Genomic DNA, 288,358 nt, shown 5'->3' with positions numbered 1-288,358 from the left:
TTATAATTTGGTTTCTTTCTGGTCGATGACATTTTGGTATCTTAATTTATAAGCCTGTTTCATACTGTTTCATGTATTTTTTTAAAAAGATCAAAAGCAAGACTGATTTACCCAGTGCACTTAGCACAATAAAAAAACATGTTAGGAAAACAAATACATACCCAGGTACAAATATACATTTTAATCTATTGCTGAGATGATTGAGGTATGTGCAAAGTCAAAGCAAAATCTTCAGTCTGTAAAAAATAGCTACTTTAGAGAAGTAAACCTCTAAACTGAAAGAATAATTAAGGTTTAATGAAGAAACTTTTTTTTTTAATAAAAGTATCTAGTTCTTGTCATAGAATCAGGTTTCCTGGAATAAATAAATACAATAGAAGCAGTCCTCGACTTACAACAGTTCATTTAGTGACCATTTAAACTTACGCAGGAGGGGGAAAGTGACTTATGACCATTTTTCACATTTACGACCTTTGTAGCATCCCCATGATCACATAATCAAAATTCAGACACTTGGCAACCGGTTCATACTTATGACTGTTGCTATGTCCCAAGATCATTAGATCCCCTTTTGTAACCTGATCAGCAAAACCAATGGGAAAGCCAGATTTACTTCACAACCATGTTACTAACTTATCAGTTGCAGAGATTCTCTTAACAACTGTGACAAGAAGGGTCATAAAATGGGGCAAAACTCACTTAATAAATTTCTCACTTAACAGAAATTTTGGGCTCACTTGTAATCATAAGTCAAGGACTACATGTAGTCTATCCTCTCAAGCTGTTTCAAAGCCTCTTGTTTCTCAAGTTTTAATTTCCTTCCTGATTGACTTATTTATTATACTTAGTGTAAGTAGATGAGAATACAGATAGTCCTTAACTTACAACCATTTGTTTAGTGACTGTTCAAAGTTACAAAGGCACTGAAAAAAGTGAATTATGGGCATTTTCAACTTACAACCATTGCAGCATCCCCATGGTCACATCAAAAATTACACACTTGGCAACAGGCATGTATTTATGACGGTTTAATGCCATATTATCTCATGTTTGGAAGTTGGCCTCGAAATCCAGTTAATTAATTAGCTAACCAATTAAATGAATACATGAATATTAGCCTATTCAGAATGCATACAATAGGCTCTGGTTTGTTTGTTTTTTGGTTTAGTCTCAAGTTTTATGCCAAGCTAAGAATTATATCCAGGAATTGGAGCAAACTTTGGAAAATCTGTTGAAGATGAAAGGTACTATATGGAAGTGCTCATTAAATCTTTTTCCTCTGCTATATCCTTGTTTTTTCTTTAAAAAAATAGATTAGTGGCAAAGTTATAGAATCATTATAAGGCTGAAACAAGAGAAGATGAATCTTTTCCATCTCATATTTGTTGGAAGGAAGTTCCAACAACAGAATTATCAGAAGGTGGGGAGGTTGTGCTTAATCTCTAAAAATTTTCATGTAGATTGTAAATTTCCATGTTTGATATTCAGTGAGCATTCATAAAAGTTAGACTCTGACTTGATCTCACTGTGGGGCACTTTACAGACATACCTACTGACTTTTTCTTGTCAGCAATATGAAAGTGATTTGGCACTGCTTTCTTCCAGAAAATACTTCGAATTCCTGATTTAGTTTTCTTAAGACCTCTCTTTGTCATCAGGCCTCGGGGTCTCAGACAGATAAGACCTGAAGGCTGCTCCATTGCTGACTGAATCTCGTTTGTGTGTGTGCTTATATGATTGACATACTTATTATTCTTTTTTCCCCCCACATAGCCATAGTCCTTTCTTGTGACATGGATGGCCATATAAATTAAATAAATTAAATAAATCTATGGTCTTGAGATTTTTTTGGTGGGCTCCTACCCAAGTACTAATTTGAAGAACTCTGCTTAGTCTTTTTTAGATCAACTAAGATTGAATAGGTGCTGAACTTGATATAAATATATATTTACCCAAGCCAAAAAAAAGAAGCACCAAAATATCTCTTCAGAGGAATGGACAATTTTGAAGGGCAATGTCATTCATTCACTCATTCAGCCAGTCAGTCAGTCAATCAGTCAATTTCTATCATAGCATATCTCAATCAATGACTGAGCAGCTTACAATTAAAAAAAAATATTTTACAATTAAAATACTAAAATCTTTTAAAACTATATATTTGTTATTTGTAGCTGTTATCCTATATTTGTTAAAATGTTCCCCATTGTTTAGATCAGACATATGTTTCTCTTCTTTTATATGATTCAAATTCAGACAATATTACAAGGTGGCAAAATTAGCACTATGCTTACCAAGAAAGGAAAGGTGATATAAAAGTTGATCTACAGATTAAGTCCAATTTTGCTCTTCTGTTTTAAATCCTACTTTTTTGTGTGCATTTTGTTATTCGTTGTGTTTGTAATGGTTTCTTTTTATATTCCTAGTTTTGGGCTGAAATAAAATCTCTATTTCTTCCATTCTCAAATATGATTTATTAAATACAACTGTATTTGGATCAAAGAAAACTCTATTCACTTTCTTTTTCCATTATGATATTCAATTCATTGCTCATGTCATCATTTTCCAGCCTATTTTTTGAGTTCTTCAAGCTGCTATTTACGGGTGATTTATTTATTTATTCAAGCATCACATGCTGTGATTGGCTTTTGCATAACCTATTATCAGGTGGCCTTAGCTGAAAATATGAGAAACTGTCACTTCTTCAGAGAACATCTGTGCTCCATCAATGAGCTGTAGCCCCTCCCAAAATATAGCTAGGTCATTATCCATAGAACTTTCTGCTTGTTGCTTATATAATATTTGTTGCCATTATACTGTATTATCTGTTTGTTATATCGGTTGAAATTATAAGTTTGGATTATTTTAGTGACATACTTCATGTATATCATTTGGGCAGCAACACAATATTAATACTAGTAGTGATAAAAGTACAAACAACCAATATTAAAGATAATAGGTCTTTTTTTAAAAAATATTTTCCTACAATACTTTCTTCAAATGCATTTCATTATATTCAAATTTCAGAATATGCCTATTAGTAACAGATGTTCTTTCTGTTGCCAACAGAAGTTTTAAATCTGGAAGATGGCAATCTGTCCAGTTTGGAAGATGTAAAGGAGGAATATGTCAAGATGTATTTCAACAACCATAGGTTACAAAATTTAAACTTTCTGAAAGCATCCCTTTTAAATATCTCAAGCCTGTGAACTTCAGAAAATAATTACATTTCTATCCTATGAAATTTGCATGGACTTACAGTCTTTACTGAGTTGCAGAAACAAGAAGAAGGAAAATTAGAGTGAAATAGAGATTTTGAAAGTGGGATTTTTAACATGATGAATCTCAGTCCCACTTTTTAATGCTTGTTTCTCTTTATTCTCATTGTTTATATTGTTTCCCCATGTGGTTTCTGTAGCCTAGTATATTTCTTGAAAAATAATTAACGCTAGACAAAATTTGTTGACTTCTCAACACATGTTTATGACAAAAAAATGGACTTATGTAACCCCTCCATTTATTTTGTAGCGTCATACATTCTTCAGATGTTTTGAGTCAAAATGGCACCACAGTCTGGTACGTGATTCAAGAACATGAGAAACCAATTGTAGAAGAAGATGTAAGTCAAAGGCTAACACAGTCACCAGCTACCTCTTCTCCTGATCTCATGGAGTTTGAACGGTACATGAAGAAATAAGATATTTCTCCTTTTGAACTGATTCAACAAATAACATTATATAGGGTTAAATTTCTTGAGTTAGTCTATATCTGAATGAATGAAGACATGTAATAGTTTTTAGTAACTGCAGGATAGAAGAAAGTAAGTATGTTACATTTATGTTATAGTATAGCTCAGTGAAAAGATTCGTTTATGTCATGTTATTCAAGAATCCTAGTCAACAAAGTGACATTTGCTTTCTTTTTTTATAAGTTTTATTAAAAGCTTTAATTTAGAATAAAAACAAACAAGAACCAATATTGAAGGGAAAAAGAGAAAAAAAATGAGGGAAGAAAAAAGCAAAGATGCAGAAATAAAAGAAAAGAAAAAAGATGTAACAAAAGCTCCAAATAAGCTGGAAATCCTTATTGATACAAATTGCAAGCCACTACTTAACCTGAACTGCTTCTGAAAAATGTATGCTCTGTTTTTGTTGTTCTTAAATGTGCCTATCACATAGTAGGACCTTGTATACCTATTACATGGCATAATATGTTTTACAGCAAGCCACTTTTTTCTGAGAAATGAAGTGGGGACAGAATAACTATGGAATATGACCAGCAGGTGGTGCAAACATGTTTCAGTTACACAACTTCTTAATTAGCCTATCTATTTTTTCAGAGATGGCAAAAATCAGTACAAGGATTTGTTTCTTAATCCATGACCTATAAAATTATTTTGTGATTTCTTGTCTCATTCCTTCCCTTTTACAGTGATACTTTCAAAGCAATTATGATCACCGTTTTTATAATGCAAATTATTCATATTCTTCAAAATTTTAGTGAATTTGCTTGTATTTATTTTCTAATTCCACAGTTAGTCTCCTAATTAATGTAAGAAATTAATTCCTGGTTTTTTAGGTTACACTTAAAAAACCCAAATGCCATCCTACAAATCATAATTTGTTTAATATAGCAGAAAGCAAAGTAAGAATCGTGACAGAATCATATAAAAGGAATTCCTTCCTCATTTGGTAAAGGTCCATTAACTCAAAGATCTTATCTTCAATTTGCTTGTACTATGATGCATTTATTTTTCCCCCAGCTATCCGCGGTATTTTTGAGTTTTCTCCAATATCAAAAGCACTAATACTTTTATTCTGTGTCAGTACAAATTTGGCATCCATAGAGTGTCACAAGTAAAACTATTGACACTGCAATTCTAATTTTTATAGGTCACAGTAAGTGTAGACATTGGGGAAGTAGGAGCTGATGATCAGGCCTTTGGATATCTTTTCCAGACTTTCATTGTTGCCTTGTGAGGTGCCACTTTGTAATATATTTCTAGTTGTTTTACTGTTAGTAGTCAATCCCAAAAAACAGAAGCTATCCACCACTTCAATTTTATTGTTAGTTCTAATGTTGATAACTCTGCCTGTTGTCATTAGTTTGGTCATTTTTTTTGTATTTAATCTTAGTCTATTATCTTTTGCTTTTGGGCTGGCCAAGTGAGAATTTCAAGGTTTCATCCCAGTGCCTGGAGACTGTTTGTCTTTGGATGGGGAAGAACCATCTCTAAGTCAGGTCTACAAAGACTGAATGGCTGAGGGACGTGTGTGTCTTTGAGCAGCCCAGATCTTGAATATTCTGTCTGTGACCTTGGCTGGATTAGATGTAACTGTATGTGACAGGCAGGGAAAAGAGATGCCTCCTAAGGAACAGACACAAAAGCGAAATACCCCTTCATAACTAGTTAATTAGAGAAAGAAACAAGAAGGACCAACTCTTAAGTGATCAGACTGCAAAATGATTGTGGGAGATTTGTACTTTCAGATTTGCAAGATTCTGTTAGTGTAGCCTTAACAATAAAGCAGAATTAGCCTATGACATCGTGTTTCTGGTTTCCCTGAGAGAACTGATAAATAGTAAGCAATTTGGGGATATTCCTGAACTCACAGCTCCTGTTGGCCTTTTCCTAGATTAGAGCCTCTTCTGACAATCATCCAACCTCACAATTTAACTGCAATGTATTCTACATAGGGATGTCCTTAAAGACCACTCAAAAGTTTCAGTTGGTCCAGAATGCAGTGATGTAGGCAGTGGTAGTCATACCTTGGTATCCCATACAACACATCTGCTTTGTGTGCTGCACTGGTTGCCATTTTACTTTTGTCTGTGATTAATTGTGCTGGTCCCTATCTATAAAACCCTACCTACCATAAGGTCTGATAACTTGAGGGAGTGCCTGCTACCCATAATGTCTGCCCAGTTGATTTGATCTGGCTTGGTTGGCATGCTCAGTTTGGCATGTTTGATTAAACAAGACCATCTGTTGATAGTCAGAAGCATGGCTTCTCCATATCAGTACCTGCCTTCTGGGATGTGATTCCTCTCAAGATCCAAACAGGCCACCCCGTTGATGTTTCAAAGGGCCTTGAAGATGCAACTCTTCTTCCAGGCCCTTAGCAAGGCTGAATGACGCTCTGTTAGATTATGTGGATTTGTTTCTTTTTTGTTCCTGTCTGGTTCTTGTCACATTTACCATTTTTACTTACATTTTTATCTCTTGTCTTTTTCTTGTTTTTAATGTTTCATTTGAATACCCCTCCAAAGCTGCTGGGAATCTAGTGGCATATAAATGTAATAAATAATTATTATCCCCATTGTTGTTCTGTGCTCCTTTATCATCATTACTAAATGTTGAGATCATTGACATTTTCAGCTATCAACTTGAAATACTTTAGAATTTTATGAAGAATAAATAAATACATGCTGGAAGTTGTTCTGGATTTTATTTTGGATATATTCATTTTGTGAGGTCTCATAATTACATTTTATTCTGTATAAATCATGGTTGAAAGGTATGTGTTTAATATTTTGAGTTTGATTTTATGTGGCAAGCTGGTTGTTTCCATGAACAGCAAATATAAGAAATGGCAGTAAAAACTTTGTTTAAAACAGGAACTCCATTTATAGCAAGAGTTATCTTGATTTTCTCCTTCCATGAAATGTTTTAGAAAGCGACCTCTTGAATGTCGATAATGATAAAAGCAGACACTACCATTTTCTTGTCCTTTTATTCCTTTGCTGCAGAACATTAGCAACAGATAATGTTGACATAGAATATTAATTGGTTTAATTAAGGATGCAATTATTGAGTAACAATTTTCTGCAGGATATTGCCTTGTCAGGCACTCTAGATAGAAAATTATTTTTCCAAATTATTTGATAATTCTCATCAGTTTTGTTCTCTTACACTTTATTTTCTGTAGTTAAACCATTAAGCTCTGTGTCCTTGCAATTATTTTAGCGGTGCAGCTAAAGTAGCGATCTTCCTTGTCAGGCCTCTAGTATTTGTGACTTCTGGTATTTTGAGTTGAAACATTGAAGATAATTCATCAACATATAGGAATATTCATTTTGTATTTTTTTTCATTATGTAAGTCATCCAGAATCGTTGCAACAGTGAAATAGGCGGCATATAAATTTAATAAATATCAGAGCAGTCTCTTCAATATAGAGCAGGTTATTTCTTCAGTTTTAAAACTGCACTCATTTTCTAATACAGCTTCTCTCATTATATTTTCAGATAAGGAGATAATATACAGTATAGCCTTATCTTACCTTATTCTTTTGCCAATTAGAGCCAGTCTGTTTCATCATATTCTGTGGCATCATATTTGTGCATAAATTTTGCATGAGGATAGTGATATGTTCTGTTAATCCTGTTTTCTAAAGATATTTAATAGGTTGACAATATTAAAAGTCTTCTATAGTCAATGAATGGTACACTGACATTTGGGTGGTATTTTTTTTTATTCTCATTTTTCCAAAATACATCTGCAATAATATTGCCCTCTTCTAAAACCAATTTGAACAGCTGAATAAGAGTCTAATTTGTGTTGGATGATCCTAAGCATTATTTTGCTTGCATGTCAATTTATTGTGTGGCAGTTTTACAGTCTCTTAAGGATCTTTTCTTTGGTACTGGTATTTAACCTGACATCTTCCTACTGGTTGGCCATTGTGCTCTCCACATTTTCTAGCATAATTCAATTAGAACTTTTACTGATTCGTCTTAATTGCTTGCTATATATTTGAAGATATTCCATCAATTCTTACAGCTTTCCAATTTGATAATAATTAGAGTGTTGATTTAACTTGGTATTCTAGTAAGTATGAATATCTTGGATGTCTTGGATGTTGACATCAGTACTGTACAGAATTTCAATGTACTCCTTCCTTATATGTTTGATTTCTTTGAATCTGTCTGTTGACATCATTAGCAAATCAATTAGATGTTAGACCCTCTTTCTAGTTTAATAAATCTTTTGGAAGACTTTCTTTAGTTTTCCATGTCTGTTTCCATCTTAGATGTCTTTATAGATATTATAATACTATTCCTTCCCTAGGCCATGTAAATTTTTAATTAGAGCCTTCCAGAAAATTTTGTCTTTCTTGGTTTTTGTCTTCTCTTTTCAAAAAGTTTCTACTTTCTGTTTCAAACATCCAGTTCAGTTTCTTCTATTTCTTGATCGTAGACAATCTCTTTTCATACTTTTTATTAACAACTTATTTGATTTCATTCCACAGTGCCACTGGCTCCCATCAATAAAGTTCAGGACTTCAAAGTTTTTCTTGAAAATGGTGGATATATAGTGTTCCATATCATATTGTGGAAACTGGTTTAACCCTGTCTTGGAATTTGCACATGAGTAAAGAGCCCCGTACCGCATCTTTGCTGTTGTAACTGAACTCTTCCATCTGCTTGTGCCAATAATATGGTCAAATGTTTGATCTGGTGGTGTTCCCTAGGCCATATAATCCAACTAAATGTCGTCCTTACTGTGTCCAGCTTTAGAATTCCACTTTTCAATCATAAGCAACATATCATGTATATGTGTTCTGTCAATTTCAGATTGAATTTGACCATAAAATTTGTCAACTTCTTCTGCATCAGTAGTTAGGGCCAAAAATTGAATAATCCTCATATTAAAGAATTGTTCATGAAATCTATTTAACTGCATTGTACCAAAGTGCTGTCTTTGTACATTCTTCATGACAAAAAAACAGTGGCACCCTTTCTTCATTTTTCATTGTCTGAGCAATAAACAATATGATCTTCTGACTGAATGTGCCTGATTCCCATCCATTTCAATTCAGTGATGCCCAAAGTGTAGTCAACTTATTGCTCTATGCCTGTTAGATGCCATCCAGACGATATTGTGAGAGATGTCTCCTTTCCTGTTTCATTCCAGATACTTGTATTTTTACAAGCAGACTGTAGACTTGTTGGTTGATAATGCAGTTGTAAGCCCAGAAGAAGTTATGCTCCCTGTGGTCTCCACAGCTGTTTCCCATCTGTGGCAGGGTCTCCCAGAAGACAGGAAGGACAGTGTTTTGCACTACTGTAGTCAAAGACAGAATTCCATCTCTGAGATCAAGACAGCGTCTCAAGAACCTGCCTGTACTGATGAGAGCAGTGTGAGGGACAGTGGAACCAATAGTCAGGAAGCCAGCGGTTCAGTAGTGTCCACACCGGAGGAGGTGAGAATTGGTGTCTTCTATGATTGTAGTTGAACAGTTAGTTAAATGTATCATTCTAACATTTAAAATTGCTGAGTCTCTATTTCTTCAGTAATAAAAGGGAGGACGGTATAATCATTTCTAAAACACCAGGAAATACTATGGCTAAATTAGCAATAAGTATAGATCTTGACAATAACTCTCAGAAATGGTTCAAAAAACAGCTCAAATTTTTTAAAAAAGATTTCTCTAGAGTAAATAAAATTGTAACCAAAGCAACCTATATCATATAATAATCTTAATTACAGCACAACCACATTTGGTCTTTTCAGAACGTAACCTTACGTCACATCATTGCTTTATTCACCAGTTGGCTCAGTTTGGTAATTAAAGCATATGGTTAGGAACCAGATGAAATATGTGATTGGTAGATTAGGTGGAAAAACTACAAAGCCTCATTTGTCAACTAGTATTTATGTGGGTTTCTCCACTAAATCCATGGGAGATAATAGGCATTGGGGAAGGATATTATTATTTTTAATTAAATAGGTTCCAGAGAAACTAATTCCTGTCATAATGTCTTATGCCCTAAAATGTTTTGACAGTGCCTTTTCCTGTTGCACTTGTTAGCAAAGCAGCACATGTTGGGGTGTCACTATAAACATCAGTTTCAGAAAAAGAATATCTAATAAGGAGGCTGAGAGTAATTTAGTTATTCCTTTACACTGTTGGATTCTTCTTGAGCAATCTTAATTACAACCAAGCTCATTGAGAACATAAAATAGAGATTAATAAACTATAACCTCCTTAATAATTAGAAATTATCCTAAACTATAAACCATAAAATAAATGTTCTTGGGTAAAAGTTATTAACTGTTTTTAAAACTTTGCTGAAAAAATAGTGCATAACAATTATGCGTACCAAACAGTTTCATCTTAGAACGTGCGTACCGTCCCTGTCCCATTGTTTCTTTTTTTTTTCTTATATGTACCCATTTCATGTATTCATAACTATGTATATACTTATACTTATTATCTTGTAAGCAATTGACAAATCAAATTAAGAAATAAAATAAATAGAATAACCAAGTGCTGCACTCCTTACTAATTTAGAAATCATTCGAATAAATGCTAGTCAACAGCAAGAATTTAAAAAGAGTTTTCTTGTATGATGCTTTTGGATGTAATGTCCAGAATGCTTTCTCTTTTAGATCCTCTTTGAAGATGCTTTTGATGTGGCCACTAGTTTTCTTGATAGAAATGAAACACAAGAAATATCCAGTCAAAGGTAATGGTTTTAACTAGATAAATTGCTATGTTGTAATATAAGGCAGACTAAAAGAGAAAGAACAGTAATAAGTTAATCTTCAGGAACAATAATACTATAATAAGTGTCTAAAGAATTTGCCTGTTTACTTATCAGGTTGAAATTCAACACTGTCTAATCAAGTGACCATAAGTGAGAGAATAGCACATAATCTAGGAGATGTGTTTTTATAGAACAGGGATAATGTGAAAGTTATAATTTTATAGAACCAGTTTGGAAATAGTGTGATTAACTAAAAAACGGGGGCAGCCTTTTGCAAAATACTGGTAAGTGTTCACTGACTTTCTCTTAAATGTCATTGTTCAAGTACAAGAATAGATGTTTCTTGTGAGACCAAACTGACAGATAACCCATGATCACCAGTACTACTATGTTTGGTGTGTAAAGGTTCAGTGCTATAGACATGCCATCCAAGTTGAGGATCTTGCAGTGTATACAAGGGGCTCTGATTTGAGAAATATGCATTACTGGGATAGAGATGCCAGGAAGAACTACAGTGGAAAAAGATGCACTAAAGGGAAGAAGATTTGGAATATTCAACTAGTTCAGAATAATTATTTGTTCCTATATGTCTGGGCTATTCATTGCCTTGGTCAATGTTTCTAAAAGATATCGCACTGAGAAGATTATAAGGCCATATCCACATAGTCTCCTGATCCTGCCACAAGCACTTCCTGGTCTCGGTCCACATGTTCTTATACCTTTGCCTGTATTTCAAGGCAGCCTATAGCTGAGTGAGCTGAAAGAGATTTTCTGGTGTTCTAGAAGTTATGCTGTGTAATATTCTGCCTCAAGACTCCACATGCAGACAATATATGTCACATGAATGCTCATGGTCCCACAAGTTTCCTTTAGAATGCAGTATTGCAGGCTGATTCTGCCCACTGCTAGGGGTTCAATCCTGACCAGCTCAAGGTTGACTCAACCTTCCAAGGTCAGTAAAATGAGAACCCAGATTGTTGGGAGCAATATGACGACTCTGTAAACTGCTTAGAGAGGGCTACAAAGCACTTTGAAGTGCAATATAAGTCTAAGTGCTATTGCTAGTGATATTGCTATTTCCTGTGGGACCATGCCCTCTCTGCCCCTCAGCCCTCTTTTTGCTATGAAGGTAATTAATCCTCCAGGTCCAACAGCCATTTTTTAATTTCTTTTAATGGACAAATTGCTTGACCAGTTGCCGTCATCCCCCAAAAGTCATTGGAGTGTGTCAGAGGTTGATGATCAGCTGACAACATATAGAAGTTACACATTTGATTATCCCTATGAAGAGACCAAAAAAACCCTACTGAGCCAGCAACATGTTGACACACTGGCTTTTGTCTGCCATTAATTGTGAACTCTGGCATGGCAGGCTGAAAGGGGCAGTGATGCAGACCTGCTCAGGTGGCACTACATAGGAACACTTTGGGAGCAGCCTAATTTCAGGAGTCACGGTTTTCCATTAGTATTGGCACCGCAAAGCAAAGCTGGACAATTATGTGAATTTCCTTTCAGTCAAACCTGTAATCATACAGGCCTTTATATGCACTTTCTTAAGGTAAAGGCTTGCTTTCTCTTCCACACAATTGATAGGAGGCCTCAGTATAGATTATTTTGTTTGCAGCTCAGCATTCACAGTCTGTGCTTCAGATAGCCAAGAGGATAACCATCGTATCTACTTGCAGATCATCAGCTTCTTGAAAAATCTGTTTTTTGCTAGCACACAACCATCACAGGTAGGATTTTGCAGTGTGCTTGAAACAAGCTTTGTTAGGATCGTTTCTTATGTTGTGGAAGAAGTATAAACTCGGTCAGAAAGACACTGAAGCAGTTGGGAAAAGTTGAAAGGGACTAATGCGCAGTGATGATAAATCACTTTCAGTCTACTTTCAGAGTCCCATACTTACGTCATTTCTCAGCTACTCATGTAACAATTTTCAACTGAAACTGCCCTTGAGTTAGGATTAGCTTTGATAATTACATGTATGTGGCTATGCAATTTTCTTGGCAGTAGTAATTAAATGATTTACTATCACTTTCTGGGATTTTCCTCTTTGCTTTAGCCTACAACCTTGAAATTTCCTGGTGATCGCTCACCCAAGTACTAACAACCATCAAACCTGCCTTTCTTCCAAACCTAAAAAACATCAGCCAAGTTCTGCCACCATCTACAGTTTTCTCTCAGTCATTCATTGAGTTGTAAATTGAGACCCTTGTTAAATCTCTGGAGAACTGCAGCATAATTAAATTGAGCATTTGAGGGGAAAGGGGATTTCCTTATGCTCCATAAGTAGCATAAAAAGTTGAAATTTGCTTGAAGTTATTGAAGATCATGTCAAATATGTATTTCATTGATAAAATACTCAATCCCCTGATCTTTTAAGGCACACTGTTCATGGGAAAACCACAAAGAATGAAGGAAAGCAACATTGTATAAATGAAGGTTACACAAGAGTAAGGGGAAAAAAGTAGAAATGCAATGGTGTGGTTTACAGCAATTGGCACTTGATGCCTAAATATGTGGCCATTTGATTAGGTTTTATGGGCTTCTTGACATACTGGGACTCCTAAGATGACATTATTTAAGGAAGGGACCCTGTATGTCAGGGGTGTCACACACTATTTCATTGAGGGCTGAATCAGGGTTGTGTTTAACCTCGGTGGGCTGCGGGCCTGGCCAGGATGGGCATGGCCAGCTCTATGTCACTCATCGAGGCTCCATTTTCGGCCATGACAGCCTCCTGCAGCCCTCTGCCAGTGAAAATGGAGCCTAGGAGGCCCACACGTGGCCCTCCCGAGCTCCATTTTTGCTGGCAGAGGCACTGCAGGCTGGTCCTTCACTGTTTCCAGGGCGGACCCACCCACCTTGAGTTTGACACCCCTACTGCTTAGAAATAACACTGATTATTTTTTTAGGTAAAAGAGACAAGAAATGAAATAATATTGCTATAACATTTGTTTACTTTATTCAAGTGTGTGGAATGGATAGATATTTTTTGGAAACAGACATCCCACAAATTACCCAATCCTGTGTCCTAAAAAGGCTACATATAAATAATCAGGCACTATGAACTGCAACCAAAACTTATTGGAAATCACGCAACTTATATCTTCCCATGGTGCTGCATTCTAGATTATTTATGACTGTTGGGTGGTCTTCAAAGGCAGCTTCACATAGAGCAGTAATGAGCAATTATTAGCAATAAATGAAGAGTATAGAAACACAAAGTAAACACATTTTTTTTATTTATAAAAAAACAAATGTTATAGCAATATTATTTCATTTCTTGTCTCTTTTACCTAAAAAAATAATCAGTGTTATTTCTAAGCAAATTAATTTAGTCTAAATATGTTTTCTCAATAGTAACTCTGGGTTTCATATCCAATAAGAATGTTTAATATTGCCAGACTCTTACATACTTTAAATATCATTTTGTTCATTAATAATTATCTGAAGTATTTTTATTTTGTACAGCTAAAAGCTAGTTAACCAAGACCAACACCTATTTTCTCTCTTTTAAATGTAATTTATTATCATACGCAAATACATAGCTTTTCTTCTGTCTGTGTCCGATTGCTATCAAACAACTTTTTACCTTCCCATAAGAATTATGTAGGTAGATTTCAAAACAGGGCGGATTACAAAATAGCCACCTATTTAAATCTGTTTGATGAAGTTCTGATAGTAGATAAAAATGTTCTTTAAAGTCTTTTTTTGTTAGATGTAGGGTAAGCACTAATCGGCTTGTGAGATTCTCAGTGTTTCAAGCCTGAAAGATTTGAAGTTATTTGTGCTTAGTTTCAAACTGATTTATGAGGAATGACAATGTGGGTGTTGTGAAAACGCTCATACTGTAAGTATGCATGTTAAAATAATGCCCATAATGGTTTACGTGGAATAAATGATGGATATCAATATAATTTTATATAATTTGATTGTAAAAGAAGGTGAGAGTGTTGAGCAATTTTATTATGGTGGCGTCCCACAAACGGATATATCCTGATACGCTGGCATTGTAGCTCCTCAATTTTCAGTTAGTTTCTAGGAAATAACATCTGCATTATGGAAAAACAATTAAAATTCCTTCCATATCCTAGTATAGAAACATGAATTTAAAGAGAAGAACAGCACCTGAGCAAGTGGAATTGCTTAGGAGAATGATTTTTAAAATCAACTTATAAATTCCCAATGCAGGAAACCTCCAGCCAATGAGCTGCAAGTGCTTCCCATTCTAATTCTTACTATCTCTAGCCCAGTGCAGTTTATGTATAGGTTGCCATATAATTTATAGTTTATGAACCTTAACCAAAATTAATTACCTACAAGTTTTTCTTGATATCAGTGAAATGTAGATGTTTCTGTTGTTTAAAAAAGTATATTGAATCAAAATCAATAGTTCGTTTGAGAGGAGCAGATATATCATACTTTATTTTACACACATAGTTTGCAACTTACCTTATCTTACTCCTCAACTGTTCCTTCTGAATTTGACACCGTTGTGACAACATAAATTAGTTAATCTAAGCTTGATGGATGGCAATAAAAGGGTGTTTATATGTTTCACCATTAATCCCACAAGCTGATCATATAATCAGCCTTAAGTATCTTTTTAAATATTTTTAGAATGCTAATAAATGAGTTTCCCATTAACTGAGTTCTAGAAATCTGAACACTGCAATTAGCAAAAAAAAAAAGCAGAAATTACATCAGATACCAAGAGCCATATTCAAAAGAAAGTGCCTAAGAGAATCAATTCTCTGTAAGTTTGACTGTTTGTGTGTTTGCTTTCTGTCCAGCAAATCAAAACTTCTGCCATTGGGAGAAGTTGTTTTTTTTAAACTAAACAAAAAGCTTGCCTATTTAATAGTACATTCTTTGATTTTCACCTTTTTTAAAAATGCACTTTTGGATTAGAGCCACTGTCTAACGTGAGGTACAGAGTTAGACTGGGATTTTGTTGTTTCAAAGTAGTATTTGGATAATTTTTAAATCACGTTATTATTGTGCGATTTTTTTCTACATCTTGATTTAAATTTAGTAGACTTGACTTGTTTTATTATTGAGCTAGGAGATAGCCAGCCCTCTTGGTAAGGAAACCAGCTGAAAGGATAGCATTCACATCCATAAATCAGCAGACACTGATTAGCATCTGTCACAATGTCATGCTGCATTTATGTAAAAACACAAATAAGCTTAGTATATTTGAGAATCTGGCTGCCAAAAAATTAGACCATTTAAACTTGCTATGGAATGTTTATTCATTAACTCTATTACCCCAAATAGTCCCGCTCCTAACAGAACATTAATTCTTCTTCTCCCTATCTTTATTTTTGGCAGGAAGAAATTCTTCAGTTAGACTACGAGACTGTAATGTTGCGATGCACGGAGACATTTGATGATGATTTGTAACTGAACATGTTTGCATTAAGTGCAGAAATATAGCTGCTGTTTAACATTTCCCCACTTTCCTTAAAAAAGGAAAAAGAAGCATTACCATGGGAGACGTTACTACAGTTTTTCATCATACATCATGTTACAAACAGTTCTGTTTAAGTTGGCTTTGAATTTCTCAGCAGTTACTTTACGTGTATCGAAGGTTAACATTCATAAAGTTATTCTTTAAATATATGTCTTCAGTGTTGCCAAGCGTCAAGTCAGTTTTCTCACATTCTATAGTTAAAGTTAAAAACTAAGGGCAAACTACACATGATACTAATTGTTTCATTAATGAAAACAGCTTTCCCTCAGCCTGGTGCCTTTAGACATGTTTATTTATTTTATTCATTTGATTTGTCAATCAATTACAAGATAATAAGTATAAGTATATACATAGTTATGAATACATGAAATGGGTACATATAAGAAAAATAAAAGAAACAATAGGACAGGGACGGTAGGCACGTTCGTGTGCTTATGCATGCCCCCTACAGACCTCTTAGGAAAGGGGTGAGGTCAATAGTAGACAGTCTAAGGTTAAAGTTTTGGGGGTTTGGGGAAGAAACCACAGAGTCAGGTCATGTATTTCAGACATTGACCACTCTGTTGCTGAAGTGATATTTCCTGCAATTGAGTTTGGTGCGGCTAACCTTGAGTTTGTATCTATTGTGTGCTCTTGTTATGGTTGAAGCTGAAGTATTCATTGACAGTTAAGTCATTGCAATGTATGATTTTATATACCATACTTAGATCAGACCGAAGAAGGCATAATTCAAGGTTTTTTAAGTCTAGAATTTCAAGTCTGGTGGCATAAGGTATTCTACAACGAGTAGAGGAGTGGAGAAATCTTCTTGTGAAATATTTCTGGACTTTCTCAACTGTGCTAATATCAGATACGTAATGTGGGTTCCAGACTGATGAGCATTAGTCGAGTATTAGTCTAGCAAATGTTTTGTATGATCTAGTTAGTAGTGTGATATTACCAGAGAATAAGCTACATAAGATTAGGTTAGCAACTCTTAATGCCTACTTTTTGGCTATTGTAGTTACAGTGGGCTCTAGCACTTAGATCATTAGAGATGAGTATTCCAAGGTCATTTACAGAGCTTGGATCATCAACAAGGTCTTGACTATTCAGCTTGTATTTTATTTTCGGATTTTTTTTGCCAATATGTAAGACAGAGCATTTATTTGTTGAGATTTGAAGTTGCCATTTGTTTGACTATTCTGATACATAGATCTTTTTGAAGGGTAGCAGTATTGTCTGGTATTGAACAGCTTTACATCATCAGCGAAGAGAACCCAGTTGCTCTTAATATGATCACAGAGGTCATTTATGTAGAGTAGGGAGAGAGTTGGTCCTAGAACATTAGAAGACATTCCCAGAATTCCCAGCAAGCAAAGCCCCAGATTAGTGAAAGTCCCTTTAAAATGTATGTATTTGTGGCATCATCTCAAGGAAAACTCACAATAAAACCAGTGTAGTATAATGGTTAAAATACTGGAATAGGGGCAGGGTGATGCAGTACTCTTTATCAACTGCTGTTCCATGCAAAAGTTAAAGCACCTGGTCAAATTGTACCTTTCAATTAACCACTAGGTGGAGAACACAGATACAATCTGTAGAAAACTGAAGCTAAACCAAAACAAGCTAAATGGAGAAGCTTCTTGCATGAGAAGCAAAATATTTTCAAAGAAAAGAAAACAAAGGTTTTTATTTTGGGGAAAAGCACCTTTGGGACAACCATGACCTATTGATTGAGAATCTCCATAGACAAAAAGTTAAAACACTTATTTTTGAACATTTGAAAACATACTTAATGTAAATAGTCTTCAAGAGCCTGAGAAAGAGAATGGTGATTTAACAGATTAACATAGTTGAAAGGGACCTTGTAGGTCATCTAGTCCAATCCCCCACCCAAGCAGGAGACCCTAAACCATTTCTGACAAATGGCAGTCCAATCTCTTGAAAGTTTCAAGTGATGTCGCTTGCACAACTTCCGAGGGCAAGCTGTTCTATGCGTTGATTGTTCTCACTGACAGAAAGTTTCTCCTTATTTCCAGGTTAAATCTCTCCTTGATCAGTTTCCATCCATTATTCCTTGTCTGGCCTACAGGCGCTTTGGAAAATAACTTGACCCCTTCCTCTCTGTGGCAGCCCCTCAAATATTAGAACACTGCTATCACGTCTTTCCTGGTCCTCTTCACTAGACTAGCCATGCCCAGTTCCTGCAAATGTTCATTGTATGTTTTAGCCTCCAGTCCCCTAATCATCCTGGTTGCTCTTTTCCGCACTTTTTCTATTTGAAAAATAATATAAATGCTGAATGTCTGTACATTCTTCCTTTATCAAGAAAAAGGCAAAAACACCACTAATCCATCAATTGGCAAAAGGATCAAGAGCTCTCCAGGTATAAAAAGGTTGACCACCCCTGCTTTAAAGGAATAGCAAGAAATGGAAATGCAAGGAACATCTCTTCAAACTTCCTCCAGATTGGTCAGATCTACAAAACAGAATTTCAGATCCCTGAAATGAAACATTTAATAGAGGAGTTATCAACATCAGAGCTTCCCTTGTACAGCAGTGATCTCCATGGAAGAGTTACTGTAAGGAAAACTTTTCTCTGAACTCACCCCTAAACCATTGTTCAAAGTGTCAACAAGAACACTTCAATAAGCCTGAAACATTTTGCAACAAATATTGAACTGTCTGGTGACAGTTCACACAAGATGCATTTGAAGAAAAGGAAGTGAAACATCTGAAGAAATGGACACCTTGAAGCACAGATGTGTCTTATATGTTGGGGTTAGATGGCAATCAGTGGCATATACAATATTGTACAGGTGGAATGAAGAATGGTTTCAACTATATATCAATATATCTAGAAATTAATGTCAGTAAAGAAACTGAAACAAGGCCACCTATCTTAGCAAGGCAATCTAAACTACCTCCAAATTAATCATGAAGCATGCACAGGAAAATTAGCTAAATGTTCTCCAAAAACTTTAATAGTTTTCATAATTAAACATCAACAATTTATGAGGGGATCTCAAACATACCAAACACACACAGGTCTGAGAATATTTGTGAACTAGAGAAGTTATGCAAGAAAGTGAAGAAAATTTTCAAAAGCAGGAATGGAAAGATTCTTAACTTAGAGGAAATGCTGGGAAGCTATTATTTCTGTGAAAAGTGGAATGAACAAATTACTAATTGAAAACAAAGTATTAAAACTTATCCCATATTCAGTTTCTTTACTTTGAGTCTGTAAAAAGCTGGCAGATTTATTAGGTATGTATTAATGAACTGCAGTGAGTCTTGGACCCTTTATGCATGGCAGGAGAGAAAGTTGAACATCTTTCATATGCACTGTCTGATGTATTGTTAGCATCAACTGGCATGACAAAGTTCCAAATAGCGCAGTCTTGGAACATGCTAGAATTTCTAGCATGTATATACTATTGAGACAGTGATGTCTACGCTGGCTTGGGCATGTTGTGAGGATGGCTGATGGTCGGATTCTGAAAGGCCTCCTGTATGGAGAATTAGTGCAGGGAGAGCACCCTAGAGGGAGACCACAGCTGCAATATAAGGACATCTGCAAGAGGATCTAAAGGCCATGGGAATGGACATTAATAGCTGGGAAAACTTGACCTCTGATCGTTCAGCTTGGAGGCTAAAGACGCATCATGGCTAAAGACGCATCATGGCCTTCTCCGATTCAAAGAGACGCTCATTTGGCAGGCTGAGGCAAAGAGGCAGTCCCAGAACCAGCTAAATCTGGGGTCTGGGCAGGGGACAGACTGTATCTGTCCTCAATGTGGAAGGGATTGCCACTCTCAAATTGGCCTTTTTAGCCACACTAGATACTGTTTTAGGACCTCTTTTCATAGCACAATACCATAGTCTTTGAGACTGAAGCAGGGGTGGCAGGGGAAGGATGACTGTAAAATCTCCAGTCAGAGGTAGTATTTGCCGGTTCTCCAAACTACTCAAAATTTCTGCTACTAGTTCTCCAGAACTGGTCAAAACCTGCTGAATATCACTTTCTGGACTGAAGGATGCCAATTTATTCAGGAATTTGCTTACAAGACCATGTTGTACTAATAGAAGAGAATATTTGTATCTCAAAGATTTGAACTGGGACATCCTTGATGCCTGGGTGGTTTTCTTGCAGGCGATTCATTACCAAACTAGGTAACTTCCACATGTAATGGTCATGTTATCTAGCGATGATGTTACCTAGTTTAGTAATGAAATGTCTGCAAGAAAACTACCAAGATATGTGTTTAACTTTGTAGCATGTAGAGCAGGAGTATCAAATCACGTCGTCACGGAAGCGTCACGTATTGGGACTTTTTTTTCTCCTTTGCTAAACCGGGCATGGGCAGCATGTGATGCATCCAGCCCACAGGCCAGGAGTTTGACAGCCCTGATGTAGAGGCTGTGCCAGCTTCCATTCATATGGCGATTCACCCAAAACCACTATTTAGCTATCGGGTGCCTAAATCTTTTCTTGCACCTGTAAGGAAGTTTGTGCCAGTTGTCATCTCTCTGGATTCTTAAGGGGGAAAATTGGAGACAGAAATGCATATATAGCATCCTGAGCTTCTGGAAGAAAGATAGGATGTAAAGCTAACAAGTAATATTAATACAGCTATCACCATAATTATCTGGGTTAAGAATATGGCACTTTATTAAAAAAAAAATCAGATGTAAAGGATGGACATTTGTAGAATAGGTCGAAAATACAGTAGTCAGGTAGTTCTCTTATATTTATAATACATTTTTATAGCTTCTGTATCTGGAAAAGGATATCTATTACTTACAATCATACAGTAGTGTTATGCTGAAAAGAAAGAAAGCAATTAAGGGCAGTTATTAACAATCTTCCCTTATTCAGCAGTTATCAAATAGAAGTGAGACTAGCATCTGAAACTGTTAAAATATGCATAAATGGTAATTTATTCAGTTATTAATGATATTCAATCCTAACAAGCATATCACCATGTATTAGTTTCTGTTCTATTCTTTGAAGTCATGATATACTTCAAGGTAGTTTACAAAGCTGCCACAATAGAAAAACATGGACATAGCAAAACAGAGCTCATCAATTAAAATATGAAGTTTTAAAATGCATTTCAGTTAAATACTAAGAACAGAATTAAAGGATGCTAATGGAAGTCAACTTGTTTTCAGAGCTCATTTAAAGACTAGTTGCATATAACACACTAGACTACAAACTAGCTACATTTTAATTTAGAATGTTGTGGGGATCATGCAAACAAATTGGATTGATTAGATATGCAAGATAGGTGAAAGGGTAAGGCTATCTTTCTTAAACCTGGTTTCCAGTTTTGGGCCATCATTCAAAAGATTCCAAAGCCAATGGTGGGGGGGGATAGAAAGAAGCAGCTTAGCTGTAAAGTAACAATATTGTGTTGAAAAAAAGAGAAGATACAGATTTGTTTATTGATGCATTTTATCTTTTTAAGAAATGCTTTGATGATGTAGATGATGTGGAAACCTTATATAATGTTTAATATTATTTTTGAATTCACTTTATTATTTTGAATTATCAACTTTATTAGGAGATAGTCCTGCCTACAGTTGTGTTTCAGTAAGCTTAATTATTCAATTGGCTGAGGAGTTTGCAGCCCTCTGCCTAGGATCTATCTTCATTCAGTTCAGCATTAGGAGGATAGAGATAGATAGATAGAGAGAGAGAGAGAGAGAGAGAGAGAGACAGACAGACAGACAGACAGACAGACAGACAGACAGACAGACAGACATGTTAGATTTTAAAAGGCACTTTGGATTCACCCATCCAAAAACATCAATAATAAAATAACATGAGAAAGTCTTAGTGAAAAATTATTAAACCTATTACTTAGCCCTAGATATAAAAAAAGGTTACAATCTCATATACACTGAATGCCATCTCTATTGCTACCCCAGCTACAGAATTATCAGAGAAGCCATAGAGATTGAAAAAAGACCTGAAAGCATGAATAGAAGAGATGATTCCACCAGACTGTCAATTATTTGGAAGCCTGCACTCACAAACAAAAAAATCTCCACACCGCTAGCCAGGCAAACACCTGGGCACAAACAGATCCCCCCTGATACCTCCAGCTCAAACACACCCCAACCAGGCACCCAGATGAAACCTAGCTTCCTAGCAAATGATAGCTGTCCATTTACTCGGAGCCAAGCTGCACTAAAAGCCTCCAATACAGGAACACAATGTTACCAGCCAATCAAGACACACAAAAAAAAGCCACAAAACAGACAGAATATATTAGAAACACCAATCAAGCAGAACACAGCAAACTCCAAGACCAATAAACCCAGACCAAGATTCCCAACCAATCAGGATGAAGAAAAAACCATTCTGGCACAGCAGTAGGCTAGCCCCAAATTTGAAACTGAAACAACTGTAAAAGTCTGACTCACAGAACACAATACAGAAGCTTGATGATGGCAGATGAGATTCTGCCGAAACGTTGCTACAACTTTTGGCTTAGGTGGTGGGTGTGGCTTGGGTGATGTGACTGGGTGGGCATGGCTTGGTGGTCATGTTATTGGCTGGCTGTGGCCAACTCAATATCACTCACATTGAGGCACCCATCTCCTCGCCTGGCCTCTCATGACTGGGGATGCTGCAACAGTCGTAAGTGTGAAAAATGGTCATAAGTCACATGTAGAGAAAGGATGCAATTGCTAAGCTGGGAAGTAGTGTATGTAACAATATTCAGAGTAACAATACTGAAAGTGGAAAAACAGAATTAAATCTGAAATGAAGCCTGAAGAGTGCATATACAGGTGGCATGAAAAAAGGAGATACAACACAGAAATAGAAATAGAATATTTTATTTGTCTGTGTGTGATTAGACATACTTAACCATATTATAGGAAACTGAAATGGGCAGAAAGGACCTGCTTTGGCCTTTCCATAATGCCCTATGGTTAATCACATCCAAATCCCTTTTTTTCAGAATTTTAGAAAATATTGCTTTGCAATGCACACCCTAAGTGGATATGATGCAAACAATCATGAACAAGTCATCAATGCAAATCCTCTCAGAATCAGAACATAGGAAATAACTATCGGCATGAAGTAGGGCTTATTAGTAAACCAAAATGGCCTACCTTCAAGAGAATGATCAAAGGGTTTCCTCATTATATGAACATATATTAATGTGGATATAGTCCTCAACTTATGACTGGTCACTTAGCAAATATTTGAAGTTATAAGGGACCCCTCTCCAAGGGCATATATGACCTTGATTCAAAATTCTGATGGCCACTCCCTCCATCACATGGTTGCATTTTGGATGCCTGGCAACTGGCCCTGATTTATGGCCGTTTGCAGCATCCTGTGGTCATGTGACAATTTACATTTTTGTTGGAAACCAGAGTTTACTATCCTCCAGAGCTTTTATAGACTTAACCATTCTGAAAAAACAGGGGACACCAAAAGTCCAAAGCAGACAAATTTAGGATTTGATCAACTGCATCCAATCAGTTCAGCTGACATAAAGGCTGTATTATTCCTGAAACTTTAGCCCGATGCTTTAGGATTTATTCATCTTCCCAATAATTATTCTCAGATTTTCTGGGCAACAGTTTTCCATCATGGGAAGAAAATTCTTTCCCATGCTACCCACTCCCCACTCCTTAAATAAATGATTTCCTGAAATGATACTATAAAGAAATTGACATTCAGGATTCTCCCAGTCAGGGGTGGGGAAGAGGAAATAATGGAACTGTTTTTTGGACATTAGCCTTGAGCCACAAACAATCAAGGGCCACAAAACACACAAAAAAGAAGATAATTTTTCAGAAGCTTAGGAAACCAGGTCCCCAACCCCACCCCTTCTGATGCAGATTTAAACCTTTGTGTTAATATCATTATCAGAGTTCCTTTCAAAATCAGCTTTGTTGCTCTTCTGTTCCTGTGCACCTCTGGTAGCCATCTGCTTAGGACATATTGGAAGATATTTAAACCAGATAGCAACACAGAACTTGGACCCTATTCCAAATGGAAGATCATAGATGTGCAAGTTATTCACAGCACCATCAGACTCTTCATTATAATCTTTTCTCCAAGCAAGGAGTCCTCGCTCTTCCTGGCTTCCTGCAAAACGGAAGTAAGATGGTGAGTAACAAAGCCTCTCAACTAAGTTATATTATGGTTGGAAAGTTATTTGCTGTTACTGGTAAATGCCAGTATCAGAAATACTAGTATCAGAATGTGTGATTTTGGAAAAGCCCACACAAAAGGTCAGGGGAAGTAGAGAGAAAATGTGTCCATCTATCCAACTCAATTCTGTGGCAGAAGGAATTTTCCTTGTTAGTCTTTCTCCTCAGTACAATAGTTTCTGCTCCCCACTATTCAGCTAATTTAGGATACACATAGTATTGCTTTGATGAAAGAAATAACTTGTACCACTTTTCTCCAACTTGATAGATTATCTGGCACTCTTTCAACTAGCTGACCACATGCTATTACAGTTAGGAAGGGAGCTTCTATGCAACAGTATCTGATTAGGAGGTTCCAATGCTGGGGGTGGGGGGTAGGGAGTAGAGAGAGCGCGCAACACCGAACAGCTGCAAGCCTACCAGTCCTTCAGGATGAAAATATTACAATAAATATTTGCCATAATGTATTTGATCAGCGATAACAAGATTGTAAGTGACAGAAATGTGCCCCACTTTCTTTCTTTCTTTCCAAAAATATGTATCACGGGACATGCACAAGTCCACAAGATTCCACAAATCCACAAATCCAAATAGACATATCCGTGATCCCACTCAACAATACAAGACTCCTGTTTTTCTCAGGTGACAACACCAATATTAAGTGCTTTTACCAAGTGGGTAAGGCCAAATCACATGAAACTTTCCTAAGGAATTGGCATGAATATTCCTGTAGGTGCTGGCTCTGTAGTCAGAGTGTATGCATGGATGTAATTATATAATTTACTTTGCTCCATTAATAGAACCTTCAATAGAACAACAAGCTCTGACGTGGCTAGGTAGCATCTCAATCTTATCTTCAAGGGCAGCAATTAGAAAAGTATAAATTGTGTTTTTTTTTTTTATGTCGCATAGTACTGAACTGCTTATGGGAAATGTTTTGTATTGTTCCTGATAATGGGATCTAGTCGGTTCCAAAACTAAGCATTTATCAGAAACAAAAATTAAATTCTGCATAATTTCTCTTATTTTATTTACAATTAAATAACATTTTCATTCTGTTGTGTTTTAAAGCGAATGGCCATATAAATCTTTTAAATAAAATAAAATAATTAAATTAATATTTGGAGAGTTGATCATTGCTTACTTTTGTATTACTTCTCCCACAGCCATTTAAATATCATAATTTCTTGGCAACTTTTACAAGGGCCCTTGGAGTATCATTGAGGGCTGTCAAGGACCACTAGGCAGCCCTGGAGTAAGAAATTTTGTACCCATAGACAAATTCTCAAAATGCAAGCATATCCTTTACTCTTACTGCTGCACTACAACCATAAACGCTATCATAAAGTCAAGGAAGATGAACCATGATCAAATAATTACCTGGAATAGTGTTATCAAGAAAAAAGCCCAGGAATCCACCAACAAACATGCCAGTAGTTAGCAGGACCTGGATCACTTGGTCTAGCTGTACAGTTCCTAGGAAGAGAATCCAGTGAGTATCAGAACAAAACACGATCTCCCAATCCTTTCCCAAGGGAAGAAAGGCGAGTCATTGAAATGCTCTTTTTTCTTTTAATAATCAGGCCATGGTGTTTACAGTAAAAACATTTGCAGTCCATGTGGAATGTTCATTTTGTTTCTATCTTCTACACAGAAATCCTGATATGAGTACTTCCCATATTACTGCATAGATCATCCATGTACCCCTGTGATAAACAAACAAGGAATATAAGAGCATAGGATTCGGTTTTGCAATTTCACATCAATGAACCATTGACTTTAGCATCATGAATGGGACACTTTCTGAAGGACTCAATTTTCAATAGTCCAATTCCCTAATTAGCTCTCATACAGCAACTGGTACTTTGATTGCTATCCTTCAACCAGTTGAAGTTGCTGATTCAGTCCTTCAATACATCCTTTTTATGCTTTTTAGGCTTCTGATTTGGGCTTCTTCGGTGACAGACCGAAATCACGATCGTCCGCAGTTTTGATCCATGCTCGCAGCTGGAGCCCCCCAAGCCGCCCGGATTCGGGGCTGAAGCCACCCTGTAGAGGTGGTGAAGAAGGGGGAGCCATCAGCCAGGTTGAGGAGAGCCGCATCTCTCCTCAGCTGGCCATTATTCCCTTTCCCAAAGGCGATTGCAGCGGTGGTCAGAAATGACCACCTCAAAGAAGAACCCGACCAGACAAGATTGTGCAGGAGGAAGTTTAAAGGAGAAAGTTTGACAGAACGGGTTGAATGGAGAACATCTATTTAAGGTACCTGGAACCTGAATTTTAAAGACTAATACTATTCCTAAAAAAGATTTTAAGCTGCAAAAGGGAAAGGAAATGGAATTGGCTTATTTTCCTCTAACGTCGACAGTTTTAACTGACTTGGAACATTAAGAAGAAGAGATTCGAATAAGAAATTGATACTAATCCACTTTGACATTAATAGGCTATTTCTGGCTGAAAATAAGGTGTCAAAGGGATAAAGATTCTTGGATAATTTAAAAACTTTCTTTAAAAAAAAGAAAGAAAACAGCGGAGGGAAAAAGGAAAAAAGAGGGTGGAATCTGGAAAATGGAGGAAACCACCTACCTGGAACTTTTAAAAAAAATGATAGTGGAATTTTAACAAGGCTTGCAAAAGATACATTGTAGCTGAAACTTTGTTACAAGAGAACAAAGCCCCTAGAAAGAGAAAGTGAGAAAAGAAGCAAGAAACAGTTTTGGATTATTGGATGATTCCTGGAACTTTGGATGGAGGATCCTAATGAAATAAAATAAAATCAATTGGGGGTTGTTTAAATTTTTTTAAAATGGCATCACTCCTTGAGGAGTTAAAAATGAGACTTAAAGAACAAAAAGAAGAAGCATAAGATGGAAGAGGATCTTTTGGCTTCGTATTTCAATTTTTAGAAATGGAGATCTTGAACTATGAAAAACAACAAGAAACTCTGGCAGAACAAGAAGGGCGAGACAACGAAGAAGCCATCTTTAATGACCAAGCAATTTTAAGCAGGGTAAAAAAGGGAAAGGGGGGAAAGGGAGTTAAAAACTTAAGTACTGAAGCAACAACCAAAAAAGGAGTAATTTGAAAAGTAATCATAATATCAGGAAGAAGCAGAAGGGAGGATCACAGAGGGGAGAATCAGATAGAAAAGGGAATAAAAAGGGGAGGGAGAAGAAGAGAGGGAAGAGGGAAAGGAAAAGCTACAAAAGACAGAAACAAGATATAGAGGTACAGGAAAAATGTACAAGAATTAAAGGTATAAATCTATTTAAAAGACACAGAGACAATGGTTAAAATTTAACTTAAGGAGAGGATTCTGCAAAGGTGCATGGGATAGCATTGTTATATAATATATTAGATGATTAAAGTGATAGGAAAAATTTCTATTGATGTGTAGTGGGATATTTGTTTGTAAAGAGAATAAGGCTCTCAATGATTTAAAAAGAACATTTTAAAAAAAACTGAAAAGAAACATGGAAGATTTTTATCAGTTGATAAGATGAATTTGAATAAGAATAATAACTTTATTGACTACTGTTAATAACTATTGTTTGGTTTTTTTATTTAAAGACAGTAATAAATAAAATATGAAATATAGATGATTAAAGTAAAAGACAACTGATATTACTAGGTAGTGTTTGTTAGAAGAAATAGAAATGTAAAAGGTTGTTATTAATATTAATGGCAGAGCTGTACTTGAATAATTATTCCATTTACTATTGTTATACATATATACACAGATATACGGTATATACATATATACTTTTTTCTTTTAAGAATTTAGTGTGTATTTTAAGGAAATGTACCAAGCAGAATTTGATTGATAATAGGTATGTGTTATAAAATAGAGGTTAGAAAATGAATGTTATAACTGCAAAGATGTAACTTAAATTTTTAAATAAGATTTGAAAAAAGATACAAAGGTGTTACACTCCAGTCTAGTAATTACAGGGGAAAATTTGTTTTATGAGAAAAGATAATATGAAATTGTAAACAGGACAGACAAAAGTATAAAAACATTGATTAGAAAGATTTTAAAAATTAGAAAAAAATATGTAATTGAATTAAGAAAGGAATGAGATAATTTAAAATAAGGCTATAGGGAATAGAGAAAGGGAAAAGCTATTGAAAAAATTGTGAAAATAGTTATAAGATATGGATTAGAATGTATATGTATTGAGTTTATGTCTCTATGGAGAAGTGGTAACCCGGGGCCACGCTGTTCTCAAAAAAAGATATTTTATTTGTATTTGTATGTTTTGTGAAAACTTAAATAAAACTTTTATTAAAAAAATACATCCTTTTTATGCTAATGATCTGCTATATTTATCTAACAGGAAATCATCCAAGTCTGAGCAATGCTTTAGAATCCCGAATTGTATAAGATATGTGCAATAATCTAATTATAATACTCAGTAAATTGCCCAAAATGTTGTCATGAAGGTTCAACTGAAGCTGTAGTTTTGCAACTAGAACTTACTGGAGCCATTTCAGATCTGATACACACTGGCAGCTCAAATATAGATTTGCATGTCTATATTTCCCAAAGAAGGTGGAGTAATGTCATACAATAGAATAAATAAATAGTGAATTAAATCAGAGCTGGAAAACCTTAACCTATGTTAGATGCTGACAGTGTCACTTAATATTCCTCATATTTCATTACACTAGTTGGGATTTAGAGATTAGTAATAGCCTCCTCGCTTCTGAACTAATACACAGCATTTGCAGTCATATTCTTATTATATAAGCCACATGTAACAATATTTTTGCATATTCAAAATATCTTTTAGAATAAATAGAGAAGCATGGTAGAGTATGAAACCTACACTGTAGAAGACTAATATATGATAATACCTCCCCATTTTTGTTGTACTTCTATTTATTGCTCTGACTTAAACCTTATTTCAGATGAAAGGCGACAATCAAAGCTGTGATCCTATGTACCTGTTGTTAGTTTGTCTGTATTATTCTGCACCCAGTGTGGAATGGTCAAGCCAGCAAATATAGAAAATCCAAAGATGAATATGTTTCTTGAAGAATTCATGTCTGTGTACTGACAAAAACGTATAATTGAAAGAAAATATATTAACTTACGCCAATGATTTTACATGTAAACAGATCAGCATTATTATATCACACTATGTACTCTGAGCCTTACCTAGACAAACTTTGATTCTGCCAATATTAATCAGGGTTAGCACTAGAATTAATAGCTGTGGAGAAGAACTGATTCTAATGATGCTTTCTAAGATAACTAAAGAAACAAAATACCCAAGGCAAAAAAGGGATGTGAATACATGTAAATGAATCAGATTGTATATTACAATAAATACTTGTTTCTGTGTCCAATTCAATTCAAGGCTTGCTTCCAGGTCAGTTCAAAGTATTGGTTATTATTTTTAAAGTCCTATATACCATAGGGCCAGGTTACCTGAGGAATCATCTCATCCCCAACACCTCAGCCCTTCCCACCTGGTCAGGTAGAAAAATTACATTACAGACCCATCAATTAAAGAATTCTGACTGGCGGGGTCCAGAAAGAGGGTGTTCTCTGCCATTGTCCTTGTCCTCTGGAGTCCGGAAAACCTTTCCTCCAGAGGTGAAGTAGCAACCCCGCCCCCCACCTGCCTCTTGAAGAAGCCTGAAGACCTGACTGCCAATTCGCTTGGGGCTGAGAGTTGAGGGTTGATAGTCCTATTCCCGCCTTTTAACTTCTAACTTATTTTATTCTTGTTTTATCTGCCTTTTTTACTGATCTATTGTATTTTTATATGGATTTTAAGTCTGTATGTTTTCTAAATGTATACTGCCCAGAATCGTTTTGAGTGAGATGGCTAGTATCTAAATTCAACAAATAAAAAATATTAAATTGGACTAAATTCTTATATGTGGGTAAATTCTCAATACGAGATTCCTACAAGTCAATGTAACTAGAATTAGCATGGTCTTATAAAAGCACATAAAATCATAACAAAAAGAATCAATTGAACATATTAACAAATTAAATATTGGTTGTGATAATCCACGTAAATTGGCGCTTGGAAATACCAAATAATATTCAGCATATCTCAATTTTTAAATCATCCTACAAGAAATTTGCCCATGCCTCTGTCTTATCCATACAAAATTATCCTAGAAAAAAATCCACTTACCTGTAAATTAGAAACCCCCACAGCTGTGATGATACTAAACATCACAAGAAACATTCCTCCAATGATGGGTGTTGGAATACTGGCAAACACAGCCCCAATCTTGCCAAACATGCCAGTCAAAAGCAGAACAAGGCCACCAGCTACAATGACCATTCTACTACCTACCTGTGGAGAGAAAGAGAGAGAGAGAAAGTAATTACAAGAAACAAAAAGAGGAGAAAGCTGATCTATGCCTGACAATTGTCAACTTTAATAGGGTTAGATGTAAAATTTCAAGTTTTTTTTAGCTGAGTCAAATATCCTTTACCCGATAGTAATCCATAGGACTTCGATTTAACAATTATCAAGCTAAAGGTGTCCCCTTACTGTAATTTTGAATAGTTATTTCAAATAATGCTATTTTTATAAAAGAGAAATATACAATGCAATTCTAAAATATAACATAATGGATCATATTATGATACAGTTATCATTGATATGTAAAGATACAATATAACTAGAACTACTGAAATGTTAATGCAATTTATTAAAAAAATGGAAAGTAAACCCTTTAAGTGCTAATATCAATTTAAAGTTCCAACTTGCTCAGAGAATGTCTAAACCCCTTCGCCCAGTGTTTTGTTATTATTTTTAAAATCTGGAAGCTTATCAAACTCTGTGGTGTGCTTTGAATATAGGAAAGCAGAAGGGCATGTTTGCAATTAGTTGCTATTTTTAGAAGGCTAAAGAAGCACCCACTTTCATCCACAACTGTTGTGTGTCAGCCAGGATCACATTCTTGTGAAATAGGTGGCCACATAAATATGACACATACATTTTAGTTAAAACTATACCAAAACAGCGTTAAGTTGCTTTCTGAGTTTATAAAACTCAGGATTTCCTTTGCAGTGATTTTCCTTGCAGCGTGCAAAACCAGAAGAATATTAGGGAATTTAAATCATGGCCTCAAATCAGAGACAAAAATGTCGGTGCCTTATAACTGAAGCATATGCATCCTAAAAATGCCCCCAAGTTATCTCCAAAGCAGAAGATGCACAGGCTTTTCTTCCATTATTCCTAACCGCTCACGGCCACTTTTGGTTTTGAACATTCAGAATCAGACTTACCCGGGTGATCCCCAAAGCTCCAACATTTTCACTGTAAGAAGTGGTACCGTTTCCTGTTCCCCAGGCTCCAGCCAGAAGGCAGCCAATCCCTTCTACTCCGATTCCACGATTGATTGCGTGCTTGGGAGGGGGTGGAGCACCAGACAAACGAGCACAGGCATAGTAATCTCCCACTGACTCCACCATGGAGGAGATCACTCCAGCTATGATGCCGAATACACCAGCCAAACTAATTGTGGGCACTCCCCACTGGCCTAAATAGAAGAAACAAGCATGCTAAAATTGAAGATCTGAAACTGGTAAATTTATCTGCAATTTTTGATTTGCAAAATTCAGGAAAGCTAAAAGCATGTACTGTTAACAACTCCTTGTAAATATCTTGTAAAAGTTTATATCAGTATTGTACCCTAGTCTCATGTATGTTGTTGCATGTAGATAAAAAGATAAGAGATTGTTCTAACAATTTATCTAAATACTTTTTGGAAAACTATACATCATCACAATCCTACTTTTGAACGCCCAAAGCAAAAGCAGATCCAAATGGGAAGCAGAAAGATATTAGAAAAATGAGGGAATCTCTTTTTTATTTGCTTCTGCACTGGGATTTTTCATTGTTCAGGATGCTTACTTAAGCAGTTCTCAAAAATCACTCCCAAGGAATTCAGATATTTTAAAAGGCGAAAGAGCTTGGACATAAGTGATGAAGGAATTGGATAAAATGGGGTGCTCTGAATCTAATGGACCAGAACATAAACACATTTTTGCATAGAAGAAACTGGTAATTTCTTCCTTTTTTTTTGCTATGCTAAACAGGAAAGAGAAACAGCATAAGAATACCTGGGTAAGGAAATCGAAACCAGGGTGCCTTGCTTATGACATCACCTTTGCTGTCAGTCCGAGCTAAATAACCATAAGCTCTTGTATCTGAAGGAAGAACGTTGGTGATGGTCAGTACAAAACATAATAGCCACGTAATTGTGAGAGCAAACAGCACCTATGTAGTTACAAACAACAAGGAATCTTTGTTAGTACAAAACATAATAGCCATATGATTGTGAGAACTAATAAAGGAATCTTTATTTGTTAGCAGGTAACTCAGATTTCAAAGCAGGAAATTCTATGGAAAATACATAAAGACACATATTACACTTCAGGGGTGCATTAAAATGTGTAATTATCACATATAATTATTTTCATTTAGTCCTTTAAGTTATGTCAAATTCATAGTACAGCCATTGAGATAGTCCCAAAGGTGCTTTTTCAAGAGGCAACTGGATTTTCTGGTTTTTCTTTGAAGACATTTCACTTCTCATCCAAGAAGTTTCTTCAGCTCTGAGATGTACTTGATTACTCAAATATCATTAGAGTTTACTCACTGGAAAGATCTGAAAGAGGTTGATCTTGGAGAAATGGCATTTTTTTCTTTTTTGGTAGGATGGTACTGGAACACGTACATTTTTCAGATACTGAGAGAATAAAACTATGAAGAAAATCGTTCTAAAGTGATTTAAAAAAGAGAAAAAAGGTTTCCATTAATAACATTCTGATTCAGAACTTAATGTAACACCTTTACAGTTAATAATTTCATTGCTGATGCTTGCAAATATTAATGTAGTTAATAGTTAACTTAGTTAAAAACAGAATGTCCATTGTCTATACAATGAAATTTCCTTATTTAATTTATGTTTCTTGTAATATGCACAATATGATGAAATATAGTCCAGAGGCACAGGACTGGGGGGCTCTTTCCCAGGGAGTAAAGAGACAACATAGTTTGGAATTGTTGGTATGCAGGAAATCTAAGATAAGTGCTTTAGATCGGCAAGATTTCTGTCTATATGAGAGCAGCAAAAAAAGAAACTATTCTGAAGCAACTGCTCCTCTCAGTCTTAGTTCCTTGGTTCCGTTGATCTTGCCACACTAAAGTATTTATCCGTAATAACTATCTGAACTGGAGACAAATTCCTTGTGTGTTTAATCACACTTGTCCAAATGAAGTACCTGTGAACTGCTGGGGGGGGAGTGGTTCACCTTCACTCTTTTTCGGTAGATGCCGGTAGATTCCAAGCTTTTCTCTACTTACCCGCTGGGGAAAGAGCCCTTTATTTATTTGTTTGTTTGTATGTTTGTTTATTTGTCAAACATGTACAAGATAACAAGTATAAGTATGAACATAAACAAGAACAAAGGAAGTAAATACAGATAAATGGGGACAGTAAGACAGGGACGGTTGGCACGCTGGTATACTTATGCATGCCCTCTTTAAGGACCTCTTAAGAATGGGGTGAGGTCCACTGTAGACAGTTTGAGATTAAAGCTATGAGGGGTTGAGGCTGTAACAAAGGAGTTGAGTAGGGCATTCCAGGCATTGACCACTCTGCTGCTGAAGTCATTGTCAAGCATCCAGAAAGTATCCATGATTTCAATCACTCCGAGATTGATCTGCAATTGAGTTTGGAGCAGTTTACCTGGAATTTATATTGGTTGTTTGCCCATGTATTATTGTGATTGAAGCTGAAGAAGTCATTGACAGGCAAGACGTTATAGCAGACAATTTTGTGAACTATGCTTAGATTGTACCACAGACGGTGCAGGTCCAGATTGTCCAGGTCCAAAATTTCGAGCCTGGAGGCATAGGGAATTCTTGTAACCCTTGTAATTCTGGACTACATTCTACTTCACATTTATTTAGTGCATTACATGTTATGTCTCCTCTTGGAAATTCAAACGAACAAACATAAAGCAGCCGTTTCACAATCAAATCAAACTGAAGGAAGTAACAAGATAACGACTGGCAGAAACTGTTAGGACTCCCCTTCGAAATTCAAACAAACAGAGAGCTCATTGCTGTAACGTCCTCATTCAAAATTGTCATTTTGTTCCTGGTGAAAGGCACCAGCTCAGCTGTGTCCTTTTATACCCATTAAGGCAACGTGCTAATTAACTGGCTTGCCCTTCAGATTAACGTTTCCTGGTTCTGATGTCAATCCACGATCTAACAGTCATCAGAGTCAAAACTCCCAACAGGACCCTTCCTTCCAATCACAACACTATCCCCCACCGCAGGGCCCTTCCCCCGAGTCTGATGATTAACTTGACGATGTTTCGTTGACAACCCCACTCTGTCTCCCACAGCCAATGGAGGCGTCGCTCGTTCCAATTGTCTCAGGTGTCTACACATTGGAGACTTGGAAAAGAAATACCGTTCTGCGACCAAGCCACCAACGGATTGTGCAAACGCAACCAGGACATTCCGAGCACCAAAGGGAGATGAAGGTTCGAGGTGATATTAAAACTTATCGCCTCCTCATGATCCTCAATGATCATACGCACTGGCTGGGTGGCGAAACGAATGGGTCCAGACTTGAGCTCACGCCCATCCACGGTTTCCACCTTAATGGGTGGATGTACAGCAACCAATGGGATCCCATAGTGCGTAGCAAAAGCTCGGTCCATAAAGCTGGTTGTAGCCCCTGAGTCCACCAACGCAACAGCGGGAATTCCCTCCTTCTGTGACTGTAGAAAAATTCGAGTGTCCAAAAGTAAATGCCGAGGAGGGCCAGGATTTACTTCAGCAATTTGAGGTGGGGATGTGAAATGTGTCCGACCTAGGGTTTCCTTGAGGTCAGGTCTACCTTGTTTTCCTGACGAGCCAAGAGTGGTTTCAGGTACGGGTCTGCGGGTCCCTCTCCGTTTGCAGGAATTAACAAAATGTCCCAGACCCCCGCAATAAAGGCACAAGCCTTCCTGGAACCTTCTCGAACGTTCTCGCACCGTTAAGCGAGGGCGGAGTGCGCCTAACTCCATCGGCTCCTCAACATTAACCGTGGGTTGGAAAACTCTCGGTGGTGTGGGTTGTGCACGAGAAAACGAAGATGGTTCCATACCGAGCCGTTTGCGTCCACGTTGCTGTAAACGAGCTTCAATTCGTAAGCACTGAACTATCAATGCATCCAAAGTTAAAGCCCTCTCTGCATGGACCAGCTCATCTTTGATGGCATCAGACAAGCCTTCCTGGAATGCAGCCATATGAGCCGGTTCATTCCAGTTAGAGTCCAAACACAGCAAACGAAATTCTGCAACGTATTCCTGCAGGGAACATTTCCCCTGATTAATGTCCCATAACCGTCTGTCCACAGTTTGTATCTTAATTGGGTTCTCAAACATCACTCTCATTTGTTGAAGAAAACCCTGGAAATCATGCAACAACGGGCTATCTTGAACTAACAAGGGAGTAGCCCAATTAGCAGCCTGCCCAGATAAAAGGCTAAGAATAAATCCTGTCTTAGCCCGATCATTTGGAAAGTTTTCAGGCCTCAAGGACATAAATACTTGACACTGCCCCAGAAATGCCGGAAACATGTCCATTTGTCCTGAAAATTTCTCCGGCATGGATACTGGGCTTTTCCTCTCAGGAGGGGCAGGGGGAACAGCAGCAGGGCTTGGTAAGCTGGAAACATAATTCAGCAATTGTGTTACCTGATTCTGAAGCGTCACACTGCTTTGCAGTAGCTGATTAATTTGTTGTTGTTGCTGCTCTACCAAACGCTGCAGTTGATTTAAATCCATCTTGCTTGAAAGATGGTTTGTTTGGGCCAGGAACAATAATGTTATGTCTCCTCTTGGAAATTCAAGCGAACAAACATAAAGCAGCCGTTTCACAATCAAATCAAACTGAAGGAAATAACAAGATAACGACTGGCAGAAACTGTTAGGACTCCCCTTCGAAATTCAAACAAACAGAGAGCTCATTGTTGTAACGTCCTCATTCAAAATTGTCATTTTGTTCCTGGCGAAAGGCACCAGCTCAGCTGTGTCCTTTTATACCCATTAAGGCAACGTGCTAATTAACTGGCTTGCCCTTCAGATTAACGTTTCCTGGTTCTGACGTCAATCCACGATCTAACAGTCATCAGAGTCAAAACTCCCAACAGGACCGATCCTTCCAATCACAACAATTACATATGTGAACATACAAGAGCTAAGAAGTTTCTTTTTTAATTAATCCATAAAAGAAAAAAGCATTATATTCTCAGTTTACATTATTTTGGTTATTAAAAGAACACAAAACTTACAAGGCTGCTATCCCCCAGTGTTCTCCAGCATCTTTTCCTGCCGAGCTAAAGAGAGGCAGCGCCACTAAAGTTATGGTTGGAGCAATAGTCAGGGGTCCAATGAACCGCATCAAGAATCCAATGAGACCGGAAAAGCCAACAAAAATTTGGAAGCAAGATGCTACCATAATTGCTCCCTGCAACTGAAACAACAAAGGCTGTAAATGCTTTTTATTCTAATGGAAATCCTTGTATTTAAATTGCAAGTGATGATGTATGATTGGCAGTGGTTGGTAGTTGATCAGGTTAATGGAATTGGATGTCATCTTAGTAATCCTAGCAAAGTTGCCGTAATTTTTAGTAGGAAAATTAATTAATTGCTTTTATTAATTTGTTTTCTGAATGATTAACAAATATTGGATGGGAAATATCTTTTTGATGATGTTTCCAATTTGGAAGAAATTAAAGTTAAAGATAGTAAGTGCAAACTGGAAGCAGTAAATCTTTGTATCTCCTTTGTTCATGATCCATAAATATTTCTGTGGGATCATGATAGATTCTCTTAAACTTGAGAGAAGGGCAGCCATCATGTCACTTTTATTTGAGAGGCTGCTGTTCTGGAGGACATTTAACTATCATTCTCAACAATATTTAGGAAACCTAATAATTAATAACAATTAATTCATCCAGAAAGAAAATAAAATCTTCTCTCCCTGTAGTTCAGGGGTCCCCAAACTTGGCAACTTTAAGACTTGTGGACTTCAACTCTCAGAATTCCCCAGCCAGCATGATCAAAAACTATTTGAAAGGCAATATAAAACACCACAAAAACAAAAATTTCCACAAAACAGTACGTTTATACAAATATCCTCAGTGGATTACCTCTCTCATTCGAACCTGCCATAAATCAATGAATTTTGGGGAAGTAGGATCCACCATGCTGGCATTATTGGTCCAAGCTGGGCACTTCCAGGAGGGCAAACTGAGCATGGCCAGTGAAGGAGTTAAAAATGCAAAGGTTCCTCCTTGTAGGATAGGTAGCCTGTAATGAGGAGGGAGAGGGAAATGGAGCAATGCATACAAAATACATCATCTACTTGTATATACTCTAGATGGCACTGCAGTTTACTCACACAATTTAGTATTTGTTTTCCAAAGTCTTGTCTAGAGCAACCAGGTTTTGACAATCTTACCTCTGACAGCAAACTGTTCTGAGGAGGGCATTCCTGTATACAATTACCATTCTGTTTCCACTTCCATCAAACAACTCAATAGGCGTTCAATCAGCAGTCTGCATGAAGTGGGTCGTTATAATCAATTTATATTCAGAAAAGAGAGTTTTGAAGATACCAGGCCTCAAGCCATGTAAGGATTTATAGGCAATAACCAGGACCTTGAAATGCACTTGGAACCAGATAAGCTGATAATGCAACCTCACATTATTGGTGGTATGTGACAGTACTCTCTGTCTTCCTTTATCAGTATATTAGTTTATTGATTTGTTACTTCAACTTATACAACACTCTATTTCCTAAGCTTCCATTTATGCCCCACCATCGCATTCTGTATCCACTGAAGTTTCTAAATGCTCTTCAAGGGCAGCCCTTTCACAGTACATTGCAGTAATCTAAATGAGACACCATGGGAGCATAAGTGATATGACAGGGCCTCTCAATGTAGGAATGGGTGAAATTGAAGCACAAGAAGATGCTTTGCAAAAGCCCTCCTTGCCATGACTGTCACTTATTTTTTGAGCAGGAGCTCTAAAGCCAATCTTGGACAACCTGTCGATTTCACTTCACCCTGTTCCTTTTTCCCAAGTGGGTAGGTTGAAAACTGGATAGAAATTGTCCATAATGGTCAGGTGCAGCAATGGCCTCTTGAGGAAGAATGCATCACTGGACCCTTAAATGATGTCAACATTCAAAATAGCTTAGAGGATATTCTATATTTACAGGAACGTCTACCATTAATTGCTGAAGTTAGGCCAACCTTGATCATTACCAAGACAGAATGCTACAGGAATTGTCAAAATATCTATGAATATATGGGGAGGAACAGAAAAGGGATCAGTAAAGTTTTAAAGGCAGTGTATAAAGGTAAAACCAAGCTATGCCAGCAAATCTGGAGAGTGACCAACAGATTGGAAGAGATCAATCTATATGCCAGCACACACAAAAGGAACACTAACAACATGTATGAACTATGTTTACAATATCCTTAATTTCACATATTAGAAAAACAACGCTTGGGATCACCCAGTGCAAATTAGAGTTCCATGTGGAAAAGGAGAGGTTAGATTTTCAAGCTAGCTTTAGAAAAGAATGATAGAACCATAGGGCTGGACAGGACCTTGGAGTTCTTCTAGTCCAATGCCCTGCCCAAGGCAAAAGTCCTTTCCATCCAGGACCAATGGTTGTCCAATCTTTTCTTGAAAACCTCCAGCAATAGAGCACTCACAACTCCAGGGGGCAAACTCTTCCAATGACTACCGTAATTGTTCTGTCGGGAAAATTCTCCTTAGCTCCAAGTTGAATATCCCTCTGACAAGTTTCCTAGCCATTGCTTCTTGTTCTGCCTTCAGGTTTTCATGCCTAAGTACAGGACCTTACTTTTCTCACCACTGAACTGCATTTTGTTGGATACGGCCCAATATTCAAGTCTATCAAGATCCTTCTGAATCTCAACTCTATCTTCCAAAATTAATATTTTGGATTCTGCCCAGCTTAATGTCATCCGCAAATTGGATGGGCACCATGTCAATTTCCTCCTCTAGATCATTTTAGAAGATATTGAAGAGTATTGGGCTCAAGACAGAACCTTGAGGCATCCCACTGCTGATTCACTCCATTTATTGACTGCCACAAACTTCAACCATAATTCCGGGCTCAATTACAGTTAATGCACCCACCTTCTCCTCTTAGTATTTTTCTCTGAAATAGTTCTTACTAAGGCTAAAACTTTACATCACACAAATGCTTACATTAAAAACCACAAGAGAATAAAGAAACTTTTAAGGATTTTTTTTTCTTTAAAAAGACTAACACGTGAAGAGTTAACCATCCCCTTTCTTCTCTGAAGCACAAGATCTATTTCTTAGGATAGGTTGCAAAAACTTAGCCTTGTAAGAGTTGGTTAAATAATAAGACTAAAGTACACTGTGTATTTGAGTCAAAATTAAACTTGTAAATTAGCTCCACAACACAAACTGCTGCTTTTTTTCTTCCTCCCTAAAAGTCTTTTGATCTTAGTTCTCAAAAAATGTTCTGCAGAAATAAGGACATCATTGGAATGTGGAGGTATATTCAAGAATCTGTTCTTTATGGCCCTGGAGAAACATTGTGCTATCATAAAGTGACAAGAAGAGACCACAGATCTCTCACAGAGGGATATGTAGCCTATGTAATTAAACTGGAATATTGTCATGAACATGTCCAGCAGTCCCACACTGAATGGGCTCACAAAACACACTGATCTGGAGTCTGTAATGCAGTTCCATAGATCCCTGCCCAATACTTTGGATGTTTCGTGGAAACTGCAGCAAAGACATACAAGGGCCCCTAAAGTCTATATGTAAGGAAAAGCTTTTTACATACCAGATCCATATACTAAGGATAAGTGCCTGCCCATGAAGGTTTTTCTAAATGCTCCTTTGTCCCACATTGTTTTCCTGTACTCTTTTTTTTTTTTTTTGGTTCTCCAGCAATGAAATGCTTGAATACATAAGTTCTTTTAACTAAGTTGATTACTTCTCCTTCATAGTTTCAGAATTTACTCGCTTCTTATTACCCATCCCCTCCCACTTGTGATTGTATGATTGTAACTTTGTCCCTGGTATACTTACAATTTATATTGACTGTTTCCTAGTATGATTGATTGCTTATTGTAACCTATGACTATCATTAAGTGTTGTACCTTATGATTCTCGACTCCGGACGAATGTATATTTCTTTTATGTATACTGAGAATATTTACACCAAGACAAATTCCTTGTGTGTCCAATCACACTTGGCCAATAAAGTATTTCTATTCTATTCTATTCTATTCTATTCTATTCTATTCTATTCTATTCTATTCTATTCTACTCTACTCTATTCTATTCTATTCTATTCTATTCTATTCTTTTAAAGGATTGATTAATATAAAACTTTGAACATTTTTTTTTGCTTTTATAAACCGTGACTCAGTCATTCTATTTTAAGAAATGCATTGAATCATATGGCATTTATTAAAATCTTCCAACTCACGGAAAACTAACTTTTTCATTTGTTCTCTTTCAAGTCATAGTACACAATGTTGCTATTTTCTCAGGAGATTGAGAGAACTGTAGAGCAAAATAGCCTTAGCACCACAGAATTCTCCTGTTTTTATTTTATTTATTTATTATTTATTTATTTTGTTAAGCAATTATAAGATAACAGGTATAAGTATAAACATAGTTATGAATACATGAAATGGATACATATAAGAAAAAGAAAAAATAGGACAGGGACGGTAGGCACGTTGGTGTGCTTATGCACGCCCCCTACAGACCACTTAGGAAAGGGGTGAGGTCAATAGTAGACAGTCTAAGGTTAAAGTTTTTGGGGTTTGGGGAAAAACCTCAGAGTCAGGTAGAGTATTCCAGACATTGACCACTGTCTTTATCAGTTTATGTCATAGCTTCATAATCTCCTTTAGATCAACTAAAACTACATTTCACAGTAAAAGCCACAGCTTGGACTTTCACTGATATTAAAAAGAATTCCAATAAGTATTTTACTGATTACCAACCAAAATAAAGGGACTTATACTTCACAACAGAAGTAGCTCATCCAACAGGATTGCTTTTTGCATACTTAATTCCCACTCATACTTTTCCAATGTGTAGGTCACTTATTTGACCAACACATGAAAGAAAATATATTTAAAAGTACAAACATCACCAAGTAAAAATAAAAATGAATTCACAACAGCAATAATTATATCTAGAGAGAAAATCTCTCATTTTACCTCAAGGCTTTAGCACTGTGCTTTAAGTGCAGCAGAAGAATCACTGTTACATATCTGGTGTGTGACCACTGTTCTTGAGTCAGACCCATGATGATCTGGGATAGACCCATTGCTGCTACAATGGTCATGAACTGCTGAGCTGTTTCTGAGGCTGAAGGGATGGCAAGTGGAAGTCCCTGAGAACCATTACGTTGGGGAAATCCACTGCCAGCCCTGAGACAGTCTCCGGGAGTACAGGCAGAGAGGTTGCCATGCAGGAGGGAGGCTGGTACACTAGCAACAGTCCTAGCTGATCCCATAAGCCCAGCTTCAGAAATCAGGCCTCAATATTTTCTTTCTCATATTTCTGCTCCAATGTGCAGACTGAATTAATGGTCGGACCCTGAAGGGTTAATTTCTTTTGGAGATAGAGCCTGAAGGAAATGGCAATAGCAATAGCACTTAGACTTATATACCACTTCATAGTGCTTTACAGCATTCTCTAAGCAATTTACAAAAGTCAGCATATTGCCCCCAACCGTCTGGGTCCTCATTTTACCGACCTGGGAAGTGTGGAAGGCTGAGTCTCACCTTGAGCTGGTGAGAATCCAGCTCCTGGCAGTGAGCTGAATTAGCCTGCAATACTGCAATCTAACCACTGCCCCACTATGCATTGCAAATCTATATCAAGATACATTCTAAAGCAAAATATGAAGGTATATGTTTTAAATCCCATTTACCACTTATCAAAGTTTATCTCAGCTCTCTCTGAGGATATAAGATAAGACAAGAAAAACTTTATTGACATTTTTTTTACTGTCAACACACTGGCACACATTAAAAATATCCCACACCCTTTTATTATTTGGCCATCAGGAAGTTTGTTTTCTTTGTATGACCTGAACGATTGAGAAATTGAATATGAGATACCAGTACTTATATTGATCAAGTTTTAGAAAATGCATTTATTTATTTAAAACATTTTGTAGCTGCCCATTCCATAGCTAAGTCTGAGCGGCTCCTGATCAAAAGTAAAACAACATAAAAATACAGTAGAATTATAAAACTAAACACATTTTAAAATTAAAAACAACAAAAACCTGGCACCAAGGCAATATCTCTTATCTCAGCGACTGCAGAAAAGATCTTCAAAATTGTGAAAGGCTAGGCAGGTAGAGGTCTGCCAAAATTCAGGTGAGAGACTTCCATGGAAAACACATGTTTTCTAGTTCCCATCAAGTGACAATACCTAGGGGAAGGGACTATGAGTGTGCCTATCCTATCTGACCTGGAGATGGGTAGATTCTTTAGAGTGGGGCAGTCCCACAGATAAACTGGTCTTGTGCCATATGCAGCTTTAAAGGTGATGACTAGCACCTTGAATTGTACCCAGAAAGAAAGTAGAGGCTAGTATAGCTTGCACAAACAATTTTTTTTTCACCCCAATCCTGGACAGTCCTATGATCATCTAAGACATGGGTGTCAAACTTTCTGTGTCATGTTGCCGTCATGTGATGTTTTGCGACTTTTCCCCATTCACAGAACTGAGGTGGTTGTGGCCTATGTATGATGCATCCAGCCCACAGGCCATCAGCTTTTAATGTTTTTCTTTTTGAATTTTATTTTTATTTGTCAATTGCTTACAAGATAATAGTATAAGTAAAAATATAGTTATGAATATATGGATACATATAAGAAAAATAAAAAAATATAAAATAAACAATAGGACAGGGATGGTAGGCACATTGGTGCGCTTATGCATGCCCCCTACAGACCTCTTAGGAAAGGGGTGAGGTCAATAGTAGACAGTCTAAGGTTAAAGTTTTGGGGGTTTGGGGAAGAAACCACAGAGTCAGGTCATGTATTTCAGACATTGACCACTCTGTTGCTGAAGTGATATTTCCTGCAATCAAGTTTGGTGTGATTAACCTTGAGTTTGTATCTATTGTTTGCTCTTGTATTGTTATGGTTGAAGCTGAAGTATTCATTGACAGGTAGGACATTGCAATCTATGATTTTACATACTATACTTAGATCGGACCAAAGGCAGTGTAGTTCTAGGTTTTCCAGGTCTAGAATTTCAAGTCTGGTGGCATAAGGAATTCTGCAACGAGTAGAGGAGTAGAGAACTCTTCTTGTGAAATATTTCTGGACTTTCTCAACTGTGTTAATATCAGTTACGTAATGTGGGTTCCAGACTGATGAGCTGTATTTGAGTATTGGTCTAGCAAATGTTTTGTATGCTCTAGTTATTAGTGTAATATTACCAGAGAAAAAGCTATGTAAGATTAGGTTAACAACTCTTAATGTTTTTTTGGCTATGTAGTTACAGTGGACTCTAGCACTTAGGTCATTTGAGATGAGTACTCCAAGATCCTTGACAGAGTTTGGACCATCAACAAGGTCTTGGAGTATACTGTAGGTACCTTGATTCAAAATTGTTGCATTATAAGTTATCATTTGGGATAACTTGAAGATACAAAGAGACAAACAGATAACACAAAAAGAGTTTCAGTAGTATATGAATTGAAAGTCTCTCCTAATTGTTAGGAGGTGTTCACCATCTTTGTTCCTCATTTGATAGCAGAGGCCAAGCCTCTTGGTAAAGTATATTCTTTGCAAATAAGCAAGCTCTTGGCAATGCAGATTTAATTTAGTAGCTATGGATGTGGTTTGCAATTCTTACCAGAATCAAAGGGGTTATTGTAAAATTGAAAATCTCCTGAGAGGGTGAGGAAGGGAAAGGAGTCTTAAATAGATTAGAATTTTGCTTTATTATAAACAAAGGGCATTTGTTGCCCAGTTCTGAAAGTTTTATTGTTGGATAGAGAAAACACTGCTTCAGAAAATTACTCTGCTGTGTTTCCTCTTTTTCACTCTCAAAAAAATAATGATGCATACAGGGCAGTACATGTCCCTTTCAAAAAAAAGTCTAATGACACTCTTTAAAAGTTGTTAAAAGGGAACTTTGAAGCTGCTTCATTTTGGCTAAACCAGGGGTGTCGAACTCAAGGCCCGGGGGCTGGATCCAGCCCGTTGGTTTCTTAGATCTGGCCCACAGGGCCACCCTGGAAACAGCAAAGGACTGGCCTGTGGTGCCTCTGCCAGCAAAAATGGAATGCAGGAGGACTGCGGATAGCCCTCCCGAGCTCCGTTTTCATTGGCAGAGGGTTGCCAGAAGCTGTCGCAGTTAAAAATGGACTTCAGGACCTGTTTTTGGTGGTAAAGCACTTGGGCCACCACAAGCACCCCCGACACGAGTGACGTTGAACTGGTCACGCCCACCCTGGTCACACCCACCAAGGCCCCCCCAAGGTCAAACACAACCCTGATACAGCCCTCAATTAAATCGAGTTTGACGCCCTTTGGCTAAACAGTATGCTCTAATACTACTTGTCAGACTCCTAATATTTCATTTCAATTTTCTTTTCCTCAACAGAGATGTACATTCTTCCTCTACCCGCATGGTTTTTTTTCTCCCAGGAGTGCCAACTATTTTGTTTTTCAATGTAGAATCCTCCAAAGCATTTTATATCAGGACCCTTTATGACTCAGTTCACTGAGATTACATTGATATTTTTGTAGCAGATGCTTGATATGAAACTGATATAAAGAATCTATAGAGTTGAAAATACACATAGTCTTGACTTATGACCAGTCACTTAGTGCCATCTGAAATTACCACCCCAAAAGGTAACTTAGTAACATGATTGCATTTTGGGTGCTCAAATTTATGATCATTTGCCACCTCCCATGGTCATGTGGCCACAATTTAAGACATTTTCTTTGGTGGAAATTAGTGTTTATTTTCAGTTTCCAGCAAAACACTCCCATTGTGGACAATGAATTTGCTTAATGACCACAGTGTTCACTTAATGATTGCCACAAAAAGGTCATAAAATCAGGCCAGTTACATGGATGCCTTAACTCAAGGCCATCATGATGTACAACTGTAATGCTGGGTTTATTGTCATAAATCAAGGACTACCTTTAGCCATTTAGGCCTTTCAATCTGATCCCCATTTTGTACATACTGTATATCCAAATTAAAGTTCTATCTCTAACCTTTTATTTCAATTCAGCTATGTAATTTTCTGATTTGTTGGTTAGAGTCAAGACACTGAGATATGAACTTTTTGCTTCATTTGGCATAGCAAGATTTAGGAAGGTTTCCCTAATAGCATCCAAGTAGAAGTCCAGATTATTTATTTCCAAGTATTCCCTCAAATGAACTGGAAATATCTCCTCAATCTCAAGAGCCTATTCATCTCAGGTATAAATACATAGGTTAGCTAAACTGTTTGTACTGTTTTTGTTTAGAACTATGTGAGTGATTGCTGCCTTCCATTCTTTTCTTGTGATTCTAGTCTCAGTAAATTTGTGATTGTAACTACAGATTTACTTTCATTCATTTTAAAAAGGGAAATTTTCATTAAAAATTTATTTGCAGATTGTCGCCCAGTTGCCCTTATGTTTCTTAAGTTTATTGCTGCCAGCTTTTTGATCGAGGGTCCAAAGTACTTTCCTTTCTATTTTCCTAGGGCTGGACTGAAGGCAAAAACTCATGGTGGAATGACTAAAACCAAATCATCCAGATGGACTAAAATGTATCAGGATTTTCAGCCTGATTTGGACTCTATTTAACTCACTTGATTCGATATATTACTTTGTTGTTGTTGTTGTTGTTTTTAAAAAGTTCAGTTAAATCTGGAAAAAAGGCACTTGGACAGCCCCAGGGCTTTAAACTGGAATAGTTCTTAATCTGGATTATAATCTGGAACAAATTTTCCTGCAGAAAATCTCTCCTTTACTCCCAAATCATTATCTGTACTGTATTGCAAATAAAAATGTGTGTTTGTGGATGTGTGTGATTTTACTGCAAAAAAAATGAAGCTTGGAAAGTTGATCCAAATAAAGCACATGTCTTAGATTAGAGAGCCATAATTTTTCATCCCCCAAAAATAAAACACCAGGCTATGCATGTCCTTTAACACTCACAAGGCAAATATAAGGAAGATTATGTATCAAAGAAGTAGGGTGGATCATTTTGGAGTATAAGTAGCCACTGCATTCTAACAGCACATGTTTAAATTCCCTCCATGATCATATGAATAGATAAATGGTCCTTAAAATTCTTCCCTTCCTCGTAAGGTCATCTATCCCTGCTTTAAAATTCTCAATTATAATTTTGCTTTAAGAACCCTATACAAGTTTTTGTTAATTCCTATTGGAAATAGTGGTTGAAAAGATTCTTTAAATAAGTATTGTTAAAAATATGCCACAGCAGAAATATTTCTTGATACTGTACTGCTCAGACCCACAGCTGGCCCCAAAAGTTACCATGGTCAATGGTATTGAAAGCCACCAAGAAAACAAGGATTGTATACATTATCCTTATCCCTCTTTTGTCAGAGATTATCCACAAATGCAACCAGTGTTGCTGTTTCTGTCCCTGAGAATGTGACTTTGGGTGACATACAAACACAATCACAATTAAAACAATATAACAATCTTAATGTCTATGGAGATTCTCAGTCATCCAGGTCATGGAAATAACTAAAAATGAAAACTTTTAAAAAAAAATCAAGATTGTGGGAGAATAACAATCACCCAACATCATATAACCACCATGCAGGTTCTCAAGCATCCTCAAAGTTTCTGGGAAAAAACAGATTTTAAGGACTTTCTTGAATGGTAATAAAAATGGGGCTAACTTTACCTTGGGGGTGGAGGGGGGCAATGATATTCTGGACAGCAAGAGTTAGAGCAGAAAATACATGACCTCTGGGTCCTGTCAGATATAATTCCTAAGCAGACAGGACCTGTGCATGCCCTTCCTGCTGGACCTGATGGGATGGGTAGATGTAATCAAAAAGAGGCATCAAGCTGTAGATATATATGACTACCTTACTCCAAAGATAACTTGAAGAAGAGTGCAGATCCCTGAGACAAAAAAGATGGTGCTGATCAAGTGACTTTGTGTCAGAGTGTCGTGCTCCAGACAAAGTGATTTGGAAAGGATGAGTGGAATTGCAACGAGACCTCCAAGGGCAGTCAGGTAATGCTAAGAAACAGAGAAGAGGGAAGAAATGCAGTTAAGAGATAAAGAGTCATGCTTACCAACTGTAATGGTGAGTGCATAAAACAATGCTTTTTGTGTAGTGGTGCCTATACTATAGAAGACCATCTTAAAATATTATAAACTCCTCCTCTTTTAAACCTCAGATATGGTACTGCCAAACTTTTGATGTGATCTTTTTTAAATGTCTTCATACTTTAGCCTGTTCTTGTTTTTACGATCAAGTTTAATGTTTAAATGCTTTAGCAAGCCTTAGTGCATTTCACTGAGAAAAATGAAGTTTAAATGCCTACAATTTAAAAAAATAGAAGAGAAATCTTAAACTATCGTAGAACCCAAGGCCACACCGATAGCTAGTATTCATTCTGCCTGACCTTCCTTTTCTGTTCCCTCAATTTGACAAATCCATGGGTTGTTGCAGTCACTGATGACAGTGAAATCAGGAAATGTATGTACCAGAAGTCCTATTTACAGAAAGATCAAAGTTCACATTTTTGTATCTCCATTTCCCATCCAAACTATGCAATGGACTGCATGGCCCATGTCTTTTGGGTGGCATCTGTCTCTTATCTTAGCAAAGAACAGATCTGACCATCTGCCAGAGTCCTCTGACCATATGAAAACTAACTCAAATAAATTTTAGCTAAGAAACTGATACCATAGTTTGGCTCAAATGGCAGAAAGTACTTTGAAGGATGATGGGCTTTCCTTTGTATAAGATTTTGAACCACATGTATATATCCAACTATTAATTATACCGTACAAAATATTCCCTAGACTAGCAAGATACTTTGAATTAGACTAAATTCTGAAGTATCTCCCAACTGGAAGGTAATTTCTTGCAGAAATCTCTACATTGTGAATTTTCCTTTGCTTTTGAGAAGCTCACAAGGAATTAAATTTAAACTAGGCCATACTATGAAACAGTAGGTGTTTTTCTTTTCATGTACACTCCTGCGAATTGCTTCATAAGTTATTTATAGCATTTGAATTAAGTAATCACTTATGGAGTCCTTGGTGGAACCTCTTTGACTTTTTGGAATAGATTTATTTAGTTGAAAGCAAAGTTAATTTAATTTATTTGCTAACTTGAATTGGTTACATTTAATCTATCCAAACAGTTTAGTGTATTTTAGTATGATTCCTTCTCCATAAGTACACATTCTAAACCTGCTTAGGCTGTGATTAGCTATGTGGGTGTTGTCCAGTTTTCTTCCTCCAAAACGAGGAAGCTGTAAAATGGTAGAAACTCTCATCATGAATCCCCTCTGTTCCAATTTCACCCTTGATGTTTAGGATAGTATGAAGAAGTGACTTATAACAGAAAACTGCTTTTTGAAAGAACTGATTAATAATGCTTTTCCAGTATGCCAGATATAATATTTTCTACTTAAACAAGAACAGACAAGTGAAGTATTGTCAAAGACCTCAGGCAATGGAGAGATAGAACATAAATCTCTACGTTCAGTTATGCAAGGCATGGCAGTTGTCACACTTCATTGACTTGGGTAAAACTAGGAACTAGTTTCCCTTCTGGTGAAGATACACTTCACCAAAAAGAAGTGGACAACAATAAATTAGAAGCAGAAGCAGAAATTTTAAAAATGTTTATTTTCTAAAATTTATTCATTAAATTTATATGTTGCCTATCTCACTACTGAAGTGACTGACAGGATTTTGTACTGTTGACAGGAAAATATCTGCTGCTATAAATGTCATACTTTGTAAGGAAAAATAAAAGACTTCTAGATTCTTTTATTTATTTATTATATTTACATATTTGGGGCATGGACTAGAAATCAGGAGACCATGATTTTTAGTCCCATCTCCAGCATGATGCCAACTGGGTGACTTTGAGCCAGTCCCTTTTTCTCAGTCTTAGGAAGAGGGCAATGGCAAGCCACTCCTGAAAATCTGCAGGGAAGATGATAGATAGATTGATTGATAGATAGATAGATAGATAGATAGATAGATAGATAGATAGATAGATAGATGGCAGCAGGCAGACACAGACAATCTGTATGTCTGTCTGTCTGACAGACATCCTTATATTGTGTTAGCTGACTCACATTTTTATTCACCTTTTTGCCCAACATACCCCTACCAAGAATTCCCAGCTAACTTGTTCTTTGAAGATTTACCTGAATTCCCAGGAAGATGCAAAGATGCCATGGAGGTATATCTGTGACAGTGTATGCCAGCTTGTTACCACCTTGCCTGCTGAAGTCTTCTGGGTTTTCTTCATAATCTAGAACTGTAGGATCTTCTTCAGGGATGTTACAATGTTTGCCATCATCAGTCTGCAGAAACAATGAATCTTCTCATATAAACAGAATATATACAGTTCAGGGTTCAACAGACACTAACCAAGTGCTTCATTACCACATTAACAAACTAACCTCCCACAAGAGTAGCTGTATAAAAGCAGTATTAAAATGAACATAAACCCACTATAGCAACCCAGAACATCAGGAAAAGGAAACAGACCACCTATACAACATCTTCCAATAAAATGGATACCCACACAATTTCATCAAAAATGCTTGACCACTTAACCAACTACAAGACAACTCATATAAGCTATAAAAAAGATAACACTACATCAAAAACATTTAAAAAAACAATAACCATTACAATCACGCACACACCACCTAGCACACACACCACCTAAAGACCTCCAAAACATCTTAAAGAAATCAAAGGACTCAAAAAGACCAGGAGTTATCTACAACATAGAGTGTAAAGTCTGTAACAGCCACTATGTAGATAGACAGGCAGAAGGCTAGCAGAGCATATCCATGAATACTAAGTAGCAGTCAGAAGACAAGATGAAAACTCCTCACCCTCTTAATACAGGAGTATAAGCTCAACCACAATTTCAACTAGAAAACTCAGAGTATCCTAGACCAAAACAAATCAAAACTGCTAAGGAATTCCTGGAAACTTGGCATTCCAACAAATCAGCCGTCAACAGACACATAGAAATAAACCACATTGACAGATCATTCAAAAGAAACAACAAACATTTAAGAAGGCAATACAAATGAAAGAAATAATTAAATTCAGAGAACTACAAATTTCAAACTATAACTAAATGGCTATAAATGTAATACATAAATGGCATGTAGGAGTAGGAGTAGGAGTAGAAGAAAGAGAGAAAGAATATGCAAAAGTCTGTAAAGCTGTTTCAAGATTTCTTTTGATGACAAGTGGTATTAAAAAAAACCACCAAACATATAATGTGAAAGCCTGTTTAATTGTAACGTATTTATCACAGTCTGTTCTATTTCAGATAGACTGTGAATAGCAAGAAATAATACATTCTCTTTTTCAAAAAACCGAGAAGGAAATTACAGAGAATGATTCATAGTGGATTAATAACCTGAAAAAATAGGAGGAAGGACACATATTAAAATGAATAGCAGTTCTTTCTCCTACTTTTTTCCAGAATAAAAAAGGGAAATACAAGCAGCAAAAGTTACAGCTTAGATTTGAATGTGCTAAATGCTGTTCTGTTAGATTTCAGGAGGAAATGCAGTTTTTAAAATAAACAGATCAAGTGATTGCATATGACACCAACTATTGCCCACATCATTCTTGCTCTTTCATTTATGTGATTGAAACTCTTTTATACAGATACTTAATTTAAGATGAAAATATAAACTTACAATAAAAGTGGGATTGTCTAATCCATTTGCTTCTTTTTCAGCAAGGGTCAGCTCCATTTCATGGGACGTCCTTGAATAAAGCAGAGAGAAAGCAGAGATGTTTGGCACCCTGAACAACAACGAGTTGCAGGAATCAACAACGAGTTGGAGTAATTCCCGCTTCCCTAGCCTGCTGAAATCATTTACTCATGTTCAGCTCACTTTATATAGCAGCATAAGACTTTGAAAACTTTTTTAAAAAATCATCCTGCTTGAGGAATAATGGATCAGTAACCAAGAAGGGGATTCTTTTTGCCAATATCATGGATTTCCATGCAGATCTATTGAGCATTCTTTGTCTATAAAAAAAAATGTTTCATACTGAATAACGAAATTTGTCTACTTCTTAGACTATATATTATTATTACAAGTAGTCCTCGATTTACAATCATTTTTAGTGACTGTTCAAAATTACAATGGTACTGAAAAAAAGTGACTCACAACCGGTCCTCGCATTACATCCATTGTACCATTCCCATGGTCACATGATCAGTTTGGATGCTTGGCAACAGGGATGTATTAGTGATGGTTATAGCATCTCAGGGTCACGGTATTGCCATTGGAGAACCTCCTAGCCAGCTTCTGACAAGGAAAGTCAATGCAGGAAGCTGATTCACTTAATGACCATGTGATTAGCCTAACAACTACAATGATTCATTTAACAACTGTGGCAAAAAGGTCATAAAAGTAGCCCAACTCATTTGCTTAACAACAGAAATTATGGTCCCAATTGTGGTTGTAATTTGAAGACTACCTATACAACTATATGATTATTACTATTTTAAAAAGCAAATTTCTATAATATTTATAAATAAATAGCTTTTCCTCTGGTAATATTACACTACTAACTAGAGCATACAAAACATTTGCTAGACCAATACTCGAAGAGTTCTCCACTCCTCTACTCGTTGCAGAATACCTTATGCCACCAGACTTGAAATTCTAGACCTAGAAAACCTAGAACTACGCCGCCTTCGGTCCGATCTAAGTATAGTACATAAAATCATACATTGCAATGTCCTACCTGTCAATGAATACTTCAGCTTCAATCATAACAATACAAGAGCAAACAATAGATACAAACTCAAGGTTAATCACTCCAAACTTGATTGCAGGAAATACGACTTCAGCAACAGAGTGGTCCATGTCTGGAATACTCTACCTGACTCTGCGGTTTCTTCCCCAAACTCCAAAAACTTTAACCTTAGACTTTCTACTATTGACCTCACCCCTTTCCTAAAAGATCTGTAGGGGGTGTGCATAAGCGCACCAATGTGCCTACCGTCCCTGTCCTATTGTTTCTTTTATTTTTCTTATATGTATCCATGTATTCATAACTATGTTTTTACTTATACCTATTATCTTGTAAGCAATTGACAAACCAAATAAAATAAAATAAATTTGCTTAAATGAAAAAAGGAAGGAAGTATTAAAATTTGCTTCCTTAATTAAACCCTATCTTTGCTAGAAATAATATTATATTGTCCTATCAGGATAGTAAAGCTTCATTTTTACTGTTGTTGCCTTTTTATTGACATTCTATATGCTTATTAAATACTAATCTCTTTCTTCCTCCATCCCAAAAACCATATAAATCCAACTCTGTTTTGCAAATTAAAAAGTATACCTATGGATATATTGTGTAATGTAGTTGTAATTGTAATGTAATGATTGTCCTGTAAATGTAATTTTAATTCTACTATTTGTTCTGAGGTTTTATTAACAATGCAAATGAATGTTTTATAGATAAATTAGAAGTAATTCCATTAGATGAATGGAAAAATTGTGTTATTTTAATTCATTTATTAAATTTATTTGCACCCCATCTCACCATAGGGCTACTCTGGGCAGCTTGCAACAGTAAAATGTAAATTATAACAATTGAACATATAAAACACAGTAAAAAATGAAACTAAAAACAATGAAAGTACAGCAATATGATTTAAAAGATAGTGGATAGGGAGCAGGATGCATGGGGGTGGGGGGGAATTCAATTTTTTTTTACTACCAGCTCTGTGGACATGGCTTGGTGGGCGTGGCAGGGAAAATCTCCAGTCAAAGGTGGCATTTGCCGGTTCTCCGAACTACTCAAAATTTCCACTACCGGTTCTCCAGAACTGGTCAGAACCTACTGAATACCACCTGTGGGGGCAATGATGTCTGCTATGTCCAATAACTGCTCTCCTTTCTGACCCAACACTGTGTAGATATTTAGGACTAGAATTCCTATCAATAACTATAATGATTAAAATTGTAGCCAAACACATTCATAAGGCACTAGATTGGAAACTCAATACACATTACATTAGTCCTACAAAGATCCCCCCCCCACAACTCTATTAGTTGACTGAAGACTTCCAAAGGTCCAAAAGCTATCTGTAACAACCAAAATCAAGCTATCTGATACCCTCCAGATGCTTTTGTCTTTACCATCTATCAGTCCCCAGTCTGAAAGTACCAAAATAAGCAACTGTCTTTCAGTTTATTAATATATTCTTCTTCTTTTGTTAAATGAGTGTTAAAAGTCCATCTTTTCTTTGGTTTTCCTCTACCTCTCCAGGTTATTTGAATTGGATTGTGGTCAGCCCAGTCATTTGGTAAGATTTCGCTATCTTTGATTTCATTAATCAATTCACCGTTTATCCAAGCCATATCTATTCTTGTCCAAATTTTGTGCGGATTAGAATAATAAGTAAACTGTTCTTTTTTGGGATTTAATTTTCTCCAGATATCTACCAGATTCATTTCATTCAACATATCCTTACATGGCTTAGAAAATTCTCTATTCCCTTTTTGTTCTTACTCCTATTACTATGATCCTTCCGTAGTCAGCAATAGAGTTAAAATCGCCAATCAGAATAATATTACCATTTTCGAATTCTGTTATTTTTTGATGGAGATGTTTAAAAAATTTACCTTGATCATCATTTGGGGCATAGATTACTACCAGTAAGAGTGTAATGCCATTAATCGAGATTTGTACTACCAGTGTTCTTCCTTCAGGGTCCGCCCAGATTAACTCCGCTTTTAAGTCATCTCTCACATAGATTGCGATGCCTTTCTTTTTGTGTTTATCTGCTGGTGCTGTAAATAATTTTCCCAGTTTTGGACACTCTAGGAATTTCTCCTCACTTTTCCTAACGTGTGTTTCTTGTATGCAAATTATATCAACATTTTGTTTTATTAGTTTGGTTAGAGTCCTTTTCCTTTTAGCTCTTGAATTTAGGCCGTTTATATTAATGGAAAGAATTTTCTTTCCTTCGTCCATTTACTTAAGTCTGCCTCGCTTTTTGTCTCGTAACTCTACGGCTCTCTTCTTGTGGTTGATATGGAGTTGTTTCTTCTCTTTCTCGATGTAAGTTGTCTTTCCCTTGAATATGGACAGATCCTTCTTCTTTGTTCCTATGGCGGTTACGATCCTCCTGCATATTTCTTTGGATTTTCTCCCTAGTGAGTTGATCCTCCGTGGTTGTTAGCTGTTCTAGGAAGTTTTGTGCTTGTTCAATTGAGTCTATTTTAATTTTTCTTCCCTTCCATGATATTAGCATCCCTTCTGGGATTAGCCATTTAAATGAGATTTCGTTTTTATTTAAGTAATTAGCTAAAAATTTATATTCTTGCCTCATGGCCCTCACTTTACTTGGAATCTGCTTAAGAATTATAATCTCTTTGCCCTTATATAATATTCTCTCATCTCTGGCCTTTCTATATATTAGGTCTCTCATGCATCTTCTTGAAAAACGGATATGGATCTCCCTTGGGCAATTGTGACGCCTTGCATAGCTGGTATTCACCCTATAGATTTCATCAAATTCCTTGAGTAATTCATCTTTCTCTTTTCTACTAGTTCAGCCAACAAACCTGCCATTAATTGTTCTAATTCTTCATTTTTGGATTCCTCCACATTTTGGAACCTTAAGTATGCAGCTGCTCTGTCCATCTCAAGTTGGACCAAGGAATCTTCCATTTCTTTATTAACATTTTTGAAATCTTCCTCAGTCCTTTCTAGGTTCCTCTCCACTTGTTCCGTCCTGTTCTCTATTTCTTTTATTTTTAATTCAGTTCTTTCCATGACCAATTGCATTGTCCCAACCCTATCTTCAACTCTCTGTATATCTGCTCTCATCTCCTCTTTTAATTTACCCATTTCTTCCTGCAGTTCGCTAATATCTGCTCTGGTCTCATTATGATTCCTAATCATAATCTCCTGCATTCTAGACATCGATTCTTGCATTGATTCTTGCAGGGATAATAATGTCACTTGTAAGTTGGCATTCGTAACAGTCGGTTGTTTTTCTCCTTTCAAGGTCTCTTCTATAGTTTTCTGCGTTGTTGGGGAGGCAGATGCCAGAGTTGTCAACAAGGTCTGATTGTTCTTCCTTCCTGTTTTCAGGGCCGTGGTTGTTGTGGAAGTCATCTCTGCTAAGATTTGTTTTTGCAATTGTACTCTTAGCAGCCAAGATGCCGGACTCGTGGAGGGGAGCCTTAATTTCGCTGATCCCGAAGGAGGACCTAGACCACAGACTTATTAATAATTATAGACCAATTTCACTCCTGAATGCAGATTACAAATTATTCTCTTCTATAATAGCTAATAGATTAAAACAGGTTTTAAACACTTATATCCATGAAGATCAAAATGGATTTCTCCCATTTCGACAAATTAAGAATAATTTAAGAACAGTGATAGACATTTCAGAATACTATGAAGCCCACCCGGAAAAACAATTTGCATTTATGTTCTTGGATGCTGAAAAAGCATTCGACAATTTAAATTGGCATTTCTTAATTCAAAAAATATATAATATGAATCTTGGCACCAGATTTGAAAATGTCATCACAACAATTTACCACACTCAACAGGCAAACATTCTAATAAATGGGGAACAAACTGGCCCAATAAAAATAGAAAAGGGGGTAAGACAGGGTTGCCCTCTCTCCCTCTGCTTTTCATATTCGCCTAGAATCTCTTCTGACGTACATTAGGCAAAATTTGAGAATTAGAGGTCTGAGGATCAAATCAGAAGAATATAAACTACAGGCTTTCGCTGATGATTTGGTTTTTTTCTGGAGGAGCCTATAGAAAAAGGACACAACTTATTAGAAGAACTAGAACGATTTGGAGAAGTCGCGGGATTTAAAATAAACAGGGGAAAAACAAAATTAATGACTAAAAATTTAACAGGAGACCAGAATAAAAAGCTAGAGACAACAATGGGAATACAGGTGACAAAAAAAATTAAATACTTAGGAATTTGGCTAACTCCACAAAGTAAATCGTTAAAAGAAAATAATTATGACAAACTTCTTCAACAATCTAAGAAAGACTTGGATTTCTGGAGCAAGTTACAACTTTCCTTATTGGGCAGGATTGCTTTGATTAAGATGAATATTCTGCCAAAATTTCTATATTTATTCCAGACAATTCCAATCAAACTAAATAAAAAATTTTTATGGAACTAAACAAGATAACATTGAATTTCATTTGGCAGGGGAAAAAGCTAGGATTAACGTAAAAGCCCTACAAGATTTGTGAAAAGCAGAGGAGGGTTAGCCTTGCCAAACTGGGAAATATACCATACGGCAGCCACCTTACTATGGATAAAGGATTGGGTAAACCTAACCAACAAAAGAACACTAGTATTAGAAGGCCACGATATGCAGAAAGGATGGCATGCCTTTCTGTGGGAATCAGGGAAACCCAGGCAATCATATTTCCATAGGCATCTTATTAGGGACGCTTTATTAACTAATTGGAAAAAAGTACGTAAAAAACTTTATCTAAAAATACCGATTTGGCTGTCTCCAATGGAAGCGATAGTACACCCTAATAATTTGGATATAACCAAAATGATTAAGTATGAAAATTTATTAGACCTACAAGGAAAGTTAAAAACACGACAAGAATTACAAGAACGAGGATTTATAATTGATCAGTGGGTGTACCTTCAAATTCATAGTAAATACAAACAAGACATTAAAGAATTTGGAATCTACAATAAATTACAGACTCTAGACAAAATTCTATTAGGACCAAGTAAAAAAATATATCTAAATTTTACAAATATTTATTAGAAACAGAACTGGAACAAGAAATTGTCAAGGGAAATATGATTGCGTGGAGCAGAAATGTGGGTCGGAGCATTACCCTAGCAGAATGGGAAAAGGTCTGGAACAGGAACATTAAGATCACGAAATCAGCAGCTTATAAAGAAAACTTATATAAAATGTTTTATAGATGGCACCTGCCTCCTTCGAGATTGGCCAAGATGCACCCCAACACGAGCCCCAAGTGTTGGAAATGTCAAAACATAGAAGGTACCTTCTTCCACATGTGGTGGTCATGCAAGGAAACCCAGAAGTATTGGCAAAAAAATTAGGCACTGGCTAGAGGAAATAACCATGGAACAGATTGAGTACAAACCGGAGTCCTTCCTTCTAGGAATTTTTGATAAACGAATATCCAAAAAATCAAAGTATATTACAATCCATATCTTAACCGCGGCCAGACTGGCATTTGCCCAGTGCTGGAAACTACCTTCTATCCCCACTGAACTTATGGTCATTCAGAAAATTTTACAATGTGCAGAAATGGACAATCTAACCCAAGCATTAAAAAATAAAGAATCTTCAATTTATTCTAGCAATTGGAATCCTTTGTATATTTGGCTTAATCAAAGATAGTTCACCGCTAAGAAGACTAAGGCCGACGATAGCTTTGAAGAAGAAAAGACCTTACTGACAGTCACAAAATATGGTTTTATTATAATTGTCTTTCCTACCTTTGTTTTCCCCACTTTTCCCCCTTCTCTTCCCTTTCCCTCTTTCCTCTCTCAAACTTTCCTTTCTTTCCCTCTTGGCTTATGCCAAGACCGGTGCGTCTCTTTGTTGTATATAATTTATAGCTGTGTTGTTGTCTTTTTTTTAAAAAAGTAAAATTAATAAAGTTTATTTAAAAAAAAATAAAAAAAAATAAGCAACTGTCATGCTCCAAAACACCTGGATAGCACAAGATTACTGCAACCTAACATAAAGTAATGTTAGATATGTTCAATAATATAAAAAGTCAGAATTCCGCACTTGTTTCAGAACTTGTGTTCTGAAACAAGTTAAACATAATTCTGGCTAATAATGACAAAAATACTAAATCTTATATATCACAATTGAAAGCATATTTAGCTAGTCATTTTTCTGATATTTAACCACAGTTATGAAGACTCTACCTTGTGCATGAATCCATAAGGGCTGAAGATCACTTCTTCCATCTCCAAAGTTAAATATCACTCCTTCCCTGTTTTTACAGGCTTATGGCACAGCTTCAGTATAAATTTTCTTTAAGCGCACTATTTATTAACCATGAATAGTTCACTGTTTGATACTCTGCCTGGAATTACTGTCTTGCCATTTTTCTCCTGCATTAACTCAAGAACTTCTTTTTAGTTACTGTGTTCAGGCATCACATTATTCACGAGTGATTGTAACACAAACAAGCCTAGCTTCCACTACTACTCCAGTATAGCTGCATGTCAAAATGATTTTTTTGCCACTGGTTGTACATTTCATGTACAGTGAGCAAACAAACTGATTACTTGAAAAACAGAGATGTAAAAAATAGAGATGATAAGAACAGAATTAAGTAATGAATGTTGCCTAGAAGCAGAAACCAACAACAGATAAAATAATTTTGCACCTGAAGTCTTAGCCAAGTAATCAATAATCAAACTAGCCAGACAAGTTGTAAGCCCCAGCAGTAGCAATCTCAGAATAAATACTCCACTCAGATATTTATATTATTTAACTACTATTTTCCATTATTTCCGAGAAAAATCATAGAAGTTAAGCAGAAGAAAAAGCAGGGAAAGGAAAGGATGAACAAGAGAATGAATTCAGTGTGAGTGCTTTGAACACATGGCCAAGTCACCCCCAGTTTATTATGAGGAGACAAAAAAGGGCACCCCACGGTTCTAACTTCTAAGGTTCTAAGAAGGTGATAATCACTTAAGACAATATGAGATTCAGTAGTTTCACTTTCAGACCTTTTTAGATCTATTAGACCTGAATTTCATATCTTTCAAAATATGGGCAATTTGAGATATAGATTTCATGCACAGCGTTTTCTAGAGAAAGCAATGCTGTTGAGGGGGTTGAATCCATCATGACTGGAAGTTTAGCAAAAGAAGTGCTAGACAATGACAGTTCATCTCCATAACAGGGCCATTTCTTTTGGAATACTACTGATTTCTCTGACAGATTATGAAAATTACTTTTAGTGATAGTATTACTGGGTAGTTTTAGGAGAAAATACGTCTTAGAAAGAAATGAATAGAATTTAAACAGAATTTTAATTTTCTATTATTTTAAGAATTTGTTAATTTTTGTTTTTATGCTTTATGTGAAACTATCACTTATTGTCAGGCCTTTTGAGTACATTTCTAGAAGTGGTACATTAAGTAATCTTAATGTGAATATAATAATTGATATCCTGGCAGCTACATATTGACAAATATGTATATATAAAATTCTGTGTTCTCTGATAAGCAATGAACCTTGAGCTTTTCAGTTATTTTCCAGTCATTGAGAAAGCAATTACAATACTCAAAAGAAACTGTTACAACATTTCTTTGGGAGGTTAAAGCCACAAATGGCCAATATAATTATAACTGAGTAATTTATTGGGCAAGACCCAGCCTGAGTCCAAAACGTATCAGAAATGTAAAGAGTTACCAACTGATAATTGTTTGGTTATGAACGAAGGTACAGTTAATCTCAACTTGGTTGGCTTACTATTTTCTTATAAAAGGAAAAGAACAAAATAGTCATAATATTGATACAATCAGAAAATTGTGGGTGCAATCTTGAGTGAAGTGACAAAAGGTGTCTAGGGAATATTAGGAAAATTCACAACATAGAAAGCACAAAGGAAGAGAGTGTTATCAAAAATAATAAGTTTCTAATATGACGGGAATGGACACTTTTAACGGCTCTTGGGTATATTAAAATTAGTTTCCTTATCTAAGACTAGCCTGCAGAGTGTCCTCTGATCCAGTAAAATTGCTGATCATAAATATCTTGGCCTTTTACATTTAAGTGAAAACTATTCCCTGATGTAGCAAGTAACAGATAACAGATAATCAGAGTTGGAAAGGACATTGTAGGTTATCTAGTCCAACCCCCCACCAAGTGGGAGACTCTACACCATTTCTGACAAATGGCAGTCCAATCTCTTCTTGAAAGTCTCAACTGATGGCGCTCCCACAACTTCCGAGGGCAAGCTGTTCCATTGGTTGATTGTTTCCACTGTCAGAAAGTTTCTCCTTATTTTCAGGTTAAACCTCTCCTTGTTCAGTTTCCATCCATTCTTTGTCTGGCCTACAGGAGGTTTAGAAAATAGCTTGACCCCTTTCTCTCTGTGGCAGCCCCTCAAATATTGGAAGACTGCTATCATGTCTCCCCTAGTCCTTCTCTTTACTAGACTAGCCAAGCCCAGTTCCTGTAACCATTCTTCATATGTTTTAATCTCCAGTCCCCTAATCATCCTGGTTGCTCTTCTCTGTACTTTTTCTAGAGTCTTAACATCTTTTTTGTAATGTGGATGCGTACAAATCTGGATGCGTACTCTAGGTGTGGTCTTACTAAGGCTTAACAGAGTGGTATTAGTACCTCCCTTGATCTTGATTGTATCCCTCTGTTAATACAATTTAGGATTGCATTAGCTTTTTGGGCTGCTGCTGCACATTGCATTGCATTAGCTTTTTTGGTGGCTGCTGAACTCTGCACCAAAACTCTTTGTTTTTCAAGTAATCAGTAAAATGTACAACCAGTGGCAAACAAATCATTTTGATATTCAGCTAAGCTGGAGTGGTGGTGGAAGCTAGACTAGTTTGTGTTACAATAACTCATGAGTAATGTGATGCCTGAACACAGTAATTCCTAAAAGATTTATTCTTCAGCAATAGAAGGATAAACTATATGGACCTACTCAGAGGTCTACAGAAAACATTAACATCTCACCTTCAAATATAGTTTGACTAAAATAAAATATAATTTATATCTGTTTAACAGCTGCTTTACATGTATTACTTTTACTTTTAGTAAAGTTATGATTCATTAGATTGCCAAACTTATGCATAGCCTCCATCACACTATACTTTGATTTCACACTTATTAAGAACTAATAAATCAATGTTGTTATAGAGATTAATATTCAACATGTCATATTCTGTGAAACATTACAAAAGTGCATTTCAGTGAAAAGGGCCAACAGATCTTTCCACAGAAACCCGAGGTAAATATAACACATATGGTTATCCTTGTAAAACTACAAAACTACATGATTGTAAAACTACATAAATGACTACAGAAACAGCCAAACTAGAATAATCAAAACCAGACACACAGACCTAAAATAATGCTAACTCAGCTGCCTAAACCATCAATCCAATGGTATAACTTACTGATGAGGAGCTTCAGACCTTTGAAAACTCTTCAATTTCTGTATTAAAACTGTTGCTCAGTTCAGGGTTCTTGGTTTTATTTTGGCAGCTGTCTTTCAATAACAATCAGACTGAGGCCTTTTGCTGAAAGGAAGCATATGTGCATATATAATTTGTATTCCACCTTTGGTATAATAACATTTTTACATACATCTATTTTCCCTCAGAATAACAGCCCTTTGAGGTAGGTTGACTAAGAGAGACTGCCCGCCCCAGTCACCCAGTGAATTTCTGTGTGAACTAAAATCTGGGTCTCCTTCTCCTACTAATCTAATTATTAAATTTTATTTGTACTTACATGCACACTCCTTAGAGGAATTTAGCTCACATTTTATCCTCACTACAAGAAATATATAAGATAGTGGAATAAAAGAAAATGATTGTAAAACTACATAAATGACTACAGAAACAGTTAAAGTTTAACCAATTCTACTGATAATTTGTTGCATTCTAATGATTGGGGGGGAGAAATATTATTTTATACAATAAGATTACACGAGAAAATTAATAAAGTTTTTTCTAAAAAAAAAAAGATTACACGAGAAATTACCAATGGTGAAAAGAGAAGATTGTGTAATAATATGAATCAAATTAATAATGTTAACAAGCAAAAATGAACACTAGAATGATAATAGCAATGTGTCAATAATGAGCCAAAATGCAAAGGTTACAACTGAAGAACTAGAGTTACACCTTGGAAGTAATAAGATAATACTTCATTACCAGTCTATGAAAATAAGACTGGCATTGCTTGCTTAATCCTTAATAGACTAGTGATGAAGAGAGACCCCATTCAGAGCCCAACCCAAGGCCACCTGCCCAGTCCTCGAATAGTCTTTAGTAAAACCTGGAGACTGTTTCCAAAGATGTCAAATAGCACCTTTCAAGTAATGGCCAAGGTGCTAGGCAGCAGGGAGAGTTCAGCAGTTATTTATATGTCTGGCCCATTCCTCTGTTTTGTTTATTCTTAACAGTGAATATAAGATGATCCCCAACTCACACATTATTATTTAGAGGGAAAAGACTTTTTGTCCTGCTATTCCTACTTTTTGCAGTGTGGCCAGATGGCATGACGTTGAAAGGTCAAGTAAAGCCTTGGATAGAAATAAATTGCACACCTTTGCTTTAAAGTAGTCTTCAGAATGTTCAACCTTATACTTACTGGCTAAAGCCACAAATCTTGAAAAGTATGTGGTCAACGTATAGAAAACATTACTTAATTTGGAACATCAGAAATTCTTAAGCTTGGTGAGGTCATCATTCATGGGCACTGTTTGGGTCAGCCTACAAAGATTATTAATCTGGATTAAAGTATGACATCGGCCACAGGTGTGAGCTTTGACTGCCTTCACAGAATCATAGTAGTGAAGGGATCCTATAAATCATTAAATCCCTCACTCAGGGCAGAAAATAAATCAATTTCTTATTTATATGTTCATTTTTACTTCTGCTCAATGGGTGAAGTTTATAAACATCCTTCAGTTTCCGTTTGTTGTGGCATTTACCTAATAAAGTAGATAGGATCTTACCTGAGTCTTTTGTTCAAATATTTAGATGAATATAATGTACATTTCTCCGCCTAAACACTAGATGGAGAGTCAACAGAAACTTCCCACCTCATAATTTGTGATTTCAGTTCTGTGTGGCTGTCAGGAATTAAGGTGTAAAGGAAAAGAAACAGGTGAAGTGCAGGACATAAAACTGATGAGAACATTAATTATTTTGTTCTATTCTATTTATGAATGTATTTTTATTCCAGCACCTTTAAAGTGAAATATGCTGCATTTCAGGCAATATTTTGTCTAGCACTAAATAAATCCAGTTGCTTCAAAATAAGCTTTGAAGTCGAGTATTTTAATCCCTTGAACCTAGGAGACAGTGATTATATTCAGCACCTATTCTTACATCTTGAATATGATGCTTTGGGGGGAGCGTAATCAGGACTTTTAACATCAGCATCATCTTCTATCTTCAACCAGTTCTTAGAAAGCAGCAGGAAACCCAGATTCTATATAGTGCATTCATACATCCTATTTGGCAGTTTAAAATTGCCAGCAAACAACTGAATAAGAGTGGCATAATTTCCCATTGATATCCAGATAGAAGCTAATGTTACTTTAAGACTTTGTTAGGAGGGAAAACATGTTTAAAATCCCACTGTTTATCCTTCTGGTGACATTACTGAAGTGACGCAGTAGTTAGAATGCAGTATTGCAGGCTAATTCTGCTGACTGCTGGCTGCCAGCAGTTCAGCAGTTTGAGTCTCACCAGCTCAAGATTGACTCAGCTTTCCATTCTTCCGAGGTCCGTAAAATGAGGACCCAGATTGTTGGGGCGATATGCTGACTCTGAAAACTGTTTAGAGAGGGCTGTAAAGCACAATGAAGCCATATATAAACCTAATGCTATTGATATTGATATTACAGGTAGTCCTCAACTTAAAATATTTCATTAGTGACCATTCAAAATTACAACAGCACTGAAAAAGTGACTTATGACCGTTTTCCACATTTATGACCATTGCAGCATCATGTGATCAAAATACAGATGCTTGGCAACTGGTTCATACTTATGATGGTTGCAGTATCCCAGGGTCGTGTGATCAGCTTTTGCAACCTTTTGACAAGCAATTGGGGAAGCCAGATTCACTTAACAATCATGTTACCAACTTAACAAATCCAATGATTCACTTAACAACTGTGGCAAGAAATATCGTAAAACAGGGCAAACTCACTTAACAATTGTTTCACTTAGGAACAGAAATAATTTTGGGCTCAGTTGTGGTCATAACTCAAGGACTATCTGTATTACACCAAAGGTGCTTTTTCAAGAGGCAATTGTACTTTCTGGTTTTTCTTTGAAAATGTTTCGCTTCTCATCTAAGAAGTTTCTTCAGCTCTGACTGGATGATGGGGAATGGAAGGATTTATACTCCTTGCAGACAGCTGGTCATTTGCATTCTGTTACCCAGTCATTAAGGGTACCTGGAGGTTTTGTTTGTGTTGTGTTCAACAGTTCCAAGAAGGTTCCATACCCAATTGCACTACTCAGGTGACCCTGATGACACAGACAAACTTCCAGGTAACCTTAATGACTCACTTAAAGAATGTAAATGTCTTCCCCACTACAGAGCTGATCTTCAATTTCTCAACTGACTTTCCAAGCCAATGAAATGGCATCAAGCTCTATAAAACCCTTACTTCTTGGCTAACCAGAACAACAACTTATTGCATGAAGTAACAATGTTCCTTGTTTGGCCCGTTTTTTTGTCCATCTTTGCCTCATTATGTAAAAAAGAGAAAACCAGTCCAATCAGTGCCTCTCCTTTATTAGTCAGAGTTTAAAAGGAAGTGTCCATAAGTTTGGGGAAAATCCAGGTTTAATTGAAGTATAGAGGCATGTTCAGAACATTCTGAGTAGAATTTTTCTGAGCTATATTCTTCTAAATAAGTCTTCTAAAAAACAGGATAATTCAATTCAGTTTATTACAGTCATAGACCAGAGACCAGAACAAATAAAAACACTCAGTAAATATACAATTAAAAATTCTAGTATAAAATAATAAATAACAACTAAAATCTATGATAAAATCCAATCTGTCAATTATACATGGTCTAACTAAACTAAAATTACAATCCATAAACTGTCTAATACTAAAAGGGTTTAATACTAAAAGGGAAGGATAAGCAGTGCAATGGGTTTGCCACATTTGTTGTATAAAATAACTATGGTGGATTAGACACATGTTTCTGATGAATCCCCAGTGCGGCTGCATAGAATCTAGCTACCTGAACTCTAGTTATGGACCAGTGGTGGGATTCAAATTTTTTTACGACCGGTTCTGTGAGCGTAGCTTGGTGGGTGTGGATACTGTAAAATCTCCATTCAGAGTTGGTATTTGCCGGTTCTCCAAACTACTCAAAATTTCCACTACTGTTTCTTCAGAACTGGTCAGAACCTGCTGAATACCACCTCTGTTATGGACTGTTTGTCCTTAAGCAGCAATTGGAGATAAGCAGTATTGGAACGGCCAGGATACCTAACAATTATTGATAGAATAAGTTTTTTTTCCTAATCTCTGTATAAAAGGAACATCAAAGTAGTATGTGACCAATGGTCTCCTCCTCTCCTGAGCCACAGAAACAGAATCTTTCTGTCAATGGTATCTTTTTATACTTGGCGTACAGGATGGCCAATGGAAGTGCATGGCACCGTGTGAGTGAAAATGCTTTCTGATGGTTTCAAATGGTAATTTAAAACAATCAATATTCCAGTAATTAATTACTAAAGTTCATTGATCAGTATGATGCTAATCTGGACAAAAATTCTCTTGTCCCTATCTTTTCTCTATCTTCAACAATATTCAAGTTTAATCATTAAAGTAACTATACAAACATACTGAACTATGATTAATAATTTCCTCCAATGTGCATCTTCAGGGAAAATAGTGCATAATCAGAAGGGATAGAAGAGGAGAAGGTAACACAATTTGGAAACTGGGAAAAAAATAAAGCATTTTAGCACAATGTAATTTGAACCAAAAAATTCAAAATAGCCTACAATTCAACTCTGAAGGAATCTAAGAGAAATCTAATAAAAATATGTCTTTCAGATGTATGCCTACTTGCTTTTAAACTTTGCTCCCCCCCCCGAATGTATCGTTTATGTAAATAACTTGGTTGAAGTCTTTAGTATCTGTTGTCTAAAAAGACATTAAACTACTTATAGTACTGCTAAAATCTGTTCTTCCTACTGAATTAGACAGTTACATTTTATTTCTGAAATAATAATGCTTTCAAAACAGTTACGGAAGGCTTAAAAACAGTGTATAAATAGTCACAGTATTTGCCCTATAGCTGAACAATGAAAGTAAATGTCAAGTAAATTTAATTAACTATAATACCACAACATTTTCTTTTTGCTTTGGTACCATAGCTCATTCCATAGAGTATATAATAATGAATTAAAAATCAGCAAATTACTTCATGTGGCTAGCACATATAATTGTCAGATTATTGAGCAAAAAGATAAATATCTTTTAAAGTTAAAAATTGTTGCCTTTGAAGTTTTCCAAAGAATTATAACTATTGTTGGATCAAAAGTGTTTGGTAAAAGATAGGCATGGAGTTTTTGAAAACGTGGTATATAAAAATATCAGGAATAAATCAATTCAAATCCTGCTTGTGCAGTACAAGTTTCTCTATTAAACAAAGCAGTTTATTACTGAATCTATCTATTTATTCCCTTTTATCTTCCTCAGTTCTTGAATTAGCAATTTGTTGCAACTATCTATTTTCAAAGTAATCAACAACATAACCGTATCTCAAATGCCAAAAAAATTAATTCAGAATAAAAATTTAGACATTGCCCAAAAATTTACTATACCAAGCAAAACATAGGGTCCATGCCTTCCAAATTATGTGCATATTAGTTCTTATAGAATTGAATCTTAACAATTGAGGAAGTTCTTCTATAGTTCTATACACAAGACTAAAAGTTCCCAAGATTCAAACCTACTTTTATTTCCTATGTTGATTATATACCAATTCAGTTTTTTAAACATATCTAGCAAGTCATTTTATCATTCACTATAACTAAAGATATGATTTCCTTCCATCTAGATCAGATTGTTAAGTCAGCATTAAGGTAAAAAATATATATTCAGGAAACGTTTTGATATTTGGTTGCAATATAGCAATAATGCATCAGAAACAACCTAACTTTTCTTAGTATAAAATAAGTTTCATTGTTCAGGTTTTATCTATAGTTCTATAGATTTAATTATCACAATGGACACTGTTTCTAAACTATATCTCTGCCTTTTAGGCAATACCTGCAAACACTAAACAAGCATTGATGGTTGTTTGCTTTCACATTTGATCAATTAGATTGCCAATTGTGTAGCAACAGGAGTCTATTTTTCAGAGGGCTTTTTGGTTTCTATTTTTTTTAATATTTAATATTCTATTTAAGGAAGTTAAGAAGTGGTACCTTAGCTCTTCAATCCAACTGTACTTTTGTTCCCAAGACACTGCAGATGTCACAGAGCCAGTTGCTTTCCTTCAGTTTGAACAGCTTCTTAGAGTCACTGAGTGCTGAATAAATTGAAGAGCTTCCAGGATGTCAAAACCAGGTAAGTTGTACGTGGGTGTAGATGGAACCGAGACAATAAAGGAGAGAACTTTAAAATGATGTTAAGTAATTACACATTCCACCTTGTTTATTATTAGAACAGATTGGGGTAAACTTATATATATTCTACCCTGAATAAAATAAATATGCCTTTCCTTATATATCAATGAAACAAAGTTCCCCAAGTTGGTGCTCTGTAGGCATGTAGTATCTACAATTCCTACTCAGCAGAATGAGCATATAGTCCTAAAACATCTGGAAGATGGCAAGGTGTGGGAAGTTACATTAGATGCAGAGTAGAGGATCCCACAAATTTAAAGCAGAGTTGCTACTAAAGCAAAATGGAAGCAACAATCATCATTAATATATTTTGTTGAATTAGATATGACTAATCCATCACATGCTGAATTTTTCATTATTCTAATGCTGACAATAACAAATTTCTATTCTAATTCACAAGTTGGAGACACTACTAACATACCTGGACAAAACTGTGAAATCAAAAGAACGTTGAACTGTACTGCCATTTTGCAATTTTAGACAATCCCTCTTCTTACAATTTACTCAGAAGTTAGTTTAAAAACCTGGTCCGCAATGAATTGATTTAATGTATTAATAACACACTTGCCTATAAGTTCCCAAAATCTACATGCTATTTTCACACCAATATTAGCCAAGTTTTAACCTACATTATAAATTTATTATGTAAATATATCATGTTCTGCAGCAACATCCATGACATAAGACATTTGTCCACGAAAATTTAGTAGAGCTATCACTAAAAATAGAAAGAGCACTTCCAAAGGAGTTTATGGCAGAAGGCCTGGCACATGTCTGGACTTGGTTTATTCATTCAGTACTGTCTGCTTATCTACAATTTTCTCACAGATCCATGCAGAGATCTTTCCTAGACTTGTTGCCCTACAGTATCTTTAACAATAGGTGATAAAAATGGAATCTTGGATCTTTTGTCATACTGTTCTTTCTTTAATTGACATCCAAAGCACAGACATGAATTACTCTTAATTTTTAAACCAACTTTTCAATAATTTTATTGGGGGGGGGATTTGTGTGTAATGTGAAATATTTGCAGTATTTGTGTGTTGTGGGAATGCAAGTATGAAAGGCCAGGATTCTCATCATGCTTATGTTGCCTTTTTGCATCTCTGCAAAATGCCTATTGTTATTACATGAACACAGGCTATCATAGCATAACATGTTCAGGCATGTAATGGTTTTTGTCCCTTATGAATTAATCTAGCTTCTCCTTGTCCCAAAGGTGCTTTTTCAAGAGGCAACTGGACTTTCGGGTTTTTTCTTTGAAGATGTTTTGCGTCTTGGATGAGAAGTGAAACATCTTCAAAGAAAAAACCCAAAAGTCCAGTTGTCTCTTGCAAAAGCACCTTTGGGACAACCATGACCTGGATGATTGAGAATCTCCACAGACATCTAGCCTCTCCTTATTCTCAACTTATTTATTCATACAATTTATATAGCTACCCCATCTCACAATATATTGACACTAGCCAGCAAACAATTAAAACCAAAGCAAAAAAAACACTATCAACCACAGAGAGATACAACAAAACAAACTTAAACATGAGGTTATTGTGAAATTGCTTACTCCACAGTATATTCTTGAAAATGCCTTGACAATAGATATTTTCTTGAAGAGAACAATTAAGCCAACGATCAGAGAAGATTTGTCAACTGTAGTATATAACAGTTGAAATCTATATATTGGTCTATGCTTCAGGATTGAGGTTTTTTCCTTCTGCCTTTCTAAATCAAGGGATAGTTCACTGGGGTTTTTTCAAGGCCATGAAGACAACTGAGATTTCTTGGTATTTAGAAGGTTGAGAATTCAATCCAAGGTAGGCAGATATTTCTCTCCTAGGTCACAAAGAAAAAAAACAACTGCCATGAATCCCATATGGTGTCAGGAAGGGCATCCAGTAAATGCTGACATTCATCCAGTCATCCCAACTCTACCCCAAATTAAGGGATTTAAGGGAATTGTAAAAAGGGAAGATTTTTTAATGATTTGCTTATGTCTGGCAACTCCTTATTTCTGTGCTTTACTCATTTTACAATGTCTTAATTTAACCAGGGTATGGTATGCTTTTAATCAGCAAATCCTTTTCCACAACACTCAATTTCCTTTCCTCTTATCCTTTCTATATTGTTGTTTCCTTTCCCAATACTTGGCAGCTCCCTCACCTTAAGTTATCCCCCCCCCAAACTAAAAACAGTAATAGAAATTTGTGGTCACCTTGTTTTCCATCAAGCCTGAGTATACATGTTTCTTGTCCGTTTGTGATTTCATTTTGGCTACATACATCATATTATATGAACTCTGGAAACCTGAGCTTCTAGAAAGGATATGAGATGTTTTAAATGGAAAGAAAATTATTAGATAAGAATGCTTGGCTCTGCACTCATAGAACTGGATTCAACCCAGGATTGTAATCAGTATTGTTCATCTAGTTTCACTTAATTAGATAAGCTCTTTTTTTCCCTCTGTTTTGCTAGCATGCCAAACTAATTAGGAACTGCCCTAATTCTACCATGCTACCACATTGCCTTACTAAAATTAAAATGAGTGCACCCAACTGGCTATTTCACTTTCCTAAGCAAGTTACATTTTTCCTTTTCTTTCTAAGAAAAATGGTTACGACAACATTATATAAACACTTCTAGTATTGGTATTTCCCTCCCACTGAACTAAATCCAAACATTTTATAATGCTCAAAATGACTAAAACAAGAATCTATGAAAAGTTTGGAAGGTGTAAACTTTCTGGACCTTAATTTTAGAAGAACAAATTCTGTATGTATTTGGTTGCACTGAAAGATTTTAGAAAAAAATGTATAACATAATCCAATCAGCCTTTTAAATCTAAAATCAATAACAATTTGTTTCACTCAGTGTTAGCTATAATAGTGTGATCTGGTGATCTCTGAACATGCGATAGGTCTCAATCCAGGCTGTGTATTGTAATACTGGAAACCATTTTAAAAAATTAAAATTGTTGGTATACATTTGAATAACCTATGAAAACTTTCTGATGCTTTCTGATTATTATAAATGATTTATCTTCAAATAATTCCCCAGTAAAGTATCTATTTCCCAGTCTATATGAACAACAACAGTAATGGCAAAAAAGTAAGTTATGCTTCTAGATAGGTGAAGTGGCTTATGCATAAGTTTCCTTTTTTATACTTTATTTAAGAATTAATTGGCAGAAGATCATTTAACAGAAAAATTGGCAGCCTCTCTTATTGGCAGATTTGTCATTTTAACTCCTCTGAGCTCCTTTAAGTTGTGTAGCCTGATACACAAAATATTGAGTGGATTTGAACAAAGCAGTAACACTTTTAAAGACACAATTTAAAAGACAGTTCTATCTATGACCCTGATTGGATCCATTTACAATAGTAAGATTAATAAACAAAGAGTAGGCACCAATGTGGGGAACACTGACCTAACAACTAAGAATTGCTCAAATCTAAATTTTCAAAGTCAGACAATTTCCTATTGGTACTGTTTTAGGCTGCAAATCTATAAAATTTTAGTTGGGAGCTGAATTTATCTTAAACAGTATAAAGGAAAGAACTGATGTAATTATCCTGGATCCAAAATCTATACTTAGTATTTTAAATCTAGCTTCCAAACACAGAGGGCTGAGGTTGGGGTCTGAATGAATTTGCTAACTGTCCTGTGATCACTGATTTCATGCTTAATTTCCATTGCAATGAATAAAAAAAATCAGTTGCAAGTGATAAAAGAATATTTTCTTATTTCATCTCATGTAGTTCCTTAGACTCTTGATATTTTAGATTTCATAATTGAAATAGAAACATTAGAAGGATTCTTTTTTCCTTCTCTGCTAAGAAGCTTTTAAATTCTTTGCAGGATTAGGTTTTCTTTCTTTACTTTAAAATGGAACTTGGTTGGAGGAAGTAAGTTGGATTAAATTAAATTTATCTTTCTTCACTTCTCACAATTAATGATGGGGTGTCATAGAAGCATACCTATTAAGTTACTTATAATATTACTGAAATTTATGACTTTGACATTCTTCCTTGTAGTTGATGGGAAACAAATGGCTTTTATTTTCCATTGTTTCTCCAAAGGTTTGCAAGGCCTCTCATAACTAGTCTTCTTTATTATATCCCAAGGGAAGACACAATAAAGAAACTTCTTTTATAGGAGGATTATAAGATTAGACAACCAGTTAGATTAGTTAATCCTCCCTTAAGATTTATATTACATTTGGAAGAGTTTCTTGAATCAAACTAGTCAGAAAACAGAGTGCCCATCGTTCTGATAATTTTAGTCAAAGGGAGCTCTGAAAACCAAGAAATAACAATAAGGATATATGCCCCAAAGGACACAGTGTGTGGACATATTTTGCCCACTGCCTCCAAAGTTTTCTAAATTTCTGTTAAATCAAGGATTTTCTTCATCTTGATAAGCCAATTGTTTTGACTTTTGTTTTCTCTTTAGCTGTAATATTCAATGTATCTTACAATGATTCCCCCCCCCCCCTTTAAATATTTGTTGTTAGATTATCTATCACATCCTTTATAAATTAGCAAGCAAATTGCTTAACTAATGCTGCCTCCTGCAGGTCAAAAAATCAAATGGGAAATATTCCCACGAACATGAAAGAACTGATTTCTTGTGACAATACTGGCTAGGAAAAAAATAATTCAAATAATTTATTAATCCAATTTTACATTATGAGACAGTATGCATGTCTAAATTACTTAGGTGAAATGATAAAGTGAAAAGAGATAATGAATGGCCCCATTATTGAAAATGTGGAATGAAAAAGAAAAACTATAGAAATGGCATAAACCAAAGAGCAGGTTACAATACAATTGTCTGCCATAGATCTCCCAAAATAGTTCTATTTAAGAAGCCAGGCTACTTGAGACTGTCATTATAATTTTTAATTATAACTGTTAAGTTGTTGTATCAGTTCTTGTATTTTAGATACTTCCAGCAGTTTATTGAAGAAAATCTATCTGTACCTAAAGGAAAAGCTGAACACTTTTGATGTATCCCATATATTAACAGGATCAACATATGAAGTCAATTAAAAATGTATTTTCATAATATCAGCATATTTTTTAACTTTCTGATAAATGGAAAACCTACTGTCCAGTATAATGTGTAAGATCTTATCTCTCTATGCTCTTAGGGTATCTTAGGGTTTATGCTCAGTTTAAGAACATAAACCCTAAGATAATCCTCTACTTATGACATTCGTTTAACAGCTGTTCAAAGTTATGATGGTGCTGAAAAAAAAGACTTACAACCACTCCTTGTATTTATGATCATCACAGAGTTCCTGCAGTCATGTGATTGTGATTTGGATGCTTGGTATCCAATGATGACATTATTCACTTAATAACTGCAATGAAGTACAATCAAAATTCTTTGCTTAATTGTGGTTGTTACTAGAGGAACATTTCACTGTAGGTTATTCCTTGATTATCCATACATACTACAGGAAGTCTTTGACTTACAACCACAGTTGGGACAGAAATGTCTATCAGTAAGTGATGAGGTTATTGAGTGTGTTGTGTCCAATTTTACGAACTTTTGCAATGGTTGTTCCCCCACTGACTTTGCTCATCAGAAGTCCCATGGGAAAGTTGCAAATGGCAACCAGTATGTTCTTAGACAGTTGCAGCATCCTGATGTCATGTGATTGTTTGTTGGCCATTGACCAGCATATGTACCATTCAAATTGTAAAATTTTGCAACCCTTCCATATGAAACTACTTATGCCTACAGACTGAAAAAAGAATAAAGTTACTAATAATATAGAAATAAGCAATGTAAAACTAAAATCTACAAAGAGTTATAAGATGTTTTAATATTAATCATAGGAACTTTTTAAGTAAGAGGAAAGAACCTTAACAGGCAAAATAAGACCATCTAACCAATGCAAGCTATACAACATAATTTAAGAAAATTATATATCATGTGTAACAAACATATCAAGTGACACATTCAACAAAAGCTGTCTAGATTAAAAATTAAGTCCTTATATTTATTATTTTTTTTCTAGGTACAGAGCTTTTTTTAACTGAATCTAATCTAATAATCACCTCCTGATTTAGAATAGAATAGAATACTTTATTGGCCAAGTGTGATTGGACACACAAGGAATTTGCCTTGGTGTAAATACTCTCAGTATACATAAAAGAAAAGATACATTCATCAGGAGTCGAGAATCATAAGGTACAACACTTAATGATAGTTATAGGGTACAATAAGCAATCAATCATACTAGGAAACAGTCAATATAAATCGTAAGTATACCAGCGACAAAGTTACTGATGTACTAATATCTTTCATAAAACATTTGTTGGTATGATATTACAATCTTAACTAGTAAATTAAGGAGATAGTAATGCATTCTTCTTCTTTTTAAAGTGCATTGAATTCAATTAAATATTTTTTTTAAATGTAGGAATACTACTCCAAACAAAAGGGCAAAGGAGAAAATATTGATTTTTCTAGTATAGGTTGTATTTCATAACTGAAACTGTTTAAAAATATTTTTATTATCTTTGAAAATGTGCAATCAAGTTGTTGACTGGTAATTTGATTCTTCAACTCCTTCTATGTCATAGGGAATTAATATAGAATATTTTAAAATGGACACCTAGAACAAAATTTGGACAATGGACTGTGCTTATGGACTTCTAGGGAATCTATTTGCCTGTTGGCTATTAGATGTGCATTGGATAGATATTAGGGTACTTCCACATTTACCATTGCTATTGGCTATCCTCTTTTTCTTTCTATTTTTCCCTGCATTATAGGTTGTTTGTGAACTGGAACTTTGTATTTTTATTTTGATGCTCCAAGTCAGTCTTGACTCATGGTGATTACTTGGCTAGGTCCCTGCACTTATCTTGGCAAGATTTTCAGAAGTGGTTTGTCACTGCCTTCTTCCTAGAACTCAGTCACCCAACTGGCTTATTTGTTTTTCTGACTATCCAGAGTATTCTCAAGAGCCCTCTCCAACATTAAATCAAAAACTTCAACTTCCAGTGGAGGCAGGGTGAACTAAATATGTCTATGACAGAGAGGAGACAACAACAGCTGTGATGAAGATCAAAGAGTCTCTTTGGATAAATAGTAGTGGTTGATTTTAAAAAGCAGAAGCTATTCACCAGTTTGGTACAGGAAGTCCTCAACTTACAATCATTCATTTAGTGACCAAAGTTACAAAGCACCGAAAAAAGGGAAGTTTTCACACTAATGACTGATGTAGCATCCCCATGGTCATGTGATCAAAATTTTGGCACCTGAAAACTGGCATCTATTTGTGACAGTTGCAATATCCAAGGTCACCTTTTATATAAATTTCACAGCTGGCTTCCAACAAGCAAAGTCAATGGGGAAATTGAGATTCACTTAATAGCTGCATAATTCACTTAACAACTGCAATGATTCACTTAACAATTATGGCAAAAAAGGTAATAGAGTGTGACTCACTTAAAAACTGCCCTGATTAACAACGGGGATTTGGGACTCAATTGTGGCCTACATCAAAAACTATTTGTATCTTCATTGTAAATTTTAAGGCTGGTTTTCTGTACCTGTTTGCGTTAGTTTGGTCTTATTTATATTTAACCTTACTCCCATTTTTCACTGCTATCCTTGACTTGGCTTACTAGAGCGTCCAGATGATTTTCATGTTTAGCTCTGATTACTATTGTCAATATAATGCAGATTATTGTTGTTTCTTTTTCCAGTTTTAAAACCTTACTCATCTTCTTCCATTTCAGCTTCACTCAATGTATATTAAGAATATAGTTTGAATAAATAACGGGATAATATGCAATCTTATCTCACTCCTTTGCAGGTCAGTTTTGCCATGTTCCATCTAGAACATCATGTGACTTCTTGTCTTTGGCTTTCTCATGAGGAAAATGAGATGTTTTGGAATTCTCCTTTTTCTGTGCACATCCCATAGTTTGATAGTTTGAAACAATGAATCACATTGACTTATTTTTGTTATACTTTGGCTTCCTCACTTACCTAGCATGCATCAGCAATAACACCTTTTGCTCCTTGGCTTTTCTAAAGCCAGCTCTGGCATTTTCCTTTCCATGTCGGCATTTTCTAATGATACATTGGATAATCCTAAGCATTATTTTTCTAACATGTGAAATTAAGAACCTTGTGCAATAGTTTGAAGATCCTGTTAAGACTCCATTCTTTGGTATTAATATGTACACTGACCTCTTCCAGTTATATCATTCTCCACATTTCTTAGCACAATTTGCTTAAAATCTTTACTGATTCTTCTTTTGTTGTTTTCATACTTATGTAGCTATTCCAACAATTCTTGCAGAGTTTCAATTGGCAATCACTGATCTAACTTCTAGTATTAAAAGATTTTTATAAATAGAGAATATTTTCCAAGTTATCACTGAATTTGGTATTTCTATTGTACAAAATTTTGATACGCTCCCTCCTTTTTTGCTATCATTTACTGTCTGTCCACAAGTATCCTTTAGCACACCAATACGAATTTCAAAAGTCTTTTTCAATTTGTAGAGTTTTTAGAACATTTTCCTGTTTGTTTCTTATTTTTCTAATCATTTTGTCATAGTAAAATTCCATAAAAACCCACATTCTGGTGTTCAATTTTTTAATGTTTATTTTTGTGGTTTTACAATATATATTTTTGAAACCAGTTTTTTTCCTGTTATGTGGCTTTGTAGTTTTTTCTTCAGCATATGCATTTGTGTGTCCTTGCTCTTAGTTCACATTTCTCATTTAAAAACCACTTTCCAAAAAGTATTAAAATTCTAATCATACTCCACCATTGGGCATATCAATTATAGATAATGTGAAATAGAAAACATCTTGACACATAAACTCAGGAAATGCAAAGTGATAAGTTAACATTAAAGGATAATACATAGTTACCAATTCCTAATGCACATTATTTCAGTTTGTGTAAGATATATGCACCACAAAAATTACTTAGACTTAATTATTTTACATAAAGAAAGGGTTGGCACAAATATTACTAAAACTGATTCCTGGAAATAATATGAATGGTCATAGGACTGATCTACCCTAGTGTACAAATATATTGCAATTACTACTACTAGCAAATCACATGGCACTGGCTTCATGTCTGTCTATGAGACATAGGAAATGCTTTTTTTGCCTTTTCATCGAGCAAAGGTTCAATATATTTTATATAGGCTGCACCTTGCACAAAAGCATTAATGAGTTTCTTATCATCATCCCCAAACTTCACCTGTATTCTTAATGCTTTTAACTCTTTCATATTACTTCCATATTATAATTAGGTAGAGACTGAAGTAAAGTACAGCAATTTGGTTGAAGAGTGAATTAATAACTAATGCCTAGTCTCAGAGGAGCAGATAGCTATTTAAGGTGATATTGTATTTTCTCGATCATTATTGCTGTTTATTTTTGATTTAAGATTTGATTAGATGAAAGATTAACAATAGCAAAATGCCCAAGAAAAACCCCCAACATGGCAGAGGAACTAAGGCATACATGGATGAGTCAAGATGGCTGAGACAACAATTCACTCAATGGACAGATGGTGAAGGCAATTGCCCTTTTGAAAGATGAAAAATCTGATTGCTACCCTTAAAAACCTAAACTAAAGAATAGAGGATCTGGATAAATCAACCACTAAATTGAATGGGCTTGACAAGTATGTTTGAACAAATTAGTAAACAATTAGGCATTGTCTTTTTAAGTGAACTTGCTGTGAAAAATGAGCTTGATATTGGAAAAGTTCAAAAATATATTAATGATGGTAAAATGTATTTGGCTGATCCACAGGACTGGGACAGGATAATTTCAAAGTTAGAGGAATTAGGCAAATACAGCAAATAGCTAATTTATTTCAAAAAGTTTCCGGATTTGAAGATTTGCTCCTAAATTCAACAAAATCCAAAAACCAAGAAATATATTAATAAAAATTTAAATGATCAGGTGAAATAAAAAAATCCACATAAATTTTGTAGACTTAAGAGATAAATTGGGACAGGGATAAATGTTAATTTTCCATGACTTTAGTCTTACCATAGTACAAGCTTCAAATCTCTAATAAAATAATTATTAAAAGGAAGGTTTAAATAAGGGTTTCTTCTCAAGCTAATACTTCAACCCCAAGGAATAGATATTATTTATACATTCCAGAAATGAATAGTTTTCAAATGCCTTCATAGAAAATACAGAATAATCTTTAATGTCTAAGAAACTCTTATAATTCTATAAAAGATTTGACAATTGGGTCTTTTAGCATTTGGACTCATAAAACAATTGCTGGTTATAGTTTGCATGTTTGATATTGTTTCATATTAGTTAGGAAGAAAGACAAAACACCAAGAATTGTTTAAAAGTTGAGGTAAAGACAAGGCCAGCTGGAAAGGGAGGAGATGAAGTTCAACAATTCCCTAACTTAGACTAGTTAGAAGATCTAACAGGCTGGGTAAGCGAGGGCGGGGGGAGTATATAAAGAAGAGAACTAGGGATGCATGATGGAAAACAGTATGGAGCAAAAATAATAATTAGTATGAAAATTCATAATAACTTCACTAATTTAATCATTGCTTAGTAAGGTAGCAAAGGTTTTACTGACAATAAATTCATTTTGTAAGAATAGTAAGCAACACAAGGATAGGTTCTTTAAATGTTGGAGGCTAGGTGATCCAATTAAAGAACTAGAATCAGTTAATATTTAAGATCCTTCAATCTATAAGTTACAGAAAATATGTACATCAGAAAAAAAAATAAAGATTTTAGAACCAAGTCAACAAAGATAATCATCTCATTTTATGCTAATATAGACATTATGTAGAAAAGATTCAAAAACATAAAGGAAAGATTGATTTTTATTAGAGGGAATTTTGATAGTAAAATTATAACTTGGTCTCTACCTACATACTAAGTCAGAATAAATCAAATTTATACAAAAATTCATGAAAGCCTTAAATAAATTTGGCTAGAAGAATTTGGTCCTATGGACTAATTTAAATATTGATGAAGGTGCAACAGTTGATAGACAAATAATCAGGAAAATAGAAGATAGCTTTTAGCATCTAGATTTGCAGAATTTGATATAACTGTATGAACATACGGATATCTCTAACACAAAGCATTCACTCACAAAGAGCTTTACATATTATTCAAAGAGATACCAATCCCATTTGAGGATAGACTATATTTGGGCCTTAATTATTTTTTAATAAATTAGTCTAAACAGAGATAATCCAATATATAAGAAGTGAAAATACAATGTAAATGAGCAGAATAAAAAGATATCAACAAAAATAATGAATGTATTATTTATTTGTATCCTGTCTGTATTATTTTTACAAATAATTCAAGGCAGTGAACATATACAACACACCTTCTTTCTATTATTTTTCCCCACAATCCCGTGAAGATAATGCCTGGCTCAAAGTCATCCAGCTGGCTTTCATGGCAAAGAACTCATGGTTTCCCGCATTCCAGCCTGGTACCCTAATCACTAAATCAAATTGGGTCTTCTGGTATTACCTTCCGAATTATATGGATCAGACTTAATTAATATATACACCTAGGCATTAAGAAAGGGAAAAGGCTTGATATTTAGAAACTGGGATAATTATTAGCTCATTTTTTTTACTTTTAAATTAAAAAATACTATGTATTTAACAATAAAAACTCAAGATTATTGGAAAATAAGCTTTCAAAAGGTAAAGGAAAGTGTTATAAAAAGGCAATAAATAATACTTATGGTGAAATCATCAATACTAAACATCTTATTTAAAACTTTATTTATCAAGCTTGTATGCCACCCAACTCACTGAAGGCAACTCTAGTTTGCTAATACTTCTAAAAACCTTGTGATAGAAAAAGTAAGTACTCAGATAACATAAATTTTCTGGTGCTGTGAATATTTTTACAATTAGAAGTTTATAGCTTTTTTAAAAAAATATTGAAAGTAGAAAATTCCTAGGTTCTAACATGAGCTCTATAGGCATTTAAATATATTATTAAATGAGATTTTTTGTCATTAAGGTAATTTTCTTCTCATGCTAGTGCAATTCCAAAATACCTTTAATTCCTAAATCACACAATGATTCATTAGAATTATCTTCTTCCAGACTTATCTCTCTCCATATTTATTATAAATAATCTACTAGACTACTAGCCAATTTAACATATCAATTTAATTATAGGAGAAATTATGCAGCCTAACCAGATTTCATTCCAAAAAGAAATATATCTAGCCCTACCAGAAAACTGTTAATTATTATTCACTCTTGAAAATTAATTTTCTTTTTTCAGTATGCTCATTAGAGATCGTTAAAGCAATTGACTGTACAGAAAGCACTATTTTTAAAACAAACTTTAAATCTGGCAATTACTTTTTCAACACAATAGATCAGATTTATAATATAATCAATGCCCAATAAATAATACATTACTTATATTACCTATTATAAAGTCTTCTGGAAGAAAAAAAGTAACATTTATTTCTCTCTTTCATATTTTCTAGCAGCACCTATGTCTTGTTGAGTTTTCCATTGTGAAGGAAACAATATATCTGAAATACGTTGCCTTAAAAAAAATTAAAACGGAACTCCTCAGTCTTTACGTGACATTTCTATTCTTAATTTTTCTAGTATTAAACAAAAAAACCCTTAATTTTTCTTTCCCGAGGTGTTAACATTGTATCAAGCACCTATTGAGGGAGTCTGAAATTTTTGAAAAATTAAAGTTTTACCATTTTAACTGCCTCGGATCAACCAAAATGTTTGAATTACACATAAGTCCCCATCTATCCTGGCTAACAGAGCTCCAACTTAATTTTTTAATAAGGCTAAAAATTAGCAATTATTTGCTCTTTCCAACCCAAAAGGAAAATGTCAACAATTGGCGTTTGGAATGTTAGAACTGGAATGTAAGAACTAAAGGTGACACATTGTAAGTTTAAAAAAAGCAATGTAACTAACTCAGTTTTGTTACTTACAAACCTAAGTGCACCAACATAAGCTGTATAGACTCTGTGCAGTAAATACATCAACACGAAACCTATAAAATTGTACCATACACTTGGTTAGGTTTCCCGCAGTGGCACAAAATAGTAAGTCATCTCTTCACCTCTGGGCCAGTCTAAATTTTTATTCTGAGTAATAATAGTTTTCACCTTGAAGGTGTTTTATTGAATAGTCTGATACAGGTAGTCCTCAACCTATATCCACAATTGAGCCCAAAATTTCTATTACTAAATAAGACAGTTGAATTTTGCCCCATTTTATGATCTTTCTTGCCACAGTTGTTAAATGAATCAGTGCAGTTGTTAAGTTAAATGAATCTTTACTTCTCAGGTGGTCTCAAAACGTGATCACTTGAACCCAGGACTCTGCATATATATTTAGTGTTTAGTGACTCTCATATATATATGAGAGTCAGTTGCCAAGTGTCTGGATTTTATAATATTGCAAGGATAGTGTGAAAAATGGTCACAGGTCATATTTTTCAGCACTGCTGTAACTTCAAACTGTCACTAAACAAATCATTGTAAGTCGAGGAGTACTTGTACAGCCAGTACTCTAGGTGCTGCCACATTTTATTAAGTTTCAGAATCAACTCAATAATTTTCTATTGTATTATTGTATGTGGGAAGATCTGGAGGTGATTTGAACTAGGGTTTATTTAGCCTAGGAAGCCCAATCCAGCCTAGGATGAAATTATGTTTCTATAAATGCTATCCTAGTACATCATCGTTTGGTGAAGGGCAATGGCATACCAGAACTAAAAAGTCCCACTAACAGCTTCATGGAGGATTGAAAAAAATTCCACGATTTCTAGCTAACAGCCAGTAACAATAGCTTCCAACCTCTTGCAATGCTCCCAAATTCATATTCTGGCAAATTCTTTAAATCAACATTTGCTGATTCAGATGTCACAGAAAACTGGTTTCAGAAATTGATAGCTTTGTTAAAAGTAGAGTGCATGAAGTACATAGAGCTGTAAAGATAAGATAGTTCAGATACAACTTGTTCCTAGGATGGTATTGCATAGATTTATCAGACTAAAAATATATCTGAGGCAAGCCTTTACGATTCAACTTGTTAATTATCTACAATAAGGAACAGTACATACTGATATGTAGCAGAAAAAAAGGCAAATACTGTCAGGAATTTTGGATGTAAATTTCTTGCTTTCTTTATATTTCTGTGACTTCTGTATTTGTGTGACATTGACAAGAAACACAAATGTAGTTTTCAGCTTGCAAAACTCCTTCCCTGGATAAAATGTTTTCTTAATACACTGAATCATGTTCATTTTTAAAATATGAAATCTGACTAAGATAGTGCAATGTTTCTCAACCTTGATCACTTCAACTCCCAGAATTCTCCATCCAGAGAAACACCAAGTTAGTAAATATGATCTTTAAATATATTAAGTTAAATCATGATGTTTAAAATGGAGCTATAAATTCCAATAAGGTATGACTATTAGGAATACCAGTTATAATCTAATATGTCTGATCTGTTTAAATTAAAAATTCTTGACTTTAAAAGCAGAGGAGAAAGAATTGTCAGGGAGGGTGGCATAACATTTATTTGAGAAAATAAAAATGAGACATGACATAAAAATATAAATAATGGTCTTAGGTAAGGACATCAAATGCTCCATGGGGAATACACAACCTCAATAATTTTTTGGAAATCTTATCACAGAAATTGACACATACATAAAACAGAAAAAAAAGAGAGAGTTCACAAAAGGTTGTCATCAAGTTTTCTGTTTTATTTAAGATTTTAGTTTTAATTCTGAAGAAAGAGGTACATTTCCTTGTTTTTAGTTTTAGCGTCAGGTTATAACCATGTTTAATTTTATGTTTCTTTTTTTTTCCCTGTCTTTCAATACTGCACAAACGTCCAGAAACTACAAGGTTAAGTAAAAGCTGCAGGCAGAGGTCGTCAAAGGTTGCGCTCCTGATGATGAACTTGTGGCCCCAATGCAGTGCTATCTCAGAGTGTCTTAATCAGGTGATTTAAAAAAAGAGAGAGAGACTGACAAGAAGACAGAAAGATTGAAGTGAATATCACTCGTGTTTCAGCTGCTTATAATTATATTATGTATATGCTAGATATTAAATCTGTGATATTTTTAAAACATTTATTTGAAATCTAAAGCCAAAACGTTTAAAAATTCCCTCTGTTAAATCATTTCTTACCAACATGTCAGTTGTTTCTACAGGCAAATTGTCTTTCACCTACTTTATGCCAAAATTTTTCTGACAAAACTGTCCCAACCCTTCAAGAGAAAAAAAGAGGAACAAAAGTATTTCCCTGTATAATCAACTCACAGAATGCAACATGAATGTTAGGCCACTGCTTTTCCCCAATATATTTCTGCACTGGATTCTGAATTTTGTATTATTTTCTTCTATTGTCAACATGACATTTTTCTGCTACGCTAAAATAATTATGTGCAAAAGATTCATGAAAATATTATGCACTTTGATTTCTCTCTTAATGTGTTTAAAGAAATAGTTTTTAAACAGTGTACTTCAAACACCGACTCAGCAAAACTTAAGAAAAAAGATAATAGTTATGACCCTGTGATTGCATTGCATTTGGAAGCTGGTTGGGAAAGATTTTTGATCAGGAACCAGATTCTTCAGAAAGAAATATATGAAAGAGGGGCCATAGGTGAGTACAGGAAGTCTGGAAGGAGCAATTCCTGCATTTCTAATGTTTTTGTACTTTTCCTAATGACGATCCAACGCTGAGCTCTGTAGTAAATCTGTGGGGGGTTTACTGGGGGGTCTGAAAGCTGTCTGAAAGCCTGGAGGAGGAGAGTGGAAACTGGCAGGGTTTGAAGGAGGGGAATAGGGGTTCCAACTGGCTCTGTGCAATGGAATCTGTGTACTGAAAGGGTTACTGTGGGGGGTCTGTGTTGGGGCAGCACTGGGGCCATCCATCTCTGTGAGAGCCTGAAGAGACTTTAACCAATGCGGTGGATTGTCGTCTTGAAGAGAGTCTAAACTGTTTCCAGTGGAGGCTGGGATACCTAGGAAGAAGAGAAACACAGGAGGAGACATAGGTTACTCAAAGCAAGCGTGAACTACATATATGAAATAGGGCAGTGCAATTTAACCAGTAGCAAGATCAGAAAAATAATTATTAGCTTGCAGAAATGAAATGACTATGAATACCGTTTTTCAAACACAATTGAAGCTGAGTTTTTCTGGGGAGCATTTGTCCCTTAAGAAAAGTCCCTTTTCACACTGCCCAGACATTTTTCCACAGTAACATACAATTACTTTCTTTTCTACCTTTTCAAATCATAATTAACCATTACAAGGAAAACAGCCTTATAAAGAGAGCTTTATAAACAGTGGAGTATGTCCCTTTTTAATGAAAAAAATAATCCAGTTAAAATCCGGAAGCATAGGAACTATATTGCACAGAAATGCATGCCATTATGTTGATGTGGAAACCGACAGAAACCTCAGATATGCTAAGAAAGACACCAAGCATGCAAAAGAAAAGACTGTGGGGTATTAATGTTCATTTGCTCTAAGATTTCTGGGCCTCTTGAAAGTTGGTAGATGGAAGCTGGAAGAGACCACCGCATTTTTTTTCCAAAAAACGTGTATTGATTAATTTGTGCCAAATATGCACTTGATCATTGTCAATGGAGCTGAATGAGCGAGAAATTGTTACCTGTGATGATTGCGGGGTCCATCCAGCTCCCAGGGCTGTCCCAATTCAGGCTGTCGGTTGTGGCAGTGTTGGACGTTGGTACACTGTGGTTGGCGTTGGAGGGGGAAGTAGTATTGGGCAGTCCACCAAAGTTGATGTTAATGTTCGGTAGAAGTGCCCTTAGCCCGTCCTGCCATTCCTTCATATTTAAACTCTCTACAGAACTGTTGTTGTCTGGGAGATTTATCAACAAAAAAAGAAAAAAGAAAATGAAAGATAGAAAATAAAAAGCTGAAGTTAGAAACAGATGCTGTTTTTAGTGAAAGATGGTGGCTCTCTAAGCATTTACAATTGTTTTTCTATCAAGAGAATGGGACGATGATAAAGATGAAGCTTCAGTGTTGAGCTGCTGTAGAATATAGAATTATTTAAACATCTAATGGAGAAAAAAAAACTAAATGTTTTCCTACTAAATCTGGGCAGAAACTCAACGGTTAAACAAAAGGTTGAATCTTCCATTACTAGCATGGAAAAAAAAATCACATCTTTTATATGAAAGCAGCCTTACTTATTGATAAATTTGCCTGCTTTGCTGAATGGTAGGTGTATTTAGTAGTTCCCTACACAAAGAAGATACAAGCAAGATTATAGAACCCTCACCAGAATTACAGCTATAAAACCCTTCCAAATCTACCTTTTTTTTAAAAAAAAGTTACTAAATACTAAAAGTGTGAACAGCCTAATTTGTCTAAAAGAATGAAGAGAAAAGGACATTCTAACATTTTAAAGAAAGAATTAACAATCCTAAAGTGGAGGACCAAATGCATTATCATACTACTCTGCAAAACTGCAGCAAGTTTACTTTTTAGGGAAGACAAGTTTAGTGGCTATTTTAATGATAATAGGAAACTTCCAACAATTTGATTTTTAATCTCTGAACTTCTCTCAAATATACAATTTAGAAAACACCCCATCAGATGCAGCAACAATCACTTGATTAGGTAATATTGTATTTAAAATGGATTTGCCATAGTTTTAGGAAAAATACTTTTCAACAGTAATCAAAGTAATGGAATGTCTACATCTTAAGGCAATATGCCTTTTTTCGGGGAAATCCCATAGGTATTCTCAGGGGACTATCAGGAGACAAACCTCAAATATTCAAAAGTCATTTAGCTAGCCAATGACTACCAAAATATTTCATTAATAGAACCTAAACAATGTGCTTTATTGTATCCTTCACAAAACAAAACATCACCCTTCTATTGTGACCATAGATTCTGGGACTGATTCAGTAGGTCTGTGTTCAACATATTCAATATAAACCTGAGTTATATAATTCCGCTCGTTGCATTTCAAAAGTACAGACCAAACAGACTAGAAAAGAAGGAGATCAGATTAGTGCTGCAGAGTGATTTCTGATTCAGTTTACATATCCATGTATAACTTGTCCTTAACATTTCTTCTTTGACAGGATGAAATTGAATTATTTAAGATGTTTTCAATTAAGATTTGTACCAATAAAGCCAAAAACACTGCTGTATCTTTATCACAAATTTACCCAGTGAGAACGAAAACCATATAGTTATACTACATCTAGTATTTTGCAGTAAGTCACTGCTATTAAATATCTGAACACAAAAAATATTGCTGTTACTAATGCATACAAGAATTATTTTTTGATAGTTGAAGCTTCCTCAAGCTGACTAAACCTTCTCAAGAATTATTTAAAAAAATTAAGATATGTTGGTAAAAAGATCCTATAATGCAGATGTCTATTGTTCAATACTAGCTAGATACATTTGCAACAATTCTTTTTTGTACTTTTTTTTTACTTATTATAAATTGGGAGCTGGGGAATAGAATCAGAAATTTCAGTAGGATTAAACTCACTTAAATCCAGAAATTATAACAGATATTTTTAATTATAGTTTATTCAGTTTAATTCTAAATAATTATGATTTATATTACCTAGAATATTTTATTTACTGACATACACAATGTTTAATATGCTTTTGTTTACAAATATTTTGTATTAATATTCCTTTTAATTTTCAGTCATAAAAAGGTATTTAAGTAAAACCCAATTAATTTGAATCAATATTGTTCTTAAAAATTAGTTATTTCAATTGTTGATTTCTCCTTAGCACTTAGAGATTAGAATGAACTCCCTTTAATGCTGCGCTTCAATAGCATTAAAAGGGGAGATTTTTCTGTTGAATCATCATCATTATTTGTAGCCTATGACCAAGCATATAGTTCCCCCCACCAGTAGGTAAAAAAACTGTAATGTTAGGAAGGAGATCTGTATTAAAAGACATTTTATAATTTTCACTGAGCATACACAATATTCAAAGCTTTTTGAGAAAAAAATGCCAGTGGGTCAGAAGTTATTGTGTTTGGATTGTGTGGGACCTTATGTATATTTATTAGGATTGTAATTATTTCTGGAAATTCTAAAGATCTCTTCATAAAAGTATATTCTTGTCTCCAGCTATCAATACAATTATGTAGTAGTTATTTGCTGTATTCACTAATTAAAAAGCTGTTTTTGACTTATAATGGTATATTTAGCATATCCAAAAATAGTAGAAATAATATATGTCTAGTCTTAAATCTTTTTAAAGAAACTGTTAATTGTTAAGACGCTTGAAACAAATAAACAGTGAATCTGACAATAATTGGGCTATTATTACAATACTGGAAACTGAAGGTGTATGTTATATTTACAATTAAATAGCAATATAACATTTTCTTTGTAAATAGAAAAGTAGAGACAAAAAAAGCACTTCAAGGGAAAAACTATTTTTAGTAGGAAGCAAACGAGTAAGGAAAATATAAACATAGCTAACATTTTGCTATATTCTAAACTGAACATGCTACATTTAAATAAGAAATGCATATTTTAAAAATGGAAAAAGTTATCAGTATACTAGAATAAGATTATGAAATAATTTATTAAGTATAAATCCTTGAGTTTATCAAAAACAGTTCTTCTAGAACCTTTTAAGAAATTGGTTTAGTAAATTGATTATCTTTAGTAGAAAAGTTTATATTTATTTTTATAGGAACAACCCTATTTGCTAGAACTGGTTGTCAACATTCTAAGCAATTTGGAGAACCGGTTGTTAGAAGAAATTACTGGCCTAATCCTGTAAGGAAAGCAGGAAGGAAACATTCTGGTGTTGCTTACAGAAGCTGCCTCTCCTTTAACCCTTATTACATTCTTGGCAGGACTAGACTTCCTGTGTCAGGAATGTCTCTGGAGTTTTTTCCCCTTCCTTTGCTGGTACTTTGCTTGTGTGGAGTGACCATTCAAAGTTACAATGGCACTGAAAAAAGTGACTTATGGGCATTTTTCACACTTACAACTATTGCAGCATCCCCACAGTCATGAGAGGCCAGGTGAGGAGATGCGTGCCTCGATGTGAGTGATATTGAGTTGGCCACATCCAGACAATAACATGATCACCAAGTCATGTCCACCCAGTCACATGACCACCAAGCCACACCCACCACCTAAGCCTCACCCACAGAACCGGTTGTTAAAAAATTTGAATCCCACTCCTGGAACAACCTATGCTAATAATTTGACAAACAAGAAGGATTACGTTTTCTTCACATTTCTACAAAAATCTTGCAAACAAACTGCACTGAAATACTAAATCTGCCAAAATTAAATACAACAGAGCTCAATTTTTGACATGCTAGCTAAATCCAAATAAGGCTTTCTTTCGGACATGCTGAGAATGGTAATGTTAATAAAACGATCTATGAATTTACTATGGGAATATTTTCTTACACATTATTAACAAAAGGCTAGTAAAATCAACAAGCAAACTAATTCTTATGACAGATGAATTCATAACAAGTAATGGGTTATTACTTGGGTTTCAGGGTTGTTCTATAAATGTTTTATAAATATTAAAATAAAAGAATTAGACTTTAATACATTTATTCTACATTGTTGAAATTATAAGGTACAGGTGCAATGAAAGGTAGTAAGTCCCCTTAAAGCCCTGATCAAAGAAATCAAGGTAGTCCTTGATTTACAACCACAACAGAGTCCAAAATTTATATTGTTAAGCAAGACAATTGTTATGTGAATTTTGCCCCATTTTATGATCTTTCTTGCCACAGTTGTTAAGTAAATCACTGCAGTTCTAAAGTTAATTGAATCTGGCTTCCCCATTGCTTGTCAGAAAGTCGCAAAAGGTGATCACATGGTATTATGTAATCATTATAAATAAATACATGCCAATTGCCAAGTGTCCAAATTTTGATCATGGGACCATGGGGATGTGGTTGTGGGTGTGAAAAACAGTTTAAGTCACTTTTTCAGTGTCTTTGTAACTTTGAATGTTCACTAAACAAATGGCTGTAAGTCGAGAACTACCTTGAAATCCTTGGAATCAAAAAGAAAAAGAGAAAAAACTAAACATTTCCTAAAAACATTTCTTATTGTGGCATCAGTTTATGCATGACTAAAAAATTGGACAAATTATTCCTTTTTTGGCAACTGAGTAAATACAACATTTAAACATTCAAGCTTTGATACGCTCCTGAAGACTACAAGGGCATAACTGTACAGTTATCACAGCAACAGTATAGAATGTAACAACAATTACATACATTTCACCGAAAGAGGGGGGAGGGGAATAACCATCTATGGTTATGCAAATAGATTTTTATATAAATGTACCAGAAAAGTCATTTTAGTTGAAGCATATTGACTTTAATAATGGAAGCACCAGAGTTGATTAGCTGACATTAAGTATAAATTCATTTAGAGATTATTCTGGGCGTAATTGATTTATTACTTGAAAACTTTTTCTTATTAACCACCTATGATAGAACAAGTATCTTCAAGCTCCTAAGAACCAGTTTAAAGATCTACAAATCTAGAATATGCATGTAGACTCCTAATTCCCCTCCAAACAAGGGAAAATCCTACATAAAACTAGGTGTCAGAGAGAAAAGTCCAGTTTGTATGTGCTATATATAAAATTCTTTCTTCACAAGGAACGTTTTATCATCAAGCATCAAACATTTATGCCAACAATCTAGTGATGTGACCCAAGCATTACTGTAATGATTATATATTATATTAATTATATTACATTACATTGATTATATGTTATACATATATACATACATCAGACATTCAGAATAGCTATTTTTCTTAGCAACATACCGGAACAGTTGGGCAAGATGAGCAAAAACCAATCTCAGCATTGAGTACCTTCAGTGAGGTAATTACTATTTAAATCCCTTCAATGACTTTAATTTACTATCATACAGAAGGTGCCTACACAGAATACAATGGTGAAAATTAAATGGCTAGTCCATTATATACCAAGTGATTCTTTAACGATTATATGTTTCACCATTTTTTTAGTCAAAGGTTGAAGCTAGCAGAAGCATGTTTTTTTTTTCTGCTCAATACATAAGGAGCTTCAAATTATTGTTATAAACAACCAAACTGTTACATAAACTTCCTTCTGTGTCTGAGGGAATATGTTTGCTAAATTCCAATTGAAACCTAAGGTATTTCCTTTTGGCAAGATGAGCAACTATACAAACTTGATTAATAAATATTGAATAAATATTTTAGTATTCTTGACTAGCTAATATATTGCTTTACGGCAGATTGGAAATGTATAATCTGAAACCCTCAGAATAGCTTGCAATTGCCATATCCATGAACTCATACATGAATAAATCATCAGCTCAAATCAGCCCATTATAGGACGGAAATATCATCATGATTATAGACTATAGTTTACCAAGACGGATTAGTGCCATTTGATAACCGGATATTTTTAAAAACTTTCCAGTCTTGACTGAGAACACGCCCCAAATCATGCATCCAACTAGCTTCTGCAATTACAGAAGGACTAGCACCTGAGTCTCCCTGCTCCTAGTCCAGTCACCACTCTGTACTAGTTATTTATATGTGTATTATATTCATATATTTGTGTATACACACATACAACCTTAAATTAGCCCTAAAGAATGCAATATTTTCCCCAGACATAACCTCTCTTCAGCTCCTAGATTGATTTTCTTTTTAACTGCAGACCCTATGATGAAAAAGATTGACCTTATAAATTACAATGGCATACAAAATTTAAAGGTGTAGATTTTTTTGGTAGATATATTTGCCAATGTATAAGATTAGCAAGACTATTTATACATGGTATAAAATTATGTTGTCAGTACTACTATAGTGAAATCTGGGATTAATATTTTTAATTTATTCATGTATATTTGTATGTTGCCATAAACCAATATAATTCTTGGCATATTTTAATATCAAGTTCAAAATTGTTTTCAATAATGTAGTCTGTAGTTCATTTTATGTTCCCTCTTTGTAGCTTTCAGAGTACTATGCAACTATAAATGTACAATTATCAACTCCACCACTCATCTGTAGGTTAGTCAAGCCAACCTCTACAAAAGAGGAAAACACAATCCATCAGTCATGAAAACATTTGGACATTCTCCCTTCTCTTATGAAAACAAGAGTCTCCCAGAAAGTAGAAAAACATTTTCAAGCTATACATGATCTAAGCAAATGATCTGTAATTTTATATTTTTGTAATATTTCATCATTACATGGGGGGAGGGTTTTATAACATAAAATATGTTAATTATTTTCACAATATTTCTTAAAGGACATTTCATAATATAATTTTTACTTTTTGAAACTCTTAATGAAAAACATAAATTAGAAATGCTTTAACATATCTGATTTCTTTACAATCCATTCTGCTAATGAGATGGAATTAAGGTTAAATTAAGAGATATAATAACTAAATCTAATAACTTGGGGGTTCTTCTAGACTCAACTACTACTCAAAGAGCAGATAGCAGTCATAAGCTAATAAGGTGTTCATACAGCTTCATGTTGTGGACCAGTTGCTTCTTGTTCCTAGATCAGGAGGTTCTGCTCAGTCACTTGTGCCCCCAAATGGATTATAGCAATGAGTTTTACATGGGGCTCCCCTTGAAGAACATCCAGAAGCTTCAGCTAGTACAGAATTCAATGACCTAGAAACTTATGTGTGCTCATTGTACGGAATATGTTACATCTTTGCTCTGTGAGCTGCATTTAGTTGCCAGTTCTCTTCCAGGTCCAATTCAAAGTGCTGGTTTTCAACTTTAAAACTCTTAATGGCATGAGGTTTGGTTATTTGAGGGACTACTTCTTCCCAATTACACAATTCCCATCAGATCCGGCAAAGAGGTACACTGCAAGTTCCGTCTACTAAAGAACTACATCTGGTAGGATGCCGGACATGGGCTACTCTTGCATGGCACCTACTTTATGGAACATCATTCCCCTGAGGTTAAACTGGCTTCATCCCTGTTAACTTTTCACAAGTTCCCCAAAATCTAGCTGTGCCATTAGGTTCACTGGCCCCAAGGGAATGGTGAGTTGTTGAGTTGGTCATGCTGTTAATATCTGTGATTCTCTCCTTGACTTTTAAAAATTGTAATAATTATTTTACTGATTGCTTATATATTTTTTATTATGTGACTGTGAGTCACGTTTTGTCAGATGAAAAGCTATATAAATATGATGAATAATTTATTCACTAAAAGAGCAAGGACAAAACAAAAAGGCAATGAACACAATTTTGAAATACTGCTTATTCTCTTGGAATGCATCAAATAACAACAAAAATACCTTCCAATGTTCACTATAATTAAATAAACTGAAGATGGTTCAGCACCTAATGACATCACAGGCTAAATTAATTGAACTGATCTGAAAACATAATTGTTTTCAATTTTATATATTTTCTAAAATGCAGTCTATATCTCTTCCTGAATGCTAAAAAATACAGTATGCATGTGTCATGATAAACAAGAAAAAAGCATTTTTCATACAAATGATGATTCGTGATTAATTTCAACTGAGGCTGCCTGATAACTTGATATAAATACAGTCTACATTCCCTGCCAGTTGGCTGGCCTGCCTATCTAACTAGCTGGCCACCCAATCTTATTAGCCAATCTATCCAGAAGGTCTTTGTGGCATACAAAAGCAAACATAGGAGAAAGAAAAACATAATAAGGACAATAAAACTCTAAACAATATTCAACTGGCAATGTGTTGCTAAAGGACAAAATCATAGATTATGTTGTCCCAGATAAAAGTTTAATTTTTCTGAGTCATAGAGACAGATCTGTCATCTCACAGCACTATCTAGCACACAGTTTGTACTATTAGACCATAAGCAGAGTTTTCTGTACAAGTGAAAAACACATGAACTGGTTTTTACATTCTGGAAAAAATTATGCAGAGACGACAATTTTAAAGTGCTAAGATTTTTTTAAATTAAGCAGAACTGCAATAGAGAAAGGATAGCAAAGGATCAATTAATTATGCTGAATGCAATTCTTTATATTCTTTATTATTTAATGATGTTACCTAGTTGGATAATGAAACATCTGCAAGAAAACAACTAAACTCAGAGTGCACCACTCTGTTATTCTATTCTGTTTTATACACAATTGTCAACATTATAATATTTGTTGAGACCCTAGAAAGAATGCAGAGAAAATCAACAAAGATGATTAAGGGGCCAGAGGCTAAAACATATGAAGAATGGATGCAGGAGTTGGCTGTTTAGTTTAATGAAAAAGGACAAGGGTGACATGATAGCAATTCCAATATTTAAGGGGCTGCCACAAAGAGGTCAACCTATTCTCTAAAGCATCTGAAGTCAGAACAAGAAGTAATAGATGGAAATTAATCAAGGAGACGACCAACCTAGAAACAAGGGGGGATTTTCTGAGTTAGGACAATTAATCAGTGGAATGGCTTGCCTTCAGAAGTTGTGGGTGCTTCATCCTTGAAGATTTTAAAGAAGAAACTCGACAACAATTTTTCTGAAATGGATACATGGTCTCCAGCTTGAGACAAGAGAAAGTCTGCTTGAGACTAGAATGACTATGTCTTGTTACAGATAGCTCTCAACTTAAAATAGTTCATTTAATGACCATCTGAAGTTACAATGGCACTGAAAAAAGTGACTTATCACCATTTTCCACTCTTACAATGGTTGCAGCATCACCTTGGAAATGTGATCAAAATTCAGCGCTTGGCAATTGACTCAGATTTATGATGGTTGCAGTGTCCTAGGGTCATGTAATCATCTTTTGTGATCTTCTGACAAGCAAAGTCAATGAAGAAGCCAGATTCACTTAACAAGAAGTATGCCCAACAATCCACTCTCTGCTAAAGAGAAGTTCCCTGAGGATGAACTCCAGCATGAGTCCAAAAGCTCAGAAGACTAAACCTCTGGTCCCAGTGACCAACCCAGATTGGATCATGCAATTTATTTATCTGCTATATTCCATTTAACAGTGTCACTTCCCAATACATTAATAGAGAGATTCCATGTTAACTCTAATGGAAAATCTTTCAAAAATCATAGTATTGTATATTTGCTTTTATTTAGTTTTAATACGGTTTGGCACAATCATCACCTTTGCATCAGGCATATTTAGAGCTGAAGGAAATGACTTCTTCAAATGACAGAGAAAGGATCAAAATCTATCAATAATACTTGTAATGTCAAGGACATCTGGATTCCATATTTTTAAAAAATATGGAGCTTCAATTATAGCACTCATTTGAACTAATAACTCCCCGTTAGAAGGATTTCATCCTGGAGAGCTGATGAAAATCTTTTTTCACAGTCTTTATTTTTTAGACATAAATAAGTAAAGGGAAAAAAAGCACAGCATTAAGAAAGTTGCTGCCATAAATGCACCAGCAATATAAGGCTAGTAAGTAATTTTTTTCCAAGGAAATCGAAACAATGCTTAGAAGGCCTCCATCTTTCCTGCATTTTGAAAAGGCTTTAAAAAAATATTTTAAGCATTTTTTTAAAAAGTATTAGTATTCCCAATTTACATTCTCATCAGTCGATCACTTACCAAATATAAAATCATGAACAATTTTATCACAGATGTCAGCATCTCAGAATTTCAAGGTATTTTGACATTAAAACATTTTTGCTGTGAACATGCAACAACAAGTGATGGCTCTTTTTGACATTCCTAGTGCATTGATAATTTGCATTCATTTTTCTTCTGAACTGGACACCTAACGAAGAGGTTATTTCCCAGGCAGTCTTTGAATTCTCTATTTGAATAAAGTGATAAGGACCTAAATGGTAAAAGACATCAACATCTAAAATGATCAAGAAAATTGCTGTCTGTATTCTTCTGATGTGGAGTGAGAATTAAGGAGGTCAGTCCAATATATATGAATGGCACCAAAGTTAGCATATGTATGTATTCAAACATATATATTAGTGCTATCTATCTGTATCAACTTTGTGTTTTAAAACCTAGAATGAACCGGAGGGCAAGTATTCCAAGAGCTACAGAAGAAAAAATCATAGAGACTTTTTAAATCAAACTCTCTTTGCAGTAATTCTTACAAGTAGCCTGAACATACCAACACTAATATGAAACTGGAGCTTAATATGGTGAGGAAATGCTTTATCTGTATGAGGCTTAAGTCTAAATGAGGCCTAACTTCAATATTTTTCTTTCCCTCCAGAAGTACTTGCTAATATCAAAGAAAGCAAAGCTGAATATTATGAGGAGTGCTGGGATGAAACATTGGGAGAAACATTATCATATGTTTAATTCTATTGTACATTTTTGTGATAAAAATTTAAGACATTTTGACCTTACTCTAAATTATAAGGACACCACTAAACAAACCTTGGTACTTTCTCTATTAAACTAAATCACACAACTAAAAACAAAAATATTCCTTAAAAATCATCCAAACATCACCAAGACAAGATTCATATATCAGTTAAACTTTATATGAAAATTGGCTTTGTTTAGCAATTCACCCAGCCCAGCTTATATAATCCAATTGTAGGTTCCAACTGTAAGACACTAAAATCAACAATTTTAGTATTTAATACTCTCAAATCCACAATCTGCTAACTCAGGTAAAATGAGTTATTTAATGCAAGCCACATCCATTACAAAGATGTGAGATACCCATGATCTAAAAATAGTTAATGTTTGCTGTAAATGTTTGCTCCCCAGGGCAAGAATGTTGGCTATATCAATAACTAATCCACCTAGCACTAAGTATGAAAAATACAAAGCAGGGTATTCATTAACTGGTGAATAAGGCAGGAGAAAGAAGCACCGGGTATAATTTATAGAGAATATAAGAAACTTCATTCTCATTTGGACAGAGGACAACCAACTGTCAAAAATAAACCGTGTCTTTAATCTAGCGTGCAATAAGAATTCTTAGCAAGCTGTGTCGAATATGAACTAGCTAAAGGAAAGAACCTTGACACAATGTAAGGAATGTGAAATCAAGATTTTGTTTTGTCTATTGTGTCTCCTTGTGGTTTTTGTGTTTCTCCTGATTCAAACTGAGTATGCATTTCATATGCATTTTATTATTTGTAAATTCTAAAGGCTATACTCTGTAGGCAAGTAGGGGCAGGCAGCTTTAGTTGATTCAAAAATAAAAGAAATTAATAATAACATTTAGAGCTTTTGCAGGTACTGGCATTTAACTATGTTGTCAACCTGCTAAATGAACTTTAATATTTCTATTGATATGTAAGTTTTCCAGAGCAATAAGACTTATTAACATTTAGAGTCACATGCATCAATTGGCCACCAAATGATCCAGCAAATAAATACTTGCCCTAAGGATGAATGGTAGAAGATGAGTAAATGTATCTTTGGCTCTTGAACTGGAATTTTGCCTGTATCTGAGCAATATTTGAATGCTAATTTTTGAAATTGTAAAACATTAGTGAAATACTTTAGTGAAAGTAGTGTAGTATAATTTTACATATTTATATAACACATAGTCAAAATCCTCTGCCTAAACAAAATAAGCAGATGAATATGCCAGCCTGATGCTTTACTCTGGCAAGCTTCTTTGTTTAAATGACGACACTACATAATGTTCAGCATTATGTCAATGTAGTATCTAACACACCGCAGGCCCTGAATATCTAATAATCACACTAGGCAACCTATATAGTTGCTTTCTGACATGTTAAACTCCAACAGTTAATATAGTGCCCCTCTTTTAGATTCAGTCATGATAAAGTAGTAACGAATTACATGTTGCCCAATATCTGCTAACATTCAAGCCTGAACATAGCTAATAGCTAAATAGACATATCCCAGGGTCAATGAGAAGTACGAGCTAATGAAATATTGATGATTTCTCCAAATTATATAATTACAGCTGTATTTGAGTTGTTGCTTTTTCTCTCCTACTTACATTTGGTGCAGAAGTCAAACCAAGGTCCAGAATGTCATGGATTCTTGGGCAAGTAAAGGAAGATTTAAAAGAAGACAAGTGTTCCCTTTGGAAAATCCCAGTTGCATAAAATATATTTTCAGGCATTGCTCAAAGTATGGATTAAAAACATCAAGCTACTCCTCAAAAACAAATTACTTATGAGTGAATTTGAAACAGAATTATGTATTAATGATGAACATGTTATTGCTAAAGTTGTATAAACTTTTGTTGAAATATGAGACAAGAAAAACAACTGAAAGAATGCATGATAAAATAGGGTAAAATGTTGGTTATAAGAAACAAATGGACATGTAGAAAAATACGTGATTGAAAGGATTGAGATTTACATTATGTTCTAGTAAAGATAATTTTTTATAAAATTTAGTTTTATAAAATAATTTATCATTGATATCTGTCATCTATAATATATAAAGGTGTTTTGAATAGCTGAAAATCACATGAAGGGACATTCTATCATGTTTGGTGGACATACAAAAAAACCAAAACAAATAATGTGAATTAATTCAGAAGATTCACAAAGATGTTAAATAGTTCAGAAGACTTCAGGATTCAGAATTTGTAGAGATGGCTAAATTCATTGCTTTATCAGAGATCAGAGAGAAAAACAGTAATTTACATTTATAGTTGCCGGGAAACCCTTTGTAGACTTTTCTATGAAACAGGGGAAATATGCACCTATGATTTGTGATTTTAATGATTAGAAAAGAAATTGGATAATACAAAAGTTGAGGTTCTTTTACAATTACAGTGTTAAGAGATACAGCAGCATTGATTTCTAATACGTGTATTGGAAACTTGTGTGAAATATAAGAATGCCACTTTTTAGTTCTGAATATTGTGTGAAGTACAAAACTGCCAGCTTTCAGTTCTGAACATTGCTGAAGGGTCTGTTTGGTTACCATGCAAATAGCCATTGATTATGTCCCATCAATTATCAGGTATGCAGACAGGTTTGGCAATAGTATTAAAACAGAGGGGGGAAATCTGATCTTGCTACACCATTGCAGAAATATTTTGATCATATAGTACTTTGATTTAGCTTTAAAAAATTGTCACAGGACAACTGGAAAGAAAAAAGGCAGGAAAGAAAAAGGAAACCCACAGATGAATTAAGTAAGAGAACAATTGCTCAAAGTCAAAAAGCATACTGTTTATGTAGATTCATTCCTAAGAGTGAAGTATTTGGAACTTTATGGATCAACAAAACCATATACCTAAAGTACATATTACTGAAAGTTAAATCAATAAAACCAAGTTTAATTCACTTACTAAAATTAGTGAAATGTAACTCATGGTAATTAATATGAGTTATTTTTTATTACTTTTCAAAACTGCTTTGAAAACCTTTTAGCTGAGGTATGAATACTATGTAAGAGTAGTAAAGCATGCTAGAAGCTCAAATAGTCTGTAAAAATTTTTTAAAATCCTCTATATTGTGAATCTGTTGTTCCTATAGAAGCTATTTTCAATATAATTAATTTTCCCAGGTAGTAAATGAATTGTTACAAAAGATGAATTGTAGGTCACATGTTCCTTAATATGAACTTGATGAAGCATGTATTAGCAAATGAACATAGCACGTGAAGTTGTCACAGAGTCATGCTAGATATATTATGAAATGTAATATTAGATTTTTATGGTGAACTTGAATTAGAACTAGTGATGCAACTGCCCTTAAAAAGACAAATTAAATAGTCTACTGTCCAATTCATCATAGTTTTACCCTTTCTCGTGGAAATCAGCATAAATCCAAGGAGAATGAATTCCCTGGTGAACAAACACACCTATCTAACCTGGAATAAATGTGGTCAAACACATTAATGTATACTAGATCAGAATGCCACTTTTTCCTCATCTTTTTTTCAAAGAATCAAATCTATTATGGCTAAATCATCACTTTAACTGGAATCTAAGATTGTATAATCTTGACATAAACCTTTAAATCTCTAACATAAAGTTTACATTCTACAAGAAAAATGTAAATGTCTCTTCTTGGTTAAAATGAATAGGAACAGTTCTTAATGAACAATAGTGAAAAAATATTCAATTCTTTGCTTACCTATTTTTTAAAAACCTGCATCTCTAACACTTTGCACTGGGGAATAACAAAGAGATTGAAATACTTTTTAAATGTAAGTGATTTGTATCTAATCACATTTTATTGGTTTTTTTAAAACAATAAAATACAAATTAAGGAATGAATGCACAAATAAAAGAAGTCTGGAGTACTACAGACAGGAGCAAAGAACATCAAATTATTGAAATGCTAGAATACACCCTGATTCAGAAGTGGATACAACTCTAACACCTTCAAGGCTGACAGTCATCTCCCAATTATATCTTAGATAATACAAAACATATAGCACTGCAGAAAACAATTACATGCAGTTTATTGTGAGAAAGATTAAACGTGTGGGAAAATCGCATATATACTGTACTTGTATATTTGGGCAGGTGGCAAATGAAAGTATGGTTGTACAATGGATATAAAAATTCAGTTTTAAAATACAGAGTACATGTAAATTTATGCTGCTAAATTGATTTAGAATTATCCAACCTTCTTAAATATAATAGTTTTATTTTGAGGAATAATGGCCCAATAAATTTTGTAGGTCCAAATGACAATCAATGAATATATAGAATAGTGCCCCATAAGAACACTTTTCTCCTAACTTTGCCTTTAATATTACTGAAGTGAGATACATCCCAGCTCAGGATTGAATATACCACTGGTGACACTGAGAAACAGCCTATTCCAACTCAGCTGGCGTTTATTTTTGGAACAGGCCTTCCTTCTAAATCATATTTCATAAGGACAGGGTTCTCATTAAAATCAGCAATCACTCTGGAACCACGAATCTTTTCTTTTTAATGTTAATACAGACTCTGGATACTGAAATAAAATACAGTAGATATAAAAAGTCTACACAACCCATTAAAATACCATTTAAATGTATTTAAATCGAGATTAAATCACTTCAGAATTTTTTTCCACAATTCAGTTGAAAAACAATCTTTTTTTGGGGGGGGGGGGTGAGACAGTTACAATAATGTGGTTGCAGTAGTTTGCACATCCTCTTATAAGTAGGGATGTGAATGTGTTCTGAATTAAATAATCTTATTAAAATTATATTAAATAGTAATTAGTACATACCTGCCACCAGTTAAAGTGACTGATCAAACCCACATAAAGTTCAGTTGTTCTAGTCATAAGAGTTTTGTGACATTTTCTCAATTACCTCTTATAGTAATAGTTGTGGTCTGCAAAGAGCTTACAAAGCATCAAAGGTTGCTTTGTAAGCTCTTTGTTGGAATACATCAGTCAAGAGAAGGGTACAAAAAATTTCCAAGGCCTGGATGTACCATGGAACACAGTGAAGACAGTCATCGACAAATGGAACAAATATGACATTACCAAGAACTGGATATTTCTCCAAAATTTATGGAAAAAACAAGGAGAACACTGATCTGTCAGACTGCCAAGAAGCCTATAGTAGCATTAAAGGAGTTGCAGGGATTTCTATAAATATTGGTTATATACTACATGCAACAACAATGTCCTGTATTGTTCATATGTCTGAACTGTGGGGTAGGGTGACAAGATGAAGCCTTTTCTTACAAAGAAAAATATCGAAGCTCAGCCATATTTTCCAAAACCTACATGCAGTCTGATAAAAGCATAAAGGAAAATGGGTGATTGTCTGGAGAAACCAAGGTTGAATATTTTGGCCATAATTCCCAAAGGTATATTTGGTCAAAAAACATTGTGCATCACCAAAAATACATCATATCCACAATGAAGCATGGTAGTGGCAACATTATGCTTTGGGCTGCTTTTCTTCAGCTGGAACTGGGGCTTTAATCAAGGTGGAGAGAATCATGAATACTTCCAAGTATCAGTCAATTTTGGTACAAAACATTCAGGCCTCTACTAAAATGCTGAAGGTGGAAGAGGAATTTCATCTTTCAATACAACAATGACCCAACACTTCAAATCAACAAAAGAATGGCTTCACCAGAAGATCAAAGTTCTGGAAGTTTTACCAGCCAGAGCCCAGACCTGAATCCAATAGAACATCTGTGGGATGACCCAAAGAAGGCTCTACACAGGAGACACTCTTGTAATCTGGCAGATTTGCAGCACTTTTTCAAGGATCTTACCCTTTACTTTGGCAAAGATTCTCAAGGCAAGATGTGCCATGCTGATAGGATCTTACCCCAAAAGACTGAATGCTGTCACAAAATCAAAAGGTGCTTCAACAAACTATTAGTTTAAGGATGTGCATCTTTATAAAACCATGTTATTGTAAATTTTTTATTGTTATTTTCTCCCTTAAAATATTTCAGTTTGCTTTTCGATTGAATTGGACAGCTTATATGTTCTATGTTAAATATGGGGGAAAAATCTGAAGTGATTTATTTTGGTGTGGGTTTTTTTTTTTTACATCTCAAAACCCAGGCATTTTAACAGGGATGTGTAGATGTTTTATATGGACTGTAGATTCTGATTTTTAAAAATGCGGTGGGCTAAAAGCTGAAATTAAAGCACCAAAGAACTTGTAGACCAGGGGTGTCAAACTGGATTTCTTTGAGGATCGGGTCAGCATTGTAGGGCCATCCAGAAGGGGGAATACAGAACAGATGCCTCCTGCAGCATTCTGGGGTGCAGGGGATATACACGAGGCGGAACATGTGGTCTCCCGCACCCCGCATTTTGGCTCTAAGAGGCACTGTGGACCAGTCCTTTACTACTTCTAGGCTGGCCCCGCACACCAGATTTAAGAAACCCCGCAGGCCTTGAGTTTGACACCCCTGTTGTACACAAAGCAAGTGAAGACAAAGTTACTGGAAAATTGAAACCTTTGTGAATGTTTCAATTACTAATAAAATGATATCAAGTAAAAATGTTAGTTTTCCTAGTTATTTTAAAGTATTTATACAGAAAGAAAACCAAGACTTTCATGATAAATAGTTTAGAAAAATAAAATGTTATCTCCAAGTCATATTACTCCTAAGTCAGAATGTGATTGCTGTCCACAAAATATCTTTTTAAAAAAGCAATATTATGAATTATGATTTAAATATTCTCAAATTTTGTTCTGAATTCAATAAAATCATGATTTGCCAATCATACTTCGCATATGTAGAAGAATGTGCTCTATTTTCAACATTTTCACTGCAATTTGGAATGTAAAAAATATACAAATAAAAATCTGGATTAAGTTAATTAAGTTGATTTTCTGGTTGAATGTCAAACTGAACAGTACAGTACAGACATCATATACCGCAATTACATTCATAAAGCATTCTGTACCAGTTGTTTCTGCCATCTCAACAAATATTAAATCTCATTGTTCATATGCTGAAAATGTCAATGATATGACTACTTATTTGCTATTATGTTCTCCAGGTATAATTAGTAGGCCAGGTCAAATGTTTAGATGTAGAAATATATCACAAACTATAAATAAAAATCAATTTTACAGCATTACTAAGAAGTCAAAGCAAATTATAAAACTTCCAAAATATTGGACATGGAATACTCCACTTTTCTTATAAAGCTCATAATTAGAAGGCTAAATTCAAATTTAATATTTCTCTGTAAAAAGACATGTTCCCAGTACGCCAGTTATAACACTATTCAGTAACAAACATCAAGTCATGGGCTGGAAGGCAGGCCTTCTCAGTAGTACCCACCGGATTATGGAACATGCTTAGTTAACCCAGCAGTACAGTTAATTCTAAGCCTCCTTGTATTCTGGAAGGTCCTGAAAATCATTTCATTTTAATATGAGTTTCACTTAGAGTGCAATGGCAGGTGACCCTCTGACTGTAATTTTGTGGTTTAATATGTTTTAATAGGCTGGATGAAAAAAATTTTCTCCAAGTTATGCACCACCTAGAATATTTCTAATTAGGGTGGTCTACCAAGTGTAATAAATAAATAAACAAACAAAACAAATAAATAAATTCCCACTCCCAGTTTTTCTTATCCTGGTTTAGAAAAGCTGAAGATATAACTCAAATGTATTGCCTGACTCAAGGCACTTACCTGCTATGGGAATCCCTCCTAGACCTGTGCTGTGTTGAGGTGGGAGATTTAAGTCCAAGAAATTACTATTTGAAGAGGGATTTGCTGTGTGGTTCAAGTGCATGATGTTATTGCGAGGGAAGGCCATCCATGGATAGCGAGTTGCTTGGCCTGGAAAACTGAAGGAATTATAAACTGCACGATGCTGTTGAAATTGTGGGAACCTCTGTGGCAAGACTGAAAATGTGCTATTGAGAGAATTGGCATTTGCGGGTGTAGCAGGATGCAGAAATCCAGATCCTGACCCTTTGGCAGTTGTAGTGTGTGAGGAAGGATTCTGAAGAGATGTTGGTGAAAGAGACGGTTGATCTTGAACTGATAGTTCCTTCTCAATCAGGTCTGCTAAGGCTTTGCGGGTGATATCAAAGGGATCAAATCCCAAGTCATCTTCTTGCTGTTTGGATGAACCAAATCCAAATGCTGCCTGCCAGTCTGTAGAGGAGGATACTGGGATGGTTTCTGAAGAGAAGTGAGGAGGGAGTAGAGGAGAGATAAATGCCTCCTCAATTCACCTATATCAAACTATTTACAAGTTTTTTATTTATTTTCTTACCCTCATCCCTATTGTGCGTGAAAATTTTTAAATTTGGATTCAAACAGTATTTTTTTGTAACTCCCCAAAATGAAGAGAAAGTTGGCATTTTTGTCATTTGCATAACTATAACATATTTAGTATGAAAACATACTTATTAATTTCCATTGACACTAGCAGGACTTAGTTTATGGTATATAGAATTATAGTTGTAACGTATTTAGAAACAAATGCAAGGCTAAACAGAGAGCAGAAAGATGGCTGTACAGGTAGTCATTTAACTACTACTTATTCAGCAACCATTCCAATGACAATGGAACTGTAAAAGGGGGGTTTATGACCGATACAATTTGGGTGGTCAGCAACTGGCTCACTATTACAATGTCACAGAGTCCTATGGTCACAATAATGATTTGTGACTTTCACTGCTGACTTCCAAGAAGCACGGTCAATGGGGAACCTGACAGGAGGGTGCAAATGGTGATAACATAATGTGGGGTGCTACAATAGTGTAGGATTTCTCTAATGATGGCAATTGAGACTGCTAGAATTGCCATCATAAGTTGATGTAGTTGTGTAATGTCATGCTTTATGGACATCACTTATCGATGGTGTTCCTGGTCCAAATGACCATCAATAAGCAAGGATGATTTCTATTTCCTGTCACATACATATAGGATAAATAAACTACTATTTCATGTTATGTATAAGAGATTCTAAAGTAAATTACATAGCACATAAATCACCCTAGTTGTTTCTATTCTGATTAGTTATGAAAATATATATTTAACGAGATTAAAACAAAGAGTCTTTAAAGAATAAACAATTTACTATTATATAAGACACAGTCCACTTAATCAAATGCAACTTGACTATGATCTACCAATGTTTAGATGGTAATAAATTAGTAAGTCTTTATTGTGAAGTGAGACTCTTTATTATTTTCATGATAAAACACAAATATCTTAAATTTGTTAAAATAAATTGTTTTCTTTTAAATTTCAGCCTCTAGTGAAATACTGTATTAGGGGGTGAATTTTCAACAAAGGAACATACCAGCTGAGGTTGTAGATGGTCCTTGACTTACAACAATTGAGCCCAAAAATTTATGTCTAAGCAAGACAGTTAAGTGAATTTTGCTCCATTTTATGACCTTTCTTGCCAGTTAAGTTAGTGACACAGTTTTTAAGTGAATTTTGACTTTGCCTGTCAGAAGGTCACAAAAGGTGATCTTATGAGTCAGATACTGCAACCATCAGTGTCAGTTGCCATGTGACCAAATTTTGCCCACATGACCATAGGGATGCTGCAATGTTGTAAGTATGAAAAAAAGCCACAAGTCACTTTTTTTAGTACCACTGTAACTTTGAACCATGACTAAACAATTGGTTGTAAGTCAAGGGCTACCTGTATCCTGAAATCAATCCTCTACGCTAATAAATGTATGCATGTATTATATCAATTTGTGAATGTTGTTCATATAGAGCAGGGGTGTCAAACTGGCGGCCCGTGGGCCAGATGCAAGCCAGGTCCACCCAGGCTCTGCAAAGGCAAAAAAGTCACGGTATGTCACGATACGCAATCAAGTTTGACACTTGTAATATAGAGGCATGATTCCTCAGAGTTTTATATTTAAATATATTAAAGCCAGGTAACAAGCCTATAATATATAAATTATAGGCAATAATACAAAAGATCACTGCATTGTAATCACTGTTTGTATTGTAAGGAAAATATTCTAACTAATCCTGATGTTAAATTATACTGCATTCATACACAATATATGAAATTTTATTTTAAGAAAGTATTTGTTAATATAAGATACAATGTTCATTTATTAAATCAAGTTTATCATCACCCACACAGATAATCTTTACAAAAGTATTACCATAGCTTAGTATTCATGATTTACTTTAAAAGTGAAAATAAGCCAAACTATTTCAAATTACAATGTGCAAATATTTATTAGTAATTCTTATACTACATAGTATAGTTACTTATTTATCATTTTTAGAAAAAAACCCAATCTCCCTCACAAAGCAATTCTATCTTACCTGATGTGAAGAGACTCTGTGGCTCTGGTGCCATGGGCCAGTCACTGGACGTCTGTGGGGAGCTGGGAAATGGGGGGAGTCCACTTGGAATTGGGTTGGGATGTCGAAAGTTGTCTGAGAAGAGGGACTGTGACTCTGTTATAGCTCCTTCAAATGGAGAACGTGCACTGTGATTGGATGAATTGATTGGGATGACTGAATTGGATTTTGATAAACCGGGAGGTGGTGATGGTGTGTCGCTATTTAATATCTGAGAGGAAAAGGTTAGGCAAAATAAGATTCAGTTTTGTAAACTATGCTACAACTGTAAAATAAAATGTAAAATATTAGAGAGGATAATTTTATCAGCATATTAGATAACCAGCGTGACCTATTGGACCATTTTTTTCAGATATATTACCTAAGCAGAGAAAAGGAATGATCACGGGTGGGCCAAACAAAAACAAAACAAGTGATTTCCCAACTTCCTGCCAGCTTCCTCATTAATTTTTCTTGGGAAACAGGCACTGATGGAAATGCACTGGTGCAGTCACAACTTTGCCAAAGTTCAATACTACAGAAAGATCCTGGATTTTGGATGTATTCTGTAAATTAGTCCATCTGAGGTATATAAATTTAAAAATTGTCTGATGGTGCAGCTTTGCCCAATTAAAGGTTAAAAAACAATCAAACAGACCCAAGAGTTTCAGTAGGATATATTTTAAAATCATTTCTAAAAATTTGACAGCTGAGAAAAAATCTACTGTATTTACTATAAATTTAAATTAAACATATATTTTACGTGTAGGCAAGTCTCTCTTTGTCACATATTAGTTATAATTACAAAAATATGCAGCTACAACATTCAGAAGCACTCTTGTTCGAATCTTACCTGTTGTGAGTTGTCACAATTTCCTATACTGAGAGAATCTGATGGCTTGTCAATAGAGCTAGAGAAAAGAAACAATACTTAAGCAAATGGAAAATGATACAAAAGCAGTTTAATGGAGTAAATTATAGGAAGTAAAATTAAAACCTTTTACTACCTTAAAGAGAACTTTGTATTGTTTATTGCTAACTATTTATATATCTGTTTGCATATTTGCTTTACTTTTGAATTTCATTAATGAGATGAAAATTTCAATTAGAAATATCCTGCAAAAAATTAACAAAATAACAGAGTTGGAAAGGACCTTGGGGGTCTTCTAATTCAACCGCCTGCTCAGGCAGAAATTCCTATAGCATTTCAGACAAATAGTCGTCCAATTTCTTAAAACTTCCAATGCTTTTAACTTGTTTTAAATTGTTCCACTAATTAATTGTTTTAACTGTCAGTAAATTTCTCCTTAGTTCTATGTTGCGTGTCTCCTTGGTTAGCATCCACCAATCATTGTTTCTTGCCCTGCTTAATTTTTTAAACCTTATCTGCAATCAATCCCAGCTGTAATTATTAGAACAGAAATTTATTTGCATTTTTTTAATGTGACCTACAGATTAAATCAGGAACGGAATGACCCAGGTTGTAATCCCCTCTCAATCACATAAAATGCCAGGGATTAGGCTAATAATTGTCTCTCAGCCCAGGCTACCTCAAATTTTGTTTGGGAAAAGTAGTTTTATTATGCTGTCTTGACCTCTTGAATGTAAGGTGAGATATCAGTCCAGTAAATAAATGAATGGAAAAGCTCCCAGTATGACTTTAAGATTGATAAATGAGATAACACCTGATTTCAGACTGATGGTTTATGTGTAATGTTCAAGAGACTCTGGTATTCAGATTAAAAGCATGGTAGTTTGGAAGAGGCAGGAGGAATTGAAATTAATCCAAGTTTCTTTGAATCATTTATTTTAACAGAAAAGCTATATTTTCAACGGGATGTCTCTTTCTAGCAATTCTAGCACCATGCTGGCACAATGGCTAGAATACAACGTTGCAGGCTAACTCTGCCTTATAGCCAGGAGTTCAGTCTTGACAGACTCAAAAGTTGACTCAGCCTCCATCCTTCTGAGATTGGTAAAATAAGGAGCCAGATTGTTCGGAGCAATATGTTGACAGTTCAATTCACTATAAATCACTGTGGAGCAGTATATAAATCTAAGTGCTATTGCTATTTGGAATACTCAAGTAATCTGAGCATTTTAAAACTGCTATTCCCAAATTTACTCCATAGGTAAATTAGCTTGAAAAACCACTGTAATAGAAAGAACAAGGGAAGATCAATACAATACATAAATGATGCTGTAATTCATAAAAAATAGGGAAAGAGTGGCTTGAATGAGTTACAGTCATGTAGGTCAAATGCAGATACTGAATCAAGCACTATAAAGAATCAAGCGAGCAAAAAAGATTAGGTTAGGTACACATGCTGGAATATATGTTTTTAACTGGAATTAAGCCAGCAGTGGGATCCTACCTGTTCCATTACCGGTTTGGTGATCACGTACGTACTTAACATGTGTGTGCAGCTTTCCACATACCAGCTGAGCGCCAATCAGCTGAGAGGAGAAAGAACAGAAAAGCGCAGGGGTGGGTGGGAGGGCTGATCCTGCGCTTTTCTCTCCTATCTCCTCTCAGCTGATCTTTGGATGCTTTTTTGGTGGGGGGCTACTGGTTCAGGTGAATCGGGCTGAACCGGTCACATACCACCACTGAATTAATCTATACATATTTGCCTGTACAGAGCTCTTCCACTAATCCAAATAAATTTATCAGAAAACATTGATAAGAATCCAAGATTTCAACATTCATTGTCATGGCTGTTCAGCAGAAGAATAGTACATAGCCTACTACATTACTGATTTGGTAGAAGCTATAGATAAGAGATATAATACTGAATATCACTGGTTAGACATATTTTATTAAAGTTAATAAATTAACTTATTATCAATTATTAATTAACATGTTAATAAATTAACATTAAAATAAAACTTCAGGTGGTTTTGTGACTTAAAGATGGAATGCATCTCTATCTTGATCACAAAATTGCATAAATGCCTTCAAATATAATTTTGTTCAAAAAATACCTTAGTCAGAAATAGTGATTCTAATATGAGAGATGAATACTGAGGAAAAGGAATTTGGCACCCAAAAATGTACTTGAATTTAACATTTCCAAAAATAGTTAAAGGAATACTTGAATTTGGAAATGCTTGTTTGATAAGGGCAGTGGTACAACAACCTAAATACTAACAGATTTTTAATCCAAACCGAATAAAAGATTTTGAAAACATTATGATAGAACATGTTAAAATAAAAATCTATCCTAGTCTGTAAAGGCCCAATTTGGTGTAAATTCTGTGATTTCTCTCATCTTCTAGGTTCTAAGAAAATTACTTAAGCCTGGTCCTTAACCAAAAAAAATATCTTGGCAATCCTAACAAGTAATATATTATAAGCAATGAAAGCGTATAAACTGGCAAAAGTAACAACTGTCTTCACATTGTAATATCAACTGCAGCAATGATTACTAGAACCTAATTTAAGCCACAAGTACAATTAAAATCACCCAGGTAATTCAGGTAATAGTAAATTTTCCATAAAGTAACAAATTAGTTACTAACAATACAGATTCCCATAAATCTTATTGAGAATAGAACAATGTAATGGGTAATAGTAATAATCTGGAGAAGTTGGTGGAGAACTGCAACCAAAGCAATGGTCAGAAAAATGAAATCTGTGTCTGGGACAGAAAGTAATTTGTGAAAGTGTCTCAAACATAACCTCCCTAGTTATCATAAAGATAAAGGGAAAATGGGAGAAAATGCACTCAGATTTATAAGATTCTATTGCCATAATCTTATAATAAAAGTAGTATTATCATTCATAACTCTGGTGTCCTAGTCTTTATCTGAAGAGCAGACAAAAGAAGTCTTGGAATGTTCTGCTTTAACCATGCATTTGAATATAGTAATGTACTATACTATTCTCTCTTAAACAAACATTTAAATAAACACATTTTAAATGTCCATATTTTTTAAACTGTAACAAAGCTCCCCTCTTTCATCACTTATTTATTCAAACAAGATAGTGATCCAAACACATACTAGTACCAATATAATCCAGAACAAGTTATTTTGTTGCTGAAATAATATTTGTACACAATCCATTGGAGGAAAAGTATTTTTAATATACACAGTCTCTGGAGATTCTCAATTATCCAAATCATGGTTATCATAAAGATGCTTTTCAAAAAGCAACTGTTTTTTTTCTTTGAAACACTTCGCTTCTTATCCAAGAACTGAATTTGGTGAACTAAAGAAGCTTATTGGATGAGAAGAGAAACATTTTCAAGGAAAAAAAATCCAAGAAAGTCCAGTTGCCTATTGAACAGCACCTTTGGACATTGATATATACAGCTTTTCAGATTAGTTATTAGAAGAATAAAGAGAAAATGAAGGAGTTGAACTAGAATGAACTTAATACTGGGGAAAAATAGATAAAATAGATCTTCCTCTAAATCAGTGGTCTCCAACCCTAATAGCCCAAGGGACCAGTTTCGGAGAGGGGGTTTCATACACAACCTAATTCTCATCCACGCGCAGATTAAGCTTTGCTTTTTTGCCCACCGTTTGCATAGTCCAGTTCCTCACAAGTCATGGACCGGTATTGGTCTGTGCCCTAGGGTTGAGAATCCCTGCTCTAAAAAACTAAATTTTGCTAAAAATTCAATTCTTTTGCTGGAATGTATCATATACAATTGCTGATATATCACTGCAACAACACATAGCAATGGTAATATTTAAAATCCTATGGTCTAATAAAACTATTTAAAGAAGAAGGGAACAATAAAACTATAATTTAATCATTATACAGTGCAATATATAAAATTAGAATGGAAAACAATCAGATCAATATTCACTATTAATATTGTTTTGAAGAATGGCATTAGCTATTTCATAGATGAAAGTGATATAAGGAAGTTTATATAAGGAGTTTTATAAGGAATATGCGAAGATTGGGAAGACGAAGGAACAGCAAAAAGTATTAATTAGTAAAACAAAAAAACTCAGCATTCAAATTGTCTTTCTTGAAATTAGCTAATTTTGTATCCAATTGTCACTAAAGTGATTTTAGTACTTTTAAAATATGATATAAATTCTAATTACCGGCAAAGCAACCTAATGTAACAGATACAACTAGTTTACTTGTAGTGTATTCCTTCCACTCCTAACATGTCTTTTAAAAATTTCTTTAAAACTTGTTTTGTGCCAGCCAGAATTGCCTGCATTGAGATGGGCAGTAATATAAATTTGATTAACGAACGAACAAACAAACATGATTCTAACACTTTGAGTTTTGATATTCAAATTAAAATAAATTTAATCTAAGAATTGTAAACTGTTAGATGATTTTGTTAGATGAACAGTTTATCATCTAAACTGTTAGATGATAATAATCTTTTATTTTTTAAATGAAAATATTTAAATGAGGCACTAAACCTAGACTCCACTCAGAAATATAAAACAACTTTCTAAACTATTCTCACAATGAAGTCTAATCTTAAATCTATAATACTTTATATTTCAAAAAGTGTCTTAATGCTTGTATGCCTATATATATCCCAAGCCTATGCTTTCACTGAATCTAATTAGAGCAACAAAAGTCGCTACTCTCCTAGCCGTGCAATTCACTTAACAACCATGGTGAATCACTCAATGAACATAGTAAAATTGTTGAAAAAATCTGGTCTGGTCACATGATGACTTGCATAAAAACTGCATCACTTAACAACCAAAATTCCAGTCCCAACTGTGATCATAAGCTGAGGAATAGCTATATAAAGTGCATACAGAATCAGTAGTATTTATTTTCAAGTGCATTTATTTAAAATAAAAATACACAGTGGCTCAAGTGCTTAAGACAGTGGAGAAGGTATATTACTACAACAGTTTGAGTCCTACCACTGTGTGAGAGTGAGTTCCCTTGCTTCAGCTGCTGACAACCTAGCAGTTTAAAAGAATGTAAATGCAAGTAAATAAATAGGTTATCGCTTAGGTGGGAAGATAACAGCATTCCACTGTATGCTTTGCCCTGCGGCGTGATGTCCTGGTGACCATATGATCATAGACACATCTTTAGACAGTTCTGGTTCAATGGTTTAAAATACAGAGATGAGCCATGCCCTTTGAAGTCAGCTAGAACTGTGGAATAAACCCACAGGGACTCCTTTACCTGTACTTTTTATTTAAAATGAAATAGCAATTACACTACCCAGGTTTAGCGACCTTTGTTGTAACATGATTATTCCATACTTAACTGACAAAAAGGAAGACAAAAGGTAACTTGGAATTTTATTTAATATAAAGGAGTACACTGGAAAAGATATAAAAAGTGTACATTACATTTCCAACTGTTATTTAACACTCTCTAAAGATGTTTTAAACTAAATTGGAACAGATTGTATTTTACAGTTACTTAAGATTTAATGTTGAAATTTATTCCATTATATAATCATGAAAAAGTTGGCTTGATAAATAGTTGCCTAAATATTCAAGTTTTCCTTACAAATATAAACTTAATCTCTCATTCTAGAAGAAGTATATCTCTGACTATCAAATAAGTTCCAAGAACCAATTAAAGCTGAGGTATGCAACTATGAGGAATTTAATATGACTTATCCCAATATTTAATAATTTTGGCTTCTGTTCCTTTAAACTGTGTAATTTTTACTGATATTTGGAGGAGGGGCTGGGCAGGCCATACTGAAACCTTTGATAGGTTACATGCAATCTTGATATCTGAAACTACACTCCTGATTTAGATGAAATGCTGAATATCTATCAAAATATATTTTTTTCTTTCTCAAACTGAAACATTAACAAGGCCATTTTTCCTTCCATTTAGCTTCCATAACCTCTATAATACAATGGGAAGATAGGAAGGAAAAGCCCCATTTTATATATGGTTGTGAAGTTCCTGCTCAGCTGAAATCGCATTAGATTTTCAAAATATTTTCAATATATTTCCTATGCTTATAGATGAAATAAATTAACAGTCATAAAGCATTACCATACTATTTTATGACCCATTTTAGTAGTTACCTATTCATTTACAATTAATACAATATAAAACAGACTATTTGCTTCAGGGTAGGACATTAAACTTGGGTAAAAGAACATAAAATGCTTTGTAAAATGAAGAGTGGTGTCACAAATATATTCTTCTACAAGAATGGTGCATCCTGAACTGTTCAAATATCATCATTAGTTGTGAAGCATTCATTCAATGCAAGAGTAACTATTGAAATAAAAGGCACTTCATCTGTTCATCTATTACTAGGAACTTAATTGAGCAATTTGTGTACTGGACCTCATATTATTTGTTTCCTTATTACACAGTATTACTGCAACATGAAATATACAAATTGAGCTACATAAACCTGCTTTAGAATATGCACATTGAATCCAAGATATAAAAACCCGTACAAAATATTCATGACGCCAGAGATTTCTTAAAATACTAATTACAAATCTAGAAACTTTTAGGAATGGGAAAAGTTAATCCAACTCAGTACAGTGCCATATTTGTGTAATACCAAGATAATATTAGTGAATATTTTTATTTTTACATTTGGTTCAAAATATTTAAACCACTTAAGTAAAGGTCACCAGAAATCAGAGTTCTTACGCTGCAATTCAAGTTTGTTATTGAATTGTGATATTATCCCTTCCTAGAATGCTGATGTCAATAATTGTTTGAAAATGTTTCATCTCATTTGCAACCCTTACCTTTATACAGGCATCTACTGAAAAGCTGCTCATTGAATAATGAACAGTTTTTTTCACCCACATTAGGATTAAGAATCAACTAGTGAACTGGGGAAACCATATTTATTTATAATTTTATCAGCATTTGAATTCAGCTCTCCAGATAGAGGCTGGAAAAAAATCATCCCTCCACAAAAGTGAGAGAGAAAGAAAACTAACTGAAGTATAAAAGGCAGCACAATTACCCGAAATCTGAATCTGGACCATCTGGAGTCATGTGTTCTGGGTCTGTGCCATTTTCTAAAATAGGAGGCGTTTTCCTGTGTTCCATTGTTAAGCCGTTGACTGATTTACTTGAACTCTGTAATGATGGCCAGGCATCTTTGTTATTACTGTTGGGTCTGGAAAGAGGTGAAAGTAAAAGAGAGTTCAAGTTATAGAGAAAATCTTAAAACCGAAACATTGGGGAAATTATTCCTTGTTCCTTAAATGATGCTGAGGAACAGGAAAATCGTTAACTCAATTGTAGTGTCTGCATGTAGCACTACAGAAGGAAGAGTGAGGAAGGGCTGCATCAGGTAAAGAAATTACATTTGTATTTGTGAATATGTAATGGTCTAGGCAACTCTGACCATCAACATCTAGAATACTCAAAGACTTCACGTTGTCTGTTTTTTATTATTTCTTGAATATGGTTCATCTTCCATCTGATAAACTGTATCCCTACACTCTCAATATGAATTTTCCCTGTGCTGGCTACATACTTCTAGAACGTATTAATTATTATTATTATAAACCTCAGCTAACCTACCTTGCTTTTAACCACTTCTCATCTTTTAATCCCCAACACTTTTACCAATAAGCACATCTAAATTAAGGCTTCTCTGGAATGGAAAAGAAATTAACATCTTTAGCTATTTAGATAATTTCCATAGGAATACATGAACTTCTGTTCACATTAAAGGAAACATGATTATAGCTGTTTTCTTCTATTTGTTGACCCAGTAGTTTTTCCTTGTTACTTTTAGAAAGTGCTATTTGTATGAAAAAATAAAAAATTCAGAATCTTATACTACACGTTACATATGTGTACATGTAGTCTTCAACTTACAACAGTTCATTTAGTGACCATTCAAAGTTACAACGGCACTGAAAAAAGTGACTTATGACCATTTTTCACACTTATGACCATTGCAATATCCCCATGGTCATGCGGTCAAACTTCAGATGCTTGGAAATGGGCTCATATTTATGACAGTTGCAGTGTCCCGGGGTCATATGATCATCTTTTGTAACCTTCTGATCAGCAGAATCAATGAGGAAGCCAGATTCACTTAACAACCGTGTTACTAACTTAACAACTGCAGTCATGTATTTAACAGCTGTGGCAAGAAAGGTCATAAAATGGGACAAAACTCACTTAACAAATGTTTCACTTAGCAACATAAATTTTGGGCTTGATTGTGGTCGTAAGTTAAGGACTACCTGTTTATGCTACATATTTTTGCAATATAGAAAGTTCTGGGTTCTCAAAAATGGTTTAAAAGAAATCAATATGAATCTGTACTTATGCATTTTAAAATTATGTAAGCTGGTAATGGAACAAAACACTTTTTTTACCGTTTTCCATTTTTGGGATCTATTCACTGTTTTTCTTGTTAGTGCCTTTATCCTCTCCAGCAATGGATGAAGATAAAAAAAGCATAAATGCTTCAGTTCCGTTTTTCAAATGGAGAGTGACAATCTCCAAAATTATTACCAGTTATGCTAATCTCTGCTCAAAAATGCAGTGTTCAGAAAAAATCGATACTTAAAAATCTATTTTAGATGAATGTATTTATAATTGCTACTGCTGCAAAGTTTTCATAAAATGGGCTTCCTAAAAAGACCTTAAACAGAAAGTAGGAATTTGACATTTTCTACAGAAGAACAGGCAATTTCTGTAGTGACTTTTCCACAATATATACATGTATCAAAAATCTTCATGAAATATTATTTGGCACAAATTACATTGGTATTTTGAGAAGAGGGTCATCTTTGCCTGCCACATAATACCACTTCTTTTTCATACAAAGATAAATAAATTAAAGAGCTAAACTCAGTCCTTTTTAAAAAGATGCTATCAAGAATAGCTTACTAGACTTTAGGATTTCTTTTGATTCACTTTCATGCTGCTTTCTTTCTTTTAAGTCTGATAGTGAAGACTTAAATGCTGGGTAGCATAGAAAATTTAGGCAATCTATAAACTGCGAGAATCTATATTTGGATCAAAGAAATATATCACAAATGCCACTTTGATGTGAGTCAATTCCACACAAAATCATTTTGCAAGAATGATTATGAAGCTTTAGACTCTTCCTTTGAGACAGGCCACCTCAAAATTTGTTGTCATTTCAGAATCCAATGCTGTTATTTCTCCTTTTCTTATAATGCAACTCATTTTGTGAGAAAATTTAATTTGAACCTCACTTGAGGTTTCTTTCGATATATGTTTCTTTTGAGACAGACATTAAATAGAGTATAACTAGATAGAACATGATCCAAACAAGACACTCAAATTAAAAAGATCAAGCTGATTGTCCTGTTCACTTGAAATCAATTGCTTGGATTAAGAAGAAAAGTCTACACTGTACTTATTACAAATTTTCCTAATACATTTTTAACTTAAGATCTCATCAACTTTCCTAAACACCAAGTTCCTTTAATTATTTCTCAAGTTAATCCTCTGAATCAACACGGGACAAAATGACGAAGAAATATAAGACCCTGCTATATGAAAGTTTATTTGAAAAGCATTTTTACTAAGCCATTAAAAAAAGAAAGTTATTCTTGATCACCATCCATTTGCTCTAGTCATCAACTACTGATATTTATTGCACCAACCCTATCCAATCATTATACTATTAACAAATTTTGCTTTCTTTTAGATTAATTAAAAACATACTTAACAAATGTTTTAACACAATACTTTCTAAGCATAAAATTACTTGTTTCTAAATAATAACAATATAGCCATGTTAAGATAATCAGTGAAACTTTTAACTTGACAAAACTACCCTAAAAAGTAAGAGACCCACAAACTGTTAAATAGCAGGACTGTAAGCCCCTTGAAGGACAGTTTCAAACAACCAAAACATTACTTTAAACTTGCTTCCTGAAGTATTCCATCTACCTGAAGACTCAGTACAATCACTTTGAAGACATTTTGATGTCATCTGAACATTTATGTGCATTTAGGAAAGACACTTGACTAGAACTGACACCAAAGAAAAGTGCTGGTAACAGCTGATACTATTGAAACAACATTGGCTGGAGAATTACCCATGCTGAGAATTTTGAATACACTTCCTCTCAAGTACTGTAATCTAAAAATCACCAACATAATGTAAAGTATGTAGAAACACAATTTGAATAAGGTATCAAATGTAAGAAAATTTACATAAAGATTAATTTTATTTTTTAAAGGCTCTGCGGAAATATTACCTTCTTCTAAGTCTGACCAATTTGTTCAGTTTGCATTACCAAATTGAAGACCAGGTCTACTTCATAATAATAGTTTATAAAAAATTATTCAGAACATCAGTCAAAACTGAAATGAATTCAGATTATACTCCAAAAACCTATCAGCATGGTTATGGCCATGACATTCTAGGTAAATGTATATATGCCAAGAGAAAGGCAATTTTGTTAAAAACAATTTTAAATTTAATACACATATGTACATATGTTTGAAAATATCCCACACATCTATATCAAAAATAGAAGTAACGCAAAAAGAATAATTTCCATCTATATTGATTTACGAAGTCATGAAGTAAAATTGATCAAGAAGAAAAGGAGTTTTGATGGAAAACAAGTAAACTCTGATGGAGAACCTGTACTTACACATCATACCTCTGTAGAGAAGTCACTTTGTTTTTGTTCTTGTCAACTACACTTGTGGACAACTGGAGAAAGTTGGGGTTTAATTTGTATAGCTCTTGGAGTAACTTCTGTTCATATTCTTGATGCTTGCCAGCCTGAAGTGAAAGAAAAGTCAGAAGTAAAAAAAAAAAAAACCCTGATCAATTAAAGCATTTATTTTATTCCATGACATACTAGTATCTCCACACAATACTACTGCACAATACACACAAGTTCCCAAATCAATATCTATATTGGATAAAATAGTACAAGAGTGCCAAATCATTATAAATCATTGTCAGAAATGGAAAATCTGGTTTGTTACACAAACAGTCCTTTTTTAGCACTGACAACTTGGTCATTAAGTAAAGCATTCTCAAAATGAAACCATAACTATTTTATTATCTTATTTTTCCTTTCCTTTACACTCCTGCAAAGATTGTAAACTGATTTCAAAATTACTTTCTCATCACTGTCATAACTGCAAATGATAGCTAAATGAGGACTACCTGCAAACTGAATTAGAGTTTTCTAGTATGCTGAAATTTTAGTCCACTCCACTACATCTATATAAATTATACTATAAAACAGGTTATGCTGATTTAGTGGCAATACTAATTTTGATTTGAAAAATAAGGTTTGCTATTGAAGTTTCAATTGATGTTAACTATTGCGAAGATCCTTACATAATTTTGAAAAATGGACGTATAACTTTTCTGCCCAATTAATGTGCTCTATCATTTCTAGCATAAAATATTTAAATGTCAAATTTATTTTTCATCAATATATATTTTGACCAATGCTTTTAAGGGTAAAAAAAATTCAGCTTTTAGGAAATTTTAATTTTGTAAGACCAAATACACCACAAAACCATCATCTCTCTCATGTGTTTTAATTCAGATTTTATTGAGTCACTGATTTAACTTGACATACCTGGTTTGATCAGTTTTATGCTAGCAAAAAGCACTCATATACTATTTAATTTTGACAATAAAGTGTTGGAGAGTTTTTGCCTTTCAGGATTAACTGACAACAGCAAAGAGATTAGTAATAAAAAAAGATGGGGTAAGGAGGAGGGGACAGAATTTTTGGGCCATCACACAATTACATTTTAGTGATATTGTCCAAAATCTCACAATTTCAGAGCTCTCATACAAAAGTATTACAACCCATTAATAGTCTCATTCAACTTATTGATAATTTCAGGTAAACCTTTCACATTTCAGAAGATCTGATTATCTATTTTATTTATTTAATCTACAGGGGCAGTGCTTTGGATTCTTTTCCAAAAAGTTATTTAGAGATTCTCTTGGAACTGCAAATGTAAACCTACTTATAACTTCTTAAAACAGCTATATTATGTTGTGAGAATTGTACTTATGGCCTTTAGTGCATTATAGTGCTTAACAGCTCATTTTATAATTCTGCTTTATAGCTCACTCCTTCTTAACCTTGACTTTATCAGCAATTTTGATTGGGGAGGGGAGATGGGGGAGACCTGTTTTGCCATATGGGATCAATTTTTGAAGAAAGGAGTGGCTTAGGACAAAAACATTAACCTTCAGAATACCTACCTGCATTTCTTCTTTTGTGAAACTGGCTGCTTCATCCCCTAATTCATGTAGGTACATACAGTCTGGCTTTGGACACTGCATGTTCTTCAGAAAATAACTGCAGTACTTTGTGGTTCCTAAAGATGCCTGATGAAAGATATAGTGTGTCAAAAAAATTTTTTTTCAAAGATAACAAACAATAGACTGCAGAAGTAGATTTGTCTTCATAAGGAAAGAAGGAAATGTCATGTTACTTTTTTGTTGAATAAATCAATGCAAAGCCAATTTCTCAAGGTTTTTTGTTCAATTATATCACCATTAATTTGTTTAATGTTAAATATCATTATGTCCATATATATGTTAAAGAAGAAAAACACGTTACATGAACTATACTTACTTTCTTAGTGATAAAGAGTTGTTGATCCCAATAGTGGTCATTAAATAAGTACTACTTGTACTGAGCTTACCAAATATGCATGTTATTCTGAAGAATTTATTTATTCAATTTCTATAGCCCAACTCAACTGAGGGACTCTAGGCAGCTGTCTCATTGATTCAATGGCTGTTACTTCCAGATAAGCATGAAAAAGATTTTTGGTTCCTGTCAATCATCAATCCTACAATAGTCTATTCTCATTTAAGTTGACGTGGTATAAACGTACATTCATCACATCCCCAGTTCTCCAGTAAATGTTCACAATTAGGCAGGAAATGGGAGAGATGAACAAAAAGTCATGGCATCTAGAATGGAGAGTCTGAAAAAATCTATGCCTCAACAAGGCAAAAGCAATATATATACCTTCTTTTCCTCACCTGAGTCTTCAGACAACTGGTTCACAGTATTTTCAACTAGATATATGCATCTTCCACCCATTAGTTTTGCCTTCAACAGTGCCTGTCTATCTGCCAAATGTAAGAGAACCCTTCCTTTGTCTTTCCGTTGGATAAATCTGGTAAATTCTTTTACAGATGCAAATGCTAAAGTTATAAAATATTTGTTAACATTACCTTAAGTGTTCTTCCATCTACTACCACATTATTAACGCATTGTATAGCTCTGAGTGCATCTTCTGACCGGATATATGTTACATATGCACTTGCACTTGGACCCTAGATTTTTTAAGAAAATTACAAGTCAGATCCTTAAGTACTTAAAATTTTATAAAGTTGTAAGCTAAATGTAAGACTTAACTTATAAAACTTTATAAAAATAAGTCCAGATAAAGTTTTCAAAATTACTATTTACTTTAAAATTAGTAATAATTAGGACTGCAATGTCCGATTAATGAACAATTAAACTCAATGTAAAAATAAATCTTATTAATAAAGTTATTAATCATCTTAAGTACTTATTAATATTCTTGCTGGTAAGAAACATCTTAAAATCTATTTCTGCTTCATTACACAGATACAAAGTGTTTAAAATGTGACAAAATTGCAAATTTTAAGAATAAAATTAATTTATTGTTTCAAGAGCATTGCACAGACCAAATCATCTAAAAATCATAAAAAATGTTTTATGGAAAAACAGTAATTTCTTAAAATTCACCTTTAACTTTATGACTAAAGAGATATTTGAACTAGTAAATATCAGATTTGTGTGCTACTATTGCTACCTATTTTTTTAATCTAATTTTGTAGGACAGTCAGGAAAATGCCAACACCATAATTATCCAAAATCTCTATTATACAGCTGGGTTTACTTGTTTCCTGAGGATTCTATTTGTTCTTTTAGCATTTAAAATAAATTGTTCAAAATAATGCAATTGTGCAGTTCAATGGGAAATAAGTGTACCATAAAGTTGCTGAATTTTGAACACTGCACAATCCTACCAAGTAATATACTTTGAGATAAAACTATCTGAGTATCAATACAGCATTAGCATACCTTTCCTCAATACATTATTCTGAGAGGAAAATTAAAAACAATTACTTTCTTATTAGAATATGTAAAATAAATTTAGTATTTTTGTTTTTGTTTTTCAATATACATTTATTAGTGCTTAATAAACATCATGTTGTCTGGATGTTTAATTTCCTTAACAATACAGATTACATTCTTAATCTCCACCCCTTTTTTCCAATCATTGGTAAAATAAGTTCCATATTGGACAATATTCTGTGTCTTCTTTCTGTTTAATTTTCAATGGCAGTCTATCCATTTCTGCACAATCTATAAATTTAGTATATTAATGACTGTATTGACTAAACAATGGTGATTGCTTACACACTTCAATATGGAATATGAACATATGTATCGATATAAAATCATTTAATTCATTAACCGAGTTAAAATAAGTAGAAGTCTGTAACTATTCTTATACAATGACCATAATTTGAGAATCCTCTTAAATCATATTGTAGTAACCTAGGTTGTGTATTTGACTGAATTTTAGTTATTACATCACTAAGTAAAATATAAGCAATTGTATACTAACACATAGCTCTTTACATTCCACAGAAATATTGAGTTTGCTCCTTTTCCTCAGAGATACAGAACAATATCTTACCTGTGAGCCTGCATATGATGTGCTATTATTGATGACAACTTTGTGTATTTTACCAAATTTTCCAAAATATTCTGGCCTTTTCAAAACCTGTATAGGATAACATAACAAAAATAAATTTTATAATTGCAAGTTTTTTATAAACTCATACCATTGTTTAAGATAAATTTGAAGTATTTGTATTGGCTTTGGAAACATCTCTTAAATTTGGCTTCAGGAAAGATAAAATGATGTTAAATATCAGGCAACTCAACATTAAAAAAAACCATACATGGCTATTGTATTAAATACTTCAGAAAAGTGCAGAATAGTAATCTTATTTGGTAACCTTAACATACTTAAGATACAATGCAAAATTCAGAATACAGATATTCTCAGAAGCTCAAGTCTTAATAAATAAAATCTTGACAACATAGAGTAATATTGTTCACAACTTCCCAATTTCAATAAAACAATTTCAATAAAAGTTCAGTTCATACATAGAAAGTAATCATGTTTTCCATCCATTTTAAGCCACATATGCTTTTTTTTTTTAGATTTACAGTTCTTTCTTTCCTTTTTTTCCTTCTTGTTTTTGTCATATTTGGACACTTCTTTTAAAATTCTGTTTATAGATTGAAAACCATACATTTTAAAAAAGAATATACTAGAGAAATGAAAGGTGCCCTGCTAGAAACAGCTTACCTCTGGATCTGCTAGACGCTGTGATAAACCTACTACAAAAACAAGGTTCTTCTGTACAACCCGTACACTGGCCAGATGCTTACGATTCTCTGATATCTTCTGTTTTCTCTCATTTTGTTTCTGCTTCTTTTCATTTTTTATCCTCTGCAGCTCTTCTTGGGAGAGTGGTTTGTATACTGCTGGATCTTCTGGATATGGCTTTTAAAAAGAGGAATACATATTCAAGAACTAATGCTGGAACTGATACTGCCTAAAAAGCTACACAGAATGAAAAATCTTGCTGAGTGAAATGAACTTTGGAAGGTGGTCCCTCATATTCAACAGGGAGACTAATCTAATAATATCTCTTACTTTCAGGAATCCTTGTTTTATTACAATCTACTTATTCAGCAGGGATGATAGGCATTATACCTGTGCCTTCTAGCAATTCCTCTTTAAAGCCTTGTTACAAATTGGACTGAAATGTGAAAAGGCTATTACGGACGATTTTATACATTCTCATAACATACCAAAGGAGGCAGCTAGGCCCCTGGGGGGAGTCATGGATCACTATCCCTGTAGGAAGAAGGAAGAAGCAGAGAAAGAGGAACAGGAATAGGAAGAGAGGATGCCGTGCTGGGGTTTTCCTTAGGCTGAGTAAGTTTCCACACAAGCCTTCAATTCCAAGTATATTTCTTACCAATGCAAGATCTCTGACTAACAAAATGGATGAATTAAGGCTACAGATTGCAAAGACTAAATTCATCAAGAACTGCTGTGTTTTCCTAATTACAGAAACTTGGCTTCATTCACTCATTCCAGATGCAGCTGTTGAGCTGGAAGGCTACATAGCTCACCGACAGGGCAGGAGTAGAGATTCTGGCAAGAGCAAAGAGGGAGGTTTAAGCCTTTATGTGAACAAAAGCTGGTGTATCAATACAAAGACTGTAAACAGCCACTGCTCCATGGATCTGGAGTATATGACTCTAAAACATAGACCCATATATCTTCCACGGGAATTCAGCATGGTTTTGATTACTGCAGTCTATGTCCCACCTGATGCCAATACTACCATAGCTTTGGGATTCTTGTATAACATTGTTAGTAATCAGCAGAATAAGTATCCTGATGCTGTGCATATCATAGCAGGGGACTTTAATCAAGCTGATTTAAAAGAAGTGCTCCCTAAATTCTATCAGCATGTTAAGTGTACTACTAGAGGAGCAAACATATTGGACAAAGTATATACCAACATCAAACTATAAGGTTATACAATTACCACATTTGGGACAATCAGACCATATGTCACTGCTTTTAGCACCTGCGTACATCCTTCTTAGGAGATGGACTCTGCCTATAATAAAGACAGTGGAATCTTGGCCAGAAGATGCTTCCCAACAACTTCAGGATTGTTTTGAGAACACAAATTGGGACATCTTTAGCATCCTGACCTAGAGGTGTACACTGCAGTTATTCTGTGCTATATCAAACACTGCACAGATACTATCACTGTGGATAAATGTATTAGGATCTATCCCAATCAGAAAACCCTGGATGACCAAGGAAGTCCAGCGCCTCTTGAGTGACAGGACCAAGGCCTTTAGGTCCGGTGATGGGGCAAGATACAGTGTTGTCAGAGCTAATCTGAAGAAAGGTATTCGGAAGGCCAAGACTGATTATAAGAGGAAGATTGGGGATAATTTTTATAGCAATAACATGAGGCAGGTGTGGCGAGGGATTCAACAAATTACAAACCATTAACCAACCAATGTCGTCCCTGCTGAGGGGGATGCTTCATTGGCAGAGGAACTGAATCATTTCTTTGCTCACTTTGAAGTGGAGACATCAGAGACAGACAAAATACAGCCACCAGCCAATTGTAGCACCCACCTCATTGTGGAGGAACAGGAGGTGAGGAGCATTTTGAGGGCTGTGGACCCTAGAAAGGCTGCCGGTCCTGACGGTATCTCTGGCCGAGTGCTTAAAGACTGGGCTGATTAGTTGGCTGGAGTCTTTACCAGGATTTTCAATCAGACTTTATCCCAGTCCACTATTCCATCTTGTTTGAAGATGGTGTTTGATTTTATTTTGGTGCAATGAGAATAAAGTAAACTAAGCTAAACTAAACTCTCAGTGAATAATTTCTACATTAAATTTCTTTATAAAACCAGTGCGTGCTACAGTTGATATTTTGCAAATTACTCAAAAATTATGTCAAATAAGCTAAAACATATTAATTAATTTCTAATTTTTGTCAGGTATCTCTGTTAAACTTTGCTACTGTCCTTTAGACAAATTAGACAAGAGGTCTAATTTTTGTTTGAAGGCTTCCACCATTGTTCTGCTGCCAAAGAAGTTCCCTATCAATAACCTCAACAATTACAGACCAGTGGCACTCACTCCTATCATCATTAAGTGCTTTGAGAAATTGGTCTGCTGGCACATCATTTCTGGTCTTCCACATACATTTGATAAACACCAGTTTGCATACAGAAAAAAAATAGATCGACAGAGGACGCTATAGCCATCACTCTTCACACTGACTCATCTAGAACAGCGAGGGGGCTATGTGAGGATGCTTTTTGTGGATTTTAGTTCTGCGTTTAACACAATTCTTCCACATAGATTAGTGTCTAAACTTCTGGACCTTGGGCTTTCTAATTCAATCTGCCTTTGGATTATGGATTTCCTGTCTGGCCGCTCACAGAGGGTCACATTAGGTAATCATACCTCTTCAGCCCTTATTCTTAACACTGGTGCACCACAGGGTTGCGTATTGAGTCCCTTACTCTATACTCTTTATGTGCATGATTGCATTCCCACTCATGCGAGTAATACTATTGCTAAATTTGCAGATGATACAACAGTGGTGGGACTTATCTCCGGCGGGTGGATGAGTCTGCTTACCCGAGATGAGGTAGATCAGTTGCTTTCATGGTGTGGAGACAATAACTTGGTCCTCAACACCAATAAGACCAAGGAGCTTATAGTGGATTATAGAAGGAACAGATCAGACATCCAGCTCTTGCTTATCAGTGGAGACCGAGTGGAGCAAGTGGCCAATTTTAAGTTTCTGGGTGTTATTATAAAAGAGGACCTGACCTGGGTGCCCACATTGCAGCCCTGGTCAAAAGAGCCCAGCAGAGATTATATTACCTGAGACTTCTCAGAAAACAACTGAATGAAAAACTGCTGGTGACCTTCTACCGCTGCACCTTAGAGAGTATTTTAACATACTGGACCTCTGTATGGTTTGCCAATTGCACAGTGGCAGGTAGGAAAGCACTCCAGAGGGTTAATGTCATTGCTCAGAAGATCATGGGTTGCCCTCTCGCCTCTTTGGAAGAGCTTAAGAAAGTTCAAAACATTCTCAAAGATCCATCTCATCCTGGGAACCCTTTTTTTGAACTATTACCATCTGCAGACGGTACAGAATAATAAAAACAAGGACAAATAGGATGAAAAAGAGCTTCTATCCCAGGGCAGTAGCTCTTTTGAATTCTGTTGGTGTGGTGTCGGGGGTTTTCAGTTCAATGTGTGAAGGGTGAAGGATGTGTGTTTGTGTTTATTTTCATGGTCATGGTCATGACGTGCACTGAAGATGGTGTTTGATTTTATTTTGGTGCAATGACAATAAAGTAAACTAAACTAAACTAAACTCTCAGTGAATAATTTCTACATTAAATTTCTTTATAAAACCAGTGCGTGCTACAGTTGATATTTTGAAAATTACTCAAAAATTATATCAAATAAGCTAAAACATATTAATTAATTTCTAATTTTTGTCAGGTATCTCTGTTAAACTTTGCTACTGTCCTTAAGACAAATTAGACAAGAAGTCTAATTTTTGACGCTGCAGAATTTAAGAGGAGACAGATAAGAACATACAAACTGGCATTATTCTCACTGGGGAAATTTGAAGCGTTTATCCAGGGTAGATACTACAAAAATCTAGTTTGAAAACACTGCCATAACTAGTGCTACTACATTCATTTTTGAACCTAGTACCATTTAAAATATACTGATCAATATACTGATCACTAAGAGACAACATGATATGCAATGATACTAACTGATAAGTTATTATTTTCATATATGAAAGAATGAACTGAAGGTGTTTCATGGGAAGATTCACAATTTCCAGAACTAAGTCATATTTAACTCGCAAACTTCGTTTCACCACACAAAGAAAACAGTCAATCATTTTATTATAGGTATACTATACATGTATTATACCAGCTTCCAATTATGGCTGGATGAAGGCAACGTATATATTACCTGAGCATAATAAGCAGCATCAAAGAAATGAGCAGAATTTTCTTTATTTTATACCTAAATACCTTAAATAGTTCTTAGGCATAAGATGCACAAAACATGCTTATTTCTAAATATATTAACAAGTAAATTAAATGCTACAACGATACCACTTAGCGACCATGCCTATTTTAAAAAGCCAGAAAGGTTTATGCTTACTTAGTATCAGAGATTTCTAAGAAATGATAGATGTGTAGACTAAACCAGGAAATCTGAAGACAATCCATAAACAAGTAACAGCAAACCATTTCTACACTATTTCAAGAAAATTATCAATGTAGACACTGGGAATTAAGATTACTAAGTATATTAAATTAGCTTTTTAAAAAAAACTATAGGGCATTCTTGTTTGCCTAGAGCAAGTAGTAATTGATATTCTAATCAAATAACATAACTTGAAGAAATTCAATCAGTAGTGGCAGAAACACAAATGATAAGTGGAACAAAGCAAGGGATATCGTCCCAAGTGGCCCTAGCCAAAATGCTTGGTAATTTGCAGTTATATACTGTAGTATTTAAAGAAAGCATGGCACTGTTTCAATCTCATGAAACACAACATTTAGCCTTCTTTATCTATTAGTTGTGCATGAAAAGTGACCCATTGTTAAGTATAAACAGCTGTGTCGTCAGAAGCATTCAAAGTCGATGTACCAGTTAAAGTTATCAGCCAAATTATCATACATTTTGAAAAAGATACACATTAAGGAAAAGCTACGAAATATTACAGCATCACTAAAACATGGAAGTATATGAACTAACAGTTTTTAAAAAGGAAAAACAGGGCCACAAAACCTGGGTAGGCATGGCTGAGTGGGTCACGTGACTGAAGACTGAACATGGGAGTGAAGTTGAATTGGCCATGCCCACCCAGGTTTTATGGCTCCTGGTGTTTTCTTTTCTGTGGGAAACAGGTCCAAATAGCTCTTTGAGTGTTTAAGGTTACAGACCTCTGATCTAGGTGATTTTTGATAGTATAGGGAGCAGCAAACTAATTACTTTGCTTCAAGGTTTCATGAAGTATGTCATTAAGAAAAATAAGGTATACATTCCTGATGACATAAACATCATTGCAGAACATATTATTTCAGTTGAAAATATTTCAGTTCAAAATAATCACAAAACACACAAAAAATTATGAAATATATAAAGTAACATATAGTTATCGGCTTGCATAGGAAGGAACTAACCAAGAACAACCTTTGCCACTTTACAAGTAGTCTTCAACTTACAACCACAATAAGGACCAGTTATTACAAGATGTGTGAGTGCCCATGTGACTACCTCTCTCAACAACCCCAATATTCGCACTCACAACTGCGGTTGTTAAGCAATCTCATGGGTTGTTTCAGGTAAGGAGAGTGGGGTGGGGGTTCTGTGCAGAAGCTGAAAATCCTCCCTACTGAAATCCAAGTAGAATTGTCAGCCCCTGAGCAAAGGGACACTTCATGCATAGTCTGCACTAGGCCTCTCCCTACCCACCTGAGGCATCCTATGTTCCTCATCTTAGTGGCCGACTCTGTTCTCTGCTTGGATTTTGGCTCCCTCTTGTCTCCAGTGCTGGCTAAAAGAGCCTGCCCTGCCAAAGGAATTCAGCTCCCCTCCATGAATGGAAAGGAACTTCTTTGGTGCTGTGCAGGGATGGAGCGAAAATCTTCAGTATTTCTGCACTCCACCAAAGCAGTTCAGCTTCTCATGAGAGGCAGCTCTTATAGCCAGACCTCAGAGAGGAGAGGCATTTTGTCAGCAAGTGACAGCACTTTGCAATGTTCCCTGCTAGCTTCTCTTTTGACCTGGGGTCCCCAACCCCCGATCCATGGACTGACATCAGGCCACAGCATGCCAGAAACTGGGCCATGTAAACAAGCAAAGCCCCATACGTGGGATGCAGGCAGAATGCGAAATCACACACCCCTCCGATCTGTAGAAAAACCTCTCTCCATGGAACCAGTCCCTGGTGTCCAAAAGGTTGGGGGTTGCTGCTCTTGACTTTCAAGCAAAGATAGCAGAGAAGTTTGCAAACTGTGATCATGTGATCGTGGGACCTTTGCCAACCGGCTGTAAGTGTGAACAGGTTGCCAAATACTATAAGGATAGTGATGCAGTGTTTGGTGATGACTATAGGGATGGTGATGGTCAGAACTGCTTTGCAGGCCTTCTATCACTCTTTCCAGAAATTGCATTTCTAGATCCTTGTTAAATGAACAATTGTAAATCAAGGACTATCTATACATCAAAGGAAATATTGCATTAGCCACAAATTACATTGTGAGATAACTTTACATTTATGTAAAGCACTTGTATGTTTTTCTTTCTTTACAAGAAATTTACATTCAGTTGAAGCAATATTTCATTCTGAGATTGTATTATCAAACAAAATATTTCTGATGAACTTAAGACAGGTACCTTTCTACAAGCAGGACAAAGTCCATTCTCATCTGTGCGAATACGATGCCAACAGAAGCGACAGATCTGGTAACCACAGGTGCAAGGGAAGAAGTTTATGTCATCAATCTCCAGAGGCTCCATGCAAAGGGGGCATTCAACAGGGTCTTCCTTTGCATCTGGGCTGCGAGACATCTCTTCTCACAGAGCAGCAAATATATGTAATAACTTAATGGAGTAATAAGATCAGCCCAGAAAAAAATGAAGATATTCAAAGATCTGTAAAAGAAAAATAAACATAAATGAATTAGTATTTAAATATATACTGGGATGCAATCATTACTTTTATTTATTGGAATTATACATCTTTATTATTTTCTGATAGAAGTCCTTCATAATATAATTACCCAATCTCCATACTTAATTTTGGATGTATCTCTTACAAGCTTTTAAATTAATTGTTGGAAAAAGCAGCAGGTAAACTGAATGTTATTGTTAAACCAACTCAAACTACATAAACCATCAACCTGCCTTTCTACTGCTTATATATTGGCAATGTGGTCACAATAAGATAGCAAAAGAACTCTTTCCAGGTTTGAAACAGAAAGCCTAAAGGGAATGTTGCAGTGACTCCATTGGTTTGGCCCTCCACAACAGTTGCATTCACATATGGACCACTGGGGAAAGTAGTTGCGCATCCCTGTATTATGGGAAACTTCAATTGATTAAAACAATGATATGTGATAGAAACCAATATCCAGGAACCCCTGGATATGCGACAAGAATTAACAGTGATCTGTATGAATTAATGAATGGAAGATATTTTATCTGTGAAAGTAAGAGAAGGGAAAGTGTGATCTCATTGTGTGATCCCATGGAGAATTAATACATCCAGAGAAGTGGAGGACTGTATTTAATTAATAGTGTATAGTATTTAGATGAAAAGCAGATAAGGATGCTTCTGATCCATCATTAATATAGTCTTTTTGTCAACTGCTCCTTATGCTATGCCTTCTTCTGGACTCCCATGGTAGCTCTGAAAGCTGAAGAAATACGGTGGCCCTTGCAAGGATGTCTTTTAAAGGAGCATCTGAAAGGTACAGAGAGGGTACCCAGCACTAAATGCAAAGCACTCCTAGTAGTCAAATATTGCACACCACTAGGTTGAATTAAGTTTAGGAAAATTTAAGAAGGAATTCAGTTACAGAATGGCCTAGAAGAAGTGGATTATCTAAATCTTTTTTTTACTTAGGTTTTAGGTTGGGCATATAAGGGACAGAAATACCTATGGCTATGCTAGCAGATCAGCTTTTCTAGAACCTAAATAAAACCTAAGGCAGTGTTGGCGAACCTTTTCGGTACTGAGTGCTGAAACGGGAGTGCGCGTGCTGGAAACCAGAAGAGCAGCCAGCCAACTGGTCTTCCGGTTTCTGGCATGCATGCACATGTGAAGACCAGTTGGCCAGTGGGCACACGCATGCCGGAAACCGAAGAGTGTCAATGAAGCATCCCCCCAGCCCACCACTGAGAACACGCCAGCGCAGCCCCCCACTTCTGCCATGGGAGCGCAACCGCTTCCTGTCTGGCGCGCCTCTTACCCTGCACTGGACATTCCTAACAGGCATGTAAAAAGGATAAGGCGCTTCTGCTGCCAATGAACCCCTGGGGAGCAGAAGCACCTGATGAAGAGGGCCGGGATGGTGAATCTGCCACCTTGGATTGCATGGCTGCAGCCAACAATGCCACCTCTTCTTCCTCCTCTTCCACCGATGGCATAGGAGTCGGCTCCCTATGCTTGGAAAAGCGTGGCCTGCAAGCTTCTGCCTTTCATTTCATCAGTGCTACCACCACTGCTCTCCCCCTGTTCTCCCGCAATTCCACTCAATAGATAGTGGTGCCATCTTGACAGCTGCTGAAAAACCTGCCAAAAACTTTCATTCTCAGTGTTTGGCGGTTCCCCCCCAAAACTACTTTCCACTTAACTACTTAATGAGACCTTGTTGTACCACGGAGCTTGCATGCAAATGGAGAGAGAGAGAGAGATGGAAGGAGGGGCTCTCTAAACTGTGTGTGTGTGTGTGTGTGTGTGTGTGTGTGAGAGAGAGAGAGAGAGAGAGAGAGAGAGAGAGAGAGAGAGAGTGCGATCTTCAGGCAAGCTGCTGGCAGCAAAGCGAGAGGCAGGAGCCGCCTGAGCAACGAGGCAATGGGGAGTGAAATACGAAGCAAGGCGGGGGGGTGCGGAGAGGCTCCCCATGGCCCACACCGGCTTACCTGAGCGCCCTGCCAGACAGGCACTGAACCATTGCAACTGCCAGTGCAGATGAAGAAGGGCGTGGAGGGCTTTCCAAACTGTGTGTGTGTGTGTTTGTATGAGAGAGAGAGAGAGAGAGAGAGAGCGTGCAATCCCTGTTTTAGTTGGATCATTTAAGCTGTTAGGGGTGGCAGTGGGGGAAGGGGGCAGGAGCCATTTTTCTCCTCATCCTCCCCACTGAAGCAGCGGCAGTCACCTAATGATTGCCCCCCTCCCCAACCAGCCAGCCAGCCCCACCTGACCTGCTCCCTGACAGGCCAGCAGGCACAAAGTCTAGCCGTTCTTCTTCTCCCCATTGTCAACCCAGCCCAAGTGGAAGGTATGAAGGGTGTAAAGGACCTGGCCTTGCATTGCTTCCTCACTCAGTTGAAGGCTCCATTCAGCCTCCAAACAGTAAGAATGGCCCACATAATGGGACTCCAGTTTGAGCTGCTTCAGCAACAGACCGCGTCTCTGTGTGGTTTCGATCCGTGCTCGCTGCTGGAGCACCCCGAGCCAACTGATTTCGGGGCTAAGCCACCTCGTAGAGGTGGTGAAGAAGGGGGAGACTGCCTGCAGGGTTGAGGAGAGCCGCATCTCTCCTCCGCAGCTGGCCATTACTCCCTTTCCCGAAGGCGGTTGTAGCGGTGGTCAGAAATGGCCACCACAAAGAAGAATTTGACTGGAAAAGAATGTGCAGGAGGAAGATAAGAAGAGAAAGTTTTGGTTGACCGGGTCAAACAGCAAAAGCAACAAATAAGGTACCCTGGAATTGAAACTATTAAAAAAAACAATAACATTGTTCCCTAAGAAGATTTCTAAGCTGCGAAGGAGAGAGAAAAGGGAAAGGATTTGGTTTTTTTTTCTCCTCTTCCTATACTGACAGCTAAGCGACTTAAGCAAGAAATTGGAAAAAAATCCACTTTGACATTAATAGGCATTTAATGCTGAAAATAAAAAGTCAAAGGGATAATAAAGATTTCTGGATAATTAAAAGCTTTTGAAAACAGGAAAGGAGAGAAAAAGAATAAAAGGGCAGGATCTGGAAGGGAGGAGACTGCCTGGAATTAAAAAGAATTTACAGCAAAATCTCAACAAGACTTCCAAAAGATACATCTTAACTGAAACATCGCAACAAAATAGTAAAACCCCAGGAAGAGAAAGTGAAAAAAGAAATAAGAAGAAACAGCTTGGGACTATTTGGATTTCTTGGTACTCGGATTACTACTCGGATTACTTGGAGCTTTGGTATGTCCCATCCTGGGCTCTCGATGCAGCATGGAGGAGAATGGACGTTGGTAGAGGTTACCCTGAATGCCCTTTCTGTCTATGCTGCGAGAGAGCCCAGCCCCTCCCTTGATTCGTCCGGAGAAGGTAAGTCATATTTCTGTATTCATTTTGTGCTTTCAGAGGCACCTTTCAGTTTGTCAAGTATCTTCGCCAAAGCTGGGGTCTCTCCCGGGGACTGGCTTTTATATTTTAGTACAGACTCAGCTAAATGACATCATAGGAACGAGTCAACCCATCCTGGGGTCTCTCGCAGCATAGACAGAAAGGGCGTTCAGGGTAACCTCTACCAATGCCCATACTGCATGCCTCTGTGCATGCACGCGCGTCTACCATGCATACGTCTCTCCCTGTGCATGCACGAAAGATACCCAACAATCAGCTGGCTGTGTGCATGCGCAGTGGGGCTCTTCCGGGCGACCTCTCATGTGCCAGCAGAAGTGGCTCTGTGTGCCATATGTTCGCCATCACTTATCTTGTATCATTTTTGAAGAATTAAAAATCCCTATTCTGCTTGAAACTCAGCTTAACCAGGCATAAATTAATACCTAAAATCTTGTTCAGTATATCAGAAATTAAGTAAATTTACCTGATGTAATCTAACATTTAATATATCTAAGATTGCAGTGGGAATTCAATTTTCAAATTTTGTTCCATTCTAATATAAACCATTTTCCAAAGCTGTTAGCATTTGTAGCATTGCTACCACATGTAAAAATAATTACAACCTGCTTATTACATTTCTGAAATATTTTAGAAAATGAATTGCCCATGTTAGCAATCAAAACTAGACTAAAATACTAACAAAATAACATTTTATACTAATTTTGTTAAAGCATAATATTTGAAGTAGATTTAATACTCTTTCACTGAAATTCCCATTGTTGCATATCTACTATATTCAAATTCTGCATCCATTTAATTATACAGTCTTTGACATGGTCAGACTCCAACCAGATTCTAACTTAAACTAATAGTTAATTGCATAACAATGCCTAATAAGAATCATGTTCTCTAATGGTTCACTAACCTTAACTGTTAGTGAAGTTTCTTATCAGGCACATAAAACATTAAGATTTCAAAAGAACCATGGAATAAAATAAAATAAACACATACGTAATCTATATATTGACTTGATTAGAGATTAAGGAGCCTATAATCTTTTTAATATAACTAAACTTCAATCCCAATCAGCATAATTACTAAAATACTCTAAATTCTACATCCTGGACATGAAATGTGTTTGTGTTATTTACTGAATATTAACTGTCATTACCACTAGTTCTAAAACAAAATGACAAAATCCCTTCACGAAATAGTTGCTTCTCCAATAGCAAAAGAAAAAGCTGGTTAAAACCATTCATATATAGGAACAGTAAGACGCAGCACCATGGACAGGTATAGCAGAAAATATTTTTTTCCACTTTCTTAAAAGTAATAGGATAGCTGAAGTACTTAGAACTGAATCAAGAGCTAGAAGAGATGTGAAAAGTCATGTCAGAACTCAGTGTAACTAACTGCCTGCTGCTTGGTCATGCTGCTTGGGTTCCATAGCATTACCTTGTTATTCAATTTATAATATTTTAATCATCTTATCTTGCAAAAAAAGAACATTTTAAATAAAATTCACATCCACAACAAAGGAAAAAGTTTACATCTTTTAAGCGAATTATCTCCTTTAAGCAGCCATTCCTATCATCAACCTGCACTTTTTTGACAGATCATTTCTTCTGAAGTTCTCTTTTTAATAATATGTGTTATATATACTGTTGGGTATCCAGTAATTCTCTCCATATCCAATGGAGAAAAGGCTTAATTTAATTTGCACTCTCTTCTGTTCTGGCTAGGTTAGAAGAAAATTTTCCAGGATAGAGAATAATACAAGTAAATTAAAGCACACATTTAAGCAAACAATTTATTTCATTTGGGTCATTAAGTCCAATCCTCTGCTCATTGCAGGAATCTAAAAGAGCATCCCATACAGATTGCTATCTAGCCCCATATGAACACATCCAAAAGAGAGGAACTTAGGACTTTGCTGGGCAATTTGTTCCACTCAACCTAACACTCAATCACAATCTGTCTTCATGTATATGGAAGGGTAGTTGCTACAATCACAGAATATGTCTGCTAGGTTCCTTCCTAGAATCTTTATCCTCCGCCAGAGTTTTATCCTCCCTTTTATTAGGTTTCCAAGATCTGGACCAGATCTGATAGGATTTCAAAGATAATTACAAAGATGCCTCAACGGCTCTCTAAATGGATTCAACAGGAAGCTACTTTGGCATCAAAAGTTGTATTTTTTTTTGAAACAGATTTTATTAATTTTAAAGACAAACAAAACATCATTAAACATAAAAACATAAAACCTCTTTCCATTATAAATCTTTACAAGGCAGGTAAAACATTATTTTATATCACATACTTCTAATTTACCCCATTTCCATATAGACACATAAATTCCTTTTAACAAATTTCTCATTATTTCTCTTTACTCTTATTCAATTACATTTCTTTTCTATATTTATCTACTATTAAATCATCGGCCAATGGGGTGAAGCTACCATCTGTGGATGTATAAAATAAATAAATAAAAAAGGGGGAAAAAAAGTTGTAGTATTTTTATTACCCACCATCCAGTCAGAGCTGGAGAAGCTCCTTGGATGAGAAGCAAAACTTCTTCAAAGAAAAATCAGAAAGTCCAGTTGCCTCTTGAAAAAAAGCACCTTTGGGACAGCAGTTGGCGGATTATATTTTATAACACTTTTGCTGGATGGATGGATGGATGGATGGATGGATGGATGGATGGATAGATAGATAGATAGATAGATAGATAGATAGATAGATAGATAGATAGGAATGGAAAGAGGAGAGGAGAGGAGAGGAGAAAGGAAAGGAAAGGAAAGGAAAGGAAAGGAAAGGAAAGGAAAGGAAAGGAAAGGAAAGGAAAGGAAAGGAAAGGAAGAAAGCCCAGGCTCCTGCATAGCCCAATCACATAGTTTCATCACGAAGCACAGTTATCCAGCTAGTGTCTTCATAAATCTTAAAGACAAAAATATACAGTATCTATATTCTAGCCTTCCATTTACTCTGGAAACTTACCATTCCCATCTGGCCCAATTCAGGTATTTATGAGCACATATATGGATGGGGTTATTGCTTCTCTAGCAGCAAACTCCAGTTTAGTGAGCCTTCTTGTTTCTTTTTTCTATATATCTCTTTCATCTCTAGAGACAGAGATAAAATATAAATATATTATCTCAACCTAAACCTTACAATGGAGATTGTTGGTCTTCTAAACCAACTTGTGGGTGGACTAAACTGATGAAATTGTGAATTCCTTATTACATTTTTCTATTAAACATTTTGGCCTGGATGCCTTCTTTGGGGTTTGGGATAACTTCACTGCCATCTTAAGACCATATATTTGCAATCTAATTCCTAACTCTAAAACGAACCGTTTGTGATGACCCAGGGTGGGATACAAAACAAACACAGTCACAGAAAACAGGTGAAGCCCCTTTTATTCCTTCACTTTGCTTCCAAGCTCCAAATATTCTTGATGGAAGCCAAAAAACTCCCACACAAACAGTTACAAGAAGAAGGGAAAAAGTAACACAAACCAGGCAAGATAAGGGCTGGAGGACATCCACAGATAACACACACTGGGAAGGACGCCAAACTCGAGAGGAACCATCAACTATAAATATTTCAACACTTTGTTTCCAGCGTTCACCCATACGCAGGTCCGTACTCTTATTCAGTTGTCACAGCTGCAGCCCATGAAGAGGATCAAGACCCTCTCCTCCTGAGTAGACCACGTCTCTCCTTTATCCTCTCCTCCCTGCGTGCCCTAGGATGGATAGGGGATGGACCTGGGTCCTCCTCTGACTGCTCAGCCAGCCTCTGCCCTTCCTCAGCCTCCTCCACAACCTCCAGAGCCACACTTCCACTCCCTGTCGGCTGTTCCTCCTCTACCTCAGAGTCAGTCTCCACCAGCAGCTAGAAATCTATCAAAATGTTCTGGTGCTAAACATTTTGGGAAGATTTGGGAAGATTTGACTAATTTATATTTATTCCTAATGTCTTTCGAATCACAATACCACCATCAGGGCTGCAATGTGACTATCACAGATACACATACCTGTCAAATCTATTTTCGATCTTTACTCTCCCACCTACTAACTTCTGAGGGATCCAAATGTATCCCATATTATTTGGAATGGAGAAGATTCTATCTCTTCTAAACTAGAACTCAACTCTGCTTGTTCCTATGTATATTTAATCTGGATATTTTTGGTGTCTTATTGCTTTTTACCGTTTTTGTATTTTTAAATACTGCCCCTCTGGCACCCATCAAGCCTCCTCCTTCCTGCTGGGCGTGTGAGCACTTCTGGCGAGGACGAAGAGAAGCACAGTGGGAGGAGGCTTGGCAGCTGCCAGAGGGGCAGAAAGCGGTTTCCAGTCCTGAGGAGAGAGGCGTGGGAGATTGTGCCCTCTCCTCGCAGGCCAGGGAACACCCATGAAGGGCTCCGATGCTGCAATCTCTCGTGCGCTACCCTCCTTCCCCGCATGCATCAGTCACTCTGCCGGCGGTATCACCCGTTGCAGACACAGGTGGCTGCGGACCACCAACATTTTCTCATGGACCACTGGTTGGCGACCTCTGCTATAGATGAATTTCAGTATTATACTCACAAAGGAGGGACCAATTAAAAAAACAACAACAAATAGGTCAGGTGTATTACCATTATTAAGTTACATGGATAATTTGGGATATGCTCTTGCAATGGCATCCATGAATTCTTTTACTCTGTGCAAATTAAAATCCTCCAAGATATAATCCCAGAGAACTCCATCACCAGCCCAGCCACTGGTGAGTTAAGAAGGTAGCTATGCAGCAGGGGGTCTGCTCCAATAGCAACAATCCCAACTGATCTCACTTGGCACCCAACTTAATAAGTGTCCTACATCTGGCAATCTAAAGAGCAGGATTCATGGATCCCTTCAAATATTTCATATGACCAACACCATCCCATCTCCTCTATCCTGGGATCTTGTCTGGTGCCATACCTGGAAACCAGTCAAACAGATCTCAGAGAGGGGAACTTTTCCTCTTGGCCTAGCCAGTTCTTGATAATGCACCCCAGATCAACTTTTTCATCAACAATTAAATCATGAATAAGGGTGGCTTGATCTGGCACTCACCAGCAGTAGCTGACAACCAGCCAGGGTCTTGAAATCTGCCATCTGTGGCTTGGGAGCAAGTTCAGAAGGCTGGAACAGCACAATATATAGATTGTCCTGTGGGTGGCCCACCTTCTATCTACCATCATATTTTCCCCTACTCATCGGTATTGAAATCTTATAGCCTGCCCACATTTCTTCAGAGCCCTCCAGCCTTCCCTGTCCATAGAGGTCCATATTCTAACCCATAGCCCCTCACCTGACACAATCTATAACCAGTCAACTGAGTGGTACGCTAATACCAGGGGCACTTCTGCATAACACTCAACACATCTGGACAATCAAGAATCCACATACAAATCCTCCAATGCCTTCAACCAGACCTCTTGTTGAGGCACCTAATCATACAACTAAATGATTTCAAGCTTCTCCTTTCCAGCTCTCACTGTGAGGATAGACAGAATCAGTCACAATCAGAAGCCCACTAAGTCTATTAAATCAAGTCTGATTCTCAATCCAATCCTCAGTAAGATCTTCTTAAATCCCAGTCACTATCATTAAATGAACTCATACAGAGGTGACTTTTTCAATGTCTTCCAACTCTAGCCGGACAGAGGTAAAATGGTTATCCAATCACATGGGGGAAAGGGATTGCAGAGCCACAGCCATCCCAATGCAGTATTGTATCTGCTACAATGAAAACATAATCCCCCCATGACCCTGATGAATAAGTAGATCTTTTCTAATACCTGATACCATCCAGCTCACTTTGTAGCTCCATCTTCTTTGCAAACTGATAGAAGCTTGTTCATCATCAGTTCTAGCGCCCTTCCTACTGCCATGGTACCAGTCTCTGCCAAACAACCAGAATATGTCCTGTACAAAGCAGTAGATCCTTAAACGAGTAACCCAACAATCCAGCTTCCAGCGCCACAGCCTCCAATCTAACCACCACCACTGTTGGCTCCAATCCCCCAAGACCAGCTCTCTATGTCCAAATAAAGGAAAGGGCCTCTGAAGCCTCTCATACTTTCCCAGATACACTGACAGCTCAGGATAAAATATAAGCTGCATGAACCAGATGGTAAACCACTCTGATTGGCCCACTCAGGAGATGATCTTGAGAGGCTCTTCTATAATTCAATCAAGAACAGCAAATCTCAACATGCTAAAAACCATCTTCCAACAGTATCCATTCAGACCATGATGGGGAAAAAAAAACTTGTAAGGTCTTCTATAATCTTTAAAATATATTATAAAATATAATATTAGAAAACCCAAACATATTAGATATTTTATATATTTAAATATACATCTAATAATTGTTTATAAATTTTTAAATATACAAAATATAAAATAATATAATTTTTAGAAATCTACCAGTATAGTTATAATCTTATATTAGCCAACAATGTTTTCTAATAAACCTGGTACATTTCATAGATTAAATTCTATTCTGCAGAAAGCCTCATCCCTGAACTAGAATTATATTGCCCAAGTTTGAAGGATCTAGTTGAAAACACCAGATAAGTACCAAAGCCAAAGTCTCAGATCATTTAGCATCTTGAATAGAATTGTGAAGTATATCCAAAACAAAACAGGAATGATACAGCCAGATTTTCTAGCTTCATTCACTATTCTTTCTCCAGCTCTACATTGTCCTACTCTGCAAAAGCCTAAATCAAAATTTAGTCAAATGTAATTGACTGTTAAAAGATAAAAGTCTGTCAAGAAGGATTAAAGCCAGCAAATGAATAAAACTCAAAAAGGTACTCTTATTACCAAAGTTGCTGTGAACAACTCAACGTTCTGATTACAATCTATAACCCTTAACTATTTATTATATCTACACATGTCTAACTCCAAACCAGAAAAAACATATCACAATTATAGAATGATATGAAATTGCCTTTTATCAGTTCCTCCTGAATACTTCACTGTTCTAAACAAAACAAATATAGTTCCTAATATTGTTTAAAAAAATTATAATGTATACCATAAATCTAAATTACGATCCATATACATGGAAATCTTCAGTAAAAAACAAATATCTCAAGAATAATGTGGAGACTAGTAGTGCAATTACTCTACAGTAGGTCAAACTTCTCAATAAATTGTGTGAGTTTAGAAAGTATTCAATATTTTTGTTTGATTACTAATTTTCTAGACCGATTATCCCATGACTAGTAGTAAAATCCTGATAGGTAAAACTGATTTCCTATTCTTGTACCATCTAAAGTAGATGTGGAAGTAGAGGAATTTATTACCACCCAATTATTATTTAGGCACTGCTTTTTAAAAGAGTTTGGAATTATAGCCATTTCATCTATTTAGGGTAGAAGACACCATCAAGTGGTTCTCTCTAAGACACTTAAGCAATCTGAAGAATTCAGAAACTCTTTACTGGATGTTAGTGGCTGGTGATTCCACTTTAATTCTACTCTTAATACTGACATTACTGTTGACATAATTGCCTATTAGTGGTCTTATGTTATTACAAATCTTAAAGGGTCTACTGGTTTAGTTAAACTTTGGATATAAAAGTCAGCTGGGAGACAAGCTGGATCACAGGTGAGAAAAAGCTCATCATCAACACACTGAACACGGATCAGGGTACATATTATTGCATCCACTGCATGGCAAGGGGGGTGGGGCTTTGTGCGCAAGGGCAAGATGATCGCCGCTCGCGTGAGAAGAGTTTCATGTGCACGGGCAACCGGCTGCTGCTCAAATGAGGGGAGCTTCACATACACATTTGCCCGCTGCCTGTGTCTGAACAGGCCATGATCTGGGGGTTGGGCTTAAGAGGACAAGATCTGTTTTGAAGGAGATGCCATGACTATAAATTTCCTAATGAACCAAATGTAGAGCGTGATATAAAGACTTATACAGGTAGTCCTCAACCTATGACCATTCCTTTAGTAACTGTACAGAGTTACAATGTGATGAAAAAATTATTTAGTACAGGTTTTCAGAATTACAACCAACACAGCTTGCCTGATTAGGCATTTGGCAATCTGTTCACATTTATGACAGTTGCAATGACCCAGGTCATGTCACCTTGGACATTTGTGATCTTCCCGGTCAGCTTCTGGCAAGCAAAGTGAATGAGGAAACTGGCAGGGAAAGTCTCAAGTTGCAGTCATATGATGTCATACTTATTGGAGTGATTCGCTTAACAACTGCAGCAAAAAAGGGTGTAAAATGGGTGTGGCCATATGATGCAACACTTAACAATCACACTGCTTAATGATGGAAGTTTCTGGTCCCAACTGTGCTCATAAGTAAAGGACTGGATAGTGAAAACAATTATAAACCTTTTTAAACCAAATAATAAATCTAAATGGACAATTGTTCAATAAAGACATATATGCTCTATTTCAAGCAAAATATTTATAAGATAAATAAACTTCTACTATTCCTTTCAAAGTAAAAGAGTAATTACATTCTGAGGAACTCATAATAGAAAATCAAACAGATTCCTGGAAAATATAGCAGATAACTTGTCCCCAAAAATGTAGAGAAAGGAATTGGAGAGTCAGCCATACCCACCTTAACTCTCAATAAGAGAGATTGGGGGATGGCGGGGGAGTGACCATGCAATATTGTAATTCAGAATTATGCAAGCACAAGGAATATAAAAAAATCTTGGACTTTAAAATAACTGATTTCAAGACTTACGATAAAACTTGGGAAGGATTCCATGGATGAAAATCTTCAAAGGGAAAATAACTCAAGAAGCTTGGGAAATTTTGAAAAATGAGATAATAAAAACCCAGTCTAGCACAATTCCAATGAAGAAGAATAAATAAGAGATCTACACAAAGAACTCCCTGATAAACTGAAAGATAAAAAGGACAATATATAAAGTGGAAAGAGGGACACATGACTAAGGCAGAATATCAGCAAATAGCCAGAACCTGCAAAGATGAAGTCAGGAAAGTTAAGGCTCAAAATGAACTAAGGTTTGAGACATATGTCAAAAATAACAAAAAAGGTTTTTTGTAAAAACAAAACATAAAAAATAAGAAAAAAACCAAGGGAACCATTGGCCCATTGATGGGAGAAAATGGCACGGTGGTAACAAGCAGCAAGGAGAAAGCAGAATTGCTTAACTCATTTTTTGCATCTGTCTTTACACAAAAAGAAAAAAAACAATCCAACTGATTAAAAAAATATACCATAAAATGCAGATTAGGAATGCAAGTGAAAGTAAGCAAGAAAATAGTAAGTGAACACCTATCCAATCTAGACAAGTTCAAATCACCAGGACCACTTACACCCAAAATTCCCCAAGATTCTGAAGGAATTGACAGAAGAACCACTGAACCAGATCTTTCAAAGACCCTGGAGCGCTGGGGAACTATCAGATGACTGGAAAAGAGTTTATGTGGTTCCCATCTTCAAAAAAAAGGGAGTGGGGAATGGATTCAGGAAATTACAGCCTCATCAGCCTGATATCAATATCTAAGAAGATTCTGGAAAAGGTATTCTTCTATGACTACCTCGAGGCAAGCAAAATCATAACCAGAAACTAACACAGATTTGTCAAAAACAGATCATGCCAGACAAATTTTGTTGTGTTCTTTGACAATATAAACAAAATTGTGAAATGCTGTGGATATAATTTGCTTGGACTTCAGTAAGGCATTTGATAAAGTAGACCATAATCTACCACTTGAAAGAAAGAAAAATGTGGGTTAGACAGCATCAACACTAGATGGATCCGTAACTGGCTGACCAACCACACTCAACATGTAGTCTTTTTAATGAAACCGCATCTACATGGAGAGAAGTACATGTAATCCTCGACCTACACCAGTTCATTTAGTGACTGTTCAAAGTTATAACAGCATTGAACAAAGTGACTTATGACCGTTTTTCACACTTAGGACTGTTGCAGCATCCCTATAGTAATGTGATCAAAATCCAGATACTTAGCAACTCGTTCACATTTAGGATGGCTGCAATGTCACAGGGTCTGATCTCCAAAATCAATAAGACAGATTCACTTAACCATGTTATTAACTTAACAACCTCAGTGATTCACATAACTGTGGCAAGAAAGATTGCAAAATGGGGCAAAATTTATTTAACAACTTCCTTGTTTAGCAACACAAGTTTTAGACTCAATTGTAATCATAAATTGAGGACCACCAGTGCAGAGGGGTACTTCAAGACTCTGTCTTAGGCCTAATACTCTTCAATATCTTCATAAATGGTTTAGACAATGGGATAGAAGGTAAACTTATTAAAATGAGATGACACCAAGCTGGAGGGAACAGTCAATAATCCAGAAGATAGGCTCAAGATACAGAAGGATCTTGACAGACCTGAATACAAGGCCATATCTAACAAAATGAAATTCAATAAGAAAAATAAGTTCTATATTTAGGCAAGGAAAATCAAATGTACAGGTACAGATTAGGTGAAACCTGACTCAATAGCAGTAACTGTGAGGATCTTGGAATCCTAGTGGACAATCATTTAAATATGATCCAACAATATGCAACAGCAGCCAAAAAAGCCAATTCCATCCTAGAGGGATAGAATCAAGATCACATGAAATATTAGTAACGCTTTATAAAGCCTTAGTAAGACCACACTTAGAATACTGCATCCAGTTTTGTTATAAAAAAGATGTAGAAACTCTAGAAAGAGTGCAGAAAAGAGCAACACAGATGATTAGGGTGCTGGAGGGTAAAATATAAGAACGATGGTTTCAGGAAGTGGATTTGTCTAGTCTCTTCTAGTGAAAAGGAGGACTAGGGTGACTTGATAGTAGTGTTCTAATATTTGAGGAACTGCTACAAAGAAAAGGAGCTCAACCTATTTTCCAAAGTACCAGAAGGAAAGACAAGAAACAGTGAATAGAAACCAATCAAGGAGAGAAGCAACCCAGAAATAAGGAGAAATTTCCTGAAAGTGTAAACAATTTACCAGTGGAATGGCTTGTCTTCAGAAATTGTGGGTGCTCCACCACTAAAGCATTTTAAGAAGAGACTGGACAACCATTTGCTTGAAATACTATAGGGTCTCCTATTTGATCAGGGGGTTGAACTGAAAGACCTCACGGCACCTTCCAATTCTGTTTTTCAGTTATACTATAAATGATATGAAGCAAATCTTAAATTCTAGAATTTTCATACGTAAAAAAGAAATGTCTAAAGTTGCACATAAATCTATACATATTAAAGATTTTAGGAAAATCACAGGTTAGCAGCAACACAAGTAGATAGCAGCAAGAATCTATATATATGAAAGATTTTAGGAAAATTAATTGTATAGTAACAATCATAGATTTTTTTCCCTGAGTTCTGGTTAAGATGATTGTATACCTATTTATTCTAAATTAATATCAGCACCTAACAAAAGACAGAATTCAATCCTAAGATTTATAAATTATAAAAAAATCAGAAACCATATTCTAAAATTATGAATATTCAATATTAAATGTTTCTAAATCTTCTAGTGCACTAATAAACAATTAATTTAAGCATGAACTTTATATTGGAATGCTTTGTAGCATTTTTCTATACCGGTAATTAAAATAACTCATGTGATAGAGAAATTTTACTTGCCTTTCAACTTCAAGTAATTCTATCAGAGAGTAAAACCTTATGGCATATTCTAACTCTTCTTCAAATCCAAGTTGATTATGCAGTTCTCCAACCAATCAGATATCTCTATAATCTGTACCAGTTTAAGGTGCAGGCACTTTTTCTTCTATCATTTATATTTTAAAAATTCACAAAAACATCTGCATATGATTACCTCACTTTTTTCTACTAGAAAACACTTTTAAATGAAAAATTGAAAAAATACTTGATCTGATATGTGAGCATATCTTACTGTGATGAGTAAATAACTGTTTCAGACCCAAACAGCATATTTTAGAGGAATAAAAATGACTCATAGAAATTATATGATTAGGAGAAAAATTTGGAAATCACTAGAATAATTTTATTACTTCATTTTTTCAAGTAAATATATATATATAAAATCACACACACACACATAGTTAAAAGATGCATTAGTTTTGTTTTTGTTTTTAATTAAATCACTGGGCACTTTAAACATGGTTCTGTGACATATAAATACAATTAAGAAATCTGTGACATATTTTATTTTTTAGCAAATTATAAAGGCTCTGAATTGCTTTGGTTATTTGAGTTCGAGGATTAGATACAAACTTTTTAATATTAAATCAATACATGAATTGATTATCAAGTCAGTTTCTGACAGTGAATTCTTACATATCTACTAAGAAGCTTTGCTAATTTTCATGAGGTTTAGTTCAAAATTTATAATACTGTGACTCAGGATACTTAAATATAAGTTTTCCTGGAATTAAAAATCGGACTTTCTCTGTGAAAACACCAAGTAGGAATCCATAGGACATATTAAATAGCTTATATCTTCTACATACATATTTATAATTCCAGCGTTATTATAAAAGGAAATACTTTACTATACTTTGCACTAATCATATTTTTTAAAACAAATAGACAGCATTACAGAATATGGATAACAATTTTTTCAAAAGCCCATTTACTTGAAATAATAAATCTTCAAGACCATCAAACTGAAATAGGTGTGACATTACTAAGCTAGCTTTTAAATATGAAAATTCCACCTTTTATTACAATATGCATCACAGATAAAATATATACCATTATAACTGACTTCTTTACTGACAAACTTGCTTAGTTTACCCTTACATTATAATCAGGAGAAACTCTGAGAGATTTGTTATATGGAAACATTAGAGCGATGGTCCACAGCATCCCTTTAAAAAGAGACAAGGTAATCCAAAACTCTGAAGTGTGAAATCTCTTCTCTAATTGCTTAACTCAAGAATACCAAGAAACATATAATAAAAGGAACAGAAAACCTATTAAGAAAATATCCAGGGAAACTCAAATGGTATATAAAAATAGTGTAAAAGAGGAAACACCCATACAGGTGTTAACTGACACCCACAACCAAACACACGTGCTGCTACTGTGGAGACTGGAATTCTTCCCATTTCTTTTCAACATATGGGAAAGTAGATTTGGGTTGTTTTTATTTTATTTCGGGTTTTTTGCACCCCACCTCATCTGAAACCCACCAAAGCACCAATCGCTTACCGCAGCAGGTCCAGCCACCTCTCACCTACTAAAGCTGGAGTAGATGCAAAGAGAAGATGCAAAGCACGAAAGTACTGCACAGGTCTCTCCGTCTCCATTTATTCCTGGACCCCTCCCCAAAAAGCCGGAGCCTGGGTTCCCAGGGTCAGTCGGATCCTCTCTCCGACCAGGAGATCTCCGGCTCAAGCAATGAAGCCCCAGAAGCCCCCTACCGCTGCCGGGGAAAGACTGTCGGCCCTCGCCGCTGGCATAGGCTTCCTTTGCCTTCCTCCTGCCTCTCCGCCCTAGGAGAGACCCAGGAGCCGAGGCAGGGAGAGGACTGAGAATAGTTGAGGCCTTCAGGATCCCGGAGAAGCCGCCTCCACGCTCTCACAACTCGGGCTCCCCCAGCCCCTACTGCTCGCTCATTTACCCACCTCGTCGTCCCTGTTCCACAGCAACGGGGCTGTCTGGTGGCGGGGGCGGCAATACTCTCTCGGGCCCTGGTTCTTTTTGATGATCGCGGGGATAGAGCTGAGTGTCTCCACCGACGACCTTTATTTGAGAGACGGGTAATCTCTAGGCTCTGCGCGCTCCGCTGCCAGACCGGCCACCATCTTACATTAGGGTGAGACTGCCCGCCTGCCCCGGACGCGGCTTACAAGACGCGTGCGCACAAGCCACCAGAGAGTATCTTGGTGCGGGGGAAGGAAAAAGTAGAAAGAAATGCGACGCAACCCGAGAGCATGATGGGATTAGTAGTTTTAGTGATCACTTTTTTCTAAATTCGAAGGGTAGGTGTTGGGCCACCAGCGAGACTGATTTGTGTGTGTTAGTAGTAATCGGCCGTATAAAAAATTGTTTTTTTCAATGAGTCCTTTCATATAAGTATACGCTATAATGTAAATGGACTGGGTATCAACTCGGGTTTCTGTTAAATACGACTGGATTTTGTTTCGAATCTTCACTTCGTTATCTCAGTGTATTTAAAAAAAAACCTTTTAAGATTTACATCACGCAAAGCTATGCTCATGGCTTGTTTATGTAGTTTAAAAATAAAATTAGTAGGGAATAAGATAATTTGGTGAAGTTTACGTGCTGTATTTCATGAAGTAGTTAGGGAATGGTTAGCGTTATCTCCATTGAAATCAATGACATAATTGATACTTCTTTGTTGAACGTATTTTAAGTCCATGTTAATTTATCTGTCACTACCGTAAATGCAACTCTTTCTGAGCGTTGGTTATACCATCTGTACAGTTCAATCTATTCTACTAGTCTACTTTCCCTTTGTTTTTTTTTTCTTTTAATACAGAAAATTAAAAGACAAAACTCCAAGGGGAAAAATGCAAATTTTATAAGAACAAAACAAAATTAAACATTGCAACAATAGCCTTCTCCCCTTGTACTAAGGTCTAAGATTTATAAACGTCTACATCTATTTGCAATCAATTGTCCTATTATACAGTACATCTAGTTCTTATAATACTTAACAGTTTAATCAACAAAGTTAAACTTCAAAGCCCTTTGTTAATGATCTGTTGGTGTAATTAGCTTGTAGAAGGCCTACAGATTTTTTATCTATTACAAAGCACCCCAATTGTTATCTCTAATTTGTCCAGGATCTAATATTCTCATTTGATTTTTAATAATGAAAACACTCCTTAGAACTTTAGTAGGGAGCTTCCCCAATGGTTGCATCCTATTTCTTAGACCCTAGTCTTTGTTGTAGATGTCTCTGCAGCATCCAATCAATCAATCTCTGAAAACAGGATTGATCTTGCCTAAAAAATCCAATCCATCACTTATCAGTTCTTTTATCTCTGAATTTCTTATATTTATCAATATTTTCTGCCAAATCTGTAATGTTCAGACCAGGTATTTTCTTCTTCCTGTATGGCAGAAACAAATCAGATTCCAATTCATCAAACTGCAAATTAAGTCCCACTGTTATTTTCTGGTTTTTGAGTATCATCCTGGGTTTGATTCAAAACCATTGTTAACCCATCAATTTTTTTATTTGTATCTTCAAAAAAAGTCTGTAAGCTAGAAAGCATTATTTTTTCAAAGATTTCCCAGAAAGCTTTATCTCAGACATTTTGAAAAATATACTGTTCCTTCCACGAATAAGAGAAACAGATATATTATCCATAGAGAGAAGTTAAAATTTTACTCAAACTGAAAACTAATCAAAAGAAAAGGAATTTTCCCATATTACATAATCCAATATAAGTGTAAGTCCAATTGGGTGATTTTCATTACTGGAGAATGAATTCTCATCGGCAATTTTCTTATGGAAAGTAAATGTATTTTATAGTTCAATGGTAAACAATGAGAGAACAAAGAAAAAATGTAAAATCCAGCAAGAGTTTCAAGATAGATCAACAGCAACTAGTCTATTAAAATATACAAAAATTAGAAAAAATTTAAAAGTGCAATTAAAACCAAGGCATTCTTAAAAAAACAAAGCTGAAGGGAAAAAATGGTAAAAGACTCAACCTTCTGATCACTCCTTACTGAGAATTGCGATCTTCAAGATCGTGCTGACCAGGTGAACAATTGCCAATTGTAGTTGCATAATTGGGAGGGCTTTTGCCTTAATATTAATCTGTGAAACCTGCTGAGTGTTTAATTAAAAAACTCTTTCAGTTCTAATAGCAATAAGACTTATATATTGCTTCACAGTGCTTTTACAGCCCTCTCTAAGCGATTCACAGAGTCAGCATAATGTTCCCAACAATCTGAGTCCTCATTTTACCCACCTTGGAAGTATGGAAGGCTGAGTCAATCTTGAGCCATTGAGAACTGAACTGCAGCCAGCAGAAGTAGCCTGCAATACTGCATTTTAACCACTGCACCACTGCGGCTTTACTAATAATCTTAGTATATATCTTAGTAGAACAATAACTACATTCTAAAATGCAGGCAGAAGAATGAAGGGACAGGATTGAAGCTTGATATTAACAAAAATAAAGACTTTCCTTTGAATTAACTTAAATCTTTATAACCAGTAAACTGGTTGAATCTTTAAGCTGTGAAAAAAATTAGATGGTGGTTTGCTGAAATCAGCATGGATTTATTAAGAAAAATTCTTGCAATTTGACTTCATTTTTTATCAAGTGAGGTTCAGCAATAGATGTATAGTACAACTACAAATATACAGGGAGTTCTCGACTTAAAACCACAGTTGAGCCCAAAATTTCTGTTGCTAAAGCTAGACAGTTGATGCGTGAGTTTTGCCCCATATTACAATCCTTCTTGCAAAGTTGGTAAATGAATCACTGCAGTTGTTAAATTAATAACACTAACACTAGTATTGGAAGAAATTGGAACGTAAAACTGACTTTAAAGTTGTGAAAAGGTAAAGTATTTGGGGGTGATTCTTACATATGAAAATTCTAAGTTATATAAAAACAACTAAGTTAAAATATGGAAGGAGATAAAGTTGTATTAAAACAGATGACAAAAAATAGAATTGTCATTGATGGGAGGAATTTCAGTAATTGATGTACTACCTGGAAGGCTATTTTTATTCCAGATCATACTGATATTGGTAGAAAGATATATCTAAATTCATTGGCAAAATAAAAAAAACCCATGAATTAAATACAAGCTCTTATAATATTCAAAAGAGAGAAGAGATCTGGTTTGCCAAATTTTAGATTATACTATATTTGTTGTTTGGTATGTTTAAAAAACTCAAGATTGTTAGACCTCAAAGGTTCTGATTTGAAATTTGGGTGGCATGCTTATTTGTGGCATGACAAAATAAAAGTTAACCCTAGTTTTAAGAATCATATTATTAGGCAATCTATTGGGGTGTATGGTGGAAATATAAAAGAAGATTGGCTGAGAACACTACATAGAACAGAGATGTTATTGTGATGTAAATGGATGACATAGTGGGAGTTATTGATATTTGAAAAAGAGGGACCAAAGATAAAGACAAGAGAACAAGAGCAAGTGAAAAGTTTGTGATTGGATTAATTATTGTAGAATTTTTAATAGATTTAACCATGATTAAAAAAAAGTTGTTTTCACAGGCGTTAAATCTGAATTAGATATTTATGTTTTGGTTGCAAAAGTATATAAAATGTTACTCAAGATGAATCTGGAAGACAAATATGTCAAATACTGTATTGTAAAATGGACAAAAAATAGGGATAACATAACACTAGATAAATGAGATAATATATGGACTAATGGAGTAAAGTTGCTTTGAATTATACTTTGAAAGAAAATAAAATGATGTATCATAGGTATTGGACTTCAGATAAATTAGTGAAAATGTATAAGAGGAACTTCTAACAAATGGTGGAAATGTAATCAAAATCCAGATATATTTTATTGTATGTGGTGGTCTTGCAATATGTGAAAACTTTCCAGATAAACATGATAATGCAGAAAATATTTGAGATACAAAAATTAATGAAACCTGAAGCTTTTCTTTTGGTATTATGGATCAGTCAAAAACAATTTGGGATGTTATTTTTTTATATGTTGACAGCTGTGATGACTGTATTCATTGAGCACTGGAAAGGAAAAGAGATGCCGACTGTTGAAGAATGGATTTTAAACTTGACAGAATTAGCAGTGATGGCAAAATTAACTGTTTTGATTAGAAGCAATGTACTAGACAGCTTTATAAGAGACTGGAAGCTGTTGTGGACATGCTACGAATTAAAAACAATAACAGATGATTAACAGAGGGATTTGAAGACTAGGGTCATATTCAGGCTAATTTGTTGAGTGTTCTTTTTTTTACTTTATATATATTATGGTTAGATGCTGGGTCAATTTGTTTATTAAAGACTCATCTGAAATATTTTTATATATTTTTCTTGCTAAATAAGGATGAGAACGCTTAGAATTATTTGCAGACCCATTATGTAAGTGGAGGATAATTTATCCGGATTTTTAATTTTTTTTAAGCATCCAACCAGGGTGGTTTTTTTTTGTATATTCAATGTTAGACTTATTTGATGTTTGTGTCATTTTTTTCTTTGTACACATTTTGTTACTGTTGGGTGTCTGTTTTTCTGTTTTCCGTTTTGCATTTTATTCTTGTTGATAAAACATAAACATATCAAGTCATGTTTTATATAACATTCTGCTTTCTTGATAGCATTAGCAAAACCAAGCAGAATGGTCCAATACATACAAAATAAAATCTCACTGAATTAAACGGAATATACTTTTGCCTAGCTTCACAGAGGATTGCAGTGTGAAACTTCATTCAGGACAGTACTGTAATTTGGAAACCTTTTCATTTTTTTGCTGCAGAAAGGGTACAGGACAAAAGATATGTTAAATGTTAATTCCAACATGTTTTATAAATACTGCAACTTTGATAAGGAGAGTAAAAAGAAAAAAGGCAGCGCTATAATCTGCTTCATTTAAATAGAACTTTTTAATTACCCAAGAGAGGTAAGAAGACTTTTCTCATCCTTCACACCTCTAGCCTGCCCCAGCAAGCTCCAACTACAACTCCCAGCAAACATTACTTCTGGAAACTTTGAGGGAGCTGCTGAGGGCAGCTTGGCGATTCTTCTATTTGTAGATGGATTTGTTGAACCAAGTCTTGGTATTTTTACCTGCTATATGCGGAGAAACTGGTGGTTGTTGACCTCAGTGGATTTGGAGACTGTTGCTGCATCAACAGCAGCATTGACGGGTTAAGAAGATACTTCTAGTTTGGTGTTCGTGTTAGCCTCCAAATTTATTCATAACTTTGGGCTTCCCTTGGATGGTAGCACTTTACAAGTGTTAACTGAGCAGGGTTGGCAATAGTTGAGTTTTGGACTCTTGCCATCCTCATGGGCAGGTTGCTACTTTGCTGTTTAGTCTCTTTGATTATCATATTAAAATCGGTTAAGGCAAGGTAGGTAAGGTGAGTTGCGCACCTGCTACAGTTTTAAGATGTACAAAAGGTAGATCAGGTGAGGAGATCTGGCATACAGTCTTCACTTGCACACCCGTGGGAATTCAGCCCTAACACGCAGCAAGGGAAGGGCTGAAGGAGTGAACAACTTCCTAGACAACAAATGTAAAATTTCCTACTCTCTGCATAATGATTTGTGGGGGAGGGGGTGGGGAGAGATTGTGCATTACATTGATTAGTTTTGTTATATTTAAACATGAGTGAAATCTCATCATTCACACATTACATATGTTATTTATTTTTTTGAATGTAAGATTTTAAAAGCACCAAACAAGGATATTGTAATAGCAGGATAACTTTGTTGTGTTGTTGGAATAAGCAGATGGAATATCGTCAATAAAATGCTGCTATGAAGTTCTCCCGTTTAGTCTTTCAGCTGCTCCTCTTTTTGTTCTCTGTCCCTCTTACTGAATTTCCTTAGAATTATATTGTTTCTCCCCACTACCTCATTACTGAATGTTTCAAAGAATGTCTCTACTTCATAAGATTATTTCTGATCCTTTTGATAACCTTTTGTGTGAGCAATTTTAACCACATGCGTTGGAAGAACTTGAGGGATTGAATCATTGTCAATAGGCAATTTACTTTCATGCAATATGGCTGTTAACAGTGGTATTCTTTTGGATCAAATTAATTTCCTATATGTTGTTCTGAAAGACTTGCTATTTTTTGTAGATATTCATGTTCTTAAGTACATAACTGATTTTGAAATAAACTAAAGGATTATAAAAATAAATGGCTTATTTCATTTTTATGATTCTAGGGTACTTTCCTGTTAGAAAACACGCAAGACTAATCTGAATAACTTATTCATTTGTTTGAATAAATAGATTTAAATGTGAATAATTCTACAACGTAATACATATGTGGATGTGTATAGCAGATTCCTGCTAATTGTGAATTTGCTTACTCAAATTTATTTGCAACCGCAAATCAATACCTGTGGTGCATCATCCTTATGCAGAGCAGGGAAAAAATTGAGTCTTCTGATAGGCATGTTTCCAGTTGAGGTTTCAATATCTGTTACTGTTTAAGGTGATTGTATAGAATGGAACTACCACAAATAATACTACAAATGACAAAATTGTATCTTGTTACCTGACTATCTAGACACAGAAACATGTAAATCTAGTTTTTATGAGTATTCACTTTCCCCCCCTCTTTTTGCGCATTATTTTAAAGTAAGTTTTGAATAGTTCCCAGTGTAATCCTTTCACATCAATATTGGCTGCTTAAATTGGACACTGATATCCCAGTTCCAATTAAATTCAGAAGTCTTTCTCCTTGTTGCAGGGGCTGCATATGATAGGTTTGATTGGTGTTATACTGAAGGACTCATTTAGTTGAAGACTATTCTTTTTGCAGATATTTTTCAGAGCAGAGACCAAACTAATTAAATCATATCCAACTATCCTAATTTTTCAGAAGTTCAACACTATATAATCACAAAACATTGATATTGTTTTATTGCAAGCTTGTAAGAATACATATACACACCCCAAAATTACACTGTGTTCAGTAATTTATTCCACACTCAAGTACTGAATTTAGTAATGAGTATCTGTTAATGGAAAAATATCTGCCAAAGGAAGAGCAGATGTATGGTATATGTAGAAGTAATTTAACAGAACCCAGTCTTAAAACAATTCAAAGATCATAGTCTAATAGATCCAGTATAGAATAGCAAGTACGACACAGAAATTGTCAGAAAAATGATAAAAATTATTGTCAACTCTTAGTAATTTTATATTTTGTATAAGAAGTATCAAAATTTTGATGCATAATATAAAAATTCTAATTACATTTAAATAACATCAAAGGATAACAAGCAAAAAAGATGGCAAATTTAATACCAGTAAAGATCATTGCCTTTAGTCCAAAATTCTTTCTTTGAACAGCAGGAAAAAACCCTGGTTGTATAGTTATCAGCTAGATTTTAAACATTCATTTTTCTACCAACTTTCATTACACAATATTAGAAAGCAAAACATTGCATCTCAGTAGTAATCAGAGCAAAAAACTAACACCAAGAGTAGAAAATTTTCTGCACAAACACAGAATTGCAGCATCATGAAAACTTTTAGAATTTGGGATGCTTACTTGTTAGAAAATACAGTCAGCAAGAACCAGGTGTTCTAAAAGGATGTTTTTTATAATATGTTAGAACTTTTTTAATATTCTTAATTTCTATTACAGTGCAAGAAAAATGGCCCAGGCCTGTTTCATACTTAACATGGGACAAATGTTGCATATAAAGTTCTTTCATTGAAAAAGAGCTATAGCAACATATAGAGATATGTGTATGTGTGTATGTAAAATTTTATCTTCTCCACTGTGTCAACGGGAGAATCCAGATTGGGTAGTCTCTTGTCTTGTGCTCTTCAGACTGAGTTGAATTTTGAGGACATGCCTCCCTGGTAACAGTCCCCCGTTTTCAACTCAGTCTCAGCTTGTTCAGATGTCTTCCTTAGAGACTCTGAACCTCTCAAAGGACTTCCAATCCCTGGATTCTTTTGATTGACAGATAACTGGAACAAAAGGGAATTTGACAGGCAGGCTGTCCAACTCTGCTGAGAGGACGGCCAGGACAGCGGGCAAGGCCCTGCTGGTGCATTCCGCAGCTGTGGAAGGGGGCTGGAGTCCCTGATGGATCGATCACACTCCTATTTTTTAGATCGCCGCGGCAGCAACGTTTCTGCGTAAGCCTGCCTTTTGGTCTGTGGCAAAGTTCAGGTCCCACTGGCAAACTACCTGGCCGTTGCCATGCTTGCACCTGGAGACTGAGATTCTGAATCGCTGTGACAACTATGCTACCGCATAAGCCTGCCTTTTGAATCGTGGCAAAGGACATGGTCATCACTATCACCGTTCATACGGCACTATAGACTGGACACCTTCGCCTCTGTGGAGCCGGCCTTCGGCAGGCACGTCCTCCAAAGAGTACATGTTGAAGCAGGGACTCCAGACCAGACCAATTCCTGCCCATAGGACAGCCAGCTTTGGTATGTCCCAATCTGGATTCTCCCGTTGACACAATGGAGAAGGGGCATCGGTTTTACCTGAGACTCCCTTTCTCGGGAGTTGACAGGAGAATCCAGCCCCACCCTGAGGACTGTCTGGTCCCAGAGGGGGTACTTTTGGGCTGGAGAAGGACAACAGGATTTGCTTTGGCTTCGTTTCAACTGGGGATCATTACCAGGGAAGCGTGTCCTCAGAATTCAACTCAGTCTGAAGAGCAACGAGACAAGAGACTACCCAATCTGGATTTTCCCGTCAACTCCCTAAGAAAGGGTGTCTAAGGTAAGACCAATGCCCCTTCTCAATGGAACATCCCTGGAGGCTATCTGTCTCTCTGCAGTATTTATGCTAAAAACAGTAATGGTTATATATTTTCTCAGAAAAATAAGTTTTCTTTGTTGTCTGGATAAAACAGAATTTCTGACTGTAGTATGGAGTCCTTGCTACTCTCTAGAGTTTGGTTGTTTGCTTGCAAATGTTACTTTACCCAACTAGGTATCATCTGATAATGTTCACCAATGTTACTGTTTGGGTAATGAAATGTCTGCAAACTAATAACAAAGCTCAGAGAACACCAAGGAGTCTACAGTTCAACTCTGAGCTATACATACAGTATTATCGTCTATTTTAACTGTAATTCTGGCAGAAAAGCAGCTTATTCATTTTACCCATTTTACCCAAGGTTGTGGCCCTTCCAAATTTGTTACAAAATGGAGAAGAGGCAACTAGCTATACCACAGTTTTACTGCAACCTGTCTGAATTTGAAAAACAAGCAGCCCTTCTATCCTTTGGGAAAAAAAGTGGTGCCTTTTCAGTATGAGTCATTTTTAACATTTATTTTCATAATGAACTGTAGCAGCATGAGGTCAATCCTTCAGAATACTGTCTTTGTATTTTTTTTTAATTTAGAGGATCTTCTTTTTTCTTTTCAGCTAACATACCATTCCCAGGTGCTTATATCCTATATTGGTGGAAAAAAGTATCAGGATTATTACAGCAATGTTCTAGAGTTATGATGCATATTTATTCTGTTTTGATGACATTCCACTAAGCGCACTCATTTATTTCTATATCTCGATCAGATTGACTTGATTTAATATAAAGCAGAAATGGGGAAAAAGTTACCATTCTGCAACTGTCGATCAAGGCATCTCCTGGCTTTTTCAGTGTAAACTGTCCATCTTTACCTTCAATTAACTGTTCGTCCACCAGGATAGAAGACCCAGACCGGGTTCACTGATAGATCCCTTAATGAAAAATTGTAACAATTAACATTTGAATTAATATGTGTTAAATATATTTTGAGTTGACACTCGCTCTCCAGGCTATCCCTTTGTAACTGTTCAAAAAGTAGCATAAATATCTACCAATACTTAGGTTCTAGACCATACAGATTTCGTACAATCATAAACAAAAATCTGTGCCGCTTTACATTCCACGAATGCAAAACATTTGACCAAAATATATTGTTCAGCTCCATACTTAAGCTATACCTTCACATTCTACTCTCTTTCCCTCTGTTCTAAGCAAGCAAGCATAAACTACAGGAGTACAAAATGTTTTGTGTTTAGCTTCCCCCAATTGCAGAATTGCAACTTGATTGCAGAATAGGAACAGTAGATTCACAGTGGAAACAGGTTGTTCTGGAAAAGTTTCATGCTCCAGATAGTTCAAAATGAAACATTCTGCACATTGTTATAAAATCAACTATAATTGGAAGTTCTTCTCCCCTCATGACTAATTAAATAGAATTAGAGCTGTTTATACTTGAAGGGAAGATCACTAGGAAATCTCAAGTTGTAGACAATAGGTTTGTATGAGTGTCTGTGCATATTCCAGAGGAAAGTAATGTGTATTGCTTCTACCAAAACTATATGGATTATTTACTAGATATTAAACTTGATTTGACATAGCATTTCCCTTTTATTTCTCTATTTAGGTATTAGTAAAGCTCTTCATTTTAATAAGTTCCAAAGAAAAGTACATACCACAATAGTATAGGGTGCTTCTTTCTTCTGTGTCTCCTCAGTGCCACTAGATGTGGAAGGCTCTACAGAGCTTGGGCCTGTTGGAGATGTATCAATGAAATTTTCATCTACTACACGGAAACGTATTTCTTCTCCCATATCCATATACAGGTCATGAGCTCCTTCTTCAGTCTCATATTCCCAAACCCATACCTGTTCTGTTTCATCGCTGGGTACATGAAAAGGTTAAGGCAATGTGGCAAAAAAAGCAAAGAACTGTTCTCTAATGTCCTATAGGGTAGGGCATGGAGTATTGGTTTTAGTTGCAGAAGGACAGATTCTGGTTGAGGGTTAAGATGTTTTAATGGGACCAATAAGCATAGGACAGGGGTAGGGAAACTTGGCTCTTTTATCACTTATGGACTTCAACTCCCAGAATTCCTGAGTGAGCCATAAAAGGTTCCCCATCCCTGGCCTACTGGTTTTTCAGTTGTGGGGGAAATCAATTTTTGATTTGAACGGGACTGTTTAATATATGAATGTAGGACATATGTCCTACATTTGTATATTAAACAGTCCCATATAAAGAATATGTCCTACATTTGTATATTAAACAGTCCCATATAAAGAATATGTCCCACATTTGTCTATTAAACAGTCCCATCCAAGTCAAAAATTGATTTCCCCCACAACTGAAAAACCAGTAGGCCAGGGATGGGGAACCTTTTATGGCTCACTCAGGAATTCTGGGAGTTGAAGTCCATAAATGATAAAAGAGCCAAGTTTCCCTATCCCGGCATTGGAGATAGAGGACTCACATTCACTGGATGTTTTCAAACAAGACTAGGCAATCATGTTTTCCTGTGGATTCCAGATTTAATAATTAGAATCAATAGCTTAAACAGCCTATCTGTAAGTTTTATAATACTAAGGTACTTCATTAAGACATATAATGTGAAGTATTTTGTTCATGTCTCCCTAAATTCATCTCTACTGCGTTTTTACCAAGATAATTCTTGCTGATTTTGCTAAGGCTGAGGCTTGAAATAAAATATTTTCTAACGAAGTAAACAAACTTTAAAAAAAATAAAACAGAAATAAGCCTGATCTGAAAAGAATTGTCATTATTAATTTACTTGGTTGCACATTAAACCATATGTTCAGATTGGATTTGGCATTTTTACCCACCTATCAAGTCCTTCCTGAAGGCCTGGAAAGTGCAGGTGTTGTTTGATGGTGTTCAAGGTATCATTTCTGGATGTAAACCAGGAAAAGCTGCCTTTTACAATTGACTAATGGTGACTTTTTAATGCTGATGGTGTTCAAATGGTGCTCCAGTTGTTTTGCAATCATACTCCAAATGCCATTATGTTTGATACTATCTTTGCCTTCTTTTTCCACAGTCATTCTATTTCTATTTAGAGGTCGTTGATTTTGTGGCTCCCCACCCCCCAGTTCTTTCTCTTCTGCCTCTTACTGCCTATTATTATTATTATATGTACTGTTTTATAAAGCTACTTGAAGGATACAATTTGGCAGGCTGTTGAAGAGATTCTGGAGGAATGAGTATGTCATCAAAGAACCCAAGAGAAACTGTGGAAAGATCAATGAATGAAGTAGCCACCTAAATACATCATAATAGCACCCGATTAAGCCTTAGATTGTCCAATAATATATGTGAGAGGGAAAAAGACAACACTCCTCTAAAAATAATATTGCAGCATTCAAACTAATCAGCTCTGGACAAATTCAAAAGTAATACTTTAATACAGGTAGTCCTCATCTTACAACCACAATTGAGCCCAAAATTTCTGTGGCTAAGCAAGACATTTGTTAAGTGAATTTTGCCTTTTTTATGAACATTCTTGCCACAATTCTTAAGTGAATCACTGCAATTAAGTTAATAAGATGGTTGGTTGTTAAGTGAATTTGGCTTCTCCATTGACTTTGATTGTCAGAATTTTGCAAAAGATGATCACATGACCCTGGAACACTGCAATCATCATAAATATGTCAATTGCTAAGCATCTTAACTCTGATCACATGGCACGGGGATGCTGCAACAGCCGTGTGAAATATGGTCATAAGTTACTTTTTTCAGTGTTGTAACTTCAAACAGTCACTAAACAAACTGCTTTAAGTCAGGGACTGCCTAAATCTAGTTAAAACTGCTCAGCTCTAAGTTTTAAAGTGTATTTACAAAATAAAAACTATATATCAAACATAGCTGACCGCAAATAAAGTATTATTATTATTATATATCAAACATACCACTAATTATGTATTTTACATGTAATACTCAATATTATACTTAAGGTTACAGTGACTACAGGTGCTTGCCACTTCTGGATTAAAGAGACATGTCTGTATAATTTTACAGAAAACCGAATAAAACACTATCAAATAATACAGCAAATATGTTGGTAATTGCTCTCTGATCCAAGATGTCAGTTTGATTCTGCTATCCCCAAAGTTTCTACATAACATAAACTATTATGAGGAAATTTTTAGATCGATTTTAAATGACAGAAATAAAATGGCTGAAACAGTAGACAAGAAATTAATCAATTACACAGGAATCAATTAGTTCCAGATTTGTTTTCATACAAGAAATTCAATAAATCTTGGTTACCTTGGTTACACACCACAACATAAATACTTTCCACTAGTTTTTATTACTTTATGGTACATGGAGGCACATCTTTGAAAAAAAAAATAGTAGTAACTATTGTCATTTTAAATAATTAAAAAAAATAACTTACCATGTACACCTTCAAGACTGCAGCCTTTTATCTCTCCGACCAGAATTTCATCCAAAAATGGATGAAATACAACATATCTAAAATGTACTAAAAAGCAGCAAACATCAGAAATCTGAACAACCCAACCTTACCTATTGTTTATTTTTATTGCATACTGCAATTAACTAATTTAAATACTGATTTTAATAAGAGTTAAATGTAACAGGCTTGAAAGTACTAAAGTGTTTAGCTGTCATTAAACTGTCTTTAAATTTGTTCTAATCCACTGATATTGATCCATTGATGTTACACTATTTTGCAAACTTTTCCATGTCATATATGCATTTTGTACTTTCTATATAGTTTCTCTTTTCCTTTTAAAAGATTAAAGTAATTAAAACAAAAACCAAATTAAAAGATTAAATTAAAACATAGGTCTAATAAATGAATCTTTACTATATTATGAATAAACTGCAGATAGATTTGTCATAGACATGACATTGCAGATATTTCTTTTGTAAACTGAACCTATTAAATGCCCTTTTTAAAATGCATATTTGTATTAGAATAGTAAAAATAGCTCCATTAGCAAGCTGAATGTCTACAGAATGTGTCAATTTGTTCATGATTTCTCAAACATCAATATCTGCCTTAATAATGAAGAATTGCTTAATATTACTATATAACATATTGAATTTAATCATAAGCTAATTCACTATCATACTAAGTTAACAAAAAATTGAACTAGGATATATCATACGATGACAAATCCTTAATTCTCTAGAATAGAACAACAACACATGGAATAAATCATAAATACTTGTACTTTATATTAAGGAAAAATGGTTTCAAGAATAAAATGGAGTTAAATATTTTTAATTAAATATTGAGTTTTGTGGTTTCTCCACAAATCTGAAGAGGTCAAACTTAGATATATCGTTGTCAAACCTTTTGTGTGTGATGCACCATCTCCTGGAAATATGTAGGAATCTTCCAGCTTTGTAATGTCATATAGACAGATACAGAGGCCAACATTATATACAACCTGAATATAGCAGAATGAGAAAGAAATGGGGGAGGTCCAGAGAGCAACAAATTGCAATTGTTAGAAAGTTCATGTAAGCATTATGCTCAAAAGAAAAGCCACATAACTGAATCTAACTAATAAAGTGATTATGTCATTTTTATTTTTAAATATCTCACCCAGGTGATTCCAAGACATGTATAAGAATTAAAAACAAACAAAACCATGACAAACAATCCCTGGAGCAGGAGATGAATAGAAAGAAACATGAATAGCCAGTCCTATTTTCCTTCATTTCCTTTTGTGCTGAACTGCAAATAATTTCTATAGTACTACTATGTATTAACAGTACAAGAAATGTATTAAACAAACTGATGAAAATTTGGAAGCCATTTTTCAAAATATTTCTAATTGAGGAACATACTTCTTAATGTCCACTAATGTCCAACTGTTATCCTGATCACTGTTGCTTGCAGCTTATGGGAATTGTAACTTAAAATAAGGATACCACAAGCTCGCTCATCCCTATTCCAGTAATTTACAACTGCATTTCATAGGTTCTTCAAAATTCACATTTCTATTATGGCATGTTGCCATATACTATAGTCTACGGTATTTCATCAAATATATGAATTATCCTGACATAAAATTATGCATTAATTGCTTGATGAGGTATTTAGAATCAATGTTTAAACTTCTAATAATTACCTTATTAGCCAACTTTTTATTTAACTCTTCAGTGATTGCATCATTAAGCTTTCTTTCAAACTGCCATGGAGGTATTCGCACTGTATCTGTCATTTCTACTAACACAAACATGGTGGCCAGCAAAAGCACTATCCCTAGATCGAAAAAAAAGAAAAGAAATTAAGGCCTTTAGGAAAATAATGAGCATGTTTATCACCTCATCTACAGCGCTGCTATTTGTGAGCTTTGATGGCACTTTTGTCCCTTGTTGGATCAGTAAAATGTTTATATATTTTTTCTCACACTGGTCATACTTGGCATTTTTTCAAATCAATACTAGACCAATATAATTAAGGAAAATGGTGCATTTCCAGAAGACTAGTTGCTGTTTCATCAAGAGAATTGCCATCACTGGATTCCTGCTTATTTTAATACAATAGGGAACTCCATCCAGCAGAGCATTTGAAAGAAATTACCTCAATGAGTAGTTACATTCTGCTAATCATATATAGAACCCAACCCCATTTAGAAATTAGTTCTGTAATATTAAAATTGCTAATTGTTTTAATAACTGACAAAACTTCCAATAAATACATCTTTGCAAAAATCAAGAAGCATAAAACAGAGCAGTAGAATTATGAAAAATAGTTCCAAAATGAGAAAAAATAGATTTCTAAAATTTACACCATTTTTAAAAAGCATTTATAATATACTGTGATAGTAAACAAATGAACATTCATTCAATTTAAGCCTATTTATATGGGAAACAGTACAAACATCAATAAAAAAGGCTATTTAAACTGACACACATATCCCCTTTTAAAGCACTGAGGCACCTTATGAGATTATAAAGAAACATTTTCTAAAGATGAGTTTGCTCTCAAATGGTAAAGCCAAAAGTTGTGGACATTGAGAAATGCTGTTCTAGATCATTTGCAATGTCCTGAATTAAAAAATCAGGATGGTTAGAGCAGGGAAACGGATGTTCAAGTTGTCCCAAAGACGCTTTTTCAAGAGGCAACTGCAATTTCTTGTTTTTCTTTGAAAATGTTTCACTTCTCATTCAAGAAGCTTCTTTAGTTCATCAGCTTTTTTTAAATAAGAGATTCATCTGAAATGGTACAAGGTTCCCTGCCTAAGCAGGAAGGTTGGACTAGAAGACCTCCAAGATCCCTTTCAACTCTGTTAGTCTACTCTATTTGAGAGCTGAAGAAGCTTCTTGGATGAGAAGCGAAACATCTTCAAAGAAAAACAAGACAGTCCAGTTGGCCCTTTGCAAGCCCACCTTTGGGACAATGGAGAATCTCCACTGACATTAAGTTCAAGTTCTTGCTCGTGCGTTAACACGCATGCGGGCAATCTTTCAATCAGAAGATCGAGGAGCTTAGGCAGAGGGAGGAGAAGAGAGAACTACGGCCAGTGGCTTCGGCTTCCTCGTTCCTCTTGGTCTCCCACTTACCCCCATCGTCGGATCCGATCTCCGGGGCAACACTTTCTTCTGGGTCGCTGGTTCTCTTCGACCACAATGGGAGTAGAGCTGCGCAGTTCCACAGACGACCTTTATGTGAGAGACAACCAACCTCCAAACCATCAGCCGTCAGTTGGACGCCAGCATCTTTTATTAAGGCGGGGGTTAACAGCCTGCCCCGGAAGCTTTTCCAAAAGTGAACACGCACAAGCCACTAGCGAGTTGGTGTAAAGGAAAGAAAAGATAGGAAGCAAACCCATGCGGTCCGAAGAGTCCGCCCCCAGCAGGTCTACTCCAGTAGTTTGGGGAATTAAGAATTCCCCCTTTCTATCTAATATTTCTAACGGTTATAAGCCTTGCTTCATGAAGCGGTGGTTATATTTTTTTTCGGTGTAATTGGATAATGTCAGGCTGCTTTTGTTTGAAATACGTTCAGATTTAAGTTCATTGGATTCTACATTGGATATCAGCCTGAATGTGTTTGAAAAGGCATTCAGAGTTCAGCTCTATTTACACCCATGAATTCTGGTATGTTAAACAGGAAGAGGGAAACTGATGTATAAAAATCCACGCCTTGTCAAAAACACTGCCCAAAAAATAACTAATCTCACGGAAACCGTGACGAGATGTTTCAATAACGTTGGTGAGAATCATCAGGGCAATTCTATTTAATCCAGTTCACTGAGTTATTGTGAAAACAACGTGTGCGAGGGAGAAACTTAACATGCCACATTGGCTTTTTAAAGGAAAGAGAGGTTAGAACTTGCTAATCAATCTGTTATTCATTGCTGATGTACCAAAGGTATCTTTTTTATATAATCGCGTCTCTTACCCATATTTTTAAACAAAATTATATATTTGCGGAGAAATCCGTGTCATCGTTTCAGCCAACGAATCAGATTTGTCCCACTCCGTTGCAGTGCTCATTCGATTTCCCGCGCTTCTATCGTATTGGGCCGAACTACAATTCCCAGCATTCATTACACCTCTAGGTCCTGATTTGTTTTAATTGTTGGACGTGTGGCTATCGCTCTACTGCTAAATAAATATGTCGATTTTTATTTAACGAGCCAAAGGCACCATCTGCTAACCGTGCTGTGGGAAGTAAGCAGGAGGTGGAATTATCCCTGATATGCCGAAGCATCCGAGTGGTGTGTCGGGAGATTAATAATAGCGCTACCCGGCAATCACAGAGGTTGCCTGCTTGGCGTTCCGGGCCTTCTGGCAGTAGAAGCGCTGGGCTCGTGTGAGGGAGCGTCCAAGATGTCGGCGCCGTTGGCGGTAATTTCAGGTAGGGAGGCTCAGGGGCGAGCTGGAGAGCGAGAGGAGAAGCGGTAGTTTGGTTTCGGGCGTCTTTTTCTTTTCTTTTCTTGGAGGCGGTCCCGATCCCACCCGGTTCCCCCCTTATTTATGGAAAACTATGAATCGTTTTAAGGCGACCTTCCTTTGGTATGAATGAGTTTCTCTCCCCTTTTGCTTCGCGCAGTTGTTTTACTTAGCGGCTCAAAAGTGAGAAGGACATTTACTTCCAGGAAGATTTATGGGGTTGCTGCTTTCCTTGCACGTCGTCTTGGTCTAAAAGTTTACAGGACCGAAAAAAACATCCTTTGGATCCAGCAGGGGCCGCCGATCTTACAACCAACTTTGTGCGGCTCCCGATCAAAAAAATCAAATTTATCTCAGTCAATTTTTTGACTAACGCGTCCGAGAAAGTGGGAAAAGCTACTCTACACGGCTAATAACACTACATTAAAAATAACATAAAAACGAGTAAAAACGGAGAGCGGATCTAGAGGTTTTTTCAAAAAATAGATTCTTCTATGACGAAAATTCGAATTCTTAAAACGTTCTTTAAAGGACCAGAGGAAATCTGAATTATTGTCCTTAGGTTATTTTGATTTGTCAGTGGAACAGTGGTGGTTTTGCATGCCACAATACAGGTAGTCCTTGACTTACAACAATAATGGACAATAATTATTTCTGAAAATAATTCCCAGCGTTGAACTAAAACAAAGTTGTTTTAATTAAGTGTGTGCTTAATTACGGTCTTGGGAAGCCTTGGTCGAACAATGTTGATCCTTATCTTTAAGTCATTTTATTGCATGGGCCCAAGATATCTCAAGAGTTGTCTCACCCCAGTGGAACCAGCCTATCTCATTCGCTACTTAGGATCCTATCTGCCAAAGAATTTCAATTGACAGGGTCCAGGAGCAGAGCTGCTATGATCCCTGCTCAATCTAGAACAATCCTAGCCTTCCAAAAGAGGCTTAAAATTTGCTCTGTCAGCTGGCCTGGGACCCTGAGGTGCTCAATGCTGAGGGTGGCCGACAGGGTAAAGAGAAGATTCCTCACCCCTATGTCACCTGTTCTCTTGGGTTTTAGTTTCTTATTTGGTGTAATTTTAATCATTTTGTTTTATGTTTTATCATATTATAAGCCACCCAGTCACTGTAACAGTGAGATGGCTAGCATATAAATTTATTTAATAAATAAATACAAATACATAAGCTGACAATTCCCAGATACTTTGGAAATGTTCTTCTGGTGTGAATTATTGTGGGATGGATGTGAGCTATCAATAAACAATGGAATTTGTATGCAGGTGATCTTTAGTTAACTGCTATAATTGGGATAGGTTGATGTAATTAAGCAAATCCTGCACCATTATTGTGAGCTCACATGGTCACCATTTATGACCTGCTTGGTTCCCCATTAACTTTGCTTGTTGGAAACCAGCAGCTAAGTTCACCCAGATCACGATCACCTGACTGCAAGGAAGCTATCACAGCTGGAACTTCAAGGGCTGGTCATAGATGCCACTGATTCAGTTCTTTTCTAACTTTGAATGTTGGTAAACAAATGGTCACCTGAATACACCTGAATTTCATATGAATATACCATCCTTTAATGTTTCAGTTACTGGTTTGTGAAGCATGAACTATTCTGTTGTGTTTATTAATGGCAAGAAAAGACAATAATGTATAGGTCATCCTCACTTAAAAATCACAATCGGGACTGGCAACTCCATTGTTCAGTGATACAATCATTAAACAAGACATCTAACCCCAAATTATAATTTTACTGCTGGCTTTCTCATTGACTCTGCTTTTGGCAGTTGGCTATGAACGCACTAATGTCATTTGTGACTGGGATTCTGTGAGGTCGTAAATGCCCATTGGTTGCAAATCATCCAAACTTAATTACATGTCCATGAGAGCATTGCAACGTTCAGAAGTGTGAGAACTGGTTGTAAAGTTACTTTTTCAGCATCTTTGTAACTTTAAATGGTCATTAAACAGGGACAGTTGTTAAGCAAGGATTACTTGTAATCTCATTTAATGTGTGGCTATTTATGACTAAATAAATTATTGTTGTCTGTGGGCAGCAGATCTCTTGCTACTGCCATCACTTATAATTAATATAATTTAAATGCTTTTTGTAAATGTTGTATAATGTAGCAATGCTTTACTAGTATTTTTTTAAAATTGCAACACATACGTATTATTTTCAGCTGCCAGTTTGTGGGGGCCATACAAAGACATTTGGCAAGCAGTGGTTAACGCTATATGGAAAAGGCAATCTGAAGCAATACATGTTCTTGATCAGATTTTAAAGAAACACAAAGCGGACTTTATATCACTCTTCAGAAATCCGGTAAACAATTTTTTAAAAAATTTCATTAGGTGTGTAAAAAAGAATTGTGTTGATATTATTCTTGTTCCTTAAAGTATGCTTTGAATTAAAGCTTTATATAATGTTGTCTGAATGAAGCATTTTAATAATATTGCAGTAAAAGTAATATTTCTTAATAGACATTTACATCACAAACTGATATTAGATAAGGGGAAGGGGTTTTTGATAGTATTTTTAAAGAAGAATATAATATTGCTCAGTACAGTCAAGTTAAATGGGAATGACAGATCACTTCAGAAAAATAGCCCAATAACTAAAAGAATGATTTCTCTGGTAAGAAAATAGCTAAATGATCTGTAGAAAAGCAAAATTCTGCTCTAATTTAGAAGATGGGTACTGTTATTGATACCCATTACCCATCATGACTTGGTTTTTAGTGAGAAGGTTAAGTTACCAAAGTTAATCTTAGCTATGCCACATTTAACACTCCCTGTTAATGACAAAAATATTGGCCAGTTTTTTTGGCACATTTTAGATAGTATGTTTAAGTGTGAGCAAAGATAAGTTTTATTTTAAATGTGTATTTTATGAAAGCTGAGATCTCTAATCTAGATAATACCTGCAAAACAGTATGCAGTTATATATTATCCATCAAATAAGGTATACGTGCTAGGTACACATAGTCAGGATATCTTGTATCCATGTTAACCAATAATCCATACTTCACAGAGCATGGTGAGTAGAGACATAAAAAAAAAAATCCAAAATTAAGTACACATTATTACAATATAGTACAATGTACAATCAGTCAATTTAAATCAGTTATAGATTATGTTTTAATGTATTAAAGATGTTAGGAAATGTGAAACATATTGGAGTTTGGTCATTGATTTAAAATATTCTATGCACATGTTTGCAGAATTTATTCATGGGCAGAATATTATGGGAAATTCTGAAATGGTCGATGTTTTTATCAACTTTTCCGTTCCGGAAAAATTACCAAACCACATTCCGATGCATTCCAGAATAAAAGTAGACTAATTCAGTATTCCCCAGAACATTCTATCCATAAAACGGTTAGTTTTGTATCTCCTAGTACAATATTTTGTAGCTGTGTTTTAGTATAATTTTTTCAATGTATTTTTGAGAATAATTAGATATTTTTTAAAAAAATATTTTGTAGCCGAAGAATGCCCAACAGCATGAAAAAGTTCAGAAAGCAAATACTGAGGGAGTTGCTATCCAAGGCCAACAGGGCACCCGATTGTTACCAGAACAGCTCATCAAAGAGGCCTTTATACTGAGTGATCTTTTTGATATTGGAGAATTGGCAGCTGTTGAACTTCTCCTGGCTGGTAAAGTGATAAGATCCAACTGTCATTTCTTTTATTTTCTGATTGTGTTCTCATAGTTCAGGATTCCTAAAATGCCAAATGCTCAAGCATATTGGTCCCATCCCTGAGGGAGATATACCTGGTGGGACCCAGAAAAAGGGCCTTCACTGTGGTGGCCCCCTCTTTCTAAAACAACATTCCCCCAGAGATTAGAATGGCCCCCTCTCTAATACTCTTCCAGAAGGCACTGAAGACCTGGTTTTGCCAGTGGACCTGGGGAACCCAGAGCGGAATGGAGCCCATCAAATGGCTCCTGTGATCTGCTGTCCTCGGGCGGGGGATGGGAGTTGGGGGTGATTTTTTTATTTTTTTCCAGATTTTGTTCTATTGTACTTTATTTTATTTGATTCTTTTTGTTAGTTTTTATTGTTTTTTATTTTAAATATGGTTTTACATTCTGTAAGCCGCCTCTAGTCAGCGAATAGGCAGTAAAAATAAATAAATAAATATCAAGCATCTTGTTCCAGGTACTTCCCTATGCTAGGAATAGCAGGTTTCTCTCTGCAGAAGTAGTCATCTAATCCAGCAACCTTGGATTAGAAAATTCTGCCTGAGCAAGACACAGTATCTCTTTTTTTAACCTAGAGATATATATTTTAAAACTTTACTAGCATCTAAACATATGAAAGTGTTTAATGTTTAATGCTTACACTTGTTTCAGTACAGCATTTAAAATTGTGTCTGCCCACACTTTTATTATACAATATGCAATTTCATAAATGATTTTCAAATGTTGTAAACTTGCCCTGAGAAAATGTTGTTTTGAAGGGCAGCATATAATTTTTTCAAATAAAATAAATACATATGGGTTATAGACCCTTGGTGGCCCAGTGGTTAGAGTGCAGTACTGCAAGCTACTCCTGCAATTTGGCAGATAGAATCCCACCAGGCTCAAGGTTGACTCAGCCTTCCATCCTTCCAAGGTGGGTAAAATGAGGACCCCAGATTGTTGGGGGCAATATGCTGACTCTGTAAACTGCTTTGAGAGGGCTGTAAAGCACTATAAAGGGGTATATAAGTCTAAGTACTATTGCTATATCATATGTCCAGTTTTAAGTATAGTTAAGTATTACTATGTATCCAGAAATTGTTGGTTGTATTTGACTCATTGTACTAGTAAAATAAGCTAGGAAGGCTGAGAAGGTCCTAGAATATGCCTAAAAACTGTATGTTGCTCCTTTTAGATTGAAAAATGTTCCCATATAATTTCCTCCCCAAAAGTCATTTATTTACTTATCTTTTAAAAAATATATTGCTATCTACTCACTCATGGTGAATCAAGGTAGCTTACAGGAAATAAAAACAATATAAAATTAAAATAGCATGTTTTAATAACAATTTTAATAGGTTACTTTGAAAAGTAGTGATTTTCTGTGTCTTTAAGCCTTACCAAAAGCATTTATTTTTAGGTTACTAAGAGAAACTTGCAGATACTCATATAGTAACTAGTGAAATAGTAGAGAAAGGTTATTAGCTATAGTGAAAGAGTAGAGATAGGATACAGGAACATTTTGTTGTGTAAGCTACATGCTCTATTACTGTAATGGTATTGTGGAGTGCTTATATACATTTAGTTGTCACGCTTTCAGTTTTGATGGACAAATTGGTTGGCCTTTCCTTTTTCTGTAGGAATTGGGAAACATGCTTACCATGATGCAGAGTCAGTTTACACATGGCAGAGAAGAGGGCTGTCCCCTTGGTTACTCTTTTTAGAATATTAGTAATGGGTACAAAATTGCAGAGGGCTGAGTCAGAGGTGAATTTGAACATTTTATTAAGGAATATTTCATATATTCTGCTCCCCTTCCCTAATATTTGAAACTGGGTACAGGAGAAATAAGAAAATGAAAAGCATCAGAAGCCGTGACCTCATATGTAACTGCAACTTTATTTTCCTTTTTAGGAGAACACCAGCAGCCTCGTTTCCCAGGTCTCACTAGGGGTTTAGTAGCTGTTCTCTTATACTGGGATGGGAAGCGATGCATTGCGAATTCATTGAGAACACTTATCCAGTCTCGTAGAGGCAAGACATGGACACTAGAGCTCAGGTCTGTCTTCAAAGAGATTGGAAAAATCTTAGACGTTAGCAGCATATTTACTTTGAACTTGGATTGTTCAAAGCCTGACTTTTGCAGTCGAAGGGAAAGTTGCATCTATTTTATATACTATTTATATAGTATTATATAGTTATGCAGTGTATTATGTATTGTTTTTATCTTTTTGTCTTCCTCATAATAGTCTTTATTTTGACAGCTCCGTTTTGGCTCTATAGTGTCTAGTATATGCATGCATGAGCCCGATGAGTTAAAAAAACTGAGGTAGTACAGCAGTTTACATCATTTATAAGGTACAGGTGAAGGAAATCTAATTTGAATATTTTCCCATGTGAATCAAGAAAACAAGTCAACGGCCTATGATTTATAACTATTTTTTTGTTTAAATAGTACTTGTGTAGTGCTGCAGAGCACATGAGTCAGTCTTTGCATCTGTGATACAATTTGTTATGTTGCCATTTTGCTTCTACCTCAAAACTTAGTGATTCCAACTTTTATCACTTGTCCTCTTGAAAGCCTAATATTGTTAATATAACTTAATTTCTAATGTTCTACAGTACTCAGGAGCATTCACTAGCATGTCAAAATAAAGTTAGTTATGACACTACTTTCTCTTTCAATTACAGTCCTGAGTTGGTGTCCATAACAACACAGTTTACAGATGAATTGATGGAGCAGGGTTTAACTCATAAAATTCTGACTTTGGTATCTCAAATTGATGTGAACATTGAATTTGAAAAATTACAGAAAGAACGAGGCCTTGGTAGTGAGAAACATCGCAAAGAGGTAAATAATTTTAAAATACATATAGTACTTTTAATATTGGAATACAATTAGAAAAGCAGCATTTGTTTCAAAATCATTTTTTAAAATTTCAAGTAGTATCAGGTAACTAGTGTACATTAACATAAAACCAAGGTACATGTAAAGAAAAAGATAGAAATACAAAAAAGATCTACTGCGATGTGCACAAAGAGGTGGCTGCTATAAAGGTGAAAATATGCCATAATGAAGAGTTTATTAAATTATAGCCTATTGCTAGTAAGGTAAACCAAATAAGGCAACAAAATTTGATGAAATTATGGTTTCTGCTTCTGAAGCCTGATTAATTTAATATTAATATTTAATGTTTGTACCTCTGTTTTTATGATGCTTTCAAGCTGATTGACATGAGATGGGTGGTATATAAATTTAATAAATAAATGTGTTGTTCCAAATGCAGCAGTTGTTGTACAATGATTGCTTTGCTAAAATTAAATAGATAACAGTAATCAGTTCTTTATTTTTTAAAAACGTATGGTTTGGTCCTAAATAAATGCAAGAAGCCTAACTCTGGAGACCATTTAATTCTTTGCTCAGTGATTCTTATCTCTCCCAAAAAAAATTAGCCAAAAGGGTATAATTTTATCACATGACCACACTGTGTGTGCGTGGTGTGTTCTTATACACACAGACACACACATATACATACATACATACATACATACATACATACATGCCAATCTAAGATTAATTCAATTATAAATTCAGTGCTAAAGTCTGTGATAATTTATAGTATTGTTGCTTCTTGCTCTTATAGTACAATATAGTACAAATGTATGTGTATATAACTGTTTTTTTCAATTGTCAGTGATGAATTCCTAATAAGAACAGTAAAATGTGTTATGTGTTTTAAATATATACTGTAGATGCAACCCGTATATGGAATACTAAATTGCAAATTAGTGTTACACGTGTGATCTTGAATTCACATACTTCGGTCCCATTGTAATTCCATTAAGACAAATGTCATAATGCTTTCAGTCCTAATTATTTTCACCATGCAATTTTATTGAAAGTGTCACAGAAGTGGTTTCTCATTGCTTTTTTCCATTTCCCACCAGTAGCCCAGCAATGCCCCAGCAGTTCCCTCAGTTTTAGTCAGAGCCTATCTTGCTTAGCCTCAGAGATCAGTTCAAGTCACAACAATTTTGGGTTAGCAGTGAACTGGTCTCTTGCTGATTCTATTGCTCCTTTCACTGCTGTTATGTGTGAAATGCATCTTTGCTAGTTCAGTAATAGAATGGCACAATATAAAATTGCATGCTTTCAAGTGTAATAATTGTATGCCTATGCAATTATAATAATATTTTATTTTGAACTAGGTTGCTGATCTTATCAAGGAGTGTCGGCAGGCACTGGCTGAAAGCTTGTTTGTTTGGACTTGCCAGTCACCACTAAGTCGTGATGATATTTTAATCCTTATTAGTTATTTGGAGAAAGTAACTGTAGAAGCTGATGGGACATTGGACAGAGTAAACTTGGCATTACTTTTGGCTGTTCTGTATTGTTTTGATGTCAGCTTTCTAGAACAGATCACTGAAGATCGAGATGGTAATATTTTCCATTTTAATTGGTACTGAAAGATGCCATTCATATATGTCATTAATTTATAATTAAATGTCTACAAGTAAAAATATTCATTGCTTACATATTTATCTTAGCTGTTATATTACTATGATTCTATGGTAGACTTTTTAAAAAGGATAGTTTCTCAGATATGAGAAGAGTGTCCAGAAACTTTTGCACACTGAAATGATTACTTCCTAACAAGGCTAGGACAGGCTATAGCAAGTTTTAATGAGATATAAGAGATGGGTTAGAGTTTTTTCAGCAATTTTTCATTTAGAATAAGTTTATCTCATAAGATATTAGGTTGCAGACATTTTTTTTTTCTAGCGGCCTTTTCATGATTTAGAAAGGAAGTGGGTCTTTTCATGGACAATGGAATAGATTGCAGCTGTTGTTATATAACCATTTCTTGAATTTTTATTAGGCCAAGAACTATTACACTAGATGAAAAATAAAAAGTAGGAACTGACCCTATCTTGTAGATAGAAACTTATCATTTATAAATTTATGGGAATTAGATGGTAGTTAAGTGGATTTTCTATTCCTGAGTTTACTTCCCAATTGTAATACAGGTAGTCCTTGACTTACAACAGTTCATTTAGTGACCATTCAAAGTTGCAACAGTACTAAACAAAGTGACTGATGACCATTTATGTCTAAAGTCTTCTGAAAAATAAATGATCTAAACTGGAAGAATTTCTGATCAAATGTTTCATTAGCCAATTAAATTGATAGCGAATTCTTTTTTAGCAGAGAAATTTCAAAGAAGTATAACACTAAACAATAACTATGCATTTATTTATAGAAGTCCATTTGTGTTAAAATGAAAATCCAGTGTACATTTTATTTTATCTCTGAATTTAACTTTTTATTGGTTGTGCTTCTATACCACATTAAGCCATAATGTGATTTGCATGCTTGAACCCAGTCATGATACACAATGAACATTGTGTATCCAAGATCTAATATGGTGTAAAATGAGACAAATTAAGTATTTTTTTTTAATTTTCAATGGAATTGGACCATTTCATTGGTAGATACTTTTTATTGTTGCTTTAGAATTGATGCGCCAGTTGCCGCTGCTAACAGAGAGACAGTATATAGCAGCAATCCATACACGCCTTCAGGAATCTCGACCTTGGAAACTACCAGGACTTCAAGCTACTGTTAGGTTAGCTTGGGCGCTAACTTTGCGTGGAATTTCACACTTCTCTGATGTGACAGGTAAATTGGATTAAAAGTGGTATTTAGTCAAGGAACTCAGTTCCACTCCCCTGCCTTCATTTCAATGAAGGAAGCAAATCTGCACACGTTCTACTGATTAAAATGGCATTTCTGATGGGTATTTCCTATGAAGTGTGATGTGTTATGACATTGCTTCTTCTGTTCTTTCTTCTTTGCAGCATTTGCGGAATTCACTGAAGCTGATGAAGCAATGGCAGAGTTAGCAATTGCAGACAATGTTTTTCTATTCCTCACTGAATCTGTAGTGAGAGCAGAAAACTTTTATCAGGAAGAATTTTACATCCGTAGAATCCACAACCTTATCACAGATTTCCTTACCCTCATGCCAATGAAAGTAAGTTTTATAGGGAGGGAGCTAAGTTAGAATTATCTTGAATATAAATAGATCAAATATTTCAGTGTAATTTATTTACATAATTTGAAAAAAGCATGTCTAAACATTTTAGGGAAGATTTTAAACTGAGAAAAAAATTTGATTTAAAAATAAACGTATGTGGAATGACACGTGCCCTTCAAACAAAGGGCATCTGACTATTCATCTAAATATAGACTTAATTAAAAAGAAAAAAAATATAAACTATTATATTGAAGGTGTCTTTTCTGAATGTATTAAAATAATTATTTTTCTTCATCTGTATTATATAATTAGATAGAATTTGAGTTCTTTGGAGTAAGTCAAAATGTTATATTTTATTAATCTACAGTTATAAGTGGTCCTCATTTAGTTATTATCTGTCTATTGACTGTTTACAACATTCCTCTTACAATCATTGAAGTGTCTCCAATGGAACCTTCTTTGAACACCCATTTTCACACTGATTTAGGGCACAGGTAAACTCCCCATAGCCTCAACAACGCTCAGGGAGAGTGCTAATAACCAGATGACTTCAAGGAATATAAATCCTTCCATTCCCCATCATTCAGTCAGAACTGAAGAAGCTTCTTGGATGAAAAGCAAAATATCTTCAAGGAAAAAATAAGAAAGTCCAGTTGCCTTTTAAAAAACCTCCCTTGGAACAATTAATCTTTTGGATTGTATAGAAAATACTTCAGAAATAGAATATTGATTTCAACAGGAGTTATAATTGTATGATTAACTTTCTACATTTTCCACATGTAGAATAATGACAAAAGTCGTGTCTTGCCTTATATAGGGTATGTTAAAGATTCATATATCAATGTGATTTTTACATACTGACAAATATGGGTCTCTTTAAAGGGCTTTGGATAAGTCTATTAAAGGCTTGTTCTTAAGGCTCAATATTATTTCTGGGTTGGATTATTAATTGCAAGGATCCAGTGATTGATTTCTTCGAGAATCAAAATGCTGGTCTCAGATGGGGCTTAAGCTATTCAAGCAGAATAAATATGTTTAATTTAAAAAATACTCTGTCCTTTCATTCATTTATTCTGTCTTAAATTTAAAATGCTAATGTTGGTAAATCATACAGATTTTTTTTTCCTTCTTTATTTGCTTGACCTATTGTATAGGTGAAACAACTGAGAAACCGTGCTGATGAAGATGCTCGTATGATTCATATGAGTATACAGATAGGTAATGAACCACCTATATCTGTTAGAAGGGATTTAGAACATCTGATGCTTTTAGTAAGTTAATGTTCTTATTTTTAATAATACTTCTTTAAAAACATAGCGAAATATTTATGTTAAAATGTATTTAAAATTTTATTTTTAACTACATATATAGTCATTTATATACATAACATTTTTATTAACCTAATTTCCTCAGGGCACAACATTTTAAAAGTAAAGAAAGCAACAGAAGAAAGTCTTGTAACTAAACCATATTTTTTAATTTCTTCCTGGAAAGGTTGGTGTGCCTTCATCTAGAATTTAAACCTCAGAACAGACAAACTGATTTCTTTGTTCTTCAATAAGCAAAGCTGTACAAATATTGACTTTCATATTTTGCCATAAAATAGTTTATGTATCTGTGTCTATGAAGTTCTGCTGTAAGTAATGGATGTGGGCTTGAGTATCTGTAGCAGCATTTCTCTATTTCAGCAATTTTAAAATGTGTAGATTTCAGTTCCCAAAAATCGCCAGACAATAATGATTTGTAGTTTTTGTAGCTTTTATTTTTACTATAATGTTTAATAAATTTATTGGAAGAAATTTGGGAAACACTACTGTAGAGATTTATTGCTATGCTTGGTGTGAAGTCTAACTATGCTTTTCCCTCCTATCATTACTTTAGGGAAAGGAAACTGTTTTATGAAGGGAACAGCAAAGGGCTTGTTTTTCTTGCTATATAATGGCTTAATCTCCCCTTTATTTCTTAAGATGAATTTTCTATATTGGCTTATGGAGAAATGATATGCAATTACTTCTCATTAAGCCAACACAATTTTCTATTGGCTCCTGTTTCTTGGAATATATTTTCTTGGCATAAAATGAATGTGTTATACATAGCCAAAAGAATGGCAATGGGAGGGAGATATCTTTCTTACTTTCTATTGTATGCTTTTGTTTAATTTTCCTAGTTCTCTCATTATCCTTCTCTTTCCTGCCTTTCTCGGTATTACCTGAATGTCAATGAATGTCAATGAATGAATATCTGAATGTAGGTTTATCTCTTAAAATATAGTCTATTATATAAGTTGTGTTAAGCAAATTATAATTTACCTTTATCAACATTGCTCAATAAGATGAAAAGATTCCAGAGATTTTTAACAATATGCCTTTATCATAATTGCTCACTAACATCTGAAAAGATTCCATAGATTTTAAAAGAGCATATAACTTAAACTTAAGTGATCCTGTATAGGAATTATGTTAAATTCCTCGGTGTGGTCACATGACATCATGCTTTATAATTGCACTGTTTAGTAAGAGAAATTCCAATCCTAATTGCTGCTGTTAACTAAGGACCACCTTATACATTTCCTGAAATACATTTTTTTATTTTTTCTTCCTTTAAAGATTGCTGAGTTATACAAGAAAGATCCCTTTCATCTGGAATTTGCTCTTGAATATTGGTGTCCTTCAGACTCTCTGCAGAGCTCCACTATCATAGGTTCATATCTCGGGATAGCCCATCAAAGACCACCTCAGCGTCAGGTTAGAAAAATGGCTTCTTTGTTTGGAATGCCTGTGATTTGAAATGTCTTTGTTTAATTTGGGTAGTTTTCTTGAAACATCTTTGTGAACTGTCTCCACTATTAAAGGAAGAGCCCTGTTGAGAAGAAATTATTATTAAGAAATTACCACATCCTTTTTTGAAATTAGAGTGGACTACTAACCCCCTTTTCCCGCCCCCCTCTTTAAATACCGGTACCAGTCTCTATGTTTCAGCATTTGTTTAAAGTGTAGTTATGAAGATGATCTAAAATATTACATAAATTCTATGTAGCTTTAGTTTTGCTTACTGTTTTAAAAATAAAATACAACCCTATCTGAAATAGAATAGAATAGAATAGAATAGAATAGAATAGAATAGAATAGAATAGAATAGAATAGAATAGAATAGAATACTTTATTGGCCAAGTGTGATTGGAAACACAAAAAAATTGTCTTAGTGTAAATACTCTCAGTATACATAAAAGAAAGATACATTCATCAGGAGTTGAGAATCATAAGGCACAACACTTAATGATAGTCATAGGGTACAATAAGCAATCAAATCATACTAGGAAACAGTTAATAAAAATCGTAAGGATACAAGTGACAAAGTTACAGTCATATAGTCACAAGTGAGAAGGGATGAGTGATAAGGAGTGATGAGAAGATTAATAGTGCAGACTTTGTAATAGTTGAACAGTGTTGAGGGAATTATTTGTTTAGCAGAGTGATGGCTTTCGGGAAAAACTGTTCTTGTGTCTAGTTGTTCTGGTGTGCAGTGCTCTATAGCATCATTTTGAGGGAAGGAATTGAAACAGTTTATGTCCGGGACGTGAGGGGTCTGTAAATATTTTCACAGCCCTCTTTTTGACTCATACAGGTCCTCAATTGAAGGCAGGTGGGTAGTAATTGTTTTTTTCTGCAGTCCTAATTATCCTCTGAAGTCTGTCTGTCCTGTTGGGTTTCAGAACCAAACCAGACAGTTAGAGGTGCAGATGATAGACTCAATAATTCCTCTGTAGAACTGGATCAGCAGCTCTTTGGGCAGTTTGAGCTTCCTGAGTTGGTGCAGAAAGAACATTCTTTGTTGTGCTTTTTTGATGAAGTTCAGACCTTTTTTGAGTTTGAGAGAGATAAATGCATACTTAGTATAATAATCTGTACAGTAATCAGAAATATTCAGTGGAAGAACCATCATTTAAACCCCTGCTGGGTAGGCACTTGACCTGGTGTAGAGTATATGGGGCGAGTGGGGAGAAAAATGTTAGAACTGTATATTATTATTTAGTGCACTTGTCTATCACTTTTCAAGAGTTTTTGAGGGAAACAAAGATTTTGGATGCTGTAGATCCACTTCTGGTACACCATTCACTTATTGACATATTATTTATTTTCCCATCCCTGCCCCATTTTTGAGGCACTGACAGAGGAAGTTTCTGTTGCAGTCTATAGCATTTCTTCCACTTGATCCTGGAGATGCATCCCAAGAACTAGATTGCGTATATGTCCATTTAACAATAATTCAAATTTGCAATGGTGCTGGGAAAATATAATCAGGCCTCACAAATTTGCTGCAGGTGCTTGACAATTAGCTTGTATTTATGTCAGTTGCCACATGCTAGGGTCACGTGATTGCTATTTGCAATTTTCACAGGCGGCTTCCAATAAGGAGAGTCAATGGGGGATTTGCTTATGTATTTGATTCACTTAATGACCATAGTAATTTGCTTAACGGCCGTGACAAAAAGTCATAAAATTGGGGGTGAGTCACTGAACAACTGCATCACTTAGCAATGGAAATTTTGGGCCCAATTGTGGTCGTTATTTAAGGGCTATCTGTATGTGCTAATCAGATATGTTTGAAGACAAATGTCAAGGTTTTGTTTGAGTAGGTGTTTCTACTTAGGTTAATCTTTGTTTATATTGCAGGTTGTTTTATCAAAATTTGTTAGACAAATGGGAGACTTGCTTCCTTCCACAATTTATATTCCTTATCTGAAAATGCTCCAGGGATTGGCCAATGGACCCCGGTGTTCTCATTATTGCTTTACTTTGCTAAAGGGTAATGGTAGTACTCATGGTAAGAAATATAGCACCACATAGGCTGAATGTTTCAATGTTTTATTTCCATTCACTGTAAACACACATAAGCATAATCTTAAGTAGAAGTGTCTTCAGGGAAGTAATTGAACACTGAGATTGAAGCTTTTCATATTTACAGGTAGTCCTCAACTTAACTGTTCATCTGGCACTGAAAAAACAGACATAACCATTTTTCACAGTTACAACCAGGGGTGGGATGCAAATACTTTTACTACTGGTTCTGTGGGCATGGCTAGGTGGGAATGGTTGAATCGGTGTGGCTTCTTTTTTTTTGCAGCAACCCCTCCCCCGGTGCTCTGTTTTTTTGCCTCTTGGACCTCAGGGAAGCCTCCTAGGTGAAGCATTAAGACAGCGAGGGGGATCCCAGCACAGCTGATCGTTTGAACAACTTATAGTTGGGAGGGGAAAAAAAGAAATACCTTAAGGAGTGACTGGGTGGGGGAGAATGCAGTCAGAGATGTCGGGCATGCGTGATAAGGACTGACTGGGCGGGGAGAGGAGGGGTGGGTGGAGCCAGGGGCACGATTTGCCGGTTCTCTGAACTGCGCAGAATCGTAACAAACGGTTCTATAGAACCGCTCCAAACCGGTAGTATCCCACCCCTGGTTACAGGTTTTGCAGCATTCCCATGTGATCAAAATTCAGATGCTTGGCAACTGGTTCATATTTATGACAGTTGCTGTGTCACGTCATGTGATCACTTTTTACGACTTTCTGACAAGCAAAATCAATGGCAAAACCATATTCACTTAACCGGGTTACTAATTTAACAACTGCAGTGATTAGCAAGTGTAGCAAGAAAGGTCGTAAAATGAGGAAAAACTCACATAACAACATTTTGCTTAGCAGCAGAAATTTTGGGCCCAATTGTGGTCGTAAGTCGGAGGCTACCTGTGCTAGTTATCAGTCCTTTGTATTGCCTATTCATAGGACATTTCAAGTTAATGTTTAGCATATCTAATAAAGCTTGTTAATTAGGTGAAAATTCCATGCATCCTTAATTAGTATTTTATAGAAGATGTTGCTTAAACGAAAAAATTAAATAGATAAAAGTTTAAAGGTACATATGCTGTTCTTGATCTTTACATTTTTTATTTTCTTTTATTAACTCACATTTTTATAGGGAGAAATCCTCATTTTAGTATAATTTCTGATTGATTGATAATTTGTAAAAAGCTTGACTTTTAAAATAATTGGTAAACCAAACATTTTTTCTCTCTCTCTGTTTTATGATTTCTGGCTTTTTGCACATAAGATCCAAAACTGGATAATTAATTCACTTTTATTTATACATTTGCTAATTTTGTTCATATAATATAATGTCAGTGTACGAAGAAATTTAAAAAGAGCTTGTAGTGGAGTAGACAGGAATGATGACAGCTGTTTGTTTTGGACTCAGCTCTGTTGAGCGAAAAGATAATCTTTGAAGACCTGCTGATTTTCAGTTGTAGATGATTAGTTGCTGTTTATTAAGCAATCATAGGGTATTGCTGAGGATAAATCAGTTTTCCAGGGAGATAATCTAGAATGAACAAGGAGAGCTAACAAACTGGACAGGGGGAATCACTGATAACTAATAATAAATGTAACAGGACAATTACTCAGCTAATCTGGAAGTTAACGAGGAATAAATCTCTTTCCATTTGGAGTACCTTAAGAAATAGAAGTGATTATGAATAAATTTTGCCATTCTGATTTTCAGTGCTTGTGATGTCTTTGTGTTTCTTTTTGAAAATAAGCTGGCATATATTTACAGTTTTGTAGCAATGTAACTAACAATAGAAGTAAAAAAATGGACTGAACAGTAAAGGCCCTAAAGCAGGAGATGATAAAGGAAAAAAGTCTTTTTAAGGAAAAGAATCAAACAAGGAAACAACCTCCTAGTTATTTTTGGGAGCTTTAATATACAGTCCTCACTTAGAATGGTCTAAATTATTTCAGTCACTCAATGAGATTGAATTTAGGGAAACATTTTTTTCACTTGTAGTTTATTTAATATAATCTACATTGTAGATTTTTTTTCATTCAGCTGAAAACATCCAGGGAGCAGGTGGAAGCCCAGTCTCTTGGGAACACTTCTTCCACTCCTTGATGCTGTACCATGAACATTTGCGTAAAGATTTGCCAAGTGCAGAGAGCATTCAATATCGTCATCTTCCTCTCAGAGGCATCACACAGAAAGAACAGGATGGATTGATTGCCTTTCTGCAACTTACTAAGACTATTGTGAAATGGGTAGGTAGTTACTTGATATATGAAGAAATTCAGTTCCTACTTTATTCAATAGTTACTGACATATTTGGTCCCAGGAATAAATGCAAAAGGAGCTAAGAGGTGGCCATAGATATAGTTTAAATGAAGGTAAGTTTGATGGGAGAAAAATAATGCATAACAAAATGTTACAATTCTGAATATTCATTTTTGGTATAATGGACACTAGCTATCAGTGATAGTTTTTCTTAATTTTTCAGAGTGAAAATGCACGATTGAGTCTCTGTGAACATCCTCAATGGACACCAGTAGTTATTATTTTGGGACTTCTGCAATGCAGTATACATCCAATTTTGAAAGCAGAATTATTAGAAACTCTCTCAGCCTTTGGGAAATCTCCAGAAATTGCTGCTTCACTATGGCAATCATTGGAATACACACAGGTATCTTGTAAAGGGAAGTTTATCCCTGCTCTGTACTTTGTCCAATTTATTTTATGTTTTCCAATTTGGAAAATTGGCGCACAGAATAAGAAAATGTATTGAGCAAAACTGAGTTCCTGAATGCCCTTCCAACGTTAGTGTGTTATTTTCCTTTATATTATAAATTCTTGCTAGTGAATGGGAAGTAAATGATAGAGAGACAAAAATTCTGATTGTATATAAGAAATAAAAAAAATGTTTATGTATTTAGTGGGAAACTTTTTAAACTCAAAATTCTGTCAATAAAATGTATACTTAGTAAACAAAAAAGTATGAAAAGAAGAGTGCAGGTACTTTAATTTTTTAGCAGGACCTGTCACTAATGATTTGTACAATCAACAATAGTTCATTCTTTTAATATTGTATTATTTTGCTAATAGTGACAAACGTTTCATTTCTCTCTGATTTATTTTGGAAGATATTGCAGACTGTAAGAACTCCAGGCCAAAGGCAAGCCATTGGTATCGAGGTAAATTGTCTGCACTTAGTCATTCTATTTTCAATGTATATTTGATTATTTAACATGAGACAGTCGTTATCTTTCAGTATCTTGATGTTGGGAAATACACATCTAGGCAGGGGGATGCCTCAATCACAGATTTAGCCTTAAATTCTTGCACAGTTGCAAGAGGGCCAAGACTGAGACAGACAGACAGACAGACAGACAGACACACACACACACACACACACACACACACACACACACACGTTCTTTGAGCTGTATAGAATCTTACCTATTCCCAGACTAAGGCTGGTAATCTGGCAATTCCTGTATAATAGGAATTAAGTAGTGAGCTTGAACCTTTCACATGAGGATCTAGTTGCTTGTTGCTGACACTTATAAATACTGTATACACTGCTTTTTTAAACAAAATCTCAAGAAAACAACGTAAATCCATATCAAAAATCCATTATATCATTGGCTAGAGCCTCAATCCAGTATAAAAAATAGGATCAATAATCTGATCTGCACAGATTTAAATCTTCCTTATTTTCTGGATACAGTGAGATAAACTGGCAAGTGTGAAAATGATACTCAAATTGCAGTTAGGTCCTTTTGTAATTTTGTTTATTTATTTGGAAAATTTATATTGTTGCCTACTGGTTTATGATGATTATATTTTGATTTACCTTGGAACTATTTAAGATGGTTTGGAGTCTTAAATATGAAAGCAGAATAGAACAGTTCTAAGCTTTCCAAAACATATCTACTTCCCCCTACCCCATTAAGAGAAAATTAAAAATACAAAAAAGGAAAGAAAGTAAAATAAAAATTGATAAAAGATACAGAGGAGTAGCTTCGAGTGTTCTTTATAACAGTTATAAATACAATTATAAATTACCTCTTTAAAGTTACAACTTGTTTCTCTTATTTCTATAATCTACCCTATTTAATCACATTAATTTTGACTTTGGCATGCTCCAGAGAACCATGCCACCCAAATCTCAGGACACGTGCTCTTAATTCCAAATCTTCTACTTCTAGCACACCAGCTGTTTCATCTTCAAATGATCACTAAATGAATGGTTGTAAGTTGAGAACTACCTGTAGGTTCAACAGTCCCTTGTTCACAGTGGAACAGCATTTGTGGATTCTGTAAATGATGATAAATTATGTTTTATTAGATTAAACATTATAGACTGAAATTGTAAATTGGTTTGGGTTTTTTGATAAAGGGCCCTTAAGAAAACTGGAAAAAGCATTTGCATGAGTTTATTTGGGATTGGTAAATGAGATGGCGTGTTGCCATTGTGTTTAAAAAGTAACATGTTTGGAATTTGCCTTGTTCTTGGAAGGTTGAATTGAATGAAGTAGAATCCCGATGTGAGGAATATCCATTAACTCGTGCCTTCTGCCAGCTCATCAGTACCCTGGTAGAGAGTTCATTTCCTTCTAATCTGGGTGCTGGGCTGCGCCCACCAGGATTTGAGCCGTACCTTCATTTTCTGAGAGAATCTATATTTCTTCGATTTCAGACCAGGGCCTACAGGAGAGCTGCTGAAAAAGTAAACGTTACTTCTTGTAATGTATATTACTACAAATCTATGAAAATTTGTCTTTGTAATCATCTTTATTTAATTATGTAATACTTCTGTGGTCTTATTCTTTTGAAAAATCCTATGGCAATAGTAATAACAATAAACTACCATGGTATTACAAGGAACATTCATGTATTGTTTGATTTCCCACTCAACATATGGGTGTGAATGGTGAACAGCAAATTTAAACAATAATGGAATCATTTTTTAAAAAGCCATTATAGAGTTATAAATCTGTGGTTTCTTTAGACCTTGTACTGAAAGTCAGAACATGTCCTGCAAATGGAAGGTTATTGCAAATGCTGGGAAATTACTGCTAAACTTTCTAGATATTTTACTGATCTGGTTCAACACACTGTTTCAACTTTTAAACTGGAAACTGAAGTTTGAGACCTCCATTTCTTTTTAGCTTGTACAGCAAAGTAATTGATTTTTCCCCATGTTTAATATATTGAAATATATATTATTTCAATATTGTAATTTTTATTACATCTTTGTGACCTAAAATTCCAATCCAGACTTTTTTCAATCATATATGGAAGTTCAAACAAGACTTTTTTCTCTAAATACAATCCTTTACCAGCTAATCTGAAAAAATGTGCTATTGGAATTTATTTGCGCAATAATAAACTGAAGAAATTAATATGTACAATGTTACTGGATTTCATTTCTATAGAATATGAATATTTGCCAATGTATGTAGTGGGGTTTGTTTCATTTCTTTTTCAGAACTACTTTACATTGGCAGTTGGTTGAATTAAATATTTTTTTCAAGATTTCTTTCAGTCTTATATCAGGAAATGTCTCATTAAGGTCTTTCTGTCAGGATAAAAATTTGATCCAACTCAGTGGATTAAAATATAACTTTATCACTATGACCTTTTAAAAAATTAAATATTTTGGACATGTTATTTTTGACAGTGGGAAGTAGCTGAAGTAGTTCTGGAGGTCTTTTATAAATTGCTGAATGACTATGAACCCCAGCTTGAAGATTTTGTGGACCAATATGTGGACTTGCAAGGTATGCTATTTGCTGATCTCTGTTTATCTATGTTGGCCTCTTGCTGGGAAAGAAAGTCAACAAAATGCCATGGAGTTTTTTTTTTTTCTAATCTGGTGGTGACTGCTAATTATATTCTTTTTTTTTAAATAAATTTTATTGAATTTACAATTAAAAACATATCGACATTACATATACAAAAGGGGGAGAAAAAGAAAAAAGAAAAAAAAACACTTGGTCTTACGAACAGAAAAAAGAAGAGAAGAAGAGATATAAAAGAAAGAAAGAAACAAAGAAACGGAAGAGAAAAGAAAATACATTTAAAAAAAGACGGATATCCTTTTTGACAGTCTGCAAGATCCAATTCTCCTACCTTAATTTAAATACACACATCTTGTCAATATCTATGCTTAAATTACCCATTGTTCATTAAGCAGTTTATCTCTGAAATAACCAATTATACCACGAGTTCCAATTATCATAAAATGTTGAAGACTCTTTATTTTTAAGTGCTATAGTTAATTTGTCCATTTCTGCACAGTCCCTGAATTAATTATATTCTAAGTGCTCCTCAAAATATAAGCAAGGATATTTATAGTTCAATGAGATTTCCATGCACAATGTTACAGTAGTGAAAGATGTGGATGCTTACATGTAGAATTGTGAAGAAGAATTGAACTGCAGTGGCATTTTTAATACTGTAGGAGTATTAAAAAATCGTTTTCCACAATTAAAATTTTAAAAGACTTAGAAGTAGAATGGGAAGAGGAGGGACACAGTGACAAAGGAAAGCCTTTTACAATAAGGCTAAATATCTGGAGATGGAATAAGGGATGTAAATCCCAAGAAAGATTATAGTGGTTCATATAAAGATGGGAATTCAGTTTTTTGCTTTAGCTCACTTGATTTAAGAAGAGAAAAGGGCAATTCAGAGAAAAGGCAAGGTTTCAAGAATAGATGAAAGAATTTAGTGGGAAAATAGGGATTTTGCACTTGTTTCAATGGTTTGCATGGAAAAAAGAGAAGGAGAAAATGAAAACGACAGTGATTAATTTACTTTTATTCTGGTAAATTGCAATCTCAGAAATAACACATAAATGTACATTTCATTTTCTAGGAGAGGAAGTAATAGCTTATAAACCACCTGGGTTTAACCTAATGTATCATCTTTTGAATGAATCACCAATGTTGGAATTGTGTCTTAGCTTGTTGGAAGAAGGAGTTAAACAACTAGATGCCTATGCACCTTTCCCTGGTAAGTTTCAAGTTTCTTTTTAATTAAGATATGGAAATATCTATATGACTCTAGTATAGGCTGTTGAAAAAAACTGATGTCTTAAAATTGGCAGTTTTTGAAGGGCTGTTTGTTTCTGTTGCCTCGATCAATGTACTTGTGTAAACTCACTGTGAATTATTCTTCATTTCCCCACTCTTGGAGAATCATGAATGTGTGATCTATTAGTTTGATTTGTTTCCTTCTTTAGGAAAAAAGCATTTGGAGAAGGCTGTACAGTATTGTCTTGGGCTGCTTAATCTAACTTTACAGAAAGAGAACCTTTTCATGGACTTCTTAAGAGAAAGCCATCTCTCTCTCATTGTTACCTCACTAGAACAGCTGCTGCAAGGAATCAACCCTCGGACTAAAAAAGCTGATCATGTAGTAAATATTGCCAGGTAAGTCCCAAAAATTTAGAAAGGCTGCTGTGCTTTTGTGAAATGCTGTTTTTACTCAGAGCATGATATTTTTCCAGACGTTCCTATAGCATGAATGTTTACAAAAATTCCATTAATAGCTGACTTCATAGAAATAGAATACTGTCTCTCTATTCATATGCAATAATTCATAGGATTGAGCTGTACATTTGTCAGAAACACTTCCAAACAATTTCTATTTATATGGTGAATAATATTATATTTTAATTTAATTAATTTGCTGTTATATTCTGTGCATGTGCCCTGAAGAAATTGGGATTTAAGAAACAATTGAATTAGGAGATAAAGTGTCAGCTGCTTTTTCTCCCAAGTGTACGGCAATGATTTGAATAAAGTTACACCTATGTATGCCACGTACATTGTAAAAAATACAGGTATAGGATTTCTCTGACATTCTATTCAATATATGGATTGCCACCACTACTTCTCTATAATGTTTTATTTTAAAGGTACCTTTATCATGGTAATACCAATCCTGAACTGGCTTTTGAAAGTTCCAAGATCCTTTGTTGCATTTCTTGCAATGCTAACATTCAGGTCAAACTGATTGGAGACTTCACGCAAGACCAGGTAATTGCAATTAATTTTTTTTAAGCAAGAAAAAAAGGAATGGTTATCCAATTATCAGCAAATGATTTATTAATAATGATGTGCAAATATTCAGGGCTTGAAACAATCCACGAGAGGAATAGCTGGTTTGAGTCAGCCTGTTCTCAGACCAAACACCATGTTTGCAAGTTTTGATCTATATGCGGAATGGTGGATCTATTTTGTTTTTGGATACAGACTGAATCATGATTATTCCAAGCAAACTTTTTTGGTGGGTGGGGAGAAGCAGGAAAAACCTAAGGCTGGACCTTTCCTTTGTGATGCCATGTAAGGACATAAGTGGTTAAGCGGAGGGTGAGAGAAAGAAAGAGACAGTGATGGACAGATGGGGGGGGGGGGTTTGTAGTGTGGCACATAAAGCAGGAGGAGGAGGGAAGGGAGGGGAGGATGTACCTCAGGTTTGCTCTAGTGACCCCATAAAATCATTTGGAGAATCTTTCACATGTCTATTTCAACTGAAACCTGGAACAACTAAAATATTCTAGGTTTTTTTTTCTGCTTAAATGTGGAAGATCTGAAATGATATGCAGAACTTTTGCAATGTATGATTTGTTTCAAATTTAAGCATATTTCTCATTTTTTGTATACTGCTATTAGTTACATTCTAAGTTTGTATATGTTTTTGTTTATATATCAGTAAAACATCCATTCTTATCTTACTTTTTTAAACTTTTAATTACAAATCTAGAGTATCAGTCAGAAACTGATGGCTGGATTTGTGGAGTGTTTGGACAATGAAACTGCAGAAAAAATCATTAATCCTGATGAAGGTATGAAAGTTGTACATTTTATTTTAATTTTTTATTTTCAAAAATGAAAGTGCTTGAGTTTATTTGCAGTCTTATTCTTTTAATTTTAGAAGATAGAATAATGATGAAAGACTGCATTTGGAAGTTTAAAATTGTAGCTCTTATAATTTTCAACAAAATTATAATTAACCTGCCCAAAAGCTGCCAAAAAATGACCTTTTAAAAAATAATTTCACAATATATGTATATTACTGTTCTGCTTCCCATAGCTTATATTTATAGGTGAGCTGATTATACAGTTATTTCAGAAACAAATTGATACCTCCTGAAAAATTTTTAACAATAGCACTCATACATGTGTTTCTGTTGTTAAGCTAAGAAATTTGCAGCTGGTTGTAAATTAGATTAATAGAAAATATGTATGAATTGACTGAATGCTTTCTGGATAACCCACTTTTAATATAAATGTTTGTGCTTGATTCTAAGAATTTGAAGTTGAAATGAAGCAAGCACCGATATTCCATGAAACAAGGATTAATATTCTGAACCTTCTCATTGCCTCTCTGGAGTGCAAGCCACCCAATCTTGCTCTATATCTTCTTGGTTATGAATTTAGGAAGCCTGTCAGCACTACAAATCTGCAAGATCCAGGTACCCAACTGAAAGTACTCTGATGATATAGAGAAAGAGAGGGAAGTGGCTAGCTACCATCTAGAAAAAAACCCACACTTGGATGGTGATATTTTATTTTAATTTTCCAATATAGCATAATATTAATATGGTACACAGAATAAATGTTAACTGTTTTACATGTTAAAATCAGTGCACTGTAGAAAGTGCATCTAGATGCAAACTGCAAATCTGTGTAATATTAGGTTCCTATCATATCCCATTTGTAATAAAATGCGACATGAAAGTAATTTTATAACTCTTTGCCACTTCTACCTAGTAAAAAATATACAAAAATTTCAAACAGAATGAAATTTGTTTTTTTAAAAAAAATTTCTGTGTGATTATGCCTTATTATACCTTATACATTGTTTATCTAAACAAGTATCTTAAATCTTAAGGTGTGTTGGGTTGCCCTCGTACTTGCCTTCATGCTATTTTGAACATATTAGAGAATGGTACTGGAACAAGGTCTGATCCCACAGCAGTTCGGGAATCTCCACATCTAGCAGAGTTGTGTTATCAGGTATGAAAGAAATTTTGAGTAAATTTCAAATTTAAATTTTGTAGAGACAGTCAATCAGCTTTCACTGGGTTTTTTGTGGCTTTTTGTAGTTTTATTGTGTTATTTTGATTCTTAAAATAATTTATTCCTAAAGCTTACATATGATGTCCAAGAAAGATGCCTGTTTGAATTCAGGGATATTTTCTTTTAGATAATTATATATCTGAATCCTTCACTTTATAGCATTGCAGCCGAAGCTGATTTTTTTTAAAAAAAGAAGTGTTATATGTAAGTCATTTAAATCACTAACGGCAGTTGTAATATTGCATTATTAATAATTCAGTTATACTTTTTAACCTGATGTTCTTTGTAAAATTTTAAAAAGGAGTGCATGCTTTTGTGTTTATACCCAAATATACATATGGTTTTTTTATTAACAGGTTATCTATCAGTTATGTGCATGCTCAGACACATCAGGACCAACAATGAGATACTTGAGAACTAGCCAAGATTTCTTATTCTCTCAGTTGCAGCACTTGCCTTTTTGTGTCAAAGGTAACACTCAAAATGTACTCTTAATTGGATATACTTTATTCTAATTGCTTTGAAACATTTATTGTTTAATTTTAAATTGAAATACTACAGAATATTAGAAATCTTGTCTTGGAAGAAAGAAAAATACTTTCCCCTTCTTTTATGACACTTCATGCATCTTATCCTTTCTTTTTTGCTTCTTTTCCATCTCAGCATTGGGAAAGAATGTGTCAGGAAGCATTACCATTGAGGCATCTCATTTTGGGAGCATTTACAGTTAATTGGACCGTATTGCAATACAACTGTTCTCAAACATTCTAAGTGAAGGTTTCAAAGCATGTCAGAGCAGGAGGGCTATGTTTTCCCAGGGTGTGTATTTTACTGTGTGTGCTGTTTTTGTCTGTCACTTCTACTCAGAGCATGAGATTCCTGCCTTGAATCAGATGTCATGGCTAATGAAAACTGCATCTATAGAATTGCGAGTTACTTCACTGAACCGCCAGCGTTCTCACACACAGAGACTGTTGCAGCTTCTTCTCGATGATGTCCCAGTTAGATCTTATTTAGGTAAATGGAATATGGCTAGATAGATAGAAGGATCAAGATTATTATATTTAAATGCCTTTTTTTTCTTTTTGGAATTAGTTGTCACTTTCATATCCAGTTGTTTGTGATTTTTACCATAACAGTTTCTACTTCTTCTCATAGAGAGCTTAATGTTAGGATTTTAGGAGTAAGGGAAGCAAGCATTACTTAAATAATGGGGACATTGGTTTAGTCAAAGTTGACATATTATTAACAATAAAAGATTATTCCGTATAACACATTGTTCCTGCCTATTAATAGGATACATAGCTTTTATTATTCATCTCAGTGTAAAATTAGGATTGGGTGGAATGTATTGCTATCAATGTGTAACACATTTATGTTAGTGTAAGCAAAGCACCTCTCTTCAGAGTATTAAAGTTTGCATCTTTCATTTTGTGCAGCTGCTTCAAAGTGCACAGGCATTTTGTATTTTATTACTTTAAATTTATTCTGTGGTAAAATTGAACTTATAAATTAATTTTAATTTTTAAAATTTCAATTTTCTTAGCTGATGGTGAAGGAGGGATAGAAGATGATAGTCGTTCTGTCACTGGATTCCTTCACTTTGACACTGCTTCCAAGGGTAAGTTATTTGTGAAGACCTACTTTACAGATTTTAATTAAGAATATAGTGACTATTATATTGACTGCTGTAATAAAACTACTGCAGCTTTCATGCCTAAGGCAGATTGGAACCCAGTCTCCTGGTTTCTATCCTAGTGCCTTCCCAACCTTTTCTATGCCCCACACTCTTAGAAAATGATTAATGTTCTCACTCCCTACAAAGGTAATTGTGACTCGTGACCCATCACCAAGGGATACAATCCACTCTTTGTCACACCCTGCCATCTCACACACTCTGGGAGTGCTGACACCCCAGGTTGAGAACTGGTTCTCTCTTTTTTGCTTGCCTGTTTATTATAATGAGAATATTCAGAAGTTGTTGGAAAAATCATAACATACTTTAGTTTATAAATGATAAATATATTTCTGTATAGGTGGTTGTATAATGTATTCATTTTTGGCTTCTGGCATACATATTTTGTGATATATCTGCATTGTATAATAGGAAGCAACTTAATATATTACAAAGATATGACTGGGCACAATCCAGAAATTAATAATCATTTGAAGTTTTGGGATTTTACGCTTTTGTTAGCTTCCTAAAATATTGTGTTGTAAGAGAAGAAGAGGCCGAGTTGGGAGGGGGGCGGTTAAGCAAGTCATCAGCAATAAATCTTTTTGACTGCCACTTTTGGGATATAGATACTAATAGAAATAAAATGTAAAATTATAATAAATTGGAAAACATCTAAATCATAAAAGTTTGTCTTTTATATTTGAATTCAGCTGAATTCTTTTTTGTCTGATTTCCAGAAATTTCTAAATTGATTTCTAATATCTTCAGTGCATAGGAAAATCTTGAGCATTCTTGATTCAATTGACTTCAGTCAAGAGATCCCAGAGCCTTTGCAACTAGATTTTTTTGACCGTGCTCAAATAGAGGAGGTCATTGCTAACTGTGAAAATAGGACTGCACATGGACCAATTATCTGCAATGTGAAGGTCAGCAAGCTTTGAGAAATGTTGGGGCTGTACAAAAATATACAGAAAAACACTTTTAAGAGCATGTTGGGGGCCCTGCTTGAGTCTGAAGCAAAGGTTTGAAATGGATTTTAGTTCCTGGTTTTATTAGGGGCTAGAGTTGTTGTTTATTTATTTATCAAGTTTGATTCATGTTCTTAAAATGTATTTGGTAATTCTGTGATTATCCATTCTTAATATATCTATTAGTATCCTTATTTTTATTTGAAAATTAGTTCTGGAGAGATTCTTATAAAGTTATGGCCAGCTTTTTCCTAACAACCACCCCCTCCCCATATCCTTCAGTATGTTAAGTGTAAACAAAACAACAACAACCAGTTACTACACTGAACTGAGTGTTGTAAAGGAACAACTGACATTTCATGTTGGATATTGTATTTTTCCCGGGTAGCTTCATTAAAGTGTATCATTTTATCTAGGATGAAAGTAAAAATAGAAGTAAAAAATAAATTGAAGGGTGAAAAATACTCTTCACAGCTGGGTTTAGTATTATTACTGTTCATTAGACATGGCCCTTGTCTTTTCCTCAATCCTAGCATCTTCACAAAGTTCTGATTGCTGAAGTGAATGCCTTGCAAGGAATGGCAGCCCTTGGACAAAGACCTTTACTTATGGAGGTAAAGAAATGAAATAACTAGAATACCTTGATTTTGAAAAAGGTTATCAGGACATTATTTGCTTTAGTAAATATTTATTAATTGTTTACTTTAGTAAATATTTTATATAATGCTTACCAATTTGGAAGTGAGTATAAGCATGTTGTTCCGCTAGAATCTCAGTTTTATTATTATTTTTAATAAATGGGAATTTATCCAGGGATGTATCCAGTTTCTTTAAAAAAAATAATATTTTTTTGCAGGTAGTCCTTCACATACAACCATAATGGAGGCAGCTGTAAGTCAAGGGCTACCCATGTTAAGACATAACAATACTGAAAAAAATACAAATTAAACTAAAAAACAAGGGAAAGTTAAAAAAAAGAATAAAAGATATACAGAGAAAAAAGAAAAGATAATTTCAGATAATTTATGAAAGTGATTAGAAAGTGAGTGGATGAGCTCAATATCCTTTAAACACTTTGCTGCAGTTGAGAGCATGATGGTTCTCTTAATCTCCCAGAACTCAAACGCAGAAGGAATATCTGTCCTGTGGTCTCTTCACGAGGAACAAGTGTCTGGAGCACAAGTGAACCATCTCCCATCCTCTCCTTAACCAGAGAGATTCTGTGAGACTAGTCTGTTCACAGGTCCTTAGGTCTTAGTTGTGGTTGTGATCTTTCCTAATTTGGAGATGTCTTAATTCACCATTCCTCACCTGAAAGCCCCTTCCAATTTCTTCTATGATTTCTCATCATCAAACATTTTGATGGTGTTTAAAAGGGAATTCCATGAAAATAATATAAATTCCTTTTATGCAACTTGTTTTTAAAATCCCCAAAGTATTTCTGACATGAATATTTCCTGCTTGGTTATAAACTGATATCATAATAGTATAACTTGAGTGATTGTTTTTGTTATTATTAGTAAATACTTTTTTTCTATTGACTTCCAGGAAATCAATACAATTCTTCAATATGTTGTGGAAAGGAATAGGCTTCTTCAGTGTCTGTATGCAAAGAAACATGCTCTGGAGTCCTGGAGGCAGCTGGTTGAAATCATATTAACTGCCTGCCCACAGGACCTCATACAATCTGAAGACAGACAGCTTATTATCCGTGATCTATTGCAAGATTTACATGATAAGGTAAACTATGAAGATATATTGTTACATTATGTTGTTTAAAAGTATAACTTAATTCTTCTAAAATTAAATTATAAAATACAGAGTAAGGAAAGGAAGAATGTATCAGAGACAATTTAACAGCAGTTTGAGATTCATTTGCTTTCGATGTCACATTGTAGTCGCTATCATTTGCAGCTAGAAAGATGATAGACATCATGTAACATATATAACTGAAGACTATTTAATTTCGTTTCTTCCCATAAGATTTTGAATGATGATGCAGCTCAAGAGTTAATGCCGGTCGTGGCAGGAGCCGTGTTCACTTTGACTGCTCACCTGAGCCAGTCTGTGCGAACAGAACAAAAGGAGCCATTTGCTATCCCTATGCCTGGACATTCCCAATTTGTCCTAATGTTGGATGGTTCTTTTGCTACATCACCTGCTCCTGAAGACTTGGCAGTGGGATTTGCCTCCATTGGAGACTCTTCTTTACATATCATATTGAAAAAAATTCTGGATTTTATTCTGAAGACCGGTGAATATATAAATCACTTATACTTATTGGAAAGGAAATCCATAAAGACCAAGATGGAATTGAATGTGTTTTCATTTTGTTTCATTAAATTAAAAATAATACTTAAACTGGATTTTCACATCTTACTTAACAGTTACAGCCATAAGCACCAGAGGATGCACGTGGGTTGTACTGACAAAAATAGAGGACAGTGACTGTATTTTTATGTTTGTATAATGCTACATGTGTTGGCTTCTTCCTTCCTCTCTGACTAGGTGGTGGGTTTCAGCGAGTGAGGACACACCTGTATGGATCATTGCTCTATTATTTGCAGATTGCTCAACGACCAGATGAACCAGATACTCTAGAAGCAGGTAAAATACAATCCAATTATAGAAAATATGACATCCTACACAGTTGCGTATTCAGTCTGCCTCTACAGAATAATATGTTATGAACATTAGTAGTGGTGATAGGAAGTTCTTAAATTTCTTAAAACAACTTTCAGGTCTAAAATTTGAAATTCCAATGAGTATCTCTTTCCACCAGCTTTTCCATTATCTGTTCTTGGACCTAAGTTCTCAATGCCATTTGCACAAAGAGACCTCACTTGAAAAGCTAAGCAGATTTGGGCTTGGTTAATATTTCTTTAGGAAACTTCTAGAAGATAGCAGGACTATATAGGAAAAGTTACCAAAAGTTAAACATTCCCTGGAAAAAAAAGGGGAAACCATTCCATATATGAAATCACCAGGAATCAAATCTGGTTCAGAGCAACTTTGCTTTTTATGATTTTTCACCTGTTTCCATAAGATATTATCCTTTTATATATTTTTGCTAAATACAATTTATGATACATTTTAAAGAGAAAAGGGGTTATTTTTAACACTCTTTGATTTACTTTACAGCCAAAAAGTCCATGTGGGAACGTTTAACAGCTCCTGAAGATGGTTTCAGTAAACTGCAGAGAGAAAACATGGCTATTATTGAAAGCTATGGTTCTGCCCTAATGGAGGTAGTCTGCAGAGATGCCTGTGATGGACATGAGATAGGACGGGTAAATAAAATTAGACCTATTAAGTTTGAACAGACTTAAGTCTTTGGAGATGGGCAGTTATGTTGTAATAGTCAAAATGCAATGACTGTTAAAAGAAAGGATTATGTTGAATTATCAATACATAGCATTTAGGTATGTTGATTCTTATACAGTTATGTTATAAAGATATAAAATGCAATAATATATAACCTACAAACTATTGTGATTTAAAATTGATGACAGCAATTCAAGTTTGAAGATATGAATCAAACCTTTCTAAGCAGAGACTCTGCATTCTTGTAAAGTAATTTAATCTCTTTGCTTTTTTAGATGCTAGCACTTGCATTACTGGACCGTATCGTCTCTATAGATAAACAGCACCAGTGGTTATTATACCTCTCCAACAGTGGCTACTTAAAAGTGCTTGTTGACAGCCTGGCAGATGATGATCTCAAGTTGCAAAGTCTGCTCATACCCCAGCCTCCTTTGCTTAAAGCGCTGTATACCTATGAGTCAAAAATGGTGAGATTCTGTGCAGATTCTGCTTCTATTGTACTCCAGCCTAAAGCAACCAGTCAGCATTTAGCACTATATGTAACTCTTATTATGTCACAAAATTTTCACTTTTAAATGTTTGCATACATATTGTCCATATCTCTGAATAGCCATCATATACAAGCATATTCATTTAAAAGAAGCAAATCATAGCATACTTACTATCTAGTGTTCCTACAGCCTTTCCAATTAATTCTCTAAAATTACAACAATAAAAGCTAATAGAAACTATAAATGAAAAAAGAATTACAAGAAAAAATTATAAGGTGCAGAAAAGAAAAAAAATAGAAAAGAAAAATAATGAGTATAAAAAAACACACACACACAATTTCCTCCATCACAGCAAGTATAAACAATTTTAATAATTGAGCACCTTCTCTTAAAATGCAGCAAATGATGTCTTCCCATATCTCGTCTCTTATTTATAAACAAATCCTAAAAGGGGGGGGGGGGGGGGGGGGGGGGGGGGGGGGGGGGGGGGGGGGGGGGGGGGGGGGGGGGGGGGGGGGAGGGGGGGGGGGGGGGGGGGGGGGGGGGGGAAAAAAATAAACGCTAGGGGGGGGGGGGGGGGGGGGGGGGGGGGGCATCAGTTCAGTCCTAATGTCAGTAAGGTTCTTTAAGGGTTATTAGAGATAACGTATCTATTTGAACCTTCATCAAAAAAAACCCAACTTTATATTACTCCCCTTTACTTCAGTCTCTTCAAATAATGTCCTCCTTTGATCTTTCTGACAAAATTCTTCAATTTTGCAACCTCTTTTACAAATCCAATATAGGAGACTTATCTAGGTCACTCTTGGTTTGTTATTTATATATCTCTTTCAATTATTAAGACATCAGCCAGTTTCTTTTGGATGCCCAGTGTGACATATTTTTCCATTTTTTTGTAGTCTCATTTTTAAATTCACTTTCAAATCAGTTCCTTTTCCATAATATCTTTTAAATACAGACTGTCTACAGAGGCAGATAGATTTAAGATTAACTTCTGGGTCTATTGTTCAAAACTATCCTTCAGTATGTTAAGTGTAAAATATTTTGGTTCATTTATATTTGTAATTTTAGTTTGAGTCTTTTTTCTCCTTTATTTGTAATTTTTAGTTCCAATTATTAAAATTCTATTTTCTTATGATTTTAAGTAATTCAAAACAAAACCATTTTCCCACAGGAAGGTTTCTTTATAATTAATTCCAAAATCTTATGTCAAATTTATCTTGACCCTTGGTCTGTTTGTGACTTGCTAAAATCAATATTTGAATTACCATTTTACTAACACCACATCACTCAATGCAGTCTCTCTCTGCAGGGAAGAAGGGATGACATAAGAGTGAGATTTAGGGATGAGCCTTCAACTACTTCTTGGCAAATCCTTCCTATAGATTCTGAGTCTTTGATCCTGTTGTTACAAAATATTTACTTTTTTTTCTTCAAGGCCTTCCTGACTAAAGTAGCAAAAATACAGCAAGGAGCATTAGAGTTATTGAGATCTGGAGTAATAGTGAAACTTGCACAGTTTCAGGTATATGATATGCGGCCAGAAATAGATCAACAAGGGTAAGTTTATACACCAGATTTCCAAAGTAACATCCTGGTTAGGATAAAGTAATGTTTTTTAGTGTTATATATTTTGTGCATGTTTTAGTTGCATGTTTTGACTAGAATTGAAATTATTTCACTTACTAGTAAACTCTGTTACATTTGTTTTAATATAGGGTTTGATAGTTTTATAAATAGTAACTGGTTTATATTAGTCTACATTTTTTCATTTTTTGTTTTAATTGTTTATTATTTTACAAGGATTTATATATATTGCAACAGCCTGTGTTGTGGGCTGAGAAATCATCTATGTAAATCAAATAAATAAATCTAAGATTTCATTCACTTTAATGTTAAATCAAGGCTGAATTTTGTTGTTGTTTGTTTTCCAGCTTAGTATTGAAATAAATGTATCCATCTATCTAAATCATGACTAAATATCAGAACAAATAGTAATGCCAAATGATCCTTTCCCAGCCATCTGTGTTAGATGGGTTATACCAGAACTATTCATGAATAGTCTCCAGCAGATGTTTCATTCTTGGTCACCTGTCTTACAAAAATCTTGCCAGACTGAATACAATCCCTTTGAAACAGTCTGATGAGACTTTGGGGATTCTGGGAGGTCACTGCACTTTCTGCAGTGCAAGGACTCTAAGTTTGTGCCCCTCCCCTTTTAAGACCTCTCTCCAATCTAGCTGGAGATTCCACTATAATCAAGGTTGTTACTCAAGGATTACCTATATCAGGATTATATCATTTATAAACCAAGCTAGTACTAAGCTAGATAAGTGTTCTGAGAGTATATGGAGAGTATCTTTTGTATTTTGTAAAATGTGTATTGTGGTGAGTTTTTAAGGTTTTTTTTAAGATAACCAAATTACTGATTTTCTTTTTGCTTCTTCCTTTAAGAATATTTGGAATGCGAGACCCTCCAGTCTTCATTCCTGCTCCTGTAGAGCGTTATCACCAGATTCTTTTGCCTGCTCTCCAGCTTTGCCAAATCATCCTTACTTCTAGTATGGCTCAACATGCTCAGGCCGCCAGACAGGTAAGATGACAGAAACCTCTGGTAGCACTGGCTGTTCATTTCAATTATTCTCAAAGTTAGATACTGGATATCATTCCCTTATTTCCAACTCCCTGAATTAATTACATTTTAACTTTACTTCTTTGTATTCTCTCTTTCTCTCTCTCCCCCCCTTTCACCCCTCCTTCCTCTCAGGTTTTGCAGTTCCTAATATCCCATTCAGATGCTGTCCAAGCAATCTTGCGGTGTCAGGAAGTTAGTGTGGGAGCCTTGCAAGAATTGGCATTACTGACTGGAATAATCAGCAAAGCTGCTTTACCAGGCAAGATATTTTTTCATTTTTTTATAGAAAACAACACATTTTCTTTTACTGGAATAACAGTAAATGTGTATGAAATATATTATGAAAACTTTCCACTTGTACAGAGCAGGAAGAGAAAGTTCACAGAAGCTTTTCATAGTCCATTTAATAGATATTACGGTCTTGCATTCTAATATGACTTTTAGACTCACATGTTCATTATATTTTTCCGAGGAGTGAATCAATCAATCAAAACCACTATGTGTATTCTGAGAAGTTAGAATGCTGAACTATATTTTTTATACAGTTCAGCAGAATCTGCTTATTAGAAAATCTCCTAAAATGGATGCTGTTAGCTTTGTTTCTCTGTAGAGGGACATTGTGCAGAAGAGGTTTAAGTGTATTGTATTTATTGAATGAAATTTGGCTAAGGGTAATTTCATATATTCCATGGATGTTAATTCAGAGGTCCAACCAAAGGTTATTATGGATCCAAGATAAAACACAAGAAAAAGACCAACAATACAAAAATATCATAAAAGAATTTTTTAAAAATGCAAGAAAATCCTGAAACAATTAGCAGGTAAAAATTAATATGATCCTGCTAAATAAAGTGAGTGATTACTACAACCTAGGAGAGGATGCCCTTATAAAAAAATCTATTTGAATCTATGATGTAGTGTTATTTCATTAGGTGTGCTGGGTGATTCTGACCTTGATTTCAATGAAGGAATGCAGATTGAACTACAAGGACATATAGGACGATTTCAGGTAAATTTCTGTAATTATCACAATTGCTTTTTTTAGTAGTTTGCAACTTTCTCTAATAGCACAGCTTCATAGCAGTATTTACTTAATGACAGCTGTATAGACCACTTGAATCATCATCAATTCTAAAAAGCTTATGATAAGGGTTATACACATTTTTATCGGCTGTGTAAAGTATTTCTTATCTATCCATCTTGTTTTTTTACAAAAGAATAAATGTTATAATTTAGTTGAAATTTACCAACATTTTTCCTACACTGTTCCAAAGAAAAAACTATTTGTGGCATAATATTTATATACAACGTATAGTTTTGCAGAATGAACTTTAGGGCATAAAAGGTGTGCAGAAACAAGGAACATAAGGTATGGCCCAAGTTACATTAGAGACAGAATTTTGTGAGAAGTAGGAGAGGTGAATTGCAAATTTTCAGAACAGATAAATCATTGAGAAAAATGGAAAAGGCAAGAATTTTAATTTAATATTGTCAGTAATGCAGAATATCATTTTATATCTTAAAAGCACATTGCACATTGAATTTTTATACAATTAATGGAGAGAACAGAATTAATTGGTTTATTTTCATTTGCTTTTAGCGCCAGTGCTTAGGCCTACTCACCCGGTTTGGTAGTTCAGAGAGATTACGCCAATTCAGATTGCAAGATGATCACACAGATGCTGACAGAGTGAACAAGAGAGATGACATTGAACTAGCCATGCAACAGGTGAGCCAGTCAGTGAACTTCAGTGTGTAAAATTGAGAAACTAGATGATATAGTGGCTGAAGTGTTGTACTAGGAATGTGAAGATCCAAGTTCTAGTTCATTCTCCGCTGCAGAAGCTTGGGGATGGGGGCGCTTAGTCAATTGCTCTCTCTAGGCTCAATCAGCCCCAACGTACCTTACAAGGTTATTGTAGGGAATGTGAGGGAGCACCACACACACCACTTTGGTCTCCTGTACAAAAGGCTGGATATAAATCAAAAGAAGAAACAAAAGGCTGTTATTGCAACATTCTCAAATTTTTTTTTGTATTTTCTGTGCCTTTGTCATAGTGGTAAGAGACATTGTATTAAAAAAAGATCTTTACATCTATATATGTAGATCTGTGCCAATGTGATGGAATATTGCCAACTGCTTATGGTACAGTGTGCCCCTACTTTTGAACACACAGTTTGCCTATTCACTCCCAGTCTTTCTGAGTCCACCAATCGAGATGGACCTCGGCAAGGTAGGTTTACTTAGGTAACTTTAAAATGCATTCTAGATATTATAGTTAACAATTCTTCCAATATTTTCATGTACTAAGAATGCTGTTTATGTCATGTTTATGAGGCTTGCTTTTATATTTGAGAGGTCAAGGCTAATGCAGAATCTAGACATTCTCTGCCACAGAGGCTGTTTTAGTTTGTAAAAGCATTAGTTCAGCAATACAGTACACTGAATTGTCATGGTTATTCACTTGGATAGTATGATTATCTTCCATATAATATGGGATACCATGCACGTCTGTGTGACTTTGCTCTCAATGTTTACATATATAGCATATTATTTTTTATGTTTGTACTGTACATGTGGATAGGAAGGCAATATCAACTACATTGGAGGCCACCCTTTTGTAATAAAGTACAGTTTACTCTTTGGCCCTTATTTTAGATTAAGTTTGTTTTTAATTTAATAGAATCCAACTTTGTGGCAAATGCTTTTTGTTTTATCTTATTATTACCTGTTTTAGATACACAAGCATCAGTGATTCCATATTGGCGATTGCCTGGCCTGGGTATTATTGTCTACCTCTTAAAACAAAGCGCTAATGACTTCTTCAGTTACTATGATAGTCATCGTCAGAATGTTAACAAGTTACAAAATGTGGAACAGCTACCACCAGAAGAGATAAAAGAGGTAACCTTCCTATATCCTTGCTTTCACTATTTCTGTCAAGTTTATCCTTTGATTGTTGCACCCCTGCATGTTATATTTTAGTGATGACCAGAATTTTTGCTTCTGGTCACAAACAGATCTTTGGGTGGTGACCAAGCAAACCTGAAAATCGCTGCAGCAATTTCCCCTTCGGCGCCATTTTTTTTGTCATGTGTAGACTGTCGTGGTTCTGGCCACAATCAAATCGGGTTGCAGCCATAATCCTGGAATAGATTACAGTCATGACCTGAGGTTGCACTGTAGTTTCCAGAGTTTCCTATTGTAAAATTTCTCTTGAAGTTTAATTTTTATTTGGAATAATATGTGTGTTTATATGAGAAGTTGGTTTTGTAGGGCTCATAACTTGTATAGTGCTTATGTACACAGTATTACATGTTTATATGTCTTTTGATTCTTTCCATAGTTGTGCCAGTCTGTTATTCTAGCTGGAGTAGATAAAATTTCTACTACACAAAAGTATATTTTAGCAAAGCGACGTTTAGTGAAGCTGATCAACAATCGAGCCAAATTGCTTTCTCTGTGTTGCTGTATCCTTTGATCACAAAATTAAAAACTTAACAATCATACATGGTAAAAATGACTTCTTCCACTGCTATCCAACTTAAATGTTTAATTTTTTAAAACACTCTTGCAAATCTCAACAATTTGTGATTTCCTGATTTTAAATAAGTAGCCTTTAAGAGACTGTAATCAGATGTAATAACTTTTAAATATCAAAAAAACTTGATAACTATTGATCTAGCATTACAATTTTATAACCTTTAAAATTAATTAAGAAAATGAACTTTTGTGAGACTGTTTAATTTTATAAACTGATGAAATTTTAAATGCAGCGGAACGTCTGGGAAGATATTTTCTTTAAGAGGCATTACATGCATTTTGGAATTACGATTATTGTTAGGAATATTAATTGAGTTGTCTAAAAGTAAAGTTATTAACTTAATAAAGTTTGAGAAACAATAAAAATAATTTAGACTGCAACTAGAGAACCTGGTTTTGCTTAAAAATGATAGTGTCTATGTGTATTCTAGAAGAAATGATTAAAATGGGGGGATGAAACAGATGCTTGCTTGCTGCTAAGTAGCAAATGTACAATTATCTGTTGCTTTATTTTGTTATATGCATGACCAAGAATATGGACAGTAAATATAAGCTCCTTTACTAAATATGTCTGCAGATATTATAGAAACCTGTCTTTTTATTCTTTGGAGGCATCTTGAACACTATCTACTACACTGTACTCCTGCAGATTCCCAAGCTTCTCTTTTGGCTCCCAGGACTCAGTTGAGGAGCAGAAGATTACAAGGTAATTTTCTTTCAGTTTATTTTAATTCCTACATTATTTTATCCCTTAAAGTTTAATCAGCAGATCGTGCAACTGTTTATAATCAGTTAGGATTGGAGAAGTTTCAATGGATTCTGTTACAACAAAACTAAAACATTGGTTTAAACATTTTGTGATTAATTAGATGCATGAATCATGCTTATAAAGGCTCCCATTCCAGGGGAAATTGCAATTGAAACAGAAGTTGTCACTTGTCTCTCGGAAAAGGTTTCTACTTATTCCTTCAGCAAAAGCAAATATCTACACACCCCTCACATTCTGGAAATAAAGTGTTTCAACTCCCCCCCTCCCCCCTCCTTTCAGGATGCCACTACAAGGCATTGCATGCCAAAACAGCTTGATGCTAAAACAGTTTTCCCCCCTGCCTTCACTCTGCTAAACACCTAATTCCCACAGCATTGTCTTATGCCCAAGGATAGTGGCCCATGTAGTTGGGCTGTATTGCTATTATCCTTCTCGTCTTTCTTATTACCTTCTCCTATTATCTTATGATTTATCACGTTGTTTGTATGTACACTGAGAGCCTATACACCAGAGGCTAATTCCTTGTGTGTCCAATCACACTTGGCCGATAAAGAATCTCCTCTTCTTTCCTCTCTCCTCTTCTCCTATCCCCTCCCCTCTCTTGCATCTTATCTGAAAGGGATTCAGACAATTCTTTTCAATTACAGTGTTTTGTAATTGCTGCCCTACCACTTCCCTAAGGTTTATAGCCTCCATAACATCTGAATTAAGTTGGCTCCTTTAGAATGCACAGTTGGTACAAGGATCTCAGATTTTCTCTGCCTCTCTATTTATATGTACTAGAACAGAATAATCAATTGATATTTCTATTTATTATAGATATTATGCAACTCTTAAATGACTTTACATTGCATATTTTTAAAGCTTGCTTTGGACATAACTATGGCAATTTTTAATTCCAACATTCTTTTCATTCAGAAACTAACTTCGATGTAACAAGTGGATTGAGCAGAATAAGCCAACTTGATATAGATCAGGTAGAATCTTTCAAAGGGTGTTCTTTATAAATAGTGGGCTTGACTCTACATAACTTGTATTAAGTGATTATTGATCCTTGAAAATAAAAGTTTTGATTAGTTCACTGCTACTTAACTTTGAAAATAGTCATTCTGAATGGTCAATACACAACAATCCAGCATGCTAAATATTGCTTCTGTAACCATACTTGCCCTTGCAGATTATGAATTATATTAGTAATATATATAATTATATATATAATTATATTATATTATATATATAATTATATTATATATATAATTATATTAGTAATATAAGAAATGGTTTACCACTGCCATCTTCTTAGAACTGAGAGAGAGGGACCATGGTTACACAACTAACCTAAACTCTAACACTTACAGTCTCCAAGTTTAATCACTACTCCAAACTGGCTTTGTAATAAAATAAATTATCCAACAATATTTGCATTTTTTCAGTCTCTTCTCCTTTACACTCTTCTATTATGATACTAAATTTAAAGAAAAGCAGAAGCAAATATCAGAATTTTTCTGTTCATTTGTTTCCAATCAATTAACAAAATGTAAATCAACTAAAAGAAAGCATGCCTTGCCTTGTTTTTTCTTTACAAATTTTACATTATTATGAAAGTAAAAGCATATTAGCTTCAAAATAAATATATTGCTTGTAATTATCTGAAGACTTGGCTATTTTTCCCCATAAAGCTGAATAATTTATGTTTTTATTATTTGTACTTATTTTTCATATACTTGAGAACAGAAATGTTGGGATAATTAAGTTTCTTGAGGGCATCCCTTTATCATCCTTCTCTTTCTAATCAAAGGCTATACTTTAAAACTTCAATAATATTGTAATAGGCTTCCAGTTGTTACAATGTTTTATCACGATTGGGTTTTCAGTCCCTTTTAACTTTTTAAAAGGACATGTTAAACCTAGACATGGCATGACTCATAAATCTGTGTTTACTTTTTAGATTTTAAATATACCTCAAAGAGGACCCACTTATATAGACCACTGAATCTAAATTAGCAGTGCATTAAAAGAGGATTTAATAAATAAAGATTGTCTTGGGTTTTTTTGTTGCTTCTTTTTAGCTTCAGCTAGAGACAACCAATAATTTTGGAGAATCCCTTCAGAAGAAACTTCTAGATATAGAAGGACTGTATTCTAAGGTGCGGTCCCGCTATACTTTCATTCAAGCACTTGTTAGACGTATCCGTGGCTTGCTAAGAATATCAAGGGGATGAAGAATAATGTTTGTTCATTATTGATGTTTTTTGTACAAGTAACATTTTATAAATTATGGTGAAATTATTTTAATATGTTTTATTACAAGAATGAATAATTTTTGTGTGTTTCTGCCATTCATTATTACCCGTGGAAAAATAAACTTTTTTAAACAACCACTTTTGTGTACAAAGTTCATTACTTTGAAAAGGAAATAGGATATAATTAATTCACAAGAGTAAAAATTCTGATATCAATATATCAGTGCAAATACTGGCCAGATTTTTTTTTAACTCTGGCAACCCACGTGAAAATAATTTTGTCTACCCTTGACCTACAACAATCCATTTAGTGACTGTTCATAAGTTACACCAGCACTGAAAAAAGTGACTTATGACTGTTTTTTATACTTGGGACTGTTGCAGCATCCCTATGGTCATGTGATCAATTCAATTGCTTGGCAAATGGCCCGTATTTATAACTTTTGTAACTTTTGGACAAACAAAGTCAATGGAGAAGCCAGATTCACTTAACCTTGTTACTAACTTAACAGCTGCATTGATTCACTAACTTAAATGGCTGTGGCAAGAAGTCATAAAATGAGACAAAATTCACTTCACAATGTCTAGTTTAACAACAGAAATTTTGGGCTCAATTGTGGTTGTAAGTCGAGGACTATCTGTATTTAAAGAACTGTTGGAAAAATAGCTTCTTCTTATAGCAACATTTTCGTCATCCCCCATTCTACTTGCTGAAAAAAGCAAATTGAAATTATATGAGGCTATAAAAAGTGTTCTGAATAAAATCCAGATTTTCTCAGGAGAGTGCTAATGTATTTGTTTTGACAGTTGCTGTTTCTTAAAAACATTAAGTATCACCTGTAGAACAAGTAAAATGTAGACAACATGTTATTCCATGAATATTAAATTACATTTGTAGAGATTCTCAGTCATCCAGATCATGGTTGTCGCAAAGGTGCTTATTCTTGAGGCAATTGGACTTGTTTTTTCTTTTGTTTCTGATGTTTCGCTTTTCATCCAAGAAGCTTCTTCAGCTCTGACAGAATAGTGGGGAATGGAAGGTTTATATTCCTTGCAGACAGCTGGTCATTTGTATCCTTTTAGCACAGGGGTGCATCATCATGTGATCAGGACTTTACTAAACTGGGCAGGGGCAGGGCCAGCACATGATGCATCTGGCCTGCAGGTTTGACATCCCTGTTTTAGAGGATCTTTGAAGCACTTGGAGGTCTATCTGTGTCCTTGGGGTCACCTAATCCCCCCCCCCCCACTATTCAAAGGGGGAATCTATTCCTTCCATTCCCCACTATTCTGCCAGAGTTGAATAAGCTTCTTGGATGAGAAGTGAAACGTCTTCAAAAGAAAAAACAAAGTCTAGTTGCCGCCTGAAAAAGCACCTTTGGGACAATTCAATTACATTGGAAAATCCCAGGATAATTACATTCTGCTGTCCTGTTGCAGTTTTCTCCATAGATGTACCTGGAGATTTTCCACTTAGATATGCTGCTGCGGCATCGCGCTTCATTCTTAAATTACGGGGGAACGAAACATCGAGTTTGACAATAACTACGACACTGCAGACCCGCAACCGTAGCTCTCCTTTTAAACTGAAAAATAGAAATACCGCCAATGCTTTTCCTCAAAGGCAGAACACGCTTCCCGCACCACCCCGCCCGCTCGCTTCCCTCCTATCATCGCTGTCGCTCAGCACCACGTGATCCCGGAACGCAAGTAGCCCCGCCTCTACCCCCGCCCACCAGCCAAATTCCTCCAATGGGGAAGCCGAGAGAGGTTCTGTCGCTCTGCTTTTGACCGAGCAGATTCGTCGCTTGGTCCTCAGTCGCGGCGCCGCCGGTTTGTGTCGAAAATTCTGTCTTTGGTTTGGTCCTCATGTCGAGCAGCTGGTGCGCGTCGCGGGAGCGACTCAAGCACGCGGGAGCCGACGTGGAACCCTGCTGCTCGCCGACTTCCGGGTGAACGCCGCCGGCAGCAACAGAGTCTGAGGGGCAGGAGGAGGACTGCCGGGCAGCTGAGCGGAAAACAGCCCGGGAAACCTTTGCCGTCATGGGTGAGGGAAGGGAGGAAGGCAGGCTTGAGCGAGGGCGGAGGTGGCGGCTGGAACGGGAGGAGATCCGAAAAATGGAGCGTTTGGGGTGGGGTTCCGTGAGGAGTTTTCCCCCTTCGGGCCTCCCTTGTGGTTCTGGGCTATTCCTGGGGCTCTGGAGCCGTTGAATTCGCTTGCCTGGGAGCTTCCTTGGAGGGGAAACTCGGCGTCTCGGTCGGTGGGGGGCAATTTCCTTCCCGGAGTCGAAGGCGAGAGAAGAGCGCGCCGATCCTCGGAGGGAGTATGAAAAGTTCGACCGCAACAACACTGAGGAGATGCAACTTTGACGCCCTCGAACCGGCTCCCCTCCCCTTTTCTCTCCCCTCCTTCTCACACGCTATTCCCCTCATCACCCCATTCACTCAGAACCGTTGGACGGTAGCGGATAACATTTTCTCTGCTCGGAGACGGTAACCTGTCCAGGCTCTTGCTGTCCGATTTCCCAGTCACAAGTTTTACCTGTGCGACCCGCATGGACGCTCGTATGTCGCTGTGCTGTAAATTTCAGGTGTCTGCAAACGAACTTTTGGACGAAAATTAAACGAGATGAGGGGCACCACAGCCGTTCCTCCTCACTCCTTGGCTCTAGAACAGTGTTTCTTCAATGCTTTGCCCTTCGGACCCTTTCCTGATTTTTTTAAAATTATGGAGGCTTCCAAAATAGCTTTAGTTTGTGTGGGCTATGTTTGTTGCTATGTAAAAATAATAGTACCAATCCCTTTAGATCAGGGTTGTCCAACCTTGGCAACTTTAAGACTTGTGGACTTCAACTCCCAGAATTCCTCAGCCAGCAAAGGAGGAATTCTGGGAGTTGAAGTCCACAAGTCTTAAAGTTGCCAAGGTGGGACAACCCTGCTTTAGATGTTAACAATTCTTTTCATGAAAAAGCCTTGTATTTTAAAATGAGAAAATTGACATTGTTTTAAAGCCATTTGACCTAAGTGATTAATGTCAGATATTGAAGATTTTGATAAAACTTTCAAATATCTGGCAAATAATGTTGGTGTTGTGGACCTATAAGAGGGTCTTCTGGGACCCTCGGGAGTCCTTGGACTTGCAGTTTAAGAAATGCATCCAATTCTTTGTGCTATGCTAAGACATTTCAAAGAAGAGATTAGTAAGTAGGTGCCTGCCACAACTTTGGAATTTAAAATTGCAAGCTCAGTTCTTCCTGTTTCTCTTGCTTTAAGGAGTGCAGAATTGATCTTTATAAATAATGTAAACTTCAGTTTTTCCTGTTATCTCCCTCAGCAGGGTTTCAGAAAGTTTAGCAGTATTTATTTGATCTTTTCTGAGCTTGGAAGCAAGCAGGATCAGACCTGATTAGTACTTAGATCTGACAACATCAGGGAATCCTAATTAGGTTGGGAAGGTTTTAAAAAGGAACATGCAGCTGTTGATAATCATGAAACTAATTTGAAAAGTGAAAGTTTTCATTAAAAGGTGTTTGGAAATTAGGAAATTGCATTCACAAAAATATAAAATATAATAATGCAGAAATTCCAACTTTTAAGATTACTATGACTTGCTTTTGTATTGCATATGTGTATTTATTAAAAAGAATAGAAACGAGAAGAATTCTTAAAATAAGTAGATGTCTTTGAAGTGAAATGTATTTTTCAGAAAAGCTTTAAAAATTGTTAATTTGGAACAGTCTGATATCATAATATATTTCTAATAATGCTTGTTTTGTTTTGTTTGTAGGTGGCTTTTTTTCAACGATCTTTTCCAGTTTGTTTGGTACACGGGAGATGAGAATTTTAATTTTGGGATTAGATGGAGCAGGAAAGACCACAATTCTATACAGGTTACAAGTTGGTGAAGTTGTAACTACCATTCCTAGTAAGTGTTTTTTTCCCCAAAATGAAATGTGATTCATAGCACGTAATGCAATGTTCTTATCTCCTCTTATACATTTATTAATTGAAGTATCTTAAAATCTTAAGACTACTTCACCTTCCATTATCATATGGGTTGCACAAAAAAATGTAAATAAATTTACTAAATATTAAAATATTACTAAAGGAAATTTTATAACTTCTGAACAGAATAAATACCTCTATGTATTGGGTCATTTTTTCTTCCTGTAAGGAAATCAGGATTTTCCAATACTGGCTTTTCAGCTGTAGAATGAATTTATTTCCTTGTCAGATTTATATGCTACTGAAATCATTGAAGACAGAATAGTGTACATATCAGATGTCTATAGATCAGGTTAAACAATAATAAAATTACAATACAAAAATAATAGTACATTCATATGTAAATTCTGGAAACAATAGTTACATACTAGCTTTTTATACTGTTTTTGTAAAACAATTACACTGATGAAATATTTCAAAACCAGGCAACAGCATAAAACCTCCAGCCAAGTTTGAAAGGCTTTCCTAAAAACCACTAAGCTAAGAACCATTGAATTTTCAGTGGGTGCCATTTTAGAAAAAGAAAGCAATATTTGAGTTGAGTTTCTTTCAATGAGATCTGCTGATGACATGTATGTAGGGTTATGGAGAGAGCCTATATTATGATATCCTATTGGATGAAGAGATGTAACTGGGAATAAGCAAGCAATTGTATGAAAGCAGTAGTTGTATTTATGAAAGCACTTAGACACAGTTGCTGTCTGCTCATTGAGCAGGAATCATAAGTCGAGGGAGCCCTATCTTCTGTATGGGAAATCATAATCCCATCCAGTACTAAAGGAATATGCATAGAATTGGATGGGTCTTCTGCAACTACAGCCCTTCTCATCTGTCCTGCCCCAAAAGGGAAGGTTGTCAGTTATTCAATATTTTTATTATTTGCATGTATATTCTCTCATTTCATTTGTATGCAACTTGGCTTACAAAAAATTAAAACTATAAAACAACATAATATAAATGTTTAAAAATATTAAAATCAACAAAATTTATAAAATTCACACCTGAGGTAATCACATCCACCAATAACCCTCACTACTTAAGGTACAAGGCATAGACTGCCTCTTTCAGGGAGAGTACAATTTCCTAGTCCAGCTTGTCATCAACCAGTAATGGCAGAGAATCATGTCTACAGATTACAGAGTTGATACACCAAAATCATATCTATTTCCTCAGGATTTACAAGTTCAAATTCATTCAAGATTTTATTTATTTATTTAGCATATGGCACGTGTTAGTGGGAATCGAGCTGCTGAGCTGCCAACCTCAGCAGAGCGCAGGCCCAGTGTCTTACCACATGAGCCCCCGTGGCCCCCATTCAAGATAATAGTTGTGGTTTTGCTCATCTGGTCAGAACTTGCCCGAATACAAGTGATTTTATCCTCCAGATGTCTAAAAATTCTTCATGCAGTCCATCCTTTCCTAATAAAGTTCAAGGCACTTTTAGAAAGAGCTATATAGATACAGTGAGCAAATAAATATTGATGTTTTGACTATATTTTTAATAATAAGGATATTCCTCGACTTATAACCACAATTGAGTGCAAATTTCTATTGCTAAGCAAGATAGTTAAGTGATTTTTGCCCCATTTTATGACTTTTCTTGCCACAGTTAAGTGAATCATTGCAGTTGTTAAGTTAGCAACGTAATTGTTCTGTGAATCTGGCTTCCCAATTGACTGCTTGTCAGAAGGTCGCAAAAGGTGATCATATGATATGACAGCGCAACATCATAAATACATGCCAATTGTCAAGCATCCAAATTTTTATCATGTAACCATGGGGATGCTGCGATGGTAGTAAGTGTGAAAAAGGGTCATAAGTCATTTCAATTTCAATGATCAGTAAATGAATGGTTGTAAGTTGAGGGTTGTCCCTGTACTGGATATTCAGCAGTAATATCAAATTTATTTGGAAATTAAAAATCATGCAATATTTACTGTATTCAAACTTTTGGATATCAATTATTTTTAACATGCCAGTTAAATTTTGTTTTCTCTTCCAGCAATTGGTTTTAATGTTGAAACAGTCACCTACAAGAATCTAAAGTTTCAAGTCTGGGACTTAGGAGGACAGACTAGCATCAGGTAAAATGGTTCTGAAACCACAACAAATCTAAATAGTTCACTGAATGTTATGATATTTCCAGTTTACAAGAAAATGTCTTTATATCAGAAAACAATTCTTTGGGTTAGGCTTTCACATAGATTAAGCAGTGAATAATTGTATCAGCTTCTACAGATTTTGCCATTACAGTTAAGAAAACTATTTTTAGGCTGTAAAATACATTTATGTATAAAGAACAATCTGAAATTTCAAGTACCTTCTGGAGGAACTGAAGGTGCTAGCTGTTGAATTGTAGATGACGGATAGTGCGGGTGGGGGAATGTTTTATAAGCTTTTGGATATCTATGGCTTTGATATCAATAGATAAGTTTTGTTTTAAAACTCAAAACTTACAAACTTTGATTTTAAAACTACTAAGAAATACTCTTGAAAGCTATGAGTTCTCTGATATAAGATACAATTTACATTTTTCTTTTCTTTTCTAGACCATATTGGCGATGTTACTATTCCAATACTGATGCAGTTATCTATGTAGTAGACAGCTGTGATAGAGACAGAATTGGAATTTCAAAATCTGAGCTTGTTGCCATGTTGGAGGTATGAAGTAATAAAGTAGCTCTGAATACTGCATTTAAAATTAGGCTCATAATGATGAAAAGATGTCTTACTCTGATGCTATTCCTGTTTCTTCATTTTCAAGTAAAAATGCTTTTTTACTAATTTAAGCATCATTTTAGTTTACCCTTTAGATGAGCTTAATGTTAACTCATAAAACATTCCTATGCCTGTTTTAGTAGTTGCCATGCGGGGGGGTGGGGTGGGGGTCTGGAAGAGCAGTGCAGGAGTTTTAAATCGAAAGTACATTCCAACACTTATCTTTAAGATTGTAACTAAACTACTAGACCTTTTGCCGGTGAATACATTTAATTGGAGAACTTGAATGATGACACCCAGCCTGTGAACATGCTTAATTGGAGAATCTGGTTTATGGGGGGGAACAGGGTCACAGGTGACTGTAAATTACGTATGCCAGAGTTGGCTTCATACAGGGTAATGCCAGTATGTTGCCTCTAATAAATCCTTCAAAGTTTTTTGAAGTTTAGCTTGAGAATCATGATTTAATTAGGGCGATTGCTGGAATCCTGAGAGCAAGCTAACTCTGGCATACATTATTTACACTCACCTGTGACTCTGTTTCCCTCCCCTGGATATCTCATATGCCAGATTCTCCACCAAGCACGTTCACAGGCTGGGTGTCATTCACGTTCTCCAATTAAGCAAAAGGTCTGGTAGTTTAGTTACAATCTTTTAAAGATAGGTATTGGAATGTACTTTCGATTTCAAACTCCTGCACTGCTCTTCCAGATTCCCCCTTTATGGTAATTACTAAAATAGGCATAGGAATGTTTTATGAGTTGACATTTAATTTGTTTATTCTTGGAGGCTTTGGACTAATATATATTAATATCTGCTAATCTGTGATTCGGTATCAACAGTATGCTGATGATGCCCAATTATATCTTTCAACTCTGGGCCAGCCAATTGAGGCTATTGAGGTTCTGTCCTAATGCCTGCAGTTAGGATTAGGAGGTACCATCTCCCATTCAGTCCCACCAAAATGTAGTGACGGTTAGTGTTTTGACCAACCATGTCTGGGGATACTTCAACTTTGACTTTTGTTAGTGTGGTACTTCTCCATTCAATGGTAGTATGTAGTTTAGGAGTCTTCCTGTCCTCAAACTCCTACTTGATGAGCAGGTGGTAGTTGTGGACAGGAAGACTTTTGCCCTGTTTCATCTGGTACACCAGTTGCACATTTATTTGGTTGCCCTTCAGTTACTCATGCCCTGGTCACTTCATGGGTTAACTACTGCACTGTGCTCTATGGAGGTGCCCTTGAAGGCAACACAGAAGCTTCAGCTGGTCCAGAATGCAGTGGCGCAGGCAGTGATGGACTTGCCTCAGTATGCTCACGTAGCATCTCTGCTTTGCAAGCTGCTTCGGGTGTCAGTTTGCTTCTGGATGTGATTGGTTACTACCTATAACGCCCTACATAACAGAGGTCTGTTTACTTGAGAGACTCTTTGTCTTGTGTAGTATTTTCCCAGCCAGTTCAAATTGGCAGAGTTGGTGCGATCTAGTTCCATCGATTAAACAATGCCTTTCTTTGGAACCCCGGAAGTACATGTGAAGAGAGAATGCAGTTTCCTCCTCCTGCACCTAGACTTGAATAACCCCTTACCTTGTTGGTATTTTGAAGGGCTCAAAAGACATGGCCCTAAATCCAGGCCTTTGATGAGGATGATTGACTTCCTTTTCCTTGTTCCTATCAGGGTTTGTTTTTCCTGTAATCTTTGTTCATATTTTTGTGTTTTTCTATTCCTTGTTTTTAAATGTTTTGTAAACTGCCCAGTCACTGGGAGTTTGGACAGATAGATTTAATAATTATTATTCACTTTAGAATGATGCAGAAGAGATAAAAAATAGAAATTTTGGTAATGTGATTTTCTGTTTTCTGAGGCTAGTAAAGATCATTTCCTCTCCTCCTCAATAGCTATAGATTCTAAGGAGAGTGGGAGGGAGACAAATAAGAGCTCGATTTAAGCTTTATATAATCTGAATTACTGCAAATCATGGATATAGCAGGGCTGATAAGAAACCCTTTGTTGCTGAGAATGCTGTTTTCTTGCCTGTTTATTGTGGTTCAACCAAGGTCTTCGTTCAATCACACTTGAAGCTAATAGTCACCCTTTTGGCCCAAACTCCAACGAGTTCCTCTTCAAACACCTTGGATTATTTCAACCGAATAAGCTGTATACAGGCTTTCAGGACTACTGTACAGGTAGTCCTTGACTTATAACCATTCATTTAGTGATCAAGTTACAATGGCACTGCAAAAAGTGACATGACTGTTCTTCACACTTAGAACTGTTGTAGCATTCCCAATGTGATCAAAATTCAGACACTTGGTAACCAATTCATATTTATGATGGTTGCAGTGTCACGGGGTGCGACCTTTTGCGACCTTCTGATAAGCAAAGGGGAAGCCAGATTCACTTAACAGCTGTGTTACTAACAACTGCAGTGATTCACATAACAACTGTAGCAAGAAAAGTCATAAAATGGGGCAAAACTCAAGAACTGTCTCAGCAACAAAAATTTTGGGCTCAATTCTAATCATAAGTCAAAGACTACCCATATTAGCATTCTGTTAAATAGTGGGTGGTAAGATTTAATAGTCTCACAGAGACTAGTATTCACAAATTTGTTTCCTGATTAGAGTCAGTATCTCTTCTACTTTCTCCACGCAGAAATAAGATGATGGGCTTCAGAAAGTTCTGTGGAAATCATTCAGTGTTAAAACAAATGTCTAGATGCTTGAAATCACTTGAGATTCAGTTGGGTGCTACCTTAATTTTTTGTGGGGGGGCGGGGGGGGAATGAAATAAACCTAGGATTTTTTCATTCAATATGAAAATGCAAGAAATTTGTCTTTTACATGCTGTCTATCAAAAGAAAATGTTAATTATTTTACTAAATCTAAGCCAGGTTGAATAACTTGTGGATTTAGACATCCCCACTCATTCTTTAACTGTCTCTGTGGCCCTGTGATTAAGCTGCTTCATAATGGAAGCATGATTTTGTATTGAAAATCTAATATAATCTATTATCTGCTCTTTTAGGAAGAAGAATTAAAGAAAGCCATTTTAGTGGTATTTGCAAATAAACAAGATATGGAACAAGCCATGACTCCTACAGAAATGGCAAATGCACTTGGACTACCAGCTCTAAAGGACAGAAAATGGCAGATATTCAAAACATCTGCAACCAAAGGGACTGGACTTGATGAAGCTATGGAGTGGTAAATATTACTGTTCTGATTCCCTTAGAAGATTACTTATTTAGGATAGTGCAAGAAAATGGAAACACTGATTAAAAGCACATGGGGGTTGGCAGTGCTCATGAAGTACCTATCAACAGTTCCTTGAAGTAGTGTAATCTGAATTCATGATCCCAGTAAGATAGACTGACTAATTCTGAAGTAGCATATTGAGCTTATATAGAAACTTATAGGAAAAGCCACATTTCATTTAAGGAGATGCTAACAGATGCTCCCTCGGTACCTGCTGAGACACATACCTAATCATTTTTCTCTCTTTGAATTTGGAACTCTGCATAGTCCTAGTGCATATTATAGAAACCCAGAGTACATAAATATGAATTTATTATTTTATTTTTAATAAGTTTGATATTTAAATTTCAAAATTTTTTTTCAGGCTGGTTGAGACCTTGAAGAGCAGACAGTGAAACAGACTTGAGGTTTTCTTCATTGGTTTTGTGAATAAATGCAATGCTGTAAATAGAATTGACAGATTATCTTTTGAAAAAATGGTGTTCCTATGCAATCACTCTGAAAGTTTGCATACTGTATTTACTTCATATCTGGTGTAAGTTACGTAACATCAATTTTTATGATATTCATTACTGAATATCGGCTAGAGAAATTGGAATAAATCTTTATTTTAAGTGTCTGAAACTGTTTAACACTAATAAATATTTAACTGCCTACACTTTTGTCTCATGCTAGTTATCTATAAGGTATTCCCATTTGAAGGTGAATTAGGGGACATTTTTTGTGTAACCTGTCAGGAATATTGGGTGAAGCTGTGAAAGTATGTGAGTTTTTAAAAACTATTTAAACCATCACATACTGTTCCTTCAGGAAAACTTGTAAGTCAAAAACCACCTTGATCCTTATTCAGGTAGTTCTTGACTTACAACCACAATTAAGCCCAAAATGTATGTTAAGTGAGGCATTTGTTAAGTGAATTTTGCCCCATTTTACAATTTTCCTTGCCACAGTTGTTAAGTGAATTACTGCAATTGATTTAAGTTAGTAACTGGTTGTTAAGTGAATCTGGCTTCCCCATTGACTTTGCTTGTCAGAAGGTTGCGTAAGGGAATTTCATGACCTTGGGACACAGAAACAGTCATAGATACAAATCAGTTGCCAAGCACCTGAATTTTGATCACATGATCATGGGGCTGGTACAAAGATCGAAACAGAAAAATGGTCATAAGTCATTTTTCAATGCCATTGTAATTTTGGTCACTAGATGAACTGTTGTAAGTCAAGGACTAGCTATTTCCTTTAAGAAAAGATACAGTGTGTTGTAGAGATATGGGAATGGCTCTCCGGCATTTTTGAGAGAAACTAGATGATTCTATCAAGTATCCCCCTTCATTATACTGAAACATACAGGAATAGAAGCCTCTTTCATAGAGTCAACAGTGTTATTAGAAGAAAAGTAAAATGTACTAAAATTTTATAAAGCTTTTTTATAAAGTGTGTTAATAGTTCAGTTTAAAATGAAAAGGCAAGTTCATAGATCATACTAAAGCAAAAAGGAACTTGTTTTCAACTTAATACCAGTGGCACCTGCAGTGGAAAAAGAATAAACTCTTAATGCTACAAAGTAAATGTACCAAAATAACTTTAGCACACAGTTATGAATAAAATGTTTTAATCATGTAATAAAAACACATATCACAAGCTGTACATTAATGTACAATAATCTCTGGATAACTAAAAAGGCTGAGACCTCCCCATTCTTAATCACAAGCCTTCTCACTGAAATGATTGAAGATTTTACAGATTTCTCAATATTACTACCAGTTGAACACGATTTACAAGGAATAAAAATTATAAATAAATATTTAGTAAGCCCTGTAGGTGTATCTTTCTGAAAACAAAAGTATGGTTTCCTGAAACAATCTCAAACCTTAAAAGGCGATGATGTGATAGTTAAGCCTCTGCTTTATACTGCCTTTTAAACCATAGAAATATAAATAGTCAGTTGATGAAAGCTGTTGAATCTATTGTTCTTATTTTGTTAAAATCACATAAAACATTTTCTGCCTTCTCTCTTAAGCAAACATGAAAAGATTAAATGTTTTTTCTAAAAAGTTATGTGATAAAAGAGTTTTACTCAACCATTGCCAAATCTTTTAATGCATGGCTTCTTTGTTTTTTGGCTTTGTAACCAGGCCGTAGAAATTCTATTTTTCTCTTCTTTGCTTCAATTTTATTCTTATGCCTCTTTAACTTCCTCTTGGCAGCAATCTCAGGATTAGCAACAGCCTAGTGAAAAACAAAGAATCATAATATTTTGACACTCATTTCCTCCACACCTTCTGAAATTGCCTGGTTTAAATAAAGCCTCTTGTGACAAATGTGTCATTTTTTTTTAAGCAAATGCAGGTGAAAACTGAAGTAGATACTAACCTGTAGGGCTCTCTGCTTCTTTCGTTTAGCTCTCCTCTGGCTGGCTTGTTTTTGCACAAAAGCAAATGAAAGTGAAAAGTCCTCCAATCCAACTAATTTTTTCAGTAGTTCTATGATTTCTTGGGAAAGATTCTTTAGAGTTGGATCTGGCAAGGATATGATTTTCATTAGTTAAAATCTGAGGACAGAAGCTGAAGTATGCTATCTACTGTTCAATCTTCTGCACAATTGTCCAAGTGTAATATTCTACAGAGTTCCATAAAATATAATATCCTAACTAAGGCTACTCAGAAAACAGCATTAGTATTTAATTTCCATACCAAAATATTATTTGAAATAGACTTGTTTAAAGAACCCTCATTTTTTATAGGAGAAAATGGGCTCTTTTCATCTTTCAGCCGCCTCTTTCAGTATAGATTAAGTGCAGCCTGCCAAGCCATCTGAACTCCAAGGGCCTGTGATTGAGCTAAACCATCAATTTTCAATAAAAGTTCGGCTTAAATAAATCTTAGAATCTGGATACACTAAACTGCAGTTAACTTAGATGAAAGAGGCCTGCCTTATCTCTTCCTGACAGCTGTGCAAGAAGAGTAAAAAGGAACGAGGTGACTTTACAGTGAGAGCAGAAAATAATTTAAGAAAAGTAGCTAACCTGAGGCTCACTCACATAACGTGAAGCAGTAATGCTTGATTAAAACCACATATTTAGTACAGAAATGCATGCATGGGAAACATGCTGATTGTTTAGGTTTTGACTCGGCAAGCTATAGCAAGGATTTTGCCTGATACTTAATCCCTTAATCAAGGTTGACTCAGCCTTTCATACTTCCAAAGTGAGTAAAATGAGGACCCAAATTGTTGGGGGTAATATGCTGTCTCTGTAAACCGCTTAGAGAGGGCTGTAAAGCGGTATATAAGACTATGTGCTATTACTATTGCAGAATGCAGCCAAGCTTTCTGAATCCAACAGCTTGCATTGTAATCAACTATTGGGTGTTACAAGGGACAAGTGAATCTATAAAGCAGCCTTTACTGACATACTGTTTTCCAGATATATTGGATCTCAAGTTCCATAATTCCTATGCAATCTGACTGATAAAATGCCAAGGAATTATGGGTTTCAATATCCAGTACATGAAGGAAATACAAGAAGAGATTGAGTCAGGATTTCAGAGCAGATTATTTTTCCATCCTGATACTTAGATGAACCATTCGCCATTATCTCCATAAGACCATTTGAAAATACACAGAAAATACTGTGTCTCACACCAATTGCCACGTATAAAAGCCTCCTCAACGAGTTACTTTATATAGATTGTACAGATGAGAGCTATGCAATCACTTCACTATATAAAATCCAGAATGGAATATTGACATTTAAAAGAGCTGTAGCTGCAAAGCAGCAGAACCTGAATAACAACTCAATCTTGTAATATTATGTAAAGTTGTTGACTCCAAAAAGCATAATTACCTTTAAAAAAATAAAATTACAAGTAGAAAAGTTTCATATGATCCTTTTAAAAAGGTGGATTTTAGAAGATTTAACCATTCTACAAGTTTTAAACTTTAATAATTCATTAAATTTTAAGAAAATGATGTTAATGAGCACCATATAAAACTTGCAGATTGCCAAATCTCCCTCCTCCCTCTTCCTCCATGATAAGCATTAATAAAAGATCCATTCTTCTGAAAAAAAAAAAACTTGAATGCTTGCAAGATATTTTAAAATATGGAAAGTATAAAATAAACATTTTTAACGTTTTATTCAACTACTTGAATGCAAATTCCCTTACCTTGTTCTGCATACGTGCTACTCAGTTCTCTATATAAAGGGGCTATGATTGTTGGAAGATACGGTTTTACCTTCTCTTTCCCAAGGTCAACTGCAATAGCACCAAGAAACTTAAAGATACAGGTTCTCTGAAGAGGCAAGCACATTTGGTCAACAGATTAGCCCACAAAGCAGTAGAACAGGGGTGTCAAACTCGATTTCACTGTGGGCTGTATCAGGGTTGTGTTTGACCTCGGGGGGGCTGGGGTGGACGTGGGCAGGGTGGATGTGGCCAGCTCCACATCACTCATGTTGGGGACACCTGTGGTGGCTCAAGTATTCTGCCAGCGAAAACAGGCTCCCAAGCTCCATTTTTGGCTGCAACGGCTTCCTGGAATCCTCTGTCAGCGAAAACAGAGCTCCATTTTTGCTGGCAGAGGCAATGCGGGCCGGCCCTTGGCTGTTTCCAGGGTGGTCCCATGGGCCAGATCTAAGTATCGTATGGGCTGGATCAGGCCCCTGGCCTTGAGTTTGACGCCCCTGGCCTTGAGTTTGACACCCCTGCAACAGAACAACCCAAAGATTTTTAACAATTAGTGGCAAGGGAGTACTTTCTCAGTGAATCTTAGAAAGTACAAACATTTTCCAGCAGTTCTGACAACAGTTTGATTTGCTCAATATGTAATTTTAAGCCTAATTTGATCCTGCTTCCTTTTCTGTGCTTACAGCCTTCTCCATTTGCTATCTATTCTCCAAATTTTTCATTTTTGTATCCTTCCTTTTTACAGTGCCTGGCAAGGCCCAGTGCACTCTAAGTAGCATTTCTCAGCACTTGATAGACCATCCCCCTCAAATGTAACAGCAGTAGAATCTGAAAAAAAAAGAGGCAGAAAGAAATCCTTTTCTCTTTCCCACATTACATTTCCAGGGTTAAAATCTAAATCGCTTCTTTCAGTTTAACTTTGAGGTGAGCATTATGTCAGCAACCTTGTTCATATTTTAGCACGATTACTGTAGAGTCTCTGTACCTCAGGTTTTATTAAAGTAGTAATGAAAAAAGCAAGAATCCTTGGATTTGGAGGTTTCAAAAACCAAAACAAAATAACACAGTATAATTGAGCAAAAGCAGTGAAGCGAATTGAAGTGAGGATCTTTTGCTCATTTAAATTCTGTTCTTCCTATGGAGCTAAAGACAACAACTGATGCTGGATGCCTTCTTGTCCTGAACTGGAACAATGCTGCTCCCACTTGCATTTTCATGCTGCTCTGTGGTTTTTTTAACCATTTGCGCTTGTGGACTGTAAGTCACTGGCACCTTGACAGTATTTTCTGAGCTGAAGGTGTTATTTTCAGAAGATAAACCAACCTTTAAAGAATCCTTGGGTGAATAAGCAGCTTCTCTTGTCGCCATGACTAGGAGTTTCTTCATCACCCACAACAAACTGGCTGGACTGCTCTTTTCTTTTGCTTCCATAGCCGAAGTCTCTTTCTCATCTTCGCTTCCTAAGTCACCCTGATCTTCAGTTTCCCAGACTACATCCTCACCAATCTCTTTGTCATCTTCTGGAGTAGGAGCCAGAAGGTACAGTACTTTGGATACAAACAGTAAATTCTTTATAACCTTCAGTACAGAGGGGGAAAAAAAGATATGCAAATATCTTTGCACATAACATGTTTTGCAAAAAGGGCATGCTCTCAATGAACCATTTTTAGCTACTTGATTAAACTTCTTGTTTTATGACTTCTAAGGCAGTGTTTTTCAACATGCTGTCTGGGAGATTCTGGGAGTTGAATCCGAGTATCTTAAAGTTGCTGAGGCTGAGAAACACTCCTTTATTGCAAAAGTGGAAGATTTAGTATGATTTATCATGCCCTTTGAGGCTCAGTGTTTCCCAACTTAAAGAGTTCTCTGCCAAGATATAAAAACAATATTCTTACATCAAAGAATGTATGTGCAAAGAGGGAAAAATGCACTCATAACCATTTATTATGAAAATGAAATACTACCAATGGGTAGTATTCTCTATCTCTCTTGCAGAAATCAAATGCATCAGATAACTGAAAAATTTATTTTTTAAAAATGACTGTAGGGGGAAAAAAGCCAAAACTGAGAAAAATAATTCAGATTACAAACATCCTATTAAAAAGGCTATTCATGCTCGGAACTAAACATATCTGGAGTGTAGTCAGGTCCAGGAACTTGTGAACTTTTGAATGGCATAAAATCTGGCTATCATTTATGAATCTTTCTGATTTTGAACTCTTACATCTGTTTCAACTATGTATTTTTTCAGCAAATGCATTACAAATATAGCAAAGTGCCATATTCTACTTAATAATTTATTACCTGTTCTCCAAGACTGTAAGTGAGAAATTTGGATTTCAGCTGATGGCAGAAAGCTAAAGCAAATGTTTTCATCTGTAAAGGAATATGCAAGACAAGATAATAAGATGTATCTGGTGCTAAATTTGGGGCAAAAGTAAATCACTTTCCCCAAATAAGTAACTATTAAAATACAGCAGAAATAGTAAGTTCTAGCACTGAAGATCTATAAATGTAATAAAACCAATACCTTATATTGAAATTAGTATTCATTTCTGCTCCATCCACCAACTGGAAGGCACTAGCAATAGCACTTAAACGTATGTACTGCTTCATAGTACTTTACAGCCCTCTCTAAGCGGTTTACAGGGTCAGTATATTGCCCCCAATAATCTGGGTCCTCATTTTACTGACCTCAGAAAGGTGGAAGGCTGAGTCAACCTTGAGCCAGTGAGAATTGAACTGCTGGCACTTGCCAGAATTAGCCTGTAGGACTGCATTCTAACCACTGCGCTACCCTGCTTGGAATATGCAGCAATATAAGTAAGATAGTAAGATAACCTTTTCACTAAGTTCCTCTATTAAGAAAATTGTTGCTGACGGCTCATGTGTCACTTGTTTCTTTCCTGTTGTTCTTTTATTCCATTTATTAACAAGTTCTTCTGGCTTGTGAGAAGCAAATAGCAGGCCAAAAATCTGAGCAGAAGTCAGCCATACCCAGCTGTGTGGGTACCATAAATGGGACTGGACATGACCTTAAAAATGGAGAAAAAAGATATGAACTGAATTCATTTATATGCAGGGACATTAAAAAAAACATGGTTAGGTGTTACACACTTTTAAAATGCACAGTCTTCATAATAAACATGCCAGGCACCAAAGCTTCTTTTTGCAGCAATGTAATGTTGAGAGCCAGTTTGGTGTACTGGTTAAAGCCTCAGGTTAGAAACCATGAATTCTAGTCCCACTTTAGGCACAAGCCAGCTGGGTGCCTTGGGCCAGTCGCTTTCTCTCAGCCCCTATGAAGGAGGCATGGCAAGCCACTTCTGAAAAACCTCACCAAGAAAATTTCAGACACTTGTCCAGGCTGTCTCTGAGAATTAGACACAACTGAATGGAAGGAAAAAATGTTACTACTAACCCCAAATGTTGATCAGAATCTCATGGTGTTTGTTTAATTGAATAATGTTGCACTCATTCATTAGTTTAACAAGCAAAGTTAGGAAGCTGAAGAGCAATCTGTCTGCCAGCTTTTCTTCAGTTTCTTCTTTAACCTTAAAAAAAGTGAACGTGGAAGATAAATGCTATTCTGCAGAAATAATAGTGTTCAAGTAATTAATACACCCCTTATTATTCTTCATAGCCTGGTTTAAGTTACTGCCTATTGATAATACTGGTATAATATTGAAAATTCAACCGCAAATGGGGACAATGGGTCTATAATCTAAAACACAACTGAGCAAAAACAACACAAACTCTTTTCTGATAAGGTTCCACATTCAATTTGAAATTAAAGGATTTCCTAGCCAAAGAAACACAAAGGGTGGATGATCACATCTCTTCACACAGAAGTCACCATAAACTGCATATTTTGGCTTCCTGATCATTTTCTTTCTTTTATCCAGAAAATTCCACAAGTAGTCTTCTTCCCTTTGTTGTTATTTATGGATATAGGGAAACAGTAGGAAACTTTTCCCAATTAAGATCATGCTATCTCTAAACTGAATCTTTATAATCACTTTGATTATGAAATCCATGGTCCATTCTGAAAATATCTACATACTAATATGTCATGTATTACCCTGGTATCTTTCCATCAGCATCACAAATGGATATACCACGATTGCTGGCAAAGCTAACACATGCCAGATTTTACAGCACTGAAAATGGAGCTCTTAAACTAATAGATCTAGGCCTATATTCAACATTTCTTAACAGTTTCCCACAACAATCAAAAATAATATAGATACTCAACCATTTATTTCCTTCATACCCACTGAGGAAGTCCATTCACCTATAGTCTAAACAGCTAATAGAATAAAAATTCTTTTCTCCTGTTTTACTTTTACCTTCTCTCCTTATTACAGCTATAATGTATTATCTCTTAAAACTGTTTCAATAAGGCTCTTTTACACTTTTTGGAAAAAATGACATTTTTCTGCCAAAAATAATTTGACAAATTTCTTTCATGAACCTGACTTCTTATAAAATAATGAAACTTTTCATCTCATTTAGGTGTTTGATCAATATTCTCATATTTTCAATTTCCCAGAAACATCATTGCTAATTAAAATACTTACTTCTTCAAAATTTGAGGGATGAATTTCTCTCTCAATAACAGGGAGAATAGTTCCAAGCCTTTTCTCAAATTCAATTTTTTCAGCTTCAACAAACGCTCCACAGGCTTGAGCAGCTAATCTCTTATGTACACTCTATCAATAAAGACAATCTCACATCAATAAGATATTTTGCAAAACAAAAAACAAAAAAAAACTAGTTAAACTAGTACTATTTGTTATTCTTTTAATGAGGAAAGTAAATACATCAATTTGTGTTAAGGAAGGAAATACATCAATTTTGTGCATCCAACAAAATCTAGAAGAGTTTTTGGAATCCCTATCCCTAAGGAATACCAACTATATGGAAGATGATAAGAGTTCTCTATTATTGCCCACCCTTTCTCTCGAATGCCATCTTAACCCTGCTTGACTCCCGAGATCAAATAATCTCCAGTGCTTTGGGTGGTTTTATAGAATCATTAAAACCTGATCAACAAGATTTTGAGGTATGAGAACTGATCCTCTCTGTAGGATAAAGTTTGCATGGTTAGTGTCTTTCTTGAGCTAAGGTTCTTACTACTCATTACTGTTTATTGTATTATGGTTTGCTGTGTTTTATTTTCATTGTAATATCAACGGTAGGTAAGCTATTCGGAATGAGTTTTGATTGAAGCAGCATATAAACACAGCTGAATACCAATATATTTCTTCATTATCAATAACAAATGTAAATGAATCCTTTACATGCAAGGAGGCCCAAACTGTTAAGTGTGTCTCCTTTACCAACGACATGCTCAGCCATAATTCTGAGTGGATATTTTAATCCCAAACAGAAAATGCTAAATGCCATGTAATAAAGGAAGTGTTCTACAAAGAAAGGTCAGTTGGTTATACTTTTTCTTTGGAAAAAAGTTAGACTCTTGACATTCCCTTATTTTATTCTTGCTAATTAAAAGACTAATTACTAATGACAACCTAAACCCATGTAGTACCTTTTTACTTGTAAACCACGAAGCAACCAGGGAAAACATCAGGTCTCGGTTTGCAGGACTAATTTTGATGAGGAGATTTTTGATCGCCAGTGCCGCCATCCTCTTGCACTTTGCTGAGCTATCATTTACTATCATCATACATAATGGGACGAAGAATAGGCCACAAAACTCATGCAATAAGCCCTGCAGAAACAAAATAGGCATCATACAGGCTGCAAATCTCTAGAATGACAGTTTTCCCCTGTAAACCATAATGAAAGATCCACATCAAGACAATCAAAATACAGCCACTCCTTGTTTAGCGGATACTCACTTAGCAACTGTTCACAAATACGAAAAATAATAATCATTTTCTGAGCAATGTATGCACATAAATTTCTGCACCTGACAACAATGTACGCTAGTGTGAGAGTAAGCTATACAAGTTGTCTCTAAATTAGACAACAACAACCAGTGATTTTTGAAGCATCTGTCTCTCTTTTGCTTCCTATTTAGGGAACGGATTGTGCTTGCTAAACAAGGAATAGTTGTATTCCATGCGCAGATGAACATACGGCATTTTTTCTGTTTCGATTAAATAATATTGTCTCTAGCAATTGCATGTATTTCATAGTTCTTAAGAAACCAAGGGCCAAAAACACTGCAATTAGCAAATGTACATTCAAAAACATTTGAGCTACTTTCCACAGTATATATAAAATAACTTTAGGAAATGGCTTTGGATAAAAAGCATTGAATTAAATAAGAAGTGGGGGCTCTCCTAATAGAATAGCTAGGATTTAAACAGAAATAAAATCCAATCCATACAATTCTTTATACCCACAAATTCCAGAATACTCCTGCAACAAGCTATATGTTTGTTGACTTTGTTTACAAAGTTGATCCTGTACATATTTTCTCAGCAATCTCATCCCATTTATCATAAACAGTCCTACTGAAACATTGTACTTATTTTAGTTTAAAGAAAACATTACAGCAGAATTCCCCAACCTTTCTGGGTTGGCGGCCTGGAGGGGCAGGCACCTTTACATACAAATGCGTACATGCAAACAGGGCCACTAGCACCCACACGACACTTGCTAGCACACACACATGCACAGGGCAGCCATTCAAGTGGCCTGATGGCCAACAATCTACAGCCTGGTAGTGGGCCATGGCCCACAGGTTGGGGACCCCTGCATTAGAGGGTATTGTATCTGTGAAGTAACTGCACAATACCTGAGGGAACATTTCAAAGAGAGAAGCAATCATTTCCAAAGCAGACTCTCTTCCCGTCTCATATTCATAACTAGAATGAAAACAATTAACAGGGATATAGTTAATACTTCCAAAATTGCCAATATTTTTGCCCAAACAGCATAATGCCACTCAATTAGATTTATTTTTACATTTGTGTTTGGAACCCCCAGATATATAAAATATTCATACGGTCTGCCTATAACACTATTAGATGTGCAGGGTGCTTTTGCTCCTTTAATAGTGAAGAGGAAAAACGAAATAAATACACATATCTTCATTCACAACAAATGGGAGACAGGCTGCCAGCAGCTCTTTCATCATCTCTTTTCAGGCGTTTCAGCATGACAAGCTCTTTGCCAGAACCAAATTACCTGGTGTATGTATGTATATATATTTATTTATTTATTTTTTTAAATGGACAGGATATCTAAGCTAAAAATAAAGCTATACAAAATAAAGCTTTGTCTATGTACTATATAAAATTTTATTTAATAGAAACATCCATGGGATAGAATTCAAGCATTAATAGAAATTTGGCAAACTTAAGAAGATGCCATAGGCCATGGGCGTTAAACTCAAGGTCCAGGGGCCAAATCCGGCCCACAGGGTGCTTAAATCTAGCCTGTGGGGCTGCCCTGGAAACAGGAAAGGGACGGCCCATGATGCCTCTGCCAGAGAAAAACAGAGCTCAGGAAGGCCACATACGACCCTTGAGGGCTCCGTTTTTGCTGGCAGAGGGTTTGCAGGAGGCTGTTGCAGCCAAAACCAGAGCTGGGAGTCCATTTTCACTGGCAAAGCGCTCAGGCCACCACAGGCGCCCCTGACACAAATGATGTTGAGCTGGCCATGCCCACCATGGCCACGTCCATCCAGAGGTCAAAGACAACCCTGATGCGGCCCTCAATGAAATCAAGTTTGACATTTCTGCCCTAGGCCAATTTCAGAGCTTTCAAGAGGCTTCATATTCAGTCCTTGGCATCTTCAGATACAGCAGGGATGGAGAACAATGCCCTTACCTGATTTGTCGACTTCAGCTCCTAGAATTCCTTGAGCATGTTGGCTCAAGAATTCTGGGAGTTTAAATCTACAAGTCATAAAGGGACCATCGTTCCCCACCCCTGTGATAAAGGAATGAGAGAAAAATTGATGAAAGAGGAATTAACAACAATACAAACTTGGTAGGAAAATAAATAAGATCGACTACAGGATTTTGTTTAGAACACATGCATTTGTTTATCTGCAACCAAAGGGAAAGAGAACAATTACAAAATAATCATTTAAAAGAAACAATGGAGCAAATATGTAATATTTATGCTCTTACGGTTTCATTTGAGAATTATATCCACATTACTTACTTAAGCTGAGCAAGGACAGACTCCAGGTTGGGTTTCAACTTTTTCCCAAGGGGATAATCAATTATGTATTTCAGGTAAATCTGGGGGAGGAAATGAACAAGGAAAAAGAATACTAATATAAATGATTTAAGTATATTTTCCAATTAACAAAGAGGGGACAACTAGCCAAGTGCTAGCAGGTGGAAAATCCTCATAAATTAATCTCATTAATTTAAACTTAGAAGCCAAAATAATCATTAGCCAACAATGGAAAATGTTACGTAAACATATACATTCACACACACACACACACACACACACACACACACCATGTACACATTTTTTTAAAAAATGGGGACAGTGGCAAGTGAATTTATAAAACGGCTGATGTACAAGTATAGAAGCAAAAAAAGAATGTTTATATGATTCTAGTCCAAGCACATTCAGAGTCTACATCTCACAGTGGGTAAACTTTCCATCTTAACTGTGGTCCTTTCTACTGCTGGCAAATACCAGCCAGAAAGCCTGTTAAGGTTCAGTTTAGTTCCCACACCTCAAGTAATCATTATCTCTGATTTAATAAAATTACTTAAAATATCTTTGTGCTCCTAAGAAAATAATCATAATAATTAAGAGGATGTTTTTAACATATCTACAAACCTGTCTACATTGAATTCGAACTTGCTCGCTTTGGCCTGTAACGGCAAAATCTGCAACCTTCTGCATGACACCTTCGATTTCTGGAACTGTCAATTTTCTAGATAAAATCGCCTTTTAAAAAACAAAGACAGTAATGTATAAATATGAGTCAGGGTGAAGTTGCTCTAATCTATCAAAAGCAACTTAAAATAGAATTTTCCTTTCTTTGCCCTGGGGACACAAAGCATAACACGCCAGAAACCCAACTGCTTAACCAATCTGAGCAAAAGGCAACCCTTGAGATACCCAATCGGTAGAATCAAAAGTATTTTATGTCCAACCAGTCACTTCAGAAGTTATCATCTCTTCTGATCTTCAGTCAGATGGGCAAGACTGGAATTCTGCTCACCTCATGAACAGCGGCTTGTATGCAAAGTACTGGTGGCTTAGAACTATCCTGCTTGTTAAGATGCAACACAACAAGATGATGCGGAATAATATGCCGCAGGAGAAATAGCTAAGCTGAAGATATGATAGGCTGACGACTCTTGGTTCAAAAACTTGAGGTGAGTATTAAAAGGAGACACTTGCACCTGGCTTCCGATTCCAGGCTGGCTGATTTCAAGGGAGGATTTTCAATTTTCACAAAAATAATAAGTCATTCTGTTTTTAAGCAGTAATTCTTAAATGACACCTTGTTACTTTACTACCTTTAAGAGGCCAAAAGCAGTGGTTTGTCGTAATGAGTCATAAATATCTTCTTCAGCATATCCGAGCAAAACTTGTAGTTGTTTATCTGTAATCTGACTCTTTGTATTCCTCACCAGCAGAGTTACACACTGCAAAGTAAAATTTTGCATTAAAAACTTAATTATATGCTGACCTACCAAATTAAAAAAAAAAAACTCATCTTACTCTATACATGTGTGAAAACATTATTTTTCCCATGATGATTACAATCCTAAATAGAATTAAATAGGAACTAAGCTGCATTATTGTTTTTTAAATAAGTAGGGTCTTTTCTCTCTGATGAATTAGACCTATGTAACCCTTTTCTGAGGAGACATGAAGCTACACCTTTTGAACATTTTATTTTCTGCAGCTGAACACTTTTTTTTTAAATTAGGCATGCTTTTAATTTAACATAAAACGGTAGGCTGTGACTTAAAATTCAATTCTTTAGATAAAGAATACTTTATTGGCCAAGTGTGATTGGACACACAAGGAATTTGTTTTGGTGTAAATACTCTCAGTATACATAAAAGAAAAGATACATTCGTCAAGAGTCAAGAATCATAAGGTAAAAACACTTAATGATAGTCACTTTGAACATTCAAAAACATACAACAGGCAAATCCGTACATATGAGGGTACATATAATAAAAATGATAAGTATTAGTGATAGGCAAGTTTTTAAATGATTTCATTCTTTTGCTATTAAGGACAGATGCGAATCGAACTTGAATCAATTCCAACGACCCTGAAACTGGGTCAGATTATTACAAAACACATTCCATCCTGCCCAGTTTCATTTATCTCCAAATGAGGCACCTGTGCAGTTCTTTATTTCTGCAGACACTGCTATGTACAGTAGGTTCTACAATGAATTATCACTCTGGACAAAATGCTAGAAAACTGCTACTGAGATTTCTGCATGCACAACAGCCTCCTCCCTCACCAATAAGTACATTTCAGTAGAATTTGCTAACATATGCAAATTCTAAGGAGGCAGAGATACCTTCTTTACTGCACAGGTAATATGATAATACTGGCATAAAACTCATCCAAAATCAACACTGAACTGTTCCTTTAAGACTTACTTTGAAACAATTGACAACCAAATGAAAATTCTGTCCTTTAACTGTGCCTTGTTTGGCAAAATCCTTCAATAGAAGGAACAACTGTGTTGTTAACTGCTCCACATTATTATCTACTGCAGGTAGAGGAAACTTTAAAATCCAGAGAAATGATTGAAGAGCACCAGTGATCACCTGGAAAGAAAATAGGAAGAATGATTTATATGGCTCACTGAAATCTTGGGAGCAATCAGAAATCTACTAAGGTTATTGAGCTTTTAAAAATCTACAATTACATGTTTTCCACAAATGATCTCTTGTACCAAACTTTAGCATCATCTGGGCCACCTAAGTATCACCTAAGCAAACACCACATGGGCCACTACTGCTGAATCAATAGTTTAGCTTACTATTACAATGAAAAGGCTACTATACAGATTATTTAAAAAAAAACAGATAAAATAATCAATTGGTATATAATCTAGAACCTAAAAGGGGAAGCAAACTTCTACAAAAGCAGAAGCACCTTTAATTTTGCTATCCTTCCGGCTAATATGGAATATACTATATACTAGAGCAGCAGTCCCCCAACCCCCAACCCATGGGTTGTGGCCTATTTATAACTAGGCCCCACGAGCAGTGGGTTGGTGCACACACACGCAGTTCAACTCGCATGAGTGGCAGTCCTGCACACCTCCACGTGTGTGCAGCTCATCTTGTGCAGGTCAAAATGCACACACATAAATGTGTGCACACCAGTCTATCGTTTGGGGGGCCTGGTTCCCCTCCCCCCGACCATCAAGCTGAAAAGGCTGGGGACCGCTGTACTAGAGTCCAACTCTTGATAAACTTCTAATGCACTGATACTACAGTCTGCTAATAACTTTTAGAAATCTTTGGAGGCTTTGGGGGCTGTTTGTAGCCCTCAGGTCTCAGTTATGAATTTGAAGTTCTCTCTGCAACTGTAAAATCCAGAAATTTGCATTTGAATAGAAAAACTTTTAAGTACATTTATTTCTCATTTGTTTGATTTCTGTAGCCATCCATCTTTAGGCAGCATACATCATAAAATGTAGAAACAAATTAAAAACAATCAAAACAATAAATATGTGTGTGTGTGGTATTCAGCTTTGTTCGGGTATTTTCCCATGTCATTATAGTTGTGCTTTTAAAGTTGTAGCAACGTTTCGGCAGAATCTCATCTGCCATCATCAGGCTGGCAGATGATGGCAGATGAGATTCTGCCAAAACGTTGCTACAACTTTAAAAGCACAACTATAATGACATGGGAAAATACCCATACAAAGCTGAATACCATACATGTAAGTAACTGCAAAAACTTAAACACTGAGTGGTACTATTGCCATGGACACAGCCAAGAAACAGGACCTTAACACAAACAGATTCCTAGGTCCACTAATACAACCAAGTCTTCATGGCCTTATGAAAGCCCAGCAGGATCATCCTAATCTCTAAAGGGAGAAATGCAAAACTCTTTGATTTTCTGTACTGACATCTAAGCAGTGAATATGCATTTTCCCAATTCTATTACTTATCAAAGAGAGCTTTGTTCTAGGGTTGATCTCCATAGTCTTGTTTGCACTGCTATAAAATTGTTACATGTTGCTAAACATACCTTAATATCTGTGGACTGAAGGCAGCTGATAAGCAGTGGTACAAATGGATCCATCATTTCTAAAACATGCTCATCTGAAGAGTTTATTTTAGATCTCTTCAAACTCATGTGCAGCAGCTGTATATAATAAAGAAATATTAGGAGGCCTTTAATCTAAAATGGCAAGTGATTTATTCAGACACTAAGGTGATCTTGGGTGTTATTTAACATAGTAGGACATTAGTGATACTTTAGAAATGCAGCACATTAATAGGGGAGATTGCAAGCATGAAAAAGATTGAAGGCACAAAAGAAATGGATGGAGAGAAATATATTCCTTCTCTTCAATCTTTCAAGTCTGTTTAACTATAATGCTGCTCAGGAACTTTGTATTCTGTATTTATTACAAAATAACAAATCTTTATAGATGGCTCAGTTAAAGCAGAATGGCAAGACTTACAGATCCCATTCTCTTAGTCACTTCCAATGCTCTCATTTCAATGTTGTTGTCTAATAATATAGAGCTCAGTGATTAAGATGCCGAGCTTATCAGCTGGAAAGCCAGCAGCCCAGGTTTGAGACCCAAGCTCCATGTGATGGGATGAGCTCCCATCCTTGCCCCCCAGCTCCTGCCAATCTAGCAGTTTGAAAGCATACAAATTGAAGTACATAAACAGGTTCCACTTTGGTGGGAAGGTAACAGCATTTGTTGACATCATGCTGGCCACATGACTGCAGAAATATCTTACGAGTGCTGGCTCAATGGCCTTGAAATGGAGATGAGCACACACACAAACACACAAGCTGGCAATAATTAGCAGAGTAAAATCTTCAGGGTCTCCTATGCTCATAATATACATTCAAATAGAACAACAAGTTGTGATTTACAATTATCCTAGAAAGAAAAACTCAAAATGATCCTTCCATCCAGTGAAGGATGGAAAGGGAACGCAGTGTTACACACTTTGGCAGTTCTCTCAAAACTGAAGAGATCCTGTCCCTTCAACTCTTTACTCTGATCATCTCTAACATACAGGAAGAAATTAAGAGCTATGAAATTATTTCAACAATTTTAAAGTGGATTGTGATGTTTCATCTGGTTTATTTATATAGTGTTCCTGCGCCTGAAACATAAAGGGTTGGATTCACTTCATTGGACAGGCTACATGTTTTAAAACAGAAAAAAAAAAAAACCAATAAAAGAGAGAATGAAGGGAGATGCCTGGCACTTCTTACCCGGAGCCCTGACTCAACCAAGACGTGCATGTTAGTCTTGCTGCTCACAGGCGCTTTTTGACCTCCTCGAATGGGAGTCGGTGGCAGAAGGAGGCAGCTCTCCGGTTGCAAACGAGGATCTGGAGGAACTGCCGTTTTCATTCTAAAAAGTTGTTGAAGAAGAAAGCAAAATGCGAATGTTGGTCTCAGCAGACAGTTCTCCTAATCAAAGTAAAGGCACTTACTTGGCAGAGAAAGGAGAGGAAACCAAAATCAGACATTTAGAATGAACCGATAGACTTCAAAGTTATGCCCAGTTATTTAATGAAGCCATTCCTTCTTCAGAGTTTGGAAAAGATCAGTCCTATAATACCGATCTCAAAGAAGGAATCAAACACTGGTTAAAATAAATCATGGTTTCACTAGAAACAACAGAACGGCAAGTAAACAAATGGGAAGATCCAAAATGGTAGGCATTGCAGAAACACAGAACCAGAGGTTACGCACTTCTTTGCATTTATGATAATTATAATTGTTGTTTACAATTGTGTGTGCTGCTGTGCATTTATAGGACTTAGGCATTCAGGTATAGATTTTCTATTAGAATTCTGTATGCAGAAATAACATTTATTGGCAAGCAAATAAAAAGGAGAATCAAACTAGATTTAGCTTTCTATACTTTTATTCTTCCTAAACTTACTTTGCTTTTTCTGTTAGCAATGGTAGATTTTCACTAATCAAACCATGGCTGAGTAGAAGAACAGTCTCTGCAGTCATTGCCTTGTTCATTATCAATCCAGACACAATTCGTCGTAAAGTTTCATGCACCTTTCGAGACAGTTTTAGGCTGGTTGTATTCTCCAAAACCTGCAGGACAACATTACAGCACAGCAATCAGCTTACAAAGCAAATTCTGGAACAGAAATCTTTTTAGAATGACACTGTCAACACTCACACAACTCCACACTTTCTGCAGCAGAAGCTTTTTATGTTCTGAAACCGAAGTCTCCAACCTTGGCCATTTTAAGCCTGGTGGACTTCAACTCCCAGAATTCCCCAGCCAGCAAAGCAAACCTGGCTGGGGAATTCTGGGAGTTGAAGTCCTCCAGGCTTAAAATTGCCACGGTTGGGGATCCCTGTTCTGAAAGGATGGATCATTTTGCTTTTCCCCATGCCTCTCCATCAAAGGAGATTTCTAAAAGTGCTCCACTACATCACTGAGAAGCCTCCCTCTATTTTTCTCCCCATCTTTTATTCATCATCCTGTTCCTACAGTAGACGTGCATTGATTATGTGCTTGTCCTCTTTCTACAAGAGAGATCAGCATCAACCAGCTGCCAGCCAAACTCTCCCCTGTCAATAAAAATCTCCTATATTCTATACTTCTTCAGGCTCTGGAACAATACCGACTGCATTCATTGTCTATAGATAAAACAAATATGCCACTTTTCATTAAAGCACAGATATACATTCACCCCAACCCCACCATGAGCCCTAGCAGGACTAATTAGCAAAAATGACATTTTAATGACCAGGGATTATATTTGGGACCACAGCAATGATACAAAGTGATAGGGGTGGGTCAGGTTTTACAGTATTTTCTTCTCTGAAGCCATTGTTAAGCTTGTTTTAGCCATTATGCTATAGCTTCTTGTATCAAAATGGTGAAAAGTTTTTGAAAGAATGATCAAAGAGGATCCTGGAATTGAGGATGCAGCACTGGGGCTACAATTTACTCACTCTGCCCAGGAATGTCACTCACTACGGTAGAAAAATAGTTACTGTATTCAGACACTTCCTAGTATGAAGTCCCAATGTATACTATCTTGTACATATCCTATCTTCATACCTCTTTTAATGGAAGAATAAGCTTAATCACTTGGTTTTTTCCTACATATTTGGCAAGGATTTCATAAGAATCATAACTTTTGCTTCTACGAGCTTCCATAACTTTGGAAACAATGCCTTTTACTTCTTTTTCTTCAGCAATTTCCCCAAACAATTCACGGTTGAAAATCTTTCAAGCAAGAGAAACAAGAATAGTTTAGCAATAGATAATAATGAAATAGTTATAGTTGCTTCTATAGTTTTCAGTATAGCTTTCCAAACAGCAGTCTCTTTAGTTCACTGATGCACAAATTTTGTGGCACCATATAGATTAACCACAAAAGTCTATGCTGTTATACAAGGGAGAGGAAGAAACCCTAAGTAATACATCAGAAGTACAGCACCATAAACACAGCCTTCTTCCGCTTAAAAAAAAATAAAATCCAGTAAGCACCAGCAAATCATAATGCTTTCTCCAATTCATAAACAAAGCAATGCAATGTCCCTTCAGAGTGAATATCAACATAATGTCTTTTTATGTATCACATATAAACATGGACATTATGAAATTATTATATATATATAATGAAATTATGAATTATGAAAATGGACATTATGAAAGCCCAGCTAAAGATCAAACAGCTTTCTCTTCCTTAAAGGAAACAGCTCAGGAACTGGATTTCTTCAGAGAGCTGTAATTTTAACCTTGGCATTACCCAACATAACATTTTCTCCGTGCAAGAGTTAAGTTAAAGACCTGATGAAATAAAATCATTTTGCATTTAATTTTTTTCATATGCTGTAAATACATACTTCCATCAACAGTTCTATGCATGGATCCAAATCACCAACTTTAAGTCGATCATTGGCAAGACTCTTCAGCAAGAGGTGTACAGTGAAAGTTAACACATGGACCTATATATTTACGAGAGACCATGATATTTGTTAAATGAAAAGAGAACCACCAAGTATTGTAAAAATATAAGTCAAAATGCTACAATGTACTGTATCTTTCCACAATTTTTCTATGGTTATCTAGCAGATCAGTCTTCAAGGTAATATTCTATATTTCTCAAACTTTCAAAATAACTTTCTAATGTTATTTCTAATATTTTAAAGATTTTTTTTTACCTTGAGCAGTTTCTGCAACTAACCCAATTATCACATGATATGCTTAATTAGGAAAAAATGCAGACATTCTTGCATATAATTCTGCAAATACAGTCTGTCACTATCTACAATGATTATGGATTGGTAATAAAAGCAGAATGAAAAAGGAATTTCAGAATCCTTCTCAAATCTATTATGCTTCCCCTTACCTGGTAACCAGTGACAAGGATTGACATCATCTCTTTTAAGACATATTGCAAGTATTGTGGCCCCAAAGCCTCTATTATTTTCATCAAGGTGTTACGCGCAACGTCCCGGATTTCCTGTGCTCTATTCCTCAGAAGAGAGCAGACTTTCAGAAGAATGCTGGAAACAAAGAGAGACTACAATTACCTAAAGATGCCAAATAAAAAAATACAAAACACCAGTGGGAGAAGCTTCATTTCAATTGTAATAAAATTTTAATACTATGTTGACATGCTTTATCTCCAGATTTATATGGTGATGTTGGTGGAGGTTGAAAAGATTTATATGTGGATGATTTATGCCCTGTACATGTAGATTATAAATGTAATATTTACCCTGGCAAATTCTCCTCCATAACATCCTGAGGAAGGGACTGCATTAGCTTGACCATTGCAAAAGCTATTGGCACTTGTACTACCTCTTCATCGTTGACAATCTTGGATTTCACCATCTTATGCTGTTCATCTCTTTTCACCTATAAATACCGAAACAAATATTCCTCAGTAGCAATTTTATTATAAGATGCATTTTATATCTTTCTTCATCCTGGGAAAGAAATTTATACTCAGTCTACTTCAATGTATAAGCTAGATCTGCCTCCTCCAGATTGGCATGACTGCAATTCCAAACTCCCTAGCTAGGAGACACGTTAAGAAAGTCTAGTTAGATTGGTGGACAAGGACTAAAGGCATTTTAAATCTAATACTTCTTTCAATCATAAACTCTCTATATGATCTTTTGCAGCTTGACTTTTCTTGCACTATTATTCTAAAATAAAGGTAGAAGAAATCCCATAAGGCCAACTTAAATGCCTCAGAGAAAAAAAGAAGGTAATGTTAAATTGTACCTTTGCAATCAGACACCTGTGCAATTTGGGCAATATATTGCCAGTCACTGTCTCCTGAATATGTTTAATCAGACACTCCAACTCTTCCTTATTCCTGGGCAGGAATGAGGGTGGTTTTGTAACTTTCTTGAAATCCTCATCTTCTTCATTAGCAGGCTGATCAGATCTAGATTCAGCATATACTTTCTCTTCATTGGTACAAGACTGTTCTTTGCTGGTCTTTTGGCTTTCTTCTTCTCCATCACTGAGTTCCACCTCCATGGCTTCATTCTCTACTTCAGGATTGATATCCACAGCATCTACATTAAGTTACATAAAATGAATGAAATTACTATGGCATTAATTAATCAAGATACCCTTTTGGAATAAGACAAAGATATAAAAAATGTAACAAAATACTTCAGGATATTAATAAAAAATGTAAAAGGCACCATAATTGATTTCACGCAGAATAGATTCCCATGGGCCAAGGTACCCTCAATCAGATTAAGGAATTTAAAAAAACATACCTTCCTTTTCAATAATTGAAAGCTGCTTTTCAAGAGTTTCATGGTCAAAATGAAAAGCCTCCAGCACCATTACTAGCACACTTTCAAAGAAAAAAAAGAAAAAAAGAAATACATTTGAGTTCCAAGTTTCCAACTTTATCAAATAGTTTACAAAACACTCTGTACAAATAAGGAAAAATTGAGCCACTATTGTCCTGGAGAAAATAAGTCTGAATTAATAGATAAATCTCATGGAATAAATATACATACAACAATATAGTATAAATAACAGCTTTATAATCTTAAAGAAATTGAGAGTTAACTATAATGTAATACCACTTTTAAAAATCCTTTGGGATAACTATGACTTGGATGACTGAGAATCTCCATAGACACTTTTTAAAAATATCAATATAAGAGCAGAATAGTTTCCAAACTTCAAATCATTCATATCTGTTTAGAGGCCCATACATCCAATGGTATTAATTTTTATTTAATGCAAATGGATATAATTTTAATCTTACAACTGGCATTTAATGTACCTGACACCTAGTTTTTGATTGATCTGTCCAGTCTGTAATACGTGGATGAAATGTTTCAAATGGTAGAGGTAAGCTGACCAAGAAAGATGTCTGCAGACAGCACCCACCATCTCAACTGATGCAGTTATCATGTTTTCATACTAAGGAAAAGAGTATTATCAGAAGTTTAAACAAACAGAACATGTTCAACATCAAGTTGTTTCTCTAGCTTTTCTTTTTTAATATAAAAATAAGTCTATAGTCCCCTTAGCTAGATCAAGATCTCTTCAGAAGGTAGGCAGTAGGAAGCAATCTTTCTGAACAAGCCCCTTATGTCCATTCCCCATTATATGTGTGAAGCTTCAACACAATAGTTCTCCATGAGATTCACTAAAGGTAGTAGAGCCAATTGGATTCACTAACGGTAGTAGAGCCAATTAAATTTTTGCACTTTATGAAAAGTTACATAAATATCATGTGGATTGGTAAGAGTAAATTGTTCTTAAGGCATTGAGGCAGAAATAATTTCACCCATTTTATGTTCACAAGCTTACCTTAAGCATTTTCTCATTGAAAATGGTAGTCGTTGCATAAGGCATAATATAATTTTGAAGAGGTTTGGAACTCAGGATGGTTTTGCCTTCCACTAAGTGCTTAGCTAGTTTCATCAGAGCTCGTGCCCTCCTGTGAATCTGAAAGGATATAAAAATTATCTTAGAACTTGACAGATTGAGAGATCTTAGCCCACCAAGCATTTGAATACTAAAATAAGATATTTTATATCAATTGTAGATATTTTATATCAACAGAAAAAAGGTAATAAGCACAATCAGTTTTCATGCTATCACTATCAGATAACTCATATGGTTCTTTAGAAGAATCAGTTAAAACCTTTCCTTCTACCTGAATATGCTTCATATTTTCAAAGAAGTCCATCTCTGGATCATTATAATCAGTCAGCTGGACCAACTCATGAAACTCTGGATGTTCTGAAAATGCTCGAATCAAGTTTGACAGCAATGATGTGTAATCCTGCTGTATGCACTGAAACCGCAAAGAAAACATAAGTGGTTTACTTTTACATCTGACATTCTAAACTATATCATAGCCTCCACTTTTTAAACAGAAAACTTTTTTTTTCATAGCAATCTGTTCAAATTTTCCCTTTTAAACAGCTATCCTAGGCAATTGTGACCATTTCTAAATACCAGATATTTATTATACTAAATAAACTTAAACTTTAGAAGCAATAATGGAAGGAGATAATCTATACTTTATAAATATTTGTTTGTTAAATTTATTTGCCACCCATCTCACTGATGGGCTACTCTGGATGGCCATAGTAGAACCTTAAACTAATAGTAATAATAGTAGGCTAAAAGTAGGACCTTAAACACATTATGATTTAAAAGTCTATCTGTTTCCAGCAAAACAGGTTTTTGCATATATGAAAATGTCCCAAAGTGTACCAAATTTAACTCATTTAACATAATTGATATATCCCCATATTCAGATCACCATGGGTTATAAGGAATGGCCGAGAAAAATAGGAACATTTCTATGTATATCTATTGTGAGCCTTTAGTAATTTGAGACTCATATTAATTCAAGCATAAATAATAAATAAAAGTCATGTTAAAAATACAGCTGGTATAGAAAATACAGTAAAATGTCCTCCAAATGACTTTTATTTTAATAAAAGTGAGAATTACAAGGTCTGCAGACACAGATTTTCAATTCATCCTGATTTTAATAACACAAAGCCCAGGAGTGCTGGGCTCTTCACCTCAATCTTGCTCTTTAGTCCTTTTCTCAAAGAATCCAGGAGTGTGTGCTGAATAATTTCCTTGAATTCATCCTCTGTATGCTCAAGTTCAGAAAATCTTTGAATAATGGCAGTCAGGCAGAGGACAGCATTATCACTTAAAGCCATTTCCTCTAACTGCAAAAGAAAAGGATCAGGACACATGAGATTATAATCCTATAAATTGGAGAAACAGTTAAAACTATGCACTAAAATAAACATAAACCAGATCCCCAATGATAGTTCAAAACAGCTATAATGTGATTAAACTTCCAGCTCAGATATTTTCCATATTAATGGGACTCACCTGTATAGTGTAGAAACAGTTATGCATTACCGGGATGAGATAGTTGACATCTATTTTGTTCATCCCTTTGATATGAGAAATGATGTCCTGGAATGCTGACAAACGGACATCAAAGTTGATCTCATCAAGATGGTGCAGACTGAAAGCATTCAGCTAAGACAAACAAAATGTCTAATCAAAATAAAAATCAAATTGAATTTTTAAAAAATTGAGCAAATGAGGAAAACCGCTACATACCTTGACAGTTTCTGTGATATATTTCATATTACTTTCCAAATGTGATAATGTCTGTTAAAAAAGATTGAAAATCATTAAAAGACAAAAATTAGTGAATAACATAACTTACATTTATTTCATAGATTAATTTTTAAGCTATTTTTAACTTCTTCGAAGACAAAAATGGCTAGAGCAGCTAAAATTAAATGTATATAGGCCACACATGCTGGAATATGCATTCAGTATATAAATACACTACACCTTTGTTGCAATTTGACTAAGGCTGCATTTGTTTGATTAATATTTGGAGAAATATAATCCCAAACCTCTTAAAGATATCAAATTACCTATCTATGATCAGATATTTTTAATAGAAGCTATCAGAAAAGCCTCTTCCTCCAACTATAGGTAATACTCATCTTACATCTGTAACTGAGCCTGGAATTAGAATCATAAGTCATGTCAGTTGTTAAGTGGTTCATCATGTGATCATGATCAATTTTACAACTATTTGCAGTGGTTCTTAAGCAAATGATGCAGTCTTTAGCAAATCCACTGTCTGCATTGGGCTTGTTTTATCGGAAACTGGAAATAAATAGCAATAGCACTTAGACTTCTATACTGCTTCACAGTGCTTTATAGCTCTATCTAAGTGGTTTAGAGTCAGCATATTGCTCCCAATAATCTGGGTCCTCATAAATGCCAGTTTCCAGCAAAAAAAATCCTAAATCACATAACTGCAGGTCGCTGCAAACAGCTATAAATGTGGGCCAGTTACCAATCGACCCAGTACTGACAGCGGGGAAAGACACTGGCCATCAGAACTTTAAATCCAGGTTGTAAGTAGCCCTGGGAAGGTCTGTGGTAACTTCAAACAGTGACAGGTCATAAGTCAAGGACTACCTATACTGTTTTTTTATGGCAAAAAGATAGAAAAGAACAATATTTTAAAAGGACTTATAAAGGAGTAAAGATTAGCCTCTACTGTGGAACAAAACAACTCAACACTCTGGATCATAGAGGGATAAGACTATTTTTTTTAAAAAGCATTTATATACAGTAATACCTCAAAAACTCCACAAAGTGCTTGACGAGACAACTTGTTCTGAATAACAGAGAACAGTTTTGCTAGAGGTTTAAGGAAGCTTGCTGGACTTAAGCAATGTTTCAGTAGATTTTGTACTGTCTCCAAAATGTCAATCTCTGTATCCTAAAAGAAACAGACTGTCAGTAGGCCAAGTACAGGAAAAAGACAGAACAAGGATTACAGGAATGCTAATTTATTGCTTAAAGTGTAGTAACAGAATCTTGAAAGCCTGCCAGGGTATCCTGTTGCGACTGCTTATATTGAAAGGATTCAAGGTAGGGTAATCTTGAGTTTCTTTGTCATGTCTTCTCCTTTTGCAGGACTACGTTATCTCTTATTTGCCTTATTGATTCTTGTATATTTTCTTCTTGAGTATTATCCATGCATTCATCTACATCAGGGGTGTCAAACTGGCGGCCTACGGGCCTGTGACGCACAAGCCATGCCCACCCCAGCTCTGCAAATGGGGGAAATGTCGTGAAATGTCACAGGATAGTAATGTGATGCCATATGTTTGACACCTGTGTTCTACATAAATACACTGCAAAGGACTACAATTGACTAGATTATTGAAAGTACCTTTATGTACTCTTCTGCGAATTTTAGAGATATCAAGTAAATTTTGGTTGAATAAATTACAGCAATCAATGTGCCATCACAAAATGAAGTATCTATCAATAAGTGTAAATATTGAATCTCCATCAAATTATCACAAACCAGTAAATATTTTCAACTTTTTCCTGTAAATAAACTTAGTATTGATTTTTATAGCTAGTCAAGCAGGATGATCCTAATAGTGGATTTTATTGGCAGAAGGAAAAAACACCATCCAGTCTCCAATAGAAAATTCCTATTCTTTATTATCATGTTAATCATGTGACATTCCTGAGGATATCATTTTCTTTTATGCATGTTCACAATAACACTGGAATAAGAACTTCCCAATTAAGGGTCAGTGATATTTCAAGATTAAAAAGTGAACTGAAATTCTTGATCAGATTTATGTCATGTGCCAACATTCTGAATTTTAAATCAAACACTCAAGTTAATGAACAAAAGTAATTTCCGGACTTGACTTCTTGATAATTTTACTCAATTAAGAGTAAAATTACTGGTTTTTTGAGGAAAACAATTGTAATTTATCTTGCAACTTTTGGGGAAGTCCTGTAAACAAGGAGTAAAAAAGAATGGAAGGATCAATCTATTTGGAAGGCTTCGCATTTTCCCTGGATGCTTATACAAGCACTATCATACGGCTCCTTGCAAACATTTATGACAAACTTAAATGTCAGCTGGTCATCCATGAAGGCCACATGAAGGTTTTTTTTTTTTTTCTTATGCCAAGATCAGATTTTCTTTTGCTCCCATTTTTTGCATAACTAAGGCAGGGCTGGTTCAGCGAATCACACCAAAATGGGTCTTTTATAAAGCCTTTGGAAAACTGTATTTATGTTTTCAGAGATGTAAAGATGATGCCTGCAGAAGTAGATGGGCAGCTAAGAAATGATTTACAGTAAATTAACAAGATGTTCAAGAGGGTATTCTGTTCTCTACATTTGTATTTAGAAACCTCTTATTTTATAACACAAAAGTATGTTACCTAAATACATAGATCAGTATACAACACATTAGATTCATTCTGAATCTAACTGAAGTGACTATAGCCCAGGCTTCCCTATTGTTCTCTCTGCTTCATCCACTATTTTTCATATCCTGCTGAGCTTCATTCTTTGCTGTGGCTTGTACATAATCCAGTTACCTTTCATTGTCAGCCTGAATGCATGTAAAGTTCATAAGTGCAGAAACATTTAAAATATCATCACAAAAGTAATCTAATCTGAAAGAAAATATTATTTTCCATACACTTTATTGTAAACCTACCTGAGTAATGTTGGTCTGCTGAAGGAAAGGGAGCAGGAGGCCAATCAGAACAGAACTCTGGTTTTTATCCTTTATAAACTTGCTGATCCTAAATACAACAGAAAATACACTCACATTATATCACAATGTAATGTTTCAGGTGTCTAAATTAAAAGCCAAGCTTTTTAAATATGTAGCCTTGAAAAGTTTTGAACTTCAGCATAGAAAGACCATGTCATTGCATTCACAGAAATATGAGAGGAAGAAAAAAAAATTTTTGCATCTGTTCTGAGTGAAAATGGAACAATTGTCAAAGTTATTTAATTTCTTGCCTTCTGAGAGGTTAGGATGAGATTGCATCTACTATTTTCTATTAACCCACCTCCCACCAAAGAAAAAGAGCTGTTTCTTCTCCACCATTTCTACAGCATTACAAATCTCTGTAAATATGTACTATTAAAAAGGATAAGAAACCACTTACTTTGAAAGAATGTTGAGTTCTTTGCTGAGTTGTGCGTTGTACTTTTTTTTCTTTATCCTGTCTACACTGATCATAGTTTTGTTGAGATACTGAAGAATTGAAGGGACATGGGGGAGAACTAGTCTCGTCCCCATACTAGGAATATCTAAAATGAAGATATAGAATATGGCCATTTCAAGTGAAAAACCAAGCCTTTTTTCTACGCAGAAAACACAATTTTTATTTTTATTTATATACATTATGATGATGATGAACAACACATTTTTTCAAAATATTTAAATGTAGAAACTTTGCAAGGCAACCAGAATCTTGCATATACTCCCATTTCTGAGTCATTTAATTTTTTTGTCATTTTTAGCTACCAAAAGATCATGTAGTTATACCAAATATTGAAAAGGTGACTGTTCTTCAAGTGTAAGTCTTAAAAGCTGGCAACTCTGCTTTTTCAATCTGTGCCTCATTCTGAAGAGAAGCCCGTATTAGGCCACCCTTCTGTAACAGTTCATTCAAAGGTGGAAAGGTAATTCCTGTAATCACTACACTTCTGACTTCGAATTGCAGGAAGGCAAGTGAAAGCGACTTCAATGCAAAGGCTGAACCTTGTGGGCCTGGACAACCCATTAAACATCCTAAGTTAAAACCACAAAGTATCTTTCATTTTGTTCTGTGTAAAACAGCTTTGAATAGAAGTATATACAGGTAGTCCTCAACTTACAACAGTTCATTTAGTGACCATTCGAAGTTACAATGGCACTGAAAAAAAGTGATTTATGACCATTTTTCACATTGATGACTGTCCCAATGTGCTTTTTCAAGAGACAACTGGACTTCATTTTTCTTTGAAGATGTTTTACTTCTCATCCAAGAAGCTTCTTCACCTCTTGAAAAAGCACCTTTGGGACAACCATGACCATGAGAATCTCCATAGATACCCTTAAGACCATTGCAGCATCCCCGTAGTGATGTGATTTACATTCAAATGTTTGACAACAGGTTCATATTTATGACAGTAGGGTCCTAGGGTCATGTGATCACCTTTTGCAGCCTTCTGACAAGCACAGTCAATGGAGAAGCCAGATTCACTTAACAACCGTGTTATTAGCATAACAATTGAAGTTGATTCACTTACCTTCTGTGGCAAGAAAGGTCGTAAAATAGGACAAAATTTGCTTAACAAATGTCTCACTTAGCAACATAAATGTTGGGCTCAATTGTGGTTATAAATTGAGAACTACCTGTACTTTGTACGTACCTCTGTAAAGCTCAAATATAATACACTGAAGCCATTTTAAAAATTGCTTAGAACCTAGCTATTTCACTGAGCGTTTGAGTCCAATGGTAGCCAGACTGCCAATTATATAGTTTTAATATTATGTGCCTTTGACTTTATTTTATATATTTTCTTTGTTTTTCTGAACTCCTTGTGCCCTATGAAAATGGGCAGTATTGTAATATACAAACAAACAATGCCATCCAACTGAGACCTATCCATTCCTACCTCCCGCTATTTCTTCAACTTCAAAAAAGATGCAGTCAGTCACTGTCAAACTGCTACATTGGTCATTAGGTTCAAAGTCAGGAATATTGAGAAGGCTGTCAATCACATCCATCACAATACCAGCTGTTCCCTCTCCCAGAGCCTTGGCTGAGAGCACAGCAGATACATTTGTTAGTATGTCATATTCTGGATGCCCTGGATTCTGCTTAGCCAGCAAAACGAAATACCTAAAAGTAAAGTGAGACGGGGTAAGGGAAATTTTTAGAAATAAAATTGTATGGGATTCAAAACTGAGAAAAGGACAAGTTTTTCATTCTTCTGGTGGACAACTTAAAGAAACTGCTTCAACTTATTTTACTATAAAAACATTTATGACCATTTTCAGATATTAACAGTGAACCAAAAGAATGAAATCTCCTGAGTAACTGCTACCAAATTCCAAACTCGAGATCAGGAACAGACTATTCTACAAACGTACGCACTAGCCTTGGAGATGAAAATATAACTGAGTACGATTCTATCTGTACAATTAAAAATATTTGAGAAGTTCAATAGATAGAACTCCTGCTATAATAAGACATGGTTCATACACTGTTTTAAGATATGGTTAAATAATCACATTATTTAGTTTTGCCTTTTTGGTTGTACAAAGCCAGCCACTGACACCTGTAAATCATTGTTTGGGTACAATACAATAAATCACTTGATTTAGAAAGGTTGGGACTGGCAAAGCAGAAACGCCAGCAGCTGCAGTGACCTCTCCTATATGCCTCTTTGAATCACAAGCTTGCAGTTGACTCTTGTTCACAGCTTCAGGAAAAGAAAAGCAAACAGGGAAAAGAACAAAAAGGACACTATATATTTTGGCAGGACACAAATATTTGCCTGGTCCCAGTATTGCATTACAGTTATCCTAACTGCTTTGTTTGTACACAAAGAACACAGGCAGACAGATAAGGCTCTCCATCTCTGACTGACATACAATTTATGTCAGCCCAATCATCAACATGAATAATAAGAGCTAAAGGGGGTTGTAGTCTGTGACTAATGCAGATGGCAGAGAGTTCTAAAGCCACAATTGCAGGTTAACCTGCAAGGCAATAAACCTATTGGATTTAAAGCTTCTAAATGGTGTAAATAGTACAGTCTATAATAATTATTGGAAGAGTGTGGTTTTGTTTTGCTAAAAACAAATAGCTTACCTGGGGTTTTTGCTCCAAATGTGAATAATTTTGAGTAAAGGAGTAGGAGAATATTGGCTCTCTGAAGCCAGCCTAGTGACCTGGAAAAAAATAAAAAATACAGCAGGAAGATAAAATCAGGTTCTGTTAACAAGTATATCATAGGACAGCTATTCAGAATAGAAGAAGCAAGACTATTTGCATCTGAAAGAACAATGAACTATCTGAGCTCACCTGCTATATTATGCCAGTGGTTCCTTTCATGTAGCATAACATATGAAACTAGTATGAATGCAACCATTGCTGCAATGCCTTTTGCACCAGAATAGCAAAAGCTGCTTCCATCGACCCCAAACGCAAAAATACTTTGAAGAGTCCAACCTAGGATGTTACCGTCAGGCATTGCTTTCAGTTCACCAAGTGAGAGGGGCCTGCTGCTAAATTTTAAAGAATAGTTCCTAAGTCCCAGGATGCAAGCTCCAGAGAAAGGTGGATATCACATACCATTTCTGGCTAAATTACAGAAATTTTCCTTCCAACCTAAGCTAACAAGAAGAAATTTCATAGTATTTATATTTAAATATTATACAATATCACATAACTACTATAAATGTGGTTTATTTCATCTTTGTTGGTGGAAGTTGGCCTGATTTAAGAGGGAGAAGGTGAATTTATGAACTTCAGATTCCATTCCTACTCCACCGGGACTTAGCCAGTAGCTTCACCTATTATGGAGGCCAAATGGTACACATGAAAATAAGGGAAGATGGTACTCTGAATGCAGAAACGTTTGCCCAGTAACTCTGGCTAAGTTAAGGATAAATATATTTCATCTAAAGGAGACTCTTCTGTAATTTTTACATTTCTCAGTTGCAAACGTAGAGTCATATTTGCTGACCTATGTCACAGTGATGAAAATTCAGCCAATATCTATTGAACCATATGTTCAATTTATATGGGCGCTAATCTCAAGTGAGCAGCTAACAACTGTTAAAATATAAAAGCCAAGCTGCAAAACAACATATCTACAACAGCAGCCAGAATAAAAACAGCTCCCCCAGTAACAATTCATATAGCCAAAACACAGATTCAACCCCACCTCTTGATCCTCAGGCACCTGACAGATCGACAACATTTTAAGTAAAATATAAGCCATTAAAATGTGGACCATCTAAGATGGAGATAATGAAGTGAGATGATTTAATGTACTCTTTTCCTTTTGCCCCAGAATTTACTCTACCCCCAGAGGGTATGGGCTAACCTTGGGAATCACTTACTGAAAGGAGCAGCCTTACCTGGGGCCACACTACTGCACAGAACACAGCATCAATCTCTTCTCCACTGAAGCTGTACGTTTCAAAGTCAGAGAAAAAGTCTGCTATAAGCTTAAGTCCAAGGCGCCTTAAGTTTTTCAGCTGGTTGATAAATCTGAGTTGAATCTGTAAAAGAAACTGGTGGTTCTTTCTTTCCTTAAGCAAAACATTTTCAGAAAATTGCATTTCTTATTCACAAATTGGGTCAAAATATTTAAGATTAGTAGACATTAGCATGCATTATCCATATATTGTATCTATTTAGATACGATGATACTTTGGGAAGTAGCTTTTTAGATATTTTGCTAGTTACACTCTGTATAAATGCATTTTTTTTCTCTATAACTTTCTTACTAAGGAAATTGTAACTTCTATAATGTGTGAGAGGTAAAGTCAACACAAAATCCTGTAGCACAAGTTAAGAACTTGCATAGCAAAGAAAGAAAATTTAAGCACCATAACCACAAAAATATTATTTAGAATTGCACACTTTGGGAAATTGTAAAGCTAAGTTTCCTTATAACTATACAAAGTTAAAATTTAACACAAATGGGAATGTTTGTCTGCAATGTATGACTAATACGTTCAGAAAACTACCAAGTGAAGTACAAATAGAACTCTCACAGACTTTAAGTATCTTTTAGCTCCTCAATAGATAATTAACTGTTAAATTCAGTTTAACAAATGACAATGGTGAAAGTATTTTGGGGGTTATTGAATTACAGATTTATTTCAGTGTTATCGAGTAACTTTATGCAAAAGTTCACCAGTAATTATCTTGCTAAAAAAGATCAGCCTTTTCCCAGTTTAACCAGCTGCCTCGTAAAGGTCAGAGCCAGAAAGGAATTTAACAATGTAATTATTTTCCCCATATCTAAGGATTAGGAGTATTGCTCTATGCTAGTTAGCATATGGAAACTTCATGCTACACCATAATAAAGATTTGATCTGATGTTGGTAAAACAGAGGAAGGCTATCAAGACAATTGAATTAAATTTCACAAGCAAATTTAGCTTACTATTATGTAGCACTAAAGTAGTGCACTTCATTTAACGTACCATGACTCTGCCAAAAATACCCACAAGGACTGTAACAGAAGGTTACTAATATTATCAATAATCTTTTTTTGATACTGTATATCTAAAATATACACATTGCACTCTGTTTTAAATTTAGAACCTAAACCGAACGTTTAATTTTATAAAAATAACTGAATTGCATCCTTGAAAGTAATGCTTTTATCTTTATTGTTTTGATTCAAGTACACATTTATCTTTATTACTTTGATTCAAGTACACTAAATGAGAAAGAATACCAGATTAGTTTATTAGCATCCCTTTCTTAATTAATTACACCAAGATTTTTTTTAACTCTCACATGTCAGCTTAAATATGGAGCAGCTCTCACCTTTTCCCTTTGCTGAAGAATGTGTGATACTGTTGCCGTCATGCAAAGCAAAATCTGTAAAATCTCAGGAAGGTTCTGGCTGATTAGATGTCCCAGGTTTTTTAGTACTACTTCCAAGCTGTTGAAAAGGCTATGCTGACGGCCTAACGGTAGGACTTGAGATAAATTCAAATCTTGCACAGCTTGAAGCACTGCAGAGTGGCAATGTCCTTTAAAAGAGAGAAAAAACATAAAAAAGGAAGGAAGAGAATAATGAATGTATATCGATAAACATTCTACAGAATGGGGATACTATTCAATATTTTGTATGTGTAAATCTAGATTCAAGGTTTGATCATAATACATAGAAATTGGCAAATTAAGAATGGTTGTGCGTTTACCTACTAACAATGCCCACTTTGGGAAATCAGATTTTAAGGTGATATTTAAAAATATATTTAAAAACCCACTCTAACTAATAAAAAGGAGAAGGCTGAAACCCTATATATGCATACGTGTTAGTCCCACTTAACAAATCAATTTTCAGTTTCAAAAACAGTACATTTAGGATTCTAACACATGGTGAATGTTCATGTTTTCAAAGTGCAACTGTTATTTCACATTAATCAAGACCTATGAGATCGGATGACTGAGTTCAGTAACTAAATGCTTACTATTAGGTATACACAAAATCTCCGTTCCAATAGATAATGCTGATCCAGCATTAATCTCCAGAATTATAAAACTTTACTTTTCCATAATCAACTGCTCAACAAATCTCCTTAGTATAATATTATTAAGTCAACTTTCTCATCTGCTTCTTTGTCATTGCTGCATATGGCATGCTCATGCTCATGAATTTACATTAAAGAAAGTTGAACTCAACACAAAATAATGTAGGACGTAATTGTCCTAAACAGGCAGGTTCATGTTTTAAGATTCTGTTCAGTCATTCCACAACCTCTTTTATAATATTAGGGGCTTTATGTAGGCAACACCAAAGCCGCATAATCCTTGAAATCACAGGTTGCAGTTCATGACAATTCAATATACTATAATTCTCAACCACTGTTAATACTTGTTTTACCTGTCATCACTACTGTAGTTATGACATGGCTGCTGAAAGGCCACTTAACTCTTCAAGAGTATTAGCATTCCTATAACAGGACTCAAAATCAATTGTAGAGCACTTCCAGAGCAATTGCCTAGGTAACTAAAAGCTTTCATTCTTGCCCCCCAAGAATTAGCATTAGCTCTGAGAGGGTTGATGGTTCATGACAGAGCCCATCAAAGTCATCTGAAATCTTGACCACCCTATCAAACAAAACAACCAAGCTAAAATCCAGGAGACTGTGAGCTCTAGTTCTGTCTTAGGCATGAAAATCAGCTGGGTAACTTTGGGCCAGCCCTTCTCTCAGCCCAACTCATCTCACAGGGTTGTTGTGCGGAAAATAGGAGGGGAAAAGAGTATAATAAAAGTGGGATAAAAAAAAATCTAAAGAAAAATGAGGAAAATGGGTAAGAGAATTGGGGTGGGGAAAGAGAAGGAAATGGAAGGGAAATTGCTTTTTCTCCACTGCTATTAAACAAAGAGAAAGTGATTGCAGTCATAAGAATGTGATATTAACCGTAGTCACCAGGTCACCTGTCACATCAAAAATGCCATATTCTGCTTTAAATGTTAAGAAACCATGTATGTCATCCAACGCTCCACTTCCCACTCATTCTTCTAATTAATTTCTTTATACTTTTATTAAACTATCTCAATCTTGAAACAGTACAAAAGAACAATAGCAATGAGCCAATGCAATAATGCATGCATAGAAATAAAGTAATATTATTTCGCAATATATATTCAAGGCTACCAGCCATGCTCAATCTTCAATGGGCAATGTTGACAGTAAAGATGATTCCCACATGGTTTTGTGTTATGTTTATTTCTACAAGCTTCAATCCCCTTAAACATGTTGACAGTTCTATTATATTTGCCAAAACGTTTTTTTCCTGTGCAAAACATACCATTATTGAAATGTCTCACAGGTTCAAAGAGCAGATCCAAAAACACCCTTATTTCTTCAGGCAAAGAGCCTGCCAGGAACCTCAAAACTATAGCCATACGGGTCCCTGCTGCTGATTTCCCTTGTGTTTTGCTTCCAGTTTTGTTTTTCATCCGTCCATACAGAATTCTTCAAGGGGTAAAAAGAAATCATGTTAGCTTATCAGAAGCAATGGGTTTATAGGCAAAAGGCTCAGTATGTGCTAGTCCTAGAAGAAATTCTCTGCATGTTACAAACTGCAATAATAATCCCAAATCAAAGAGGCAGTTTGGTGTAGTGATTAAGTGCTGGTCTAAAACAGTGGTCGCCAACCAGTGGGCCGGGGACCACTGGTGGTCTGTGAGAAAATTTTGGTGGTCCGCAGAGAAATGTCACCCCAAAGCAATTAATCCAGGCTGCGTGGGAAAGCAAGGCTGCGCCGCCCACATGGCCCGCGGGAACACAAGGCTTGCGTCGCTTGCATTGTGAACAACACGAGGTAGTGAGGGGAGGGGGGAAGAGTGGAGGGGGGAACTTGCCCTACTTGCCCCACGCGCCTCGCCTGGCCACCAGGCTGCTTCTTTCCACTTCTTTCTTCTTCTGCTTTTGGCTGCACACAAGGAAAGCAGCAAAAGTCTTTGTTTCTCTCCCCCAAACTCCGCTAGAAATGACTATTTGGAAGGCATCCTGTTCCAAGAGGCTATGCCAGCGCGACAAGCCTCACAAGGTCTCAGTTCTGGTGGAGTTTGTGGGAGAGAAAGAAAGACTTCTGCTGCTTTCCTTGAATGAAACCAAAAGTCTTTCTCTCTCTCCTCCTGAGAATGGAGCTGGAGATGGTGTCCTGTGATCCCAAATAAAGAATTATCAATCGGTAGGAAAACAGGGTGGGGGATTTTCCTGCAGACTTTTGGGGGATTTTCCCAGGGTCTCTGCTCCGCGGGATTTAAAATTATGAATTTGGTGGCCCTGAGGTCCAAAAAGTTGGCGACCCCTGATCTAGAAACTGGAACTAGAAACTCCCAGAATTCTAGTCCTCCTTTAGACATGGAAGCTGGTGGGATCATTGGATAGTCACTCATCTCAGCCCAATCCACCTCATTGGTTTTTGTTATAGGGAAACATCTTGAGATATAAAAGATAAAGGTAGGATAGTCGTCTGATCAACAATTATAATGAATGTTACTGCAAAATAATCCACAACTGGGTGTTGTTTCATTCTTCCATCCATACTTACTAGAACTTATTTCATTCTTTATCCACATTTATTTTATTTATTGATAATTGATTCTTCTACAATCACCCACTTTGGAAAAAAAAACCTTTCTATATTGTTGCCATAAAATTATTCAGATAACCCTATATTTAATTAAGCCCCAGTTTACATGCATATTGTTTTGCCTCCATTTTATTTTTACAATACCTTTGAAATATGTTAGAGTAGAAAGTAGTAAATAGTATGAAGTAAATTTCATGACTTACAGCAGGGGTCTTCAAACTTGACAGCTTTAAGATTTGTGGACTTCAACTCCCAGAATTCCTCCTCCAGTCATGTTAGCTCAGGAATTCTGGGAATTGAAGTCCACAAGTTTTAAACTTACCAAGTTTGAAGACCCTTGGCATAGAAGTATTCACAGACAGCCTTTCCTCTAAACCCAAATCAGTAATATAACAATTTCACCACATTCGGTCTTCACCAATATGGCAGCATCAAGCCCACCATTGGGAAATCTGTCCTTTATTTTGATTAGAAATAAAGCTAGCTTTTATAATTTCAGAGAAAACCCACTTTTTAAAAAATAAGTTGTGGTAGTAGTTTTATAAAAGAATATGAGTTAAGTAACAAATTTATTACAAAGATGGTATATTTACAGTAAAATCTGGACAATGGATCAGAATTTTCATCTTCTCAGGGAGGTAGGAAGTAAGATTTCATTTTTAAACATTCATCAAAATACGTATAGTCTGGTAAACTGTGCAAGTAGAAGCTTAAAATATTATACTCTAAGGAGTAAAAATGCATATTGCCTAAAGCAATAAAAAGTAAACCTGTATCTATATTAACATACAAAAGTCCCTTACCTCATCAAAATTGGAATAAGTTCTGGTCGGTGCTGTGGTTTTACTATACTGTTTTCTTCAGAAATACTGAAATGAACTATTTCTTCTTTAAAACTCTTGTCTTCCAATAGCCGATATAAATTCTCTCTGTAAGTACATAATGCAACTTAAACAAAAAGATTCTTCACATAATTTATTAAAATACAAGATCACAAACTTTTTAGTATTTGAGAAGAATATGTAAGAGATGCTTATTCAATCCATGACCAGCAAAATTTACAAAATATATAACATGAAAGTAAAATCAAACAGATTGGATAAAATGCCAACATAACAAGGAATTTCTATTCTTTTTAATATGTTCTTTTAATATATAATATATAATTTTAATATATCTGTCTGTCACATTTTTAAATCACCCATCTCCCTCACACTCTATAATGAAAATGTAACATAAGCTAGTATGATAGTGAATGTCATTAAACCAGGCAAGTTTACATCTAAAATATTAGAGTCCAAAAATGCACATCATATAAAAGAAATAGAAAAAAACACAATTCCAGAATCTATGTATTAAGTCTGAAGTTATATGTGTGAGTGTATAATCACATATAATTCAATGCAGACATTATCTCTTACTTATAGGGCAGAAGATGTGGATGCTTGTAAGTCATGATACAGTCAAGAGCTACTTTTTGCACATTTTGGTCTTGGTGGGTCAGCAGCTGAAAATAATGTTTTAAAACAAACCAGGGTTAAAACAGATGTGTTAGAGAGTAGTGTATTACAATCAATATTCTGTCACAATTTACACTGTCCTTTTATTGAAGAGAATCCATGGATGATAGTAATTATGCAAATAGCAGAATCCACAAGGAGGGAAGGCTTTTGGCATTTTAATAATTGTTCTTATACCTAGAGTCCATAAACTTCAAACATGTGCTCTTACACCACTGTTAGAATCTGAAACACATATGTGCTCTTCTATAAGACCATTGGTCCTCTAATAATTACCATACAATCTAGACTCTTAATATCTATTCCTAAACTGTGGTAATGTTTTATTTTTTCCAACAAGGAATTTGGGACAGGTAGTTCTAATTACTATAAAATGATTTACATTCTATTATTGAACTCCAGCTACTGTAAAGATTGCACATTAAAAAGAATGATCCTCAAAACAGGAATCTCCAAGAATCAGTTCCTTGTCAAAAAGCATAATCAGTTGTTATAATCCAAAAACATTTATGCAATCCCTACGCTATCTCACTTAAATCATTACTTCTATAAAGCTTTTCCTTTCCCCCAAAATTCATCTTATACTTCAACCTTTCCCAACCTTTCTGGCTTTGAGGAATGGTAGGGGGGTGAAGGGATGGTTCTGCACAAGTGAGTGTGCGCACAACTCTATTTGTGCCTGCATGTGTACCCACTGTTCACACAAATGGAGCTGCACACGTACACACACTCACCTATCACTTCTGCAGCCTGGTTCCAAACAGGCTGCAGCCCAGTACTGGGCCACGACCCGCAACTTGGGGACCCCTGATATACTTAACAAAACTCAATTCCTCTTTGTCTATTTGACTTGCTGGGATAGGAGACAGCAAGCCTAGATCTTGTAGCTGATTTTTCTTAATAAAATGAAGGCTGATTTAAGCTATTCATCACTACTATCATAATAATTCTACCACCAGCCAAGAAAGATCATAACAGAGCTCAGAAATTATTATTTTCTAATGTGAACATCACAATTCAGATTATCATGTGAGTACAGTTTGCTTATTTTTCCTTTTTCCCTTTTTATTTTTACTATCTTATGTTTGCTTTACTTTTATTTATTTGTTAAGCAGCTAATTTCTAGAGAATAATTTAGTCACTCTCATGCTGGCTAGTAATTCTGGAAGTGACATTCTCAAGTTTCTCTGGAGACATCAGGTTGGGAACTAATTCTGAAACAAAAAACTTTCCCAAATTATTTCCAAGCTGTAAGATAATAAATATGCATGTATATTATAATTATTATAATCATTTTTTTAAATTAATCATAAAAACATTATTTACCTGAACATATATGTCATTCAATTTGGGTTCTAAATACAAAGCACGGGGATTTGAAAACTGAGTGAAAACTTGTAAGTGACTGATAAGCTGCCTGAAAAACAAAACAAAACAGACCAGCTGTCAGTAAAACGTCAAAAAACAAAATATGACTTTTGAGATGGAAACATTTCAAAACTACAAACAAATGTATCAAATGCTTTCTTTTAAATGTTCTTATGTACTTAAGTTTACACAGCTCTTTGCAAAGATCACTGAGTTATTTTATTGAATCTAGTATTGACTGATAGCCTGTCTTGGTTCAGAAGTTATGAAAAGGAACAAGCCAGGACTGTCCATGCAATTTCAGATGCCTTTGCTTCCATTCTGTGTTAACTATATTTATGTTACCCAAACTCCATTAACGGTATCCTTAGCTGGTGAGTAATAACAACAAAAAGCCAATTCCAAAAAGCCAATTCCAAAGCCATTAATCATATTAAGTACAAGACAGACCAATTTATATGGGTTTGGATGTTATGTTAAGCTGTAGAAAACTAAACACTTTTTTATCAACTGAAAACAGAAAATTCCAGTCTCATATTTCTTCCGAAGAAGGTAACACTGATGTATTTAATTTGGAAAAATTCAAGGGGTCACTTTGTTGGTTAGATACTTCTAACCCCTAATGACCCAAATAATATCATTATGTCATGGTTATCACTATTTGCTTCTTTGAAGCAGACTTTTGGAAACAGTTATTAGATTTCTTACAAGTATAAAAATCAGCTCTTACACCAGTACTGAATTGAGAGGTATTTGCTCTCTGAGTTTGGTTGTTTTTTTCTTACAGACATTTCATTACCCAAACTAAGTAAAATCATCAGTGCTAGTAAGCAGTGAGGTTTGGTCTCAGTTTATATTCTACTGGCTTGACTCTCAACCCCCCAAAACAGTGCCTTCAAACAATCAGAATCGATACTATAGATGAGGAAGAAATCATAGTCTCATTTGATATCACAGCCTTTTTTCCATCTACAGATCCAGAATTAGCCAAAGAATCTATGACCACATTGTTTCAAAGCACACCTGACTTAATCAAATACACAAAGGATCTCATAATCCTGGGTGTTTTAATCTTCATATATTTGGTTAGATTAGATGTGTTGTGGAGCAATGTGGTCAGATTTTTTTTCTGCCTAACTACATACTTCCAATTTGATGGACAAACTTACCAACTAATTGAAATACACCTATGTGATCATCGCTTTCCGGACTTATGCGGAGGTTGTTATGAAGTGTCTAGAAGCCACAGCACTTTCACAAATACAACCCAAATATGGTTCAGATATGTAGACACCTTCACCATAATAAAAAGAGGCCAATTAGAGAACACCCATAGAAACTCAACATCATCTTTAAAGGAATCCAGTTTGCCAGAGAAGAAGAAAACAAGTCACTCCCCTTCCTGGACATCCTGATCAGCAGTTAAAATGGCAAACTGTATAGAAAAACCACCCATACCAAGTGCTCCAGTACCAAAGCAACAACCCAACTTCCCACAAGAGAAGGTGCGTAAAAATTTTATTTAGACAAGCGCAAACTCACTGCAGCAACTCTGAACAGCAGAAAAAGGAAACAGAGCAACATATTCCAACAAAATGGATATCCACGCAACTTCATCAAAAAGTGCCTGACATTAAACCCAATACAGCACAACCAAATCAAGCCCTTAAAAGAGTAATGCTGCCATATGTCAAAAACATCTCAGAAACTACCAACAGACTATCACAACCAAAAGGAATTCATGTAGTACACAAGTTAACTTAAAGCCCTTCAAAACACCTAAGTAAACCAAAAACCTAGCAGCCCCAACAGAAAAAAACAAAAGGCATCTACAACAGGGGTCCCAAACCCGAGCCTTGAGCCGTTCATGTAAGAGATTAGCAAGCGCAAGCACACATCCCCACTTGCACGAGCAACCAACTCCTCTCCCCACCTGCTGGTCCGTAAAACCGGAAAGGTTGGGGAACTCTAATCTACAACATACAAGGTAATGACTACATAGGACAAACAGGCAGGAGACTGGCAGAATGCATCCATGAACACCAACTAGTAAGTCAGAAGACATGATGAACATTCTTTCATGACTCTTTCATGATTTCTTGACTGCAGTAAAAATTTTAAGCTTAAAATGATAAAACTACCACTGTTTCAATTTCTGCTGAAATTTCATGGGGTTGGTATTGCCTGCTGAAATAATCTTAAATTTTTAAACATTGAACAATAAACCTGTTTTTGTTGCCTCTTTCACCTTCAAAACTATTCCTTAAATTTTCTCACTTTTTCAATCCAAACTATATAAACTAAAAGAGGACAGTATATACAATATTTGCATACATCTTTCCAAATTTTGAATTATTTAATTGCAAAATATTCCATTCTGCTGCTTCCTGCTCATCATACAGATGAGGAGCACCCAGGTTTTTTAAGGGTTATCCACAATAAATGTGAACTCCTTTCACTTTGTCACTGGAATCATGTTACATTAAATCATGGACTTGTTTAACAAATCAACATTACTGAACCTAAATTGTGAGCCTAATCCACATATGACTAAAATGTTCTCCTTTTACATATTCTAATAACTGGAGAAAGAAAGAATTAAGAAACTATGCAAGGCATGTTAGGGATTGAATAACAAGAACTAAAAGCTAAATTATATTTAAATGCAGGGTTTCTTACAAGTTTTGAAGAAAACCCTTATAATTTTCACTGCAGTTAAGACAAACATACTTGGTTGCAGCTCTTCTGGTTTTCTTTTTTGGCATCTCTTCAGTCATTTGGCCTTCAGAAGTTTGCTTCTCTTCTTCAAAATCATATGACTCATCCTCAGTTGTGTCTTGAAGATCCATTTTCTCTGGAAGATCTTTTACATCCTCACTACAACTGCTTTTCTTTCTAAGATCTTGCACTGGGGCTATTTGTGAATCAGCAGGATAATACTCAATGCTGTAACAAAACAAAATGCAAGAGTTAGTCTTCCTACCTATCCTTTTTCAATTTATTCTTGGGCCTCAGTAAGTAATAACTCAGTAAATAGTAAGTTGTATCACTGTTACTCTTCGTGGCCCTACCTCTTCCTCTGTTTTAATGTCTGTGTTATACATACAAGCGCCGGACAGACTCTTTACTTTTCCTATTGATATTGTACTTCATAGCAGATCAACTAGGAAACAAAGCTATAGTAAACTACTTTTATTATAGTGTTAGAGTAACAGAATCTTACACACCTGAATGCACCTCCCCAGCCCCCATGCCTTTATCTACAAGAGAACTGGGGAGAATCAGGTCTCAGACATTTTCTCAAAACTGCATTTCTGCTTTGGACTTATATTTTATTTATCTAATCAATGTCTTGGTTGCAGGTCTTGCTCCTATTCCTAAAAGTTATTCTCACAGTCCATTACACACCATGCTCTGTTTGTCATGAGTGCTTGGGGTGGGGGAAGCAGCAAGTACAGCCAGACTTCCTTGTTGATAAGTCATAATATGAACTATTCCATCATATGATTTAATTGAAAAATTGCTTATGTTTATTTAAGAGTAACCAAGTATTTCCAACAGTGTTTGTGAAACATATATGTATAAATATTTTTTCCATAAAAATCCTCACTTACTTAATAAATCTTAGTAGAAGTGGAGAAAGTTCTCTTGACCTGGATTCCACTCTATATGCAAATCTTGACATTGCTTTCCAAAGGAGAAACCTAAAGTTTGTATGATCTGTTCTCTCATAACAGCATGTCTGACATTTCAATTGCTCATCATACAAAGCTCTGACATGATGCTGATAGATTTCCTCACTTCCAACATCCGTAACATTTTTTGATTCTTCTTCTAACTCATTATGTAGCTCTTTTTCTATGGAAAAATCACCAAAATAAGCATTAAAAACAAAATAAACATCTTTTTAGTCATGCCAGCTAATCTATTACTGTAAATATACAGAAATATATTTATTGTAAAAAAAGATTTTTTAAAAAAAGTTAAAATTTAAGAGTTCTACTTTAGTGAATACTGTTCAATCACCGGGGTTCTGCAGCAGGCTCAGAAAATTGGGTACTTCCAGAAATTGAGGCCTCCTATCAATATTGTTTTGTGCTCTTTGAGACAGAAAAGAAAAAATAAAACCTCAAGCAACAATTCCAGATCACTGCACAAGCATGCCTGTTTTGCCACTGGAACCTGAGAGAGACAGAGAGGGCAAGAGAGAAAATTCCGAAAGAGTACAAAGTCAGACACTATTCGCTTAGTTAACAAGCAGGTTGGGCCTTGCCTCAATCATTATTGAGTCTTTTATATGACAATGTCTTACCAGCAAAAGATACAGCTTTTTCCAAATGTTCATAATAAACTTTCCAGAATAGTTTGTTTTCCATTTCATCTGCATGGGACCTAATTAAAAAGGGATTTTATTTTTTTTAAAAGGTAACTGAATAAATCAACATATAGGCATGTCTTGTTTTCTTCACAGAAAATAAACTATTTTGCAAGGTTCTTTTCTTAATTTATAGGGCTTTATTCCTATTGTATCACAATAAGATTGTATCACAGTCCAAAATCATTTTGCTGTATTTTTGAAAAACAGAAGCATAAAAAATCTGATAAATATATCTCTAACTTGCTCATATCATTCCATAATCTGATTTGTTTCAAAAATTCAAAGTAGTTTAACATGAGAATGATGGCACTAAAATATTCAGGAAGTGGTACTTCATTAAGTCACAAAGAGAAGGAAAAAAGCCACAATGTTGGGATTAGTTTTTAATTCTTTTCTTTTTAAAAAGTTTCTGCTTGTTCAGTTTTCTTTTGTACAGTGAACTGATTTTTTTTTTCTTTTTATTTGTGGTCATTTTTCAGCATATGCTTAAATTTCAGTGACCACATGTTCTTTATCAGAAAGGGAAGCTCTTTATTTCAGAAAACTATACTTTAAATTTATTTAAGTATTTGTTTTCTTGGTTTTGCTCTTGAATTTTCCTTTGTAAAGCAAAGTTATAAACATAAACATCCTTATGGAATTCTTTTAAATTTGCCCATTTTCAGTTTTGTCCTTAATTTGGTCATTGTAGCTTAAATACACTCTAGAGAACAGTAGATTTTCAGCTAAACTGGAGAATTCAGTAGTAGGATCCGTCAAGTAATTTGTCTAATTTGCCTGATAGTTTGATTTAAGGGTATATACATATACACTCTAAATTTCTTCTTGTGAGTTGCCTTAATAACTAACCAAAAATGTAATTATAATTACATACATATATACATACAATGTGTGTGTTTAATTACATTTTTGGTTAATTATGTTTTTGGTTAATTATTAAGGGTAACTCGCAAGAAGGAACTTAGAGTGATTTATCCACAACACAGATATGCAGGGACAAGAGTGGGAAATCATTTAGTGAGCAATGTCAGTGAAAGAAATTCTGGAAGTTCAGCCAGCTACTTCTGAGAGTTATGGTACTTATTATTCAAAACACAAACACACGTCAAGCACTCAATCTTAAGACTTGTGCAACATCTTGTGCAACTGGGATTTCAGCTCTTTCCTCATCTCCACTCATGGAAAAGCTCCTTGGATTCAGCCTGCTAGATGTTCATCATATGTGAATAAGAAAGGAGATCCTTTCCACCCAGAAACTCAATTACAGAGAGGGATGAGGATCTTTGTTCTCCACCCTTTGATTGTGCAAGGAGTCCTTAAACTGCACTGCCACAAACATGAAACTGCCTCCTTCACTTCTCAAACATCTACTCATTAAGTAAATTTCCTTCCCACAAATGTTTGGCATCATTCATTTTCTCCCAGACTCAAGCTGAACAAAAGACTTTGAGGTCACATTCTAATGTATATGGGTGGAACCAACATAATTCTGTAAGAGTAAATTCATTTATGAAACAAAACAGTTTTCATGGACAAGTCAGGTAGAACTGCAAATATGTAGATGCAGCAAAAAAACAAATGCAATTCTGAAATAGTATCTTCATGATGGATGTGGAAACTAGGATTTCAAGTTAACTCAAGCATTATATGCTGTCTATTCATATCATATAGATCATGATTCATATTATATCAATCATCTACTACAGTAAAAATAAACCCACCCAGGTGCCAGAAAATAGTAAGCCAAAAATAAAGTCATATTTCTCATAGGCTGAACAATGTTAATTATCCCCTCCTTCAAAAGAATGGCACATTCAACAGTCTCACCAGAAATAAGACACTTACTTCATTAGCACATTAAAATAACTCTCCACGCCACTTAATTCACAGGTATATGATACAACTGATTTTTGTCCTTATTTATAACTATAGAATTGTAGAAATATATTTGCTTTTCTTTCAGAAATTCAAAGTGACATATACTATATTCTTTCCTACAATTACCACAATAAAGGATGTGGGACTGATCTCACATCACCCAGTGAGATCCCATGGCTCAGGGCTGACCAGAATCAGAATCCTTAACCACAATACTCAATTTGCTCTTTTCCTTGAAAAAACAAAGACTTACCTTATAAGCTCAATCACAGGTTCCCACAGTGGACTAAAGTTGATATAAAGCATTCCCAGTAAATACCGAAGAGGCACCTAGAATAACATGCTAAAATGTCTGATTGCCTCTTTCAAAGCCGCCACTATTATACCTTTTCTCCAACAATACAGCCTCCCCCAATAGGAAGTCCCAGCATCTTTTATAGGCATGAAATGAAATTTAAGCCCCTCCCCCCATATTAAGGCCTATATTAAAACATGCGAAATGGGGGGAATGGTGCGGGGGCTTGCCGTTAGGAAGTACTTTTGTTGCACACCCGGATATGGTGCTGCCTGCGTTGACCCCGATACGAAATGCCCCACCAACACCGAGGTCAACATCCAAGCCATCGCTGCCCACCCGCCTGAAGATGCAAGGGGGGGGGGGAAATTAAGTCAACCCCGAAAAGACGGCCTAGCCATTTTTTCGGGGCTCAAAAAAAAAATAAGACCCGGGCTTATTATATGAGAAACACGGTACATTTAACAAGATCATTGGCCTACAAAGATATTCTTCTTAAATACTATCAGTATATTAGTATTCAATACTTTAATTTTGTGAATTTTCTTAAATTCTAATAAAAATAGTGGACTTTTTTCCTGAACTCTTGGGTTACATATATAATATTCTCCTTTATTAGCTACCTATATAGCCACTCTTATATCAATAGCTGTTTTCTTAGAAGTTAATTCTTAACCAAATTTTGGATGATATGCCAGCTTATACTAAACCATTTGACCAGTAACATACTGTGGTTATGGACTATGATTAATGGATGTTTTTTTCAATGTTTAACCAGCTAGTACAGTAAATGAAGCCACAATACCACCAGGTGCTCCATGTAAATGTGATCTATGTTATAAAGGGAAAATGCACTGAATCCCACTTCAGCCTAGTAGTCTATGCAATACTGAGTGCCCTCCTGCAAACATCTGACCAATTTGACAGACATTTGGTGAAGAAAATGAAAATAGTATTTCAGACTTACCAGAGAGATAAGCTACTGTAATCAAATAAAGATAAATGTATTTGCCTTAAAAAGAACAGAATAATTGCCCTTGATCTGAAACCTAATTGCTAACATAAATTAATCATTACCTGATACCTCCACATGCCCACAAATTTATCTGATCAGAAAATAAAAATAGAGATGGTTATATTCTCTATATTCCATGGAAATCCTGGATCTTCACCACTGGTGTGAATTGATTTTGTTTCTCATCATATTATTAAAGCCATTATGATAATATACAAACACTGCATAATCTGCTGGTAGGAAAATGCAATTATGCTAATACTTTTCACAAAGGGCATTTTTACCTCCTGCAAAGCTCCCTCGGAGATCCTGGAGCACACCAAATCATGTCTCAGCTTACTCAGGTAGAGCAGCTTCTCACGATAATCATTGATATTTGCTGGCACAAGTTCAGCTTGAAGCAACATACCAAATAACCCCACATCCTAAGCAAATAAGGGGAAAAATGCACGAGAAACATCTTTGCCAATTTTGCTGATGCAAAGTCCCAACTATAAAACATCTTGTACAAATTTTCTTTATATGCTGTCGATATTGTTAATTTATAATTTATTTCCCATAGTTTCTGCCATTTATCTAACTCAATTTCATTGAAGGCCATTACAGGGTTGTGTTTGACTTTGGGGGCAGGGGACATGGTCAGGGTGAGCTTGATGTCATTCGTGTTGGTGGTGCCTGTGGTGTCCCAAGTGCTCTGCCAGTGAAAATGGGTTCCCAAGCTCCATTTTCGGCTGCCGCAGCTTCCTGCAGCCCTCTGCCAGTGAATATGGAGCTTGGGAGGGTCATATGTGGCAGAGGCACCACGGGCTGGTCCTTTGCTGTTTCCAGGGCGGTCCCAGGGGCCATCCCATGGGCCAGATCTGGTCCCAGGGCCCTGAGCTTAACATCCCTGCACTATGTTAAAAAACATTCAGTGAAAAGAAACTCAAGTCATGGATATGAATCACATCAAATACTTTTTTCAACCAGGAAAAAAAAACACACACACCACCCTAAATTTAAATCAGAGCTCTTCCTAGCAATTCATTATTGAAAAAAGAAAATCTACTAATGTATAAAGTATTTACAAAAATCAAACCTTCACCAAGTGCAAGCTCTAAATTCACCAAAAATAATGGCATACCAACATTCAGAAATATAAGTTAACACTACTAGATCTATACTATGTTTTATCTATCACTGAAATTTTAGCAGTTTTAGGAAAACTGGAGAAGCCTCTTTCTGCATGAATGCTGTACTATTTGTTGCACTAAATTACAATTTGAAACATTACCTTAGTTCCTGTTGAAAGCAGGTCATCAAAATGACTTAAAATCCTTATGGTTAGCAGTCGCACCTGTTCCAAAGAGATCATGCTTCATTAATTCATTTAATAATATATAAGCCAACAATAGATAACCTGTGTCTCCAAATATTTTGGCTTTACCTTCCATGAACTTTAGCCAATATCCCTAAAGTTAGGAATTATGAAAACTTCAAATTACTTGGATAAAAATAATATATGCCCAATACAACATATGTATTTCTTTCTTGTTGCCTTCCATACTTAAATAGGGTGGGTTTTTTGCAAACAAGTGATGTATGGTCACATCTTTCAGACTAATAATTTAATTTATATTAAAATCTGTTACATCAGATGTAGACAAAAGAAAAGAAAGTAGAAGTCAGTATAAGGAAGTAAAGAAATTAATATCCATTTCTACATTTTAAAGAAATTGCAATATATTAGTATCATGGGAAAAAAGTAGTACAATTACAAATTCCGGATGGAATCATATTTTAATAGGAATTCATGTTTTACAATTTCATCTTTTATTCACCCCCTCAAACTGATTTTCTTGCAAATAGCTATCCTTTAAATCCGTGAATGGATCACAGAGATTTAAATATCCTCCAATATTTGTTCTGTGTCCTGATTTTTTGAGTCTTTGCCAAAGACCATTCTTGTTCATCTGAGTAGTGCCAGAGGGCATTTAACACAAAGTATTATGTGTGCAACACTAAATTGACAAGAGGGTGAGAACACATTAGATGCAACAGACTGCTGGTTGCCTTGCTGCAGTTTTACTGCATATTCTGCAGTAGTGACTCTTTGTGAAGCAGGAAAGAAAAGTGGAAAAGCAAAAAAAAATCAGTTGGAGATCAGCTTACTTTAGGTACACTGGAAGAAATATTGAATTGCAATTTAGAAAATAATTCCATCAGAGTCTCTTTAGATAAGTGTTCATGATAATCACACAATGCTAATCTTGTAAAATAGAGATCAGCCAATAGTAAGGCAGACAGTTCTGAGGGAAATGTCCTAAGGAAAAAGAAAACAGTAATCAAGATATATTTCAAAAATATGAGTTTACATTATTTTACTTTATTATTGTCTTAACTTAACCCCAGGCTTTCTATAAAAATCATCTTACATTCTTAGTGATATGGTACCAAAAAAAGGATGGCTAGACAGTGGCATTCATGCAATAAACATGTATTTAGGCAAACTCTAGGAGAAAATGGAAGACAGGGTGGCCTGGCATGTTATGGTCCATGAAAATTGGTCATGACTTAGCAACTAACAACAACAAAATTGGGGATAGGAGGAAAAAGGAAAACAAGTATAAGTAAAGGTACATGGACATTAACTGGCCAGTTTTAATTGAAGGGACCAAACAGGATGTCAAGTTGGCTCTAGCATTCTCTAAGCACAGAATCTTATATGATAGCCTCCAAGAAAATGGAGGATAAATTCAATACAATTGTTAGCAGTAAGCAAATACAGCAATTCTGCTCTCTACTTTCAAATATTTAAGGTCTTATCCTGCATTACTAAATCTTAATCCTTACAATATCGCTATACAATTATGTTTTATCCCTCATATTGAAAATTTAAATGACAGCACAACATGCTTGCTTTAATGCCATCTATTAAGTTTATGCCAGGGTAAAACTGCACTTTATTATTTGCATCTTAGTCTTATATTATTTTACCACACTGGTTCTCAGGTTATCAGTAACCTGTAGAGAACCCATATCTTACAGAACAATTGTTTTATCTGGTGCTAATGATGCTGATATCACTAATATGCACATCAGTGATAGACAAGATGGCAATGACAATCAAACCTAAACACAATTGATGACAAAATTAAAATAAAGCTCATGAAGCAGCAAGTTGATATGCCCCATTACAGGATTCAGTATAAGCCTCTTGAATTTTGCTCCATATCATTTTTACCTAAAACTTCAAGCCTATGGGAACTGAACCCTTTAAATACAGAGATGTAATTTTCTACTTTTCCCAGCAAAGCTAGATTTCCAAGGACTTTTTACAATAGTTGGAATTTCCACCATAAAGTCTTTTCTTTTTTTTTCAGTAGTCTGATTATTAACCTTGGGGAATGCATTTCTTCTGGGAAAGAAAAAGTCCCATCTCTGCTGTATAACATAAATACCAATTGTGTCTTTTACATGTTCCATGTAAAAAAGGAGTTTCAACAGATGTTAGGTCTAGCAATAAACATGTAAATATTAAACATAGTAAAAGTAGTCCTTGGCTTACACCCATTTTTTCAGCAACCATTCAAAGTTACAGGAGTGCTGAAAAAAAAAAATCTGGCCAATGCAGCATCCCCGTAACCATAGTTGCAATTATGATTGCAATGGCAGCTGCAGGGAGCCATGGTCACATGATTGCTATTTGTGACCTTCCCAATTTCCCACAAGAAATAGGAAAACCAGCAGGAAAGGCCACGAGTCACTCTGCTAATTCCCTTCTGCTTTTTTTCCTTGGTTGCACCATCTCCTGGCTCATGCAAGTCCCACAGCTTTCTATGACTCACATGCAGTCTGCACGGGCCCTCCCATGCTCTTCCCTGGTCTCTTCAACCCCATGTAGCATTCCCGTGCCACATCTTGGGGTTTTCGCAGCAACTGGGACTGTCCGGGATTGTGATCATGAAGTGATGCAGCCACACGACATAGTGCTTTATGACTTCATCACATAACAGCAAAAATCCCAGCCCACCTGTTGCCATATCCTGAGGATTACCTTTCATTTCTAATCAATATATATATTTTCCTGTCACAGAAACTTCAACCCAGTTTTGGGTAACAATATAGAATAAAATAAGCTAACTTCAGCTAGAGTTGCTATTTCACAGGGAAATATTTTCGTATTATACATACATCAATAAAGTCTTTACGCGTTCCACTGGTAACATTTCTAAAATTTCCAAAGATTCCACTAAACTAAGAAGCGTACTCACAGCTTGACAAGCCACAAACAAGTTTCCTGAGAAAATGAAAAACAAATTTGTGTCTTAGTCCATATGCCTATTTCAGAAATACTTTAAAAGTTATAAAAATAAAATATATTTCAATTTCTTACAAAACACACCGCCTAAATATAAATATGAAAAAAATATTAACAAAATTTCATAAGGTAAATTAAATGCACAGCAAAAGTCTAACATATTGCTTAGATATGAACCAAGTAAGTATGATTATCAAAGATCTGGACATGGATTTGAATAAGAAAAGCTGAAGCCAATCCTATACAGAAAATAAAAATAAGTAACTGTAAGAACAAAGCTTTTCCCATATAATCTTGTCCAGTACTGTTATTTATTTATCTCAACTAATTAATACTGTATTAAAAGCAAATCAAAGCATTAAAACAGCAGATTTGGCCAATCAAACAAATAAAAACTTTTTATGGCCAACAGGCACATTTGGAATTTTGAGAGCATTTTATGAGTACTTCAGAAATGACTGTCATTATAGTGAGGCTGATTGCAAATTATGTTTCTATTAGAAGGCAAATAAAGCATTGGGCTGCAGCCCCCAAATGTTTTTCTAAGAACGATTCTGGGATTCATGCAGGACCAAAATGCACAGTTGGAGATGCAGGCTACACTTGAGGTTAGTGATTACTGGAGCAAGCTGACTACCCATTCATTTTTTAAAATTAAAAAATAGAAAAATTGAATTCAAAAAGGGAGGGAACTGGACGGTGCCAAGAAACATATTAGCAACCGCAGTTACCTCCAGGGATCACGTTGGAAAGGCAAAGTTTTTTAAAAAAATCTGGACAAATAAGGGAGTATCAATCCAACAGCAGTCAAAATTAACCACATTTCTACAAAGTGGGGGAGGGGGAAGAATCAGGGAAGAATACAGATCACATTTATTTTACTTGACGCTTACAAAGAAAGAACAGGTTAATCTAAAGCGCTAACCTTTGCAGAACTGTCCTCTATCAAGGGCAGCAAAGAGACTCTCAAAGAACCTTGTAAACACTGGTGTAATTTTTTCTTTCACAAGTGGCCTGTCAAACATGTAAATGCAAACATAAGTTATAATTTAGAAGAGAGAAAATTTGTAATTTGCCCTGGACAATTTGGATTGAGAATTATAACATTATGTTTAGCTATCCATTCAAAGCTGTATGGAAAACTAAGAGTACCAAATTACATTGTCAGATGTATATAGTTCTCTTTACATGCAACTCCAAATTAAGATGTCTATTTTGCAAAATTAGTGGGTCTTTGAAAATAACATATTTGAAAAAAAAGAAAGCAGGACTGCAAACAGCTTCTAAGTAATAGTAGAGGCAACAAGGGATCAGTAATAAATCCAGGAAATGTGCTCAGGCACAGTATCATTAGCAATACTGCAAATGATCTTAACTTTCAACTGATGGATTTCTAAATAGCCGTTTAGCCAGCAAAGTATTTGGGGTTATTTTACTATTTCTAACTTCCTGTTTCTAGTTGATGATGTTCTAGAAAGCAGAAGAGTAAGTTCCAAGATCTACACGTCAGTTATAATACATGTACTCCAGTATGTGGAAAGAAGTCAAAAATAAGCCAAGGTGATTTATAGTTGCCTTATATGCGGAAGAACTACAAGGGCTGCCCAGGATTGTGAAATATCAGCTGTGTTTCTACTTGTGGGGAATCTGATGCAAGACAGAATATGATCAAGCACAGTCTTCTCTTCTTTTTCTCCCATCTTCTTACTCCTCAAATATCTTCTACTCATCCTAAAATAAAATTGAATGGATGCTATAACAGTTACATGAAATTCTTTGCACTATGTTATTTCAAAGTTATCAGATTTTAGAGATTATGCTTTCCACTATAATTTGCAACCTAGCCACGAGCCCAACAAAGATCTCTCCAATACATTCATTCATACATACATACATACATACATACATACATACATACATTATCTAGCACAAAAGAACAGATTAGGGACCTACACTTTTGGAACTTTAATTCTTGTTTTCTTTATTATAAAAATTTTGATCTGCTTCATAGATCAGTGTTTGTTTTTTTATTTAGTGTGATATACAAACTCATGCTAATAGTTAAAAATGAGCCAAGCCAATATGCTTATTAAGTATGAATAGACCAGTTTAGTCTAGTGATTAAAGCAGCAGGCTAGAAACCAGTAAACTGAGTTTTAGTTTCACAACTGGAATGAAAGCTAGCCAGGTGACTTTGGGTCAATCACTGTTTCAACTCACCTCACCTCAAGATTTTTTGTTGTGGGAAAAATGGAAGGAGGAAGGAGTATTAGATATGTTTGCTGCCTTGAGTTATTTGTACAAAATAATAAAGGCAGGATTTAAAAAAAATCTAAAAACCAACAACTGCTTTGGGTTTCAGTAGAAAGCTAATTTGCATAGTTTGCCTTTCATTATGGAGTTGAATGATACATGAACTTGCAGTCTGATTCATAAAGGGTGATATCTGAACTAGAAAGTAGCAACACAACCTGAGAAATATTCAAAATAAATTAATTACCCATACAGTTCATCCTAGATAACAACTGCCTTGTTTAACAACCATTCAGTTACAATAGTGATTTTAAAAAGCAACTTTATGACTACTCCTTGCATTTACAACCTTTGCAAATCTGTAAAGCAAAGGAAAGCTGAAGTAAGACTTATTGTCTTGCAATCACTTTACTTAACAATTGATTCCAACTGGAATTTCCACTGCAAATGTGGTTGTGAAATAAGGCATTTTAAAATATGAAATTATGACATTGACCCAACACTGAAGATTAATGCATCAACCCAATCAATAGTGCTTAGGGCCAGATTATCACTGGCTTAGAACAGCCTTGTCAACAGGTATCTTCCACTTCAAATTGGGTTAATAGAAATGAATGAATTTTAGTACTGATAGAACTGGAGCAAGATGATGATCCAATTAATGTCACTCCTGTTTTAAGGTAACAATTGCAAAACAACTAAACCAAAATGGGAGTTAAAGAATCTTTATCAGGTGTTAAAACAAATCATTTGCTGGACAAGCTAACCTTAGTTAACAAGTTCTGAGGAACATCATTTGTGTAATTCCAGATAAGGTTAAGACATACATACCCTTTAGCTGATTCTGCAAACACAAGAGGATACTTCTCATATGCCATTGATCCAACAGAGGGAGGTTCTGCTTTCTTTAGGATAAGTCTAGAGAGAACTGCTAAGGCCACTTGCTGCTTCATAGCATCATCGCTATAGATACAGTGCTCAATATATTCAAGGAGGCTGGGAAGGAATTGCTAAAAAGAACAAGACAGTACAGGTAGTCCTTGACTTACAACAGTTCATTTAATGACCGTTCAAAGTTGCAACGGCATGAAAAAAAGTGATTTATGACCATTGCAGCATCCCTATTGTCATATGATAAAAATTCAGGCACTTGGCAACTGACTCATATTTATGATAGTTGCAATGTCCCGGGGTCATGTAATCACCTTTTGCAACCTTCAGAGGAGCAGAGTCAATGGAGAAGCCTGATTCTTTTAATAACTGTGTTACTAAGTTAACAATTGCAGTGATTTGCTTAACAACTGTGCCAAGAAATGCCATAGAATGAGGCAAAAGTCACTTAACAATGTCTCGCTTAGCAACATAAATTTCGGCCTCAACTATAGTCCAAAGTCAAGCCAAGGACTTCCTATACAAGACTTTTCAAGCTAGGACATAAATACATCAGAATCAGGAAGCCAGTTTTCCACATAAACATAGAACTTAGTCTTATTTAATTCTATCAGTTTACAAAGAGTATTCTATAATCTTCCAAACCAGGTGCAGCATTTTTTTTTTAATCTGGGGCTCACAATATCTATGGAAATGCCTACGTATGTGTGCCATTATTTTTAATCTTCACGAATCCTTAGGGGTGGATTTGGGGAGATGTATAGAAAACAGATATGCTACATGTTCCAAAGGCTTCAAAATGATTTTTTTTCACCATTTTAGCTGTCAGAGAGCAAAGGAGGGAAAAAAATCACAATCATAAATGACTGTTGTGCTGCTATATTAGAGATGCATTTTAGAGGGAACTTCGGACTGACAAAAACATAGCTGGAAGGCTACACGTTGTCCATTATGCCTTAGGTGAAGGATTTAATACATGGGCATTAATGTGTGCTTTCCTTCCTATTTTATATCATTTATTTATATACATCAAAAGTTTACACTGCTTAATTCTTAGCAATTCTAATCAGGCAGCTACACTGCTCATCTTCTTTAGTCAAATCTTTCAAGGTCTAAAAGCAACTTCGGGGAAGTGCAATTACTTAGCCACACCCTACTGGTTTCTAAATGAAAATGTAGAGAGAAGCTAATAAGAAATTCAAGGGCTATAGAATAGACTGAACAATTTAAATAAAAAACCAGGAAAGCTCTGATGATAAAGAAACATATCAGCGGGGAAGAAGGCGGAGCCTCCTCATTGATGGACCGTAGATCGTGACTCTCTGTGGCTATGGTTCGTGCTCTTTCATTGGAGAGCCCCAATCATCACGATAAGGGGCTGAAACTGCCTTGGAGGGGCGGTGGAGAAAGGGGAAGCCACAAGCCAGGTTGAGGGGAGCCTCATCTCCCCTCCTGGGCTTCGTCTTTTTCCCCCCCCCGAAGACAACTGCAGCGGTGGTTTAAAATGGTCACCCCAAAGAGGAGGATTCAGCTGGATTAAGATTTGTGCAGGAGAGAAGAAAGAGGTGGATAACATCTGAACCAGGACAACTGGGCAATACAACTAAACAAAAGTACCCCGGGATTAAGGTAAAATGGAATTTTTAAGAAAAGAAAATTGAGCAGTGAAATTAGAAAGGGACAGGAAAAAAAATAAGAAAATATTTTTGACAGCTAAGCGGGGCTTCGAACCAGGAAAGGAAGAAGCTGGAACTAAAGATTGAACTAAATTAGACTAAAATATTTTGGCAATAAAAAGGCATAAAATAAAGCTGGACTTAAGATTGTCAAAAAATAATAATAATAAAGTTTACAAATTGGAGACTGGACTCTGCTGGAATATTGAGGTTCGAAAAACCCTAAACAAAAAAATAGGGGAAAAAGATGAAGACTTTGTATAATGGAGAGTGCCACTTTTTGACAAAAACTTGAGCTCAAACAAAAGGGAAAGCATCCTGTTTCTGAATAAACTTGTGTGGCTGTAACATTAAAGAAATATTGAAACAAAGTAAGAATCTTAGTAAGTGAAAGCAGAACAAGAATAAAGAAAAAAAGCAAGGAAAGACTGACTGTGGGATTGATTGATGTTTTTGGTATAGACCCTGGGCTGGAATAATTGAGAACTTTAGAAAATTGAAAGAAGAAAGAAGAAAAGTAAAAGTGTTTGGGTTTTTTTTTTGGTGGACTTTAACGATCATAAAATACAAGAGTGTGTAATAATGATATCTCTTTGGGAATTAAAAATGGAACTTAAAAATATGAGAGAATTACTACAGGAAAGAGGCGAATCACTTTGCTCTGTGTTAGAAAATATGGAAATGGCGATTGAAGAACAAGAAGAAAAAGCTTCAGAGGAGGAGTCGACTCAAGGAGAAGACATTTTAAATAGACAATTAACACAAAGAACACTACAAAGAAGTGGGGAAAGAAGGAAGGTTAAAAAGTTGAGATTTAAGAAGGCAATCAAAAGGGGTAATACCTGTGAAGTCGGGAAAGGCAGAAAGACCCAGCAGAAAAGGGGAAAGGAAGATATTAAGAAAGAGAGGGATATAAACTGGAATGAGAAACGATAAGGGGAAAAGAGGGGGAGGAGAAGCAGTAAGAAACAGGTTCATGAAATAAAGAAATACGGAAATAGTAAAGTGTGGAAAAGAAATTGTTTTTTTAGAGATAATGGTTGATGAATTAAAAAGGGGATTCTGCAGGGTGACAAGGGGTAATAAGAATATCTCTGCAATTAAAAATATTTAGAAAATAGGGTAATATAGATACTGATCTTATTAAAAATTAAGAGGGGAAAATATGCTGCGGAATCCAAATGAAAAGATGTAATATTATTTTTAACTTCTTAAAAAAAGAAGTTAATAAGAAGTTTTCATTGAGGTGTCACTCTCAAAGTAGTAAAAGGGGGAAAACCTATACTAGTTTTTTTTTCTTTAGTGTTAAAATTTGTATTAATCTAGAATTTATAAAAAGAATGTGTAATAGAAAGGGAATATGACAGACTAAAGAACCAACTAAATTAATAAGTTAATATAGACTATTAAGAGCAAGGAGAGACATTGGTAACCTTTATTATTATTATTATTATTATTATTAGGCAAACACATATGGTTTATCTTTATTTTTGAAATAAATATTAAAGGATTATATTTGAAGTAATTGAAATGAAACAAAAATATGTTTCGATTGAGATTAATGAAAGAGGCTAGAATTAATGTGTTTGTTTCTCTCCTTACTGAAAATTTGGAATGGAAAAGGTAATAATAGAATTAAGTATGCATATATGAATGTATAATGCTGTCATATTTGTATGTAAAGGTGATGACCCGGAAATATGTTGTCCACTGAAAAGAGATTTTTGTTTTTAATGTGAAAAACTGAATAAAATTTGTTAAAAAAAAAAAAAGAAACATATCAGCAAAGTTTCCAGGAATCAAACATGACTCAGAGGAAACTATTGGATTAAAAATAGTTAAATGAACTACCTTATCTATTAAAAGCAACCACTACATTTCAATGTAAAAACAAAATTAAATGAGTTGCTCTCTAAGGGATACATTTAGAATTTCTGTGTCAGCCTCTAACATTCTTAACCTAACTGCAAATCTCCACGGGTTACATATTTCATATTCCTCCCACTCTCCCCCTTCATAATACTTTATACTGCTGTTTCCGTGTTGTACTGCTTCATGATAAATGTTCATCTAAACTTTTCTACTCCATGAAATGATGTTCTCTCCCCTAAAGAGACAGAGGCAAGGCTGAAATTGTAGACCTGAGAAGATTTACTAAACTTCCTAAGATGTACAGAGCAGGGCCCTTATTATTCAGGCTATTGAACGTTTAAAAAATTCGGTTCACTCTAAAAGCAACTGAATATATAAACTGGGCAAGGGAATTCTGCAATTCATCTCCCACTAAGCTACATGCTCCACAAGCTGTCATGGTAAGCACTACAGGTAGTCCTCGACTTACAGCCATTTGCTCAGTGACTGTTCGAAGTTACGACGGCATTGATAAAAGCAACTTACAACCAGTTTTCACACTTACAACTGTCGCAGCATCCCCAGGGCCACCTGATTAAAATTTGGGCACTTGCCAACTGGCATGTATTTATGTGATTACCATTTGTAATTTTCCCAGCTGGCTTCCAATAAGCAAAGGCAATGGAGGAAGTCAGTTTCACTTAACAATCTCATGATTCACTTAACATCTGCAATGATTCAACTAGGAAAAAGAGATTGTAAAATGGGGCATCACTCCTTTAACTGTCTTGCTTAGCAATTGAAATTTTTGGCTCTACTGTGGTTGTAAGACAAGAACTACTTGCATTCCCCAGCCTCAGCCCTTCCTGCAGTGTGTGATAATAGTGGCATTCTTTATGAAATAGCCCAGGGCTTACTGGGATAATGAAGTGCATAAACCTGAAGTGCTCTTATTACTCACTTCTGTGAACGTTTACATACGCTGCATAAAACAAAACGTTGCTAATGTTAAGTAAATTCATGCATTATCTCTAAACAAAATTTTCAAGAATCTAGCAGCTACTGATTTGATAGTTGTGAGCTGTGCAAATTTCATACCCAGGATATTCTTTTGAGATTTTGGAGCTGGCATAAATCAATTATTTTATTTTTATTATTAGCTGAAACATGAAGAATAGAATAAATACAAAGCTATCTCAGAACAAATAAATGCAGCCTTAGGCACTGGATCCCCTTAACCAATGGCTGCTGGATTTTGCAGACTATAGGCATTTCTTGAGCTTCCTTCCACATAATCCTCGCGTTAATTAAAACATGGGTGGGCAACCTGTGGCTGAATTAGAACTCTCTGCATTTGACATTGTTAGAGAGGGCTGCTTGGACTGAAACTCAACAATATACCGAGATGCTTGTATTGTTTCCTCACAGGTGAAAATATGCTGAAACAGTTGCCTACCTTTTCAAATTGTTTCATCAGAAACATCGCTTTAGAAAAATTCAAAATAGAATACCATTCAAATCCACTTCTGAAGACCTATTAAAAAGAAAAACAAAGGACCAGTCCAGATTCAATATGATTTTTCCAAAGAACTCTCAAACTGATTCTGCACAGTTTGCCCAAAGGTAATCACTAAAGTTAACACTGATTTATGAGGGGCATCTTTCCAGAATTAACTGCATTCATATACAAAAGCATCATTGCAGATCACACTAAGAAATGGCTGGAAAAAATCTGACATGTAAATATGCAAAACTGTGTCTTCAGCTCTTTACATATTCAGGCACTGTTGATCGAGAACCCCAACTCAAGGGAGAAAACTAAACATTTAGCTATGTAAATTTAAAACATTAAAAATTAAAATTAAAAAATAAAAACATTTAGAGGAATAATTCTCATAAACCATGAATTGCAGATTTAATATTTGGCCAGACAAATATTAGCAAAAATCTTCCTATTGCTTTAAAACCTAATATTTTATTCATCCTGATATTTCACTGTACCTTGAAACGACACAATCTTTTGCTGCTGTTGAAATGCTTTTATACATTTCATTTCTGCTATATTGACTGTGGTCTTTTATTTAAAATGCAACCTCCCACAAATATGCAGAACTACAAAAAATGTTTTGCAGGAAAAAATTGTGGCCCAAAAAGTAGCATGGTTACTGTCCCTTGTTCCATTTTCCAATGAATTTTTTTTATCGTTGACATTTCAGTTTTGTACCCATTTATTCTTTTCCATAATATTTAGGCATTTTTTTCAGTGAAAGTAAGTTGGTAAGTTAACAAATGGTTTGTATATACAGAAACATTCCTTTTCTGGATGATGCACTTTACGTTTGATAAAGTAGACCATGATCCATGAACAATTATAATAAATGTCTTAGTCCTTAAGGTGCCATAAAACTCAAATTCCTTAAATAGCACATATCATGCATTTTCCCTCAGTCAATACACATATAGTTCATTTCCATTACTGAGGATAAATGAGACTTGTCACTTATGCCCATCTACTTGCATTTATTATCAGAAATATTTAGATCTATTCCAGAAAAATACAAAACAAACATTACAGTACAACAGGCATACGTTCATTAGATCTTTTACCAAAGTTTACATATTAATTTAACTTGGTACCTTATTACCTTTTCAACAGTTTCTTTAACCAAAGAATCAGACAATAAGACATTCTCATGAAGAAGCAAAACAGAAATAACTTTAAGCAGGGAATCACAACAAGGCACTGTGAGTTCAGGTGTATCTATTATTTTTGTTAATGTCTGGAATAGAAGAACAAATAATGATTTTCAAAATTCTAAGACATTCAGGCAAAATAAAAATATATAAAAATATGCTTCAATAGTGTTTCCTTCATTATTTCATATATATAGCAGTACATAGAAAGAATCTCACAATGTGAAAATTTAAAAAAATACTGTAATATTCCTTTATATGAAAACACTTTTTCTCAGAAAATTTACAGCAGATGGGCGGAAAATGGAGACTAAAAATGAATGACAAATTTAAAAAGATAATCCAATTGCATTAGGACTTAGAAACACATTATGCAAGTTTGCCTACATTTCTTTCAATAAAGCCTTTTGTTCTAATGGCAATTCTAGCATTATATGTGACTAATTTTAGTGACAATTAAAATGTTTCTTTGCTTTCTTTCCAAAATGTGGGTCTTTTAACATTTCTTTCCAAAGCCATGAAATCTAAAACCTTTTTGTTATTTGTTCACCTGAAAATGTTGTCTTATCTGACCACCTTATTCAGTGTTCTATTCTATCACACTGTGAGCTGTGCCTATCTCTCAATCTTTCAATTGTCATGTTCCTCTCAGCTGCTTCTTCCTTCTGGAGCAATACTGCCAATATTTCACAACAATATAATAAGAGAGTCAGTGAGGTGTAAGAAAAGAGGATCACACATTCTGGCAGAGCAAAGTTCCCTGAGGATGGGCTCCAGCACGAGTCTGATAGCTCAGATGACTAAACCTCTAAACCTGGTAGTCGAACCAGATTGGATCCTGCAACATTACATATATTTGATTTCATTCATAAAAGAGAATCTAGCTAGGGCTACAGAGTTTTTTTCAGATTGTATAACATAATTAGTAAGATTTATTCTTTAGAAAATTCTCCAGGATAATGTCAAGTATCATTGGATATAACACAACCTATACAACAACACAACACAACCTATACAACAGTTAAGTCAAGCTGCTTGCCTGCCTTTCCCAACCTGGTGCTGGTCAAATATATTCAGACTACAATAATTAATATTCCCAGAATTGTCATCTCAGTTTAGAAATTCCCCCCAAGAGCATCAGGTTAAAAAAGTGTTCTTGATAGCAAACCCACATGACCTGCCCCAATTTAAAAAAAATAGGTTGACATTACCTTACAAACTTCTTCAGGTTGTGAAATTTTTGAGCCATGTGCATACTCTCCTAAGATTAAGTAGACCTGCAATAATCTTTCCATTTGTTCAGAAGCTTCACAACAGTTCTCCTTGGTTACCTTTTCTTGCAACGTAAACACTGATTCCTGATTTTTTTTGACAAAAATGTATTCAAAGTTTAGATTAATAAAAATAAGATAGAAGATTAATTAAGATTAATGAGATTCAGCGTTCATAACTTCTGTTTTGTCTTCTTCCTTATTTCAGAATTAACTATTGAACTATTGGTAACATTTCCACACGGGCATATGATATTAAATAACAAACCAGTCTCAGGGAGTACAATAATTTTATTTATCTCTGGGGCTCTTCCACATGACCCCTAAGTTGAGCTATAAAGATTTCAACTCATACAGAAGCTGTAATATGTGCCACTCAAAAAGGTTAATGACACTATACTTATGGAGCCTGGTTCATCACTGGTGTCATCAAAGCAACATTATAGATGGGATGGATTCTGCCCTGCTACTCACACCGCAATGCTTTATAACACCTAAATGAGGTTGTTGTGAAAGCAATCTTGGACAAAATATTATTTTCACAACTTTTGGATGAGTCTGTAAACAGTATATATCGACATGGTTGTTTGTGACTACAGGTAGTCCTTAATTTACGACCACAAATAGACCAAAATTTATGTTGCTAAGTGAAACATTTGTTAAGTGAGTTTTGTTCCATTTTACGACCTTTCTTGCCACCATTGTTAAATGAATCACTGCAGTTGTCAAGTTAGCAACATGGTTGTTAAATGAATCTGGCTTTCCCACTTTGTCAGAAGGTCTCAAAAGGTGATCATATGACCTGGGACACTGCAGCCTTCATAAATATGAACCAGTTACCAAGCATCCATATTTTGATCACATGACCATGGGGATGCTGCAATGGTCTTGTGTGAAAAATGGTCTTTTCACTTTTTTCAGGGCCACTGTAACTTTGAACGGTCGCTAAATGAACTGTTTTTAAGTCTGCTGTATTTTTTCATCAGTTAAGCTTTCAAATCAGTTTTCCCCAAGCATAAGTCTACAGCAATTGGAACAACTACTCTCATATGCCACAGGCAGCACAACCATTTTGGGATGGCTTAGAGTACTCCAGTTTGCTGGAATACAAAATAATACAAGATCATTGCTACTTTAACATAAAATACTTTTCCTGATTTTTTTCATTATGTAACCTTATCGCTAATATTAGGCGGAGAGTTGGGACTTCTCTTTGTATTTCAATCATCTTCAACGTACCTGCAAACATTTGAAAAATATATCAAAATGTTCCCTATAGATGAATCTAGCAGCTGATTGTGCCATATGTTTGCAAACTTCTCCAACGGAAACCCAGGGGAGTATAACCTCTGTTTCTGTAACTGGTCCCATCTTCTTCAAAATTAATGGTATAGCCTGCAAAAAAAAAAGTCAGATAGATGAGGGCTATTTTCTAAATAAAAATTTTAAAGTTATTGTCAATAACCTTTACAATCCTATGACAGATTATGATAATGTGCTACCAATATAAGAGAATATTTATAGCTCAGAGTTGAAATGAGGGATTCTTGGTGCCCTCTGAGCTTAGTTGTATTCTTGCAGATGTTTCATTAACATCATTAGCGCACTAATACAGGTAGTCCTTGACTTACAACAGTTCATTTAGTGACCATTCAATGTTACAACAGCACTGAAAAATGTGACTTATGACCGTTTTTCATATTTACAACCTTAGCAACATCCCCATGATTATGTGACTGAAATTCAGGTGCTTGACAACTGGTTCATATATAGGGTTGCAGTTGTCCAAGGTCATGTGATCACTTTTTGAGACTTTCTGAGAAGCAAAGTCAATGGGGGTGCCAGATTCACTTAACCAGATTACTAACTTATCAACTACTGCATTCACTTAACAACCGTGACAAGAAAACTCATAAAATAGGGCACACCTCACTTTACAAATGTCTCACTTAATAACAGAAATGTTTGGCTCCATTGTGGTCATAAGTCAAGGTTTACCTGTAATTAAGCTCAGAGAGTATCAAGGACCCCTTATGGTAATATGATTTTGTCCTTTTAAAAATAATAAAAGATATGTTAACTTCTGATGGATACATGTTTTACTAAAATATATATTTTTAAGCCCTTTCAAAATTGAATTCCGCCATTGGCACTTACTTTCAGTCTACCATTGACCAAGTAGTAAACAAAACATTCTTCAATAGTGGTTAATAGTGGTTATAAAATAAAGGATCCAAATCTAAGCTAACTTAAATATAGCAAATCAGAATCTCTATTATTTAGTGTATGGTATATCATACATGGAGTAGCATTATATATTAACATTTCACCTCGATTAGTGCAACACAATAAAATATAAATGTTAAAATGATCTATGTTCAAATACCAATGTCTAGGCCATCTAACCATTGAAGCACAGCATTATTTATATTTTAAAAAATCAGGTACTGGACCAGTATATGCCCTCAGTTTACAGCCACATGATGTAATCATGATTATAGATCGTCTATAAACTAGGTTATATTTGTTTCATGCACCAAGAATTGTTTACCTTTTCTGCACAGGAGTGGAACATGTTTCTAACCCCTTTGCACATCTCAAAAATTAATTGTCCCACACCTTCCACTTTCTCTGGATGCTCTCCCAGATCAAGGAACATAAGGTTTAAAAGGGCATTTTTGTCAGAAACCTGTGAGACAAAATTGAAGAATGAAAATGTAGTGTTCCACTTTACACTCAAATTCAGTTAATTCCCAGTGATACTCTGACTTCTCCACCTGAAACTCTCCATACTGTAATGCTGTTCCATTTTACTTAAACATAATTGGAAAAAGTAGATGGGCAAAAAGCATAGCACAGGGGTGTCAAACTCGTGACAACACGTTTGTTAACTCATAAAATATTTCTCTGGTCTTTTAGAGTTGCTAACAGAGTTGCTACCGGAGCCCTGACAATGTTGTCATTACATGACATATTACAACTTTTTCTCCTTCGCTAAACTGGGAGTGGGCATGGCCAACGCGTGATGTATCTGTCCCACAAGCCGCAAGTTTGACATGCCTGACATAGCCTATTAGTATTATTATTATGGAAAGACCTCAAATTATAACTGTCTGCCTCACAATATGTTTATTATTACAAACATTTTACTGTCCTATTAATATTACTGCTTGCTATTTTATTGATTTTATATTTTAATTGAATTTTATTGTTATTTGGTTTTATTTACACTTTAAACTACCACGAGTTGGTTTATGTCATCAACATTATTTATATTAATATAAATATTTTATTGTCAATAAAATTCTTTCATCTCATAATGAAAAATATTTCATTAGTTGTTTTATTAGGTATCTCATTCTTTTTCTCAGTAATTCAGATCAATTTGGGATTTCAACAGCCTATCAAGTAGATCAAACGGAGCAACTATTCACATGTTTTCCTTGCAATGTAATCCCTAATGGGAAGAGGAAAAAAGGTAAGTGGCCACCTGTTCAACAAGATTTTAAATAAAGCTACCCTTGTTCTAAGCACTCTTGATAATCATGCTGCAGAAATGTGCAAGTGGAAAAGTTTGTTCATCTGGTGTGTCAACTCAAATCACATTAGCAGCACTTTACCAAATAATGTTTAATTACTTGGTAGAAAAGTAGAAAAAGAATCCACGATCGCTTACAGGAACAAAATATGAACAGTTCTAGTATAGGCCGTTACTAGAACAAGAACAACTAAAACTTATATCCTACACACTAAATACTAAAGGAGGCATAGAAATTTGAATGCTAGCATAAGCTATATGCTACTTAAGCTTCTTAAGCTTTACAGCCATAAAAACATATCACAAGTTTCTGGACTCTTGATCACCTACTTAATCGTGACAATCCTGCCATGACAAACGTGATCTTTTTTATTATACCATGTATAAGTTGTTGTTGTTGCATGATTGCCCAGTAAAAGTTACAGCCTTCTATTATATTTCTTTATTTTTAGTGAGTTGGTTTATTCAGTAATAATGTAGAAAATGAGAAGGTCCTTATGAATGTCACCAGCTGAAAATATTCTTAGGCTTAATAGTATCCTGGCAAGAATTACATGTGCTATTTATATTATAGATAAGAAAAGAAAAATCATAGAAAAACTTGCATGGTGATTATATGGTCATGAGATTTTCCAAATTTCCACCGAGTGTTCTTCAGGAAAAACATTCAACACTATCAAAAATGTTGTTTTCCTTCCTGTCCTCTTCCCCACCCATTTCTGTTGATGTATATTACAGTCATTCAGTGCCTTAAGATCACAATATATGCAATCATTATAATGATAACAATCATACCTACTGATTCTTGCTATCAAGGTCAGATGTATAAGCACAAGCCCAACTTGCACATCACACACTGAAACAAAATTTGTTATGCTACATGACTAAGCTGAGACAAAGATTTCGAATTAACACACAGCAATGCCCATAATTCAGCACATTTCCCATTAAATAGTTCATAGTAGAAAACTGAAAAATTCTGAGCTCATGCAGTAGTTTAATTCAAGAGTTAAGAAATCCTTAGTTCAAATCAAACTTCAGGCACGAACATAACTGGTTCAGATATAGATCTTCCTCTCCCAGTTCTCTAATATGAAAACTGAACATATCTTGGGCACTTGCAAGTATTATATAACATATAGGTATATTAGGAGAGAAGAGCTACTCTTAATACTGTGACTTCCATGTTACCTTGAAAACTGATATTACTGCACAGTTAACAAATGAACCCTTGACTAAAACAGGATTTTAGCTTCTAACTTGTATTATTAAAAAGAAAGAGGTTATCATTCATGGTAGAGCACATGTCTTTATGAAACATGCTCTACCATGAATGATAATCTCTTTCTTTTTAATAATACAAGTTAGAAGCTATAATCCTGTGTTAGTCAAGGGTTCATTAGTTAACTATGCAGTAATATCAGTTCTCAAGGTAACATGGAAGTCACAGTATTAAGAGTAGCTCTTCTCTCCTGATATACATATATGTCAGTGCCAAAGGAATCCCTGGCAACTGTTTCCATTGATTTAAATACTATGGCCAACCTTTCCCATTCATTCTTCCCAGTACTGCTCCTCCTGTCCATCACACCTACCTTCCTCATCAGGAAGGTGAAGCTTTCTGCTGCAAAGTTTCTGATGTGTTGTTTGCGATGACCCAGAAGGGTACTGTACAATCTGTAAATACAAAGTTTTCATGTATCAAGAAGAACGAAAGGAAGAAAGCTAGCCAGGTCAACTGATTCTTCCAACAACATTTTGCAGACTCACCCATCTAACTTAGGACAGAACATATTTTGTTCTATGTATAAATAGAATACATACACCAAAGTAAGATAGCTTGTAAGAATGGGGAAAAATGGCCAAATTTCACTTGGGTAGGGAAGAAACTGGTGACACAAACAGCAAGTATTGTTTCTAAGTAGTTTCATGAAAGCACAGGGATGCGGTGGTCAGAAGATTAAAGAAAAATACATTCCTGTTAATATATTCCCATCAATTCCTTCTCCCCACACCCTCTCTCTCTCTCTCTCTCTCTCACACACACACACACACACACATACCAGAATGTAACAGGAATTGGTTATTTATTATACTGGACATTTTTACAGCCTATTATCATACACACACAAGGTATTAAACTAATGCAGATATGAAAGGCAAATGGAGCAATTGATCACTATATAAATGTCTAAAGGCTCTGTAGGTCTAAAATGGTTGAAATATCCACACCAAAGTATTGGGTTTTCTGTCAGGAATAGTTAAATTTTGCTATTAGCACATAATTGTATCAAGACTGCAGACATATTTCCATTACCTTTGATGGACACCAAATTCCTTACCAGAACCACATTCTGTGCTTGTCTGAAATCATAATTCTGAACATGTAAATATTTCTAAATTAGATATTAAAGTTTTTCATTCAGAACAGTTTCCCAAGTAGCTTACATGATATTTATATGATTTATGTGACAAAATTTTCCTCATGGGATAGGGTTCTGGTCCATTGTGGATTCTGTTTAAAATTAATAAGTATTAGGAGCATTTTTATGGCTTGCACCAGTCACTGATTTATGTTAATTTAGATTTATGGAAAGGTAGTTTGGTATAGCAGTTAGGAGACTGGACTGGAAAACAGAGACTATGTATTCTAATTCTCCCTTAGGCAGAAGAGCTGGCTGGATGTCTTTGGGCCAGACACTCTCTCAACACAATGCATCTCCCAGGATTGTTGTTATGGGAAAATAGGAGGTTCAAGCATTAGTGCATCTTGAGTTCTACAAAATGAAGGAAATATGTGTGATTAATCAATATTATTCCATAGATTTTTATAGAGTTATTTTTTGAGATAGGCATTTGCTTTTGGATATGGTGAAAGGTACTAGTACACTAAGGACTTTGGTTAAAATTAATGTCATAAGAATTAGGATATATGTTTAAGATTAGTGATAGGCCCTGATATACCTTATGGTTGAGATTTTCTTCTAGAACTAGATTCACATTGAGTTAGGATTCTAGTTCATTAAGGACTTGGGATAAAATTAATGTTACAATAACTATTAGGGTGCATCTTAAGCTTAGGGTAAACTACCATATATATTACTATTAGGAATTCTAGGGTTTGATGTAGAGAATATATTTTGCATGGTCAGTAAAATGAATTAAGGATTAGCACTCAAATGATGGGAGTTAATAAAACTTGTATACTAAAATCCTCTATAGTATTTTTGATCAAAATGCTTACCCATAAATGTTGTTCATGTCCTTCACCATCAGCCTCCATAAATATTTGTAAAGATAGGAAAGTGATGAAAAGGCCCATTCTAGCAACTCTGTGTCCTGAGTTTCTAACAGACTTGTAATGCAGAGAAAAAAATCTTGAAAATGTGGATAAAAATCTGTCTGAAGATCACGGGCCAGCTGTACCACCAAACTAGATTGAAAAACACAAAGCAGAATTACGACTTGATTTGCACATTGTGTTAAGCTATAGTTTGTTTAACTGAGTACCTCTTAATTGAATAGGCTGACACAATATGATCAACTAAAAACTATGGTTTTCAGTTATAGTAAGTTGCATGAAGCACTGAATCAGAATGAAACAAATAACTTTCTGGCATACCTCAATGTGTGAACACAACCTGTAACAAACATACGCATTCAATAGTAATTATAAATAGCTCTGAAAAATGTTGATGCCCTATAATGAAATGTATTTCTGCGATGTATTCTTATAGCTGAAACATTCCTCAGCTACAGGTAATACCAACTACAAGTTTTGAGAAGCAGATATAATTCGTATTATTGCTCCACTATTAAACGGTCAGTTTATTATATTATCCATATGTATGAAGTATTTAATCTGCAGTATAGTACTTTTTCGAATCTGTTGCCCTCTTGATCCATTGGACCAATTTCTATCATCATTTGATCATAAACATCTATAGAGAATATATTTGTTGATGTCCAATACAGCTGGAAAAGATCAAACTGGAGAGGACTATTCTACATTAAAATGTAATGTAGTGCCTGGTTTCACACATTGCACTGTAATTGATTTTACCACATACTCTAAACCAAAAAGTAAAGATGTCATGCATTGTGTGAACCTAATCAAAGTGTTGTAAATAAAGCAACAGAAACAATCATCAGGATTTAAAAAAATTAAAGGCACTAAGTACCACAGAATCATCCTGTCTTTTTATTTACAGATAAAAATATCTGCATTCTTGTCTTGGGTCTGCGAAGAAAACGTATGTCCAATTACTACATATACTTACTCCAAAAGGGGTTGAAATGCAAGACTGTTTTTCACTTGCAGGTGGTTTTTCAAGCTTTTTACAATTGTATTCTGATAGTATACTATTTGATTGAAAGACTGGCATTTGTTGACAACCTGTCTGTAGAATGTCACTATGTAAAAAAAAAGTTAGAGAAAAAAACTGAGAAAATAAAAGTAATTAGTAACAGTTATAAATAATTCAAAGGATGGTACTTTTTTGTCAGGGCTAGGGGACTAAGCGCTAAAGCTCTCTAATTAGATACACTCAAATGGATGAGCCAAGAAGAATTAACAAGGGTAACATCTTCATTCTTCCTATTCTTATACAGAACATATCAGAAATCTTATAATTTTATAAATAAATAATTATAACTCTCTCTCTCTCTTAACAATTGTGGCAAGAAAGATCATAAAATGGAATAAAACTCATTTAACAAATGTTTCACTTAGCAACAGAAATTTTGTACTCAATTGTGGTTGTTAGTTGAGCACTAGCTGTACCACTATACTAGTACCAGATGATGATCCTGCATAAATGCAATATTTATTATATTCCTATAATGCCTGTTAATAAATGTTATCAGCAAAATTATTTAGACTGTAATAATCCTATATGGTTTACACTTGCCTTATGTGTCACTAACAAGCAACGTTTCAGTTATTTACATATTTATTAATTTACAAACAGAGAAACACATTGTTTTGGCAGGCTACTTCTACACAATATCTATTTAATCTAATGTTAAAACTGTGCAAAATCTGCTTGGTGTTCAATGTATGTATGTATGTATATCTTTATCTTTTGATCTTTTACACATACAGGAAAATATGGTGTATTTGATACAACAAGCTGATGAAATGAATCCCATGACCAAAATGCAAGAGTTGAATGCAATTCCAACAAGAAAAAAAAGTAGTAGAAAGGGAGAAGTTGCATTGTATTTTAAAAATATCCACTCTTGCTCAAAAATCAAAATGAATTAAGCAACGTTGTAGCAAGTTCTAGGGATAAATTAAGCAAAGGAACCAACAAAGTAATAGTGCTTTTGGTATATTACTGTTCATCCAATCTAAGGAGAGATGTGGATAATGACTTGCAAAATTAAACTGCAGGTATTCTAAAAGATATGAAGTAGATGATGACATCTGATGTCAAGAAATTACTTGATAATTGTTATGTAGCCAAACATAATCCTTCCAGAAAATTCCTGGCTGTTTTACAAGACAACTCTCTTTTTATAGAGGGAGGAGGAAGGCACAGAAAAACTATTTTTGACTTGATGCTAACCAAAAATTGAAGACTTAGTTTAGAAACTGAAAGTAGCAGGAACAAAGGGAGAAAGTACCATGTAATTCTGAATTTTTTATTATAAGTACTTGGATTTCTGAGTGAACTGCAATATAAAAAAAAATGGGGAAAAAAAAGAGTATACCAAAATGCCATGTCAGATTCAGCTCTCTCCATTTCTCAAGTCCTTCATGAAAATAGGTCTCAACCTCCTACCAAAATCAAGCATATACATTAATCAGTAGACATACATATTATTTTTCAAAGAATAAGGCATACAAACAATATTTTTATGATCATTATTTTGTGATATGTAACACAAAAGACCCTGAAATATTCCAGTGATTATTCTATTGCATATATAATTTGAAATGATTTGCCAATGAATTACAAAAAGAACTGAAAATCCTAATAAATCAATGAGTATAGCAATATTTTATAATCCAATAGTAATGATTTGATAGTAGGAAGCCAAGTGCCAATTTTTGTTATAGTAAGATATTAATTTCCTTCTATTGCTTGTTTTCACTGTTTTCCTACCAAGAAAGAAAGAGTGACAAGAAAAGAGTAGAGAAGGAACGTTAGAACGAGGCTTTCTACAGTTAATGTAAATTGTATGTAAATTTTCTTTTTCTTTTTGAAAAATTTGTTTCTTCTTTTTAAAACTAAACAATCATATTCAGAAGCTGATTTTGACATGTTACAGATCTGCCTAAAATAGAGTCTGCATATACAATTACTGCTGAATTGAAAACAATAGTGTGTACCATAGCATTTAGGCATAAATAATGAGAATCCATTCAATAAATTCTCTCTGTTTAAGGTACATAATAGCCATGACAACAATTCTTCCATGATGCCATAATTTTAGCATGGAAGTTGTTGTACATGTGCCCAAGTAAAAAATAATATTTGTGGTACATTAACTTCTCTCCAGGGATATTTATTTATGCATGCATGTGTGAGCACACACACACACTTATAATTTGAGATGTGGTATAATGAGGCCCATATGTCTTTCTGCCATAGTTTCTCTTTTGCACAGTGGAGCTATAGATTTTTTTTAATGTATACCTCAAACTTTCTATTAACAGTGGCACTCAAGGCAGCTTATTGCATCATGGGAATAATATAAGAATGTACCAAAAAGGGATAATAATTTTGTTACCAACTTGGAGAGAGGGAGGGAGGGAGGACAATTATATATCAACTGAAATGAAAGAATCCTAAAGGGCAGCTATTTCAGCAAGTAAACAAAATACTGTTCCTATCACTAAGGAATATGATATATGGCAATATTCTCAGAAAGGCAATATGACTTTAAGATTGTTGGTCTTACCTCAGCATAGCTTCCTGTTCTATCAATGCGATGTATAATGTCAATGTTTACATTGCTTAAACGTTCTGAAAAGGTGAGGAACTACAAGAAAAACACAGAAGATACTCTGGCTGAATATCAGTAATGCATGAAATCAAATTGAAAAAAAATACTTTGTCATTTGGGTCAAATCTGATGCCACTGCATCTTTAAAATATTTTTATTATATTGGCATGATACTTGAAAGCACATGGTCCCTATAATCTTCTGATACTGACACATATGCCAGTGTCCTTTTTTTGCACTTAACCACATGTTCCACATTCTGGATATAATTAATAATAATAGTATGGTATAAGCCTAACACAGTTAGCTGAAAAACTTACTCTAGTCCCCAAATAGCAGCCTTCCCAATCTAGTACTATAAAATGTTCTGTTTGGGCGAATTTGTTCAGTTCACCTACTTGTAGATGATTCCTCTCTTAAACTAAACATTATTATAATGTATATGGGCAACCAGAATGGGCGTTATTTTCATTCGCAAACTAACGATTTAGCTAGACTTTAGCACCACTAAAGACATCTATTAATTCCATAATTCTAATATGAAAATAGACGTCACAATTTCAGATCTAAGTTCCATTAAAATCAATACCGTATTCAGGATTCAATTAACAGCAACGCATGTATTAATTCTCCTTTACGGTAAATCAAATATTAAACTGATCTGGCACCCGTGTCTCACCCGATGCGTGTTCTCATTCTTATGAGCTGACGATTTGGTCTTCATGTATTCGAAAATTTAAAACAAAAAAAGCTGCTTTAGGGGACGATGACGGCAAACTCTGCAAGAGATCTTGCAAAAAATGTTTTATTCAGTCGGACACCCGTACAAACATGTGGCTCTTTAACTCCAGGAGGCTACCATCTTGATTGAGGGATTCTGGGATATGGCTACCATGTGACACATAAGCCGGAACAAAAAAGTGGAAAGAAAACTCGGCGAGTGGGTTTCATTTTACAAATCTTTTTGCGTCTCTGTAACAGTTAACCCCCACACCCCACCCCCGGAGTTTGTGCCTTTTGATAACTTTTGTCAGTTGAAAAAAGATTTACTAGACTCCTAATTTGTTGTCGCTATAATTTAACGTGGCTCTTCTTCTGTAGAGGCTGTGTCCGTATGCATTGCTCGGCTGCGAGAGAATGCGCTGGAGAAATAAAAGGAAAAGGCTGAATCGAATCCATTAATCTAAAACCAAGTGACTTGTGGGTGGATTCTGAAATAGGTCCATAGACGGGGGTCCTTGGGAATCCAGCCTAGTACAAATAAATAGTTGGACAAACGATCAAAAACTATAACGGGAATCTTGTAGTATCGGTAAACTGATTACTGTGATGAGTTTGGGGCTGGAGTTGCTGTGGTTTTTGCAAGTACATTTCTAAGATAATACTGAAAAATGTAGTTTAATAGATTTACAGTAATTAAAGCTATAATTAGTCTTGACCTTGGGGACAAAGACAGGCTGATTCCTGCTCTGAAAATAAAGTTGTAGGTTGGTAAGGA

General features: G+C 35.4%; 7 protein-coding genes across 27 annotated transcripts in view; 3 read left to right on the top strand and 4 right to left on the bottom strand.

The window, feature by feature from the left end:
- STRA8 (stimulated by retinoic acid 8) overlaps nt 1-16,130 on the top strand; it is a 21,230-nt gene extending 5,100 nt beyond the window's left edge. For 6 of the 8 annotated variants that reach the window (XM_087934667.1, XM_087934669.1, XM_087934670.1 and 3 more), the window contains 7 exons: nt 1,169-1,244; nt 3,067-3,151; nt 3,526-3,678; nt 8,913-9,201; nt 10,392-10,468; nt 12,114-12,225; nt 15,828-16,130. In XM_087934667.1, coding sequence (XP_087790793.1) covers nt 1,169-1,244; nt 3,067-3,151; nt 3,526-3,678; nt 8,913-9,201; nt 10,392-10,468; nt 12,114-12,225; nt 15,828-15,899 — 864 coding nt within the window. In that variant the 3' untranslated portion in view covers nt 15,900-16,130. The remainder of the gene's footprint in view (nt 1-1,168; nt 1,245-3,066; nt 3,152-3,525; nt 3,679-8,912; nt 9,202-10,391; nt 10,469-12,113; nt 12,226-15,827) is intronic. The other 2 variants (XM_087934674.1, XM_087934673.1) reach the window with 1 other exon arrangement.
- Nucleotides 16,131-22,784: 6,654 nt separating this feature from the next.
- On the bottom strand, nt 22,785-67,821 carry LOC113434592 (solute carrier family 23 member 1-like). Of its 5 annotated transcripts, XM_087934665.1 has the most exons (15): nt 67,689-67,805; nt 63,227-63,343; nt 61,659-61,781; nt 51,166-51,235; nt 49,639-49,797; nt 47,325-47,482; nt 37,330-37,489; nt 36,469-36,650; nt 32,770-32,890; nt 32,231-32,387; nt 31,394-31,647; nt 30,288-30,452; nt 29,080-29,188; nt 25,513-25,608; nt 22,785-24,067 (listed from the first exon to the last, which is right to left on the bottom strand). In XM_087934665.1, the coding sequence occupies exons 4-15, from the start codon at nt 51,220-51,222 to the stop codon at nt 23,820-23,822; spliced, it is 1,866 nt and encodes a 621-aa protein (XP_087790791.1). In that variant the 5' UTR covers nt 51,223-51,235; nt 61,659-61,781; nt 63,227-63,343; nt 67,689-67,805; the 3' UTR covers nt 22,785-23,819. The 5 variants fall into 5 exon arrangements, with proteins under 5 accessions (XP_087790791.1, XP_087790789.1, XP_087790788.1 ...); XM_087934663.1 differs by lacking the exons at nt 61,659-61,781; nt 63,227-63,343 and adding an exon at nt 66,097-66,193 and having other exon boundaries at nt 67,689-67,804; XM_087934662.1 differs by lacking the exons at nt 61,659-61,781; nt 63,227-63,343 and adding an exon at nt 66,102-66,193 and having other exon boundaries at nt 67,689-67,804.
- A 14,822-nt stretch (nt 67,822-82,643) lies between these two features.
- CNOT4 (CCR4-NOT transcription complex subunit 4) lies at nt 82,644-146,139 on the bottom strand. Of its 8 annotated transcripts, none has more exons than XM_026697831.2 (13): nt 145,912-146,134; nt 128,621-128,878; nt 121,925-122,122; nt 121,244-121,330; nt 119,742-119,843; nt 118,755-118,880; nt 117,163-117,296; nt 113,523-113,678; nt 106,463-106,520; nt 105,592-105,841; nt 102,967-103,464; nt 84,590-84,802; nt 82,644-83,933 (listed from the first exon to the last, which is right to left on the bottom strand). In XM_026697831.2, the coding sequence occupies exons 2-13, from the start codon at nt 128,792-128,794 to the stop codon at nt 83,632-83,634; spliced, it is 2,298 nt and encodes a 765-aa protein (XP_026553616.1). In that variant the 5' UTR covers nt 128,795-128,878; nt 145,912-146,134; the 3' UTR covers nt 82,644-83,631. The 8 variants fall into 8 exon arrangements, with proteins under 8 accessions (XP_026553616.1, XP_026553623.1, XP_026553645.1 ...); XM_026697838.2 differs by having other exon boundaries at nt 117,172-117,296; nt 145,912-146,124; XM_026697860.2 differs by lacking the exon at nt 84,590-84,802 and having other exon boundaries at nt 145,912-146,132.
- Nucleotides 146,140-152,855: 6,716 nt separating this feature from the next.
- On the bottom strand, nt 152,856-162,517 carry POLR3H (RNA polymerase III subunit H). 3 transcript variants are annotated; one of them, XR_003373832.2, is made up of 8 exons: nt 162,313-162,500; nt 160,875-161,008; nt 160,091-160,187; nt 159,164-159,250; nt 157,931-157,994; nt 156,423-156,630; nt 155,560-155,681; nt 152,856-155,395 (listed from the first exon to the last, which is right to left on the bottom strand). XR_003373832.2 is itself a non-coding variant. In XM_026697915.2 (8 exons), the coding sequence occupies exons 2-7, from the start codon at nt 160,983-160,985 to the stop codon at nt 155,628-155,630; spliced, it is 621 nt and encodes a 206-aa protein (XP_026553700.1). In that variant the 5' UTR covers nt 160,986-161,008; nt 162,313-162,501; the 3' UTR covers nt 152,856-155,395; nt 155,622-155,627. The 3 variants fall into 3 exon arrangements, 2 of the variants coding, with proteins under 2 accessions (XP_026553700.1, XP_026553674.1); XM_026697915.2 differs by having other exon boundaries at nt 155,622-155,681; nt 162,313-162,501; XM_026697889.2 differs by having other exon boundaries at nt 152,856-155,681; nt 162,313-162,517.
- Nucleotides 162,518-163,306: 789 nt separating this feature from the next.
- NUP205 (nucleoporin 205) lies at nt 163,307-204,071 on the top strand. Its single transcript, XM_026697929.2, has 43 exons — nt 163,307-163,612; nt 165,833-165,975; nt 167,138-167,309; nt 169,252-169,396; nt 170,029-170,188; nt 171,547-171,775; nt 172,853-173,017; nt 173,197-173,372; nt 174,530-174,646; nt 175,982-176,119; nt 178,049-178,199; nt 180,252-180,457; nt 180,694-180,876; nt 181,334-181,384; nt 182,713-182,922; nt 183,877-183,976; nt 185,073-185,210; nt 185,440-185,629; nt 186,118-186,238; nt 186,966-187,047; nt 187,513-187,677; nt 188,097-188,221; nt 188,641-188,755; nt 189,152-189,301; nt 189,831-189,905; nt 190,731-190,888; nt 191,464-191,544; nt 192,479-192,670; nt 192,914-193,184; nt 193,439-193,537; nt 194,072-194,220; nt 194,530-194,721; nt 196,184-196,305; nt 197,200-197,338; nt 197,513-197,639; nt 198,313-198,389; nt 198,981-199,109; nt 199,488-199,614; nt 200,119-200,285; nt 200,728-200,851; nt 201,502-201,630; nt 202,612-202,670; nt 203,763-204,071. The coding sequence occupies exons 1-43, from the start codon at nt 163,585-163,587 to the stop codon at nt 203,913-203,915; spliced, it is 6,030 nt and encodes a 2,009-aa protein (XP_026553714.2). The 5' UTR covers nt 163,307-163,584; the 3' UTR covers nt 203,916-204,071.
- Nucleotides 204,072-205,695: 1,624 nt separating this feature from the next.
- ARL1 (ARF like GTPase 1) lies at nt 205,696-214,576 on the top strand. Its single transcript, XM_026697959.2, has 6 exons — nt 205,696-205,983; nt 207,724-207,861; nt 209,944-210,025; nt 210,491-210,602; nt 213,689-213,867; nt 214,283-214,576. The coding sequence occupies exons 1-6, from the start codon at nt 205,980-205,982 to the stop codon at nt 214,311-214,313; spliced, it is 546 nt and encodes a 181-aa protein (XP_026553744.1). The 5' UTR covers nt 205,696-205,979; the 3' UTR covers nt 214,314-214,576.
- Nucleotides 214,577-215,513: 937 nt separating this feature from the next.
- UTP20 (UTP20 small subunit processome component) lies at nt 215,514-287,745 on the bottom strand. The gene is made up of 62 exons (XM_026697943.2): nt 287,540-287,745; nt 286,816-286,896; nt 285,622-285,688; nt 284,187-284,319; nt 283,151-283,339; nt 281,502-281,583; nt 278,920-279,057; nt 277,608-277,763; nt 276,309-276,455; nt 275,049-275,183; nt 273,860-273,937; nt 268,817-268,995; nt 267,308-267,463; nt 266,658-266,746; nt 265,606-265,711; nt 263,584-263,734; nt 262,706-262,768; nt 261,717-261,857; nt 260,376-260,452; nt 258,179-258,258; nt 257,481-257,724; nt 256,597-256,812; nt 253,825-253,915; nt 252,400-252,485; nt 251,782-251,907; nt 249,686-249,852; nt 247,688-247,896; nt 246,263-246,406; nt 244,989-245,068; nt 243,787-244,013; nt 242,289-242,433; nt 241,829-241,916; nt 239,927-240,070; nt 238,882-238,932; nt 238,645-238,797; nt 238,320-238,475; nt 237,437-237,577; nt 237,088-237,225; nt 236,555-236,694; nt 236,034-236,113; nt 235,525-235,823; nt 235,013-235,152; nt 234,641-234,797; nt 234,135-234,236; nt 233,344-233,511; nt 232,195-232,361; nt 231,516-231,657; nt 230,301-230,417; nt 228,689-228,859; nt 227,579-227,707; nt 226,890-227,000; nt 226,251-226,330; nt 224,875-224,944; nt 223,657-223,839; nt 222,686-222,817; nt 221,527-221,659; nt 220,947-221,140; nt 220,410-220,481; nt 219,429-219,683; nt 218,085-218,211; nt 216,292-216,437; nt 215,514-216,147 (listed from the first exon to the last, which is right to left on the bottom strand). The coding sequence occupies exons 1-62, from the start codon at nt 287,582-287,584 to the stop codon at nt 215,992-215,994; spliced, it is 8,370 nt and encodes a 2,789-aa protein (XP_026553728.2). The 5' UTR covers nt 287,585-287,745; the 3' UTR covers nt 215,514-215,991.
- Between the last annotated feature and the right edge of the window lie 613 nt (nt 287,746-288,358).

This window comes from Pseudonaja textilis, chromosome 5, assembly GCF_049901715.1.
Source record: "Pseudonaja textilis isolate UNSWEBS1 chromosome 5, rPseTex1.2, whole genome shotgun sequence".
Classification (NCBI taxonomy): Eukaryota; Metazoa; Chordata; class Lepidosauria; order Squamata; family Elapidae; genus Pseudonaja; species Pseudonaja textilis.
This window is presented reverse-complemented; position numbering and strand designations above follow the sequence as displayed.

Excerpts from the sequence above, each read along its gene's own strand:
- LOC113434592 (XM_087934664.1), bottom strand. The coding sequence starts at position 51,222 with ATGGAGCTGACCCTTGCTGAAAAAGAAGCAAATGGATTAGACAATCCC. Across the intron at positions 47,483-49,638 it reads GCATCTTCCTGGGAATTCAG|CATTACCTGACTGCCCTTGG; the intron begins GTAAATCTTCAA and ends TCTGTTTCTTAG. Across the intron at positions 29,189-30,287 it reads TGGGGGTTTCTAATTTACAG|TACACAGACATGAATTCTTC; the intron begins GTAAGTGGATTT and ends CGTTTTTGTCAG.
- CNOT4 (XM_026697831.2), bottom strand. The coding sequence starts at position 128,794 with ATGTCTCGCAGCCCAGATGCAAAGGAAGACCCTGTTGAATGCCCCCTT. Across the intron at positions 121,331-121,924 it reads AGCGTCTAGCAGATCCAGAG|GTTTTGAAAAGGCCAGAATA; the intron begins GTAAGCTGTTTC and ends TATCCTATACAG. Across the intron at positions 119,844-121,243 it reads CATCATATGCAGGCTCACAG|GGTCCAAGTGCAAGTGCATA; the intron begins GTAAGATATTGT and ends TAAAAAATCTAG.
- POLR3H (XM_026697889.2), bottom strand. The coding sequence starts at position 160,985 with ATGTTTGTGTTAGTAGAAATGACAGATACAGTGCGAATACCTCCATGG. Across the intron at positions 159,251-160,090 it reads TGGTGCATCACACACAAAAG|TACATTTTAGATATGTTGTA; the intron begins GTTTGACAACGA and ends GCTGCTTTTTAG. Across the intron at positions 157,995-159,163 it reads CAGTCTTGAAGGTGTACATG|TTTCTCTTGGGTTCTTTGAT; the intron begins GTAAGTTATTTT and ends ATCTTTCCACAG.
- NUP205 (XM_026697929.2), top strand. The coding sequence starts at position 163,585 with ATGTCGGCGCCGTTGGCGGTAATTTCAG. Across the intron at positions 181,385-182,712 it reads GGCAAGCCATTGGTATCGAG|GTTGAATTGAATGAAGTAGA; the intron begins GTAAATTGTCTG and ends TGTTCTTGGAAG. Across the intron at positions 193,538-194,071 it reads ACCAGATACTCTAGAAGCAG|CCAAAAAGTCCATGTGGGAA; the intron begins GTAAAATACAAT and ends TTTACTTTACAG.
- ARL1 (XM_026697959.2), top strand. Across the intron at positions 210,603-213,688 it reads AGCTTGTTGCCATGTTGGAG|GAAGAAGAATTAAAGAAAGC; the intron begins GTATGAAGTAAT and ends CTGCTCTTTTAG. Across the intron at positions 213,868-214,282 it reads CTTGATGAAGCTATGGAGTG|GCTGGTTGAGACCTTGAAGA; the intron begins GTAAATATTACT and ends ATTTTTTTTCAG.
- UTP20 (XM_026697943.2), bottom strand. The coding sequence starts at position 287,584 with ATGAAGACCAAATCGTCAGCTCATAAGAATGAGAACACGCATCGG. Across the intron at positions 279,058-281,501 it reads TCACCTTCCTGATGAGGAAG|GTTTCTGACAAAAATGCCCT; the intron begins GTAGGTGTGATG and ends TTTGTCTCACAG. Across the intron at positions 249,853-251,781 it reads CTTATTCCAATTTTGATGAG|AATTCTGTATGGACGGATGA; the intron begins GTAAGGGACTTT and ends TACCCCTTGAAG.